We start from the raw sequence: 249679 nt of genomic DNA on the forward strand, positions 1-249679 counted from the left end.
TTTAGCTTTTTTGTTTTAGTTGAAGGAAAATAGTTATGCAGGCGATACTTAAGTACTAATACAAGTGCCCAAGAGGGTACAAGATTCTAGGAAAAACTAAAAAAAAAAAAAAAAACTTCCTAGTATGCCTTTAATGTGTTACAATGTGCCAAGGTCATAAACTGTTTAATTCAATAGTTCCAGGCCAGTTTCGAATTCAACAAACAAACTGTTGTATATGCTGACAAAATCTAAAGCTAGTGTGAGGTGAAAGCTCCTTATTAAAGCATGTATTATCTATAAAAAAATAAAAAATAAAAAAAAAGAGAGAGTCCTTGAATAACAGTTGCAATATTTGTACATTTTCTTTATTCCAAAAAGATAACGATGCAAGTCCATAACAATAACATCTTTCAATAAAATATTTACACACACATTTAAAATGACATCAACATCCCTTCAGAGGCATTATGTATACCATCGGCAGACAGCTGAAGCCACTAGCAGCTAACAGGATATTATTTCTAATCGCATGGCAACACAATTCTCATCAGGAGACGTGAATAACAAATGATTCATGTTTGGCATTTGCCATCATCATATTTAACTGGGCGAGTGTTAAGAGGGATGAGAGCTTGCTTTTTAATGAGCGGAATAAAACATACAGTAACAGCCATGCCTATAATGAACTACTAGTTAGGAATGATTTGGTTCTGTCAAAGAAAAAATATCTACAGGACAGCGAGAGGAAAGGTTTGTACTGAGATTTGAACTATGAGCTGTTCGAATGTAAAGACTACAAAGAGACAAAATCAAACTGGATTGTAAAAGAAACATGAGCCTCTACCAGGCTGGTCCTTTGAACTTCTTTATTATCTATTTTATGAGTCATGTATAGCAGAGGTTTGGAGTTGGGCAGAGTTAAATGCGAACCTAATTAAACCCTGCAAGTAACTGCTACTTTTGTCCACATGTGGTACATAAATACACACTTTTTTTCTATCATATATGAAAACAACCAACAGTACTGTAGCCTCATATGAAACATTTAACAACAGATATTTACCATATAAGTTCTTTCTAAACATATTCCTTCCTTCCATATAGCCAATCAACATTTTTTTCCAATATCTAATATCCAAGTTATGCTAAAGTTATAAAGCGTTTCCAATTCTATTATGCTTTTAATGGGAGTTGTCACTGTTGTACTAATGGACACGGTCTAAAATAATAGCAAATCTATACAAGGCAGCAAAAGTGTAACTACATACACACGGCTCATTTTGATTTTGCAGTTTGTCTCAGCAGAACTCGCACAAGATGACTTGTTATCAAGAGCATACAAGATCATTTCTGGACTGAACAACTCAGACAATAAACATGCAAGTTATACCACAAACCTAAAAAAAAAAAAAAAAAATCTAAATGAACTTTTGGGCAAGCCAATAAATAAGCATAATCAACAAAAAATATATACAGATCATTTGAAGAGTACAAACACCTGGCAGTGTGCTGACATGTGGAACGCCTGTGCAGTTTAGCATATAAAGGCAATATTAGGGAAAAGTGAGGGAAAATACTGCTACATTGCTTGTTAAAATGAATGAAACATGTCATTGTGCTACACAACCAGGTTCTGTGGCATTACTAAACAAAAAAGGTGTTTCTGACATTTTAATGAAACAAACTTGACACTAAGAAAAAATGGATATTGTTATCTATAATATGAATAATTAGTTCAAACCCATTAACTGAAGTTCCTGAAACAGTCCATGCACCAACTGAACAAATGAACCTGTTGCATCAATCATCAATAAAGTACAACTATGCTTTTCATAACCATTCCCATCATTCGACGTAGAGCAGGTTGTTCCTAATTTAGTAATACAGCAGTGATACAAAATACACCAATCAGGAACAATGTTTTAACTGCTCAAATACTGAATGACCTGCATGTAAAAACACACAATCTAGTGTTTACTAGCCACCTTCACGCACGTCACATGACTAGGAGCTCACTGGCATTATTACATGAAATGGTTTACAGTTTTATTGATACCATAGCTACAGACAATTACGCCAGCAGTCTAAGCTCGGCTACGGTGTGCAATACTTTACACGATAAATGGTGAATGAGGAGGGCTAGACTGTAAAGAAATGCAATTCATTTGACCATATTGTGAGTGTTTCCCATTAAAAAAGAAGAAGTAGTAGAAAACAAACAAAAAGAGATGGAGTTGCTTACTAAAGGCAAACTCCTGTGTTGTGTGTACGCTGAAATTAAAATAAAGGCTTTGGGATTGGCGTCGGCCTTGTGGTAAGGCTCAACGCCAGGTGAACAGATTGATGTTGTTGGTTGTGTCACTGTTCAACACTTCTGATGGAAACTCCAGCCCAGTGGCCCGTCACTCAACTCCCCAAGCACCAGGTGTGTCAGAACGGTGCTTGTGGGGCTCTCAGATCTTCTTGGGCCGGCGTCCCAGATGGTAGTAGTAGGACAGTGTGACAGTGAGGAAGAATATGCGACTGAGGAGGAGGAGGATGGCAGCATTTGGTAAAGAGTCCAGTTCCACCAGAGTGACGGAGGTCACTGCAACATAGTGAAGCCAAGATTACGTGATGCAAATATCAAGACAGTTTTGAGGAAACACATGGTAAATGTATTATGTGTATTATAATGTATTATAAATATCATGATGGCTAATTAGATTTAAGGCCCGTTCACACCAAGGACGATAACTATAAAGATAACAATAAAGATATAGTTCTAAAAATCGTTCTCAATATTAAAGAGTCCACACCACAGCTATAACGATAAAGGCACAGAGAAACTGTATCGTTGGGATAATTTTCAGATTGTTTTTTTTCCAGCTGATGAACGATACAAACATTGACTCCCAATTAGAATCAAACCTGTTCTAGCGAGCTCAAGAATTCAAAGCAGCAGAAGGGCGTGCACTTAGAATAAACAGACGGATATTTTCCACTGGTGTGGATGCTAATATCATCTTTATCTTTATAGTTATTGTTTTTGGTGTGAATGGGGCTTTATAGTACCATTCAAAAGTTTCAGGTTGTAATGTTTTAAAAGACGTCTTTTATGCTTACCGAAGCTGCATTTATTTAATCAAAATACAGTAAATATAGTATTGTGAAATATTATTTTGATTTTAAATAACTTTTAAATATTACTTATAATAATATGTTATAATATGTGATTTATTCCTGTGATGGCAAAGCTGAATTTTCTGCAGCCATTACTCCAGTGTTCAGTGTCACATGATCCTTGAGAATTCATTCCGATTGGTCAATTGCAGCAACATATTTGTATATAGACCCCTTAAAGGGATGGTTCACCCCAAAATGAAAATTCTGTCATTAATTACTCACCCTCATGAGTTCATCATTTTGGAGAGTACCCAAGAACGTAATCAACGTATTGGGGGGTGGCGGGGGGGTGGTGCGCGCACGTAATCGGCGTAATCAGCGTTGTTTACACTTAGGGTAAAGTGTGCGTATGGATTGTGAGACTCTCCAAAATGGCGGAAGACAGTAACTTGGGGGAGAAGAGTTGTTTAATAAAGTCATTATTTTTATTTTCTTTGCACACAAAAAGTATTCTTGTAGCTTCGCAAAACTGAAGTTGTGCAACTGATGTCACATGGACTGTTTTACCGATATCCTTACTATGTTTCTGGACCTGGGAACATTTCAGTTGCGTTGCTGTCTATAGGAGTGACAGAAAGCTCTCAGATTTCATCAAAAATATCTTAATTTGTGTTCTGAAGATGAACGAAGGTCTTACAGGTTTGGAACGACATGAGGGTGAGTAATTAATGACAGAATTTTCATTTTGGGGTGAACTAACCCTTTAACCTGTTTCATTGCAACATACAAGTGTTTCTGGTCTTTTATATTACTCTGTGCTCTTTTTTTTTCCTATATCAACTTAATCTAATTAGAAATTAATTTTACTTCTTTTAAATGTCTTAACCAATTGCATATGTGCAATTTACAATGTACATGTATATACTTGAATGGATCTGTTTATAGACCATAGCCACTAGAGGGCAGTGGCATCATGAGAGTACACAGCCCATCTAGAGATGACAAGACCCAGCATGCATTAGACTCTAGTTCTTACTCATACAAACCTAAAAACTGGATGGCAAAGTAGCAGGCCTCACTAAGTAACGTCCACTGGATGATAACCTTCTCAGCAGTGTACAAGCCATTCCACATGATCAGAGAAAGACCTGTCAAATAAATTAGGAAGTATATGTACACTATTATTCAAAAGTTTAGGGTCATTAAGATCTTGTTGACTTCTATTGTATGAAACTGATCAAAAGTGACAGTTAAGACATTTATAATGCTGCAAAAGATTCTTTTGAAGTTTATATTCATCAAAGAATCCAGAAAGAAAAAAAAAAGTTTTACGGTTTCCAAATAAATATTAATCATCATGACTGTTTTCAAAATTGATAATGAGAAGAAATATTTCTTAAGTGATCAGCATATTACAATGCTTTCTGAAGAATCATGTGACACTAAAGACTGAAGTAATGGCTGCTGAAAATTCAGCTTTGCCATCAGGAATAAATTACATATTAAAATATATTAACATATAAAACTTTCTGATCAAATAAATGCAGCCTTGGTAACAATAACAGACTTTTGACCCCAAACGTTTGAACAGTAGTGCAAGTAAACAAGAACAACTTTGTAACAGCTAAACATTACAATGTATCACAACATTTATTGATATGCTTCAAGTATACAAACTATCAGGATTTTTCCCTACGAGTTATTTCAGATTAGTTTAGTCAACTTTCCAAGTTTAAACCAAAATGTAGTGAATTTTAGAAATGATAGATAAAAAGAGAAAATGTTGAATGAGATGACACAAATGTTCACTGTTCCAGTGAACTACACTTAATTAAAGGTAACTTATCACCAAGGGGGTTGAGACATAAAATGTTCACCTGGAGACACCAGAGAACAGCGGCTGACACATACTGACAGATTTAATTACCAGGAGAGTTAAATAAAAATACATCTCATCTATTTAATTTTTGAGGGCAAGATTTGAAAAGGGAGCAGGTATAGAGAGGAATAATTGCACTACTAATTTGTGAAAATTCATCGTCTGCAGCGGGCCAGAAAGAGTCAGATTTAATGTGCAATTAAATGAATGAGCAGCGGAGAGCGTGCCACCCCTCAGGGAATATTTCCTCCTCGCTTCTCTTCACAATCCACTGGCTGACTGGCCATTAACTCACATAACAAACACAAAAACACATCCTAAGAGCCCCTTGAGTCGAAGAGTAAAAAGACACATAGAGGAGTCTGTTTACAGCCCGTCAATAGATGTGCTTACCACATGACAACCTTTAATTAAGAGTGTGAGAGATCATTAGGTTATGTTGCATTATGAAAACACAGAATGAAATGAATATGACTTACTGAGAATGGCCCCTCCATAGAGACGTATAGAGACACTGGTGGCTGTTTGTTCTTGATCAAATACAACTTCATACAGCTGGTTAGGGAAGGCTAGAGCCTATAAATCACACATTTAAAATAAATTACTGATAGACTCATTATGATACTAAAGACAGTAAGAGAGCACTGGTCCTGTATAAAGCTTAAAGGTGCTGTATGTAAGATTTTGACTCTACTAAAGCATAAAAATACCATAATGTGTTTGCAGATATTTAAGAAACATGCTTGTTTATCTGAAAAACAGTGCTACAGTCAGTTATTCTCCTTTGAAAATGTGCGTTCCGGGCCGGAATGTCGGCCTTTGTTTTGGTTTGTGAAACCTGCCCACTGCTAGTTTACCCAATTGTATTTCAGCACCCTGGGTTGCCAGTTGGTGGAAAACACAGCGTATTTCATTTCATTCATCCTCAAGTGCTCTCGTTCCTGTTTGTGTCGTCAATCTGGCAACCTGCATGTGCGTCAAGTCTGAGGAGGAGGGGCCGGGTGAAAAAAAACCCCTCTCCAATATTTTGAATTTGGACTGTAATACCTAGTTCAACCACTCGGTGTCAATCCTACATACAGCACCTTTAAAGTATTGAAACTTACCATAAGGGCCATGACTGTGAAAACCACAGCGGAGAAGAGGATCCACAACTTGAGAAAGGAAAAACATCAGAGTCAGTTAGAAAAGACGGCAAACTTTGGTTGTGAATCTTCTATTCTGAAGCGCCAAGGGCAGTTTAGCAATGAGATATAGTACAGGGGTTCAAAAGCCTGAGATGAATTATCAGGGATTGCATTAAAATCTGGAAATAAACTTAAAGAAACATTTGCATGTAAAATGACCAATTTTAGATCACTAATCAGATAAGTTCATTTGTGACATTTATATGACTCTTTAGAGATGGTCAGATGTTGCGCTACCATTGAAGCTCTTTGGATCATCTCAAATCATGCTGGAGAACATAATCATCAGGTTTTATACAGTGCTGCTGTTTATTATAATAAAAGAGAGACAAACTGCATACTAAGACATTTTGAAATCCATGTTCATTTTGACTCTAATTGTTATGCTGATTGCTGATAATATACACACTCTCTTTCAAAAAGTAGGGGTCGGTAAAAATAAATACTTTTATTCAGCAAGGATCTACTGAATTGTTCAAAAGTTAGACATTTATAATGTTACAAAAATTATATTTCAAATAAATGTTGTTCTTATGAACTTTCTGTTTATCAGTGAATCTTTAAAAAACTAATCACGGTTTCTATAAAAATATTAAACAGCACAACTGTATCTAGTAGTAGTAGTTGCAATAGTATAGTTTTTAAAGCCATGTCAGCAACTGAGGCTATTTTCATGGTTAGATTTTTTTTATTAAAATAAATGATAGGCTATTTTTTATGCCAAGAACTGACTTACAATAAAAACAGTACAGTAAAAAATATATATATATATATATATATATATATATATATATATATATATATATATATATATTATAATATATTCTAGAAATGTGCTATGTTCTTGAATGGTGCAAAATTCAAGTAACTCTGCTAGTGCACATAAATATAATGCTAATAATATCGCAGGGGATTCTTCTTAAATAAACCATTTGCTTTAGTATTTAGAGACAGACAAAATGATATGCGTAACTTAAACAGCCGCTGGATTTGTACAATTATTGAGCCCAGGGTTCAGCTGGTTCATCTGTGGCCTGTCAAAATAGATGTGCTTTAATTAAAGCCTGCTATTTTCTGCATTGGTGACCCAAGGCAGATCGTAATAAATGAGGTTTATAAGAGCAAACTCCCCCAAGCACTGTGGTGTAGAGCGCGGCAGAACAGCACAGGGATGTTGTCTTACCTCAGTCCCACAGGCTCTCGAACTGCAAACTTGATCTCATTCCCCAGCATCTGACTGATCTGAGAGAGAAGAGGAGGAAGTGAGGAAGAGAGAGAGAGAGAGAAAGACACAAGGGAGACAGACATTACACTCAGAATAATAAAAACTGGTAGTAACAATTCTGACAGAAACTTCCTTTCTGAATTCACTTCAGATGAACAAAAACAGCTGTATCATTCTGAAGCATGATGAACTGAGTGCATGGTGAGTTGTCCACAGTTGTGTGGTGCGAATCATGAAGACATCTTTTATTTAAGTGAAGAAACCTGTTGTGAAGACTGACGTCTTGGAGGCCAGCGGTCGATAGGTGGATTAATAACATACTATTTTTAGCATGAAATCCAATTTGATAACAAATTAGCAAATGCAGCCACCCACATTGTGTCTCTGATGATTTTCACAGATTCACACATATTCAGGTTTATGGCTGTCATTCAATGCATCCTCCTACTTCTTCATAGCTGTTAAACAAAGATGGCAACACTACAAGGAAATCAACATGTTGGCAAACTCAATTGTTTAATCAGCTTTTTGGGAGGTGAGACTGTTCTATCATTAGCAGCATATCACAGGTTCCCATATGGCTGCTTAAGGGGCCTAAAAACGCGTGAAAATTGCTAGGTGTGCCGGAGGCGTCTGCCATTGCTAAGCAACCATGACCTGCGCTCTCCATAAAGACCAGAAGTTTCAGCAAAGAATAAAAGGATTTGCAGCACTAAAAATTGCTTGCAGTAGCTCTGCTACTAAATTTATTTAAAACTGGCTATCCCTGTACAGCTATGATCAGCTGTTCCTTCACCTTGGCTGAGCTTTCAATGTTGTTACGGGAAAGGATGAAGCTGATTGGTTGGTTCTTGTCACATGACACGCGGTGCGCTTGCGGCATTTTGAAAAGTTGAAATGTTTTGAAATAACGAACTTGAGCATGCAAAAGCCGCAATATGTGAACGGCCCCTGAAGCAGCTGAAAAAAGAAAAGAGCATTTGTTGCTCCTAAAGGAGCATTTTGGTTTCTAAGGAAATCTTTCACTTCAGAACCAAGTTACTAATTTGCACCAGTAGCTTGATTTTTTTAAACTATTCATTAAAAGAACAAATTCATAAAAATCATTTGTTGCAGGAATCACACTAGAGCATCATTGTAGTTCAATTAATGAACAAATGGCTCTTATGAGTTGTGGATCTTTTTTCGGAAATCAAAAACATAGAATTGCAACAGAATTGCTAGTGCAATATGATTTATACAAAACAAATAACTCTTAATGAATAGTTTAAAAAGATGGGTTACTAGTTTGAAACGTAGTCCTTGTATAACAGGGGTGGTAAACTCCGGTCCTGGAGAGCGGAGTTCAACCCTAATTAAAACTCACCTGCCTATAGCTTCCTAGTAACCCTTCAGACCTTGATTAGCTTGTGCAGGTGTGTTTGATTAGGGTTGAAGCAAAACTCCACAGGGCTGCGGCTCTCCAGGACCAATGTTTGCCACCCCTGTTGTATAATTTAGCACATTAAGTGCAGTGCACATTATTGAAACTCAAGCAAAATTTCAAGACTAAAGAAAGATGTATGAAGCACAATTCAAAAAGAAGTCAAAAGTGGAACTCCTACGTGAAGATTCCTATTGGAATCACTGGATTTTACACAATATTTTGAAGAGTAACAGTAAATGTGGTGGATTTTCTCTAAAGTAAAGGTGTACATTCTCCAAGTAAAAAGGACATTATAACTGAAATAATCCAAATGGATTCGAAAGCAAAATTGAATAGAGAGCTTGTGAATCAGCACTGAATCTGAAAAAAATTAACGCACATTCCAAATGGTTATGGTTCATGCAAAGTACACTATCATTCAAAAGTTTGGGGTCTGTAAAGTCTGTGAGAGGTCATCGGATGCAAAATTCACTTTTACATGCTATTTAAACTAAAATGTGTTATTATTTATCATTCAAAACAACTGTTTTCTATTGTAGTATTTTAAAAATGTAATTCCTTCCTGTGATGGCAAAGCTAAATTATCAGCATCATTACACCAACCTTCAGTTTCTTGATCTAATATGCTGATTCAGGGCTCAAGAAATATTTAGGATTATTACCAATCTCAGAAACAGTTGTTCTGCTTAAACATTTTTTAGAATTTTTTGATAAATAGTAAGTTTAAAATATATATATTTTTTATTAGAACTCTTTTGTAGAATTATAATTGACTTTACTGTCACTTTTGATTAATTGTGCCCTCACTTATTACAAGTATTGATTTCTTTTTTAATGATTAAAAAAAAAAAAAAAAATCTTACTGGCCCTAAACTTTTGGATGAGAGTGTATATGCTCAGCAAACAGTCTGCGTAAAAATGAACATAAATGTCATGTCTTTTGTATTTGGTTTGTGGCCTGAATGTTAAAATAGAGGTTAGTAGACCAGTACCCCAGAATCACGATTGATTGCTCTTCTATAAATCTGTGCTAGAACAAAACCTTTTTAATTTGAGCCACATCTCCAGGTTTGCTGATTGATGACATTTTAAATTCTGTGAGGGATATGAGCGGGAAATTGTGTTTCATTTATTCTCAGTGGTGCTCAGTGAATGCAGATAAAACGCCACACCTCCAGAAGCCCACTTACTGTGCAGACAACCACAGCGTCAGTGCATCTGTATGGGTTTCCTTAAAAAGACTGTGAAATGAGACAGAATGGGAGCGCAACAGGAAGATAAGAAAGAGAAAACCATTGTAAGAGACAGAATGGAGGCAGAGAGGTGGCAAAATAAGCATGCAGTGATAAACAGAGAATGCACACTATGAGGACTATGATTGCACAGGTCCCTGTAGATCCTGCCACAGTGATACAGCAGATGCTACTGCTGGGCTTCATACTAGGATGTGCTAATGACTCGAAAATAAATTAGATTTGGTGACTGCCAGAATGCAGATGCCCAGAGCTGCCCAGACAATCACCACAATAGCACCAAAAGTAAACAAGAGACATAATAGGAATTTTTTTGTTACATCCAATACTGCCGTCACACAGCATGCATTTCAACTCTTCCTCTGCTAATGGAATGTTCAAGTTAATGAAATGACAACACGATCCCACAATATCTTTCAAAGAGCAGACAGACAGGCTCATTTTACGGTTGAGAGTGTGAAGAGTACTGAAAAAGCAGAGGGTAAAATCTGATTTCTGCATGACAAGACGAGAAACGTCAAAAATAAGCAGGCAGCTATAAAACTTTACACAGAGTGGAGTGCAATTGTCAGTTGTTGTTTTTTTTCTTCACAGAATCTCAAAATCAATTTCCATTTTTGAGTAAATGAGAGTAAATTAAAGTTAAATTAATTAGAAATTGTGCCAAAAAACTGATGATTATGAAACTGATGGTCAAATTTTATTCTTCCACTGAAGCTTTTCACACATTTCAAACCATTCTGGAATGCATGACTATCAGGGAAATGGGTTGTTTAAAAGAAAAAAGATTCTGAAATTAGATTAGATCATTATTTTTATCACCACTTTGGTTTTGATCTGGATCAGACCTCATGTATTTGTTGTTCAAAACCATTTAGCAGGACTGGGATACTGCGATCCAAAAAAACAAAGTGATCCTGATCACAATAGAAAGGAAGGATTTTGTAGGAGCAAAATGTAATGCAACTTAAAAATAGGTCATCATGTTTATATTTTGCATTTGATTTGCATTGATATAAAAAAAATCTGCTGTCCCTGTAAAAAATAAATAAATAAATTTAAAAAAAATCCCCCAAACAGCTGTCAATGTCAAACAAAAGAATATATTCTGGCACTGGTAATCCAGATTTTGTAATCTGCAAAAGTGTGTATCTGGATCAGAATGATCCAATCCAGTGTTGCTTTGGGGAAAAAAAACACCACAAAATCCTGGACAGCAAAACAAGGGATTTACAAATCCAGATAACTGTGATAATGTAACAACTGGGCCCAAGTTTGCTGCTGTTGTTAAAGCAAAATGGACAAAACCAAAGATATTCAGAATTTTTTGTTAAATTTATATTATCATACTGATAAGATGTATAATGAAATCTGAAATGAAAAACTGCAATAAATTAGAAAAGAATGCAATATAGAAGGATTTTCACTAGTCGCCTCAGACTTTGGACACCACTGTACATGCCTGTTTGAGCTTGACCTCAAAATCAAGATCAAAATAAATCATCAGGTATATTTCAGGCAGATCAGTGAACTTGACAGAAAGTGAATAATTGGAAGAGGACTAACCCAAACCAGGGAAGCAAAGTAGTTCCCTGCATTACCAAAAAAAACATGCCCATTAGTAACAGCCTGCTGATATGGAAAACTCTATAGTCTGTATCTGCTTTAAAAATACTTTCTTAATCATTTTAAACATGTATCTAAAACCTGATTTTAAACATGAGCTAGACAAACAGGTTACAAATACAGTACATCATCACTGTCGGACAGAAATCTTGTATGTACAAAACTGTTCCTTTTAGGAAATGAGAAAAACACTGTAGTCGATACTGGTAACACAAGTTGGTATTGTGGCTTTACATGTGGTCAGACACTTTAATGTTTTATTACATAATTAATATTTTACCAAATTCAAACTTAAATTTTTTTTGGTTTTGTTCTTTTACAGCTATGTGGACGCAAAGGCTATTTAAGACTGGGCTATGGCAAGATGGCAAATGCTAGATTAAGATACTCTTCTCCGCTCCACAAATACATAAAACATAAGCCAATTCAAACAACCAGTTGCCCTTGAATTTTTAAACAAGCAGAGACTGTCTCTAAACTCATTTTGCTGACAGTTTGAGGATTTAATAGAGTTATGAGGTTCAGTCACAAGCTTTTTAAATACTTTTCATATGTTAAATATTTGTCAAACCAAAAGAGAGACATAAAGAGTGACCATATTTCACAAAGAACAGTGGTAATTGTTTAAAAAATTTGTAAAAAAAAAACAGGAGGCCTATTTAAAATTATTTGCAAACTGCAAAGATTACAAGAAGTTACACAGAGTCACATCACTAAACAGAAACTTCTGCTTCCAGATCAGAGGTGATCAACTGTAGTGATAATAGATTAAACTAAACTAAATCCAATCCAGTTTTAATTTTCAAGCTGTCGTATTTCATTATGATTCACAGCAGCAAAGATTTTAGGCTCTAAAGCGTACTTTACCAACTGGCTAACTGCAAATTGCATTTTATCTGGTGGTTGGTTCTGTGACAGGCATCTTATTTGAACTTATTTGAAGCAGCCGAGACCTTTCCAAACAAGCCCAAATATTTCAATATGCTGCCTGCTTTGGCCTCAGCAAAAAATTCTCAGAGAGTGCCGACATCCTGATTAGAGGCTACTGCAGGTCAGACTCTGAACGCAGAAGATAAAAGCCAGGCATAGCAATGAGAGTGATCTCATGGAAGCTATTACCAAAGCCCAGGTCCACTTTTGTGAAAGACATGTAAACAAAAATTGCTCTTTTGAGGATGAGGTCAAAACTGAGGTCAGTGCATTTATTACCACATCTTTACACTGCTCTGTCTCTTTCTACTGTTGTCAAAACTAATGCTAATGCAAATGCAACTTTCATTCAGATACTTTGCGGGTCATTTACACTAAAAGACCATGCACAAATAAAAAGCGCTTCACTAGGTGTGTATCATGATTGTGCATGTGTTCTGACACGTTCGTCTGTTTGGTCTCTGGCTGTTGTGCCATTACTGAATCATGCATCTGTACAGTCATTCTCGCATGCGTGGTTTTCACAGGAACAGACCCTTCTCCAGGAAGCAGACCTGAATCATGAGCGTGAGACGCATTTAGCAAGAATAATAATGCAGAGTAGTGTGGCACAGGGCAGAGAGAAGGCAGGAAGAGGAAGAAATAAACAATGTTGTTTTGGAAGGAATAATCCGGTCTATGTGACCGCTCGCTCCTTCATCCTTCATCAAGCACCGGCACATGCGTGAAGGAAATGTTTGCAATGCAGGGAAAGGAAAGCAACAGAAATCCTACTGTAAATCTGTCATTGGCAGGATGTGACTCATCTTAACTTATAATCTACAGTAATTACCAACAGCGGTGTAAAATCCACCTTTACAACAAAACGAGATGATATTCAAAAATGCTCTCTAATAAAAGAACAGTAAACGCAAAAAAATTAAAATTGTCATTCCAGACCTTTATGACTTTTTTCCTCCGTTAAAAACATAAAAAAAGATATTTAGAATCTCCCCCCATAGAAAAGCCAGTGGCACACAGTGTTGCTCTGAACACAAATGTTTTTCATTGTATTAAAACATTCTTCAGAATATCTTTTTTGCCATACAGATTTTTAATGACATGAGGGTCACAGCAGAATTTTCATTTGTGGGTCATAACATCCCTTATTTGGGATTCCAAAATAATTCCAAATTTAGTTTTTGGGATAATTAATTTTTACAATATTTACAGTATAATTTTTATTATTAATATTATTTATTTATTGTTAATTATTTAAATTGATCATAAGTGACAAAGACATTTATAATGTTCCAAAAGATGTCTCTATCATATAAATGCAGTTCTTACATGTTTATATACAAATACTTTCCAAAACATAAAAAAAAAATGTGACCTGTAGTGTAGCATAGAAGATTCTGATTTATTTTAGTGAATTGGTTCTTTAGCAATGATTCATAAAAATAAACAGAATTCACAAATTAATGTTTACAGATATATAATTCTATACAAATGCTGGTCATCCCCACTTTATAATTTTCTATTTATATTCTAATTTTAGTTAATTGTAGTTGTTTACTTATCATAATCTATTCATTTTAAACATTGTTATTAAATCAGAGAAACACTGCTTACAATATACTGCTACACCAGCTTCAGAGTAGTTACAGTTATAAGGTTAGCTTGACTAGAGTTTCATTTAAAGTTTAAGTAGCTTGTAGCTTAGCAAGCAAAAAAAGTCCTGTCCCTAACACTTGATGGATCTACAGCTGTGCAAATCAGAAGATCTTTCATTCCAATCTCTGCAAATGGAAGCTTGTTAGATGCCTAAATTATACAATTCCTTTTCAAATTATACTGAATAGCCACAGTGTGTTTACCAGAAATACTGCTTAATGGCCTTGTTATATCCTACAAAGCCCATATATCAGTGAAATAACCACAGAGTTGAATCAGACGTGCTGAAAGGGGAAGCGCAGGACGGGGCCCTTACCACAGCTTCTAAGTAACCTTAACGTCTCCAAACAAACTAAGACCCTGATTTCACTCTATATACAGGAAACTCAACCCATGGCGAAAACAACAGCCGTTTCACCATGTCACGCTCGCTTTCCTGTGGGTGTGCAGCCTGAGGATGACTGAAAAGTAAAATGGAGTGCTTCCTTCTTTTATTTTTAGTTGCAAATGGGTTCATCGTTCTCTCTCGCAAAACAGATCAACAATTTTCTAGCTCACCGGCGAGGACAAACAGCCTCAGATAAGGGCACAAGCATCAGAGAGCGCTTTCTGAACATGATTTGTATACAATATAGATGTTTTTCATATCCTCTAGAGATGCTGGATTACTTTGGGCACTAAGTGCAGATCTAATCTCTGGATAAAGCTATCCATGTACAAGCAAAACAAGAACAAATGAAAGCAGAACAGGTTTTACTTGCTTTATAGCAATAGCAGTAATCAGATAATCAAAGACACAATACATTTGACATTTTGTGACAAGAACATTATTTTCAAGAGCTGCAGTTTTATAATGCAATGTTTCTTGAGGTGCACATACAATGTTAGTAGTTTTTTTTTTTTAATTAATTATTTTATTTAGAAATAAAATATGACATTTTATACCCTTCTAATAGGAACACTGTTTAAATTGATGGGTAGTTTTTAAAACTTCAATGTTTACTGCAATGATTGGGTAACATCTTTGCATATGAAATAAGTATGCAGACCCATTAAAGCTGGCAAGATTAACTAATCGTGGAAAACTTTTGATTAAAGCATCATAACTCTCATTGCATAAAATTTCCCAGCTCTGAGCATTGTAGCCGATCACAGTATCATTTGTGTTGCAATGATCACCCTACTGCAACCCAAATGATTTCATCATAACAAACACAGTGCAGATACAAATGTATCTCATTGAGCAGTGTAGACAGCGTGTGTGTGTGTGTGTGCATTTGCGTGTGCGTGTGTGTATGTGTGTGTAAAATACAAAAAACATTCATTTGACAATTGCAAATAAACTTCCCTGGTGATAAGTAACAAATATTTTTCTCTAAAGGCAAATGGATTATTTAAGCTGATATGCATTTCAAAAATTGCAGGTCAATAAATCTTTTGTTCACAAAAAATTGTTCCTCATAATTGTGTTTTGTTGCTGTAATTCAAAGAATATTTCATGTGTCATGAGTTCTGGCAGGAAAAAACATTCTAAAACAGATCCACAGATGCACTGAGACAGACAAGTTATGACAGATGTTTTCTTTAGCAGACAGTTTGTATCTGTCTGCTTGAAATGTTGCATGTCAGTTACATCAGCAACAGTCAGGTGGTTCTTACAATCTGACATTGCCATGTATTATTATCTTATCGTCTACTAGTAACATTTTATTTATTCAACCAGGCCATTTTTTACATCATTTTGGATTTTTGGGAACATACTCAAGGGAACATACTCAAGAAGTAACAGGTAAAATGAACCCCAAATAAAATCAGGCTACATTAAAAAAGAACAATTTTAAAAAGGCTAAATATCTAAATGAACCTTCATAAAAGTACAACCGATAGGAAGCGCATCAGATGAGCGAAAGATTGCATTGTGTGTTTTTCTACAGCTCTTATCACACACTGACAATGATCATGAATGCAAAACATTAACATGCGTGTCAGCGTGTGTAAGTTGGTATGCAAGTCACATGGAGCTTGGGAGAGGAAATTAATAAGGACACAATAATGCAAGATACTGTACAAAGACTGACCTTTGACCTATGCACTTCTCCATCATCATCCTCTCCACCGACACCCAGGATCTTGCGTGTTTTGAGTCGGCTCACCAGATCGGTCTGACTGTGTTTCTTCATCAGAGGTGGATGAGGTTTAGCAGCCATTCCAATAGTCTACAGAAGAGAAGAGGAGTGTGAGAGCAGGATCAGATCTGATTTGTCACTACATGTTCACACACGTACTGTTTGTGTGGCCACACACACTCCTGTGCACTGGGAATGAAGTTCTCATTCTTCTTTTTATTCTAATGAGACAAGATCTTTACTATGCACAATTCTCAAGGGCACCAGGCTGTCCTGACATACCAGTGAACCCCAATGAGGCAGCAGATTACTCAAGGGAACCAATTATATTTTGTTCTCAAAAAGGCAGCAAAAAGACATCACATGAGACAAAATCAGTCTTGACAAGTTGCACGTTTCCAGTCAAATTAGAACTTGGATGTGGACACAAGCCACTGTGATTTTATATCTAGAAAATGTGGCCTGTAATTTCCTGTTATTTGGACATTATTTCTCAGAATTGTGACACGCGAGGCCTTCAGATAGGTTGGTTGCTTAGACACTAGGGGTGGAACACCTCATTCGTACTGAACCATCACGGTACGGATATCTCTGTTCGGTGCATGAGGCCTAACAACGAACACAGGCAATTCACCCCCAATCCAGAAGGGGGCTCCCGCAGCAATGCAACACTGTTTGACAACCAGCTGCCAGCAGAAGAACAGAAAATGCGCACTTGGAAACAAAGCCCACTAGACAGTGACCATGTGCTGACTCTGAAAGCATATCTCACAGACTGGCAAAGGAGTATACTTTAAAGCAGTGGTTCTCAACCCACGGACCGCGGGCCACATGCGCCCTGTCACAAATTCAAATGTGGCCCACCATGCTGAACAGAATTTAAAAAAATAACTTTCAGTTTTACAATTCATTTTAGATTTTAAAATCATTTAAAAATGTACTAAACAAATATAAGCTATAATGTTTTTATGTAAAATAATTTAGTTTTTCATATTTTATTTTCTGAAACGAGCAGACCTGTACTCACGTAATTAACATTACGTGTTAATTTAAGAAACACTTACAAGCGCGCACTTTGGCAGAATTTAATAGTCATCAGCAGACATTAGTTCGATAAAATCGAGCATCAGAATGGACACATTTGTTATTAAGGGAGAAAAAACATAATGTGAAAAATGCCAGCGAAGGAACACATACAAACAAGACTAGTCGCAGCAGTGAAGGTAGGAGTGCTGGACTTTCGGCATCAACTTTCGGTTTGCCCCGCCACTCACTTGAAGAAATTCAGCCCATTTTTTTTTCTCCCTTAACAGCTTATACTTCTGATTCAGCTATATTAAAATAGTTCAGTTTTGTATGTAATGGCAAAGTGATTATATTTTGTTTCATTTTTTAATTAAGTTAATTTAGAAAAACGTTTGGAGCATTTTTTGGTCATTAAATATAAGGTTGTTTTTTTTTTAAAGCAATGACCAAGCGGCCAGCGGCAGACAGTGAGCTGATCTTAGCCTATGTTTGATCAATTTAGCCTTCTCAAATCATCTCAACTTGCCTAAAATAAAATCTATAGATATAAAACAGTTCAAGCATATAAAAATGTTTTCACGTTAAACCTAGATAAATGTGCGCTATATCCAATAGTTTGTGCGGAGAGTGGAAGCTAAAGCGCGCTTTGCAGGACATAGATCCTTTACATTTATTAGACCCGTGGGATAACTTGCATTTTTTTTCAGTGGATACACCATCATTTTTACTAATAAAGGTGAGAGTAATACATCATTCATAACTGTAAAGGGTCTACTTTTATTTGTGTGCACTCACAATATCAACAAAACGTTGTGCTTCTATAAAATAAACAAACATGATGCGCTTTCTGCCGTCTCGTCTTGAACAGAAGAGCTTCACAAAAATGAACTGAAACTCAGCGAATACATGCCTCACAGACATTATTATTATATTTACAGAAAGCTTTAAATTACTACTTAATGAAATAAAACAAATCTAAATAAAATAAAACAATCTCTGAAGGCGCGTCTGAGGAGATCGCGAGTCAGGATCGGCAACTTCATCCTTGAGACACCGACTCAGAAAACACTAGTTCATTAGTAAATAATTCAAATATCTCCTTACTATTTCCCACATCGATATGGGATATTTGATATTTGGATCAACATAGGCTATATTTGTGAACGCACATTTTCTGCAATGTCACGCATCCAGTCATGTTTCCTTGCATGTTTTACAGACTGCAACTTACAATTGCAACTTCATTGGGCTGTTACTCCTTTCGAGCCGAATTTTACAAAATTGGTATTTATTTGTTTATTTCATTGAATGTAATCAATTAGATATTATAATATTTAGGCTATAATAGGGTATTATAAATCTGGTTGGTTTGTATTGGTGACATAATATGTAAATGATATGCGTGCGGCACATGAGACTTGCACTTGGACCATAGTGTGGCCCAGTGGAAAAAAAAATTGAGAAGCACTGCTTTAAAGGCTTGTGCACTCAACTGTTTGTGAATATAAGCTTTGTGCTCATGTATCCTACCTCTCTCATTCGGCACAAATCCAAATATAACATAATATTTCCATATTTGCGATGTAACGTATCTGAATGCTAAACTATTATTTATTATGTAAATTATAGGCTTTGTACTTCAGTTCCAACAGTGACACAGAGGCGGGCGTGCTGATGTTTGGTTCACTGTATTTTATTTTGATAAAGTACCAACTGTGCTGTCAAGTTAGCAATGCTTGAACTGATGTGTTTTTTGTGTGTGTGTGTGTGTGTGTGTGTGTGTGTGTGTGTGTGTGTGTGTGTGTGTGTGTCGGCGCAATCACATCAACTGTTTCCTTATACCAGCAGAATCAACTTTAAACATTTATTGTCTTATTAATAATGCATCACCATCTGCTTTTATTATTAAAGGTCTGCTTTTATTTGTGTACACTCACAATGAATACAAAAGATTGTGCTTTTGTAAAATAAAGAATACAATTATGATGTAGCTTTCTGCCATTTGACATATTTGCTACGTTACGTGTCGCACATTTTTTTCCCCCTTGTTTATCTGTAAATGAAATGTATATGTAACCTGTATGTATATATGTACTGCAGATTATATATATTTAACAATGTTATAATATTTAGTATTTTCACATATAGGTGGAAAATGTATTCATTTGTACTACTTTCTATTCAAAATAAATGAAAAAAGAAACCGAGCATGGTAGATTTGTTGTTTTTTTCCTGTTGTACCGAAATCGTATCGAACCGTGACCCCCGAACCAAGGTACCGAACCGTGACATCTGTGTACCATTCCACCCCATCATACACAAGTGTAGTCTTACTGGAAAAAGGACATCTGAATGTCAGAAAAGACAGTGCTTGGCCTGCAGGAATATGATATCTCAGGTGAATGAAAAAGGTGCAGGTTACCTGTAAGTGTAAGTGGACTGTCTTGCAGTGTGTGTGCTTAAGTTGCCTGCTTTGGTGTACTGGACAGCAGAAGTACAGATGAAAGGTGCTCCCTCAGCAGAGGGAGAGAGGAGAGTGGAGTCACAATCGATGTGGAAGAGGATGAAATATGCCGGAGGCTCCAGCACTACTGAGCCTGGAGAAGGTCAGGAAGCTGCTAAAACAAAAATAAGGGCAGACTTTAAAAGGACAGCATCATCAATGAGATCTTCAAATGGCAGGATGCAGTAGTCTACAAAAAAGTGAAGATGTAGTAAAAGATGTAATTAGACCAGCAGATATTTAAAACATAAAATTCTAAATTATAGATGATGCATAAATTAATGAATAAATCCAGTGCTGCAACACATTTTAATCATTTTTTGGCCACTCTAAGACTGACAAAGTGAACCTACTGAAATCAACAGATCATGGATAAACAGGCTACTAATTTAAAAGTATAAAATATAATTTAAATGCAGTGTAGAATAAATCCATGAATCAGAAATAATGTTTTAAGTGGTCTGCTGTCTAATGTATACACACAGTATAGAGTATACATATATAATAAAAAGTTTTGGGGTTAGAAGATTTTTTTTATTTAGAAAGTATGCATTAATTTGACCAAAAGTGACATTTCTTACAAAAAAAAAAAAATAATAATAATCTATTTCAAATAAATGATATTCAAGCCATTACATGATCCTATAAATTAAAAATCCAGAAATAAATGGTTGCACAACTGTTTTCAACAATGGCAAATAATGTGAAATGTTTTTTGAGCACCAAATCACCACATTACAAGTGATTTTTTGAAGGATCATGTGACACTGAAGACTGGAGTAATTACTGCTGAAAATGTAGCTTTGCCAACACAGGAATACATTTATTTTTCAGATATAGCCTATTAGAATAGAAAACAGTTATTTTTTTTTAATTGTAATAATATTTCACAATATTATAGTTTTTAACTGAGATTTTGATCAAATATGTGCAGCATTGCATTTATAAATAATAAAAAATAATATATTATAACAATATATTTTTTTTTTGTATTTTGCTTATATTTCATGCAATTTTTTTCTCTGCCAACAAAAATAGTTCCAAAATGAGTCAGAGCATCAACTTTTGTGTTATTATATCAAGCAATAAATGCCTTATGAAATCCATTTACATTTTTCTAGACTCCGTTTTAATGATTAAATAATAAAAAAAAAATTATTTATCAAGCATGTCTAATTAATTGAAATCATGAATGTACACAATTTAACAGCAATTTAATAAGAGTTTAACAAAACTGAAATTTTTAAGGTCCTATGAAATACTTTTTTTTTCTCCTAAATTCAGTTTTATTTTTATCAATATGAAAATGAATAAGTAAATGAGTTCTGGTAAATAACTTCTCTGGTAAATATTCCTTAAAAAAATAATATTTTAATAATTTTATTATAAGTATAGTAGTATCATTACATTATGTAAGATATTTCTCTTACAATTTCAAGTTAAACCAAACTTTTACTTTGATGGGTTGCTGTGGACCTTTATGATGATAGATTTTCTCAAAAGAAATGGTAAAATGCTCATGAAGTGACTTTCAGATCAGTTCTACAGATTATGTTCATGTGTCATATACTGAGGCAGCAAAGGCTGAAAACGCATGCACTTCTGTATGTGTGTAGTAAACGATAATGCGCGTCAACTCCATTCATTCACACAGAGACACACAGAACATGCAGGTTTCATTTTAAATAGTATTTTTTGCAACTTAATAGTCACAGACACTAGTCCACATCATGTTTTGATTTAAGTGTACTGACCTTCTTTTGATTTATTCACCCCAAATTTGTCAAATTCCATGACATTCTGTGTTAAATTCCATTTTTCTAACTGGATTCCGCAATTCTGTCGGTGTTTTCCATCATCATACAATAGGGCCCTAATTATGTGCCTTTAAAAAACCCATATCAGATAATCATAACACACAGGTGGGAAAAAAAAAATTCAAATGAGAGATAATGAAAAATTTGGGTCAAAATCCTGGTAGGAATGGTGGTAGCTTTGTGTTGCCATACTTATAAGTACATAACTGTATAATCTGCTAGGGCTGTAAATCTGAATAAATGAGCACAGATTCTCTTTTATAAGTGTGCTCTGCTGCCGTCAGCAGAGACTCTAGAGAGAAGTTCACAGTTTGATCATGTCCTTCTGATAACTAACGAATGATCACACAGCAAGACCTTCTAAATGCTGGGCTGCTCATAACTGACAGTGTTTCATACTACAGACGAAGTGCAACGGAATCGTGAAACATGCTCATCTGTCAACTTGTGCTGATACATTGTGACTGAAGACTTCGAATCCACAACAATAGTCACACTAAAGCTGCCAACTGTGCTGAACTGGCATTGCCTGTGAATCATTACTTCCTTAACTGAGCGATTCAGCCTGTGTGTGACTTTACCATCGCCAATAAGAGGGCATGCTTCAATCAATGTGCTGCAAATCGCATACACGAGCCAGGCGATGCCATTCAAAAGCGTGGTTTTAATGCGTTTCTCGACACGAGGCTGCTGGAGTGATGCTGATGCAGTTGCCTAGCAACCCCACAGATTGCGCATTTGGTACCCTCCCTCATTATTGAAAGTATATATTCTGTGATGAGGCTCTGTTCATCTTGACGCCTCACCCCATTGTTACCCTTCTGGCGGTCAAATCACGCCTTTGACGCAATTTAAAGATCTCGCGGCCATGTGTGAGATTTGTCGGCTTTGAAGGCTCCATGTGATGAAATTTTAAAATGCGGCTACTGTGTATAGAATTCTGAAGCTAATGACATATGGAGGGAAGAAGCAAAGACTTCATTGTTCATTACAAAAAATCCCAAGCCTATGTTTCCACAAAGGCACTTCAAGAAGACTTTAGCCTTAGGTTGTGAGTTTATAAGGGGTAATAAAATATTAATAGATGTTTTAAACAGCAACACACTGTAGCTGTGGAAAAAATAGACAGTTGCAGGACAACAACATTTCTTCTTTAGCATCTGTCTCTTGGGGATATTAAAAATGTATACAACCCCTAGTCTGAATATGTCAGGAATTTTTCAACTGTACTCACGCCATAGACAGCTTCCATCAATAAACTTGAAGAATTCTTGTTATAAATAAATTAAAAACAATATTAGAACTGCCAGTCAAGCTAAAAGAATTAAAGTAGTAAGCAATCATCATAAGCATTAATAAGCCTTCTGGTGTTGCAAATTATTGCATGTGTAATTCTGAGTCTAATAATCTTCCACAGCCCTTGCATTTTATGTCTAATATAATAAACTAAGTGCCATTTCTGGTACAGTCATAAAAGTATACACCTATGAACATACAAATTAATGCAATTAACAGTTCAATATATTTTTTAATCTTCATGTCATGTCATTATATCAACATTATATCGAACATTTATCAAACTCTTTATATCGTTTTATTGAGGAAAATTATATCGCGATAATTATCGTTATTGAATTATCACACAGCCCTATGACTACAATATTTTTTGTGACATAAACAGTTGAAAAATAAATGCATAGCTAATCATTTTATGATGTCTAAGAGTGGCAAGGCAACCTTTGTAAGAAAAAAACATTTATCAGTCTGAAGAAGCCAAGTGACTAAATCAATCTCAGCGCATACTGTCCTGTGGGAACTGTGGCTTATCGGCTTTGCATTCAATAATAATCCATCTTCAGAAAAGTCATTAGATGATCAGAACTTGGCTGACTTATAAGTACACACCTCAAATAAAGACTATGCAGAGGCTGAATGGTCCTCTTAATTGAAAAGGCCTTAATCAAAGCGCAGCCTAAATGCATTTCATAAGCAATATAATTGAAATCCACACATTTTAACAAACAGCCACAACCTGATGTACTGCTGCTGGTCCATTAGTCCTAAACACTGGGACAAAACATGGTGCTTTTATTTCCTGAAAGCATCTGTCATAGTCGTGCTCCTGATGTGGGTGTTTAGTGTTGCAAATGCATCTCTCTCATTGCTCAGTGAGCTTGTGTTCTCCATTAACATTACGGCTGAAATGATTTCTAGTTAAGATTAAAGCCCATGGTGGAGGTCTGGACATTTTCACCCATTAGCAATCAGGACAGCAGAAAAGACAGCAAAAACTTTTGGCTCGACTACCTCTGTTCCCAACCCATAGAATATGGAAATAAATGTACTTTACCTTCTAATCACACTGATTTTTTCTTGTTTTCCAGTGCAAATGTCTAAAGATTCTTAAATAAAGATACACTTACTTGAGAAGTAAAATGATAAAATAAGAAGTCTTGTTTTATGAAAAATTTATCAAAATGAAGGGATATTTATTTTTTGCATGACTTTAAGACATTTTAGTTCTTAATGTTTTGAAATGGCGGCCCCACAGAACCAACAGAAACCCTGTATATGCATAGAATGTTTTTTATTTTTATTTTTTAATTATAATTTTAAATTTTGACCTGTCTGTTGCTGCACAATTAAACTTTATGGTATTTTGACACACATTCATATTTCACTTAGTAATATACCTGATACTCACATTAATAAAATTTCAATGTTTGATTTTAAAGCCTTTTCTGTTCAGATTTACAAATGTGATCCTGGACCACAAAACCAGTCTTAAGTCGCTGTGGTATATTTCTAGCAATAGCCAAAAAACATTGTATGGGTCAAAATTATCAATTTTTCTTTTATGACAAAAATCATTAGAATATTAAGTACAGATCATGTTCCACAAAGATATTTTGTAAACCTCCTACCGTAAATATATCAAAACTTAAATTCTGATTAGTATGCATTGCTAAGAATTCATTTGGACAACTTTAAAGGCAATTTTCTCAGTATTTTGATTTTTATTGCACCCTCAGATTCCAGATTTTCAGTTGTATCTCGGCCAAATATTGTCCTATCCTAACAAACCATACATCAATGGAAAGCTTATTTATTCAGCTTTCAGATAATGTAAAATAAATCTCAGTGTCGAAAAATTTACACTTAATACTGGTTTCATGGTCCAGGGTCACAAATCTGGAACCACATTACAGCAGGTCAACTCGCCACTGGTCATCCAATGTAAAATCTGAGAAAAACCAAGCTGAAAAATACTGCAATAAATCACCATCAGATTACACCCAATTTTTGTTAGAATCCATTGGGTTGCTCCTACAGTAATTGCTGCCATCACTTCACTCTCTTCAGTACAGCAGGGAATGATGTGAGAAAAGGGCAAATACGCTGCAGGTTAAAGTGAGCAGGCCTCTAATTGACAGCCTGTGACAAGAGGACATAAACAGAGCAAGGAATCTCCTCTTGAGTTGGGACAGGAGTTATAAAACCTCATGCCACACAAATCTCAAGCTGCTTTTCAGTTCAACAGGAAATAGCAGAAAACACATTTGACCTCTCTTGAAACTACACTACTGGAACTTTTATTGTCATGAAACTGGTGCTTCAGATAATCATGCTTCTTAGTATCTGCACTGAAGAGCTCCTTGTATGGTTACTGCAACACGGCATGAATTTCTCTTAGTAGAGCATAAGATTTTGACTTCTGTTAAAGATGGACCGCTGGATGAAATGTAAATAAACATTTTGGGTAAAAATATACAAGTGGATTAATATAAATAAAGAGGTGCTCACTGCTCAGTTTAGTGCGAAAGTTAGTCGTGGACATTTATTAACTAATGGGATGCAATGTTTATATCAGTTTGACACACAAAAGCATGTTTTACTCCACACCAGTAGAATCAAATATCTCTGCACTCATTTTTAAAGGTCAGTTTTGGAGGCGACTCTCTGCCAAGAAGAGACAGAATAAGGGGAGAGAGATGCGCCACTTGTAGAAAAAAACGAATGGGAGAAAACATGACGCTTAACCATATAAAGTCTGACATATGAAATAATAAGCAGAAATACAAATATATATCATTCAAAATTGGACCAAACTGAGCAAAAATTTGAGATTTAGTTCAGTTTCTGATATTTATAATATATAATTTTGATACATGTAACATATGAAATTATATGAATTTAGCTTGTAAATGTACATAAATATTAGTTATAATTCAATTTCTCGAAATAATATTTTTCACTCAGTAGATGATATTTAAATGCTTAGTTTTATGAGCAAAGCTAATAATTATAGTGCTGCCAAACGATTAATCATGAGTAATCGCATCCAAAATAAAACTTTTTGTTTACATAATATATATCTGTGTACTGTGTATATTTATTATTGTGTATATATAAATACAAACACATGCATGTATATATTTAAGAAAAAAATCTTATGTGTATTTATTAAATATATATATAATATGAAAGATAAGAATATGAATATATAAATGTATATACATGTAAATATTTTCAAAACAATATACTGTATGTGTGTGTATCTATACATAATAAATATACACAGTACACAAACATGTATTATGTAAACAAAGACTTTTATTTTGGATGCGCTTAATCGCGATTAATCATTTGACAGCACTAGATGACTGAAAGATCATATTTGTCATATTTATCTGTACAAAGATGTATATCTACAGTGGCCCAGTGGTCCACAACACAACGAAATCTCCACAACACATCAAGTAAACTTAAGTTGCTTCAGTCCAGTAAGTGTTCATCTTGAGACATTATTAACAATGTAGAAGGAATTCTTATGTTTAGCTTATAAAAATCATAAAAGATTTCACAGTAAAAGGACAAATGTACCACAAGTTGGAGGTGGACATTTAAAAAGCCTTTTAGTTACTAAAAACGATAATTTATGTCGATAAATTAGAGGCCTTAAAATTCTGCGTAGGCTATACATCAAATATGATACAATAGAGTTTATAGTATAAATAGTATATATTACAATGCAAGCCTCTGTTACTATATTGCTCTATGTTATATTGAAATTCAAACTTACCATTCATCATCTTGGAAATAAAACCCAAGATGTCCTTTAGTCCGTACCATATGTAGTCAGCGTTATTTCTTAAGTTATGACTCATGTATTTTACTGTATGTACTGATTAAGCAACATCTTTTTCAGACTCTTCAAGATTGTGCAAATTCTATGGTGTTTTACTAGCATTCTGGTTTCCATAGAGTAAAATGTTATACATGTATGAATTAATTATTTATTTAAATCAACATTTAAATCATTACCTGCTTCAAAATAAATGATGTTAACAAAATCGTTGAAACAACTGCAGTTAGCCTACTGTATGAATAAAAACACTATAACAAAATTACATAAAGCGAATAACTGCCCAAGGCAAATTAAGTTATATGCATATACAAAGCAAAAATCAGATTTCAGAATGAGCACTTTGTCATTTCTAATACATATGTGGAAGATCTTAAACAGTTCTGTACCTTTTTGCTGAGTGTATAAAACAGTTATGCAATTGTGCATGTATAATTGTAAGTAAAAGTCTATATGAAATATAACTGAAATCCTCTCTTATAGGAGATATTTAAAAGGGGAGTAATTTCCCCCCATTTTTAGACATGAACTTCAGGACGTACTACAGCAGAAATCATCTAATAACAAGCCATTTGGATGATGGAACAGATTTGCACAAGGTTACCATATACAGCACTGTATACTTAATTAAAGCTATAGCCACACATTAATGTCCAGTTTCAGCAATCAGAGCTTTGCTAATGAAGCATTGATTTTTTTTTTAACACTCTGCCTCTCATACTCTTCCTGAGCATTTCATAGTAAAACGCACAAATGTGAGTGACACACCAAGTACTACGCATTTGCAATTGCATGAATGATGTAATCATCACTAGCACTGATTTCACAATCATAAAGTACAGTCAGCGGCCATAAAAAAGACAACAAAAGTAATGAACTGAAGGGTGTTTCCTTCTACCTGGACCTGCATTTCCCAAAGTTGCTGTGTCAGGACAGTCGTGACAGGTTTTGAAGCTTTGTGCTTCAGGAGTCTATTTACACCATTTCATGGTCTGTCACAAGAGCTTCCTGTGAGTGACAGGCCAAAAAAGTGGAACGTTGTTGATGCATCCAGCTGAGACATTGGCTCCCTCGGCAGAGCTCAGCAGCAAACACAACCTATATTTACACAGAAACACAACTGAGAGATTGAATGGCACTGCCTTGTGTTGGTACACCTGCACAACAAAACATTTTACAGGCAGGAAGTAAGAGATATCAAAGCCAGCTGGGTAATGCAGCTGTATCAATTTCTTATTTTTAAATAAAAATTAGGTGTCCAGCTTCAGGGTGTCCTTTACATTGAGAAAAAAAAAAAGAAAAAAAATATTCGCTCTGTTTTCTGAGATGCCGGTTGGTTTTCATTCTCAAAGGCCCTGTTTACATTCACGTTGGGTAATCAGATTGCAGGTGGTCAGTCGAGACCAACTGACATTTACAGAGGATATTGGCCTGCATCTCAAATACGTCTCTTGTGCCCATCTGTGATTGGATTTCACTGAAGGGAAGATCTCTGATTGTGATTACATCACTCAATACATCAGCAGATAAATAATACAAGAACAATTTTAATAATTAAATTAAATATGAAGACTTAAATAACATTTTGTCCAATAAATGAAATATTAAACACTAATAAATATTATAATTAGTCATAAATGTACAATAAATTGTAAGTTTTTATTAAAAAAGGGCATTACAACATTAAACTGAGTATGAAAAATAAGTAATAATAATGCGATTTGCTAAAGATTATCTACTTTTGATACATTTCAAAGATGAACTTTTAGAGCAATTCTATAGAAGAACGACTCACAAAGAGTAATTCTTTCATGAATTTGAGTATTTCAGTGTTCCATTCACTTGCAATAAACCGCTGAGCAGAACTGAACATGAAAATCATTTGTTTTCAGATTTAGTTTTTTAATCTTCTTCATAATTCCCACCCTTAACAATCATAAAACGCCAGTGAGGTTACCTGAACTTGCATACTTCAAGAAAGGAATGCAGGAAATTGTAACTGTGAATTATTTGTTATTATGTAAATGTAGAAGCTGATTAGAATCTCGGCACCATCTGTGTTAGATTTAGCACATGCCCTCAGCTATCAGTTGTGCACTGATTCATTTCTCACTCCCAGAGGAACTCATTGTACCTCTGCTGCCTGCATGAAGCTATCTTTGTACAATGACAAAAACAAAATTAATGCAGATCATATGCAAAGTTGATCCACATCACACTGAGCCAAAGCACAGGAGGTGGACGTGCTAACAATCCAGCAGAGTCTCTTGCAGTCAGTCAACAGGTCTTGCATAAGATCATCCACTGACAATAGACGTCTCCCTTTGGCTGATAAATAATACAGAAGCTGGAGTATGGTTTAATCAACAGACCAGCAGTATGTCCCTAGAGAAAGCATGACATTAGACCTCATGTTATCAGAAAGTTGTACATCCATCCACAATTTTTACCGAGGTGCCAGAAAATGGCAACCTGTCAGCACTATAAAAAAAAGTCTAGTAAGGAGTGGTGGGGGGGACTCTCCCAATCTCTGTGACATTTGAAATATTATCTGATACCTGATGGATCTCAATCTGACCAAACAATACATGCAATTTCGAGACACAAACAAGCCCATACACCACACAGACAATTAATAAAAATAAATAAAAATATAAAAAAAACAGCAAAAGGATATATTTAACACTGAAATAAGCATACAAATAACACACTGCCCTCTTAATTGGTCTTTTCTTTAATAAACATAGACCACTGTGATTCATAACACTGCAGGCAGGAAACAACCCTCCAGCATTACTCAAGAGAGTCATCGAGACATCTTTCTTACTTTGACCAAAAGACACTATGATAGGCCACAGTGTGACATCTATTTGTAGACTAACCCCAGGAGGCTAATTCACTATGGGTTCCCTTGGGAATTCTTTCTTGGTTTTAGAGTGGTGGTTTTTTCGTTTGTGTGTAAAATAAGGTCTGTGGTTTACTTATTCAGTTATGTATTAGTTGTATCGCAAATGTACAGTTGTACCTCACATGTAAATTTTGAAACTGCTGAATGCATTTACTAAAAGGGGATCATTTACCCGTAAATTAAACTTTTGTCATCATTTACATTTACCCTCATGTGTTCCAAACCTGTATGACCTTTTTTTTCTTTTGTGGAATACAAGATATTTTTAAACTTTTTTTCCACCAAGTCAATGGGGTAGAGTTTTGTTTTTTTTGGACTCGTTTGAGCAAAACAGTTGAAATTTAACTTAAAAAAATGAAATTAAAAATCCCACAAAAGAATGACAATCATTACAGAAATGAAACAACATGAGGGAATGTAAATGACAGATTTTATTATTATTATTATTATTATTATTATTGGGTGAAATATCAGTATCAAGTTGCTATCAATTTGCTCAATTGTCAAACCAATGCAAGAAAAATAAACTGTACTATGTTTAGAAGAGTTAGTGTATGGGTTCCGGCAGAACATTCTATCTCTGACCTGTTACCACACAATCTATAATTTAGTATTTTTAAACTGTAAATAAAAGTGTAAATGTTATATTATAACATATTTTAAAAGTCTATTCAGTAGTTCTTAGGCCCTGTCCAAAATCACACATTAAACCCTCACGGTCTTCCTCGGAGTCCAAACTTTCATGACGTAATGCCGTTTTGACTGTCTGGTAGAAGTCTGCAATGGAGCTCGCCTCAGTGCAAGCTTGGCGGAAGTGCGCATCAAAAGCACATAGTGGCCCCAAAAGGGGTGCTCAGGAGCACCCATCTGAAAACTAAAATGACAAAAGGGACACCCTAAGGTCATGTGAACTTTGTAAAGGTCTTTGCACACGGAGTCTGAAATTCTCATCTGAAATTTTTGGACGTTAAAAAAACCTCACGTCGTGTCAATCATGTTTACACACTGTCTCCAAACCTTTCATCCGTCATAAAAAAAAATTCAGATCAGGTTAGATTTTCTACGTTTTTGCATCCGTAGTAAGCATTTTGATAGGAAAGGATGTTGAATACAAAAAAAAAACTTAGCATGCAAGGACCTTAAGTCCTCAAGACTGCAAGTGCATGTGAATTGTGCCATTTGGGACAGGGCCTTAGTACTTAACTAGCATTCTTCTTGCACATTAATGGTGCATTCAAGTCATGTCAGATAGATCGTATTAATGAGTTGAATGCACATGAACTCCACCACAAAGTCGTTGTTATGAGTGGGAAACCCAACATTTTCTTTAAGCACCGAGTTTCCAAGTTGGGGGCGTGAAAATGTGTCGGATGCAGTGGACGCAGCCAAAGACTAGATATGCAGCATCTTTATTGACGGTAATTAATTATATGATACATTTTTGGAATGTAAAATAAAATATGAGCTACATATAAAAAAAATTATGTTATTGTATAATTACCATAGAACATTTAATGATTTAGTTTACATCACCTTCATAAACTGAATAAAAAGAGAAAAAAGCAAAAACACGATGCACATTCTTTATTCATCATTTTGTGTATATTCTTTATTCATCATTTTTTAGATTTTATGGTGAAAATTTTAATTGAATTTTTGTTATAAGTAAAGTTGATTTATATTATTTGTTGTTGTTTTTGTGGCTTGTCAACTCGTAAGTACGAATGTCCCAGGAGGACATGAATGCAGCATTAGTACCAACACCATGCACAATGGTGTTAGACAACGTACTGCCATCTATTGACGTGGTTCAGTTTTATGTACTGTAGGCTAAATTAAATTTAGAAAGTGCTCTACACAACAATTAAAACCATTACCAATAAAAAAGCATCACTACTTTCTCCATCACCCAACCTTTCAACCTTGTCCTAGTGTATGCCATACAGTTGTTTACTTTTTTTTTTTTTCTGCCATGTAGGCATGGATTCTCCTGCTGCCTCTTCTGGTAAAGCACCATAGTATCTCTATTCCATAGATTGTAACAGTCCCCATTCACTTTTTCAGTTACATGCAATGAACCAAATCTGACAGCTACAAGATTCACAGCATTCCAAACTTTGATTTGAAGCAAAAAAAGTATTTAAAAACTCAAACAAAAAAAAGAGATACAAAACTATGTATTTAATGGCTTTAATGAGAGAAAGAACTACACATAATTCCATGGCGAATGACAATCAAATTTAAAAATAGAACATAAATATACAACTACTGATTTAAAGTTGGGCTGCATGATAAATTGCATGTGATTGTCATGCGCATCTCGTCAGTAAAGCCAGTTCTGTGATTAGTAGTAAATCTCCATCACGTGCTTTCAAATGGAGCGGCATTAACTTCACAGAGCCATAGTTCACTGACAAGCTACACAATATTGCATTCATAATCTAATGCGATTAATCAGTGATTATGAACCCAATATTGCGTAGCCTGTCAACGAACTACGGCTCTGTGTAGTAAATGCCGCTCCATCTGAATGCACGTGATGGAGATTTACTACTAATCACAGAACCGGCTTTACTGACGAGATGTGGATGACAATCACATGCATCATGCAGCCATAATTTTAAGATGTTGATTACGTACATAAAAACAGCATATTTTCATTTATTGCAAAATACAAATGATTCTAGCTTGAGAGCGCAGGGAGACTGACAATGTTCACAGAACACACTTTATTAATTGTGTTAAAAATACAAAAGTATCACATTGTTAAAAAAAATAAATAAAAAAAATAAAACAAACGCTTGTATTTAATCAGCTTTAAATTAAAATTGCTTAATTTTTTTTTCTCCATCTACCAACCACCTTGGACACCAGGCTAAAAGGTTCATTTCAGGCCCTGAGCCGTTAAATAAGCATAAACTGACTTCTTTCAGAACTGATTTTTGCAGTAGAACAAATTGTGCAATTTTCTTGAAGTAATGTTAACCCCAGACCTTATTTTACTCATAAATCCACTATTCTAGAAACTCCTAAGGGAACCCAAGGCTCGAAAATACTCTTCAGAGTTTTAGGACTACAAATGAACAGCTCTATAGGCATTGAGAGATTAAAGGATCATGCTTTTTGACATATATATATGAGACAAGTCTGCTCACTTGGAGTAGGTGTGTGAAGAGCTGCCAGCGGAGCCCATGTCATTTGTGCTCTAAGCACGCAGAGACAGATGGCCTTGAAATCAAAACATTTGCAGAGGAGATGATTCAGTTTTGTTTGGAATGTTTCAAGTGTCATAATAATAATACTCTGTCTTAAGCCATTTCACCCTTCACCAAGCGGAGGATGGCAGGACGAGTGCACACACAGAAACCTCCCTCCCAAGACGTTCAAAAGAAGTTGGCCCCCTGAGTGGCAGCAGCTTGCTGACAGCTCATTAAGCCTCTGTTCGTGCTAATGTGAGGAAAGTGTGAAGGAAAAGCCACTCAAACATCTTGTCCATCCCAGCATATGGCTGATCTTTTGAACAACGTAATTCAGCTGCTTAAGTAAACAACAACTGACACCGGATCTCTTCACAGCACAGAAACAGACACTGCACTAGAAGGATGTTCAAGATGATTGCCTGCACATCCTGACATCACCAACACGGCCCTCGAGCCATAAAAGCACCTCAAGGAACTCTACTTACTCGTTCCATGTCATCGAGGAAATCACACATTCTTCTAAAGTGACTCCCAGTAAACCAACCACAGGAGCAATTGTAGGTCAAGTGACTTGCTCAGGGGCACAACAGCGATAGAGCCGGAACTCTCCAGGTTCTTATCAGCTCCTTGTTACATGTCCATTGACACAACTCACTGTGACTGTATTTGAGCTGAGCAGCAGGGGGTTTGGGGATTGAAGGTGAAGCAAGAGGTGATGTATATTGAAAGGATTGTGTGCCATTCAAAGTAAAGCTAAGCTAATTTATTTATATAGCACATTACCAAACAACAGACGTTGCCCCAAAGTGCTTTCAATAATAATAATAAAAAAGGAATTTAAAAGAACAACAGAAGATCCCTAAAATAAGGGGGAGTAAGACCAGATAGCGCTTCATAAACAAACAGGAGAATTTTGAAGTCTATCCTAAATTTAACAGGCAGCCAATGTCAACATACCAATACATGTGGTCCCTCTTTCTTGCACCCATCGCAAACCTCACAGCTGCTCTTTACACTAGCTGCAGGCAGACTAACACAGTCTGAGGAAGACTAATATATAAAGAATTACAATAATCTAACCTAGATGAAATAAGGAAAAGAACCACAATTTCCAAATTTTCCTGGAAAGAAAATGGTTAATTTTGGCAATTTATCTCAAATTAAAGAAAGCTACCTTTAATGATGGCACTGACCTGTTAATTAAAATTTAGTGAGTAATCTAAAATTACCCCTAGACTCTTAACAAGATCATCAAGCTTTGAGGACACTGAACCTAGCTGACCATCAAAGGTCGGTGACAATGGAGGAACCTGCAATCTAAACCTCAGTTTTACTCTCATTTAATTTAGGAAAGTTGTTAAAGAGCCAGAGGTTAATGTCAGTATAGCATTCATGTACTTTCTCTAAAGAACATGATTCCCCTAGACTCACAGGAAAATAAAACTGAAGATCATCGGCATAACAATGGTAAGAAATATTATATTTCTGAATTATGGAGAATGGTGTAAGAATGTAGAATGTGAAAAGAAGGAGGAGGAAAATAGATCGATGCAGTACTTCTGATAGTTGGTGTCCAAAGGAAGCATATAAGTGTATGACTTTCTTCTTTCAGACAAATACAATCAGAATGACATTAAAAATGTCCTGGCTCTTTCAAGATTTATAATGGGAGTGAATGGATGTTGATATTCAATAGTCCAATAAAATGCATCCATCCATCATAAAAAGTACTCAACGTGGCTTGGGTGGGGGGTTTTCCTCTCTCCTCTGTTCTGAAAATAAAAGTTTAAAAGCCTTAAAGTGTAGACCATACCGAAGACAGCTTTTTACAAACACAGCAGACATCAGCGTTGTTTTGGCACATGAACAAGTTGTTCTTCAGTCTCTGCTGCCTTTTTACAAGGCGAAGTCTTATTATACACTTAAATAACTATTCAAATATACTAAATGATATCCCTTTAACATCAGGCTTTCTCTTAAAAGCCATTACTAAATATCAGGCAAAGTATAATAGGTGCCGATCCAGGGCCCTTTCTGACACAGTGAATGTGTGAATGATACAGTAAAGTGAACCAGGGCATTCACAGCGGCACTGCAGGAGAGAGGAAAGCACACCTCATGTGTCACAGCCTAATGTCTTTCACAGCTTGTGAAATTACAGCAAGATGGCCTAAAATAGAACTAGACTAAGTACAGCTGTTAAGTGTCTAAAACCTTTGATTTCTCTATTGAGCCAATCATTTAGGCTGCTCTTTGGGTACTTCAGACCTAACAAAATTCATAAAATTGCGTGCAAATCTTGCAAGAAGAGCATGAAAAACAAAACATTCTTCTAGAGTGGGCATGTTTTCACAGTCCTTACCTCAACCATCAATAATTGTGTTTTTTCCATCAGCAGGAGTCTCCACCAATGACATTTGGTCTCCTATAGCAGCTGTGAACAGTTTCAGGCTACTTGGACTGAGGTTATAAGCCTGGCATTAGGCATGGGCCGGTATGAGATTCTGACAGTATGATAACCTTAGATAAAAAAAAAAATCATGGTTTCACGGTATCACGGTATTGCGATTAAAGCTCTTAAATATTTTATTTTTAAATGTCTGGGTAAAAAACAACAACTTTTTTTTCCCCATTGAACACAATACATTTTATTTTTAAGAAACATAGAACATTTTGGAACAGTATACATCAGGCTAAATAATTAAAATAAATTATTGAATTCTTCTTAACTGAATTAAATGCAGTCACTTAAGTGAGCTTAAACCAACAGCTAAACAATAATCAGAACATAAATAAATTATTTTTTGTAAAAAAAAAAAAAAAAATCCTTCTAAATGGAAATAAAAATGCAGTCACTTAAGTGAGCCTAAACCTGCAGCTCATTAATCAAAAACATTAATCAAAACATAATTTGTGTGCACATACACATAAGGAAAGAGAGAGCACGAGTGCGTTACACACACACAGTCTTTCTTTCTCACGGTCGTACAACACTCAAACAGTGGAAATGATACCTGAGAGCCAGCAGTTTGTTTGTTTTTAAAATGTTGTAATTTTGAACAGATGTAAACAATGGCAGGAGGCTTAAAAGTATAGACATTATACCAGCCAAAATTAAATTTGACTATTAAATCGCAGAAACGTATTACGTTATCTGCCTCGGTAGCAAGCCAAATAGTATTTATTTCAACAAAAACAAACGGCAGGTGGGTCTCTGTCTTGATCGGGGGGGAAAGAGGGAGAAATGAAGATGACACAGATATATAGTTTAAGTACAACCTCAAAGTATTTATTAAGCGATTGGCAGAGTCCTCTGTCCTGGGCTATTCTCTCCAGCTGTCGCCAGGTATAACCCATCTTTGTGGTGTCATCTTCAAGGTCACGCCACCACGTTTTTCTTGGACTGCCTCACCTCCACTTTCCCTGAGGGTTCCACCTCAGCACCTGTCTGGTGATTTGTGTTGCTGGTTTGCGCAAGGTATGCCCTATCCAGGCCCATCTCCCCTTCCTGATTTCTTCCTCAGCAGGAAGTTGGCTGGTTCTCTCCCAAAGGTTGGCATTACTGATGGTGTCAGGCCAGAGGATCTGGAGGATCCTTCTGAGGCTGCTGTTGATGAAGGTCTGGATTTTCCTGAGGGTGGTCTTGGTTGGTCTCTGCTCCATACAGTTAAACTGTCTTCACGTTGGAATTGAACAGTCAGATCTTGGTGGTCATAGACAGCTCCCTAGAGGCCCAGATGTTCTTGAGCCGTATGAAGGCCACTCTTGCTGGTCTATGATGCTACCCAGGTAGGTGAAGGACTGCATTGCTCTGTACTGGTGGTATTGACCTTTAGAATCTTGGTCTTGTCTTTGTGGACGTTGAGTCCAACTTGTGATGACATGAATGCCACAAAGTTTATCTTCTCTTGTATCTGCTATTGGCTGTTTAAAAGGAGGGTAAGATCATTGGCATATTTCAAGTCATCTAGCGGTTTCCACAAAGTCCATTGGATCCCGTTCCTGTGCGGTGGATGACTTCATTATCCAGTCAATGACAAGTAGGAAGAGGAACGGCGACAACAGGAATCCCTGTCAGACTCCGGTCCACACCTAGAAACTGTTGGTAAGCTGCCCTCCATTGAAAACTCTGCAGGACATGCCATCGTAGGAGTTCTACGATGGAGCTTCCAGAGGGTCTCTCGATCCACGCTGTGGAATGCTTTACCGTAGTTGACGAAGTTGATGTACAACGCCGAGTTCCATTCCAGTGACTGCTCAACTATGATGTGGAGCATTGCAATCTGATCTGTACATGATCTGTTTTGCCGGAAGCCTGCTTGCCTGCCTACTTACTTACATTCATAGTGTTTATGTGCATGTATTTCATTGCCTTGGTTCTTCCATAAACACTTCAGTAAGGAGGTTTTCACAGTGATGCAATATGAACCTCTGAGTAATGTTAATTTCGTTAACGAAAACTATGACGAAAAATGTTTGGTGACAAGCTTTTTTCCCATGACAAGGACAAGAAAATACAATAATAAACATGCAATTTTGTTGACGAAATAAGACGAAACTAAAATGTATTAAAAAAAAATTTAAACTTGACCAAAAATCTCTTTTTATTTTCGTCAAAAAAAGGTGAAAAAATGTTATTGCAGACTGCTCTACACGCCTCTACTATGCGAGCTTTCATGAGTGCGTTTGTCTCACTGCGGAAGCCCCGCCGCCGTTATTTTTAGCAATCTGCCAAATATGATTGTGTTTATAGGTTTAATTGTAATTGTTGATGAGCTGTGTCTTTGTTTTTTGATGTGTTCTTGACTGAACTGTTTGCGATTGTGGTTGCTGAATAAATGCACTTACTCAACCGCTGTTGTTTTAATAGATAAATAGGCTATTGCAATTTGTGGAATTACTAATTTTACGGTTTAAATTATTTTATTTGTTTTAGCAGTTTCCATAATATAGACAGAGAAATTGCCTATTATAAATCAGTACTCCTGATGAGGTAAAATACACAATGTACAAGTCCACATTCTATTGATTTGTGCTTACTGGTAAAAGTGCAATATCTGAAATGTTCTAAAAAGACAACAATCATTATGATTATAATTTTGAGCAAAAATAATTTTTGTCAGTTTAACCATTACACAGCATGACGAAAATGTGACTAAGATTTCGTTGACTAAAACCTGACTCAAATGCTCATACATTTCATTGACTTAAACTTGACTAAACAAAAACAGGTCAAGGTTGACTAAATATGATAACTAAAATGTACATTTGAGTAAGACTAAATTAAAAATGGCTGCCAAAATTAATACTGCTGTACGGTTAATTAATAGCAATCTAATTGCTAAAATGTCAAGTTTTCATTATTTTAATAATCTAAAGAACCTTTTTCTACTATAAAGAACCTTTTGTGCAATGGTAAGGTTCCATAGGTGTTGAAGGTTCTTCATGGGAACATAGATGCCAATAAAGAACCTTTATTTTTAAGCGTGAATGTTAACAGTTGCAAAAAAAAAAATGTAAATGTGCAAGACCTATTCTTTTATTAAAACAACACAAGGTTAAGCTCTTTTCATTTCACATAACACTATATTGTATTCACAACAAAAAGCCTGAATTTCCAGTTTACCATCTAGCAGGGGCTTAGCAGTTGCAATCAAATTGCCACACTGAGAAACATTCTTGACATATGACATTGCCTTGTATCAGAGCACAAAAAAGTGCTCACTGCAGGCGTATCATCAACAGACTTTATATATTTTGACTAGGGCTAGATGATTAATGGAATGTGATTGTCGTGCACATCTTGTCAGTTAAACTGGTTCTGTGATTAGTAGTAAATCTCCATCACCTGCTTTCAGATGGAGCAGCATTTACTACACAGAGCTGTAATTCTCTGACAAGCTGCGCAAAAAAAAAGAAAAAAAAGAATTGCAGACAATATAATCGTATGATAATGAAATCGAAGATATGACAGCTGTTTGCGTAGCTTCTCAGTGAACTACGGCTCTGTGTAGTTAATGCTACTCCATCTGAAAGCACGTGAAAATACCACATTTAATAACATGTTTTTACTCCAAACTCACTTCATAACATCAGCCGAGTGCTTCTTACACAGAATAAGGCACGCAACATTTTTCATAGTATTCTAAGCAGTGATAAAGGTTTTGTCGATTAGCACTGCATTACAGATATACTTTATTATAATGAAAATTATAATAAGAACTTAGATATACCTAGGGCTGGGAACCGAGAACTGGTTCTTATTCAGAACCTCTTCTGTTTTTTGAAAAGAACCGGAACCGTGAGTAATTTCTAAGTTTCGGTTCCAAAAACAGTTCTGGTGCGACACGTGACCAAGCGCTGTGAGCAGCCTTGCGCTGGTGTTCTGATGATTCGGCGTTTCCCGTAAAGGATGTCACAAACCAAATAACAGAAACATCACCCTGCCTCTTTAATTACTGAGCACATTTTTTCTAATGACACACACTCCACAGACACGGGTGCCACGTCGTGTGTTTAACTGCCGAATACATGTTTCCTACAACTGTACTGCACTCACGCCTTTGATAACTGTGCACATCGTTTTGTCTGACTGTACATGTACCGGCAGCACGCAGCAACTGCCGCCACAAAATTACATTATATTTGTTCCATATTGTCATTAATATACATACTGACTTTAACTTGGACCACTAAATAAATAGACTGCTATTGTTATGTAAGTATGAGGGTTAGATTATTTGTACAGGTCATTTCAAGAATGAAATATTTATTTTCATGCATTTTAAATGTTTAAAAACGTGGAAACCACTCACACCATCTACTGACTGCATTATTATTTGTAAAATAGGGGCTTTATGGACTGTGTGTATACATGGTTATAAGTATAACAGTTTATATTTCATTAATTTAGGGAAATGAACAAGTGTCTTAGCCCTCAAGGGACTATTTGGCCAACCTTATTCCTGCTAGAAAAGCAAAATGTTACTGATAGTGTAAAAAACATCAACTCTGAAGCACATGCTGATTGATGGACTTGCATTACTCAACATTACTTACTACCTTCCAGCAACACTACATTCAATGAAGGTAAAATAGTAAAAAAACATAATAATAGTTTATTTAAATGGGATCGGAACCAGAAAAAAAAAAACGGAACCGTTAGGCGGAACAGGAACCGGAAAATGTTTAACGATTCCCAACCCTAGATATACCATATAGTCATAGTCGTGTGTCTATTAGTCACACTGAATCAATGAAAGCATTTAAATCTTCTGTTTATTCAGCAACAGCTATAGGGAATTCCTGGTTTTCTTCTGCTGGGTGTATTTGGAGTTTCCACGTTAGAGCGCCCTCTGACCTTTGGATGGAGATTTATTACTAATCACAGAACTGTGCTTCACTGAATGATATGCATGACAATCTCAGCTTCTATCTAATCGTGATTTCGATTTCATTTCGATTTATCATGCAGCCCTAATTTTGATCTGTCCTCACTGGTAATTTTTTTTTTTTTTACATGAAGTAACTTTTTAGCAGTGATATCACGCCCCTACAACTTTATGAGTCATGATCTTGAGTTGGTGTGGTGGGTGGAGCTGCACAGAAAAGTTCCGAAATACTTGAAGACAAGCAAGTGATCAAAACCCCCTCACCATTCTGCCAGCACCGTCTGCTGTCACCATTCGTTTGCAGAGCCAGTTAAGAAAGATTCATTCCTGAGGTTTAGGTTAGAGCTGAGATAATGCATAAACAAGTGTGTACATCTCCAAACAAATCTGCACAGCTAATACGAAACCAAAATGGACACTATTTACATCCTTAAAAAGATAGTGTACTCAAAAATGAAAATTCTGTCATCATTTATTTACTGTCATGTCTTTCCAAATATGTATGAATTTCTTTCTTCTGCCAAACACGTGAGATATTTTGAAGAATATTTTGACTTCCATTGTATTTTTTGTCCATACACTGGAATTAAATAGATACCGAAACTTTAGTTACCAACATTCTTCAAAATATCTTCTTTCTACAGAGGAAAGACAGTTATACAGGTCTAAAAACAACATTTGGGTGAGTAAATGACAGAATTTCTGGGTGGACTATCTCTTTAATGCAAATTAAATGCATAATCTCCTGGTTCCTGGTCTGTAAATGGATAATGGACATTGATAGCCAATAAACAAAAAGTAATTAAAGGCAGGGTTTTAGTAAACTGGCATTTCCTTTCTGCTATATAAACCCTACTTTTCACAATTTAGACAATCCCCACACTTTCCTCTTCGCATTTCACTCATGAAGTAAACTGGGTTGCAAAAAACAATTCATGTTGACTTTGTGGCTTTATGACATTATGACTCAGCAAAGCTGAATGTTCTCTGTATTTTATGACATTTCATTAATAGTTTTTTTTTTACTGTACAGAACACTAGTACTGTACAGCATGCTGTCAACTAAGCATGTATATATTGTACAGTATACTCCTTTACTAATTGCATACAGTACAAGAGCACAACAGATTTCACTGATTCAAATGGCAATGTGTATCACTGTCATCTCAACCTTTCACATCCCAGCGTTTTTAAAAGCCAGAATAAAACAGGATTCAAATAGAGATGAATTCATGGATTTCCATCAAATTTAGCACAAGCATACTATGATAGTATGCAATTTAAAAAAAAAGCACTAAATACACAAAAAATAAATAATTTTCACTTTTAGAAGGTTTTTGGTCATGACATTTCAATGATCACTCCTGCTTCATGCTTACATTTATGGCCATTTTTCTACAACTGAAAAATCATGAACAGTCACGAACTGTAGTCTAATTCTGTTCTGCAAGATTTTGCAGGCAAAAAAAGGTGCATTTTGCAAATTATTATAATATCTAGCTACCTCTGGAATACTAATTTCTATGATGCTTGACTTCATAATTCTAATATATACGCAGTACGTGAATTGGGACAGTGTCTGTTACTCAATACACTGAACCTATTCTAAAGTTTGAAAACAATATTTCCCTTGACAATGCTATCATTTCAGCCTTGTCCCAAGCACTACACCTTTTTTTCTTTTGTTGTTCAATATAACCAACCAAAGAATAACACTTCAGTCTTTCTCACTCACACTTTATCTCTCTCTCTCACACACACACACACACACAGCGTCACTCGGCAAGAAGGTGAAAACAAGCGTTTTCACAGTTGTCTAAAGAATCACCACCAAGGATGACAAAACAAAAAAAAATTATATATGGAAAAAGAAAAAATGTATGTGTAGAAAATCCATTGAAATGACTATTAGTCCAGATGTTTATGCAAATCTGGTGATGTATATCCTCTTAAATTAAAGCAGCTGTGGCTCAGTGTCCTGTCAGTTTCTGTTAACAAAGAAGTCCAGTTACCTTATAATGTTGTAATTTCCCTTACCTGAAATCACCTGATCTCAATTAACACACTTTGTGTGAAAGTGTGTGTGAGTGTTTGTGTGTGTATAAATGCACCAATGAAAGTTACATTTCAGTGTAGGTAAACCAAAGGCTTATTACTTCCAGATTTCAGGAAGCCATTAAAAAAAACTGCATAACACTGTTTCAACCATAAAAGCATTTAATTTCCAGTGCTTATAATGGTTTACATCTTCCAATTCATATCCCCTAAATGGCACTGTATTTTCAGGGCAAAACAAACACATTGCAAATGTCTTCAGTACATTTCATAATAATCTAATTTGGGAGCTTTTCCAATTGCTGATTATGTTAATCAGTCAGTGAGCGTTCTTCCTCCCATGCTCAGCTTAGTTTCTGTTTGTACCTTTCTAGAGAAAGCAATAAACAGCACATTAAGAAGAATGCCTTCAACTGAATCTGGGTCTATGAATGAGAATTTCTACCGGGGCAGATTAAATCACTGCCTCCTGACACAAATACGCTCTTTTTGTATGAAATAATATTGACGGAAGTGAACTTTGCTGAAGGCTATTACGATGCTCCAATTTGTTAAATAGAAAAATCATAAGAAGCTGTTTTCTCAAGGAGACGCTGAACGTCAGCAGCACACAATCTAATGCTTGAGTGCTTTCCAATGTCCATTCACCCTCAACAATAAGGGCTTTTTGGCTACAGTCAGCTAATAGAAGATATACTGTAAAGGGTTAAGCCAGAAAGCATTATATGTGAGACTCGGCTGTCTTCTGAAACAGCTTTATAATAAGTTAGAAATGGGATTTTCAATGACGGCTCCCATCAGCACATCACCGCTGTCTCCAATGTTCCTTCTCATTCGACTTCATCGCTCTCCTCGCCTGTCAGTCTTGCTTCATCTCTTGACAGGGTACATCTTCACTATAATAAAGGTCTAGTTTGAAGGGGTATTCAGCAGGATTTAAACCTGCATTATGTAACCAGATCATGGATTTCAATCATTCAGTCAGCAGGTGGCCAGGCTGCTGGCATACGTTTGCATTCATTTACATAAATTTGGCTTCAATTCTCTCAAAATTATTTGGATGTGTTTCACTGATAGGAACAAGATACTAAATAGGAGAAGGAATAAAAAAAAAATACCTAAAGGGTCAATTGAGCAGCAAGTCATGCCACCATGAAAATAATTCAATAATAACTACTTAACGTAAGGGCTTGTAGATATTTGTTGCCATTACCATTTAAGACATTAATGAAACATTTTTAAAACACTCCCATCATCCCTAAATGAACTGATTAATTTTTACAGTCTGAATGAACGGGAAATTGCAACCAACTTTTTTTTTTCTATTGTGATATGTATCCAAGTGAAAAGACTTATTAAACAAGAAAAAAAAAAGTAGGATGTGTCTTGATTTTGATAACTGGGATATTCATATGGGAATTGTTATATATATATATTCAGAAGACCTGAGTAAGCACACCATGTTTGGCCTTGAATTAAAATAAATGAATTCAAATATATTTATAAAGAAAAAAGGGCAGGAAACTCCCTCCACCCATTCCAGGCCTCTCTGCAAGCAAACTCAAAATAACAGACTGTAAACAGAGTGAATTAAGGTCAATGTTGAAGTGTGCAGGAGCAGGAAGCTCACTGCATATGAGGGATGAAACAGGAAACTGCAACACACTGAACATCCCCTCTGTACCCTGCAGGTACTACCATTTAAAAGTTTGAGGTCAGTAAGTACAGTAAAAATGTCTGTTGTCTATTTACAGTAATATATTTTAAAATGTAATTATTCCTGTGAATTTTCAGCAGCTGTTACTCCAGTCTTCAGTGTCAGATGATCTTTCAAGAATCCTTCTAAAATGCTGATTCGGTGCTCAGAAACATTTCAAGACAATTGTGTTTCTTGGCATTTTTTAATGAATAGAAAGTTCAAAAGAAGACATTTTTTGGAAATAAAAATGTTTTTAGCACTATAAATGTATTTACTGACACTTTTGTTAAATTTAATATGTCTTTGCTAAAGTTTCCATTTCTTTTATAAAAAATATATATTTCCTGTGTACAAGATCATAGAGTGTAGCCACTGTACGCTTCAAAGATTAAATAAACCCACTGAGAAATGCAACAAGAAATGTATTTGTTTGATTTAAAGCAATTAAAGGTCAGTACTCTTTCGCTGGCTCTTCTTTATTCCAGTAGTTTTAAGTTTTATCCTGACATCTACTGGTGTGGATGTATGAAATTTGTTTACTAACTGCTGCCAATTTACGACTCCTATTGTTACTTTTCATCTAACACACATACTCATGCATATCATCACATTTATGCTTTTTTAAAGCACTAAGAGTCACGTCTGAAAGTAAAAGTATTATTATTGTAATTTAAATTTTTATTAGTAATAGTAGTAGCTCATACAACACAGCAAGAATAAAACATTTTCTTCATCTCATGTGTATAGAATTTCTCCAAAGTGTTGTTCATTTGTAAAACTGAACTGTCAAGGTGAAAATGGAAAATCAGTGTGAGATGTCAATGCGGTAAGCTACACTGCACATCAACAGGTGTGCTAAAATCCCATTTGCTGTATCTATCTTCAAGCTCATAAATAGAGGGATGAATAGAGCGAGAGCACTGGAGTGAACAGATGCGAAAGATAAAATATGGACTAGTAGACCGGCTAATTTTGGAGATTTACTGTACTTATCTCTCTCTTCTATTATGGCACTCTCAAACACTGCCATGAAAGTTCAATGATGAATTAAACCATAGACCACCACTGTGACAAATGTGAAAGAGATTTGTGTTCCCACTGCCAATGAAACATGACACCGGCACACATACAACACAATGTTCTACTATGAACGTACATTCATTGCTGCCACAAAGCCTTAGTTGCGTCAAAACAGTGCTTCTCTTTGAAACTCTGTCAGTTTTGCCTCCGGCCTGAAAGCCACTATTGATGCTTCTTTTATAAGGGTCTGACTGTAAACTGCACCAGTCATGAGCAGAGCATATACCGAAACCTTATACCTTATACATAAATTATGATGAATTTAGCGGAATATTCTGTAGCCATGCTCAAAAGACAAGAAAAGCTTCCCACCGCAGCCACTACTGCTCACAAAACTGATGACTGATTAGTTTCCATGGAATCTGTGCCCACAGATATTCTCTGAAAGCTTTGAAGATTTCCTCAGAAATTAAATGTCCATGATTTACAATATTCTACACATCCTCCAACTATATTGCAACTGCATTTAGCAGAAGCTTTTGTTAACATATTTTTACAATATTTAAAATTTATTCCACAGAATCTGGAAGCAGTTTTCCTTCATTATCAGCACAGATTCTGTGTGGGCTGCTGTCTGGCTCTCCTCAAAGTCAATCCAATCTAATATCAATTGGGATTTGTTTGGATTGTAAAACTGGCCATTACATACTATAATTGTGCCAGACTGATTGCAAGTTTGCTAAAACATCTATTGGTTAACATTATACAATAGTTTGTGTAAGTAAAGTGTAAGTAAGGCAAGTTGTTTCATAAAAGAGTTCTCATTTTTTCATTTGGATTAACATTCACCAATGGATCACTCACAATATGACCAGGAACGAACATCAGGATCATTTAAAAGTTAGGTTCAGAGTTTGAAAGAAACCTCTTATGTTCACAAAGGCTGCATTTATTTGATTAAAAATACAATAAAAACAGAATAATTGCGAAAAATGTTATAAGATTTCAAATAGCTGTTTTCTACTGTATATTTTACATTTAAAATTAATTTGTTAAATTAAAATACATTTTCTCTCGCCATTGCTCCAGTCTTCAGTGTCACATGATCTTTCAATTCAGAAATCATTCTAATATACTGTTTTGCTACTCTATGAACATTTATTATCAACATCATCATTAATGTTGAAAACCTTTGTGAGATTTAATAGAATACAGAAATTTCAAAGAAGCAGCATTCATTTTAAATAGAAATATTATATAAATTGTCTTTGTTGTCACTTTAGATTGATTTAATGCACCTTTAATGAATGAAATACCTCACTTTTTTTAACAGACCAATATAGGGTCAATACAGTGTCAACATTCCTGGTGACTTTAAAGGAAACATTTAAAGAAAATCTTAATTATCACACAAGAGTTACCAGTATTTTACAGACATTTAAAACTGGTACATGTAAAATTACAAACACTATCAAAGATTAATTGAAATAAAAGTGCTAAGGCACTGTGAGGTCTGAAACTAAGTACAACTTGAATTTAACACAACTGCTCAACTGTTCAACACAGAGGTAAAAATATATTTTATCAAGCAGTGGAATGTTATTGTTTGACTGCTGCTCTGTCTACTAATCTTGAAGAGATAAAATAACTATGTTTCCACTCCAAGCATGGATTAAAGAACTGCTGTAACTATTTCAATTAAAGTGGAATTACAACAAAAATATTCCACTGTGAAAAAAAACAGAAGACAAATTTAAAGTAACTCTGAATCTCAGCAAAAACATAAGAGCTAAATGTACTTCCTAAATGTAAAAGAAATTTAAAAGAATCTGCCTAATCTGCATCACCATTTAGAAACATATTAGAAAATGTCCTTAAAAAGCTCCAGCTAAACAGATATTTGGATACTGCTGTGTAACGTGCATTTCACTTGAAAATCACTCCTAGAAATGATATCAGTATGTCCCCGAGCCCCGTAGTGCTTTGCTTATTGGTCTCTGTTTGCCTCACACAAGTGAGAAGGGTCTTCTGGGTAGTATTAGAAGAAAGCACAATCATTCTCACCAGTAATGACAATAAACCATAGCTGAGCCAGTGCCAGCATAATGAGAACAACAACAGTTAAGGCAGCATGACCATCTCTAACAGTGTAAAAGAGCAGCCTTTCTAATTTAAGACGGTCATGTGCTGCAATGTGTTGCATAAACACATTCAGTAACCTTACCTGTTTCCATTTTGTATAGTCTGCACAACAGAATAAAAGAGCCAGTGAAAGTGCACATAGCTTAACTTAGAAATGAAGCTCAGTGTTAAAATTTAACAGTGTGAGACATGTAAGTATTAATAGATTGAACGTTAGAATCCAGTTAATTACACTTTGGGATGATAAATCAAACAAATACTTGATAAAAATTCTTATTTCCTCAAATTAAGGTAATTTAAGACTTTACAGACATAAAAATCATTGAATACACGTTACAAAAAAAGTATAATTCAATTGTTTTTTTATATAAGTATTATTAACTGAAAAGTTTAAAATGAAAAAACTAAAATGAAACATTTTAAATGATTAAATGAATTTAGGCATCACAACATAATGTACAGTAAGAAATATATACATTTAAATAAATTGCTCTATTCTAAAATATTTATTTATTATATTTTAAATTTATTTATAAAATTATTTATTATAAAAAAATAAATGAAGGAATAAATTAATAAATTAATTAATACTTTATGATTTTAAAGTTTATAGTGAGTTTTGGATGACAGCAAAAATAAATGTAAAAATGAAGAAAATAAACATGCACCATTGAATATTCAAAAAGGTCAAGATGAGCACTGAATTAAAAAAAAAAAGAAAAAAAATGGTATATATATGGAATATATTGTGCATCCCTAGCCACATGTGAGAACTAATCTTTCATTTTAAGAAAAGTTCACTGAATCTAAGCTATAACTTTGCAATGCTGGATAGTAAGACTTTTATTTTAACGAGCTGAAATCATTTTCAGCAGCGATTGACAGAACAGATGCTGCTGACTGAGCTTAAGCAGTTTTGAACTCTAATATTCCTCTACACAGATGTCAGCTTGTCTGCGTCATGCCAAACAACAGCAGGATGTGTAGACAAAGCACAAGTCAAAATGATTCAAATCAAACCACTCAACGAATTCAATCCCAAATGGCACCCTCTGTAATCTGATAAAGCCAAGCATGAGCTTCAGGGGCTAAGATGCTTAAGGCAGATACTTATTCACCTTTTTAGAATTATTTAGCCCCAAAATGTGTTACATTTTTTACTTCTTGCTTTAACCATATGGAACCTTGTCTAAAATCAAAGGGATTGTTTTCAGTCTTGCAACAATGCAGTCTCTAAAGAGCCTGGGCTGCCTAGGCATAGTAATCCAATCTGTGAGAAATCCAGGAGAGGACATCTGTTCATTTTGTGGCACAGCGATGCCCTGCTGACATAACAGTGTTGGAGGAAATTAAACTAGAAGCTAAACTAGACCCACAATCTGAGGGCCCAATCAGTAAGAACACAGTATCCTTTTCTCAGAACAATCCATTTCTGTGACAGATACTTGACATAATAATAAACGACCATATATTTTTATATAGATAGTATAAATGGTCACCACTTTTAGTGCTGTAGCCTATATGTCAGCATTCAATTTTCTGTTCTGAAAGTGGTTCAGGAAAAACAACAGTTTAAACAAGTTACAAGCTTTCAAAATAAATGATTGTATTTGTAGTTTTCAAGTTCATGGCCACCAAGATCAAGTATTGAACAGGGGTTGGTCTGCATGTAATCATGTACAGATGATAAAATTCTGGGCAATATTGATCAGCTGATATGGTCAATATTAAAATTTTATAGGCCTACTATACTGTCTAAAAAATAAGAATAATACACAAATAAAATTATGTTTTAGGCATCACAACATTATAATTTGCATATATTAATTTTGAGACCAGTTAAAACTCATATATTACTTGCTAAATGATGAAAAAGTAAAAATCTTCTTGCTTATTAATAAATGTTTACCTTTTAATTATTGCTAGTAATTCTGTGTGTTTTTTCTAATTTCCAGTCCATTTTAAGCCAGCAATATAGTAATTCTTATAGTTTTAGTTGGCCGAGCATTAGGGCTGTTCAATTAATCAAAATGAAGTTTAGATTTTGATTTCGCGTTCAAAAATTATGAAAATTTAACAATTGAGATAAAATGATTTTTGTTACTAGGGATGTGCGGGACTAGTCGACTAGTTTTACTAAACGGTACAGCTCCTACTAGTCGACACTGAAAACAATAGTCAATAACACGACAGAAAAAAAAACATGATTATCATTAAAATTACCATCATTTTATGTTACTATCAAATTCCATTGTTACATTTAAAACATTTAAAATAAGTTAAAATAAAACATTTGAAAAATAAAACATTATTTTTAAAAGTGTTTCGGGACGTAACCTAAATTTTTACCTCATGCCTCGCATGAGTTTTCTTCGTGTCAGTTGTGGTGAGCTCAAAATTGACCACGCGAAAGACGAGCAAGGTGTGGGATTATTTTGAATTAGAAGAAAACTGAAAAGTTTTGTTTGAACTGTGTAATGTCAAATTGGCTTACAGTAACTCTACTGGAGCAATGCATAATCATATTCAATACAGGCACGTAGGCATTAGTTTAGAGACTAGCCAAAGCCAGCTAATGTCAATCACTACAGCCCGCCGCCGCTGCGATCCCGTCCGCGCCGTCTATTCCTCGAAGACCCACTTCGGTGGTGCTGCGTGATGTCCAGACGCTTTCTGAAATTCTGTTGGCTTGCTTTTTGGTTATCTCTACGTTTTTTCAAGTGTAGGAATATGTTTCCATCATCCTGTTTTAATGCGCATTTTGAAGTATCAAATTAGAAACGAGTGATGGAAATGCCAAATTTCTCGCTTGAGCTGGTTTTTTACTTGTGCGAAAAAGGATTAATGCGAATAATGGGAGTTGGAAATGCATTTTGCAAATAAATCCTTGTAAGCGCATATAAAAAAAAATATCTGACTTTGCGCTATGAGGCGGGATAATTTGATTAGCAGCAGACTGCATGATCTCGTTCCACAGCATCTGAAATGTTGTTATGGTCATTCTGAAATGCCTGAGCAAAGTCTGTCATCTAAGTATTTCTGTATAATGTCTTACACGACTGCGTTCCCAAACAGCAGCATGCCTCCGCCTCCGAAAGCAATGACATCATTTATTGTGTTTCGTCTGCTCGCTCTGAGGTGCAAGTATATATGGCTATTATATATATATATATATATATATATATATATATATATATATATATATATATATATATATATATATATATATTATATTATTATATATATATATATTATATATATAAAAATTTTTTTTTTTTTTTGTTTTTTTTTAAACCATCTTTTGGGGGTTTATTGCTTTTAGACTAGTCGGATACAAAACTTATCTTTAAACGACAGTCAAATTAGGCAATGCGCACATCCCTAATTGTTACCCATTCCACCCCTTTGTGCGGTTTCGCTCCTCCATAAAATCCCAAACTTCACATGCAAATCCGTAAAATCATGTAATGTGACAGTCGCAAAATGGGACGTGCTTGATTTGTTAAAGCTGATTAGATTTATTAGTGTTTTTAAAAGGGCAAAAGAAAACAGCTTTCTGACATGGAAAAGAACCCTGACAAGTAAAGTGAACTTTTATCTTGAGATGTGTGCCTAAATGATTAAATACATGCAGAAATGTGGCATTTGGTGATTATTAATGTAAACCCTCACCAGTGAACGTAAACAGTTGAAATTGAAAACTATTACTGGATCCATGCAGCTCTTAAAGCGACAACAGGTAATATTCCTTCCTTCATATGTATATTAATCAAACAACAAATAACAGAGAAAATTACTCAATGCTCTTGACTGCACCTCTATCTGAAAATGGATAGTTTTCTTTTTTCAAATGTTTTTCTCTTTTTAGGCCACTGATGAAGAACAGGCGGTGACTGGGATGAATGCTGGTCAAAGAAGAGAATGTCATTTCCTGTAAACTGATGCAACGGTGGTTTTAAAGGAGGACGCTGCCATGGATGATGTAGAAGATGTCACATGCTGTGCTGATGAGGCTTCTTCATGACTACATCAATTATGCTAAAGAGATCATGAAAATTGACAGTGATGCATGATCTGTATTCATGGACTATGAAACAAACTGTAAGTGTTTATTTGTAAAAACAAAATGTTAAATGCTTGTTCTGTGTTGTTTAGTAGAAATGGAGTTTACACATGCTCACATTCTTTCACACACACATGCGTCTGTTAAATGTTATAATATCAGTATTAATGTTATGGTTTATTTATATACTGTCATGCCAAAATAGTTTGTAAAGAACTTAACTATTAACTTACTGTACAATTATTGTATAATAGTGTTTTTGTATATTTTTTTACAAAAAAAGTCAAATTTGATCTTAAAAGTTATATTCAACAAATGTTTAATGCTTCATTTATAAACTCTGTAGCTGTTAATGCCATACTTTTCTACATTTCTTCTTACATGCATGTTACCTTTTGATGGTTATTCTTTGTGTGTAAAAGTGATTTTAAAATGAACAAAATTTGTAGGTTTAATGCCTAGCACGATTTGGGTTCATTGTAGCATAGCAATGTAGTAATTTTAAACCACAAAAAGCATGCTGGGTTAAACATAATAACCCAACTTGTTGGGTTAAAATAACCCAGCACTGGGTTCGTCCCTTTTTGACCCAGCGCTGGGTTGCCAAATAACCCAAATTGGGTTGTTTTTAACCCAGCAGTTTTTAGAGTGTGTTGGGTCAAACATTTAACCCAACCAGATGGGGTTAAAATAACTCAGCATGTGTTCTGTCCAATATTTAACCAGCACTGGATTGCCCAGCATTTTTTTGAGTAAAGACTTTGAGGAATGTCTTGACTTGTGTTTCTCGAATGCTCCGCATCACAAGTGCAACCAAAATGAGATACTGAACAGGTTTTTGCCGTTTTTCAGAAATGTAGCCAAACTCACGTATTTCCAACGAGCCTGGTTGGATAATACATACAAATCAAAAAAACATGAAAAAAAGTAAATGCTGAAATTGTGAATAGATTCCTGGAGGGTTCAAGTATTTTGCCGACTACAATGATCATATCACATTCTAAAGTCTGTTGAGCACACCAAGATATCATATATGCACAATCTATGACAGTGAAAGTGAAAGTGAAATGACATACAGCCAAGTAGGGTGACCCATACTCAGAATTTGTGCTCTGCATTTAACCCATCCAAAGTGCACACACACAGCAGTAAACACTAGGGCTGGGCGATATATCACATGCAATTGTCATGCGCATTTCATCAGTAAAGCTGGTTCCCTGATTACCGCATCACCTGCTTTCAAATGGAGTGGCATTTAATAGACAGAGCCATAGTTCACTGACAAGCTACGCAATATTGCGTTCATTTTTGAAGGCGATTCATCTGCGATAATGAACGCGATATTGTGTAGCTTGTCAGTGATCTACAGTTCTGTCTATTAAATGCCACTCCATTTGAAAGCAGGTGATGGCGATTTAGCAGTAATCAGGGAACCGGTCGCATGTGATATATCGCCCAGCCCTAGTGAAAACACACACACCGTGAACACACACCCGGAGCAGTGGGCAGCCATTTATGCTGCGGCGCCCGGGGAGCAGTTGGGAGTTGGGTGCCCTTGCTCAAGGGCACCTCAGTCGTGGTATTGCCGGCCCAAGACTCGAACCCACAACCTCATAATAAACAACTCAAGTGTCCATCCCAAACAGATTGTTATCTTTAGAAACTCTAACATCACAGGTAAATATAAAATAAATGGGAAAAATCTACAATACTTAGCACTTCTATTAACTTCATCAATTATAGCCTAAATAATTTTTTCACAGCAGCATCTTTTACCAAACTGTCCATCATCATGGAATCACAGGATACAGCAACTGAAGAATATGGTGCTGTCACAGTTTCACACAACAGTACTTGATAAATCAACCCAGTGATAGAATAAGACAGGACGAGGACAGAAAGCAGGTCACCATCTGCTTATCTTACCCAGAGTGCTGCACTCTTGTTAAATATCAGCAGAGCGGTTTGCCTCATTGCAGTGACATTAAATCATCATCACCACTATTGACATGATTAGAAAAGCAAAATGATCATATTGAGGAGAATCTCTCAGCCTCAACGAATGAAAGCAGATAAAAGCTGCAAGTAGCCTAATGGATAATTACAGTCTTTTTACAGATCACTTCACAGCATTGCCACCCAGAAATGTCATCTATTACGGAGATATTTCTTGAAACTAGGGGTTGCACCGACTAATCGACTACTAATCGACTTCAATCCTCTGCCATGACACTTTAAGTGAGAGCAGCTGAGAAGATCATTGGTGTCTCTCTCCCCTCCCTCCAGGACATTTATGGAACCCGTCTCACTCGCAAAGCCCTCTGCATTGCAGGTGATCCCACTCACCCCGTCACACAGCTTCTTCAGTCTGCTGCCATCAGGGAGGAGACTGCGGAGTCTCCAGGCCAGGACCAGCAGACTGAAGGACAGCTTCATCCATCAGGCTGTCAGGAAGCTGAACTCTCTGCCGAACTTGCCCCCCCGTCCCTCTTCTGCCTCAGGCACCACTGAACTATGAACCACCCCCCCCCCCCCAGGTCCCACATCCCCAGGTCCTTCCACCCCTCCCTCTCTAACATACGATGACATGCACCAGTCACTTTGTGCAGCAGTGGTCTGCTCACTACCTCATTCACTCATTCACCATGGAACTGACATCATTCTACCACCTCATCAGTCAGTTTAATAATATAACTGCTCTTGAGCCCTTTGTCACTTTGTCACTTTTAATCAGACTGAATAAGCTATTTTTTTTTATGCACTAAAAATTTTTTATCTGCACTGTTTGTTCACTGGTTTGCACTCTATCTGCCATGTGCCTTGCGCTGCTTTTATTTAACCTTATTTTTATTTTATTTTTTTTCTATTATGTCTTTTTTTACATTCCCTTATTGTATAGTTTTTATCTTATATTTTATATTTGATCTAGATTTTTAGGCTCTACTGTTCGTGTTATCTGTATGCACCGGGGGTCTGAGAGTAACGCAATTTCGATTCTCTGTATGTATGTACTGTACATGTGGAAGAATTGACAATAAAGCAGACTTGACTTGACTTGACTTAAGATTGACGCCGACTAGTCGCTGGTCCTATAGAGGGCGCAACAGGATAAGAAATCTTTGAAGTACTTGCACATTTACGACATTTTTTGTAACTTTCCGTGCAGTTCCACATCCGAAGATGCACGAGTTCAGGGCGAACAGAAGCAGTTTAATGTGAAGTTCAAACTCCATCAGGTGCTTTTTGACAGAAAACAATGCATAGTATTTTTTTTTTTTTTTTTTGCAGTTTGTCCAAGGCTTTTTATTTCAAGTACATTTTATTTTTATTGAATAAAAATAGAATTAGAATTCATTTAGATACTAATTTTACACTATTTGCTTAAAGTTGTCTTGCGTTTGATGCTAAATAAATCCAATGGTTTAAGAATTATTTAAGTTTGTACATAAAGAAATTATTAATTCAACTCATTCATCACAAGACTTGTACAGGCAAATTACTTCTTCTCACCGGTGATTCCCGATGGTTTTAGAGAACAATTACTCCTCGTCGCCCCCTGTCATTTCAAAGAATAGTGCAACGGCGAATGCGACAAGAATAAAAGCCTTGTCCGTTTGGAAAGGTGCGTGCGCAGGCAGCAGAGGCTCGCAAAGTGGAGCCAGGCGAAAGTATAAATCCCACTTAAAGGTGCTGTATGTAAGATTTTAACTCTACTAAAGCATAAAAACACCATAATATGTTTGCAGATATTTAAGAAACATGCTAAGTTAACATACTTGTTTATCTGAAAAACAATGCTACAGTCAGTTATTCACCTTTGAAAATGTGTGTTCCGGGCCGGAATGTCGGTGTTTGTTTTGGTTTGTGAAACCAGTTTTCCCAATTGTATTTCGGCAACCCGGGTTGCCAGTTAGAGGAAAACACAGCGCATTTCATTTCGTTCATCGTCAAGTGCGCTCGTTCCTGTTTGTGTCATCAATCTGGCAACCTACGTGTGCGTCAAGTCTGAGGAGGAGGGGCCAGGTGAAAAAACCCTCTCTAATATTTTGAATTTTGACTGCAATACCTAGTTTAACCACTCGGTGTCAATCCTACATACAGCACCTTTAATGCACACAACATAGGCCACAGACAGTGCATACATCACGCGCAGATCGCAAGCACACAGAATCATTCAGCGCGGAAATTTATTGTCAACACTGTTCTGTGATTTCTCAGTAAAATAGCTTAGAAACTGAAATGTTCTAGCATACATTTCTTAACTAAATCCCACAGCTTTACTACTAGTAGAGAGACGCTGCCAGGTAGAATTCATTCAAACACGCAATCGCTCTCACTAATGCATTCCTATGAATGTAATCTTTACTGTGCACCTTTATCTGTATCTGATATAGAACAAGCAGATATCTGTGAGAAATATAACGACCCAAAGACAAAAGAACTGATAAAAATGAGCTGTTATAGGAGCAATAGCCATGTGGGCAGCGCTGTGTCATATCCCATAGCTGTGCACAAGGTGTTTGCCACAGCTTTAGACTTATTTGTTCATTAATGACGTCATCAGAGACTAGTCGACTTCGACTCGACTTTCATCACATAAAAGTTGACTATAAAAAAATCAGAAGTCGTTCAACCCCTATTTGAAACTCACTGTAATCACTCTTTGCACACAAGGAGGTGGTGTTTTTGTCCATATTTCCACCCCAAAGACGGGCATAACTACACACATTCTGGTCTCATGAGACATCTGAAATGGCTGAAGGGTCCTGTGTACAAATGTTCCGGATTTCAATTTAGATTACCATGCCCTTTCAAGCCTCCTATTTCAAAGAAAGCATGTGGTCAGTATCTGCACTTTATATAAAATGCATAGCCTCTGCTTCATGTTACCATGGTAACAGAATCGGGAAGAACAGTTTCCACCTCCTTTGAGTAATAAAACTTTAGCGAGGCATGCCTGAGGATCACTATTCACACCAGCTGCTTAAGGAATCACCTCAAACGGGGCGACTACGATGGTTCTTTGAGTAGAGCTGTTTATATGACAAACCACACACAAACAAATGGTGAAAAAAGACCTATAGGCACTATTTCAATGGTGTGAGCGTGACAGAAAACAAGGACATAGAACAGCCAGACATTACCAAAACATTTCCTTGTACCTGTCCTTGTTTCAATAATAAGCAACAATTCTTTGACCTTAAGCAACGCAAGTAACACGTCAGAGAGGGAGCAGATTTCCAAGAATTCCTTTACAATGCCAAGAACATGATTGCAACAAGACTACTGATAGTAAATACTTGAAACCACAACAAAGCTCAAATGCTGGTAGTTTGAGAGGTGGAAATGTTTCATTGTCTTTGTTGCCACATGTGTGTCTTTTCCAAAAGCTTCTTGCATTGAAATAAGTATGAAAAGGCTTTTAATATTATAATTAAAAAGCAAGCGCATGCTTCACTTGAAATCTTGAAAACATTGCAGTGCTGCAGACTTACAAACGCCATATATACTGATTTAACATTTTTTAAAAAATGTGTAGACTATTCACGTCATCATTATGAATCTCTGTACTGTTGCCCAGTAAACATCAACAGATTAAAGTCCGAGCATTACAGCATACACATACTGCTAAAAATCATTTCCTGAACAATTATAAAGACGGACTTATAGAAGGGTAGAAGTCTAAATTAAACATTTCAACAACCGTGTCATTCCACAAAAATGGTGTCTTTTGTGTCAATCAATGTGTGTTGTTACATGTAACTTTCATGTAACTTTTCCTTAAGAGCTTTTCCTTTTCTGCTTTTTTTTCCCAGATCGGTTTTCAACTACTCCTTGCTTTATTAGCAATAATGCACATTTTAATCTGGGAAAAAAAATGTCTTGGAAATATTATTTATATTATATAATTTATATAATGTTATTTAGTATTTAAAAACACTAACAAAAAGTCCCTTATTAAATGAAACTTCATAAAGGATTTTAACTTAAACTGTCAACCCTGTTATCATGATTATTATTAAAAACTGATTATTTTAGGCACATGTGGTCTCCACTATATCCCAGCATAGTTTTCCCCCATTTAGTTTGACATGGTCGCTATTTCCTAAAATCTTCAACATTAACTTTAAAGTCACCTTTTCAGTATGAAAAAGATACATATTTCGCGGAAAGACCGACCAGAAAGAGAGAGAGAAAAAAAAAACAGTGTTAAAAGCTGTGCGCACTTACAAGCTGCAATGTAAGGGTATCTCTCTCACCAACCGACCTCCTCCAGAGCCGCGCGAGACGCACCGGTTGGTAAGAATGACAATTATTTCTTAACGTTATTAAAGTAATAACACAAATCTTGACAATCCAATCTTACGTTTGAACGGATGAGCTTCTTAAACAAACGTTCATAACTGTCAAACACTTGTGCGTGAACAGTAAGTTCTCGCGTGCTCGAGCGCGCGTACCCTCAATACTCAAGCTGTTTATGTGCTCCATATTACTTTATAAAACACATGTTGAGCAGCATCAAGCGTGGTCTGTTCAAGAGTGAATTTAAAAAAACTTCCTAAAGCAGAAAAGCGCACTCTTTACTGTACCATTCCAGCGACACCGCGTCCGACTCACTGTTTATGTCAAATGAAAGTAGCCAGAAGACTACTCCTGTGTATAACTATGTGAGGTTGATAGCGACCGCACAAGGATATTGAATCTCTAAAAAATATATATATTTTTTTTCTCACCAGTGTGGTTGGAAGCTTCTGGTTTTCTGCTGCGCTATTTTCGGTAAGCCGTCCGATTTTTCTCTTGATAAATTTACATTGCAGTGCTCTTTGGGTTTGCAAACAACCAAGACTCCGACGGATCTATAAATTTACCGTAATGTCACACACACACACAATATCAGCGCAGCTCTGTCTACCGTAATAGACACCGCGCGCTCGTGTGCACGTGACAGACAGATTGCTCACAGAAATACGAATGAATGGATATCTACTAGCAGCTACTAGCATATACTAGCATTCTGTTAATATTTCTGAAATATCTATATCTTTACGGTCTGAGCAGTGGTTTTGTTAGGATTTTCATAGCTGAAAGAAGACTTTAAAATGGTGTTAACTTTCAAACAAAGATGATTGGGGGAAACATATTGAAAGATTAAATCCTTTAAAACACATTTCCCCACAAAATCACAATATTTAGAGGGGAAAGTGTCCCTTTTGATGTCTTCTAAATGCATTTCAGTCACCTTCTTAAATGTGTGTGTTGTTGATATTAAGATACTATGGTGCAGAAGTGTCATACGTTTAGGCAACAAGCTTGCTATTAGAGAGGCAATCAAATTGTTTCTTTAAAGATGGCAAAGAGGTGAATGTGGTTAATCACTGATCTGAAGATAACTGATGGTTTCAAGTGGTGAGGAGTAGGTGCCATAAACGAGCTGTTCATCTAAATAACCTTGTGTCTAAAATACCTCAGTCTGATAGCTTACAACAAATATGCACATGAAAATTGCTTCAGCTGTGACTCTGTAGTAAGAAAATCCTCCACGGGAGAGTAAAAGCATGCATTGGCTGTATAGTTTGGACATGAAAGCAGCCCACATACAATTCTGAAGTAATCTCATGAGACACCAACCCACACACTCTTTAAACAGAAATGTCTTGCCAACATAATGTTTAATATTTAAACGTCATACAGTAGCAAAAAGGGTACTCACACTCAGCTTTCAATGTCCTCATTTTCCCAGTGCGGAATGAACTTGAATAATATTATATAAGCATGCATCTATCATTGTGAGTTACTGATAAGCGTTTGTGAGTTTTTTACCCAAGAATTCTTGTAAAAATGTACTATAAGAAAGAGATTATGATATTAAAATATATATATAGTTTACGGTAAAACACATTTCCTCCAACTGAGACATTCCTAGAAACAGTTTGACCCTATTTAACTTTTTAATCTATTTAAGGGAAGGAATGAAATGTCCCGCAGATCAGTATTAAAAAAATGAGATCAAAATGCCAAAATCTGTCCTGTTTGTAATAAGTGGTCGACTACATGTTACTCAGTCTCTCTTGGTTTTGATTTCTGTCATAACTATGGTTTCCAGTCTGTGTTGACTCATTCATTACTCAGGGCAATTAAAATGATTATAAGGATCATACGACTTTAATGAGAACAGTAATTTGCATATTCAGTTCAGTGTGCTTCTTCACACAAGAGCTGGATTACTGAATAGTGCAGTGTTGAGGGCCATTACATTTAAATGCCTATTGTTTTGTATTGGGAAAAAATTGCACAGACAATTATGAAGTAATTTATTAGACACCTAAAGGAAGAACATTTTATCAACCTGAGCTGCGAATTTCATCTCAGGATGAATTTTTGCAGCATTGAGACTAATCAAAGTATTCAGTTTTCAGCCTGCTAATCGAAACAATAGCTTCTTTTTGCAAAGTACAGTTGAATTTATTTTGGATTTCGATTGACACGTTGGATTTTGCATCAAGATAAATCACGACATTCAGTTTCTAGTCTGCTATACTGGAAACCAGACCTTATTTTCATGAAGTACAGTTAAGTTTATGACTTTCCTTAAAATAGGCTTATAAAAGCTGTGTGAATTCAGCATTCATATACTAATTAAATATGATTCATCAGACCTCTAATAACAATCTCAAGGCTTTTCACTTCATGTAATTCAACTTTGTGTATACAGTAGTTAATCAGATTGTCAAGATGTCTGTCAGTGGGGGAAAAAAAGAATCAGACATTTTACAGACAGCATATAATTCTAAGATAATTCCACATGCCATAGTCTTGGGAAAAAAGGCCTTTGTATGAAATTATATCAGTAGTTTTCTTTTGATGAAAACTGCTCCAACTAGCTCTGAAAAAAAAAACTGAAAAAGAGGACAAGTGTTAAATGTGTTGATACTGCGGTTGTTAAAAAGGCACATTACAAATCTAAATGTGAAAATAAACAATATTCATTACTCATCCAAAATCTTTGCATCTCTCTAAGGATAGAGGCATTTATAAATGCCAGACGCAGGCTTTTGAGAATAAGAGGATGTGCATATCAATGCATTCTCACAGCCCTTCATCACATCTTTGCTGTGTAGCTGCTCCGATGTTGTTTTTTTCAAGAGCACTGCATTGCAGCAATGAAATCCTGACTGTTTTATTCTAGCATGCACTGCAACAATGTTATATGAAACATAGTTACAGTTATTCTGTGTGTAAATGGAAGGTACAGAGAGTTTTTCTGCACACTGAAAAGCAGCCGAATTTTAGCTTGTGCATGAATAAGAGATTGTGCACGACAGGAAAACATAATGATTCAACAGGACTAACAAGACTGCAGAAAGCAAACGTTTAATTCTACCACCTACACACATCTGTATGGATTACCCATAGATCTGAGCTCAGAGATGCCAGTTAGATCTATCAGAACATGTTAAGAAGGAGCTGTTAATTTTGCTGCCCTGCTTTTAAGGGTAGCATTGATCTGAGAGCAGTCATTAGAGGGGAGGTTGTTCCTTTACATTGACTAAACCTGAAAGGGGTAGCGAGATCCCTATAAAGGCTCATGGCTTACAAACTTAGTCAACCCAGTCCAAAACTGAACAAACATGACCTAATCATGATCAAATCAATGACACTGGCTGTTATCGTGCACTATGCTGACCTCCTTTTAAACCCCTTTCAGTTCTCCACTCATCTTGAACTGACTGACTTATAGTAATTCTGTATTAAACTGGCCTGAGAGGAGCTTAAGTTAGCTTTGAGTTTGGTAATAACATTACAGACATGATAAACATTACAAGAACAGAACAATTTTCACTCCGGAATTGCTTTATTTATTTATTGTTTTATTTACTTTTTTTTTTTTTACAGTGTACATCCTGAGAGCCAAATGAATTATCAGGCTTTTAAATGCATCTGATGCTGATACCCCAAAATGTCATTACATCATCATCATCATGTCATTAGCCCCAATGGCTTTTCATTGTATGGATAAAAACATTTAAAAAATCTTCTTTTACGAAAGTGAGTAAATAAGTAAACTGATAAATGCAATTTCCTGTTTTGTGTTTTGACATATAGTCTGATTTTAATTCATGTATTGAAAATGTAGACAGCCACTTTCAAGTTGTGCAAAACTTAGCCATTTATAAACTTGCCTATTATACACACAAACTCTGCTCTCCACAAAATTGCTGAGTGAAGCCGCTAATGAATTCTTTCTGTCTTCCAGTCAAAAGAAAAAAACCTGGTTTGTTATCAAAAATTGTGACAGTATTATGACAGCACCAGGGCTTTAAAGAAAGTTTGTACAGCCTTCAGTGTGACAGAAATCATGTTTAAATGCTGAAAGAACTTCAAATAGACTTTGAATAGCATCAGTAGCTTTTAAGGTTCACAAGTGAAAATGAAAAGCACTGAAGCTTATAATTGCCTATACGTAACTCAAGATCAAATGGTACAATAAAAAGCACTGAAAGCATTGTGTGGCAATAAATCAACTTTTGATAAGTCATGAGAGTGCAGCTACTCTCGGCTCCTTGATACAGTATGTTTAGACAACTTTTGGATTATAACTCCATGGACTCTACAGAGTTAAAAACCCTTAAGGAATTGTACCTTTAGAAGCACAACAGCTTGTCTCTGGGCCAGAGCCCATCTAATATACAGTAAGGGGACATATTTCTACTCGAATAGTATTTAAGTTCATGCCTCACTGGGAAAACGAGGACAATGAAAGCTAAGTGTTTTCCCCCTTTTGCTTTATATTGACTTTTAAATATTAAACACTATGTTGCAAGACATTTGGGTTGGTGTCTCATGAGATCACTTCAGAATTCTACGCAGACTGCTTTCATGTCAAAACTATACACCTGATCCTTTTTTTCTCCCTTTGGAAGATTTTCGTACCACGGAGTCAACAGCATAAATATTCAGGGGTAGATAAGGTTGTTCATTAAGGGTTCTGCCTCAGTGACAAGCTCTTATACCCCAAAGGTACACATTTTAAACATTTTATCTGATAGTGTACCAGGTTGCATACAAATACCATGACATATTGCCATTTAAATTTCTTCAAGTGTTGTAGGTTTTGCCTCCTACATCAGTTCATTATTTAGGTCAAGCTTGCCAGACAATTATTATTTACAGTTTGCAAATGCAGACTTAGGTCAAGGATAAAATTAATTGGTATATTGAGATTTCATCTATTTGAATGACTAACTGCAGCTATAATGAGGTTGTATTTGAGCATATGTGGTCTCTTTTCTTTGCTAAACTTACAGTCGTGGCCAAAAGTTTTGAGAATTACATAAATATTGGAAATTGGAAAAGTTGCTGCTTAAGTTTTTATAATAGCAATTTGCATATACTCCAGAATGTTATGAAGAGTGATCAGATGAATTGCATAGTCCTTCTTTGCCATGAAAATTAACTTAATCCCAAAAAAACCTTTCCACTGCATTTCATTGCTGTCATTAAAGGATCTGCTGAGATCATTTCAGTAATCATCTTGTTAACTCAGGTGAGAATGTTGACAAACACAAGGCTGGAGATCATTCTGTCAGGCTGATTGGGTTAGAATGGCAGACTTGACTTGACATGAGGGTGAAGCTTGAAATCATTGTTCTTCCATTGTTAACCATGGTGACCTGCAAAGAAACGCGTGCAGCCATCATTGCATTGCATAAAAATGGCTTCACAGGCAAGGATATTGTGGCTACTAAGATTGCACCTAAATCAACAATTTATAGGTTCATCAAGAACTTCAAGGAAAGAGGTTCAATTCTTGTAAAGAAGGCTTCAGGGTGTCCAAGAAAGTCCAGCAAGCGCCAGGATCGTCTCCTAAAGAGGATTCAGCTGCGGGATCGGAGTGCCACCAGTGCAGAGCTTGCTCAGGAATGGCAGCAGGCAGGTGTGAGCGCATCTGCACACACAGTGAGGCGAAGACTTTTGGAAGATGGCCTGGTGTCAAGAAGGGCAGCAAAGAAGCCACTTCTCTCCAAAAAAACATCAGGGACAGATTGATCTTTTGCAGAAAGTATAGTGAATGGACTGCTGAGGACTGGGGCAAAGTCATATTCTCCGATGAAGCCCCTTTCCGATTGTTTGGGGCATCTGGAAAAAGGCTTGTCCGGAGAAGAAAAGGTGAGCGCTACCATCAGTCCTGTGTCATGCCAACAGTAAAGCATCCTGACACCATTCATGTGTGGGGGTTGCTTCTCATCCAAGGGAGTGGGCTCACTCACAATTCTACCCAAAAACACAGCCATGAATAAAGAATGGTACCAAAACACCCTCCAACAGCAACTTCTTCCAACAATCCAACAACAGTTTGGTGAAGAACAATGCATTTTCCAGCACGATGGAGCACCGTGCCATAAGGCAAAAGTGATAACTAAGTGACTCGGGGACCAGAATGTTGAAATTTTGGGTCCATGGCCTGGAAACTCCCCAGATCTTAATCCCATTGAGAACTTGTGGTCAATCCTCAAGAGGCGGGTGGACAAACAAAAACCCACTAATTCTGACAAACTCCAAGAAGTTATTATGAAAGAATGGGTTGCTATCAGTCAGGATTTGGCCCAGAAGTTGATTGAGAGCATGCCCAGTCGAATTGCAGAGGTCCTGAAAAAGAAGGGCCAACACTGCAAATACTGACTCTTTGCATAAATGTCATGTAATTGTCGATAAAAGCCTTTGAAACGTATGAAGTGCTTGTAATTATATTTCAGTACATCACAGAAACAACTGAAACAAAGATCTAAAAGCAGTTTAGCAGCAAACTTTTTGAAAACGAATATTTATGTAATTCTCAAAACTTTTGGCCACGACTGTACACACAATTTCTTTTATAATAATGCGGGCATAATTCATTACACAATTCTGGATCTTATTTGCTAGCAGCACCATTTCACTAATTGCACTGAAAGTGTGCAGAACAGTATTTAAATTAAGTCACTGTCAGTCTTTTCAGCACAAACAGGTAATTTATTATGTAAAATTATTTATGTAAATTTAACTCACCAATATCAGAACAATTTTTTTCATATTGTAAAGGTCATTTTACCAGAAGATCGTGTTATGACATTTTTATTAAAAAGTATGAGCTCAAAAAAAAAAACAAATGTATAATAATTAAATGTATACATGGATGAATTGTTCACAATAAAAAATGCTGACTTTAAAAACTTTTGTGCATTTTTTAATGATTATTGCAGCAGTAATTAATAAACACATGATGGAGAAGTATGTTAAAACTGGGCAAATGTCCCATCTTTGGGCATATTTGGGCAATTTTGAAACTAAAAACAGTAAAAACTTGTTGAAAACAAAATAATGTTTGTGTGATTTAGCAATGAGGTTTAAAAGGTTTGAAGACATGTGACACTCTCTCCATGCTGTCACTTTAGATACGAAGTCTCACATTAGCCTGAGCGTTAAAATGCCCTGGTCCTCCCGCTCTGTCGAGACCGTCCTTACATCTTAATACCCAGGTCACGAATCTATTCAGTCCAAGAAATGTCAGGTTTTTCCTAGAAGCCTTTAACACCTGACATTTTTATTGCAGGTAAAAAAGATTCCTTTTTGGCCAACGTTGAAAAAATCTTTAAAAGGAAGCTCAAAAAGGCTGAGGGTGTCAGCGCACAGCGGGGGATACTGAATGTCATTGTCATCAAGTTCTCACACATCTGATGGAACTCAAGCATCATATATTCATTGCTGGAATCACTGTCACTTATTACATAGTCATGATGGTGTTTGTTTGACTTTTACAACTTACTTTTGCTCAAAGATCAATTTATCCATGGTCCTGCATGTAGATTGGTGCCTGTGAGTGTGTGTACACGTTTATGCTTGAAACTTCTTCAACGTTTTCCTACAAAGTACAGTAGGATGAAACCAATGACATTTTAAGAGCTTTTTACACTGCACTTAAAGGGATAGTTCACCCAAAAATGTTGTCATCATTTACTCACTCTCATTTCGTTCCAAACCTGTATGAGTATTTCTTATGTTGAACATAAAAGAAGATATTTGGAAGAATGCTGGTAATCGAACAGTTGATGGTCCCCATTGACTTCCATAGTATATCTATCCTTACAATGGAAGTCAATGAGGACCTTCAAAATTCTTCAAAATATTTTCTTTTGTGTTCAAAATAAGAAAGAAAGTTATACAGGTTTGGAGTAAATGACGATATAATTTGTTCTGAACTGTGAGATATAAAGTCACAAATTTCAATGCTATCTCACAAACAATTTATACATATTTTATGAGGTGGCTAATTCGTACAAATTCATATGACCTCGTATGATTTTGTACGATTCGTGTGAGGGGTGGGTTTAGGGATTGTCCTTCATACAAATTCCTACAAATTTGCCAGTTCGTAAAATATGTACAGTTTTTCACAATACGTACGAATTTGTACAAATAAGCCTTCTCATCAGAAATGTACGAATTGCCATGAGATTGGGTTAAAAATTTTGAGAGATAAACCATTGCAAGGGAAAGAAAGTCAGAATTGTGATTAAAAGTTACAAAAAAGTGGCAAAAACAAAAAATCTGAGTTGTGAGCTCAATGTTCTCTGAAAATAAGTCAGACTTGTGAAATATAAACTCAAAACTGAGATGCATATAAACTCAGGATGCAGGAAATAGATTAAGATCCTTTAGAATGACCCAGGATGAATGAAAAAACTAAAGTGAAATATGAAGATTCAGCCCCTAAAAAGGGGTTGTCTGTCTTCATGACTGAACCCTCCTCTGGTTTAATTGTTCTCATAAATTACGACTGGGATAAAAGCTCCAATTAGAGGGCAATTAAATCAGTAGGTAGGGTGATCTGTGATGACAAATTGCATTTAGCCCTTGTGCTTCGGTCTAGCAGGTGGCTTCAGCCAGCAGTGAGGTCAGCTCTAATGAGAAACACTGGATAGGTTGGAGGTTTTAGAAATCATCGACCGTAGCGATGCTGCACACAACAGCAGGGGTGCAGGGCTTGCTAGCCATAGCCCCAGGCTCTCTTTCAATACATAAAGCACTGAGACGTGTGGGAGGAAGAAGGAACAGGAGTGGGAGTATTAACTTTAGACAACAGGGAAAATGAGGACAGCTCTGAAGAGAAGAAGGACAGGAGGAGGGAAAGAGCGAAAGCGAAATTGTAGCTTTCAGGCTGAAATGTTTTGTTCTGCTAAATGAGGCTGAAATTAAAGCAGCCTCTGATGCCAGTTAGAGTGAATGAAAGTATGAATGAGAGAGATCTGCGCAGAGAAAAACAGTCTGGCATGCAACACAACAGCTTAAGATGTATGGAGAGGTGGTGGCCAACATGTAATAGATGGAGAGGTAAACACAGCTGACAGGTAAATGTTTTTAGACACACAGATTCAAGATATTGGAGAGGGTTTTTTTCACCCGGCCCCTCCACAGACTTGACACACAGGTGGGTTGCCAGATTGAGACACAAACGGGAACGGGCACACTTGACAATTAATTAAATGAAATACGCTGTGTTCCCTTTCAAGGGAACTTCGAACTGCGTCCTCTAGGGGTCGCTATGGGGAACACCTCGTTGTGACCCGTGTCTGAAGCATACAAATGAAAAAACACCAACGAGTTGGCCGGCGACAGCCTCTGACGTCACTACCGGTGCGACTATAAAACAGGCACCGGGAAAACACGTCATTCTCTTCTTTGTCTTCACTGACTGTTTTGTTTGAAGCGTGCATCTGAAAGAACCGGTAAGAGCGCTCTTTCTCTGTCTATCATGGCGACTACTAGCAGGCGTTTAGACAATGTATGCATCCGTGTCGGCGTTATTTGACACCTGATGACACACACGATCTTTACGTGATTTGTTTGGGTAAAGAGCACGCACGCGATGTCTTTGAGGAGGCAATCTGCATGCATTGCGAGCATTTTTTCAAGGAAAAAGCTCCGCTCTCGTTCGTCTCTCTTTCCGAAAAAAAAAAAAAAAAAAAGGCAGCCATCTGCTTCCCGCGGTTCAGGACCCGCCGCTGCTGAGGCACGGAGGAGAATGAGCTTGTGAAAATTTCAGGTGGATCTGTCTGAATGGTTTAAAGAGGGACTTTCCCTTTCGCGCTCAAAATGGCGGCGGACGAGAGAGAGCCTCAGGAGGATGACGTTATATCTTTAACACTTTCTGATACTGAGGTTAGTGCTCTGCTGGGTTTTTACCCAGGAAAAGCAGGAGATATTTGAGGATGGTGAAGAAGCTGAGGCTGAGCCTTCTCAATTCTCCTGCCCTGCGTATGTAGAGCTGTTGGAGTTTATGGATCGCGCCTCGATGAGCGTTATCTTTCCGACCATAGCCTTCCAGCTCAGGTGAGCCTTCCATTTCTGCCTGATCTCCATACAGAGATCGAAAGGAAATGAAAGAGGCCGTTTTCTTCTCGCATCCATCGGTTTCAGCATAAGAGTTTTGCCGACATCGAGGCGATGCGCGAAAACGGCTATGAGACGGTGACCCTTGCAGAAAGAGCTTTCATTCTGCGGGGGAGACATCCTCTCTTAATCTCCCTCCTTGCCATCTAAGCCCCTTCTAGCAATGCATCTTGCTTAAATGGCAAGGCATATGCAGCAGCAGGTCAGGCTGTGGCTTTATTACAAAATAAATGCTTCAAGCATATCAGACTGATCTGCTAAGAGACCTGGATAGAGGCGAATGCCTTTTACCTGATCAGGTAGCCGAGCTGCGCCGCACCACAGGCCTCTCTCCGGGCTACCAAGCAGGCCGCCTCTGCCAAGCGCAGGACTATGGCGGCCATGGTGGTGGCGGAGAGACATCTGTGGATGAACCTGGCAGACATCGGGAAGAAAGAAAAGGCTTTCTTCTCAATGCTCAGGTTTCGCCTTCTGAACTTTTCGGTATTTCTGTTGAGACGGTGATCGAGAAGTTCGGGGAGATGAAGGCGCACTCCGCTGCTTTCAGATCCTTCATTCCTCGAAGGTCCAGGTCTGAGCCTGAACAACATAGGGGTCCTGGCCTGTCTCGATCTGAGGATCAAAGACGGGCACAGAAGGCTAGTGTCGCGACTCACGCTACTCCCCCACCTGCGGGCAGGGTTAAGAGGAATTGTGGGTCACAAGGGGGTAAGCAGAACCTAAGGGATGTGATCCAGACGAGGCAGCGTTCTCGTCTGAGTCAGAGTGATACTGAGGTATCTACTCGTTCCCTTTAGGGATTTTTTTACTTCTGCTTTTATCCTCCCCTTCCTAATTCCCCTGTAACCACCAGCTCTCCACCTGATCGAGATTAGGTGGAAACCTCTAATGCATAACAGTCTCCTATGCTGGACCTATGATGTTTTGGCTGGTTCTATGTTCATAGCAACCACCTTACTGATGGTCCGGACTAAAAGGAGGCGCCCCTTGAGTGGGGCTCCAGCGCAGGAGGGTGGGAGTATAAAAATAGCCCTTTCTGTATATACTTATGTGTAAATTGCTGGTGGTTATGTGTCTACTAATAAACTCTGTGAGTTTCCTTTGCAGTGCTCAGTTACAGTGTTTACTAAACACTCGTCAGCACCAGCCATCCGGCTTCATGTTCCGGTATTAGACGGCTGAGATCACAGGTTTCTGCGGGAGCCTCCTTGATCATCAGGCCTGGCACAGCACTGCAGGGAATTTCATGGATGTCCGGCCAGGTCACCCTGAGGGGTCTCCTGGCCGCTTAGGTGCTGTCGCATCCAGCGGGAAGTGAAGGTGGCAGTTACAGAAGTCTTCTTGTATATGCTGCCTCAGGTGATGCTCCCCTCGCTAGAGGTTTATAAAATTCAAGCTTGCCTCTCCCGTGCGGTTCAGCGCCTCTGCGATGCTTAGGAACCTTTAGGTACACACGCTAAGCTCTGTGTACTTTCTGAAAACCACATGGTGGTCAGTGTGCACGTGAACACTTTGCGCACTTTCTAAAAATCCACGTATTGCTAAGTGTGCACGCAAGACTCTGAGCACTTTCTGAAATCCTGTATGGTAAGGGTTATGCGCTCCGCCTCGTTCCCTTTCTTGAGATGATTAGACCTTGGTTCCTTGGGCTCCATTCAGTCAGTGTGTATTTGTTTATACACTTCAAGCATCGCTTCCCTCAACATGAGGGGCTATTCTTGCGATTCTCGTGGTAGTTTAGCAGCACTCCCCTTTTCCAAGAAGGGTCGCCTATGAGCATGCTACTCTGGATTCAGGAGTTCTCCTCTCATATGAGACTGAGTTCACTGTTTTTTCCCAGAGCGCTCCAGCATTATTTCCACAGATCGAGTTGATGACTCTCAAACATACTTTTTTGAGATGCACCATTCCATCTATGAGCTGCTCTATCAGAGTGCCACGAGAGCCCTTCCTTAGAACAGTATTTGAAAATCCATGATATGGTAAGTGTGCACGTGAAGTCTTTGCACACTTTCTGAAATCCACACTTAGGTAAGTTTGCACGCTAGTACTCTGCGTTCTTTATAAAATCCTATATGGTGAGGGCTTCGCGCGGTTGCTTCGTGCCCTTTCTTGAGCTGGTAAAAGCCCCGTTCATCTTGGGCGCCATTCCACCCATGTATCCTCGGATACCTATCTAAACAGGGTGTTGCTACTGGAGATCTGTTGAGACAGCTCCTTCAGCAAGCTTTTGCGGAAGCAAGCTGTAGCCCCTGTGTGACAGGCTAGACTAAGTATAAAATGCTAGGTTCCTAGCTGTATCCCTTTAAAGGAATCTTTCCTGATTCCAAGCCTTTAGCTCTACCACCGGGCCGAGGCCCTAACAATTAAGTTGGGTATGTAGCTTAGGCCTTTGGCCGTAAGAGGTATTGTCACAGACAGCCGTCTAAACGTCCCGGGGGCAACTCCCATTGAAATGGTAGAGTTGGTACTTAGTGTTCGCCATGATTCTGGCCTGCACTCCCCTCAGCATGGCGGCGTGGGTATACTGTTCCCCATAGCGACCCCTAGAGGACGCAGTTCGAAGTTCCCTTGAAAGGGAACGTCTCAGGTTACGAATGTAACCATGGTTCCCTGAGTAGGGAACGAGACACTGCGTCCTCTAGCTCCCTGCCATGCTTCGGACGCAAGCTTCAGACGAAGAAGTGAATGACGTGTTTTCCCGGTGCCTGTTTTATGGTCGCACCGGTAGTGACGTCAGAGGCTGTAGCCGGCCAACTCGTTGGTGTTTTTTCATTTGTATGCTTCAGACACGGGTCACGACGAGGTGTTCCCCATAGCGACCCCTAGAGGACGCAGTGTCTCGTTCCCTACTCAGGGAACCATGGTTACATTCGTAACCTGAGACGTTTTTCGCCAACTGGCAAAGGAGAATAACTGACTGTAGCATTGGTTTTCAGAAAAAAACAAATATGTTATCTGGCATGTATCTTAAATAGCTGCAAACATATTATGGTATTTTTATGCTTTAGTATAGTCAAAATCTTACATAGGCACCTTTAAATAATTGTAATATATTTTCAATTGCAGTTTATTCCTGTGATGCCAATTATGAATTTTCAGCATCATTACTCCAGTGTTCAGTGTCACATAATCCTTCAGAAATCATTCTAATATATTGATTTTGTTATTAATATTTTTTGTGGAAACCAATTTTTTTTTTTTTTTTTTTTTTTTAAGAATTCTTCAGTGCATTTGCAGAATGTTCAAAAGAACAGGGTTTATTTGAAACAGTAATCTTTTATGAAAAAAAATTATAAATGTCTTTACTGTTACTTTTGATCAATTTAATGCATACTAGCTGAACAAAAGTATTAAATTCTTTATAAAAATGACTTCAAGCATTTGAATGGTAGTTTAGATTAGATAGATAGACAGACAGATGGACAGATAGATAGATAGAGTAAAGAGATAGATTAAAATGTGTGATACAATCAAAAGTTAAATATGTCTTCCTGCATTTTGTTTAGTTTATCATATGAGGAAAGAACTGTTTACATTACTCACTTAAAAGCACAGCCATGACAAACTGAAGGAAATCAGATCCATGACTAGAATAAATCAGGGGCAAAGGCAGGTAAAATGAAGCAATGTTGCGTGACACAGGCAGTCAGAGCTGCATTTGTGTGGGCATTTGTGTCAGTCGGTTCTGTATGAGACAGGCGAGCTGTAGGCGAGATATATATACATGTATAGGAGGTACAAAGAGTTCTGTGACACCAATTACAAGATGTTTCATTTCATGGAATGGATTGACATATAAAAGGAAGGTGACAACAGTTACTGTTATAAAATCCCTTTGAACAGCAGCAGTAAGACATGAAAATGAATATGCTGTTGTTGAGGCTGAATCTCAAATGAAAGACCTCATGAAATGTCTTGACAAGTGCTTGAATTTGTTATTTAATCTAATATTTTTTCTTCTGTTGAATCATGTTTTTAGCCAATAGTCTTTTTTACATTACAGTCTAGTGAAACTATGGAGAAAAGTAAATTCATGTTCAAGAAAGCATTAGTAAGTGCCTAAAAAAAAAAAAAAAAAAGCAATATTCTCAGTCTGTTTTATCATCTTAAATGATCATCATCATGTTGATGGCTAACTGCTTAAACACATGGATTAAAAGCCAGGTATGTAGAAAGAAAACGCATTAGGACAAGATTTTTCCAAAACTAAAAATGTTTATTCTGTCACTATTTACTCACCTCATGTCATTTTAAACCTGTATGATTTTCATTCTTCTGCAAAACACAAAGGGAAATAAAGGTCCCTTTAATAAGGTCTTCACTTCAGTATCTTTTTTTCGTACACTGTTTGCAACACAGTTGGAAAATATTCATCCACACATCATTATAGTGACCTATGTTTAATCATGAGGTGTTTAAACAATTACACGCTCAAGGAAAAATCTCTAGAGCGTGCTTAAGATGTTATGGAGTTATAATAAACCATTCTCTCAACAACAATTGCTCTGAGACTCCTAGACTCCTAATGTGACAGCAATAACGTGTTGACGTCATCCAGAGCAAGATTAATGAAAGCAGCCAGAGAAAGCTATAGCCAGCAGCAGGGAAAATGTGCACTGCCACAGGAAGGCCAATATCTAGTCTTTGAAACAGTCATATTCCCTCATGCAGAGTTAAATGTCACTGATGAGCGACACGATTTCTCAATGCGCCCTTGTCTCTGGGGTAGACAATGACCATGTGATCTTGCACTGTCGAGCATTTCCCAACAGCCTCAAAGTCTCCAAAGAAATGACACGAATGAGATCAAACCGGATTCTCATGGTAAGTGACTTTTTGGGAGTCACAGAGGACTTATGGGATGAATGCACAGACAGAGACATTTTTTTTTGCTGCTTAGGCCCCAAGCACCTTATAATGACTATAAATGCAATAATGACTACTACATGGCTACTCATTTCAAAAAGAAATATGTGGACAAGAAATCTTAATCTAATGTCTTAACCCCAAGGCATTGTTCATTTCCAATGGCGGTCATTTTTTGACCATGAACAGTACAAGTGTGACTATTTTTTAAATACCATTTAGCCTTTTTTAATCATGTCCACAATTTTTATTTTGTGTTTAAACAGCAGTTTGATAACATTCCAATGATGTGAAACATTTCAAAATGTATTATTATTATTATTTTGGTCTAAATGACCAAACTTTATCAGACTATTTAATGGATAGTTCACCCAAAAATGAAAATTCTGTCATTATTTACTCACCCTCTTGACGTTTCAAACCTGTAAGACTTTCGGAGCACAAAGTAAGATTTTTTTTAAGAATTCCGAGAGCTCTCTGATCCTCCCATAGACAGCAAGGGCCCTAACACGATCAAGGTCCAGAAACGTAGCAAGGAGATAGTTAAAATAATCCATGTGACAACAGTAGTTCAACATTAATTTTACGAAGCTACGAGAATATGTTTTGTGTGCAAAGAAAACAAAAATAACGACTTTATTCAATAATTCGTCTCCTCTGCTTCACCCTATAGTGCCATTTTGAAGAGTATCACATACATAAACAATGTATGCTGTTCTGTGTTAGCAGCACTTGACGCGGATACTCTGTTTGTGTTGTATACACTTTAAACTGAACGTAAACAACATATCCGTATATATACGTTCCATACGTTGTTTACGTATGTGATACTCTCCGAAGGCATACTGTATATAGTAAGCAATTATATACATATTTTAAATCAGTGTTGTTTGTGTGTGCTTGTGTGAAGCATAACTCTTAACTAATAGTTGTAGACCTGATTTTCTTACAATGCCGGTTTCAGTTACCTTGATTATTACCCGGTCTGATACTGTAAGGTGAATTCCAATTGTAAGTGAACATAACTACAAACACAAATGGTCTTGTGTTTGAATAGACTGCCAATGTCAGTTTACAAAGCCATGTGAAAAGCTCAGAAAACATTCCCATCTTACTGCCATCTCAGTAAAAGTCCTGCAAGCATTAAACATGCTTAGGAGCTTGAGCTGTATGTAAATTTGTTTTGAGTAGCTGGTTACGTCTATTTCGGTACCCAGAATGTCAGTCTTAACTGTGAGATCTGTTCCATCCATCCTAATCGTGGTCTCATTGAGTGACAGCTTAATTAAAGGACTGACATATTCTGTCAAACCCTGAGAGAGGAAACAACATTGTTGTTAGTATGCTTTATGTGTTGACTGTGAGTGAATATTTCCACTTTGCTCCTAAAGGGAGCTGGTTATGTTACTTTTCATTTTAAGATGGAATTCTTCACAAGTTGGTAGAATAGCTTAAAAATGTACAAGTGTCAGTCATATGTGGTTGATGTCAAAATTCCTTTGAATGGTCATACTGAATACTTTATATTGTGTATATATAAAGCTATATTTATGAATATAATGTCACTGAAATTACAATCAAAGTGCCTTCACAAAATTTTTCATTTTGCAATTTTTTTTCTTCAGTATTGCAATTTTAATCTTAGAAGTTAAAGGGGTAACACTGACACAACAGGGTGTGATTTATTTTTTATTTTATTTTAGCCAATGTTTTGGTTTATGACTGTCAATCTTATATTTTGTGTTTAAAAAAAAAAAAAAAAACATTTTCTACAGTAAAGCATTTTGTCCTAAATCAGAGGTAAAAGCGTTTTGCTGGCCATGTCTGCAAGGGTCATTGCTAAATAATCTGCAAAAATTACCAGAAAATGTAAAAAAGTTTTATAATAAATAATTTTAATACACAGAAAATAAAGCTTAAAACAAGATGCCTTTTCTTTGAAGAAAACCATTAAATCAAGTACAGGTCATTTTGAAACCTTGAATCCAGTTGGCATGAAATAGAAATTCTTGAAATGAAAATTCACCCTTTCTTTTTTCTAAAGGCATGTTATTGATCTTATTGTGAATGATTCATCCATGCATGTTTCATTAAAATATGACCTTGTAATTTTTATTTAAAATATCAAAATTCGATATTCCAGTGAAAACAAAAAACTTCACCAATCATTTATTCGACTTAAACTCTGGCCCTTTCCTTCAAAGTTGCATTCAGATTTGACCCCATACAATCAATAACCAAAGAATAAACCAAGTCTCCAACCTACAATTTTCTTTTCCCTTTTAATAATCAGTTTAATTCGGATGTTTTTCAGGCAGTGTTGATGAGAAACTAGTTAGATGTAACGGAATTATGTAATTTCATTACAAAATAAATGTAATCCGTTACAGTTACTAAGAGAAAATGTGTAATTAAATTAGTTACTTATGGAAATGTTAAAGATTACACAGGGGGTTACATATGGATATTTGTGTAATCAGTTGCATTACTTTAATAATTGAAATAGTTACACTACTGTTACTTTCTTTAAATAGGGTAACTTCTAATCTGTACCTGTTACATTTCCAAAGTAACCTTCCCAACGTCAAGTAGGTGGAAAGCCTTTTTATGTACAGTATACACTGTGTTCCGAGTGAAGTCACATTGAGGACAGTGTCAAAAGCCTTGTCCTCTGAGAGAGCTCTTGGAATATGTACATTAGCCAGCTGGTCATATCCTCTGTCCCTGGCCATCTGTGCTAAAGCCTGAAATGAACATCCTCATGGGAACAACAATAATAAGTGAAGAAAATGATGAGGCAATGTACCCAGAGAATTCAAAGTCAAATCACCAGAAAATAAGATCTGCCTTAACGGCACAAAAAATATAATATATAATAGTATAATAGTATATACCAGGATGTGTAGCAGTCAAAGGCGTTGTTGCCAGGGGAACCATCTATAGATATTATATAAGAAGATGTTGTATACACATGAACAACAAAGGGCTTCCTCGGGGCTTAAAGGAACAGTTCACCAAAAATGAATACTTGCTGAAAATTACTCACACTCAGGCTAGCCGAATTTATTAGAACTCTTCATTAGAACAGATTTGGAGAAATTTAGCATTACACACTCTGCAATCAATGGGTGCCATCAGAATGAGAGTCTAAACTGCTGATAAAATCATCACAACAATCCCCAAGTAATCAACACCAATTGATGTATTGTGAAATGAAAAGCTGCATGTTTTTAAGAAACAAATCCATAAATTGTTTTAACATTGATTCAGGCAAAAATACGAGTCTATAAACCATAATAATGCTTTCTTAAGTGAAAAAGTCAGTCCCCTGTTTTCCTCACACATCTAAATCCACCAACATATTATTTTAGTTTTTGCTCAATTTGTGCATATTTCTCTCCAGATTCAGACAAGATGACTTTTGCTCTGGATATTATGGGTACAGGACTTTGTTCTTATAGTATAACCTATAGTTTATTATAATAGTGTTTTAAATGGAAGCAACAGTTTGATATTAAAACCATTTTAATGGATTTTACTTCACAAGATGTTGATGGTTTGGAGTCATGTGGATTATTGTGATGTTTTCATTAGATTTTGAACCCTCATTCTGACGGCACCCATTCACTTCAGAGGATCTGAAAGTATGATGTCAAATTTCTCCAGATCTGTTCCGATGAAGAAGCAAATTCATCTCTTGAATGGCCTGTGGGAGTAAATTCTAAGCAAATTCTCAAGTTGGAGCAAACTATTGCTTTAATTAAAGTGCTCTTAAAGACATTACAAGTGAGTGAGACTCTAATGATGCTTATTGCATATGCTTATCTGAAACTGATATTTCAAAGGAACAAACTTACATACAGATGCTTTAAACTAATGGGAAAAACATATGTTGCCATGACTTATTGATCATATCATTTTTTACAGTGAATCAATAAAGTGATTTCCCAAGAGACAAAGACAAAAGTGCATATAAGGTCATCGAATACAGCTTTGCTTGTTTCTTACTACCACTTCATTACGATGTAAGAGAGGAGGTCTATATATAAAAAATTCTGAATATTGGAATATCAAAAATAACACACATCTAGCATCAAGTATACTCAGCCCTTTGGAAAGAGACATGACAAATGAATTTCTGCAGTAAATTAGATTTATCTCACTGGGACTAGGTGTCCTCTTCATGTCTCAGCTGTTCTGAATTGTATAAATTCACACTGGGATAGAAACAACGTGTGTGAGCAGCTGTAAGGCAGCTCAGATATTTCTGCCAGTTACAGCAGAGTGACGCAGCGGCTCTGCACCTGTTTTTCAGGCAGCTGGGAGCCAAACGACCCCTGACTAAATGTCTGTAACGCTGAGATAGAGCCTGGCTTGGGGCACAGGTTTGTTGCCATGGCAGTGTACCTAGTTTGCCTGTAGAGATGTTCTACCAAAAAAAAAAATGTGGAGGTGGAACGTCAGAGGAAATGTTTCAAAAGTGAAATGCCGACTCTCACAAAACTTATATTTTGCATCAAAAACTGAAAGAAATCATTTCAGTATTGTAAGATTGTAAGATTTTTACATTGTAAAATGTTTAAAAAATAGAATAGAATATTGGATGACATTTCAGATAATCTAATGAAATGGATTTACTTGTCAACTAAAGGTGCAATAAAAAATATACACTATAAACAAATGAATAATTTATAAGCATGGCAGAAGTCGTTTGAATCTGTCAATACAGGCATGTATTGACTTGCCAAAAGGGTCTTATCACTATATTTTTCTTCACTTTTTCTTCATCTTTATTAATCCGGCAATATGTATTGATTTGAAATGAATTGAATTGTGTGAGGGTACAGAGAGATCTTGGAACTGATGACTCATTTTGTCTTGCACCTGATGGACTCCTCCCACCAGAGGCTGAGTGAGAATAAAAGGGCACATCGTTATTTAAAAAAACATACACAAAAAAAGAGAAAAGCTTTTCTGACAATACAATGCAGGAGAGTACAGAAAAAAAAATCAGACCATTTTTAAGAATCATTTGAGTTTAATCCATTAAGCACTGCAGTACAGTTCAAACTATCTGTTTGGTTTCCTCAGTATGAATTAAATGTCAACGTTTCCTCTGTTTAGATATTCAACAATACTGCCACCTAGAGTTTAAATGGAGTATTCATAATCTACACAGGCGGAAATATTCCACTGCCAACAGTTCAACACTGGCTAAAACTATAAAAGATGACATAGATATGGTAGTAAATATTTCAAAAATATCAGAAGATTGATTGAGATACTAGTAAAAAAATATATACATAAACATAAACCTGGATAATGAATGGAAACATGTTCCATGTTGAAAAACTCAGTGTTTATTATTACATTTATTCTAGATTGACATAAAAGTAACTCAGAAAATCTATGAGTTTCATTTGGAATGTGAATGGTTGTTGTCTTCAGATTTTTTGACTAATATTTCTCCTGGCCTTCATTTGATTTCAAAGTGTACATGTAAATATAGTGCAAATTTTATATTTTACTCGATATAAAAATACAAATTATTTATCTCAAGTGACATGAATCCTAGCAGAAACATAAAAAGAAGTTCAAGAAATGGCTGAAAAAAGTAAAAAGACTTAAAGATTGTTTTGATAAAACACCATTTGATATATAAATGGATGTATAAAACATTTTTTGAAATGGAAATAGAGTTTTAAAAGGTTATATATGTAAATCCTATCCATTAAAAATCAGAAAATACTCTCATCATCAATCACTCAGAAAAAAAATAGGCCATTGTTTTCAAGACCTCTTACACTCGAGTTCAGCATTTACGATTTGCAAAGCCCCTTTCACACAGCACGTTGGTCCAGGAAAATTGCTGGAAAATTGCCAGAAAATTGACGGATTGCCTTCTGTGTGAACGCAAACAAGTCCCGGGATTGATTCCGAGATTGATCCCTGGTTTGGGACCTAATAACATTGCCGGGTTCAGTCCCGGAACGAGCTCTGTGTGAACAAAAGCCAGAACCAATGGCGTATAGGGTGTGTCGTAGTGATGACGCATGTTACCGTGCGACTCTTTTACCGGGTGTTTTGAAGGTAAATCAACGTTTGCGCCGAAAAAATATGTGCAAAACTGTAATGAAGCAGAGATCAGTTAGCTCTCACTATCCACGCTGAAGCTGAGATCGTTCACCAGCTTAAGTGAAATGTTTTTTGAAATGTAAAAGTGAATAGCTTAAAGGAATAGTTCAATAGTAAATAAAATAAATTCTGTTTATTTACTCACCCTAAAGTCATCCAAGATATAGGTGACTTTTTTCTCCAGTAGAACATTAAAGATGATTTCCAGCTAAACCCATGATCTTTGGAAGTCATTTGGAAAAAATCAATACAAAAACACTGAATGAATCCCAGTGGCTCCTGATGATATTTTGAGGTCTTATGAAGTGAAACGATTAGTCTCTGTAAGAAACTGAACATTATTTTGTTCAAATGGTACTTTCTTTTGATCCTGTTGTAAACCACACTGGCATAATTTCACATTCGCACATTTATCTGAGGCTATGGATTACAGGAAAAAACTTAAATAATGTTCAGTTTCTTGCACAGACCCGATTGTTTAGATTGGTAAGACCTCACTTTATCGTCAGGAGCCACATGGGTTTATTTAGTGTTTTTTATCTGCAAAATGATGCTACCTCTACTTGACAAGAACTTTTTAAATTGCAAAGGATGATGGGCTCAGCTAAAAAATTTTATTGGAGAAAGAAAGTCACCTATATCTTGAAAAGCCTAAGGGGTGAGTAAATAAAAATAATAATAATAAAAAAATGTGTGAATTATTCCTTTAAAATTATAATAAAATCTTTCATAAAAGCACAAACGTAGTCTAGTCTGTAGTGGTCTTGGTAAATATATCACAGATGCTGAGCTGAGTTTTAGAAACCGCCAGTGCCGGATACAGTGGCTCAGTGAACGTATGCTCAAAACTGTAGAGCAAAGAAAGAGAACCCTCCCTGGCCACGCTATAAAAAGACAAGCGACCCTCACTAAAATTCAGCAGCACCCCGACCTTCCAGAGCTCAGCAGAACACACAGGTGTAGCTACCTTATCATGTAGGGCTTCCACCTTTCCCTTCTCGTAAATTAAACACCAAGAATTAGGGTAGAAACCGATACGGCAGATGTCCTTTTGTCCCTTTCTGCCTATCAGTCCATCACAGACCCCCACCTTCCAGCGGCCCTCATCCTGAGAGACCTCCACTTCCCAGTAGCAGCAGCCTCCGTCTATGCCATGAGAGCCCAGCACCTGAGGGAAAATGTTGAAGCGTGCCTCCTGCTCAGGGTAGTCCTGCTGGGTCTCACTGTACTGCACCGTCCTGTTCTCATCTGACAGCAGCAGCTTGGGATGGACAGTATCAGGATCTAGAGTTGGGCTTATCCCATCTGCAGACAGAAACATCAGCTGTCAAACATTATATTTGTGTCTGCCAATCACGTCTTCCTGTGGCCCCAATTAACATTTTTACTTTACCAGGCAGCATTTTTAATTTTTTAAATAAGATTCTTATGCTCAACTGTTTTGCATTTATTTGGTAAAAAATAAAAGTAACAAAAAGTAATATTGTGAAATATGATTACAGTTTAAAATATATTTGTTTTCTAATTTAACATTTTAATAATGTAATTCATACCTGTGATTTTTAAGGGGTCATTACTCAGTGTCACATGATCTTTCAGAAATCATTCTAATATGTTGATTTTGTGCTCAAGTAACATCATTGTTGAAAATTTGATCTTTTCAGGATTCTTTGACGAAAAGAACAGCATTTATTTGAAATAGAAATATTTTGCAACTTATATGGCTTTTGATAAATTTAATTCATCCTTGTTTAATAAGGGATAGTTCACTCAAAAATAAAAATTCTGTCTTCGTTTACTCACCCTCATGTCGTTCTAAACCTGTATGAGTTTCTTTCTTCTGTTGAATTCTGCTGGTCCCCATTGACAATACTTTATGCAAGTCAAAGAGGATCAGAAACTGTTTTATTACCCATATTCTTCAAAATCTCTTCTTTTGTCTTCAGAAAAGAAACAGGTTTGGAACAACTTGTGGGTGAGTAAATGATGACAAAATTTTAATTTTGAATTTTCCTTTTAATATAATCCACTTAATTTTGAATTAAAATAGTTGTTGTAACTTGCATTACCGAGATTGTAACAAGTAATAATATTACCCAAATTTTATTAGTAATGCATTATATTACTGCGTTACAGCAAAAAGTAACATACTACTGTTATATCGTGACTTTTGTAATGTGTTACTCCTAACACTGATCATCACTATAGGTTGTTTTTATATGTTATTCCAGTATTATAATATATATGATTTATACTGTGAAGTGTGTAAAAGCCTCACACAGCAGTCTGAAAGGGTCTCGATGAGGCAGTGATATGAGCACAGTCTCCAGTCTCCTCTCGGTCCAATTATTAAGACAGTCCAGCCGGTTATGGTTTATCTCTTCGGGAGTCTCAAGATTTTGTACAGGATCAGACAATTCAGTCAGTCTGGAGGAGGATATCAGTTTTACTTCATAAACATAATTATTTAATAATCAACAATTATTTGAACCATTTTACTTACCGTCCTGCCATCTTGCTGTATTCCTGAAATAACCGGTAAAAATGAATAATATTTTCTAATGAATATTTCGATCAGTTTAAGATCAATGCTGCTTGTCATACCATGATGAAGGCCTGGTCTTGGTACTGTGATGCCCCTTCAGCATTGGCCATTCCCTGCAGTGTGTTTAATATACTCTGGCTAGATATCAAAGCACCCTGTAATGTGTCCAGCTGCTTCTCAATGCTTCCCAGCACTCTGTCCTCTTCCTGGGTCACACAGAGTAAAGCCTGCTCCTCCTCATGCTCTAGAGTCACCCGCATGGCCTGATACTGCTGCAATACGGCCGCCCGCACGTCCTCTAGCCCTGCCTGCAAGAATCACAAAACACCAGGGAAGCAAAAGCTCCTGTTCACAGAGTTAGCATTTTATTTGATGTTATTGTATGTTCATTTATGACTTTTATTTATAAAGCTTTTAGTAATTTTAGTACTTAAACTTTTGTTTTTTTCATTTCTAGTTTTCTTTTAAGCACTTTAAGTTAGTTTTTTATTTTGTTTCAGCTGTATTTCAATGAACAAAAATGACTTTCAATAATTTTAGTTAATAACAACATTGGACAAAGAGCATAAACCCATGAACAACTTAAAGGGGTAGTTCTTTAAATTGTTCAAAAGCTCTTGGATTTCATCAAAAAATATCTTAATTTGTCTTCCGAAGATGAATGAAGGTCTTACAGGTTTGGAACGATATGAGGGTGAGTAATTAATGACAGAATTTTTTTATTTTTAGGTGAAAATAAATAAAAAAATAACTAACTGTAATAATAAAAAACCTCGCTAAACTGCAACAATTAAATCAACAAACATTGTCACACTTACCTGGACCCCACGTTTTTTCTCAATGAGCTCAGAGAGTTTTTCCTGAATGGATTTTTCAGTTTTTTGTATTTTTTGCATCTCATTCTTTAGCGAACCCTGAGAAATTAATGCAGATAAACCAATGAGCAACACATTTTTTCGAAATAAAGAAATTAATACTTCTATTCAGCAAGTACACATTACTCAAAAGTAAGAGTAAAGGCATTTATAATGCTACAAAAGATTTCTATTTCAAATAAATGTTGTTCTTCATGTGAATTGCATTTTAAAATATTTTAAAATAGAAAGAATTTATGATCAAAATGACTTTAAAAACATTAAAAAAATGTTGCCAACATTTAAACATTAGTATGCTACTTAAAACTACAGGTTTAACTAAATCTTAAGCAACATATTAAATCACCAATTAAAAACTATTTAGAAAGGGGAAATGGTGTATAAACATAATGCCCAATAGTCTCCCACCCTGAGCTCCTGCTCTGCCTCGCGGATGCTGATGCACTCGTGCCCCTTGTGCGACCCGACCAGGGAACACACAGTGCAAACACACACTGCACATGATCGACAGTAGATCCGGTTCATCTCCTGGTGCTCCTGGCATCTCCACAGAGACACATCCTCCACAGCGTTCACCAGCGGGTGGTTCTGGAAAACCGGCTTTTCCAGGTGTGCCCGCAGGTGCTCTGCGCACATGGAGGCCCCACAAACCAGGCAGGTCTTTACCGCCACCTTCTGTTCTGAACTGGGACAGTAATGGCAAGGCACAGAACTGCTCCTGGAAAGTCTGTCTGATGAAGATGCTGCTGAGATACTGAGGGGCTCTCCACTGTTAAAATCTGTTTCCTGCCTCCCAGGTGTATGAGAGGAGGCACTAACTGCTGGTGAGGGGGTTTTCTCTCCCTGAGGTGTGTTGCTCGTCCTGGGTGAGCCGGTGTCGCTGCAGGAAGCCACAGGATGCTGGTCTTGCTGAGGGGAACTTGTTTTCCTCTCAGGTGATGATTCTACGTGAGGAGACGTGATCTCATTTGTGTCTGGAGGTGTGCGTTGTGAGGATGTGTCATTCGTAGAGGTGGTCCCCCAAACCATTGAAGGAGACCGGCTTCCAGAAGAGCGTTCGTCTGCTGCGGCCTTTCTTTTCCTTGGTACTGATGTGTCTTCATCAGAGTCAATGATTCTGACTACATCGTAGTCACTGACGGTGTTATGAGATGGGGCTGAGCCCAGTCTGTGTCCACCACCGTGGAATGCTGAACTGTACTTCCTCTTCCTGTGCCATTTCTTTGAGTGCCGGCCGTACAGCTTCTTTCCAAATGGCCAATCTACTTGAAAACATAGTATTACATTGATATATAAATGCGTGTCTTGGTTATTTATTTTATGGTGTCTTTGTTGCAGTGTAATAGACCTTAGTCAGGTTATATTTCCTATTTAATTTAAAATTAATTAAAACCAGGCTGTGAGGAAAAGGCATGCACTGTATAAAAGGTCTATAATCTTCACAACTTACAACTTTTAAAACTGTTTCATGTAATTACTGAGTAATATAAATGATCAACACCTACTACTTACATACTATAGGGTTAGAGAGTGGTTTAGGGCTAGTTACATGTAATAATGCACATTGTGCTGTTATTACTAAAATAATTACATGTAACAGGGACACTAAAATAAAGTCTACAAGGTTTTTTCATCAGCTTTGAGCTCATCAGTTTTTTAGGGGTCGACAGATTTCAACTTTTTTATTTTTGATATATGAATAACAGATATGAAAATTAAATGTACAATTTGTAAAAACATTTTGACATTAATTTTGCTTAATAAATTTTTTCAAAAATGCAATCTCTCAGTCATGGCATCATTTCCATCACAACATACTATTTTACCCCAAATATATATTTCAGAACTTGTTTATCAAAGTAACTTTCTGTGAAGAGCTTGAGTTGAATTATCTACTGTATTGTATGTCACTAAATATTATAGCGCAGCATTTCAAGTAATTTTGCAATTGTACAATTTTGCAAATATTTTATTTTGATATATAAATATATATACATATTAACTCAATAATGTGCTTTAAAATACATTCAATTTAAAAAAATCTAGCTATGAAATTAGGATGCAGATATTGTATTGGTATTATGGTGCAAATAGTCATGCCTGAAAGAATAAAAAAGACACAAATACCATAATTCTCTCAACACATAAGTATGTTGGATATTGTTAGCAGACAAATCAAATAAACTATGTGACTGAGAAACGTTGTTTTTTTCCCTTTCTTTCTTTTACTATATAAGACCCATACACGCATCATCCCTTTGACTATTTAAAGCTTAATGCTTGGAACCTGACAGGAGAGGGACAACTTATCAACTACAACCGGACAACAACACAGGAGTAGCTGTGGCCTACTACGTCACAAGCATAGACTGTGGTCACGAGTAACTTACACGTGCAATATAATAATAACATACGCATGTTCAAGGTCAACAAAGTCAACATTTATTTTGTGAACGTACGTGTGTTTGGTGTGGCTGCAGATGTTGACGCTCCGTCAGTATAGTCCGGCATACTCTGGTACTCGTATCTACACTCGGGGCAGTAATATGGTCCGGTCTGAGATCCGCTCCACAGCTCTCTGATACAAGCCCGACAGAAGCTGTGAGCGCAGGCCAGCGTCACCTGCTCACGACACTCCTCGTAGCACAGAGGACATTTCAGAGGTTTGCCATTAGATGCGCCCATCTTTAACGCGTTATTTACACTTACAGCAGACGCCTCACGATCGAACAAACGAAACTGACCTTACACACTTTAAAACTGAGTGGGCGGAGCCTCGCCTTTTGAAACATGCAAACACAATATTTACTCTGCTGCTCTTAAAGCGACAGTGCAGAATATTTAATGTGGAAAACTGCGTCATTCTATCTATCTATCTATCTATCTATCTATCTATCTATCTATCTATCTATCTATCTATCTATCTACTTACTCTTAAAGCGACAATGCACAATATTATATCTTAGTTACACAATATTTACTCTGCTGCTCTTAAAGCGACAGTGTAGAATATTTTCCGTGGAAAACTGCTTCATTCTATCTATCTATCTATCTATCTATCTATCTATCTATCTATCTATCTATCTATCTATCTATCTATCTACTTACTTTTAAAGCGACAATGCACAATATTATATCTTAGTTACACAATATTTACTCTGCTCTTAAAGTGACATTGCACAATATTTTCTGTGCATGACGGCATCATTTTATCTATCTACTCTTAAAGCGACAGTGCACAATATTATATCTTAATAACATTCTGTTTCTACAGAATAAAAGTACAATAATTTGTGTCCTAAACTTTATACAAACATGCCTCAAACAAGGTAAGATTCAATACATTGCTAACACAACATTCATAACACAATAATTTGGCAGAATTTTTTAATTAGAAAGGTTTATTAGAAATAAACAGAATGTCCACAAAATAAAAATACCACAGGCTCATTGGGTAAAATTTTGATTTGTTTCATGTGGGTTATCATTGGATTATCATGACATCATCATTATGGGCTGGTATGATATGCATTCTCAGAAGACACAAATTGACTTGTTGCCTAATGGATTCATAGGTTAACATTTATCTCTTTATAAACATAACAATGATTTACTTCACAAACAAGCATGCACACACGCTTAAAGAGTGTGTTGAAGCAATTTTACTACTAAAAGTTGAACAACAGACCATAAGAGCAAATTTAATAAAAATGATTAAATAAAAGTAAAACAATAAAACATTAAGGCAAAGTTATTCATATTACTGTCAATCACATTCTTCCTCCTCCCTGATATTGGTTACTGGTTTATTTATATAGCCCTTGGTGTTGTATTCTGATGTCCTCACATAGGAAGTCCTCTCTACAAACACAGGGATCAATGTTCAGTGTGTGGACACTTGAACTTGAAAAGAGAGGAAAGGCAGAGGTGAAATGGCCTCCTGCCCATCACTACCAAAATCAAACATTGTTGATCAGGCTGGTCATCATCCAGCAACTCAATATGCAGGAGCATTGCGGATTGCACAGCAGAGGACCATGGTGAAGATCATCTCAAAAACCTAGACACACAGCAGAGAGAAATCACACACACAGCTGTCTTTAGTTATTCCTAGCACAAGTCTGTAATTGTGCATGTGTGAGTTTATTCTCACCATAATGACAGCAATCACTAGGGCGGCCAATCCAATGATGTGGAGTTTCTCAGTGAACAGTTCCCTTATCTTTGTGTGGCAACTCTGAAGCGCACAACATCAATACATTAGTCTATCCACAATCAAATAGACTGTCAGCTATCAAAATATCCCTGTTTATAAGATTGTTTGATTTGGTTATAATTTAGTTTAATACCAATTAAACTCAAACGATATTTAGACCTAATTTTACATTTATGTAAATGAATTGCATTTTTACATTTATATTAATTTGGATTACACAGTTTTAAAATAAACAAACTATAAATTTGTAATGCATACATAAATGAAACGGGTAAGATTTTTGCACTTAGAAAAATATCATGGCATGGCTTATTATTAAAGGGTTAGTTCACACAAAATTGAAGATTCTGACATTAATTAATTAATAACGTAAGTCATATGAGGCACGTTTTATTATGGATTCGCACACTTTATTTAACGTCTATTGGCCTGTTGAACAGAGACACCCACCATCTGCAATGATAGAGCTTGGAATAGCCAGGACAATTTTTAATACAACTCTGAATGGATTCGTCTGAAAGAAGAAAGGCAAATACAACTAGGACATCTCGAGGGTAAGTAAAACAGGTTAATTTTCATTTTTGGGTGAACTAACCCTTTAAGAATATTTTCATAAGAATCAACTGAAAAGTGAAGAGTTCTAGAGGAGTTAAAACCATAACAGTCCATCAAAATATGCTTTAAAAGAAACTTTACTCTTTCATAGAAATATATTGATGTGTTTACATTCTTGCCTTAAGATCAGGCTGAATTGAAATGAGTTCTCTATCATGGTCTTAAACATACAGAAGATACCTGGGAGATGACCGGGTCAAGCTGGAGTGTCTTTTCGGTACACAGAGAGGTCTGGACAGTTTTGAAAAGTGGATTTTCATCCCCTTTACCACAGCAATTCAGCTAGATATTGAGAGAGAGCAAAATATATATATATATATATATATATATATATATATATATATATATATATATATATATATATAAGTGATAGTGATTATTAACTGTCCAAAATGAAGGATTTTGATAAAGGAATAGATTTTGGCAACTCACTGAGTTATGAAAGACCTCCAAAACTTTGGAAGCTGCTGGTCTGGATGATGTGTCCACAGGATCCACAGCTTTAATGTATGCCGCATCATAGAAGTTAATGAGCTCCGTGGAGATCTGGACAGACAGAAAGTGAGAGCGTGACAGCCTTAAAATGAAATCTTAAACTACAGATTTTCTGAGTGTCATGTACAAAATTTTTAGCCTTACCGTGTCCCTGTTAATAAAGCCCCATAGTCCTGCTGCCACCTCACAGGCGAAGAGGATCACTAAACATGTGAAGAACTGAGGAAGAAAAAGAGATAAACTGTTTGATGAACAAAAGAAACACTTGAATTGGAAGAACGTGTGTGTAGTGTGTAGAACAAAAGATGAAACAACTCTTCAAATCACTTTTTCATGTTAAACACAGAGCTTATAGTTTAAAAAACCAAATAAAACATGCCTAACACCCATAGAAGATTCCACATGGATATTAGCTTTAGCGAATTAGCTTTCTGGGTTGGCCTACAAACTGACATCATGACTACCCTTGTGAAAAAAAAGTGTGCTTAATTGTGTTGAATTTGCAGTTTTGGTGTACTTTAAAACTTTTAAGTAAGTTTTTAAAAACTGTACTTGCAGATAAGATAATATTAATGAAATAAAAAGCCACTTAGGTGTGCTTACACTTTCAAAGTTAATACACTTTATATGTGTCAGTTCAGAAATGTACAACTTCATCATTACATGTGTAATTACAAAACAATTTATAATTACAAATACAATTAAATATTTGACATACAAGTTTCAATAGGAATTGTTTTAATACCATATGAAGTAGTGTTTACCATAAATGCTTGTCAGTACATTCGACAGTACACGTTAACCAAATTTTAAAGACAATAGAAGTGCTTAAAAAAACATCATATAATGATGCATTTAAATCCTACTTAAAAAACAAAACAAAAAATATCACTCTAAAGTTCAGCTAATTGCACTGCAAACAAAAATACATTTTCAATTGCAACAGACATGCAGCTTAGTGCCCAAAAACATAACATTATTTCACAGCAAAGTAAATTATTTCTGTAATAAATACTTAAAAGTATGCAAAACTGTTCTTTTTCACAAAGGTATTGTCTCATCTTCTAATAGAATCTGGTTGAATTATTAAACAATTAATGCATAAATCAATGTTTATTCATCTTTCTGGATAAATTTTAACTTACATATTATACTAATAGTGTGAGATGAGTAAAAACCTACCGTTCCTAAGAGACACTGAGATTCTTGAATAGCTCCGTAACAACCAAGGAACCCCACAAACATCATTACAGCCCCAATCGCTATGAGAACATACACACCTGAAAAAGCAACAGAGACAATGGATGAATGAGCTTAACATCATAATCACAGATTCATATTAATTGCACATGTTCATACAGTTTCCATAGCACTCACTCCTCATTTTTACAAACAGGTGTTGAGATTGGTAGAAATGACATCATGACATAATGAGTTAATGCAGTATGTTGCCACTAGATGGCAAGTGTGCAGCAGTGTTAAACATTAGCTACAACACATTTGAACCCTCTCAGTATATATTTGAGTGTATCTGAAACTACAGTCATCAGTCAGTCGTAAGGATAGATTAAAAAATTAAATTATGGATAAATAAAATAATGCACTGATTAAATTAGAAGTAACTGCTATTCTTCATCTTACATTGTATTGCAGCTCAGATCTGAGCTGGTTAACTCTATTCCTCTCTTTGCTCATTTTGTTATTGGCACTGAAATTCAGACAAACAATACAAATGGGGAAAAAAGCTCATGTGGATTTTCCTGTTTGATTTACCATAGCAGTAGCTTTAAATGCTGCAAAAGTCAGATAGAGAGATAGAGAGAGAGAGAGAGAGAGAGAGAGAGAGAGAATCTTTAGGTAAAAGAGCACTTCACCATATAAATAGGCATAGGAAACTCTAGTCCAAACAGGAACCCTCTACGTAACAAAGCACATTTGCTCTCTGTTCTCCATCAGACTTCCACAATAGCATCTGAAAACAAACCCATCTCTAACACCATCTGCTTTTCAGCTTCCCTGTAAATTAACTGCAAATGTATTATTATACTAAAGGGTTTTTGTTGTTGTTGTTTGTTAGTTTGTTCTAAACCCATAAAGTATAAACCTTGGTTTGTGCTGCAAACATAGTGACTGATAAAACATGCAGAATAAATACAATACACTTACATTAAGAGAATTGGCTGTTTTGAACTTCATTTACCTACAATAGCCTAGTAACAACTCTGAACAACCACTCTGAACACCCTAACAACCATATCACAATACACTAAAAGAACGATTTCTCAAAAGAATATTCTAGCAGCTGCACAGCAACACACAACACCCATACAGACCACTGTTTAATTGTAAAAAAAAAAAAAAAACACATTTCTGATTTTTAAAAAGTACTTATATAGAAATTATAAACTTAAAAAAATATGCTGAAGTGCATAATGAATTTAATGTTTTCATACACTCAACTGGATGTTAACTGCAATTAAATGAATATCTATTATAGTTTAAATGTATATTAGGTAGGACTTAAAGGGATAGTTCGCCCAAAAAAGAAAATGCTGGTTGGCTGTTGGTTGACGGAAGCCATTGACTTCCACAGTATTTTTTCCATAATAAGGAAGCCATTGGTTACCGTCAACTGTTTGGTTATCAACAATTTTCAAAATACCTAATTTTTTGGTAAACTGTCCCTTTAAGAAGATTATTATATGTAATTTCATAATTATGTAGCCTACTGACAAGCATTTATGGTGAACTAAATTACATGTCAGTGTCATTTCTATTAAAACTTGTTTGTCATGTATTTATATATTTTTGTAATTATTAATCTGTAATGAAGTTGCAATTAAGTCTATTGAAAATATATTAAATTTAAATGTAAGCGTGCATTCAATGCAATTAAGCACACTTCTTTTTTGCATGGGTTGATTTGAATGAAGGTGTGCTTAACTTACTGATGCAACTATGGGGTTACATTAAGCAGGGATTAAAGTTCTCTGTTGTTACGATGGATTTCTTCTAATTGCAGTGAGTCTATGATGGATTTCCTCCAACTGGAAAAAATGAGGGGAAAAGAAACGTAGTGCATTGTTGTTCTGCCGGCACACCAAAAAATCATCCCCGCCACAGCTGCAGCTGCTCACTGACAACATAACGCCGCTCCCATCATTCACAGTCGGGCTATTAGCAGAGAACACACAGAGCAGGACTTGAATTTCTGCGCGGGATTGTGGCTATTAATAACAATTCTACTCATTCCCGCAGCTTCCGCGCTTGATAATGCGATGACAGATGACAGAACGTATCATTTGCACAATCAGCCGTTCAAAAGAATCAATTGAATGAATGATTCAGTGATAAAATCAGTGACTTGCCGCCACCTGCTGGCGGTTTCAGTTTTATTTTTAGGTATAATTTCAGTTACTTAAAATCATTTAATATTTCTGTATTCAAAATTGTAGATTTAAAACATTAATCTCCACATGAATTAAGGAATTTAATTGCACTCATGCCACTTCTGAGCCCCATTAAACATCTGAACATGTACCTACAAGCCACTTTTGTGTTCTTCTATGCACCCTCTGTAATACAAATTAATTTTTTATTCATTTTTTTTTTTTATACATAAGATTGGTAACTTACTTGTCTTATTCTATTTCTTATTCTACTGTTTTAAATAGAAATTTTAAAGAGCTCATAAACATTTTTTTTTAATTTGACAGATGAAAATTATGCCATTGCAAAGGTTAAAATACCCCTGTAAGTCACTTTAAGGAGTCAAATGTCACCTCATATTAGGAAGGCTAAATTTTGAACTGAAAACGTTTCTTGTTATAGTTTTTGTTTGTGCTATTGATTGTCATTAATATATTTGTTCTTATTTTATCATTTACTATTTACTTTAGTAAAGAAAATGCCCCTGAAATCACTTTGAGTCAAATGTCAGCTCGTGTTAGGAAGGCTAATTTTTGATCAGAATTTTTTTATTATTGATTAGAAGGTGCAAAATATTTTTTAAATCTCCAACCTCTCCAACAACCTCTGCATAAGATAAAAAGAAAGTTACGTATGTATAGGGCCTATATATTATGTGTATCCTCTTTCAGTCTCCTTGTGCAAAATACACAGCTATCCCTGCTGCACAAGCACCATTCTGCGTTTAAAACTTATATTTAGGAATCTGTAAGTATTCTCCAGCCAGATTCCTCTCTATGCTATAATGATTTGCTGCAGCGGCCGGGCTTGAACATATTTTTAGGGTTGTCTAACCAGCACTTCTAATTTGTGGTGTAACGGGCACATGAGCAGGGCTTTTTCAATTACACGGATGTTCAGTAGCAGTGGGAGGGGAACGCTTCATCTCTCTCTTCTTTCCCCGGGTGGGCCAGACCAACAACCCTAACTTCTTTAATCAGAAAAGGTTGTTGCTGCTATAAAAAGAAACAGGTGGAGCTCTGGTTCCTCCATGTACTTATACTGAGTGGAGAGAGACAACCCAATGCTTTCTACAAAAATGAATGGGTGCTAACTCTACACTAGTGCCCACAACATGCTGACCTTCTGCCACTGAATTCCCTGCATACATCTGCTGTGGTTAAGTGTGTAAACTTGAGTGTGTGTGTGTGTGTGTGTGTGTGGTGTGTGTGTGTGTGTGTGTGAGTGTGTGTGTGTGTGTGTGTGTGTGTGTGTGTGTGTGTGTGTGTGCGCACACATGGGTGTAGTATGCACACACCCTGTGGTAACTTTTAGTCTTTCCCTAGTTCTTTTAAAACACCCTGTGGGAGTGTCTGGAGAATCACTGATTTCATGTGAAAGCAGCAGAATTCAGTGTTACTAAAGAAAATACAAGAACGACAACATTACTCCATCTGACTACATGACAAACAGGATAAAAGCTCTTATGCAACGATATTGTGCTGCTGCCATCATAGTTGTTTAAATATACTTGTACACACACACACACACACACACACACACACACACATGTTGGGTTTCCATGTTTTATGGAGACGTAATGGTTTTTATACTGTACAAATTTCTATCCCCTTACCTTAAACCTACCCCTCAGACAAAACTCAGAAAAAATTATTAAGAATTTCAAAAAACCTCATTCTGTATTATTTATAAGCTGTTTTCCTCATGGAGACCAAAAAATGTTCCCACAATGTATGAAATAGGCACACACACACACACACACACACACACACACACACACACACACACACACACACACACACACACACACACACACACACACACACAGTTTTCCAGTACTTGGCTATCTAAATTGGGACTCTCCATAGGTGTAATGGTTTTCATACTGTACAAACTGTATATTCTATCGCCCTACACCAACCCTACACCTTAACCTACCCCTCACAGAAAACATTATGCATTTTTACGATAAAAAAAAAAACAAACAAAAAAAAAACACTTTGTTTACTTTATTTTTATTCCGGTTTTACAAATAAGGGCATCCCCAAAGGGAGTTTTTTGGTGATTTTGTCAGGTTTAGCTCACTTTTGGGTACAAATTTGTCCCCAAAATATGGTTAAGTAGGCACACACACACACACACACACAGTGATTTAGTGGCCCTCTCAGAGCCCAACTTAGACCCAGTTTCCGATTTCTATCTTTTGAGGAGACATGCTCCTCTATTTTAAGAGTAATTGTTTCTCAAAGTTCAAAGTGCAAAGGCTTCTTGAGCATGCATATTAACAAACTATTATAACATTTATATTTTCGGCCAATCATTTAGTTTGTTGTAATTTGTTCATTGTTTCAATTATTAGAAAGAAAGAAAGAAAGAAAGAAAGAAAGAAAGAAAGAAAGAAAGAGAGAAAAAGAAAATTCAAAACAAAAATCACCATCACCACCACCACTACTACTACTAATTATTATTATTAACAATAATAATGATAAATATAACTAAATGTATGAATTCATTAAATGTAAGTATTAAATAATATTAATAATTCATTGTTATTATTATTATTTGCATAAATGTAACTATTTATATATTACATTCTGCATAAAGGTCTTATGTCACTGCATTACCTGTTCAAGTTCTGTTATGTTTACTTAATTTATGAATTATGTATGCTGCTTCATATTCTGTATGTCTCTTTTCTCATTTTTTTTTTTTTGTAAGCAGAAGTAGAAATACATACTAATTTATAATAATAATTAATGAAATAATAATTCAAATATTTTACATATTTTACAACTTCTTAAATCTGAAATATTACAATGCACAGTCAAAATAAATGTTCAGCATCTAAATTATACTGTAAGAGGATTTAATTAACAAAATCGGGCATAAGTGAGCATTTAGGTCGGAAATTAATGGGCTTGATCATTTTCAGAGGGTTATGATAGTAGGCTTTGGGTAGCTAGTTTAAATAACAAGGTTGGATAATTGGAACTAAAGTAGTTAACATTTTAAATCTGAACCTACTGTATTTGAGGGATGAAGAAGCTGTTGGTACCATTCTTAAAACTGATGATTATTTTTATAACTGAACTTTAGCCTTCAGCCCCCTTTGGTCTGTGAGTGACAATCACTTACTGATATGAAAAGTTCCTGGTGCTTGATTCCCTTCAAACTGCAGCATTAGGAGGTTGCTGGTTTGACTGTCATGGCGAAGCCATAAACCTACAGCCAAAATCACACCACCAGCCAGCTAAAAATAAGAGAAGATAAAAAAAAAAACAGAATGTTTATTAGCACTTTTCAGGATAGATTCACCATTTAAATACTTTTACTGACTATAAGAGCTGGAATTTAAAATCCCTCAACAGATGTCATCACCCAGACATGTTTGTTTCAATTCTTTTCCTGAGGTCATTCCAGAGGTCATTTCTTCCTGCATTTGGGGAAGAAACTTCTGACAGGTTTAGTGTTATTCACGCACAAAAAAGGGTGGGGGGTCCACTTCAGCTCTGAGAGTCAGGCCTCTGTGATACCTTTTGTTTGTTTATTTATTTTTTGTAATTTACAGAGCAGGAAGTGGCCGCTTAAGTCACAGAATTGTGGAAGCCAGCCCGATATATTTTTGTGTTGGCAGCGTGTAAAGTACAATGACGGGAAACAATACGTATCTCAAGAGGGGTTCGGAATGGCGCTGTGTGAAAACACAAATGTAAATTGTAGGCTTATATTAAAATGAGTCTGAAAAATGACATGACTTTTATTTTTAGATCTCTGAATTGGTGTAAACATTATTTATTTTCAGTAATGAATGTTATTCCATAATATTTGTCTTGCTGTTAAATGCTAATTAGACATTCCTCAAAATGCACAATTTATTTTACTCTGTGATGCCATTGTTTGAACTTGTTTCCCTGTTGAAAAAAACAGCATATGCTGGTTAGGTATGTTTTGATGCTGGGATGCTTATTTATGCATGGTCCTTTGCCCAGGTTAAATGCTGGGCCTTTGCAAAGGACCATGCTGGGCCTTTGCAAAGGGTTTATGCTGACCAGCCTTTGCCAGCAAAAGGACCAGCATAAACCAGCAAAACCAGCTCAGGTTTACGCTGGTACTTTGCCAGCAAATGACCAGCATAAACCAGCAAAGGACCAGCTCAGACCAGCAAAGGACCAGCTCAGACCAGCAAAGGACCAGCTCAAACCAGCAAAGGACCAGCTCAAACCAGCAAAGGACCGGCATAAACCAGCAAAGGACCGGCATAAACCAGCAAAGGACCAGCTCAAACCAGCAAAGGATCAGCTCAAACCAGCATCCCAGCGTCAAAACATACTTAACCAGCATATGCTGTTTTTTTTAGCAGGGATCATGTGATGTTTTAGTCAAAATAAGCTCTGCAGAGTGTAAACATTTTATAAAGTGATTGCAGCAGAATGACTGCAAAAACCTATAAAAATGTCTTTAATATGAATAAACATCACATTTGACTAAATTTACTCCAACTTTTAAACAGCTTGTCCACATGTGATTTTTCTCTCTCTCTCTCTCTTCTTTTATGGTGTATTTATGTTATGGTGTCCCTACAGCACATGGACATAATTATAAAGTGTAAAAATACAGCAAAGCCACAGCTAACCCTCACAGGAGGCTCTCTGGAGCCTGAGACACATTTTTCTTCATGTCTAGGATAACATTCACAAGAAAAACACTGACTATACCATTTAGCCGACTGTGAGACGCAAAAGAAACGTATTGTATACTTTACAAAATATTTTGCACAGAAACTTCCAATTATCTCTGACATGACATGCTTTTATTCCAGTTCATGTATAGACTGTGTTCTAAATATACTTAAATTCTAGCTCAACAACATAAACAGTGTAAAAAAAAAAAGAAAAAAAAAAAATATTTTTGGCAAATGCATATCTAATCACTTCAAATGAACAATTGTTAATAGAGTCAATAGACTCAAGAAGAACTTTCAGAATATATTGTTTTCTGCTCTGAAGCCTTCTTCGAATAAAATCAGTACATTGGGATTCATTTAACTAAAGCAATAAAGCATTGCTTCAGAAATTTTCAATGGTAGCACAAGAAACAATAATTAAATGAAAATAATATTGATAAACAAACAAACTCACCCAGAAAATGAAATTTAAGAAGAAGAGCATATATTTGATGCACTGAGAGCAGCCGGTGACAGCCATGGCTTGATGTCGTCGAAGGTGCTGAAACGATGCTGGTCTCAGTTTCACAGATGGATATGAGTCGATCTGCAGTCCGGAACTCACTCTGAGAGACAACCCAAGACCTCATGTGTTTATATAAACGCACTGAGCCAGAAAAAGAGAGGGAGAGAGATGTCTGTGTCCCGCTCCAAGCTTTGCCCTGCATTTACTACATCATTAAACTTTGTTGTAATTGATTAAACGGCAATGCACAGCGAATCTAAATTCACATCAATCAGCTGTTTTGTCTGAAGTTTGTGTTATATTATCATTTATGTTGTATTTTCTATATTTTTATAGTTTGTAAGTTTTTATATGTTTCTAAGAATGTGTTGATGTGCTGACTCAAAATACGTTTGCAGCCACTGATCTATATAGTTCTCTATTATAGATCAGTGTAAAAAAAACAGATTTCAACTGTTTTTCTTAACAAGTGATCGTTACAAATACTGCTGTAGAACATACAAAAGTGGTTTCTGCCTTTATATGGGCTATGTAAAATTGCATATATGTATGTAATATTTTGTTAGCAAAATAAGAAGATTAATTAAAAATAGATGCTAAAAGTAGAGGAAACTCGATTTCGTGTCGTTGTAACTACAACTCCCATGATACACCGCGCGGGTCAAGCTAGCTGCTAGCTGCTAAGAAAACGTTGTAGCAGGGAGGCGCAAGCAATGTTAATTTGACTACTGTAGTTTAGAATCTTCTCAAAATCATGAGTTCTTCAGACGAAACATGTAAAGGCACGAAACGACCCGCATCTCCAGATGAAGTATGTGGTTTCCATCATCATGCATTTTTTTTATTTACTACAACTGATCTGACATTTCGGTGAACCAGCAGCATTAGCATATTGTTAGCAATATGCTGTAACTATTTTTAAATGTTATTAGTGTGTTGAAGAATTGATATATGCATGTTATTAGTGTAATAACTGCCTGTTTGCTACGGTATTGCGTTTTCTGCCATAATAATTTTGCATAATAACTACTGTAGCGTTACCAGGTTTTTCAGTTCCAGTTTATGTCTGTTAACGTTAAGCTTTTTTCTGCATTTGTATCTAAACGTCATTTTAATTTTAAGTGGTGTGCTAATATATATATATATATTATATATATATATATATATATATATATATATATATATATATATATATGTATGTGTATATATGTGGTGTGTGTGTATATGTATATATATATATATATATATATATATATATATATATATATATAGATAGATATAGATAGATAAGAAAAAATGTAAGTGTATATGCTTTTCTGTAAGACCCTAATGGTTCAACTGAATCTGTTTTGACCTGTTAAGCAGACAGGAACCGCAAATTGGGTATGGGGATGTTTATGGGAATAAGAAGGTTTGGGGAAGTTTGAAAGGAAGCAGGGGTCAGGAAAGGTACATTGCTTTCTGTCAAGTAATTTCTTTGTTTCAGACAATTATGTAATTTGAACATACCCACTATCGCCCATTCTTGCTTCAATTGTTTTCTTGAACTGGCAGAAGGAGCACACTGGACGCCTTGTTATTGGGGATCACAAGTCAACTTCCCATTTCCGCAGCGGTGAGTCTCTAGGGCGGAAGTGAAGGGTTGGTGGATTTGAATGCTTGACAGTTTAAAAAGTGATTGCAACCTCCTATTGTGTTGGATGAGACACTTCCAAACTCCCGGTTGTGTGGAGACTTCGACCATCAGATGACATCCTGTACGCAACATATCCTTTTCCCTTCAGCGATCACTGGTCAAAGAGTACATGCTCTGACCTTTAAAGCAACCACTGGTAATGTCCTGGCGTTTATTGTGCACATAGGACCAGGTTACAATGCATTCTACACTTATAAAATATAAAACAACTACCGTAATCTAGTTTGATACTGATATACAACCATCAGGGAGACATTTTATTGTTGTGGGATAATTTGAATGTCTATTAATATTATATCAACATCGTTGGGAATATGGGAAAATGCTGATGGCCTTTAACTGTCTGTAATGAAGAGGGTATATTGTGTGTCTGTAGGGGCAGAGGATCGGAAGATTAACACAGAGCTCGAGCACCAGTATCAGCAGGGTCTGGATGGGAAGTTATCAGGAAGGAACAGGAGACACTGTGGACTGGGCTTTAGTGAGGTCAGAGCTCTTTCTTATAAGATATGGGTTGACATAATGTTGATAAATTGAGACTAACATACTGTGAATTACTCCTGGCAAGCTTTGGCTGAGATAAACTGTGTGAGCACACGTGATCAAGTCTGTTGTTGATTTGTTGTGAACTGCTGTGCTTCCTCTTCACAGCCCGACCCACCTGCTGAGAGTGCGAGCGCCGCTGTGCCCGAGAAGTCAGACAGTTCAGAAAAGGCCCCTGAACAACCATCAGAACCACACAAGGACGAGAAAACACATTCATCCCACACAGAGCTCAAGGAACAGGAACTGCACACAGACTCAAAGGAGGACAAGAAAAAGACTTTTAAAATGGCATTTGTAAAATCCACATAAATGGCATTGTTTTTTTTGTTGTTGTTATAATTTCTCGATCTCCTAAAATGTTCCAGTGAGGTATTGATAGACAGCGCACATTTTTATTTCCATTAAAATTGAAAAATTGTGGGTTTCAATTTTTAATGTAATTATGTCTGTTGTCAAGTTATTCAGACTTGCCTGGTCTTGTTGAGAATGGTTTATTCAATGCGAATTAAAGTTCATATGAAATTCCTGTCTCAGTCTACTCAGCCCTTATGATTTCATATATACGCGAGGATGAGTAGATGACAATTTTTATAGAATTATCAAGAAAGTGAGGTACAGAAATTTGCAGACAAAATGTCAGCTGTGTGTATTTAAAGGTGTGGGAACATATTAATAAAGAGTAAAACAATTCAGTTATTGTGGTCATAAAAAGCTTTAAAACTTTCCATATATGTATTTTTCTCTTTTATTTCCCCGAAAAGATTTCATAAATAAAAATAAAAATGAAAAGCAGTCAGTGTTATGCTGTCTACAAACAGATATGAAAAGACAATATGCTAATTTAATAATGGTATATCTGGAACCTTTATTATGTTTTAATAAGAAGGAAACAACTTTGTGCAAACAAACTTTATTTAGAGCTTGAGCTTAATTGTCTGTAATGTATGAAAATTGTGAATTTTTAATGATCAATCTAATATATGAAGATGACAGTTTTCAGTTTTGCTAAATAAAATGAAATATTTTTATACATAATAAACCACACTGCAAAAGAATAAGTACCTTTAAGTCATGATTACATGGTGATGAAAATGTCATGCAAAAAAAAAAAAAAAAAAAAAGTAAACTCAGATTTTTAAAACAAAGTGCTCACCAGTAAAATTAATAAAAAACAATCTCACGTATAAAAAGTTTGAACAACAAAGAACCTGAATGATTGAATGTGAATTATAAATATGTATTAGGTACAAAAAACACAAAACAATTAATCTGTGGGTTCCCAAGAAAGCTTCTCGACACGATTTAGCACTCAGACATGGCTTTGGCTGCAAAACAAAACATTAAAATTAAAATATCAGGATGACAAAATACTATATTATAATGTTCTCAGAGATGCTTGATAATGTCTCACCGGTGACTTGCTTCCTCTTGATGGAGGCCTCTGTGGCGAGAGCTCGATGAATGCTCATGATCCTCTCCTGCTGTTGCTGCTCTTCATCCAGCTCACTGAAATCTGTGTGCTCGACATCCATAGAGTTCCCACTGAAATGCCACAAAAGAAGACAACATCTTAGTACATCATCCATTTATATCGGCATAAGTCTTATTTTCCCACCATACCTCGACTTAGACAGTAGGCTTTTTATCTTTGCTACGGTGCGAGAACGAGTCTCCTTCTCTTCGGGACTCAGGTCTTCATCTAACTCCACATCCATGAGTCGCTCTGGGATGGACACCTTCTGTGGCGTACACAGCTGACAACAGAGGAATCCCACAATACACTGAGTTTCTCTCAAATAATAGACATCTGCAACTTAAAGGGATAATCCACCCCAAGATGAAAATTTTGTCATTAATCACTTACCCCCATGTCGTTCCAAACCCATAAAAGATCTGTTTGTCTTCGGAACACAATTTAAGATATTTTGGATGAAAACCGGGAGGCCTGTGACTGTCCCATAGACTGCCAAGTAAATAACAGTGTCAAGGTCCATAAAAGGTATGAAAGTCATCGTCAGAATACTCCATCTGCCATCAGACGTGCAATCTGGGTTATATGAGGTGACGGGAACACTTTTTAAGCAAAGAAAACAAAAATAATGACTTTATTCAATAATTCCTTTGTCAGCAGTCTCCTCTGTGTCTCTCATTATCACCGTATGCTGCGTATGCTCTTCTGTAACATCCACACCACAAGGATGCGCTGTTTTATTTCAAATCAAAGCTAAATACAAGTAGAAACATCACATCCTTGTGGCACGGATGATACACAGAGGAGACTGTTGACAAAGGAATTGTTGAATAAAGTCATTATTTTTGTTTTCTTCGCTTTGTGTTCCAAGTGTTCCTGTCACTTCATATAACCCAGATTGCAGGTCTGATGGCAGATGGAGTATTTTGACAATGACTTTCATACCTTTTATGGTCCTTGACACAGTTATTTACTTGGCAGTCTATGGGACAGTCACAGGCGTCCCGGTTTTCATCCAAAATATTTTAAATTGTGTTCCGAAGACGAATGGAGCTTTTAAGGGTTTGGAACAACATGGGGGTAAGTGATTAATGACAAAATTTTCATTTTGGGGTGGAGTATCCCTTTAATAGTTAGAACTAACCATACCTTACCCTAAAAGGACAGCTGTATCATTTGTGATTTTATTATTTAAATTTAAGTTATCAACATAATCAAATCTTTATTGTAAAATCTGTTGTACATAATCTAATACATACTTTCTGTCATCCGATTGATAGCTTATATTTTTTAGCAACTGATTCAGGTCGTGGTACATATTTTTGTGGTGAACTAAGTAAATGTAAGAAGTTTTATATTAATAGAATTTCAGGTTGAACACTTAACTGGACTGAAACAACTTGGCTTTATTTAATTATCCATTCATTACATGACTGATATTTACATTTATACCTATTTAGTCTGCTGTTATTGATTTACATTATAAGCCATCAGAATTTCATTTTACATTTTGGTCATAAATACCAGCAACTGCACCAAATTAAATTTTTTTGCTTAGTTTGGGCCTCTTGAGTAATTTTTTCACCTCCTCGATTTTGAGCTCCATATTCTCCTATGTAACACGATATGGGCCATGGAAGTCATAACAAATGTGATATTTTTTTGAGTATTATTTCATACTTCAGGGTTACAACCTAACTGGTTAGGATTGAATCAGGTGATTTTGGTTTGTCAGCAAATGTCACTAAAATTTGACTTTACCTCCCGGGTAAGATCAAAATCAAAGTTCACAGGCTCCACCTCCGGCTCCAGCTCCTGTGCATTCATTGGCCGGGCCTCAACAGTCAGCCATTCATCTGATCCCGGCCGCTGTGATTCATCATACAAGGTCTGCAAATCAATGACTTTTTCCCATTCCTACTAGGGCGAAGACAACAATATACAGCATTTATGCAACACACACTCCAATTCCTCTGCAAATGAGCCTTGATCCTGGATTGAAAACCTCATGGGTCAGACACAAAATATCTTTGTCATATATCACAAAGATGACTAATCTTTAGTTAAGTAACTAAGTCAACTGTTTTATGCTTTTGTAGTTTCTCCTGCACTTAAAGAAATAGTCCAAAAAAAGAACATTTTCTCCAAATTTACTCACCCTCAGGGCATCCAAGATGTAGTTAATTTGAAGAAATTTAGCATAACATCACTTGCTCACCAATGGATCCTCTGCAGTGAATGGGTGCCGTCAGAATGAGAGTCCATCCAGCTGATAAAAACTTCACTAGCAATCCACATGACTATAATCAATTATCTTCTACAATAAACAAATGATGCATTTGTTTATTACAAACATGCAGCTTTTCGCTTCACAAGACATTAACTGATGAAGTCGTGTAAATTGTGTGGCTTACTTGTGGATTATGGTAAAGTTTTTATTAGTTGTTTGGACTCTAATTCTGACGGCACCCATTCAGGTTCAATTTATGAGTAAGTGATGCAACAGACATAACAGAAACATACTCATCTACATCTTGGATGGCCTGAGGGTGAGTACGTTTTGAGCAAATTTTCCTTTTTGGGTGAACTACTTCTTTAAATTTAAGCCTGGTTTTGTTGACAAATTGGTGAAGAGACAGAAAAAAGGAGAAAAAATACAGGAATTAGGCAATTGTGTCACTATTTCAAATCACACCCCATCACCAAATTACAACATGCTATAGATTTTTGTAGTTGAACACATCTAACCATGCAAAACGGCTTACAATCAGCTTGAACAATTAAAGAACCATGCAAACCCATCCATTCATTCCCCCACTCATAGGCATGTATTACTCAGTTGTCAGAGATACATCTACAGTACAAGTACAGTCACACTGCAATGAAAAAAAGGTATTTAGAGAATTCGGTTTATTTGTGCCTTTAGTGCAAACCTCAACATTAGAAAGGTGACTCGAGTTCAGAGGTTGGAGTATTGATGTACACAACAATATTATATTTGTCTTACAGCTAGTCTGCTATCACAGTTTCATTGCTAATTAATTCTGGTTCTTTTTGTCACTGTATACAGTTCATATAACAACATACCACATCACTGCCTACTGACAAACTGGTTAACAGTGATGGTGTGGTGAAAGACCCTGTGAAATGCCTTGATGAGTGGAATTTTTTTTATACTACTCTTCCAAAAATTTCAGGTCGGGAATTTTTTATTTTATTTATTTTTAAAGAAATTTATACTTTTATTCACATTCAGTTGATCAAAAGTGACAGTAAAGACATTTATAATCTTACAAAAGATTAATGGCTACTGTATTATCCCATCACAGGAACTAATTACATTTTAAATGGCATTATAATAGAAAACAGTTATTTTAAATTGTACAAATATTTCATAAAATTACTGTTTTTAATGTATTTTGATCAAATAAATGGATTATTTAATGTGAATTAATTTTCCTCTTGCTATTGCTAGTCAGATGGTACAGTATTAGGTTTGAGGAACATTCTCACACTAAAAATAATTTTTTGGATAAAAATCCAGTCATTAATAATTTTGGTCTGTTCTTCCATAATAACGGTTATGAGGAAAGTTCGTAGTAATTGATAATGATGTCAAGTTTGTCAGTTTGAAACTAGGGTTAGTAAAACGTTCCACCCCTCTGATTGGCAGCTGTTAGTGAAATAACAATAAAACATCACCATGATTTTTAGAGAAACTGAGTGAACTTTTTCAATTTTCACTGAGTGAGCCAAACTGGAATTGGTTTTAGTTGCCTAGATCGAATAGATATTTTTCCTAAGATAACTGTGAGTAATGCAATTTTTAACTGCTGTAATATGAAAACCATTGTTGCTCATCCTCTTTTTTCAGGCATACAGCTGATAGCAGTTATAACTTTCTGATAAAGAATCTACATCTGAGTGGTGTTAATTGTTCCATGAATCAAAACAATGGGGCGATGTGCAGCGCGACTCAGAAACTTAGTATTGCATGGGTTTCCAATTGATTTAAGTGCTTGATTGGAAATGTATTTTCCAAATGCAATCCTCAACATTGATGTAACCAGTCATTAAGTGAGAAGTCAGTGAGCAACAGAAATACCTTTGAGTGCAGCATAATTAAAAAAAAAGACAAAGGCGATTTTAAGCAAAGAAAACCCAAATATCAGGCAGCTCCTGCTGATTACTCTGATTGCAGTTAATTGAAAGGTGGTTAAGCGCTCCTTTTGAACCCACCGACTCAGCAATAATGCTTGCTAATCAAGACACGATGGTCCTGCTCAAATGGTTATTTCCTACCATTATCAATTAGCTAACAAAGAGATTGACTAAATGAGTGCAAGCTCTCGTGGCCACATTAAATGGGCAATAGAGTGCAACAGCCGGGTTCCAAAGTAACAATCCCATTCATTTTCTCCATAAAGGAATTAATTTTTAACAATAACTTATAAAGACAGACCTACTGTGAGCTAAGAGGTTGTTGATCAATGGAATATGCTTTTGCTGAAGCCATTTACTTTAAGTTATTTCAACATATTTTTAAATAATGCTCTTTAACAGCAGAATTCCTGCATGTGAAAAACTAATATATACATATATATTTATATATGTGACCCTGGACCACAAAACCAGTTATAAGGGTAAATTTTGTGAAACTGAGATTTATACATAATTTGAAAGCTGAATATTATTGATATATGTTTGTTAGGATAGGACAACGGAGATACAACTATTTGAAAATCTGTAATCTGAGGGTGCAAAAAAATCAAAATATTGAGAAAATCGCATTTAAAGTTGTCCAAATGAAGTTCTTAGCAATGCATGTTACAAATCAAAAATTAAGTTTTGATATATTTACGGCAGGAAATTTACAAAATATCTTCAAGGAACATGATCTTTGCTTAATATCCTAATGATTTTTGACATAAAAGAAAAATCGATAATTTTAAACCAAACAATGTATTTTTGGCTATTGCTGCAAATATACCTGTGCGACTTATGACTGGTTTTGTGGTCCAGGGTCACACACACACATACACATACACATACAGATACATATACATATACATATACATATATATATATATATATATGTATATATATATATATATATATATATGTGTGTGTGTGTGTGTGTGTGTGTGTGTGTGTGTGTGTGTGTGTGTATGTATGTATGTATAACAATCACTACTGTAAAAAATAAATGGTAAAACTACTTCCGGAACCAAAGTTGGTGCACTCCATAGTTTCATTTGAAATCATTCTCAGAGTGTTTGAGCTGAAGCAGGATTTTCTGACACTGATGTTCAGGTTAGAATGAAGAGGCACTTCACTGATTTATTCTTCTATAGGAGATGATGATTAAGAATGATTGCACACAGAAACACCTTCATACCCAGTTAATTACCAACAATAATTAATTTGTTGTTAATACGAGGCAGCAGGGTCAATAATTCCCACCATATTATGTTCATATAAAATATAGCTTTACAAATTATTTTTAGAAAATATATATATATAGATTATAATAAATAATTTAGTGAATTAACATTTGAGAAAACAGGCATAAAAAATGTTTCAAATCCATTGTGAGAGATCAGAAAGGCAGTCAGAGATAGTGTTATCCATTTCTCTTCACATTCGAATATATTCACAAGTCTGTGCAGGAGAAGCCAGGAAGCCAGTTCAGAACTGTAACTCTCCATGTGTCTGTCCACATTCTGGCCAATCCTTAAATACACCCACAGCACGGCCCCGTCCCACCCATGGCCTGTTAATGTAAAGCTGTGCTTTGTTAGCATGTTAGCTTTGTGACCTTATGGTGGAGGGCCATAGCGAGGGTCCCTGTGTTTATTTGGAAGGGAGTAACGTACTGATCCTGGGTCAGAGCTGACGGGTCGAGTGGAGGTGCGGGAGCCCACGGGCTGTCGCTCACCCTGACTCAAGTTACGTTTGCGCTCGCGCACTAGAGCTCTCTGGTGCCTTTTCATTCTCTCCAGCTGCTCCTCCACACTCATCCTCCCTCTCTGCGGCGGGTGATCAGGCTGAGACTCCACCGAGCACAGCCGCTCCAAGGCACTCTTTGGTCTCTCCTACATGAGACAGGAAAAAGATTCAACATTTTACATGTAGCTATTGATGGCTGTGATGGGTAGAAGAATTTCAGCTTTTTGAAAAATATGTGCAAAAAAATGTCCACATTGCACAAGGATAACTGTTACACCGTTTACAGGACCACAAATAATAAATAAATACATACATGGTATAGCATCTATATATATTCAATTGATTATGACATCATTTTGAATATGACAATATAATATAACATTAAAAAATTACAAATGTATAACATTTTAAAATAAAATACATAAAATATAATATAATATATATAAGATGAATTAATTAATATAATATGGAATAATACATGCTTAATAAAATAGTAAAATCATTAAAATTACATGTGTTTATTTAATGAATATGTAAATTTTTACAGAAAATTACATAATTTATAGATGCATTTTATATGAATAAATAAAATTTTGTATTAAATAGTATAAATTATAAATATATTATAAATGAATAAATAGTTAAATTAAGTATCATTTTCTATAGTAATCAGGTGCTCACTGTTGTCGAATCTCCTCTCCTTAGTGAACAGGAAGTCACACCATACTGGTTTATTCTGGATGAAGAGCCTGACAGACCTAAGTGATCACAACATTTTTTTTTGTTGTTTTTAGGTATACTGGTATTACAACCTGTTAAATTGCATTTTACCACTAAAAGCATCATGTGTCTTAAAGATGACCTGAATGATCAACAGCTGTAATAACATTTCACCTCTTCTTTGAAGAGTCAGGTAGCCTGCGTCCACTTGATCTGTTCCTGCTCCAGGAAGCTCTGGTTCACTCAGGTAGGACCGCAGTTCCACCTAAAGCCCAAACATTTCATTTCATCCTAACTGCAGATTAATCAATCACAATGCAAAGACTACAATGTCATAAGGTCATTAAAATAAATTACATAATTTTTTTTTTTACAATTAACTTATTCAATAACTGCATTTTATTTCATATATGTAAAGTTCAGTAAAACAAATGACTTTTATTTTATAGACAAAAGTGTTTTATTTTAGTATTATTTATACATGATTACAGTATTAATTCATATTTTGAATAATTTCTATAGTTTCAGTTTTCATTTTAATTTTGGTTTATGTTTTAATAACTCTGTTGTGATTTTGTAATTATTATCTTTTGTTTTTTACATAATAGAAATAAGTATGTATAATATAAAATACATTTATAATTTATTTATGTACAGTAAATAAATGTAACTTTATTATATATATATATATATATATATATATATATATATATATATATATATATATATATATATATATAATTATATATATATATATATATATATTTAATAAATATATTTATTGTATTTCAGCATTATTTAAATGACTGAAAACAACTTTCAATAGTTTTAGTTTCAGTTAACAATGGCAGCACTGATGTTAACAGTGAAGTTCATTGTTAACTTTACAATAACAAAGACCTTCATGAATGAGTTTAAATTACCCTGTAATCTCCATTCACATAGCTGCTTTCTCTGTCTCGTTTCCTCTCATCGGATTGACGTTTGAGGCCACGGACAGAAGTGTGTCTGATGACCGATGTTTCTTTAGGTAGGGGCGGGACAACAGGGGGTGTGTCCTCATCATAGAGGAGGGGCAAAGGTGGTCTGGGGGGAGCATCATCCTCTTCCTAAAAAACAATATCGTGCAATTAAGTAAACCATTAAGTATTGTTAATTAGTTGTCTTTAGCAAGGGTCTTTTGTCTAAAGTACCTTACAGTTCAATAATTTTAGGAACAGCACCATTCAAGCAATACATACACATTTTGGCACAGAGTGAGTATGCAGAAGATCTTCGATGTACATTTGCAGTGATAACGGACTGGAGGTAAGACTGCGCTGGGGTGACCGCACCTCGACCGCGGATGGGGTCATGCACCAAGAAGGCACTGTCGACTCGATCACTGAAGGCACAAGTTTTCTCTCTGGACACAAACATTCAGAAGCACAAAAGCAAGAGTTACATACCAATGTTATATATAAAAAAAAAAAACCTGTAGTATGTTCATTAACCCTATCTAACTAGTCCATTCTTACCTGGATTCTTTACTGAGTCTATGGTGATTTTGAAGGTTTCTTTGGATGAGCTCAGTCCGGTTATCACGTCCTCTATCCTCCAGAGCTCCCTCCTCAACTGATTTTTCTCCTGAGAAAAAAAAACACACCTATTCAAAAGTCTTCATATGGTATTTTTATTCTAGCCAGGATTATTATTACTAAAACCATATTAAAAAATTGTTATTACTTGAAATAAAATAATGGCCTGTTCACAGCAAGGACGATACCTATAACGATAAAGATATATTTAAAAAAATCGATTTAAGTTTAAAACCACAATTATAACGCTAGTTGCACTTTTTTTTTTTTTTAAATTGAGAGCCCATTAGAATCCACTGACTTTACATGGCTTGAGCATTTAAAGCAGCATGTGACATAACTGCTGTGCATGCTTATGATAAACAATGTTAGCATATGTTGGCGTGGATCCTGATATAGTTATCATTCTTGGTGTAAACAGGCCAGAAACATTAAATGAAATAAAATATAAAAAAAACATATTTTATTTTATTTTAGCTAGTTGCCAAGTCCAGAATTGGGTAGGTTACTTACAAATTGTAGTCTGTTATTGATTCTAAATTACAGTACATGTCAAAAATTTTAATAATGTAATACATTACACATTTTAGCTAATATAATCAGACTACTATTTGATTACTTTTAGATTACTTTTGATCTAACTGCAAAATAAATAGGATAATCTTGTTACATGATGTAAAGATACAAAGAATAAGAAAATATATTCGATTTGATGTAATTAACAACATGAAGTGCATTAAACATTACGTTATGTCAAGGTTTCCCAAACTGGGCTTCGTAAATGAACTGCAGGGGCTTTGTGAGTTTAATAAAAAGCTAATAATTAATTAGATAAAAAAAAAATGTCAAATTAAAATTAATTTAACCGATATGGTTTGGTACTATACTCTCATTCCGGCATTATAATCATAGAACTTTGCTGCCGTACATGGGTGCAGCAGGCGCAATGATATTACGCCGCATCTGAAAAGAGTCCCCAGCTAGTTTGTGTAGTTGCAGAGTTGCAACCGGCAAATTTCAGGTGCTGCTAAATATCATTGCGGCTGCTGCACCCATGTACGGCAGCAAAGTTCCTTGATTATTACGCCAGATTGAGGGTATAGTTCCTAGCCGTATGGGCCTAGAAAATCGCAACTTTTCATTTTCCATTGGTTTTAGTACTACAATGTAACTACAGAAGTGTCACATTTTAAATAGGGAAAATATCAAAACTCTTTGGTCATTTTTAAGCGAGATGCTAACGGTCTAATCTGATTCAATGATCTATGCTAAGCTAAGCTAAAAATGCTACCGCCAGACCCAGAGATCAGCTGAATGATTTCAAAAACGGTAAAACTCTACTGTTTAACTCAAGGGGAGTTGGAAAATGAGCCTATTTTCAAAAATAGTGGAGTGTTCCTTTAAGAAAACATATTATAGTTTTTCTGTCATGAAAACTCTCGGAGGGATTGGCATGGCAATGTTAATGTATTTGGTCTTAGTATAACAGATCTGCTACGCTGCTGCTGCTGAGAGCAAGTACTGAGACTTGCTACTGCCAATACATCCACAAGAAATACTGCTGCTGCACAATAACCCACATAGCATACATGATCATCCCAAAGCAGATCTATACAGGTGGAGCTGGGGAAGGTGGAGGGTTTCTGAAGTGTGCTGCAACTGCTTACATAAGCATTAGCCAAATATTTGAATATTGAGCAGCGAGCTCATTGGCTACTGATACAGGAGAGAACCAATCAGCTGTGACATGTGATAATGATGTCATTATGTCATACTGAGTTAGCTCTATCGGACTGCGCCATCTAGAGTTTCATGCCAGAACTTTGTATTTCAATGATACTAAAATAACTGATTCTAGGTAAAGGTGACTGCATATTTTTATGTAAAAATGAATAAGGCAGCTAATCAAATAGGTGAGAGAAATTCATGATAGCAAAAAAGACAGGACTATAAAAAAGAAATAAGAAATGGAGAGAAAAAAGACCTGAGGTGATGTGCAGAGATTCATCTGAGTCTGCAGGACGTCCCTCAGCTGTTCCACTGACTGCTCCAGCCTGCTGTAGTCCTCCCACGCTCTCTCCATCTCCTGAACAACACAAATATATGAACAAAAGCTTTTTCTACAACAACAAACCAGTTTACTTATTAGACATTACATTAAATATTATATTACCCGTCACCCCAATGACAAGCGATTTGGAGAATGGATGTATATTATATTATATGGATGAATGGAGATGAGAAGCACTGTAGGTCTACATCACATAATATACTCACCGTTGAAACTCTAGAAATGTCAGCTCTTATATGCACCAGGTCCTCTTGAAGAAGTCGCTGCTGGTAGGCGATCTTCTCGGCATGAGCCGGCTGATCCTTGTACTGCTCCATCTGCTGGTGGGACACATCCAGAACAGACTCAAGCTTGTCCTAGAAAGAAAGAACAAAGATAACAACACTGACATACCCATAACAACAAGATCAAAATAAAAAATCAAATTTGCCTCACCTTATCATCCTTAAGTCCACTGAGTCTGAACTCAAGCTCTTGCAGTATTTTGTCTTGCTCACACAATCGACTCAGTGTCACCTGCAGTAGCAAACAGAGCATTATGGACCAGGAAATTGAGCTAAATAATATAAAATAATATTGTTTTGTGCATAGCAATATGTAATTAAAGAGTAAGACACTGATTTGTCCTCTATACTCACGTCTACATCACTCTCTGCCACCTTCACTGGCTTTGCCGGCCGTCCTTTCAGAGTCTCTGTCCCACTCACCTATTAAACAGTTCACAGAAAAAGCCTCCTTGTCTTAGTGCTCCAGAGACAGAAACACAACTATTCAACACAAGCGAAGCAAAACCAACACTATACAATGGCCACTGTACTAAAAGTCACAGTGAGAAGCTTTGAGACATTATTCTTCATTTCTAATGCACACATGTAGGAGCTGAAGCTTTCTGGAAGCAAAATGGCAGGATGCTGTCTCACGATCTTCATGCCAACAGAATAAAGCTGTGGGACATAAATGAAATGTCTAATGTAAAGCCTCCACCAAAAACGCTGCATGGTAAACTCATAAAAGAAACCCAAGCTCTGGACAACGATGAACTGGACAGTGTGGGGGACGAACTAACTAAAAATAGCAAAGCTACAACTTTGCTTAGCTGGTTTCAAAACAGTGTACTTTTATTTTCACATTATTTCACACACAGCCTTGCAACCATGCGAGAAGAGTCCAACTTAAATGTTTCTTTCTATCAAATAGTAATGGGTAGGCCAATTTAAATCATCTTGGTGATTCATTTACTGTAAATGAAACTGATCAAAAACAGATTTCAATAATTTAAATCAGCATTTTATGTCTTCTTTTTGTAGTGATATACAGTTATTAGTATAATTTTTTAACAATAAAAATCAAAGAAATGTTTTAGCATTGTTTTTGATTTAGTTACGCAGGTTTTCAAAAGTTGGGAGACAGTGCGATTAATTTTTTTTATTTTTTTATGTTTTTGAAATTTTTTATGCTCACCAATGCTGCATTTATTTGATTAAAATGTAGCCTAGTAAAACAGTAATACTGTGAAATATTACAATTTATAATTTAATTACAAAATGTAAATTTGCTATTTAAAACAGAATTTTTTATTTAAACACTGCAAACAGTTCTGCTTCTTAATATCTTAATACAATTTAATGCACTTTTTAAATCTTACTGACTCCAAAATTTTTAATGATAGTGTATAGAAATTACAGTGCTGTTTAATTTTATCGTTTTAAATTAAGATGGATGCCGTTAGCCTAATTTATATTACTTATCACACTATTATATGACTTAATGATTTTGTGCAAAATGACGCTTGCTCTTTTTAACTATATCATATTATCTGATAATTATATAACTGAAAACTGCCCCCATCAATGTAGTTAGCTACTTTTTGCTAGCAGCTTGTAGTGAAGCTAGTAAGTTTTCTGAATAATTGTTTCAAGAGGAATTAAGAATTTAAGAAGTATTTTCCCCAACACTGATTCTGGGGGCCGTAAGGGAAGTTTCAGAGGAATATTCTACTGCTACAACATACAGATCATCTAGAAAGCTACACATAATTACTAGATATCATCTTAATGAGATAAATAGTTTGATAAAGAAAGAAACAGAATGCACTGGAGAGTCAGCTGGCTAAATGTGGACCATTCCCTGCACATGAACTGAGCTTGCCCGTCCCATCCAGACCTGCCTTCTCATTGACCCAATCACACATACCAAAGCACAACATATCACTCACAAAAGGCAGGGAGGATAGGCGTGCAGGTGCCAGGCTTGTGCCAACACAAAGCTATGTGCACCGTGTAAAGCAATGGGAATGCAGACACTCTGGATGCCGACAGTGCTTACGTTCCAGAGTGGTCTCAAACCCCCCGCAGTGCAGGTTTGTAACACACTGTGAGCCATGAAGATCAATGGCTCTAAACTTTTCATCTGTGGCAAACGGAGATAGACAGTTACAGTCAAAAGAGGACCAGCCTTATATATGCTGGATCATTACTATTACCACTACCATTCTATAATTCTTGGTTATGCCACAAAGTTAGCATACTAAATATAATCTTTTTCTGAAATGATTCCTCGCCCCAAGTAAGCTTTCTGTGCTGTGTTAATATGTTAATACAGAAGGTTTAAGAAAAAGGTAAGACAGGAATAAGAGACAGAAATGTAGAGGTCCCACCTTCAGATCTAAATATTCCAGGTCCTTCTTCAAGTCCATGTATGTGTCATCAGCCTGTAAGTAGCAGAAAACATTTCAATTGACAGTCTTCTACTATTTAATTAACACTAATGAGTTGTTTTATCTATCCATCACAGACTTTCGTGTAACCCTGCACTAGCACTGAAGCAATAGCTGGCTATACACCTTGTGTGCCAGCTTTAGGACAAACTACACATATCACACTACTGACTCCTTTGTTGAACATTATTCGCATTTACATGCAAGTGACAGCTATACACACTATACCGCTCAAAAGATTGGGGTTGGCAAGATTTTTTAAATGTTTTTAAAAGAAGTCTATTATGCCCAATGGCTGCACTTATTGGATCAAAATATAGCAAAAACAGTAATGATGTAAAATATTTATTTTTATTAAAATATGTTTTCAATTTTAATATATTTGAAAATGTCATTTATTCCTGTGATGGCAAAGCTGAATTTTCAGCAGTCAGTACTCCAATCTTCAGTGTCACATAATCCTTCAGAAATCATTTTAATATGCTGTACCTACCCCAACCAGTCTTAAACAGTCAGAATATAAACACTTATTATATTGTACCTTAGTGATTCAGGACAAGTCAAAAACATGGTTTGGAAAATGGATTCATGGTGTACTCTCTTATTATATACATTTTGAACACAAAAAAAGTTACGGACTGCAGCTATTAATTATTATTAATAAAAGCTCAAAACAAAAGTGTTTATTTCTTGGGTAACACTTTAAATGTCTTTACTCTTACTTTTTATCAGAATAATTAATTTCTTCATTAGTTGCCCCCACCCCACACTTTTGAACAGTAGTGTACATTTACTGGAGAAGCAATGTTTTGTAAGATAGTAAGAAATTACACTGTATATTTCATAGAACAAACTTTAACCAAGTTTTCTTCCTTTTCTCCCTTTGGCTGCAAATAGTGTTTGTTTGAAGCATAAACCTAAAAATAAGTTTTAACCCTTAACCTAAGCATAAAACAATAATAAGTCTTAATTAATATATTATGTGATTCCACTTCTCAAGTAAATTTATGTTTGTTTTATGGATGTTTATATATATATTTTTTTAAAGGAAACAAAAGTATAGATTAAGATTTTTATTTTTATTTTTTTTGAGCGTGTTACATTGACATCAGGTTGGAAACAAAAGAATATTTGGTAATATTTTACAACAAGGTTTCATTTGTTAACATAAGTTAACCACATCAGATAACATGAACTAACAATTAAAGGGATAGTTCACCCAAAAATGAAAATTCTGTCATTATTGCTCACCCTCATGTCGTTCCAAATCCGTAAGACCTTTGTTTATCTCCAGAACACAAATGTAAATATTTTGATGAAATCTGAGAGCTTTCTGACCCTGCATAGACAGCATTGCAACTACCACGTCCAAGGCCCAGAAAAGTAGTAAGGACATCATTAAAATAGGCCATGTGACATCAGTGATTCAACCTTAATTTTATGTAGCTACAATAATTCTTTTTGTGTGCAAAGAAAACAAAAACAACGACTTTATTTATTTGTTTTAACATTACTTAATAACGACATCTCTCAGTTCATCGTCTGTATATTCTGTTTCAAATAAGTTCGAAGCAGAATATACAGATAATGAACTAAGAGAGATGGACATTCTAGGTCAGAACGCCAGCTCCTGCATCAGCAGCACCACAAGCATGTGTCTCATGAACTCGTGTGCCGAGGGCTGACAAGGAAGAGAAGAAACTGTTGAATAAAGTTGTTATTTTTGTTGTCTTTACGCACAAAAAGTATTCTTGTAGCTTCATAATATTACTGGCCCATCTTCAGCAGTTGATTATTTTAACAGTGTCCTTATTGCTGTACCTTTCTGGGCCTTGAACATTTCAGTTGCATTGCTGTCTATGCCGGGTCAAAAAGCTCTCGGATTTCATCAAAAATATCTTAATTTGTCTTCCGGAGATGAACGAAGGTCTTATGGGTTTGGAACGACATGAGGGTGAGTTTAAACGTTCTATAGCATTTATCAATCTTTATTAATGTTAATCTCAACATTTACTAACGATCAAATGTTGTATCTGTTAACATTAGTTAATGCACTGTGAACTAACATTTTTATGAACTAACACTTCCAAAGGTAAAAATGTATTGCTCATTGTTAGTTCATGAGACCTTATTGTAAGGTGTTACCAAATAATTGCTTAACTTTACCTTAGTCCTTGATGCCAAAGCATTCAGTACAAACCAAATTAATTACACTTAGAGCAACATACTTTTGCACACATACCAATAACAAAGCATGATTATTATGACATTACTGTTGAAATAATTTACGCGTATCCTGCAACCAGATCAAACCAGAACTTTAGATAAGGTTTCATGGGGACCACAGACTCCAGCGTACACCTACTTCATGCAAGCAAACATTTTTGATCTTTGCATTTTCAAACTTTGGAGCAACAGCAAAGCATACTCATGTATGCATAACACCGCAGACAGGTTGCGTTTACAATTCATGCCGATGGTGGGACAGCCAGATACAGCCCCTAAGCATGACATGCCATGCTACGCTACAAAGAAGCATCATGTAACAAAGCCAAGGGAGCTACAGAGATCCAGGCGGGTAAATAACAGCAGCAGAGGCACGCCGAGCCCTGACCTTCACCCGAGACAACTGCCGGAGGTGGGCCAGCGCATTGTTGCGCACACCTGCCATCATGGCCTGGTGTCTCCGTAACTGGATGAGGAGAAGGGTGAGCTCCTCCGGCTGGACCACAGGTTGTGAGGGTACGATCAGGACAGAGAGAGTTGTGTGGTCAGATTATTTACACGAATGCCCATTAGAGCCATGAAAAGAAGAGGACTGGCTCCACCAGCAGAGGTTTTTTTGGTGTCATTCATTTTATGCCACTTTGATTGCTGATATCTTACAGACTCGTTAATAGCAGCACAAAAGAGATGAACTTAACTGTAAAATTTTACGTAAAAGTATTTGTAATTGCTTAATATTTTTCCAAAGTTGTGTGGAAAAAAATGTCTTACTGTTTTTCCATGCAGGCTGGGCGCACTGACTGTGTGTGTGATGTAGCCGGATGGAGGCATTGAGCGTCTTTCTATTGTGGCCGACTGCAGAATGATAAAAAAAATGAAAAGAGATCAACACATTTAAATATATTTCATCACAAAAAAATGTGCTCGTCAACATATAACACTATAATAATACTATCTACACTACAAAAGTTTGGGGTTGTCTGCATTTATTTATTCAGTAGAATACAGTAAAAACAGTAATATATTATTTGAATGTTAAATATTTTTAATATATTTTAAAAATGTAATTTTGTCCTATGATGGCAAAGCTGAATTTCAAGCAGCCATTATCTTTCAGAAATCATTCCCTTAAATGCTGATTTGGTGCTAAAAAACATTTATATTATTATTATTGTTGAAAAATTACTTCTGTGGAAACCATGATACAGTTTACCATGATTCTTGGATGAATAGAAATTTCAAAATAACAGCATTTTTTAATAGACATCTTTTGTAACATCATGAATGTCATGTTTGATCAACTTAATCCATCCATTTAATCAAGCAATATCAAGACATCTCTAAATGCATTCTTCATCAGACTCCACCACTTCTCATTTAAAGGAAAGTTTTAAACCTTACTGCCAGACAATTTTGTTCCTTGAAAATGTTTACAAGCTTAGTGTCATTAGTCATAGTGACTTCTTTTTTTTTTTTTTTTTTTTTTTTACAAAAATTAAATATTAATTTTATTCAACAGGATGCATTACATTAATATTAAATCTTTTATCCATGCAAAATTAATCAGCACAAATACTTTAAACATTGATAAAAAATAAGAAATGTTTCTTGAGCACCAAATCAGCATTTTAGAATGATTTCTGATGGATCATGTGACACTGAAGACAAAGAGTAAATTCAGCTTTGCATCACAGAAATAAATTATATTTTAGTATGTATTAAAATAAAATATATATATTTAAATGGTAATATTTTTATCAATAATACTGTGTACTTTGTGTATCCTTAAAATATTCCATAATCCCACTTTTTTTTCTTGTAAATACTACTACTGTGGACTGTGATGTTATGGATAAACAGGGTGGTTGTTCTTGTCATCTACTGACCTTATAGGAGCGTCGATGGTGAGGAGAGTTTGATGGAGGCACCTCCACGGTGGGCCTGTCCTCCAGAGGTTTGACTGTAACCCGTTCTGCAGGAGTGTGGGGTCTACGCAGAGACAGCAGTCTGGGCCCAGGAGGCCCAGGTGGAGGGATGTCTGCCAGGGTCGGAGGCACGGAAATGGAGCGAGCAACGCCTGAGTTGACTCTGGTGGAGGATACGGCGGTGGAGTAGTCTGGAGCAGGAGTGTACACGGGGGCAGTGGGGCTGCCGTGGCGATACTGCTGTCTCTGTTGCCATTCGTAGAGCTGCCACACAGTTTTGTCATGCGTCGCAGGTCGCTGGCTGTGGCCGTGGGTCATCTGGAAGTGATTAAGCCGGTCGTGGGAATATTTGTATTCACTGGACAACTGACGGTGAGCAGTTGGTGGGCTTTGCCGCACGGTCTTTGGTAAAGACTGGTATTTGTCTATTGTGCCGTACTTTGGATGAATGGAAGGGGTCTGTCGTGGAATTGTGCCATCCGTAGATACAAACCTGTGATAACCAAATTATATTTATTTAACATTTTTTATGCATTATTTGGACAAAACAAAAGGATATTCAGGATCACTAAACTTGATTCCAAAATGAAAATTAAATTAATAAAAATTTTAACATAAATTAAATTTATGCAATGTTTATTATATATATATATATATATATATATATATATATATATATATATATATATATATATATATATATATATATATATATAATTTTTTGAATGAATATTTAATTTATAATTAATTACTTACTTACTTATCTTACTGACCCATAACTTTTAAATTGCAATGTATTTATTTTTAATAAATAACCCTAGTCTTACTGGGAATTGGTTTATTTTATTCTAAAGAACATAAAATGTCTTGTTTCATCAAATATTTTTTCCAACTTTCCCAATTTTCACAACTTAAACACATCCCGATGCCTAAAATATTTCAAGTATTTCACATTACAAAAGTAAAATGAATTTTGAATGGCATTTCATGTCTACTTGACAAACTGAAAATTGGGGTGCCATTTTCTGTCATGATGATGATGATTAAGATTTCAAACACTTGGGGGCGATATATCCCATGACTCTTCTAACTACTCTCAATATAAGCATATCCATAATACTCTAACTACTTCAGCTATGTCATTACATGGCACAAACAATAAGAAAAGTATAATAATTTGAATTTTGCTTGTGTAAAAATACGCGACAGATGTATATACTTACCCCTGGCGTTCTTCCTTCTGTACTTTGACCCAGTTCTCCACCTTCTCCAGTGCACTCCTCCTCTGTACCCGAATAGGAGTTTGAGAAGACGGTGTAGGCCCCCTTTGATACCCAGGCATGCCGTTCTGCTCTATGGGCGTACCGTTCCTCAGCACTGGCGGGGTCGAAACGGCCCTGGAAGGCGCTCGAGAGGGAACTTGGGATGCTGGTGTCGACCCTGGAGCTAAAACCTCCACCTCCACTGTCCTGCTCGCTGGAGATTTACCCCTCGCCGGCTCCATCTCTCTTGGAGCAACCTCAATCTCCACTTCTCCAACAAATCTTTCCTGCTTCTCCTCCAGCAGCCCGTCACTTTGGATGACCTCGGGCTCTGGAATCACGTAGCTGTTGATGTGGTTGTTCTGAGGAACAGCCTGCTGCTTGAGTTTCTCAGAAACGTTCACTTGGTCTGGATGATCCGACTCGTCTCTGTGCGGTGAAAACATAAATGTGCAAAGGTCAGTGAGGTTTTATGAGTCTATTATATGATGCTGTTATCATGCTGCCAGATCACATGTCAGGTCTGTTAGATTAACACCATTCCAAAGCATGGAGTCTGGATCACACAGTAACCCAGCCTTTACACGTGAGGGAATCTGCTCATAAAACTAAATATATCCATCACTGTAACAGAAAAAGACACCGCTTGATGAACCCCACAGCAGTGTTAATTTCGTTAACAAAAACTATGACAAAAAATGTTCGTTGACAAGGTTTTTTCCCCATGACTAAAATGAGACGATGACGAGATGACAATAAGGTCAATAAACGATAACTGTGACTACATCAACATGCAATATCGTTGGCAATAAAAGACAAGACTAAAATGTATTTTAAAAACTACACAAAAATTAATTTTTCATCTAAAAAAAAAAGAAAAAATATTATTGCGGACTGCTATGCTCGTGTGCAGTTGCCAGATACAAAGATACATTTTCTGCCCGGTGTTTTGCTTAATTTTTGCAATCTGGCAACCATGCACATGTGCTCACTCTTCATTGCGGAATTGCTGATGATGATCTGAAAACACACACACACACACACACACACACACACACACACACACACAAAAAGGCACTTACTCAACTACTGTTGTTTTAATAGAGAAACATTATTGCAATTAGGCACTACTGGAATTACTATTAGGAATATATATATATTTTTTCTTTTTACCTGTTTTCATAATGTAGACAGGGAGCGTGTACAGTATATCTAAGCCTTTGATATTAATTTATATATTAATTAGCTTATAATATCTACGTCTTTGCATTACATTTTTATTTTAAATAGCCTATAATAAATCAGTACACTAGATGAGGTAAAATAAACCATGTGTACGAGTTCACATTCTGTTGATTTGTGCATATGATTTAGCCTACTATTTTTTTCCTGCATGCCATGTGCGGGGCTCCGTATTATACAGCATGATGAAGATGTGACCAAGTTTTCATTTAATAAAATTAGACTAAACAAAAACATGACAAGGTCGACTAAATATGAAAATAGCTAAAAAGTAAAACCCTGGCAAGAGCTTACAAGAATCTAGCACTGTAGAAGTGAGGTTTGCACAAGCACCACTCACATTTAACACTTAAATATCAGTTATAAGCAAAGTCTTACCGCAACAATGAGCACTAAACAGTCTGTTAAACTTTGCAAATACTCATTGCTTGGTGTCTACTAACAACAACAACTGTGGAATAAAAAAATATTCAGTATCAGAATGTAAAATTAATTCTGGGTTCAAATTGTCCGTATATAGCAGTCTAAACGTGACATGATTAGATCAGGCCCTCAGTGAATCTACATTTGGAGAAGACATGGCCGCCGGGAGCTTGGCTATCTCTACTGGAGCTCACTCTACAGTCAGACTAATAATATCCAAGCTGCACAGACTAAAAAGAAATAGCCTCTAGTGGCTCTTTGTATTCAGACACACTCAAAGTCTACAACAGACAAATCTCCATCTGCATTTTAACATGACCAGCTGTTACTTTAGGCCTGATAATATCTACGGTTTTAGAGATGTAATTGTTTGTGTACTGATTGAGAAGAGATGCATTTATTCTAATATTTAGATAAGATTCAGTATCTTGTGAGAAAAAAAGTATACTTTTCCTATAGTGAAAAATAAATATAATAAAATGTATCTGAAATATATTTATTTCATGCTAAGTATACTACAAATGCATTTACATATTTATGTACTTAATAAAAATACCCTGCAATTGTATTTTTACTATACTAAACTGACATACTTAAAGTTTGCTGAAATGGAACAACTAACTGAGTACTTAATGCACTTAAATTGTGCGGAAGTAGTGCTGAATTCCAACTAATGATATACTGAAGTATATCTGATTGTGCTTAAGTGAAACTATTGCAAGTATACCTCAGGTACAATTGAAATATCTTGCATTTAAAGACCGATTTTTCTAAGATATAAAAATATTCTTATATATTGTGATTTTATAACACATTTCTGGCTTATTATCAAGAGATGTGCATTGTGCACAAGTAGTACCCCAAATAAAGTTTAATTATAATTTTTATAATAGCAGGTCCCGATCAATATGTCAGTATATATGTTAAAAGATTTGAACTATACTTGTTATGAAATAAATGTATTTTAAATATAGGCTATTACTTTTTTACTAGGGTTAGTATAAAGAAAAAGTACTTAAATTACTTAATGGAAATAATAAAAGAATGTACTTAAGACACTTTATTGCATGTTAATTGCAATTAAATTAAAATATATTACAGTTTAAATTTATATTAAATGCAACAAGCTGAACTTTAGAGTGCATTTTAGCCCACTAAAGTAGTACTTAATTACATCTTTATATGTAATTGGACAATTACTTCTATTGTCTTTGAAATATTGTGAAAGTGTACTGGTGAATATACCAACAAGCATTATATTTCACAGACTAAAATATAATGTAATTCCCATTAACATGTATGTCACAGATTTAAATATATTTGTATTTACACTTTTGTAACAATGAAGTTGCAATTTAAAATGTAGTAAATTAATAAAATATTACAATTTAAATGTAACATTACAGTTAAAATTTGAATAAAGTACTTTATCTGCTTGAATATGTTAGTTGACATCAAAATAAGTATACTTTCATAACACATGACAGAATTATTAAAACAATTATTTAAATGCACATAAAAGAAAAACTTTTAATTTGACATTTGGCAAAGTTTGACAATACTTGTGAAAAAATTTGACAATACTTTTAAAAGTATAGTTAAGAGGCCTTTTATTTAATATTACATTATCTAGCAGTACAGTATTTTTAAATATATTTCTAAGATTTAAAGTACTGTACAAGTACCCATTTACTTGTACAATTTCAAACTGTTCGACTATGATTTACCCAAATAAAGGGTACTAAGAGGTTTGTGCAATTGAACAAATTGCATGTGCACTTCGTGGGCATATTGCAGATAATTTACTCAAGAGTATTCACACAAATAGTCACATGTGCAAAAAAGTTGGAGCAAAACAAAGTCTACAGAGATTATCAGAAAATATGAAATCCACATTCTTACAGTCGGACTTGAAACAGCAAGGCGTAAGCATGACTAATTCCACAAGACATCTCTGGCAAAGGAGAAAGGGAAAACACAAACATAAAGGCATCTATGAGAATGAAAAGACACTCTATGTGTCTCTACATGAAGTTATGAAAAGAAATGACTCAGAATGGCGTTTTTATCCTGGACTATCACAGTCTAATTTTCTGCCTCGCTGACTGCCAGCTCAAGCTGACACTAGTCTCATTAGTGTTGGGCTGCTATGACAACTCAAAGATCCTGCCGTGATCCCAATTTGGTGCATTGGTCAACGACATCACCAGCAGTGACAGCTAACTATTCAATCTTGTATGGCTGAAATTGGGCGACATGCATTACGCATGTCAAAGGAGAGCATTGATGGTCTAAACCATATACGTACATGTTTATACAGCCTGCGTTCACACTGTATTTAAAAACAGTGTGACTCCAGATTTTTCCTATTTATGTTTATAGTATCTGAACTAGGGATGAATATTTTGTCATTTTGTGTGTGATTTTGACGGAAGATGTGTGATTGTTGGTTTGGGCTCTGTGACTGTCTCAAAGAAGTGAGGCCGGCCCAGACAACAGAGAGACAGGAAGCTGAGTCACTGCTCAGTACCCGTCTGGTCTTCTGCACTGGCAGAGCTAGACACACTGCATCATCGCTGTCAATCAACAAGACTGATGCCTGACAAACACTTACAGACTCACAACATCCCTTGACACAGACTTGTGAATAATGCATTTGACAGTACACTTTAAACACAAACACACTACTGAACAGACACTTCAGAAAACAGCTGCAAGCTAACATTAAATCATACAAATTCATATTTTTATAGTAAAATAGAGAAAAATTAAGAAAAAACTTTTGGATTTCACTTTTTTTGACCAGAAGCAACATTTTCTTACATTAAAAAAAAAAATTTTTTTATATATATATATATATATATATATATATATATATATATATATATATATATATTAGTGCTGTCAATTGCACCTCACCTAGCATTAAAGTTTTTAGATATACTTTTATATTGCAATAATTTCACATTCAATCTTCAAATTAATGTACAAACAACATAAATACAGTATATTTTTTAATATTTGTTTAATGGCATCTTTTTTTTTTTTTAAATGACGGAAGGCCAGTATCAATGATATCAATACTGATCCGCGTATCCTTCTGCGTATGACAGATACCGGAAGTAAGAGAAATGTGTTTATTACATTTGAAATAGGGATATTTTTCATAAAAAAAACACATGCATTCACTACAAAAGTCAAGCGTACACGTTTTATTATGAATGCGCACACTTTTTTTGACGACTTGTGGACTGTTCAACTGCAAGGAGCTTTCTGGTAACTTCACAACTTCAACTGTCTCATGTTCTCAGTCATTCTGCGACTGCGTTACACTGAAAAAAATAATCGCCTGCGTTAACGCACTAAAACTTACACCTCAAATCTATATATATATATATATATATATATATCTGGGTGCGATTTGTGAAAAAAACAGAGGGGGGATGCTTTTGAAAATTTTTATGAAATGTTTTTAATACGACGGAAATTGTATTTAGTGTGATCTCAGTTTAATAAAAACATTGTAAGCCTACGTTAGACCTATTCATTGTAATGATTTAATGTCCACGGTTATTCAAACAACAAATTACATAGAGAAAGCGAGCAAAGAACACAACGGAGCTTTTTGAAACTCTGAATCAGTTAAACCATTGCATCGCAAAATGATTCACTGTTTCGAAGGGATAAAAGTTATTCAGCAGAGGCAGGGATGATAGACCAGAGAGGGGGAAATCCCCCCCATCCCCCCCGGCAAATCGCCCCCTGTATATATATATATATATATACACATCTCACTATATAGTTTCATATCACTGCTATGCTGATGACACTCAACTCTACTTCTCATTCCAACCAGACGATCTGATAATAGCTGCTCACATCTCAGCTTGTCTAACAGACATTTCTTGCTGGATGAAGGACCATCACCTTCAACTCAACCTTGCCAAGACAGAACTGCTTTTAGTTCCATCAAATCCATTGTTTCATCTCAATTTCACCATTCAGTTGAACCATTGTTTCATCAACACTAACCCCTTCAAAAACAGCCAGAAACCTTGGAGTTAGGATTGATGATCAGCTGACATTTTCAAACCACATTGCTAAAACTGTCTAGTCCTGCAGATTTGCTTTATTCAACATCAAGAAGATCAGGCTCTTTCTTTCAGAACATGCTGCACAACTCCTTGTTCAAGCTCTTGTTCTGTCCAGGCTGGACTATTGCAATGCTCATTTGCACTGGCTACCAATAGCTGCTCGCGTAAAATTCAAGGCATTAATGTTTGCCAACAAAACCACCACTGGCTCTGCACCCCTTGTTATAGCTCTATTATCATTGCTCTTTTGTTGATTTTGATTGCTTCCATTGTCCTCATTTGTAAGTCGCTTTGGATAAAAGCACCTGCTAAATGACTACATGTAAATGTAAATATATATATATATATATATATATATATATATATATATATATATATTATATATATATATATATATATATATATATATATATATATATATAGATATATATATTAAAAGCTCTACATTTAAGATTTTTTACATTTAATACATATTTTTTTTATTAATTTTATTTGTATAATAGAGATTTAATCTAATTTAAACTAATAATTAATAAAACATGAACCATGTTTGTCGGTCATACAGAAATGAAACAAGTAATATTATTACTATTTGCAACTATAATTTTATTTATATAATAATATTTTGGTTTAGAATCAGCATAAATCTGTTCATTGTGAAAACAACTACATTTATTCATTTAAAAAGTATGAACATGGATAAAATATAGCTAGATGTGGAACATGCATCTTCATTTAGTTAAAATGTATGATACTGTAACAAACTGGATTCATTGATTATAAATATATAAACCTGATTAATGTGTAATGTACGTTTATTAGTACTATTGCCGAAATTGTACCAATTTCAGTTATGTATGCCTGACAAATGTGCATCACTTCTAGTCAATGTTTAGTTTATGTCAAAACTGTGCAATCCACATGGATGAAAATTGTGTACGCAATTCACATTTATAAATCTTCAATTTAGCTCTAAATGTTATGAGATTTATGGTATAAATATATGTTGATACAAAACAAATGTCAAAGATATATTCTGTGAAACAATCTTAAGTAAATTCTTGTTTTAATGATCTTTAGATATTTTTCTGGCCTTAAATACTAATTAAGAAAATGTTTTTGTAAAGTTTTGTGACTCACTGACCTCTTCACTGTATGGGTTTGCATCAGTGCAGCCTGGTTCATGGCCCTGACCCAGCCAGTCATGTCCTCCTGTGTGTCCGCACTGAAATAGTACGTCCTCATCCCAGTGTGCTCCGCCTGCGAGCCAATCACAGAGCTTTGTTTGTAAATGTAGGAGCGCATCCCTGTGTGTGTAGCCTGCAAGAGAGAAAGCATTAAAATCAGTCCAGCCCTGGGAAAAGGAGAAACACTGCATCAGCAGATAAGTACTGGCCAGAGGAGCATCTGAGATTTCAGCATGATAACTAGAGGCGTGGAGGAATACAACACAGCAGACATACTGATGAGATACAGGACGTCAGAATGAATAAAGGAGCAAATGCCGACCAAGCCAAGTCCACACTCTGATAAGAAACACATATACACACTGATTAAACATAACTTTTCAGTTATGTAATCAAAGATACAGAAACAACGATATCTATCAGGACAGACAAAAAGGCTAAAGGTCAGATCTGTTACAATAAGCACCACACCACCCAATAAAAGTAAAGCAAAGACAGTACACATTTAAAAATACTAAATTAAATAAGGTAAAAGTCATATGGTATTAGCAGAGACAAGTTTATTTATATAAAGATTACTATGGTTATGTTTATGTTATCACAATGTCTGTGTTGTATTACATGTTACTATAGTAAATTACTGTAATAATATAATATAATATAATATAATATAATATAATATAATATAATATAATATAATATAATATAATATAATATAATATAATATAATATAATATAATATAATTAGGGCTGTCAGTTTAACGCATTGACTTAATTAGTTATGAAAACATAATGCGATTAAAATATTTTAATGCAGTTAACTCACTGGCCCCACCCCCAGACCTGTACGTCACCTTACATTGCATATAATTGACTGTTGACAAATATGATGCAGGACAACAACTCCATAAATGCAGTTATGCTCTAAAAATCAAGATATTGGGGCAGAAATGCACCTGTATGAGTTTTTGTCTCATATTTACAACATATGATATTACACGAGCAAGGAGAGCAATATCACATGAGTGCTGTTTGCCCTGAATATAACGAGTGCAAATGTGATTTTATACAACAGTTCAGTAAATAAGAAGTTAATATTGTGTTATACTTTAAACACAATATTGTCTGTTTTTGCTCAGTTTTGCCAACAAAAGTATCACCTATAAAGCCACAACAGGATTGCTGGGTGTCTCCGAGCAACACAGCGGTGTTTAGTTTCTGAATGAATCTGAACGAATTTGAATTTGAATGAATCGGGTGAATCAATGATTCAAAGGCCCATTCATACCGTTTACTGAATTCCTGAATGAATCAGCCGTTTGAACGATTCGAATGCAGGAATGACTCATAAAGACATTCACCGCCACCTACTGGGAGTTTTGGTTTCTTATTTAGAGTATTATTTCATTTAAAAAAGGGATAGTACAGCCAAATAAAATAAATTATCTCATCATTTACTCAAACCTGAATGACATACTTTCGTATTTTTAAGACTGTTGGTAACAAAGCTGTTTTGGTTACCAGTGACTTCCATTGCATGAATGAAAAAAATGTTTCTCAAATTATCTTCCCCCATATTTATAAGTAGTGGTCGAAGGGATCGTAGTTGACCAAGCCCCATGGTGCGGCACGCATGTGATTTGCAGATTAATTGCAAAGTTTAACCATAAATAGAGTTCAAGTTTATAACTTGTTCATTGTTTCCTGTTGTGGTTCATTTTTAGTTCATCCTCCTCACCTGTCTGCCCCTCGTTGTCTGCCCTATTTAAGTTCTAGCCTGTGCCATTCTCCCTTGTCCAGTATTAAATATTTGTCTTGTGCTACATGTGTTCCTGTCAGCCCTGTGTATCCTGTGTTGGAAGGATTAAAGACTGTGTTTACTGTGCCTCAGTGTAGTATGATCGTGACAGCAAGTGATTTTAAACCATTTCAGTGAAAGAAAAGGTGAAAGGGAACTCGATTTGTTACTTGTGCACTGTTTTCTATGCTCACAGCCGCACACATGAAGGTGCATTTCAGATGGCACGTGAACACTGAACTGAATCCTATTTCATGTTTGAACAGACACATACACACAAAATACCCATCTCGACAATCATTCTAGCAAATGCAGTCTGTTGTGTCTTAAGTGAATGAAAACAGCTGAGAAAGAAATAGGATGTGTGTTATTATATTGGATCCGTGCATCGGGTCTTAAAGGGACAGCAGTCTATAAATACTTACTGTACTGCTGTCATGAATGCTAATCAAACAATTAAACAGCTTTGACAAAGATCTATATTTAATTTATACAGTGAACACAATGTTATTTTACCCTGATTATTATATTTCTGTACCTGAATACCAACCTTATTTCACTTGTAACGTTGTGTTGTATTTATCTATGCTTGTAATTTGTGTATTTGTTCTTATTTTTACTGGCTGTTCACTTGTCTCTTTAATCGTGTTTGAATTCTTAGTTAGGTTAGTAGTTTTTTCTGTGGTATTGAAGAAGTACTTAGCTTTAAGTAGTAAATGGAAAGCAACGTTACACTGAAATATTTTTCTTACTGATCTGAAAAACGATCCGATCTGTGGCTTTATTTATTTTTTAATTTTTTTTACTTATATCTGAAACTGAAATAAAACACAGGCAAACTGCCGTACAATAAAACAGCACAGACACTGCTTTAATTAACATGAAGTCAATTTCCTCATTAAACACAGATTCAGAGAGAGTAACTTGTACTGCATTCATTTACGTAATACTAAACAAAGAGACAATTATGGTTCATTAAAGACATCCAATCTCATTTCTTTTCTCTCTAAGTGAGAATACACAAAATACACAGCTGCGTGAATACAAGCATGTTTACATGACTAGCTCATTAAAGGCAAGCAGTGAGGTGCTAAGCTGCTGCCTGTGTTTTAATGGTCCACTGAGGGAAAGCTCTGCGATGAGGCTGTAAAACACAGACAGATGGCTGATTGGTTTGAATCATGCAGGGGGCCTGGACCACTGCAGATGACTAGATGATAAATACCCCTATCTAATTTCTTCAGACAAATGAGACTCATCTTAAATACACATATTCTCTTCATAGTGTCTTTATTTATTCATCTTCATGCCGTTTCAAACCAGTGACTGTTGTTCTTCCACAGAACACACAAAGCAATATTCTAAGCATTTGCATGCTGCTCTTTTCCTTACAATAGAAGTATACAGTGACCAGGGGATGTAAAGTACCATAAAGAACATAAATGTACAATAAAACTAGTCCATGCAACTAGTCCATTCCAAGCCTTCTAAAGCCAACAGCTTTATGTGACAGACAGACAGAAATGTAAGTTTAAAAATCCTGTCATGTAAAGTACCATAAAGAACATTTCATGACATGAAAATTTTACATTTACTTTACTTAATAGGATGTGTTCATGAACTTCAATGGCATCTAGTATAATTCGCATGGTAGACAAGGGCATATTTTTTAGCAGTGCCAACAATACATGCATGTGTCAAAATATCGATTTTTCTTTTATGCCAAAAATCTTAGGAAGAGCAAAGAATTCAGTGCACATGAAGTCAATTTTGTAAATGTACTTTTATATATCAAAACTTAGCTTTTGATTAGTAATATGTCACTGTGTGATATTTACTGTATTCTCAATATTTTGATGTTTTTGCACCTTAATTCCAGAATAGTTGCATCTTCCATTAGATCGTCCTATCCAAACAAACCATATGTAAATGTTATAAATTTTTTTTGTTCCAGGGATCAGAAATTGGAATTGGTCATCATTATTTTTTTTTGCATTTTTTTTTTTGTTCGATGGAAAGGAAAATGTCACATCTGCACTTCAATGGATATTTGTCAGAAAGATATTATTATTATTATTGCATATTGTCAAAATTATCGATTATTATTTTATGTTCAGCAAAAACTTTAAATTGATCAAAAATGTCAGTATAGATTTTTTAATTGTTGAAAAATCTGAGCTAAACTTGTACGGAAGTTTAATTCTGATAAAACTTTAAAAACTTAATTTTTGACTAGTAATATGCAAAATCTTTACTTGCATATTTTCTGACAACTGACACTCAAATATTTTGAACAACACACCGACATTTTGCAAAACCTTCAGATTCCGGCCTTTGAATCAGTTTTCATTTTCATAAAAATCTTTTTGCAAAACACAACACACAAATCTCTATGTAACACACAAATCTAAAAAAGCTTAATTTATGGCCAGGGTTTGCAAATGTTTGCTTTAAGATGTGTTTGTGATTTTATTATTCATTGCTTTTTTGAAGAAATGTACGAGATTTTGAAATTTGTCACATCTGCATTTGTGTGCAATTCTTGCATTTGTGTGTAAAGTTCTGAAAAAAAGAGAGACAGAAGTTTTGAAAATCTAAGCAGTTGAAAAAAACTGTAAGTCGTAATTTATTAGTATGATCCAACAGGCAAAACTACCATATGTGCACACAAAAACACAGATGTGCACACACACTTGTACACACAGGAGACAAAACAAAGGGCTAACAATAACATGCTGCTTCCTTTCTTTTTAGCACCCTGCAGCATGTAGGACTATTTGAAGATGCTTTTAGATTAACCAGGCCTTTCATTAATAGCGTTCTCTATTATGTCATCCACAATCCATTATAAGAATGCAGCGCGCTGGTACAGAGAGCTTTTATCTAACAGCTCTGTTGGCTTACAACATCAACAGGAGAGCTGCAAATATCACTGAAATGATTCCACTGTGCAATATACATATTATACAATAGCCAAAATGTATGTCTGATAGGGGTGTGTGCGTGAATCGATTAGATTCAGGATTCACTGATTTTCGATACGATGATCTTGGCAAATTCAGAACTGTTCAATTAAATTTGGTTCGCTATATATGAGATTCAGTTTATTTTCTGTATTAGCATTCTTAGGATTATGTAAATGCTTCTCCTAATGAGTCTTAGCTATAAAAATAAAATAGACAAAAGCCGCTTTTCCACTGTCAAGCCAAAGGTTCTAATAACAGTTGGGAACGTTTACAGTCATATTTCCATTTGAGCTTGGTTTGGCAGATATGATTACAAACCATTCTCAACCCAGATTAGAATGCGTGTAGTGACGTCACCCCTCAGAATTGTTTACTTGTGTGCTGTCTGGCTACAAATGGTGCCTACTGGCTATTTATTTCTGTAGCTGGCCAACACTGTTGAAAAAAAACCCAGTATATGCTAGTTAGGTATGTTTTGAAGCATGGAAGCTGGTTTAAGATGGTCTTCAGTTGGTCATAAGCTGGTCCCCAACAGGAGCTAGTTGCTTAGGACCAGCACATGACCAGCTTAAACCAGCTAATAACCAGTTTATAACCAGGTCAAACCATCTGCCATGCTCCAAAACATACCTAAGCAGCATATGCTGTTTTTATCAACAGGGAAGTGCACTGTTTAACTAACTTTAGTGTGCCAATATTCCACAATCCGTTTATTTCTATAACTTTTCCTGGTTTGGAAATGACTGTGGAAACCCTATTCAAATATTACAATATTACCAGAGTTTCCTTAAGGTCTAATATGCAAATAGATAAGACTCCTCAAATGTCCACTGGTTATTTTTTTCTGAATAGAATAAATTCACACATCACATCTCAAAAAGAAGAAATAATGCCAACGAGAAAGGTCACAAACATTCCCAATGAGTTTGCACATGCCAGAGATTAAGGTAGAGAAACTGTAGAGTTAAAAGTGTACCTATTTACTGGGTGATGCTGAATGTGTCTCAGAGCCTTTCTGGACTGTCAGTCACTCATCACAGGCAGGAAGCCCGCCAATGGGAACAAAAGGAGGACATAGTTGAGCAAATAAAGGACAATGACTGGTCACCTGAACCAACACCTACAAGCTTTTCCTGTTTAGGATATGTACTGGGAAATCATCAGTATAATTTAAGGACTGTCAGCACCGTCAAGATAAGAGGGTGACAGAAACAAACAGCAGGAGCAGAAGAGCACAAAACAACACAAAGCACAAATGCCCACAGTTAGAAGCCATAACAGAAAAACAAAAGCCAAAGTTTGCTGAGCTCAGTAGCCTGGGTCTTTCCCACCTTCATAGCGATATCTAGAAGCTCATCGCAGAATCAGTGCAACACTCTCTGACGCTCGGCCGTGTCTTTCTATCAGCATGTGGGGTGAGTTTGCTGGCTGAGCAGAATTCACCGCGGTAAGCCTTCTTTTTCATAAAGGATTAGTACAGATTACAGACACTCAGCCGCCCATCTGAGTCACTCAATATCAAAAATCTACATCCTGATACCAAGCTAAACATTCTCTCTTGAGTGACGCTTATGGCAAATGATCCGTAACCCTCTAAAGAGTCTGTGATACATCTACTAGTTTAGTAAGGCACTCCAGGAGAACGTTGTGACACCATAGGCTGTGTAAAACTATCCGTTATAGAAGGAAAGTGAAAGAGGAGTGCTGCAAACTGAGATCAACATGCACTTTAAACCATTAAGTGTTAAGATCTTCTTGAAAACTGGAATGTCGTCTCCTTTCGCTCCCACGTTGAAACATCTCTCTCCAGCTTTGAGAACGGGCAGGAAGGAGTTGAGCAGAGAGAGGTAGACTGGTTATGTAACCTTGCTGCCCTAAGGACGAGTACAGACCCATACATTCACTATGTGTCATGAACCCCATGAGGACAATAATGAACCACACAAGCTGCAGGGGACGAAACCGCATGAACTAGTCTTCGCCTACAAAAACACTCGCACAAAAATATAAGCACCAAAAAATAAAAAGAGTTGTATATGTATAAAACAGCTTGTGTAATTGGTTATATACAATACAATGTGATGGCCTTCATGGGGATAATGTATTCCAAATGGTATGAAATTATGTTGATTTTCATTAAATGGTTAATTTCTGTCTGCATTCTATACACAGGGCTAAAGCCATGCAAGATAATAAAGCATGCATATTCATAACTGCAGTGACTCAAAGTGACTTCAAAATCAGCAACTGCACATGACAGAACAGAAAGACACTTGGGGTGACTGGGGAAGAGGAAGCAGCTAGTGCATGGGAAATTAGATGAATAAGCATTTACAGTATTTACAGTCAGCGGGTCATTAGCACTGTATAAATTGTGACAGGGAGTTTAAGACCTGTATTACCCTTAAGGGGTTTATTTCTTGTTAACTGTTTAGCTACTTTGGTTAATCGGTTGCTTGGGACAATTATAGGGTCACCCATGAAAATGAAAATCCTGTCATCATTTACTCACACTTATGTTGTTCCCAACTTGTACTGATTTTTTTTTTTTTTTTTTAATAGAACACAAAAGAAAAAAATGGTTTTGGATAGAATAGTCACAATCTAGATGGAAGATTTCAAATTGTAAAAAAACGTCATAAAAAGTGCTTTATTCCAAATCCTCATGGGACAATCAATTTTACTCCTTTTATTTTAATTAGTTGCCAAAGCAACATTTTCTAAGTTGTTTTCATCTAACATTTATATTTTATTTTACTTCACCTTTATTTTAATTAAAGATAACAGTTTTATGAAATGTAGTTTTAGTTCAAACAAGTTTTTATTTTATTTATTTTTTTTACATCCAAAGCTATCTCAAGACTACAGAGAATACTGGCTACACTGTGTATAGAGTCATATTCACAACTTTCATGATTCTTTTTTGCTAATGTATCTTTTAAGAAGCTCTAGTCCTCATTCACTACTGTTGTATTTAAACAAATGACCACTCCAGTAGATTGCTTAAAAATTCTCCTTTTGTGCTCCACAGCAAATGATTAAATAATGAAAGAATGTTCATTTTGGGGTGAACTGTCCCTTTAAGTTATACCTTTAAAGTAAACCCTGTTGCATAGCATACAGTTAAGGGTTTCAAATTTAAGGTGGTGAATATTCTTCTTTTAAAAGTGCTGCTACAGTATCTGTGTCAAAGTGAGATCTTACCTTGAAGGCATATTTGCGGCTAATGTGATCTTCAGGTCCTACAGGAGCGATAGTGTAGCTGGGCAGAGGAATGCTACCCAGCACTGACTCTTCACGACTGTCTGTGGGGTAAAAACAAGCCAACTGAGCAACCAGTCTGGTTTTGACTTTGTGTCTTTCTCTCTCTCTCTCTCTCTTCCTTCCTGGCATGCGATACTCTCTGACCTGTGTTTCTCACACCACTATGATATCATCACATTTCACACATTTAAGTATAGCCTCGCTCTGCCTCCTTGTTCCGCCCTGCCGGTTTCTTTCCAGTGGAGCGCTGGTGACACCGGTGTGTGTGGGAGTGAGAGTGTGTTTATGTGTGGGTGTGTGTCTGAAACAGAGATTGAGTGGTGGGTTGACAAGTGATAAGGGTGGCTGGATTAAGAATTAATGAGTCAAAAATAGTTCTAGGTTGTTTGAAGGAGAGATTCCAAACCGAGACAGGTCACTCTTTCATTTGTGTGAGCAGAGAGCTGGGGTTCTGAGGCAGAGGTAGTTTAAGGTAGTTGACGGCAGCCATTAACATTTTTCTTACTTTTTCAATAATATGTAAGTCACTGGCTACCATCAACTGTTTGGTTACCAACATTCTTCAGAATATCTTATTTTGTGCCCATAAGAAGAAAGAAGAACAACTTATGTTGTGTAAATGATAACAGAATTTTCATTTTTGGGTGAGCTATCCCTTTAACAAATTTATACTTAAGTCTACTTGGCTTATATTGACAAGTACAGAAAAAATCTAAGTATATTTAAAGTATATTTGGTCTGTTCTTGTGCTTAATCTTTTGACTGAGCTAGACTTATGATAAGTATAATATATTATTCTAAGTATACGAGGTATAGTTATTCCATCCTTTCGACAACAGCATATGTTCTAGATGCTGATCTGATAAACTTACATTTGCAGGTTTAGAGTAACAAATCAACCTTGGGGTGAAATAGCTTAAACTAAAAAGTACATGGATGGAAGTGAACTCAGTCTTTTTTGTACACAGTGCTATTAACCCCCACAGAAAACAGTTCATAATGTACTTTCTTAAAATAAAAAGTGAACTAAAAGTACAGTACTCAGCATAAATGAGTACACTCTGAAACTTTCTTACAGATAAAAGACATATCAGGGTACTTTCGAAATATAATGTTCCAGAGAGTCTGTCTGATCAATTACTAAAGAAGCATGTCAAAATTATTCAGAAAAATACGATTTTTGCATCACAGTGATTTCTTATCAATATGTTAAGCACACCCTCCTAACAGTTACAAAATAAAACCAAATAAAAATGTTCTGGTGCAAGTTAAAGGCACCTTTTAAGTAAGAGGAGTAATTTCTTGACACTTCATGATGACAATAATGGAAAAACTTTGGAGAGAGCTGTCAGGAAACTTATTCCTTTGCACAAAGGGGACAGTGATACAAGAGGAATACCAAATCATGGTTTTAAAAGAAATTCAAAAACAACGCAACGTGACAAGGTCCCTGAAATAATCAGGCCTTTACTTTAAGCTTTCTTTACATGATGAGTGTTTTTTGCTAGAAGAAGAACAGGAGAAATACCAAGCAAATGTCTAATAAAACTGTAACAAAGAGTACACAGTATGACAACACAGTAAGATGCAACATGCAGAAGTTAAAAATGCATTGCTGTTCATCCGTACCGGAACTACCTACTGTAGCCAAAGCAAAATAAACTCACTTGGCCTTTTCAAAGGCCTGTGGGAAACAATACTCATGAGACCAAGTCAATACAATAACAATTATATTATAATGTTAATAAAAAACAAACAAGGCTTAAGGTTTAAGTCTGAAATAGCAAGTTAGTGGGATCAAAGAAACTGCATAAATATGAGATAGAGCAACCCAAAAACATTTGATTAATTCCCCTTAGTAAACTACTTTTAGAGTTTGGTAAATGTGTCATGTTAAACTCTGAGGACAGTACATAGCTAAAAGACTTAAAGTAGTATAAGTAAAAGTAGGACATAGTGACCAACATGCTATTACAAACCAAATATTGCAAATAATCATTAGATAGCTGGGAGAAAAGTTAACAGGCACTAAAAGTGTCCTTGTGTATATTTGACTGTTAGATGTTTGGTAGAACAACCCACCTTTGTAGTAGAAGAGGCAATAATCAGCTAGAACAAACCATTTTCTCTTCCACAGCCGCATCCCTGAGCTGTCCTGAAAGAACAAAGCAACACAAACACTGATGGGAAACACACACCCTCAGGCAGCTGAACACATCTGATGGGGAAAGACAGCACTTCAAAGAGACTTCAAACAGGCAATTCGCAGCACTTCCCCTTGACAGCACCGTTTCACTTCCAGTTAAAGAGTTTTTTCAAAGTCTATTATCAAAAACTATCCATGTAAATACACTCCTGATGTTTTCACGCCATGAAAGACCTATGTGTGTGTGTGTGTGTGTGTTTGTGACTGGATAACTGACTGGCTGGGTCTCAAAAAGAAAAGCCAAATGAGCTGCCTACCTACAGCTTTTATGATGCGTGTGAATGCTCAAAATATGCATTTCAACTGTTCAAAAGTGCCTGCGATTCCCAAAAATGCTATGTTGCAAGGCTCTTAATGTTTAGGGAGACACATTTCCCTCAATATTCAGATCTGTGGTCAAACAAAATGGCTTCAAACTTCATAAACTTGAAGTTTTGGTCTTTTTGGTCTTGCCAAATTGAATGATTTGGTCTAGAATTCTCAACTAATGTCCATAAATGTCCCTGTAGAACCTCCACGTTTTTACAGTGTTGCGCATTATAATCAATCACAAACAAGTCTGTTGAGATTATGAATGCAATGGCCAATCAGAGGCATTCAGATGAGTTTTTTTTGTCCACTGCATAGTGCGTGTGCAGCTCTGGCACAAATTCTCTCATCATAAACAACAAAGTGCAGATGTAGTATGATGTAAGAGATTCATTCATCAAACCGTGTATAGACAGCTTTACTGATTATAAGGGGGAGTTTTCTGAGAGTGCTTAAACTAGCGCTAGACTTAAGTCAGTCATATGTACTTTAACAATGTAAATGTTCTTTGCTCGCATTCTTGGTATTATTTACAGGTACAGGTACAGGTAATAAAAAAATTAATTAATCACCTCATCCGTGAACATACGCCTTCATAACGTCATCAAGTTTCGCCTTTGTTATTGTTTTGAAAATGCGACCTCTAGTGGCGAAAACTTACATATTGTGCCTTTAAAGTATCTTTTCATTTTTAAAATAATTGTAAATATCAGTATTCAATGTTTTATGTTTAAAATAACAAAATATTATTTATGCATTTGTAACTGCAGGTTTAATGCATTCATGTCCCTCTGAGCTGAATTAAATTGTGTAAACAGGCCTACATCTAAATGCCTCTTCAGATGCAGCTTTTGTTTCCTCCGCATTGCAAAGATGAATTTGGTTAACAGCCCAAATTAATTTCTATCAGTGCTGTGAACTGACCGGTATACAGAGTATGAAGGATATCAAAAACAAGTTGTACACATACACACACAAACACACACCAGTACATAGAGAGACAATTAAGAGGGTTTATTCTCCAAATAACAAAAATGTGTTTAGAAATTGTGTATGGACTCTTGTTCTTGTTCCAAGTTACCTTCCTGTCCACTGATTTTTGCCTCTTACAAAAGCCACAAAGCCTACCAAGAAGTGTCTTTAGTTAGGCTGAAACTTGAAAGTTAAGTTGTATGACATAAATGCAATGTTTAGGTATTATTATTTTTATTACTATTATTTAGATTTATGCATTAGTTTTAGTTTGTACCTTTTTACCTTTTTTAAAGTAAAGTGCAATAGATTTTTATTTTTATTTTTTTGTTTCTTGATTTTTGGTTTTAATTTTTACTTTAGGTTGTAATGTTTACCTTCTTAAAGTAATGTGAAATAGATTTTTGTTTTATTGATATATTTGTATTTGCATTTTGAATGTAATCTGGCAATTAATGCATTAAATGGGTTTAGGTTTCACGGTTATTAATGTATGCAGTTTCAGCAATAAAAACGTTAATTTTTCTAAAAAGGAAACAAATTAGTTGTTTTTTTTAAGAGACCTATCTTATTTTCTTTTGTATATCTAGTATTGCTCTTTAATAAAGAAAAATTACTTCTTATCCGATTACTTGATTAATCGATGTAATAATCGGTAGAATACTCGATTACTAAAATAAATGATAGCTGCAGCCCTAATGTAAAAGTATAAATTGAAAGCAAATGTTTGGTTCATCAATAAACAAGCATTGGTCAAATTCTCTTACCTGTTTGTAGAGCCATCCACGTACCACCGCAGGAACACTGGGATTCCGCTTTATGGCATGATCCCGTTTGCCAAAGCTATGAACCCTTCCACTGGACTTGGATCCCTATATCACACAGCAACACACACACACACATAAACTGAAGATGACCAGGGGATTGAAAGCTCATTCATCAACTATTAGTCTGGACCATCTGCCAGGGGTGCACAGCTGATCTTACACATCATCTGCTGGCATTCTGTGGGCAAAGCAATGTAAGCCTACATGCTGCCCACCACTCACACATGCCAGAGCACTCATAGAACTAATACATCACCACTGCACACCATCGCTGCCAATGACAAGAGCTATAAGCACTCATTCATCTAGAATAGTCCAAACGCAGGCAGGAGATGAGATGACACGGGCAGCATTCCAGCTGCTGCATTCCTCTGTGTCTCTTTAATCAAGCTATGGCAGTCAGTCGTCACAACATTTCAGTTACTTTTGCACATGCATTCTGAGAGGTAACATAATGATATGATTATAGTATTATCAAAGTCCCCGTTATGAAATGATAAGCTAGCTATCATATCATACAGCTGCTGTTTTTGTACAGCAAAGATCAAATTTTTTAGATCAATGTCAATAATCCATGTTAAATATTAGAGAGGGATACAAGATTCACAAATGGTTTCAAATATCTTCTCATTTTAGTTTTTACGGAATTAAAATTCTGTAATTATTCAGTCCCTCTCAGGCTTTTTCTAGACAACTATAGTTCACAGTGATCAAGTCTGTAATGCTCCAAAAACAAAAACAAAAACATATCCTAAATATTATCGTAAAGATGATCCATGTTTTGCATGAGGAACAAGCTAAAATCAAAGTCATTATTCACTTTAATATTCATTTCTATTTATGCTTGTGTATATGTTGCATTCGCAGACAGAATTTTACAAAAATACACTTTTTTTCAGCGCTTGAGAGATGTCACTATGGTCTGTATGAAGAGTCGTGTAAATATTCTTCAAAAACATCTACTTTCAACTAAAAAATACCCATTGTGAAAAAACCCTTGTGTGTTTACTTGCACTGAATGTGCACTTGTAGTGTAGTTTAAATTTTGAAAGTATATTTTCAAAAAACTGTATTTGCAGATATATTTAAAATACATTTATTTCATACTAAGCATAGTCTAATTAATATATCTATAATATAACTAATAATATTAATATTAATAGATTAGTAATAGTTAATATATAATATATTAATAATAGTTAGTATATCTATTACATATCTACTGACAGATATCTAATATTAACTTTTCTTAATATAAAGTCTAAAATGTGTTTTATGTCACTTTTGATGAGGATTGTATGATCTTTAAATAATATCAGATATAATATGCAAAATATTTAAAGTATACTTACAATAGTTCCACTTTAGCACAATAAAATATACTAAGTATATCTTTAAGTGTACATCAGCACTACTTCTGCACAATTAAAGTGGATTAAGTACAAAATTAGTTGTTCCAATTTAGCAGTATAATAGTTTGGTTTTATAATAGTATAATTGAAGTAAATTTTATTGGTTTTTTATATAGTGAATATGTATTTGTATTTTTTATTAGTTGTTCCAATTTAGCAGTATAATAGTTTAGTTTTATTTATTTTTCACTAGGCTAATATTATTAAGTATATTTATTTTTCACTAGGCTAATATTAACACACTTAAGTACATTTTTAAAAAATTTAGGCTAATATTAACACACTTAAGTACATTTTTAAAAAATTATGTCAAATTAAGTTTTATTTTAAAGTACATTTTAAATTTTTTTAGTTTTGATTTAGTTTTTGTATTTTTTATGTTAATATTAACACACTGTACTTATGATAAATTTAAATACAAGACATACAAGTGTCAATAAAAATAGCATTAAAGTACATTTAAGTTATATTTAAGTTTTGTCAAGTTAATATATTTTAAAGCACTAAAATGCAAAAAAATGTCAGTACATAAATGCTTGTCAGTACATTTGGCAGTATTGATAAGGATTTATTGAATTCCTATTTAAGTGGGTCAAAAAAGTTCAGCATTTAATAGAAATATGAACTATAATACATTTTCATTTAATTGTAAATAAGTGTCTGAAAATATTATATTAAGTTTGCACTTCAATTATTTCCATAATAACCTTTTTTTTTAAATATGGTACAGTGTACTTTTACACAAGTTTGGAATTTTCCTAAAAATTATGAAATTGTACTTATTCGTTGGATTATTCTTTTAAATATCTGGGGAAAAGCATGTTATTCAGCTCATGTGCATCCCAAACAATGCATCCTTACACAGATACACACGAAATAACTCACAATCCGAATAAAAATCCCTTTCACTGGTCTTCTGTGTCTGCTCAGAGATGGCAGTCGAGGGCTCTGATCCCTCTGTGTTTGTCACCAGCACTTGGGAATTGACGCCTCAGCACAGAAGAATAAACACCCTCATTACCAGGACAGATGCAAAACCAAGCATAGAGAATGTTCTGCATCAGGAGTCTTGTCAAGCTAACTTGCTCGTCTCATTCTATGTAGTGTCTTCTACTTCTATCTCTATAAAATACCAGTTGTATTTTCTTACCATTGTCCAACAGGATCAGGTTGTTACTGACCTTTGAGCCTGAAGTGGTGTCCAGAGTTGAAGAAGTGACGGCAGTCGAGGCCTCACTAATGGTGCTGGAGGGCCGTGTGGTCGACTGTGGCTGCTGCTTCAGCATGTGTTGGCCAGTGCTGCAGAGGAGAACACGGTGATGGCTCTGTTATGCTGCTGAATGGCTTTACATTTAACACATTTCATTAAGGCTGCACAATTTAAATCAGAATAAAACTGAAATCCTGGTATTGCTTAGTGCAAATACTGTAATTGAATTACATATTTTTGCTGCATGTTTCAGAATGAAGAGCAGCACTGGGTCCTTTTACACGCGAGCAGCTTATGATTCATTGTTATAGTGTCTCAGAGCAGTAATTGTTGCTCCACATGGACAAATATCTCCATCTGCTCTGAGTTTGGAACGCTCCAACCATCTTCACAAACTGGCAAGAAAAAGTGCTTATAAAGAGTTTGCTGTCAACAATAAGATTTTTTCATTAAAATAAAACCTTGGTTTTAGTTTTACTATGTGTATAGTATCATTTTATTTATTTAAAAAAATCATTTCATAACTCAGCATTCATTAAAAAACAAATGCCCATTTATTTTCATTATTTATGCAATTTTGAACCTAAATACTTTCTACAGCAACTTTTTTAATCTGCTTTTTTGTCTATTCAGTCATGTTCTCATTTAACACCATAATGATATTAAATGATCTTTTAGGGGTAATTTCTTAGCTGAAATTGAGATGAACTAATATCCACATCTTGTAATTAATTAGATGAAACATTTGAATCATTTGAAAGACCTAACTGACATATAATCAAAAAAAATTTTTTTGAAGTTGCGCAGCAGTACAAACAGCACACAGCAAACCTGAAAAAAAAAAACACACATACATCTTAAATAGCAAAAAAACAAACAAAAAAAAAAAAATCCCAACATTTATGTTACACAAGTAATTATGAAACATGGATACTACTAATGAGGCACAAACCCACTTATCAGCACAATCAAGGCCATATAAACACAGTTTTGCCATGTCTACCTTTGTATAATAACCTATACTACCCATAATTACTCATACCATACTATTTCTGCATCATGAAAGCAATGGCTAGAAGTTCAAGTTGTTTTCCAGAATTTCACATCAGTGTAAAAGTGAAATCCTCTTCCTATGTGATCAGAAGTCTTAGTCATAGTGCTAGTATAGTTGAGTGCTAGCATATGACAATATGTTTCATTACTCTCAGTAATTTGGCAAGAAAGTTACACTTCCTATACAGACTGTAACCATATTTTCCACCAAACCATCACAAATACAGTTATTGTTACTACATTAAAACTGGAGTTACTCAGCTGCCAGTCATTAGAAAAATTAAGCAAATAAGACAATAAATAAACTTGACACTTCATTTAATAATGAAAAATTTTGATAAAACTTTCAGTAATTATCAATTGTTTTGTGTGCTCTTCTGAAATCAGTTATGAATTAAATGTTAATTCTGTCATTTTTATCTAACCCTCTTGCTGTTCCATCTGTATGACTTTATTACGTAGAACATAAAATAAGATATTGTGAGAAATACCTTCATGGTCAACAGTAACCAAAATGTTTGCTTAGCAACATACTTCAAAATATTCTTCAAAATAATGGCATGCTGGTGAAGTATGATGACAGAATTTTCAATTATGTGTCAACTATCCCCTTAAATCTGCTATACGAAGTGCTATTAGTGTGTAGCTGCCAATGCAGAACACTCCAAATTAGTCACTTAAGGTTCCATGACTGTTAGAAATCAGTTGACTATGTAGGCAGTAGGAGTTATAATTTATGTAAAGCTAATGGCTATAGACGGTATATGAAAACGAGCTCCTACCAAAAGTGACAATCAGTCACATAGCATTCTAAAGCTCTGTTCATTACTAATTCACAGTAGAGATACATACAGTAGTACCTGTTTTTAATATCACAGGTTCACTTCAAAAGCCTTTTAGTAAATTACAGTTGCCGTGATGTGTCAAGTATAATTCCCAATGATTAGACCGGGAATGAACTTTCCCTTAAGTGCTCACTGAACTGGATGACAAATGAACTCCCTCAGGCAGTCAACAGAACTTATGCAAACTGACAAACACCTTTTAAAACATATTTGTGATCAATATCCCTTTAATATTCTCCTTTTTGTCCAATTAGTTAATCAGAACATTGGTTGAAACCAACCTCAAAAAGAAAGGACACATATGGCATTGCTTGGCAGAGTCCATCTTCAATACCTTCCAAAGTTTTGAGTAAAACTTCTGCATCTTAATAGTAAGGAATACACTACCATTAAAAGCTTGAGATAGGTAAAAAAAAAATTACAAATTAAAAGAAGACCGGCTTACCAACGCTGCATTTATTAAATCAAAATCCAGTAACAACTGTAGTATTGTGAAATAGTATTATAATTTAAAATGACTGTTTTCTATTTGAATATATATTAAAATGTAATTAATTCCTGTGTTGGTAACTGATTTTCATCTACTGATTCCAGCTGGCATGATTACAAAGGAAACTGTCTACAAGGACCACAACATTTAGTAATAACAATCTACTGCCAGCACAACAATAAAGGTTGTGCTTTTATTACACCCTGACCTTATGTCAAATCATAAGAACAGTCCTCTTCAAACTATTCTTATACTATACTCTGTAAACCTCACGACCATAAAATGCCGTTATATTCTAGTTATAACCAACCATAACTCAAACCATTAACATAAACATGTATAGCATGTCTGTAATAATTATTACCATTAATATTAGTTTTTTTATAGTGTCTGGGGAGATGGTTGAGGAAACCTCACAGCACGACTCTCACACTTAGATTCTTAGAACAGATGGCCAGATAGACAAAGAGCCAACATACAAAAGAAACAGAAAAAAACAGACTGTCCTTCTAGATATGCACATTTGACAAATCTGTGGGCTTTGGGCATGCAAACCTCTCTATCTCTTTTATTCAGTGGCTCTTAGTAAAGGTGTGGAAAGAATCAGCATGGTATAGCAGCATGGCGCAGCAGTTACATGAAAAGATCAATATTTCTAAAAGCATTGCTTTTGAAGTTTAGAAATCTTTTAGATATGAAAATATTGATGGTTAAAGCTAGCCTAAAATGAGCCTGATCCTTTAGAGAACATATATTCGATGTGAAATGTCCACTGAATGGCGCTAAAAGAGTGTTTGGATTGTTCCCCGGAACAGATGAATGTACATACGGTACGATTTATGTGACATTGGTTTGTACTTGGCACCGCAGTTCTGAATTGAAATATCCGTCGAGCTGCACTATAACTCTAATGCTCCGTGATGTTTTAAAATAACGTACAATCTAGACTACTCCTAAACCTACCGGATAGTACGAACAAAAGTGAATGTGACGTAAAAACGCGATTAAGCCTGCCATCTTTAAGCTCTTTCATCTTGAGTCATGTTTTTCACGAGATTTGTACCCAAGGATTCCGCATCCTAAGTCCAAATCCGGGCCGGCTGAGCTACCGAGCAAGGTTGTCATGTCCGGAAAGCGAAATATTTGGAGCTGTAATCATAACTGTGTACTAAAACGATTAAAAGCTACCGAGCAAGGTTGTCATGTCCGGAAAGCGAAATTGTTGGGTCCTGGTGTTATATGTTTGAGTTTTTGTAGTGTTAATTTCTGTTGGGTAGAACCTGCAGTGATATGTTCGAGCTACCAGTTTTTGTCATGGGATCAGGTTGCCTAAAATGTTACTGATACAATCTGACTGTGACAGTCTCTGGCAGTTATGCTATTTTTAATTAAAACTAAAACTATTAATTGTTTTCTGTAATTGAAATAAAGATGATGTAAAATAAATATAAATATTAAAAAAAAAATTTAAATGTTCAATTGCCTAAAATAATTAAGAATTATTTTACAATTGCCTCAGCAGCTAACTGAAATAAGTAAGTTTAAGCACTAAAATAATCAAAACTGAAATAAAAATACATTAAAGCTAACTGGAAAAAATAAAATAAAATAAAATAAAATGACAAAAGCACATAATAAAATTACTAAAACGTACACTACTAAAATAAAAATGGAAAACATAAAAATTAAAGGGGTCATATAATGCGATTTAAATTTTTCTTTTCTCTTTGGAGTGTTACAAGCTCTTAGTGCATAAAAGAAGATTTGTAAAGTTACAGAGACTAAAGTCTCAAATACAAATAGATATTTTTTATAAAAGTTAAGACTGGTCCACGTCCTCCTAAAATGCCTCGTTTACATGCCCCCACGTCTAGGTCACTGTGTGGAAAGATTTGCATAACACCGCCCAAATGTTCACGCAATGAAAGAAGGCATAACTTTTATTCCTCGCTGTATTGTTGGTTGCCGCCACCACCATGTTGTGGAGATGCTGTGTGTTTAGTTGTGAAGGCAAAACTACTTTGTTTGGCCTTCCAAAAGTGGACGATATCTGCTTCATCATGCCTAGAGCTGATCCGTGCTAGTCACTGAGGAAATACATCAACTTTGCGCTGTGGATCGCCGGATACGATGCTTTGTTTGGCCTTCCAAAAGTGGACGATACTCCTTTGTCGAATCTGCCAGCCATACCGTTCTCAAGATCGCTGGCCGTTCCTCACTCAAGCCCGCTGGCCGCTGCTCACTCAAAGCCCATTCGTGTGTGATGCTGTGTGATGCATTTTATGGAGGACTGTTTCCTGAACCTGCGTACAATGTGATAGCCTACAATGGGTCTGTGCTCAAAGGCTGTTCTATAAAGTGAGGCAGTTCCAACTTTGCAAGGACAGTCTGGCACTTCTGACTCATAGCCTGTAAGTAAATTTTTAATATTTAAAGAATTTACTACTGATGATTCAAACGCGGGTTTTAAGCAGTGTAGAGTAGCCATTGTTGTTTGTTGTTTTCCGATCACAAATGCAGACATGGTTTTATGTTTACGTGGCACAATAAGCAATGCAACGCGTAAAAACACAGTATAAGTCATTATAATCACTAATGGGTCTTATTGGTTTTGTCTCATTGTGCCAGGAGATGGCATCACAGTATGTTAAGGGGTGTAACATTTCCGTCACACGCTTGAGGTATTCAGCCAATCACAACACACTGGATAGCTGGCCAATCACCATACACCTCACTTTTCAGACCGATGAGCTTTGTAAAAATAGACACGTTTCAGAAAGGCGGGGCATAGAGGAGCAACAATAATGTACATTATGTGGAAAAAAATGTGTTTTTTTTAACCTTAAACCACATAAACACATTGCATTACACCAAATACACAACATAATGTTCTTTTTAGCAACGTTACATGACCCCTTTAATGCTAATTCAAAATATTAACTAATACAATAATAGTACATAACACCAAAATAAAACTGTGATATTCTGATGCTTAGATATGTCAAGGGGCCTCTGGGGCCCCATACATGGCCTGTGTACCATCCCAAGCCAAATGAGCCCCTCTCCATGTTTCTATGATATATTAGTTATGGCTGGGGTCACTAGTCTGTCAATATGACAGTCTGTCAATATAAAATGTCACTGCATGTTTTCTACCAGAACACTGTATTATTGCTTAGCAGAGTAATAGCATTCTATATGTTTGTTGTAAAAATACTGCAAAATAAGTTCTGTCTCCAAAGTCTGTTCACCAAAAAGTTAAACCAAAGTTTTAAAACTGATTCAGAATTATACTTAAAAGTTTCGAAAGAGAACAAGTTCTTCCAAAACAATCTGTCCTCATACTCTGCATATTGTATAGTAGTTTGGTTATTATATGTTCCCTACAGCACATATTAGATCTTTCCAACATGTGCCTGGTCTACTTACATACATTAAGAGCCAATGACACATTACCTGTGGTTCTCAGAAAGCCTCATGCACCCACACAGCTGTTAATGAGATGCATCCATTAGGAGATGGCAGCCACCCTCTCGCCGACAGACGCTAAGAGCAGCCCAGTCTTTGTAATATACACACTAATATGAGCTGCTTTTAGAGAGATCCAGGTTAGATAAGAGCGGTGGGCAGCTGTTGAAACAATGTTCTAATGGCAGATCCTTCTCTGACTAGAGCTGTTGGATTGTGTAACGTTATTATGAGGTTCCCTAACATAACCTGAAAGATATTGCTGCATCTCTTAACAGCATTTAATGACAGGCCAAAATTTAGGTTTGTCTTTGATAAGGAATATGACTGAATGAATCTCTTGATGAAGAGCATAACAAGTTCCCTGTGTGCATGTTTGAGAAAACAGACAGCTGTAATATAAGTTACAACTTGACAGCACCAAGAGGGGATCTGAGTGAGTGAGACTATTGACAAATGCCAGTAGAGACATGTGCTTAAGTCAGCTGTGTCCTTCCAGCTTTGCATCTGCCAACATATAGATCATGAACATGATATATCATAACTGTATGATGGTACTGATTTTTTAAAATGCTTGAAAAGTATTTTAAGCTCACCAAGCCTGCATTTGTTTGATTAAAGTATAGTAAAAACAATAATATTGTAAAATGCATTTACTATTTAAGTTGTTAAACTGTTTTCTATTTTAATATACAGTAGTCAACATTTGAAGTGGATCTAAGTTCATCAAAGTTGTCCTAAGACAAGAACACATTTTGGTTTTAGGTTTTAGGACAACTTTGATGAAAGGTTTTCATCCACTTTGAATGTTGACTAATAGATTTTCAGCAGCCATTACATTTTTCACTTGATCATTCAGAAATCATTCTAAGCTGATTTGATGTCTAAGAAATATTTAGCAATGTTGATAACAGTTATGCTGATTAATGAAAAACGTGATATGTTTTATCCAAAATTCTTTGATGAATATAAAGTTAAAAAGAACATTTGAAATGTAATTTTTTGTAGCAATGTTAAAATTCTTACTGTCATGTTTGATCAATTTAATGCATCCTTGACCCTGACCCCAAATATTTGAATGGTAGTGTAGAATATCAAAATAGGAAATATTCATAGTTAATTACCAGTGTTGGGGAAAGTAACTTTGTCATGGTTCAGGGTGTACCATCGGCTTCTCCCTGTTGTCTGTGCTGTCCTGTCTTCTTTCTGCAGCTCGTGACCTGGGCAATTAGCGCTGAACTTGTGCACAGGAGCACAGATCACGAGCTGATCACCCTCGCCTGTTGCTTGTTCCTTTTACCCTTATAATCTCTCGGATTGCTCTATCACCAATATTTGGATGCCCTCTGATGGTCGTTCCGTTCTCCAAGCCTTGTTACACTTTAATGGGGCTATTCATCAGTTGTCTGCTTTGATCGATTCTGGAGATGAGGGTGAATTTATGGTATCCAAGCTGGCCACACGCTTGGGTATTTCACCTGTGGCTCTGGCCGAACCCATGTCGGCACTCTTCTCACCAGAATAACTCATTCTACTAAACCTATTACTCTCACTCTCTCAGGCAATCATGCTCATTGACTCATGTTTCCTCCTCATTCACTCTCCCACCACTCCAGTAGTTTTGGGACACACCTGGCTGGTCAAGCATAACCCTTAATTCTGTCTTGGCCTAGAGCCCTTGTAATTTTCCCCTGTAATGTCTTGTTCTGTGTTGCAGGAGGATCCGGTAAGCCTGGCGAAGGACTTGAGAGTGGTTTTTAGTAAGTCCCGAGCTTCATCTCTTCCTCTGCACCGCCCATAGATCTGTTGCCTAGCACTTCTCCGCCTAAGGGGCATATTTACTCTCTTACTGGACCTGAGAGGGAGGCCATGGAGATGTATATTCACAATTCTCAGGTAGCTGGTATCATCCGGCCCTCTTCCTCTCCGACTGGAGCAGGGTTCTTCTTCGTGGATGGATCGCTGCACCCCTGCAAAGACTATCAGGGTTTGAATGACATCACTGTGAAGAATCGTTATCATTTGCTGTTGATGTCATCGGCCTTCAAGCTCTTGCAGAGAGCTACCATCTTTACGAAGCAGGACCTCTGCAATGGTAATCATGTAATTCAGATTAGGGAGGGGGGCGAATGGAAGACCACCTTTAACACACCTGCTGAGCACTTTGAGTATTCAGTCATGCCTTTCGGACTTTCTAACTCATTCTAATTTACTAATTCTAACTTAAAGAGTCACTGTGTTTTGGCTCCCATCCTCGCTAATCCTGTCCCGTCTTGTCAGTTTGTTGTGGAGGTGGATGCATCCAGTTTGAGCTGTGGGTAAGGGCTCCAATCGACCCTCAGCATGGCTACTCCAGCCGCTTGCCTTTCCCTTCGCACCCCTGGTCACACATAGCTATGGACTTTGTCACAGGCCTACCCCCATCTAATGGCAACGCGGTATTTCTTACGGTGGTGTACAGCTTCTCGAAGGCGGCCCATTTTATCCCCCTCCCCAAATTGCCCTCAGCGAGGGAGACAGCGGCTGTTGTCTTGGATCACGTTTTCCGTATTTATGGCCTCTCGATGGATGTGATCTCAGACAGGGGTCCCTCTTTAAGTCTTAAGTTTTGGACAGAGTTCTGTCGAAAGCTGGGGGCACCTGCGAGTCTCTCTTCCAGGTACCACCCACAGACTAACGGTCAGGCTGAGCATGCTAACCAGGATCTGGAGAGGGTCTTGCACTATGTGGCATCTGCTGAACCGTAATCTTGGAGTTCCAGGTTAACTATGGTCAAGTACGTGAATAACTCCCTCCTGGTCTCGTCTACGGGTTGTCTCCCTTCCAGGGCTGTTTAGGCTACCAGCAACCATCATTCCCCTCTCAAGAACCCGACGCCGTTGTTCCTTCCACGCATGCGTTTATTCATAGATGCCTCCATACATGGAGGATTGCCAGAGAAGCCCTCACTTGGACTGGCGACAGGAACAAGGTGTCTGCAGACCATCACCTCACAAAGCCCCCACTTTTCATGTGTGGTCAGAAGGTCTGGTTGTCCTCCCAGGACATTCCTCTCAGAATTCCCTCACGTAAACTGGGACCCAAGTTTATTGGACCATTTTCCATTACCAAGATGCTCAGTCCGGTCTCCATCCGACTCAAACTTACCCCCCAGTTCAAGAATATCCACCTGGTTTTTCATGTCTCCAAAATCAAGCCCTTCATTCGCTCCCTCCTTCAGCCCCAGACCTCTGCCCTTCCGCCTCCTAGACTCACTGAGGGGTCACCGGCTTATACTGTACATCGACTCCTTGATGTGAGATGTAGGGGTAGAGGCCACCAGTATTTGGTGGACTGGGAGGGCTATGGTCCGAAGGAGAGGTGCTGGGTTCTGGCTCGTGACATTCTGGATTGTGCTCTCATTGACCAATTCCATCTGCATCATGGTGAGTCCTCCGGGGATGCCTGGAGGCATCCCTTAGGGAGGGGGTACTGTCACGGTTCAGGGTGCACCATCGGCTTCCCCCTGTTGTCTGTGCTGTCCTGTCTTATTTCTGCAGCTTGTTACCTGGGCAATAGTGCTGATCTTGTTGCACAGGTGCACAGATCATGACCTGATCACCCTCACCCGTTGCTTGTTCCCGTTACCCTTATAATCTCTGCTGTTTCTGCCTCTTGTTGTCAGTAGATCTTCCTGTGCCTTGTCTTTTGTGTTCTGATTTATGCTGTGTTCTGTTTTTTGTGGCTTACCTCTCTTCGATTGTGTCCAGGATGCTTAGATGAGGAGTGACAGTTTTCTTTTGTCTTTGCTGTCTCTCTAAGATCTAGTCTTGTTCCTTGTCCTGCATGTACACAGTTTCTGGGGATCTCTTTAGGTAGAGCTGTCAGCTGAGCTTGTCTGGACAGCTCTGGAGCTCCCTTACACATCCTTTATGTTTGTTTTTTGGCATCTTTACTTCGGCGGTGTACTCTACCTAAGTGTAATAAATGTTGTTCTCTCATCCTCTGCATTTGAGTCCTCTGTTCAATCGGCTGTGACACACTTTTAAAGGTAATGCATTACAATATTATGTTACTCTCTAAAAAAGTAACTAATTGCATTACTTAGTTACTTTTTATGGAAAGTAATGTGTTAAGTTAATTTTGCATTACTTTTTCTCATCTGTGCTAGTAGTGTTGCTTTCGTCAATGAAAATTATGACTAAATATCATCGTCAACGCACCTTTATTACGTCACGAAAACGAGACGCAACATAAATGCTGGTCATCTGACGATGACTAGGATTAAATGTATAATGCAATATTGTTCGGTGAGAAGAAGTCATTTGCCAGTACAAGTCTTGTGATGAATGAGTTGATGAATTAATAATTTCTTTATGTACAAACTTAAAACAATCTTAAACTATTGGCTGTATTTCGCATCAAACACAAGACAGCTTTAAGCAAGTAGTGTAGAATTAATATCTAAATTAATTCTAATTTTATTTTAACCCTCTGGAGTCGATTAACGCGTATACGCGTTTTGGGGTATTTTCTCCTGATAACCCCGAAAAGAACTTAAATTACACTTTCAGTTTTGATCGTACAGATAAGTGCAATACATCAATCGAATCTGTAATGGGTCTACTTTTTTTTTTGTATACAGACATAATAACAACAAAACTTTGTGCACTTATAAAATAAAGATAACAAACAAGGAGTGCTGTCTGCAGCCTTTGTCTGCGCTGATCTTCAGATACAAATGCGTCATTAAAATGAACTGTAACTCAGTGAGTACTCAACACAGAGACATGAGAGATATATCTATAGAAAGCCTGACATGTCTACTTTTAAACTAAACAAGGGCTGCTGAAAACAAATATTCTGTGATAAAGTAATCCATATGAAAACAACGCGATGTCCGTTTTTCACGTCTACCTTCATTATCTTCTAATGCGACCACGCCCCCGCGCCGAGCGCGCTTTTGAGATTCAAATGTTTCACTGAAGCGCGCGGCTTTTGAATACGCCCACACAACAGAAGACAACGCAGCGAGACTGTTCTTCAAGTTTTTATTATTTTACTGTTTGCTTCGCGATGAGAGGAATAAGACATAATTCACCCCAAAAAGATGTGATGTGGTTGAGGATTTGAGATTTGGATTTCCTCAGAAAAAAGAATGAAGCACTTTATTCAGCAGAGTTCATAAACACGAGTAAGTCTCTTTTTATTTATTTATATACTTGTACTAGTTTTTCACATAACGTGTAAACATTTTACTAGTTAGACTTTTTCCAAAGACTTTTTCCAAACTATAATTCCTGACTAAATGTATAATCAAGTGAAATATTATGAAGTTTCAATAACAATATTACACTACTATACCATTCAAAAGCTTGATGTAAATAATATAAATGTAACAATAAATGTAACTGTAACAAATGTAACAATCATTGCTGTTCTTTCAATTTATCCCCCCTAAAAAACTTAAAAAAAATATTCTCAGCTCTTTTCAACATTAATAATAATAATAATAATAATAATAATGATGATGATAATAATAACAATAAATGTTTTTTTTGTAGAAAATAAGATTGTTAAAAGGATTTCTGAAGGATTGTGTGACTGGAGTAATGATGCAAAAATTCAGTTTGAAAGTCAGCTTTGATTTTTCCTAATAAACTGTTTAACTGCACTCACAAGTGAATATTAAATTATGTTGTGGGATAATTAAATATATTCTAAATAAACTACAAACATAAAATTATATAGATTTATTTTGTCCTCACATTCTTTCTTGTAACTCATCCCTCTCAGTGACACAGCTGACTGAATGGCTCATTATGCAGCTCATTATGCAGGCCTTTGTCTTCTCAGGTGTGAATTCATGATAGTTGACGCCTACTCGCATATGACTTTTACCAACAAAAAGTGTCTTAGAAAATTTAAATCAATATATTGTTTTCTGTAAGTGAGTAAACAAGATGATTTTCAAATCATTTAGAAAAAAAAAATTCTAGGCTACAAGCTCCAGTTCTCAAAATTCCTGGGAACCATTTTTCTGTATGTGTTTTATTGCCTTTTTCAAGTGATTTAACATTTTTAGTTTTTCACTAACCACGCATAACATTTTTTTTCTCAAAAACACAATCATGTACATACATGCTGCTCACATATTATTATAGCCTAGTTTGTGCTGATTACAGTGATATTAGACTTTAGCCATTTAGATATTTATAAGAAACTGAAAAAAGCACAAATGTCAGGGCATGACAAAACTTCTCCAGGCCCCAAAAATACCCTTAGACTCCAGAGGGTTAAACAAAAAAAATAAAACGTACTTCAAATAAGCACCTGATGGAGTTTGAACTTCACATTAAACTGCTTCTGTTTCACACAAACGCTGGCACAGATGTGCATGTTCGGATCCAGAGCTGTGCAGAAAGTTACATACACATACATACAAATGAGTTTGTGCGCACTCAAAGCGAACCTCCGGCAACACTGTGATGACGTCATATTTTCCGCGCTTACCCAAGCGAACCTGCGGATGCGTCAAGTATAAATTAGCCTTGACACAGAGAAAGGGGCCAATGGCCGGCCAGCCGGGGTTCGTCTTTGGGAGAAAAATGAGCTGATTTTTTAAAATTTATTTTATTTTATTTATTGTTTTTATTTATTTTATTTAAATTTTTGTGTGTGTACTTCTAACATGTTTAGTTGGAAAAATAAATGTTGTAAATTCAAATCAGAGTGTCTTCCGTGTCTGGAATGGATGTATTCTTGAGTCTATGAGGAGACAATAATATAATAAGATAACCTTGTTTGAAATGGGTTTGGCTAAAATAAAATTTTGGTTTTGTCTATACTACTAGGAACTTGTACTATATTGACTGGGTTAAATAGAATGGCATTACTAAAAAGAGACTAAAATACAATTTTCAATGACTAAAACTAGACTAAATGTCATCAGTTTTCGTCGACTAAAACTAGACGAAAATAGTCATGGATAATTCTGACTAAAATAAGACTAAAACGCTCAGACTTTTAGTTGACTGAAACTTGACTAGACTAAAAAGAGTATGAATGTAACTAAAACTTATAAAAACTAAAATGACAGCTTCACACAAAGACTAGACTAAAACGAAAATTAAAACAGGCCACCAAAAACAACACTATGTAATGGGCTTGCATTTTTGTTTTTAACATAAAAAGTTATATTTTTGGCAAATGCCCTTTCAGACCAAAATTAATAAGCCTCCATCTGTACAGTAGAGGATGCAGCTCGAACAAACCATTCAGCTGTGCTGCCAGTCAATAAATAGTAAAAAAAAGTAACTGGAATTACATATTTGAAAAAGTAACTCTTGTAAATTAATAAGCATTACTAGTTACTTGGAAAAAAAGTAATCAGATTACGTAACATGCATTACTTGTCATGCATTACACCCAACACTGTTAATTACGTTAATTAACCCTCATTAGGCCAAATTTGACAAATGTACCCTGTGATTTATTGGTCCCACTTTATATTAAGTGGCCTTAATCACTATGTATTAATTACAGATGTAATTACATGCAGGTATTTTTAAAATATAAGTCCAATGTAAAAACATGAATGTACACAATAAGTACACTGTACCAAATGATTAATTTAAATGTAAGTACATAGTAGTTAAGTCTGCTTAATATAAAGTGGGACCGATTTATTATTTATAACCATTAAAGGGTTATATTTAATCCTTAAACACAGTTTTGAGAGAAAATGCTGCTGGAATTATTTTGGTCCTATATGCAATTCACTAATGCTTAATAAAAGGTCTTATTGACATGGAGCATGAGACATGTAGCCTGAGCTTTTTAGTGTATGACGTCTCATTATTTAATCTATGGTATTAGAAACCAAACTCAAGAACTAGGCTGCTACAGTAGTTTGAGACAACATAAATATAAGCAAACAAGAAATGACCTAGACATGTCAAAAGACAATACTTACTGGTCCTGAAGTCTGAAATCAGAATTCTCAGCAGAGATCTGGCCTGTCACTGGATGTATGAATGTAGTCGTCCTCTGGTTATGGCTACAGATTAGAAAAAAACAAAGCGCATTAGCATGGTGATTATTATGCTTCCCTGCAGCAAAAACGCATCAACACCTTAGATTTTCTCAGACATGTCCATCACAAAACAAATCACACACACCAGTGATAATCACTGGTGTTTGACTCTTTAATCATGTTGTTTACTCAGTAACCTGTGATTAATGCAAACATATATACAGTATATAACCTAATGTCATCCATCATAATACAAACAGTAAGAAAGAAAGATATAACTAGAAAAGATTTATACTCTAAGTGTAACATAGTCTGAGGTTTGGCAACATGTCAGCATGACATGTATTTCCAACGTGTCTATTTTAGGAAACTGCATCAACATCAAGAGTGGTCTGTTACATTTGAGGGGGAGATGACTGCACAGCAGAAATACGCTGTGCACCATATCAACCGAGGCATTGTTTCTACTATGTATTAAAGTGCTTCATGAAATGCACAACAAGAGACTCAATAACTGTGCTTGCATATGTAATCAAAGTTATGCTACAATCTATGTCTGAGCAGATAAAAAGCACCTTTCAAATCTTTAGATTGTTGAAGGAAGATGTTGTTTGGAAAAAGAACACAAAAGTAGTCTGATAGGAAATCTGATGGTTATATAATTATAGTTAGATTTACACGTATATGGTATTCAGAGAACCTTACATTGTCTCCACACCAGACTCAAGTTGGTTTTGTTTACAATGGGTGGCTTGTTCAGTCACAGACAGAAAAATGATGCGCTACTTCCGACAACACCACAAATGGATTCAGAGCATTAAGTGTAGATAGCCTCAATCTGCTGCCACGTGGCACAGCACAACATGACAACGGTCGTGACCATATTTAAATATAGAAACGATATAGTTTTGATTTATTGCAAAATATGCATATATATTATTGAAGTATTTTGAGAGCGTAGGAAGCTGATTCGATTACATCAATTGCAGCGCTTTATGGTAGTGGGCGGAAGTGAAAGCATTCTTTTGACACGCAATTTGATTGTTTTGAATCACTGATTAGTGGAGATTTATCTGCAGAATTATGGGTGATGTAGTTTTTAACCATCATTTAAAAAAACATATGAAATAATGCATCTGGTGGCTTCAACAAAAGCATATACCATTTATTAATAATTTTGTTACATATAGCTCTTTAAAAGTTTCAAAATAATTTCCCCTATGAAGAACATTAATGGAATTTTTACTTCCGGTACCCAAATGTTTCTTGGTATATATATATATATATATATATAGTCTTTGAGCTAACTCAAAGCAATATACAGTAAGAGTGTGAAGGAGCACTATAATGTAATAAAGAGCCAAGAAAAATTCAGCCTCGGAGACTGTAGTAGTATTTAACCATAGCACAGGAAGCTCACTGGTCTCTGAGAGATAAAGCATGTGGTATCAGACATGACTCCACCACCATCAACTCCCACGCTGCATCCTGAACGTTTGGCAGACAAGCCATGCAGAAGAGCCACAGAAGAGCTCTAAAATTATTTATAATAAATAAAATCAAATTTAAACCAAGTAGAAGATATGAAATGTAGTTTCTTGGCATTATAAAAATTGGTGTTGATCCCCCCCACACCTCAAAATACAAGCTATATTTTAAATGAATACAAACTGACCTCAAAGCCATGAATGTAAAACACTCCCTATCTGAACAGGAATGCTTTGAAGTCATGAGGCATCATTTCAACAGCAGAACACACTGGTGTGCATCTAGAGTGTAAACATATAAACTCAACATGCTTTTACACTTCCACTGAGGCAGAGAGAGGTAGAGGTGAGGTCAGAGCGCATTGTTTCCTTTCCAGTCGCTCCTATATATTTAAAGACCATAATTCACTGCATGGAGATGCCACACAGGTTGCAGCGACTATATGAGCTTTACAGTTGTTTGTTATGGAGCTCTTTACAATTCTGGCTGAAAGCCTGTGATAAGTGAAGGATTTGTGTGCACAAACATGGTGTGCATCCTTGACAGGATCCCCCAGGATCTCTATAATCGGCACACCTGTTTAGACTCGTGATCATGTAAAAAATACTCGCTATGTCTTGCTGCACAGCCACATCAGAAGTCTCACCTTCTCTTAAAGATTTATGTAGGGCTACACCATTATACAAAACAAACTAAAACTAATCAATTATCAAGTCGAAAAGGCTGCGATTTAATTAAATGTATGTGCTGTGAGTTTCATTGTGAAGTGCAGCTCTTGTTCTTGTACAAATTAAAATGATTATTTTTTCAATTATACAATGAAATATTTAATTTAAATATGATAGTAATCATTTCCCCCCAAATTAGATTTTTTCCTCAGATTGTACACACCTACATTTAGGTTTGGTCTCAATCTACATATTTATATTTATATATAGTATATATATATATATATATATATATATATATATAATATATATATATATATATATAATATATATATATATATATATATATATATATATATATATATATATATATATATATATATATATATATATAAAATTATATTTATATATATTATATATAATATATATATATTTATAAAAATATATATATTATATATTATAAATATTTTTTTTAATTGAGATTTATACATAAATAAGCTTTCCATAGATGTATGGTTTGTTAGGATAAGATAATATTTAGGTGAGATACAATTATTTGAATATCTGGAATCTGAGGGTGCAAAAAAATCAAAATATTGAGAAAATCGTATTTAAAGCTGTCCAAATGAAGTTCTTAGCAATGCATATTACTAATCAAAAATTATATTTATGGTAGGAATTTTACAAAATATCTTCATGGAACATGGTCTTTACTTAACATCCAAATGATTTTGGCATAAAAGAAACAGAGATAATTTTGACCCATACAATGTATTGTTGCCTATTGCTACAATATACCCATGCTACTTATGGGTTTGTGGTCCAGGTTCACATATACGCTGTGCATTTTCTTCCATGCTGGTATTTAAATAAATGTTTTCTAGGCTGGTTCATTATTATGGTATAATCTATTTCAGACAAACATGCCTCATTAATGGAAGCAGAAAAAAACTAAATAAACTAGTTTGTTGTTGTAGCATGCGAGTCCTTGAGAATAATCTTCAATGTGAACCAGACTTTTCAGTCAGTATTTCTCAGTCAGTCTGTTGATTTCCTTTAGTAACTTGTCTTGTCACCTGTTTTTTAAGACATTGCCACACTTGATGTTACTTTTCAATTTGAGATAAGACTCTGAATCATGATGACTGGAAGTTGGATCAAGTGGTAATGACAGTCTTCCGCTGACAAGACCCTCAAGCAAACTTGGCACAACACAAACTAAATTGCAAGTGAAAGACAAGAAGGACTATAAATACAAATGCATTCATTTATCTGAGGATGCAAGGCTATATCCAGCTAAGTTGTGCACGTCAGATGACTGCGTAAATGTGAAACAAATTGTTAAAAGGCACCAATCTGTCAATTGAACAGACAACTCGCCCCAAAGTGAAGGATTTGTCTCTATATTGTTTGGCACAAGCCAGCTGGTATGTTTTACAGCTGCAAAATGAATTGCCTTGAACCATTATTTGTTCATTGGGCGTGTAAAGGTGGTATCTATATAAAAATGTTCAGATGAGCTGTTTAAACAGCGGAAGCAGGTTGAAAAGCATTTTAAATGGCTCTCTCATTGGGACAACGTCAATCCCATTCACATCACACAGAATGAGGGAGAGAGATGAAATTTACAGAAAGCTCAGATACAAATTTCATCTTCTGACATTTAATGCAGGTCCCCTGATTACAATGAATCACCACATAATCAGTTAGAAATCCCACACACTGACCCAGGGTCAGCAGGCAATTTATGCTATACAGTGCAGCCAAAAATGTTTCATATGACAGCCATTTAATATAATGTTACAGGCTGTGCAATAATTTATTGAGTAGTTTTATTATTGCATATGACTAACATTATTCATTTCTGTTAAACTTAAACTCACATTTCTCCGAAGCTCATTAACAGTAAATCAGTTGAAATTTAAATTTAACTAAAGCAAGCCTGAACTTCACACCCTGCAAACCACCTTAAGAAAACGTGTTAGTGCAGCTTGTTTACAAGTAAGCTAAAACCATACTTAAGAGACTTCACTGAGAGCATTTTCACAATGGTGAGCATGACCTGGTCTCCACTTACAATCAATAAGCATCCCTCTGAAGCCATATACAGTGTTGCAGAACAGCAGCAGGCTTTTGTTTACCTGTCTCTTCACGGCTTAGGCTTCAGTGATCTGTCTCTGTTGCCAGGGCTTTAGAGTGTCTAGCTGTCTCGTATGGTTGGGAGGGTGAAATGCCAGCGATGTAGTGGTGTCTTGTGTCAGTGTCAAGGCACTGAGAGACGACCCCTGAAAAGAGCTGATAGATCTTGCAAAGACTGGGAAGTAATGACCCTTCTGCATGTGTTATTAGACATACACTAATACCATTCAAAAGTTTGTGGTCTGTAAGGTTTTTAAACGTTTTTGAAAAACTCTCTTATGCTCACCAAGGTTGCATTTGATTAAAAATATACAGTAAAAACTGTCATACTGTGAAATATTATTGCAATTTAAAATAACACTTTTCTGTTTTAATATCCGTCAAAATGTAATTTATTTCTATGATGGCAAAGCTGAATTTTCAGCGGCCAGTCTGCAGTGTCACATGATCCTTTTTATTACTATTATCAACGTAAACAGTTGTGCTGCTTAATATTTTTGCAGAAACCATGATACATTTTTTTTCAGAATTCTTTGATGAATAAATGTTTTAAAGAACAGCATTCATTTAAAACAGATATTTTTTGGAAAATTGTAAATGTCTTTTCTGTCACTTTTGGTCAATTTATTGCATCCTTGTTAAAAAAGTATTAATTTCTTTAAAAAAAAAACATTTCTTTAAAAAAAAAGAACACTTTAGAATAGGGACCCATTCTCACTATTTACTAGTTGCTTATTAGCATGCATGTGACTAGCATATTGACTATTTATTAGTAGTTACAAAGCACATATGACTTTATACAACAATTTCTTTTCTTCCCTGTCAGTCTTTGCAGCGCGTTCACGAATGACTAAATAAAGTTGCGAAGACTAAAGAATTAAACACAAATATTCTTTATAAAAGTTAAGACTCATCCACGCCCTCCTAAAACGCCTCTTTTAAACACACCCCCATGTCTACGTCACAATGTGGGACGATTTGCATAACGCCGCCCAAATGTTCACGCAAAGAAAGAACACGTAACTTTATTGTTGCTGCCACTGCCGCCGCCATGTTGTGAAAAGTCTGTGTGTTTAATTGCAAAAGCGAAAATACTTTGTTTGGTCTTCCAAAAGAGGACACGACTAGAAATCAGTGGTTAAGTTGTATTTACAACAGTGTTCCAGAACAGCTCAACCCAAATATTCAGATGTGTGCAGAGTATTTTAAGGAGGACTGTTTCCTGATCCTGGGAGAAGACTACAATGCCGGCTGTTCTGACTCACAGTCTGTAAGTACGTATACATATTTAAAGGATTTGCCACTGATGATTCAAACACGAGATTTGAGCAGTGTAGAGTAGCGCTTGTTGTTTGTCGTTTCTCCAATCACAAATGCAGACATGGCTTTATGTTTACGTGGCGCGATGCAACGCAACGTGTAAAAACACAGTATAAGTCATTATAATCAATAATTATGTCTCCAATGGATGCAACAAATGTCTCGTTTATAATGGGTTTTAATGTTTTTTTCTTGTAGCGCCAGTGTTCTGACCAGGACACAGCATCATAGTATAGTAAGGGCCATAACATTTCCGTCACATGACTGAGGTATTCGGCCAATCACAACGCACTTGATAGCTAGCCAATCAGAGCACACCCCGCTTTTCAGAATGATGAGCTTTGAAAAAACAACGCATTTCAGAAATGTGGGGCATAGAGGAGAAACAATAATGTAAAGTATGTGGAAAATAATGTGTTTTTTGAACCTTAAACCACATAAACACATTTCATTACACAATGTCAAATTTGTCAAATGTATTAAAAGCATTTCTTGTTATTGTCTTTATTTCTGGGAATCTTGTTGAATTGTTGCTACTAGAAAAACAGCCTTATATTTCAGTCCATTTATTCCTGACAGTCTTGTTCATCTGACAACTTAAATGCCTCTAACAACATAATGACAAGCATTGCCACATAAAAAACAATGAATAATACAATACATGCATTTACATGTTGAATGCTCAATTGCAATGTTTGGCAATGGTTTGCAGTGTTGTGATGGCTTGCGCTCAGTGTTTTCCAAAAATGGGTTTCCTAAAGCACCCGACCACCACTGTATTCAAACATGCAAAAACGTTGGTCAATTCAGCAGCAATTCATTGAAATATACATAAATATACATATGGCAAAAATTATGCATGGTTTTATGTATGAGGTCACTGGCTGTACTGCAACCACTGAATTAAAATTTGCAGTTAGCACCAAAATGAATTCTGTGTGTGACTAATCCTGTTCGTGGTCTTCCGTCTGCATGCCACCAGAGGTACCTTCCTATTAACTTAACTCTCACACCACACACCCTGGACTACATTTCCCATGCTCCACTCCACCATCCTTCCTGGGCCTAGTATTGCTTGAGTTTATCACAGCGTAGTTGATAGCAACTTTATAGAGCCAATTCATTAGTCTAGTGCCAGTCTTAGCCTTGTCTTGCCTTTGCCTGTTTACCCGTGTCTTAGATCTTTGCCCACCTGTTGGATTACCCTCTTGCCCTGCCATGTTTAGATATTGTTTGCACCTCACTTGGACTACTGTCTGTCTTGGATTATCCATTTGCTTTACCCTCTGGATATTGTTAGCCTCCGATTGACCACGCCTGTTTTGGAAAACTCTCTGTCCTGTCTGGATTATCCCTGTTTACTACTGTCTGACCCCTTGCCTGTTTTTGACCATGTTTATATATAAAGTTTTGCATATGGATCCGCTCACCTCTCATCTCGTTCCACCCATAACACTCTGCACCGTATTAGGACCTGCTGAATTCATTTTTGCAGATATAACCTCAGCATTTAACTACAAAACCAGTAGAATTTCTAACAACCTGACAAAAAGTTTAAAAAACAAAGTCAACAAAATAGTTGTATACAGATGGACAGTAAATACTAACAAAAGCAGCTAAAAGTACCTGCAAATTGACTAGGGAGGTGTCAGATTTGTTTCATTGGTACATAAAAGATATTAATACTGTACATAAGATGATTTGTAATAGAATGCTGGGATGCAGCCAAACTTTGCCTCTTGAGACTTGCCTGCAGTGTAATAAGAATAGAGCGTGGACCCTAATGAAAATGTAACTAAAAATATCTAGCTGCAGGAGTAGAATTAAAGTATGCCAAATTATGCCACCTCTCGTAATAGGAGCTGAGAGCTCCATCACTCCTATATAGCATTGGCTTTCACAGTATTTACCAGCAAAATGATTTGTACACATTTGTTTTTTATGGGAAAATGTCTGTTAAGAAATGTATAGTCAAGCTAACAACTGTACCGTACCTTGTCTTTTTGTCTAAACTGTTCATCATAACCATAAACCATTCAGTGCCAGCTGTTGCATACCAACTGTTTTAGTCATGTTGTTCCAAACCTGTAAGACCTCCGTTCATCTTCAGAATACAAATTAAGATATTTTTGCTGAAATCCGAGAGCTTTCTGACCCTCTACAGTATAGACAGCAATGCAACTGACATGTTCAAGGCCCAGAAAGGTAAGATACTGATGAAATAGTTAATGTGACATCAGTGGTTTAACCATAATTTTATATACTTTAATACTTCCCTGTGGGTCTTTGACGAGCGTTCAGGAGAGTACCACAACACATGCATGTGGTGCTGCAGATGCAGGAGCAGGTGTTCTGATTCAAAGAGAGAAATGTTGAATAAAGTCATTTTTTTGTTTTCTTTGTGCACAAATTTGAGTGGTATTATTGGGAAGTGGAAGTGTTTAGGAACAGCAACAACACAGAAGATCTAGTAAAGTTAAAGATCACCGAGTGCCAAGGCATACGGTGTGCAATAGTCACCAACACTACTGATTCCATAGCTTCCACTGGCATTAAAATCAGCACAAAAACTGTGTGGCCGGAGCTTCATGGAATTGGTTTCCCTTGCCGAGCAGCTACAATGCCATGCATCAGATGGAGTGGTATAAAGCACACCACCACTGGACTCTGGGCCAGTGGAAAGATGTTCTGTTAAGTGATGAATCTTGGCGGATGGAACAATTTAAAAAGGTGATTATTTTTGCCCACCATGAAAAAGTCATGATCTAATTAGAACAGCTACTTGTTTACTACAAAATTAACTAGGGCTGTCACTAATGTTTATTTTGGTAATCCAGTAATCGGCTGATTAATCTGACAATTTATCGAATAATCTGTTTGTTTGTTTTTTTGTTTTTTTTTAGTAATAATAGACCTAAGCGAACAATGGACTTTAAAATGAGTTGAATGGGTTGTGTGGTTTGGGGTTGGGTTTTATGAGTTGTTTGGACTGAAATGTGTGTTGGCAGTGTGTGTACACAACCACCCTAATGGTAAAGATCCACCCAGTGCTTTTTTTAATTTTTTTATCTCGTTAAATCATTTCCCCTTTCTCAAATAGAGCTGATCTCAGATGCCTGTCTGTGTGACGTCACACAGACCCAGACCCCTCCCACGATTGTTGATTGACACTAGTGTTTTACCTCAGACCACTCTGAATGAACTGTCATCAGTCCGCCATTGTTTCGATGCCGGAGCGCTTGTAGACAAGAATGGATCCTAAGCGATTGAGGTGTTCTGTAGTTGGATGTAATCATGAACATATCAGTCGTCATTTACTCCTGACATCTGAGCCACTGAAGACGCAGTGGATTACGTTTGTTTTTGAAGGGAATGCACCCCCGATCTACCTAAATGTGTCCATCTCCCGCGAATCATTCGTGATCCAGCTTCACCTACAGAAGAAGTGAGTACAATGGTTCTTTTATGAATCTTTGCAAATCACCTTTCCTAATAACGTGCGAGTTAGCTCCATGGCTAAAGTAAAGTAAACTAAAGTCTCTCAGAGCACGGTTCATAACCCCACAGAAGAGAGGGGCGGGGTGAGCAGAGCTCATTAGCATTTAAAGGAACATGGACTAAAATGGCTTGCTGAAAACAGAGTTGATTTTGACAAGGTAAAAAGGGTGTTGTTTTACACTAACATTGAGAAATTTTAACCAAAGTATGTTATAGACTTTTCATTAAGACCCCTAAAGAATCATATCAGCTTGTGGAAAATGGGCATCCGATGACCCCTTTAAAATACATACAGCAATAAAGCAATAAAAATAGGTTCAAATAAAACATCAAAAACAAGTAACCATATGGTTTTATTCAACAATAGAGTTAAAATACATAATGATCAACAATCTAATCATAATCATGACTTATGTACATTAAGTATTATTATATCAAATGCCTGCAGAGGGCGCACTTTACAGTGCGATCTAATCCTTGTTTAATATTGACTAAACAACATGAAAAATGTAACTTTTATTGAAACTGTTAATGGGCTATATAGAAAAAGAACAAAGAGCACTCCCATGATCAATGAATCTTTCTCAGCTCACAGAGTTCTGTGCTTTCGTAAAAACTTTCATTATAATTAAAGTTGCTGTCTACACTGCAAAATAAATCTCTTATTTACATAGTTTCAACACTTTGATTATAATGAAAGGGTTTGTGATTATGTAGAACTTAGAATCCACTCAAAATGACTAAAAACGCAGGAGTTTCACTAACTTACACACTGCTGATCGTGGTCGTTGCATTCTTGTGTTCAACAGACATGTCTGTGATTGACTACGATGTTTAACACTGCAAAGCACATTATCACATTATTCACAGTACTCTAAATTTAATATCATAAGCATAATTAACATGCTAATATTCAATGTATCACCAAGCTCTAATTGCGTCCAGGCCTAGATTTATACAGTCCCACTTAAATGTGGCTGAAATCATGATGGCAGTCATTAGCGTGTGTTGGCAGCTAACACTTTCTCAAGTCACAAAATGTTTATCAGACAGTCAATTGCCCTAAAGATGACATGGAAAAGCCACTTCAACCATCAGGCCAGTGACCTCTCTGAGAGGTATGAGATGGAAAAGGTCTCCACCTGTCTTTGAAGACAGATAAAGAGCAATCTGTTCAGTATCTGAAAAAGACAAGTCTTTGACAACACATCATGAATATGATGACAATCTGAGTGGCTATATGGCATAAATTTATTTCTTGACTGGTCAACCCAAGACACTTATCTCAGTTAATGTCTACTTTACATCCTGCCATTTGATAAAAAAGCATCAGCAAGCCACTGTCCCGAAATTAGCTCATTCATGGATAAATATAGATGGCAATTTGATGTAGTTCACATGCAGCTTGGAGATTTTTTGCTGCGTGCAATGAGACTTTGAAGGCTGCTTATCTCCGAAATCGATTGTGACAGTTAGAGAGGCAGAACACTGGAGAGAGAAAAATGCAAGAATGATAAAAAAGAAGATCAATCAGGCAGGATAAACGCTGCTTGAATAAGAAGTCACTTTCACATGCTGTTACTTATTATGACCTTCTGCTTTAATACTTTGGTCTCATTTATCAACTAGGTATAAGATCAGCTACTTATAAGCCAAAATGAAAGCCAACAGACTGGATGTCTATTAGTGTCACACTACTAAACTTTTTATCAAATACAATAACATGAAAAATATTGATATCCAGTAGTAAAAAAAATAATATTTTATTATATGTTGTATATTTATATTAATTAATTTACTTCACAGTAACAATTTCTGCACTTTCAAGAGTTAAACCCTTTTTTTGGCAGGAAGGGAGACAAAAAAACACAGCTGGTACTAGTTTATCAATTCTCCACAAAAGTGGAAACCGTTTCACTATACATACAAAAATCAATTTATGACAATACTAATGGATATGTATCACCTTAAACTTAAAGCCAACTTAGTTTGAATCAGGAAAGCGAAATCAAAAGCTATTGAAACAAGCAGATCTTTAAAAGTCCTCCCACTTATATCCTCAAAGGTAGAAACAGGATTCTTTCAGTTACTTTCCCTTTGTAGGATTCCAGCACATGATATTGAATAGAGAGTAAAATAAGGCTCCTGTGGATGAAGCAAGGTTCAAATGGTCTTTTCAATTAACTTTCTAACCCCCCTGTTAAGCACACTGCTGTCTCTTCCTGTCTGTGATATCAGAAGTAATTCACAAGCCTCCTTCACAGTGAGCAAAGTGAGCCTTGAAAGTTATTATAAGAGAAAGTATAAAGATAATCCTGAGAGCAGAATGTCTTGAGAACGATCATAGACATATAGACTGTATAAATAAATGAATCACTTCAGAATCAGCCAAACAATGCAGCCAAATTCTCAGTTTTTATCATTAATATACAGTATGCCCTTATGTCACTTTACAGACATGTGGGTGGAATGTTGTGTTAACATGTTAACTAACAAAAAATGACAAGAAAATGATACAATTTATATTGTTGCAATGGAGTGCAAAGATAATTGACTTTGGGTATAAAAAGTGAAAACAGAAGCCCTTATCATATTTCTAGTGTGGGAATATCCCTTTCTCTGTCTTTCACTCTAATCGCCTATTAAATTTCGGTGAACCTGACCAGTCATGGGAATGTTAAACTATGACCGAAGAGCGGTTGAGTGTAAACAGAACTGCTCTGATGACCCGGTATTCAAATGACATGTAAAGCAGCTTTACTCTATCTCCAATGTCACCCAACTGGACAAACTGGAATGGCATGCTGGTTAACAGAATAAAAAGGATGTTAGTTCTCTTCTGGAACAACGTTTCACCTGTTGTCAATATTTGTTAATCTAAACAAACTCTTATATTTAGTATAATATGTGAATAACAATATGGAAAAAAATGTATCAGATGGAAAAACTCTAAACAAAGATACTATACCTGTCTATAGTTTCTGGGCCAATTCATTTCTAAGCCAAACTCTATTACAAAATCTCATTCTCAGTAATCCATCATCATTTATAAAAACTAAAATATCTGTCTTGATAGTATATTGGCATTATCAATCATAATAATGTATGTGACATCTTCAGAATGAGAAAATAAACTAGATTTTTATATTTTCTGAAGAAAATGAGAAAATGTGCCACTTGCAGAGACTGAAAATGTGCCACTTGCAGAGACATAAACTACTGGATTCTTTTTGCTCATAAGACATTAAGCAAAATTTTGTTTGCCAAAAAATGTCCATTATTCATTGTCAGTAGTGTAGAAATGTATGAAACACAGGTTAGTCACAGCTTTCTGTTGGTCAATGCAGATAATTCACATGATCACTTGAACCTTATGCAAAATCTATGTTGGGAAATCTTTCGCCCTCGAGTGAAATTCACGATTGCACAGACACCCATCGATTTTGACCATAAAAATTCACAAAACAAAGTAAATGTGACCGGAAAAACAAAAAAAAAACAAGCAGACAGAGTTACAGATTTGTCAAGGACAAAAGATGATTCTTCCAGTGTGTAGCCTGAGAGCAAGCATATGCAAAACAGTGTTTGAAACCTATTAGCATTTATCTCAGAAAAAAAAAAACATTTGGCACTTGTGGCTGCAGATTTGTTAAACCCTGATAAGGAGCCCAGAAGGCGTGAACGGAGTAAAAAAAAAAAAAATCATACCACATCTTATTGAGTTGCTTTAAATCTGTTCATATTCCTCTGTGCTTTACTGATGCTGTTGAGCTGATACTTGATGTCTGAAGTAAAAGCAGAGGCGGAGGTCCACTGAGGCCAGAGGAAACATGGATCTCAGTTTAAAATAGTCTCCAGCTGCCCGAGGCCCAGCGGTGTGGCCGTTCCTCTCTGTGAGAGATGTTGTTTTGTCATTGTGGAGGATGTAAGAAGAATCAAGAGTGCTGCTGTCGTGGCCTACAGAAGGTAAAATGAGGCAGGAAACAGGTAATATGGCTCTTTGATCCATGCCTTTTCCCTCTGACCATTTGTTCTGCTAAAATCTATTGTTCCCTCTTGATTCAATCTGCTGCCTGTATGAGTCACTGCACTCATGCCCACACACACACACAAAAACACAAGCGCAGAAAGAGAGACATACACACACACAGAGAGAGGAAGGGTAGATTATGTTCAACCAATGGTGTGTGGTATTGTAATATCCCTGGTCATTGAGTGTTTGTGTTTACATGATGAGTCATGCAGACCTGACTCTAGGTTTGACTTGCCTAAATTTAGCTTCCCAAAATAGCTTAAAATTCAGGCTGCTTTGAGAATGAAGGTCACAGGTTATTTTTAAGTATTTGTTGGGGAAATAATGAGGCCAGTAAATCAAGTAAGGTTGGGTGATTTAAATATTTATATACTAATATATAAATTTAAATCTGTAAAAAAAAAAAAAAAAAACATATTTTTCAGGTTTTTGATGCTACAGTATATTATAAATAGACCACATGATCTGAGGAAGCATCATAAGTAAAATACAGTAAAAACCTAGCTGAATATAAACATTTTAATAAAATAACACAAAAATGATATTTAATAAGTTTTACATTTATATGGAAGATATAGAAGATATTTACACTACTGTTAAAAGGTTTAGGGTCAGTGAGATCTTTTGAAAGATGCCTACATTTGATCAGAAATATAGTTAAAATGTAAAACATTGTGAAACATTAGCCATTCAGTGTCTTTAATGTCACATGATCCTTCGGAAATCATTCTAATATGTGCTCAAAAAATATTTCTTATTATTATCAAGGTTGAAAACAGGTGTGATGCTTAATATTGCTTAATAATGCTTATACAATATATGGTGATACATTTATTTTTCAGGATTATTTGCCGAATAGAAAGTTCAAGCATTTATCTTAACAAAATTATAAATGTATTTACTGTCACTTTTGATCAGTTTCATAAACCCTCGCTGAACAAAAGTATTTATTTATTTCCCAAAAAATAAAAAAATGTACTGAATCTAAATTTTTGAATGGTGCTATATATGTTATATATCTAAAATGTATATTTTACATTGAATACAATAGGCCTACAGTTTGAGTAATAACAAATGATCAAATCTAAATTATGAAGTCAAAATTGAAAAAAGCTTGAAATATTAAACATTTATATCACCAGTAATGCCCAGCCTCCTTTTGACTAAGACGTAAATGAGCATTAAAACAAGCTGCACTGATTTTAGTTATGTAATTGTTTCTGTAATATGATGTAAATAATTTAATTATACAAAGAGAATGAATTGCTATGATTATTTTATTTTTATTAAACTACAGGCTTTGAAATATCATATTATTCTCATTAATACAAGCAAGCAATGTTTTGGTCCATGTGGGACAGATTTTTCCAATCCAGTACCCACCTGCTCCCTCAAGTTTTTTCTTCCCTTCTCCAACAGAATTTTATTTCTGTTCCACCCTCTGCCGACTTGCACATCGAATGGTTTTAATAATGTTAGGCCTCTTTCCAGCTATTTGTGAATCTGTTTAAAATCAGATTTTTAAAAAAAAAATTGTTTAAAAGAAACTGATTTGCAGAAATATATCAGACTTGCCAATTCTACAGAGAACCGAGAAATGTGCTTCACAGATGAATTCTTAAAAAAATAAAATAAATAAAAATAACAGACAACAACTTAGTTATACTGCTTGCACATAATTACATTTTCCTCATACCGCAACAAATGTAATTTAGACCTCTAGTGCCATTTCCACAGCAAACCTCAATAACAAGTTCAAGAAAATACCATGGTGGTTCACAGAAACTGTATTTTTTTGCAAGTCTCTAACAACATAAAGCGACATTATTCTCAAATATTTACACACTGGAATTTTCACCACCCACCATGACATCTGAAATTATTCAAGACATTTACAACAAGCTCTCCCCCTCCATTTCTCTTGGTCTTCATAAAAGCCCTGTGCCCTTCTCACAACAAGAATCACTGGTTTGCTATATGAGTAAACAAAGTCTGTTTATATTTTCTCTTGAGCATTATATTTGTATTTAGGCAATTTAAGTAGGAGTCTCATCCATGTTCTTGTATATGACAAAAAGACAAATATATTATATAAGCCCCTGAACCCAAACACCTGGTGCTGATCCACACAAACACACTTCTCACACCAATGTTATTTTTAGACCTCTCTCAACCTACAAAGACAGATGATGCTCATTTCATTATTCTGCACAGCTCTATTCACATCCGTGTCAATCTTTGCAGGCCTTCAGATTCATTGAAAGTGGAACTGTACTGCTGCTGTTCTTGGCTTTTACAATGCCAGATTTACATTCTGTGATTCACACAAAGCTAAGAGAGATTATAATGGATCTCTCAATTAAATATAGAAACATACCTCAGCTGCAATGAGAGAGCTTCATAAATGGCTAGCATGAATTAATATTAAAGGTCTTGCGCACATACAGTACACACATTGACAGACGGGGCATGCTGCAGCCTGGCTCCCTTGTGAAAAGCGACATTTAAATGTCAGTTGAGCTGTTTAGACTAAGGCGTGAGAAATTTAGAAAATGAGGAGACATTGATTTCAGTAAAAATATTTAAACAGCTCTAAAGCAAGATCAGTTAACAAAATGGCATATCCTACCATTCAAAGAAGACTCTTGTGCTCACCAAGGCTGCATTTCCCATCCCAAGGTGGTGAATTAAGAGTAGAGGTCGACCAATATATCGTTCGGCCGATATATCGGGCCGATATTTGTCATTTTTTAATATATCGGCATCAGCCGATATCCGTGTTTAGTAGCGCCGATTTAAATTCAGGCACGTCGGCGGGCAGGCCCCGTGTTATTGGTGCGGTGGAAAGTGCTGCTGCCGCATGTGAAGGACCCCAAGCCAAAACTTTTGGAAGATTCAACAACAGTCCTGGGAGATAAAGGTAGTCAGAGAATTTTGAGGTGGCAGCTCTCACAAAACACCGAAGCGTTACTCCTCCCCGCTCACAGACAATTTGACATTTGTTCGGAAATGGTTTGATGCAGACAATAGCAGGTTTCCATACTCATTTGCATTTAGGGAGTCAATATTTGATCATTTCCATGATCGATCGTTCAATTAATAAACTTAATGCTGCAAAATGCGTCTAAAAAGCTTTCTCACCCGAATTAAAGGGGTTTTAGTCTGAATAAAATGCTAGTAGCAGGACTGTTTTAAAATGAATAGATGTTGTGATGATCATTTGATAAAATGAAAGACCCGCGCAATACGATTGCTTGTACTTAAGTTGACTGTTTTCCGTCAAGGAGACCGCTGAAGCGCCTCTTTAAATGGCTTTGCGGTGCGTTGTTGTATTTTAAAACGCAATTGCAATGTTTTCAAATGACACTATAGTATTAAAAATTAAATTCCCAAACGTAACTGTGGCGCTTGTGGCTGTGCTGCGCAGTCAGTGAACCGCTTTTTTTTAAACATTTTATGCGAGTATTAATTTGATGTTCTGCAAAATGTTCGGAATTTTTGCGTTCTGGTCAGGCCTATTTGTTTTTTTTAAAAATCCTGCATTTACAGTGCATTAGATCGTGGACAGTGCATGCGTGCGTGCAGACGAGGACGAGGTGCGCGCGCGGGTTTGGCTAGATGTGTGTATTTGGAGGGTTATTGCTGTGATCCAAATGTTTCCATATTCGCAATGTATCTGAATGTTAAACTACAATGTTTTTATTTTTTTATGTAAACTAGACGGAAAAGATTATCCTCTTCATATGAGCAAAAAACGTCCTTGATTAACAGCAGAGTGAACCGGTATTTTGACCAGTGTAAAACCTTTTATATTTTTGGTTTGTACTTTATTTTAATCAATGTTCTGTCATTTATACAAATTGTTGCTGTTTTTTTTTTTATTTTTATAGTTTAATGAATTTATAAAATTGTATTTATTTTATTTAAATGGTATATTTAAGTTACATTTTATGTTCCAACAAACTTGAAAAAACTAAATGATTGACGTTATATTACATGTTTAATTTTTATATGTACTTGGTCAGTTTATATTTGTTTTGTTTAACTTTGGATCATTTTTTTTTTATTTTTAATTGCAGTGCACAAAAAATTAAGATTCGAGAGATGGTTCAAGTCAGTGCTCAATAAATGATGATAAGTTTAGAAATGTTTTGCATCCACTTATTATTAGTGTGACATTTTAGCATGCAAATGAAGGGGAAAAATTCAAGATATCGGCCCTAAAAATCGGCAGCAAATATCGGCCATCGGCTGACCCTGACCTCTAAACATCGGCATCGGCATCGGCTATAGAAAAACCCATATCGGTCGATCTCTAATTAAGAGACCTCTTATGTAAGTGACTGTGGATTTTCTAATTTAGCTTTGTAATCTGAGATGTTAGATTAGCAGTTTGTTCATTTTAAATATTGGTCTATATTTTGTTTTAATTGTTCAACTACACACATCAACAGTGTGTAGTTCTGGTGTATAGTACTAACTACATGTTTTTAATGAAAAACATTTTTTTATTAACGTTAAGCTAAAATAATAATAATAACATCATTATTATTATTAATAATTATATTCAATAAAAATCAATTGCCAATTGGTTAAGAAAAATGCATTTAAAATAGGGCTGTGAAATCGATTAATCATGATTAATCGCTGTCAAATCGATTAATCGTGATTAATCGCATCCAACATAAAAGTTTATGTTTACATAATATATGTGTGTGTGTATTTTTAGGTATATATTGCGATTATTGGATCTAACCGCAGTTGTCTGAAAAGTTGTGATTATTGTGCTTTTTATACGGGGGAGTCATACACCAAAATAAACAGAAGAGCACCAGTTTGGTTTTTTATGCACTGTATATCATCAGAAGCCATTCCACATCTTAATGTGAGGGACAGAATTATATTTATATTGTTAAATTTAAGTTTACGGAAATTGATCTTCTTTCGGCTGCAGCTGTCAGTTATTCTCCGCTCAGCATTTAAACAGCAGGTCACGTTCAGTTATGACAGTCAGCACGGTAAAACTCTCTCTCCAAGATGATATATTCCCAATATAATACTTGATGTGTAGATAAAGGTCTGGGAATTCGCATAAAATGACATCTTGCTGGAGTTCATTGCGCTCTCATTTCTCTTCTTTGTACCATGTGGAGTGTAGGGCTGCGAATTGAGAGTCGATTCCAATGGTTGGAATCGTTTCAACAAGGGGAATCGACTCCTCATTTAGAGCCTTTTTCAGTTCAAAAAAAGCTTATCTATGGAAGTCTCTCGAACGGAAGGCTGCATCCTTAAATTCACGAAAATAAACTGAAAGAAAACAAGTCGGTACGGAATTCATCTGAATTTTAGAATGCAGCATTCCGTTTGAGAAGCACCATTCACCTTCCTCATGCTCGCTAAAAGCCGTAATTATGAGAGTTGTGAGATAAAAGATTATTTTCATTTTTATATTTTTATTACCAATCGCCTCCCCCATGCTCGTTAAAAGTTATTAGAAGTCTGATTAGTTTCCTGATTCGGATAGATAGTTTTAATGAACCAGTTAAAAAAAATGATTCAGAAGTTATTTTATTTTTGTTATGGATCGCCTCCCCCATGTTGAGCGCTTCACGACAGAATTGATTAAGACGTCATCGAGGGGCTTGATCTTATTACCACCAAAAATACTATTTTTTAAAACATTTCTATTGGCCGATGATAATTATAAAAGAAAACATCACGAGCATAGATCAGTGGCCGAGAACACATCTGATTGACAGATAAACCACGAGCTCTATCAGTTATTAATGTTCTGGTTATTATGTTTCACTGTACAGTTTATTAATATTGTGCAAAGCATACAATCAAAGTAAACTTAATCATTCAGCACATTTATTTTAGACTCTTCATGTCTTGATTCAAATGAAGAAGTTAGTATTTAGTGGATTAGTTCCACAAACACAGTATTGATATTCTGTAGTGGTGTAGAAAAAAAATAAAAATAGCGCTGGTGTTGGATCAGTATTGTCCGATTCTTAAAATTTGGAATACTCCATGTAATCTTACACTGCAAAGTAATAACTCAAAAAAGATTAAAAGATAACATCATAATTATTTACTGAACCCTTGAATTAATCACAATTATGTAATGAAAGCCATAAAAAAAAACATACAATAAATCGTGATAACCGTGACTATTTTTGGACAATTAACCGTCAGCCAAATTTCATAATCGTGATAGTCCTAATAAATATTTAAATATCATAATTTTGGTAGTATTTATTAATAGTGGTATTTATATTTATTTATTTAATATATATTTTTTTTTTTTATATATATTTTCTTTATAATTTGACAGCACTAATATATATATATACAGTTTTTATTATGTTGGATGCAATTAATCACAATTAATTAATTGATTTGACAGCCCTAATTAAAAATAAACTAATTCAAAAAATATACTTAGAAATAAAGTATCCCAATAAGGTATTTTATGTAATTTTGCTTTTTGAGTAAATTTATATATTTTTTATACTTTGATATTACTGGACAGAACAGTATGGTGCAGTGCATCCATCTTTCGGTCAGTTCCCAATAGGCACATTTCAACCATCAAAACACTCATTTAGTCCTACCTTACATAGTGGTTCAGTCCCAAGCAGCACTGGAAACAGTTGCTTAGCATTTTTTACCCCTTAGTGGATTCAAGACAGGCAATATCCCTTGCTGTAGCATCTACTGTCCTCACACAGAAATAAAAATGTTCCATTTCACTGGCTGGATGTCCACTCATCACAGAGAAAGAGACAGGAATGAGTCTGAGGCTCTCACAAATCACTTATCCGCACATCTGGATCATCCCTCTGATCTTTGATCCTCTCAATCTTTTGACAGCACTAGATAAATCACGGAGCCACGTCAGAACGTAAATTACAAGGCAGGATCCAGCTCAAATGAGCGTGGGACTTTTTTTAGCCCTCTTTTGGGGTCTCAGCGTGGCTGCTCTGGGACCCATGCTGAAATGTGATTGGTTTGTGCCGAGCCTAGAGAAGCAGATGCGCTCCAAGTGCAAATTCTGCTTTTTTGAAAATGGCACAGATAATCGCACAAAAGACAGTGCTGTTAGTTTTGTCTCCGATTCAAGATCTTTTCATGAAGAGCTGCACTGATAATCAGCTCTGATATTACACTGCACATAGAAGAGGCCTCTGAGTACTGCATGATTAAAATCAAAGAGCAATCTAGTACACTTAACAGACTGACCGATTGATTAGAAGTGAACGTGTTGGTGTAGTGTAAGATGAGGAACTAATGAAACTGTCAATCAATTAAGATGTACAGGTAAGTTATATGTCATCATATAAATGAGGTCAGGCTGGCGGTCGGTAAGATTAATCAGGACTTGAATCCAGACATTCTGCTCTTTCACTCTCACCTGCTGTGTGAGCCAATCCAGTCGCTGCAATACAGAATAATCACAACTGCTGTATGCATCCATACATGCAAGGATACACGTGCACATACACATTAAAAATATTACAAGAGCATCACACACTCCCTCACATATAGAAAAAGAAATATGTAAAGATGATGTACAATTATTGCAAAATCTTATATTGTGGCTCATTGAAGTGATTTCTTTTGTGATAATGAGCAGCTGTAATTGTCCTGTTTATTATATAGATACTTACCAAAACAATAAATAAATGTTTGTGAAATATTAGTAACACTTTACAATGTTACCATTAGTTAATGCATTACTAACTGCATTTATTAATCTTTTTTAACTTTAATAACAATACAATGATCACACTTTATTTAAGTCCAATTCTTGCTATTTTGCCTCAATAAAGTACTATTTACTACTTATTAAGGAAGTTGTTAAGGTATTGGGTAGGACAAGTGCTAATAAATAGCCAATATGCTCATAATATGCAAGCTTTACTACTTATTAAGGTAGTTTTTGAGTTGTTGGGTATGATAAAGTGTTCATTATTAGTTCCTTTTAGCTTAAGTCCATAAAATAATATTAACAATTACAACTTTTGGTTTTATAATGTATTATTAAAGGTTAAAATTAACATTAGCCAAGATTAATAAATGCTTTAGAACTATTTTTCATTGTTAGTTTATGTTAAATAATGTGTTTAACTAATGTTAAGTGTTACTAAATATTGGGGATAATACTGAGTTACAATTATTTTATTATGTGGGGGGGGGGGTTAAAGACATGAAATGGAAAAAATTGCTTGCATGGGAAAATGGCCACCTTCCATTGTTGAAGTCAGACTCAATTCAAAAATGGAATTTTAAATTGCACATTGAAGGAAAAACCATACAATACAATACAATAAAAACTTTATTCCAAGGTCATCCAATTCCATTCATTTTCCAAACTGCTTGTCCAAGGATGCTGGAGCCTAAAAGCCTAGAAATACCACTTAACAGAGTAGATCATTATGATATTGATTTTATGAGATTATAAACATAATGCAAACCAAACACCATAATGGATAGTGTACAATATGTAGCACTAGCATATTTTTATTCTATTGTTAACTGAGACACGTTACCGTCTCAGTTTACTATATCTCTGTGATTTCAAGCTAGCTAAAATTCACCGACTTTTGAACAGCAAGAATGCATTACAATGTTTTATATTCAAGCATATTGAGTACAACCATTCAACATCACTTTTACCAAGCAGAGAAAATCAAATAGACAGTCAAATTTAACATATTATTGTATAACAACAAATGACGCAATCCTTAATGAAACAAAAACTTAAACTCAAACCTCAAACTTGTAGTCCTACAAGAGATTGGATGAACTGTTACTCAACATCAACATAAGAAACACTTTCAGCAAAGTATTATCAGATGAATCAAAAGCAGGCCACTCTCATATGTTGGTTAAACAAATGCTAGAGAAGTAGGCCTGCTTAATTGGAGTCATAACAACAAATGAGGTTTCCAGTAAATAGATAGGGAAAGTGAAAGGCAAATACATGGGCAGTTATAAGAGAAGCAACTCACAATAATGGGTTTGGTATAATTACCTCAATGCAGGAATAAATATTAAACAGACTATAATAAAGCAACCCCTGCTGTGCCTCTGAAAACACACACAAACAACAAACTCCATAATAACAGTAGTATTTCCACTGAATCATTTTGAAATCCATCCGAGCCAAGGGCCTGCAACGAGTAAATAATGAAAGAACAATCTCTATCCTTTCTCAGCTATTAGGAAACACCAAGTTATGAGGAAAGTAAACACACTTGCAGAAGTATTTGGCTTCAAGATAGGAATGCTGTTGCTGGTATTCAAGAAATACAAAACCTTCAGTCAGGAGGACGATGAAATATGGAGGCATGCTGTCTGTCTGTGACACTATGCAACTTCACACAGAGCAACAGCAGGTGAAGTATTTATGACATGTTTTCATGCATCACATCTTCACTTCCACAGAACTCGCTCGACTTGCCAGTTCAACAGAACCTGTTGGAATTCCTCAATGTCTTGACATAAATAAAGCAGTTAATTTATTCTCATCTCGATGTAATCCCTGCCACGGACGCACATGGTTTAGATTTAATCTAGTATTATCCAACGAAAACCTGCCAAACGGTTTCAACATCAACTGTCAAGCAGATCCATCCTGAAATGACCTCTCAGAAGCATTCTGTGGACATACCCCATTACAGGATGGAAAATCTGTAAACATTGTTTCCAAAATCCTAGCTTCGCATACTTTATCATTAACCACTATTGTGATCTAAAATAAAACAGGAAGGCCAACCCACCTGTAGGGCACATGGTAAAAGGGGTGAGCAGGATGAGGTTGGTAATGGTTGGAATATCCTGACTGGCTCCACATGTTTAATCCAAACAGCTCCAAGTGTCAAACTTCCAACTGAATGACTGACACTTACTGAAAGTCCAGTTCTGCTTTCATTTTAATAGATTCAGAGAGGAAAACACTGCAGGAAAGGGAACGAACCAGTCTGAGTAAAAGGAAAGAGTCCCCAGAAGAGCCCTGATGGAATAGTTCCAGAATCTCAATCTCATCCGTTTCTCAAGAGAGAGCTACAGAGATGTTTCAGAGCTCCATGGCCGTCAAAATGCAGAACAGGTAAAACCAGCGCATTTCGCCGTTGAAGTGGGCAAAGGCGTAAGCATCGTGATTTTGCAGTCTGTGTCTCCTATTTCCGACGCTCCTGTTTCCTCACCGGCTCACACAGTCACCAGCCTGCGTGCACACACACACACATGCACACACAAATACACACCAGTCTTCTGCTCTGACGTAGCGCTGCACACACTCACAGGGAGGAGGGAGAGAGGAAGGGAGGGGTGAAGAGAGTGAACCTACTCTTTTTGAATCTCTGTCTGTCTCTGTCATAGGCAGGATGTGCAGTGTTGTTGGGAGGAGAGATAGATTGAGCTTAGAAATGGAAATATATCTTATGAATGAGACAAAATATTGAGAGAATGATCTGGAAATTTCATTAATCAGTGAATAAATAAAATGCACAGGTGTTCTTAAAGTCTACTCTAGAGATAAATCCCAGCATTCCAGTCTGAAACTGAAATTGCTGCCTTCACAGACAGTATGAGGGTCTGTTCACTTTGCGTTTTACTTCACTGCTTTTCCATTTATTTTTTCAACGTAAACATACATTGTAATTTTTTATCAAAATATCCTAAATCGATCTTCTGGCAACGTGACAGACATTATGCAGGACTTCTCCAATCATTTAGTCAGCTTAAACCCCAAACTTTCACACAACTGATTGAGAACTTGCATTCAGATCTGCCTCCATCCAATCATCAACTGATAGAACCAAGTTCCCTACATTTTTTTTTTTTTTTTGGATAATCTATTTTACTCAGATTTATTTCAAAATACATTTTAAAAATCCTTCACTACCTCCTTTACATCAAGACTTAAAAGGTCTTAATTATAGGAAAAGAAAAGTATCAGTTAATGAAGTGTGAGGGGCATTGTAATCACTGTTTCAGTCTTTATGAGCTCCAAAGCTGGCAGTAGAAAATTATCTCATTTAAGCCTTCACTGGAGTTGAATGTGAATTTAAGTGAATTATGTGAAAGCTAAAACTTTGGCTCCACCATGCAGTGATTAAAATAGTCTGTCTTCACCCAAGATATGCTTTGTTTTTAGCTGGAGTCAGCACAAAGAAAGCATTAAAATAACTCTCCATGTATTCATTACTGCTTAGTCAATTTTTTTAGTTGTCTTAAAGTAATCAATTTTTTAATTTTTATACATGTTTAAAAAGAACTGGATTTGAGATATATGGATATAATGAAAAGGTTTCACTTTACTAAACAACTAGATGTTCTTCTTCCAATAAAGTCACAGAATTTGAAACAACATAGGTGTTGGCAGAATTTTCGTTATAAGGTAACCCTTTATGGGAACAAGGGTTATTGTTGAAAATTTTTAAATAGAAATGAAGCAAAACAAATGTGTATTTGAAATAACCTCATTTAAAGAGAAGAGATCACCCTCTTCTCCATGCATGTGTAATTACATGGAAATCCCAGCTTGGGGCATTGAAGGGCTGACAGAGCTTTATTTAAATCAGTGAGTTAGAGTAATGAGCTACATTAAATAAGACACAGAGGTTAAGCTGGCTCCTCGATCACTACTGACCAGAGCTGAATATCAGCAAACTACACTGTGGTACAGCAAGTATGCAGTGCCTCATGATTCAATATATTATGAGGCATTATATAATATCCCAAAATAATCGTAACTGAAACTGCACCATTGTCACAGATTCTCTGTAAAGCTGTGCTCATGTTAATCACAGACGTGAGATTTTCACGGTCATGAGATTTGAATGTGTGGTCTGGTCAAAGTTATCTGCTAAAGGGAAGTGTGTGATTAGTGACGTACATACAGCTTATCGGCAGCACACAGCAGTCTGCAGCACATACAGTCATCAAAGTCAAGGGGACATCTTCCCTGATGTGTAAGGATTTGCCCTATAAATCTTACCACCATCCTATTTCTCTGTGTGACACAGAAACCCAAGCTCACAGAGTTATGACCTTGTGTAGACTATTCTGGTACACTGAACGAGTTCAGACTTGCAGGAGATTACTAATGGCAAGGCAAGTTTATTTATATACCACATTTCATACACAATGGTAATTCAAAGTGCTTTACATAAAAGAAAGTAAAATAAAAATTAAAAAAATAATCACAACAATAAAAACAAGGACTTTAAAAACTTTTAAAATGATTTGAAACAGTTAAATGGTTAGTTCACCCCAAAATGAAGATTCTGTCATTAATTAAACCCGTAAGACCTTCATTCATCTTCGTAACTACCCCGAGTTACGTCTTCTGCCTTTTTAGAGAGTATTACAATGCATACGCATGCTTTCCCCTAAGCGGAAACAATGCAGATTACGTTCATGCGTGAGCTTTCCCCACAAACGTATACAACGCTGATTACGTCCAATACGTTCTTGGGTACTCTCCAAAATGGCACAAGATGTAACTTGGGGGAGAAGAATGGTTGAGTAAATTATGTTATTTTTGTTTTCTTTGCACAAAAAAAGTATTCTTGTAGCATCTCAAAACTGAAGTTGAGCCACTGTTGTCACATGGACTGTTTTACCGATGTATTTACTACATTTCTGGACCTGGGAACATTTCAGTTGCATTGCTGTCTATGGAGGGTCAGATAGCTCTCCGATTTCATCTCAAATATCTTAATTTGTGTTCCAAAGATGAACGAAGGATTTACGGGTTTGGAACGACATGAGGGTGAGTAATTAATAACATCATTTTCATTTTGGGGTGAACTAACCCTTAAAGAATAGAAAATGATTATACATAAAATATAGTGCAATCAGTTCAGAAGTAGCACAGTGCTCATTCAGTAAATGCACAGCTAAAAATAATTCTCAAAACAGAGACTAATATACAAAACTACTGATAGAGAAAAAAACATTTGTGTATTTGGACCTTTGACAGCTACTGTTACATTGTGACAATTTCTCCTGACTCACAATAAAAACAATACCACAGGAAGCTGCAAACATACACTAACGTTAAAATGTTTTGAGTCAGTAATACACGTTTTATATATTTTAAAACAGAATTTTCAGTAGCCATTAGTCTTCAGTGTCACATGATCCTTCAGAAATCTTTATAATATGCTGATTTGATTTTCAAGAAACATTTGTTGTTATTATTATGAATGTTGAGAAATTATAGTAAACAGCTGTTCTAATCTATGCTCTACTGTAGCATCTATGAACCAGAATTTTATTCCAGATCTCAGCAGACTCACATAACTTACTATAAATACATCCTACTACTACAACATAGTCTGCAGGTTTTAACCACAATATTCCAAAACCAGTAATCATGAACGGTACAACACTGAGAGCTATTATTGGACAGGAATATCACTACCAATAGCAATTTGGAATCAGCGTACAGCTGAGATGAAATGCAATTAAATTAAACGGGTCTTGGTTAATGTATTACAACAAGTAACAGACATTGAATTTCCTTTTTCAGAATTAAATGAGAGGCAACTTCAAGTCTTCATTATTTGAAAACTTCTCAAGCTATGGCATTCTTACGTTATGCCACAGTGTTGCATATTTGTGTATGTATCAGAATGACCTAAGACTAGCTTGTTGGAATGAATATTTTTTTCTGCAGTGCATTCAGAATCCATTATCAGTCAGTGTGTGTGTGCACGGAACTGAGTTTTTCACAATGGCCATGGAAATGGGCAATGAACCAGTCAATCATCTCCTTTCATTAAAGCTATATTAACTTCCATTACCTCCTTTAACAAACACTCACTGACCTAGTTAAATAAAAGACTTGACATTTCTATGTAATGGAGGGTCCAGTCAAAACATCAAAGGTCCCATTTTAGGCTAAATATGGATGCACTAAATAAAAGTTTTCACAGACCGGACAAATCCTCATTTCACAGGGCATGGACTTTACTGAAAAGCTGAAATTGGGATAATCTCTCCCTTTGAAAGATGTCTGTGGGGAAGATTTTCTTTCAGTGTGTGATTTCTGGCCAAATTTCTTCAGGTCACACTTTGGAAAGAAAACAGACATCTGATTCCTATTTGATTCCCAAGCAAAAGAGAGTAAACAACCTTTCAAATCAATTTATTAGAAGCAGGGCTCAACAATAAGGACTGCTCGATAGCCCAGGGCTAGCATGAAATACGTTCTTGACGGAATGGTAGCTGATGTAAACAGATGAGAAAAAAAAATGAGGGGCCCGTTTCAATAAAGAGATTCAACCAACTCTGAGTTCAAACTTGAACTCTGCGTTGACTTAACCTGAGATGGGAAACTCAAGTTTTCGGTTTCAGAACATCTGAAATGAGTTGGTTCATTCCACTTAGGTTGAGTCTGAGTTTAGCTACGACTACGAAAAGCCATGATCAATGGAGCTCCGAAATTATTATTCACCAAGGCAACAGCTCACTTTTCTACATTAAAAAATGTATCTTAAGCCTGATTCGGACGGTATTTGTTTCTTATGGGGATGTCTGTAAAAATACATTTACATATCACCTCGGTGATAAAACTCGTGGATTCGGATGGCGATATATTCACAGAGGAGGAGTGAGTACTGTGATGCTAAGAACCTGAGAACGCGCTGCTCACGTGACCAGTCACATAATTGTAAGTGTATTCTTATTATTGTATAAAACGCATTTAATAATACTTATGTAAAATTTATTCTTATTATTCCAAGCATATTTTGTTGTTGAAGTAATTATGAAGTATTATTCTTTTAAATACTTTCCAGAAGTATTAAATAAATAAATATGTATGCAAATTACACCAAAGTACAACAGTTAACCTACCTTACGGTGTTCGGGAGTGGTCCAAAAGGGTTTAAGCACTGAATTTTGAATCGATTTCTTCTTGTAAACTCAGAGATGTGGATTCGGAAGGCAATTAAACTACCACACGACTTCGGTGTTTCTTAAAAACAGTAGGTAATTCGGACGCAGATTTTTACAGGGGTGGTGAGAGAAAAACACAGACATCCTGGATACGGACGGCAATTAAATCACCGACTATCCCCTGTAAATGGTGAAAATCACTTACGTCCCACTGAGAAACAATTACCTTCCGAATAGGACTTTAGTCTTGTTTGGGGGGGGGGGGGGGGGGCTAATATAGATTTCAATGGAACTAACCACCATAGTTGGCTAATAATGCTTTTGGGAAACGCACCCCTGGTTAGGTTCACAGAGTAAGTTACAGTACCTCTCTTTCAGAAACGGGCTTGACTTACCCTGCCACCTTGGGTTTGACAAACCTCCTATTTTGAAAAGGAAAACCCAGAGTTACCCTCATTTTAGGGTTACCCTACTTAGAGTTTTCACTTAACCTTCTTTCTGAAATGGGCTCCAGATGTTTATCATTATACTGAATTTGTGCATTAAGTCTTAAAGTGACCACAACCTAATATACAGTACCTGCTGCTCTCTCTGTCCTTTATGTTAATCAAACAATAAATGAAAGAGAAAAATCACTATATGCTTTTAACTGAATAACTTTTGTAGCTTTAGGATTCATATTTAATTTATACAGGAAAGACCACCGAATCATTGAATTTCTGTACCTGAACGCCACTTTTAGGTCTACTGTACCTTGAAAATGCTTTCGATTTTATCTTTATTCTGTTGAATTTATTAGTGATATTGCTTAGAATTTGTTTATTTGTTCTTATTTTATTACTGACTGTTCACTTATCTTTTATAACTTTACATTAGTTAGGCTAGTAGATTTTGCTGTGTTACCGAGAAGGTGCTGAGGTAATGGGAATTGTGAAACTTTACTTGTATCTAAAATTTTGGTGTTTATTTTTAGAATACAAGGTTAGATTTTGCCAGGGCAAGAAAAAAAATGTAACCACTGGCCCAACTTGGTGAGTTGAAAAAATTCCCAGCATTGAGCCCTGGGAAGTGACTTTAATTTATGGCCATGATCTATGCGAACAAGCTAAGTGATGTTTTCACAGCTACAATTACATAAACATTGAAAGCCCTTTAATTTACCTTTTCATGGTTTCAAAGAGCTTTGTCAGTGGTGGAAACTGACTGAATTAAACTGAACAGTTTTGCACACTATAACAATTCATAACATCTCTTACAAATGCCATAAATGGACCTTGACAGAGGTCTGTAAACAAAACCTATAAGAGTCTACAAATATGTAACATTAACATTTACTAGACAGACCCGAATGTTAATTTCGAAGGAAGATCATTTGGTTGTCAAGTGACCCTGACTTTGACATTGCAACTAATAGAAAATATGGATACCGCAAACCTCTGACAGCACCTGCTTTTTTCCTGCTGCTGCTGCTGATGTTTTTAAAGTTTCAATACTTTGCCCTATCATTTGGATCAGTACAACAGTGCTACCCACCAAGGCAGGATTTAATGATTCAGAAACAATGAAATAGCCTGGGTGCTATCAAAGAGACTTCAAACAGAAATCATTATGAATAATTCAAAATGCAGAAAGAACAGACCCCATTTTAGGTTGGATATTCTTCCTGTAGTTTGGTCTTCATACAAAACCTCCCTGTACATGCACAGATAATACATCCCATTTCTATGCTTTACACAACCCTGCTTTCTCAAAGTAAATATAAACACAATCCAATAAAAACAGTTACTAAACATGACAGATTTCCACTGGAATTCTGCAGTGTTACATCAATGCAAACACCAAGATCCACAAGCCTCATTCTTTCCTTATTAACGACTTAAATTAGTATCTCGAATGAAAACAAGGGCTTGAGGATAATCAGTAAACAAAAAAAAAAAAAAAAAACAGAGCATTAATGCTGCGTTGCATTTTATCTTAAAAAAAAAAAGTCAGATAAGGTTATTTGAGATTTGCAAACAGGACAACAAAATTAGGAAGAGCTTTGGCCTCATATTACTTGACGTTCTAGAAACTATGTACAGATTTCTAACAGAAGATTCTACTGTTGACAGAGGCTGCATATCTTCCACAACATTCTCAGTCAAGAGTCTCTTCACTTCTCAGGGTTCAAGCAGCTTGGCAGACCAAGAGAAACATAATTTCTGTTGCTTTGTCTTGCTTGTGCTCTCGTCCGCTGCATTCTTTCTGCAGCTCTCTCTTAGTGTTAGTGTTAGCATGACACCGATCCAGGGGTTTCTTCAAGTTACTCAAGCTACTTCTTGATGTAGAGAGTTCTCTCTGTGTCACACATAGATTGTACTTATTACGCTCCTTTTAAAAATATTGGCCGTATGTCCATCTCGAAAAAAAATGGAATCTGTCTCTGCAGTCATCTTGATCATAGACATACTATTTTATCCGCAATTTTTTTTATCTGGTGCTGGAATGTCTTGCAGTGTTTTAAATTCTAAAAAAAAAAAAAATAACGTAACACCACACAATTTCAGGTTGAAATGCCTTGTTGTAACATGCATTATTGAGATTGTAGCAGGTAAATTATTACCAAAAAGTTAATAGCAATGCATTATATTATTATTTTACAGCAACAAGTAATGTATTATTGTAACTGTGTTACTTTTGTAATGTGGTACACCAAACAGTTCCTTTCACATATGGATTGGTTTGCACTTTGCAGTGATGTGTCTGTGCAGGTGAACACTCAAATTCAAACTTGTTCAAAATGCTGTTTTGTTGAGTTATTAATGTAAGCACAGGCAGTTTGTCTTAAGTGTATACAAACAGGCAGGATTTTTAAATGTTTACTTGAATTCTTTCTCGTTAGATACTGAACTTCTTAAAAGCTAAGTTTTTGTGTACTTAATTTGTATCTGTGTATTACTGTTCTTTATTATTTTTATATTTTTTATATTATTTATATATTTATTCTATTGGTTGCATTTTCTTTACTGGAATTATTATACTATACATTGCATTTTTTATTTTTTTATTCTTTACATTTTTTCTGATTTTTTAGTTATTCAAATTTTTTACATTATTTTTAGAACTGTAAGAACCATTTTACAATCTAACTTTTGCATGCTGATTTTTCTCAAATAACATTGCATTCAACAATGGTATTCAGTTGTAACATCCAAACAAAACAAGACATCTATCAATATACACTTATCTGTGTGCATCTGTGACCAGTCATCTCTCTTAATAACATTTATTGGACGTTGTCCAATCCTGTTTGCCTCCTGTAAACAGAATCAGCAGGCTCCAGCAAATGGTTCACTTCACTAGCTAAGACACTTTTCAATTTTTTGTACACACAGAATTCAATACTATAGCTTTACATGATACACAGTGCCAAGCTGCACCTCATCTCCTAAACAGATCAGAACATTGTTGCAAACAAGTACCTATCTATTCCCAAGATGACCCTGTCCGTCTTCGGCCATGCAAACTTCTGTCTGACCAGCACCGTCTCGTGACCTGAGTCCCCTTCACAACCACAGCAGTTCCCCATTCCCGACCCCGTCTCTGTCCGTGCTATCTCCTGTCTCTGCCTGTCTAAGTCTGCCAGGACAGGACATGCGATCTGAAGCTGCACTAAGATGTCAATGCTAATGTTTGCAGTGAGGGCACTTGGGGTTCAGGAAGCCAACGCCTCCTATCTTCACAAAGCATGCATTTAGCAATAGCCTCATCTGCCTCTCAAATTCTCCTTTGTCCTGCCACCTCCGGCTAGTGCTCTGTCCTGCAGAACCCACCGCACAGCCCACAGCCACTGATATCCATCACAAGCAGATATGACAGAGAACACTGCTCCATATGAATGCATGCATGCTGTGAGGGCAAACATCAAACTCCAGTGCCTAACAAGTTATATATATCACATTTACTCTGACCTTGAAAAGAGATCAAAAGGAATTGTTTGATTTAGATTTTTTCTCTCACTGTCTGTCATAATGCACTGCCAAAAGAGAGCATTTTGTGAAGGTTTTCAATTCAGAAATCACCATCTGTGGTCTGGAAGATTGAGACTCAGGTAAAAGAGAGCAGCATCCTGTGGTGCAGTTTGTGAGCCGGATAATCCAGAGAAGGTGACCTGCTAGATGGAGGTGGAGTGCCCTCTACCAGCATCAGATATGGGACAAGGTTGAAAAGATGAAAAAAATATTTTTGTGGGTCACTTAATTGACCTGCCTTGCACAGCTATGATAGCAGCAAATAAATTACAATGGAATCAGACATTGCAATCAGGGGCAATCTTACAATTCTTACTATTAACTAGTTGCTTATAGCATGCATATTACTAGCATATTGGCTGTTTATTAGTACTTACAAAGCACATAATCTGCATGATCACATTCTGCATCCCTAATTCTACCCATTACCTAAACTTAACAACTACCTTACAAACTATTAATAAGCAGCAAAGGGTTTATTGAGGCAAAAGTCATAGTTAATGGTTTGTTAATAGCAAGAATTGGACCTTAAAATAAATCATGACCCTAATCAATTGTAACTAATATCTACTTGTCAAATATGTAATGAATATAAATAATTATGTTATAATCATAAATGAATGCATGAACATCATCAATATGTAATCAAGTATGTTTGAGAATGGTGTGCTGCTTAATATTTAAGCGAAAACCATGATACATATTTAAGGATTCTTTAAAAAAAAAGAAGTTCAAAAGAACAGATTTTATTTTGAAAGTTAAATCTTGGTCCCACTTTACATCAGGTGGCCTTAAATACTATGCATTTACACTTATTGTGTACATACATGTTTTTACATTGTACTTATATTTTAAAAATTCCTGCATGTAATTACATCTGTAATTAATTTCTGCATTTAGAATTACACCGTTGATCCATCCCATAAACCTTAACCCACCCTTAAACCTACCCATATCACCAAACCTGTCCCAAACATTACCCGTATCCCACCTCAATAGCAGCAAAAAGTGTTTTGCAATACAATATGAACACAATAAGTACATTGTACTTAGTGTCTGAGTTTGTTATATGTGAAATATGTTGTTGCCTAGTGTGAAAGTTGTGTTGAGGGCGCGGGCACCCTCTTGGGTCGCCGTTACGTTACCGTTACATTAGGCAAGTGCGCAGTTGATGAAGAAAATGAAGCAGGGCACCAGTGAAACACAGACCACTGAGACCAGGGATACTCAGCCTGAAGCAGGGGCATAGTTTATGGGGGGGATGGGGGGAGGTAACCCCCCAATATTCAAATCCATCAGTTACAACCCCCCCCAAAATTAACAATAATTATTTTTATTTTTAATTATTTTTATTAAATAATTTATTTTATTTTTTTAAAATAAAACAGGAAACAGAATAGACAGTTGTTCAAGAGCCGATGTGTTTCCCTTTAAAAAAAATTAAAATGCATTAAGGTGGAATGTAAAAATCTTAAAATAAATGTATATGTGTTGTATATTTAATATTTGTATATGTTGAATTTGTAATCAGTTAAAGCATGTAGATAGATAGATAGATAGATAGATAGATAGATAGATAGATAGATAGATAGATAGATAGGAAGAAATACATTATCCAATAACAATACACAAAAAAATAGAAATAAAAAATTGAAAAAAAAAATAACAGACAGCATACAACGTTCAAAATCTACGCCCTTGAGTAAGACCCTTGAATACCGTTTATTCAACCACAATTTAAAAGTTCAGTGACTTTGGGGTGGGGGGGGGGGTGTTGGGGCAAAACTCAATCTCGCCTAGGGCAACCAAAGGGCTAGAACCGGCCCTGATTGTACATATTTTTGATGACGCAGTAGTTATGGCCACCTATTATAAGTTGGAACCGAAATCTTTAGTAAAAATGACTTTACTGTCACTTTTGATAAATGTAATGTGTTCTTGCCTACTGAGAAAACTTATATTTACCAAAGAACATGTATTTACTTGCATTCATCCTCAGTATTTCTGTCTCTATGGCCTCAGTGATCTAACACAACAAAAGCTGCAATTTATCAACTATTTGCTTAGTGAAAAACTTGGTGGAAATAAACTGAATATATAAATAAATTAAAATATAATAATGTCTAATTGTCTCAAAACCACTGAGTACAGTATGTTGAATAATGAACATGTTCTTCATACTTATTACCATCATTTCACTGCTTGCAATCTAAAAATTCACTTCATTAAGGTCACAAAACTTTTTCAGCAACTTTTTTTTTTTTTAAACACTATGTCCACATAGAATTAAACTCTAACTCAGAATAATAAAAACCAGCCGTAACTCTCACACTCCCTAGGTGTTGGAGATGTAAGTCAAGTGTAACAGTAGAGACAGGATCCGAGAATCAAGTTACAAAGACAATGTGCTCAGTGGATTTCTCCCACTCTCACAGCCTGGAGGCACATTAATATGTAATAGCTCAGGAAAGCTCACTCATCTTTATCATAAAGAGATTCATTAATATGAACCACACTAAAAGCTGCTTGGCTCACGCCCCCTTTAGGCCAGAAAAACATCCTTGTTTCATATCCTAAAGGCTGTGCATGATTAATCATTTAGTTGCTATGGAGCTTGAATTCAAACACAATAAATTTTAAATTAAATAAACCATGTATTTGTGGAAAGTACTACACTCAGTGGGATACTCAGAATACAAAACAACTCCATAACGAATTGGTTAATCTTCAGAGTTATTTTTTATCTCACACGCCCTATGGAGATGTAAGTCCAGTGTAACAGTTAGAGACAGGATCCGGAATCAAGTTACAAAGGGACAATGTTGTCTCAGGATTTCTCCCACTTTGGAGGCACATTAATATGTAATAGCTCAGGAAAGCTCACTCATCTTTATCATAAGAGAGATTCATTAATATGAACCACACTAAAACTTGGCTCACGCCCCCTTTAGGCCAGAAAAACATCCTTGTTTCATATCCTAAAGGCTGTGCATGATTAATCATTTAGTTGCTATGGAGCTTGAATTCAAACACAATAAATTTAAATAAACCGTGTATTTGTGGAAAGCATGTACTACACTCATGGGATACTCTTATACATTTATACAACTGAAAAGGTCTTTAATATCCATAACATTACCATTATCGAGACCAAAAACCCAAAACGTGACTCATTGAGAATACATTGTGTTCTTCTACAGTCAGATTCCCATACACACCCCCTGCTGACTGTTAGGGTAACTACAGTCCAAATGAGAACCTGTTGGCCCTGGGATGGGCATCACTATCAGCGAGTGTTTACCAAAAGACTACAATAAGTGCTTCTGTGGAAATTTGCAAGGTTCATAGCATTGAAGATTTTTAAGAGCTTTGTTTGAGAAACCTAGTAGCAAATAGTTCCTTTAGCACATCTGCACTTGTTTGCAAAACTGCGCTCCATTTCCCGCCCCTAAAATGAACTATGGTTGGTCATGAAATGTGTAGATTTTGGACAAAATTACAGTAACCTTATCAGTAACTGATCTGTCCAAACTAAAAGTGAAAATGTTGTCTGATGCAAGACAGTTGGCTTTAATCAATTATTGCTTTATTGCATCTCACCCGACTGATAAAACAATGAGGGCCAATCCTAATCATTTTTGCATGGAGAAAAGAAAACAGATAATGATCATCAGAAAAAAAACGAAGAAAAAAAAACTTGTTTTACATACTACCTAATAAAACAGATCAGCGTAAACCAACACCAAGTTGAAAAAAATCAATATAATATGAAGTAAGCAGTTTCACTGCAAAGGTTCATGTAGTAGAAAGAAGGTGTTTTTTTTAACTGAATACAATCTCATAATGCACTGTATCAGACTGCATTATGATGGCAGATGCAGGGAGAGAAAGTACACTAAAGTTTAGGGTCAGTAATATTCATTTATTTATTTATTTGAAAATGCTTAATTGATTGATATTATAAAAGTGTATTTTCAGGTCATATCACATGAATGTGCTTTACAAAGACAAGCTGATTTGATGATTCTTGCCATGGTTTAAGTGGTTTTTAAATGGTAGTATTATTACACAGTATTACTGTTTTTACTAGATGTTTCGATTAAATAAATGCAGCTTTGGTGAGCATAAGAAAATTCTTTCAAAAACATTAACCCCATATTCTTATATATCACATTGTAACTAGACCTTTACACACATTTTGGACTCCTATTCCCCCAAAGAAATCTACAACACTGGATTTATGGCAGCAGTGACAAGGTACAATAACCGTCAGATGTGCTTCATCAAGTGCTGCCAGCATTTTCACAGCCCATCTCTCCGCCACACACTCCTACTATAAGCTAATTGGTATTACGTCGGAACCTCCATCATATCCACCTCCAACAATCACTGGTCATCATTCTTCAGCCTCTACTTCCCTAGAGGAGGGAATGGAAAGGCCAGGACAGCAATAATCAGCACTCAAACCCTGAGTAAAGACAACATTCCCTCTAAAATATTACAGCTCACTTTCAGCAACTTGTAGTTAAGTTAATTATTTACTTGATCCACAGGATCACAAGTTTATTTCCTCTGTATTGCACAGGGTTTTTTTGCTGCATGATCGGGCACTCCTATTTCTGGATGCCTGAATGTCATTGGTGGCCTGCATAACTAGTCATAACTTTTGAAAATATGATCACAACGTCTCAATTCTCTGCCATGAACCTGTTTGTTCGATTAATTTCCTGTTGGGGCCATGAGAGGTTCAAAAATGTATAAAAGGATGAAGAAATACTGCCACAACAGATTCTAGTCCTTGCTTGAAAGCTGGGCTCAGGCTGCTGCACTAGCAGATATTATTCTGTGTGAGTTACTGCCCTGAAACTCATAATAATTTAATCATACCAAATGCTTTCAAATGTCTCACCATTTGCCTTTAATACATTTCCAACCTTCTTAGAATAGATTCATACAACTTCTGAATGTTGTCTATAAGAAACCCTTCCAGTTCCTTCAGAGACATTCAAGGAGAGAACTGGCTTTTCGCTCTTCTCTTTAAAACTGCTCACAGTGGTTTGATAATATTCATAATTCAAGTCAGGTATTGGCCAGGGCAGATGAAGTTTATCTTGGTGCTCCAACTGTGGAGGTTTTATGATCACGACACCATATTTTTCAATTGCAGCTCCTTCATGGATATTGGCTTTGTGAAGTTTTATGCAAGCTTCAAGGTGAATACTGAGCTTTTCTGTAGAAATTCTGTATTGTTTGGACACAATCCTTCTTAGTTATCAGTGGTCCCTATCATTGACCTTCGATTTTTGCCCGCTATTCTGCTTTGATCATAAAGTCTGGCCATGCTTTATGTGCGAAGTAAAAAAAGCTCCTGCAAAACGGATTCCAAATTCTCCAAATCCCTGTATCTCTTAGTTTCATTAAGCTTTTTGTTCCCCTAATCACACTTCATTTCACACTATACAGATTCAGTCAGGTCAGCTTACAGCAGGAAGTCACAACTACATCCTGTTTGTCTTCAATCAAACCTCAAACAGACTGGCGCGTGAATGTCATGTGATGCATTTTGAATTTGTCAGCAAATACATAGGCATATAGCCAGATATGAGATTAAACACACACACCTCATACAGATTAAACTTGGAGATGATACCAACGCAAACATCTTGGAGTAGAACAAGGCAAACCAAAAAAAAGTGACTATATTCCAGATGCACTGCTTTGGAAAAGTCAGTCTAGCAGAGGTTCTCAATCAGAGGACTGGACTAGAGGGCCTCAGCAAACTTCCAAGAAGGCTGCAGGATGACTTAAATGATTAAAATGTATATATTATTATTAATAAAAATGTATATTACTTCTAATTAAACTTATTAAACTTTAGCATTAAATATAAATTAATGCAATTAAAATGCAATAACTAATACATAATTATAGCAGAAATACTGAAGAAACTATCTTACCCTCTATGAGAGGCATTTGAAAACTGTGTTGAACAATGTGGAGGGGAATCATGTCCTTTCAAGAGGAATCCACACAGGTGTATGTTTGTTGCAGTTAAATAGATCTGTTGATATACACTAGATCAGTGGTTCTTAAGGTCCAGTCACTATAGAATTTTTTTTATTATTATTATTTCACAAACAGTCACTTTCAAACCAAGCAGCTTTCCAAACTGAATCCGATGCGAAATCTTTGTGAGGAAATCTTCATCCTCATGCAGAATTCTTGCTAGTGTGCACCATTGCTGCAAATGCCTTCAGACTTGCAGTATCAGAAGGTCAAAACTATGTAACTTACATATTCATAATGTATGTACAGTATAACAAAAATCTTAAACTTAAGATATTATGTATATGGCTCACAGGGAACGAGTATTTTGAACTAAATGTGTGTGCATAAAGCATCCAGCTTTATCTATAAACAGCATTTCGGGGAATTATGGTACAGTAGCTCGGTTTTGAGACTCTGCCAACATGAGACATCAACTGTAAATTGAAAGGGGCGTGTACACCTGTTCTGTTCTCTAGACTTTGTACTTGAATGCCAGTCTTCAAAGACAATAACTGTGCATGTACTGTAGCTTACCTTTAATGCCCCTCGTGCACAATTCTCAATATTCATTTTTTTTGCTGATCAGGAGAAAGATGACTAGCACAGCCATATTAAGCCCGCTTATGACCTGTCATCCACCTGACGCACTACAGCACCACAGTAACGTGTAATAACTATAAACACATCCACTTACTCAATAAAGAAACTCGCTCCTTCCTTCGTAAACCCTTCCTCCCAACATGTGGGTAGATCTAGGAGGCAAGAAAAATAGCACGTTTGCGAAACTTTTAGCGTTCAATTATTCTTTAATGCCTACGCAATACGAAATAACACTTAAATACTGACACGGTAATGCCTAAATGCACTTACCGGATCGGATCATGTGTCCAGAGTTGACAGGTTCACCAGTGCAGGGATGAAGCCAAGAAGTGCTTCTCGTCTCATCGCTGGCAGGGAAACAAACCACCTGTTAGCGATGCAATTGGCTGGGAAACACTCGAACGGTATGAGAAAGAAATTCTTTCTAATGCAATAGTAAACATATATCCTCACTCTATGAAAAAGACCCTGCCGTCCCTGCACACCCCATAAGAGTAGTTCTCAGGTAAGGTGTCCCGCCGGAGCGGCGCCGCCATTATTCCCGTGTAAAGTCCTGTCTACCTCATATTCCCTCCTCGCTGTCCTCTCTTTGTAGCGATCAGCGCTCCGGCAAAAGGCGATTAAAGGGGAGGGCTAACTTTGCGCAAGGTTGGCCGACAAAAAAAGATAAATTCCTTACAATACAAACTCGTCCTGCAACGGAAGGAAAATCATTGCTCACGCTCTTGAGATCTTATAATAATAATGTATTTTTTTAGGCAAAACAGATTTAGGCAATTTTGTCTGGATGTATATTGCATTGTAGTGCTTGGTGTTCCATTAAATTAAATATTCCCTATGCATGTTTTTCAAAGAACTCATTTGATTGATTGATTGATTGATTGATTGATTGATTGATTTATTTGATTGTCTGTTATTTGTGTGGTTCTTTGTTGCAGATGCAGAATAGCCTGTGGGTTGCCAGGTCTGCGTCTTTAATATAAACGCTTACTGCTTTTCATTGGTTAGGGAAGTTTTAGTTACACTAATTAAGATTTGTTAAAGGTTCTGTATGTTTTGTAGCATTTAAAAATTATTTGGTATTCTTTTTAATCAGTAAAGCAATGAAAGAATAGTGCCTTAAAACTATACATTAGGCTACTTAAATTACAATATATCCTGATTATACCCCTTACAATTAAGTTTTAATTATTTGTGATGTATTCATTTATTTTGAATCTTATTTTTGTGGACATACTACTTCAGTTGTAAATTCCCTTATTGTTTCTATAAAAAATAGTAGACAGATTTCCTGTTTCCACTTATTATCTGCAGCAGTTCCACAGAATTGGCAACCTGCCTGTTGTATTGCTCATAGTTACTTATTACATATTTACAGTAAAATATATTGTGCAGTTGTTAGCTTAAGTTATTTCTTCTTGATCCACTTAAAATGACTAGTTTAGCAGGTTGATTCAGTCACATTAAACGTGTTATGTTGAGTAGTAAATTTTACTACATATAACACCCACATAAATAAAAGCACTTTACATTACTGATATAAAAAGATGCAAAACTAAGTTATGCTCTTTTTTAATTATAAAAATTAGAAGATACATTTCTTAATTGATTTATTCATTGTCATACTGTAGATAAAATACAGTTGTGTGTGTCCTGGATTAAACTGCAAAATAAAAACTAAATAAATAGCTTTAAATAAAACAAAAGTACCATTTGATTACAGATCAAGGCACCACTGCTCCTTCAAACATTTTCTTTGTGATCTTCACAGTAGACATGGATCATTTGCAAGTGACATGAAAAATACAAATAAGATAATTTATTAGGGCTGCCAGTCCATAAAAGGTGCACTCAGTATTCTGCTGTGGTCGTATTGTGACACCTAGAGGCATGTCAGTATAAGGCAAGGCAAGTTTATTTATATAGCACATTTCATGCACAGTGGTAATGCAAAGTGCTTTACATAAAAGGAAGTAAAGTAATCATTAAAAAATCACAATAAAAAAAGGATTAAAAGCAGAAGTTAGTTACTGATACATTTCTGTTCGCTGGGAGTACCACCATCAGTATGTTGGTGAGGGAAATGAGATGGCGAAGAAAACGAAGATGAGGAAGGAGTGTTTTGAGAAGATGAGTCTGGGCCAGCAAGCAGAGGACCAAGCTACTTTCAGGGATTTTGAAGTCCTTCCCCCTGCAAATCAGGTCCAAACTACTGAAAGTGGCCAGTCCTCCATGCCTTTTCCCATCATTGTTGTCCCTGAAGTTCCTGAAAGCTGGCTCTTGTGAAAGCTGTTCCTGTCAAAGCTGCCCCAGACATTCCTGTCTCAGACTCTCCATCGCTCAGTCTGATGAGAGTGGCCTCTTCTTAGCATCTTGCAAAGGATCCCAGTCCCTGGTAGCATCAGGCACTTTAGCTTGAGGCACTAATATCTGCATCTGGCAGTTTTACTTAAATATTAAATACATTAAAAAACAACTGTGCCATGTTTCTGACTGCTCATATTCCAATGGTTCATAAAGTTTATATTTCTTAAGAGGGTGAAGTATATTGCATTTTCACTGTAATTTAAACTCCATTTTAATATTATTTCATTAAAATAATTTCATTAATTTAATTACATTTTTTCCTCCCACAGCCCAAAATGTCTTGGGTTAGGTGAAGTGAAGATTCTAAATTGTCCCTCCCACAACTTGTGTGTAAAACAGACTTGTTTATGGATTAACTGGTTCTCCCCATGAATACAGCCATAGATGCTGGAATGGTGTTAAGAAAGTAAATAAATATATATATTTTTTTTGCAAGTTTTGCAAATTATTTTCAAAATACACAATTAATTTATGTATTTGGGTGTATAAAAGTTTAAGTTCAACATAGCCTAATTTTATAGTTTACTTTAACATTAAAATTTTAATCAAATCTGAGGCAAATTTACATGTACATAACAGAATAACTAGGCTGCCATCCATTTGACCTCATGCTTCAAGCTTCTACATCTTAAATAGCTATAATTTATTTGTATTAAACTGTGCAACTTGAATCATTGTCTCTTGTACTTTAGCATATTTCTAAAAAAATCAATTGTATGCACCAAAACAGCATATTTTGATTCATAGCACAAGCCAAACACTTTGATCATTTTCATATCAGCTTGTTTATTTGTTTTGAAATAAAATTCAAATAGAATAAAGAGTTCAACTTTAAATCCGCCTTATAAAATGAAATCTACACACCTATGACATGACTATATAATATTTATATAGCATATACAGTTTTTTATAGGTTATTGAAATAATTTAAGGTAAAAGTGCTCTTATCTCAAAAACCTCTGTTCTCATCAGACTCTCTCAGTGAGTATCCAGAGCCACTTTTGCAACGCAAAAAAAAAAAAACCTTACTTGAGATTTATGTTTTAGCTGCTATCTATCTACAAATAATTACGTTTCACTTACATGTATCTGCTTATTTAAAAAAAAAAAACTTAAAAGATCGTTGCAATCTGGTTGTATTTTTGGTAGTTTCGTATTTTATTTCAGATTATGAAAAAATATAGCATAAAAAAGTGTTACAGCCATAGACTGTATGGTTACAGCCAAGCAGAGCTCTGTACCATTGGGCCTGTGCTGAATATAATGAAGATGGATACAAAACATGCTCAGTGGTGCCGCCTTGTGATGGTTGCCATGCAGCACATACAGATAACCACCGCAGAGAGATCTGTCAGTGTTTGATATCAAAGGGTTCTGCTGTGGTTAGGCCTACTTCATTCGTGACACATGAGTTCATGTAACAGCATGTGTGAACATACAGAGAGCTGCTGTTTTAAAAATTAGCCTAATTTCAAGAAATGTATTTAGCTACAATATCATTCTCTGGTATAAGAAAAGTTTTTAGCAATCTGGTTTGATTTTGATTGCAGTCTGATTTTATTGATGTGCAGCAAAATAAAGATTCAAACCCTATTAAAACCCTTTTCTGGGACACTTGAAAATTTGCTCAGGAGCATTCATATCACTTGTAGATGTTACTACTCTTCGAGGTGGAGTTAACCTGTGGCAAATTCAACTGAATGAGCATGATTTAAAAAGGCACACACCCAGTGTTGCCAACTTCTTTCAATGGAAAGTAGCTAAACCCCGCCTGAAAAGTCGCTAAATGTCGCTAGATGACGTCATACGTTAATTAGCATATTCATGACGTAAGTGCGTTGTATTTTCTTGCCTCCCTGTGCTTACATACTGCATTTTAATGCATCCAAATTCGCAATAAAACTGTTTTTATTATTATATTTTAATGTTTGTGTTTACAAACAACGGAATTAATATTATAATGACTGAAACGCGGTCCATTAAGACTACATAACCAGCTCTCAAAGATATTAATCTGCACTAAAATCCTATTCACGACATTGTCTAATGAAATCAAATACTCATATGATTAAGACAATGGTTGTGCTGTGATTTCGGCTATACTCGCATGTAAAAGAGTTAGAAGCAACAGAATATATTTTTTTAACTGAAAGTGCTGATCCTCTCTGCGCTCGCTGAACAGAGCAGATGCAGAGAGAAATGTGTGTGTGCGCTGGAAAGAGAGACCTCGCGCTCGTGCGGCAGTACCAGACTGTCTCAGAGACTAAATAAGGTTTGTCCAAGAAAGTCGCTAGATTTGTCGCTAGTCGCTTTTTCCGAAAAATGTCGCTAAGGGGGTCTGAAAAGTCGCTAAATCTAGCGACAAAGTCGCTAAGTTGGCAACACTGCACACACCTTTCAATAAAAGGTCTAACAGCTGAAAATTCATATCAGAGCAAACCCCAAGAACTGCCTGTAGAGCTCAGAAACAGGACTGTGTCAAGCCACAGATCTAGGGAAGATTTCTGAAAAAAAAAAAAATCTGCTGCATTGAAGGCTCACAGAAATATGTAGCCTCAATTATCCATAATTGAACAAGTTTAGAACAACTAGTACTCTTCCTAGAGCTGGCCTCCTGAGCAATTGATGGACAAGGGCCTTGGTTTTTTGCAACCAAAGGACTTGCAGATTTTGAGAAACAAGATTGTCTGGTCTGATGGACCTTAATTCAAGCATCATTTTTGAAGGAAACCAGGCACTGCTCATTACCTCTACAGTACTATCCCAGAAGTAAAGTGTTCTGGTAGCAGCCTTATGCTGTGGGGCTGTTTTTCAGCGGCAGGGACTCAAGCTCAACAGATCAAAATATTGAGATAGTCTTAATGAAAACCCAGTCCAGAGCATTCAGAACCTCATCACAGAAGGTTCACGTTCCAACAGGACTATGACCCTCAGCACACAGCAAGAGTGGCTTATGGGCAACTCTGTGAATGTCCTTGAGTGGTCCAGCCAGAGCCTGGGATTGAACCCATCAAATATTTCTGGAGAAACCTGAAAATGTCCATCAGCCCCCATCAAAGCCGACAGAGCTTGAGAGGTGAAGAGGTGAGGAGAAGAATGGCAGATAATTTCCAAACGTACATGCGCAAAGCTTGTTGCATCATATCCCAAAAGACTTGAGGCTGTAAAGGTGCTTGAACTAAATACTGAATTTACAAAATGACACTGTGAAGCTGCTGCATCTAATTTGAATATTCAAATATGTTTACATATCAGACAGGGAACCATCACCATTTTTAATCATTCATGTTTTTAACCACTTAATGTACACTGACCATGCACATTACTGAAGTTCGGAAATATTTAAAAATTACTGCAATAACCAATCCAGCACGAATTTCTCTCTGCAACGTGAGATGTGTCTGACTATCTTTTATCTTACACACTGTGGCTGCTGACTGCTCTATTGCATCAGGCAGTCAGTGCTTTGTAATTATGACTCCAGAGATCCCCCTTCTCAAGCTTTGGACTCTCCAGGATGAGTAATAAGAGGCTGGGGCCATGCTGGCTGCCCTCCCACAACACACCAGCCCCTGCTGCAATCATATGCAATCCTCTTACTGCCAAATACTGCTGTGCTTGGTTGCCTAGAGACCAAGGTCACCTGGGTGAAGGCACCTTAGGAGAGGAAGACACCATAGCAGCGCCACATGCAACTACCATCATGCATCCAGCTACCAGCCCTTCCTCAAACTGCTCTCAGATCTGTTGCTTTCAAACCGGCGTTTCAACAAGCAAAATGTAAAGTGCAACCAGTCAGCTATTGCTAATAGAGTGTTAAACACTTTCATAATAGCACGTGTCCACCTTTGTGTTATCAATAAATGTGTCTGAAATGCAATCTAATTAACTCAAGGACAGAGCATCATTAAATTAGACCCACAGTCTGTTGTCTCAGCATGAAAGATTGCGTAAACGATTGCTTGTCTTTGCACCATACAAGCTTGTGTTGCAGCTGATGTGTCGAGGGGAGATGCTAATTGATTTCTCCTCACGGGAGAGAGTTTCATCACGCTTTGTTTTTAACCCTCTCTTACAGGGGCTGCACATGACGGTCTCGCAGGAGTTCTGCACCTCTGCAGTCAGAGTCTGAGACACAATGAACTAGTATGATGAACCAAATAAATGAGCCAGGACACAGTGCGCAAGGAAACAACTGTACATTCAACAAATGCAGGATGTGATAATAGAACATTTGAATAGTAATAGTGTATAAAACAGAAAAAAAAAAGCATTACATTTTTTTTCATGAACAAACTGCAATGATCAGTGAAGTCAAATGTAGCAAACATCTTATAACAGCATCTGTTTTTGTAGGACATATGGTTTAGGATGTAATTTACATATTCACTACTGCTTAAAAGTTTGAGGTCTGTAAGGTTTTTAAATGTATTTAAAAAGTTTCTTATGCGCAATAAGGCTGCATTTATTTGGTCAAAATTCAGTTAAAAAGTAGTATTGTGAAATATTATATACTCAAGAAACATTTCTTAACGTTATTGTTGAAAATTGTGCTTCTTAATAATTTTGAAGAAACTGTGATGCGTTCAAATGTGTCCATGCTGAATAGAAGTATTAATTAAAAGTATAATATTATGAAAAATCTTACTGACTGCAAACTTTTTAACAGTAGTGTATTTGAACAAATATATATATCTATATATAGAAAAATGTAAACATTGAGGTGCATTGTAACTTGGTCTTGTTACATCTTCTTTTTTTTTTTTTTTTGCATTTTTGTCAACATAATGAACAATAATAAAAGCAGCCTATTTTTTTACACCATTTAAAACCATTGGAATAAACAAGGTATAATTTACCCAAAAATGAAAATTGTTATCTTTTACTGTTGCTCACATCATTCCAAACCTGTGTGACTTTCTTTCTTTTGTGAAATACAAGAGGCGATATTATTATTATAACTACTTTTTGTTTTGAAGAATTATTACTGAACTTTTTTGTCCATACAATGAAAGTCAGTGGGTTCCAAAACAACACTGGACCCTCTGACTTTCACTGTATTGGAAAAAACACCATGCCATTTTTCAAAAAGTCTTATTTTGTGCTTCACATGAAAAAAAATAAAGTTTTGGAATTGGCAATGGCATGAGAGTAAATGTTGGCAGAATATTCATTTTTAGGTGAACTATCTCTTTAAATAACATAACACTAGTCTAGTACTCCAACATATCAACAATTTGTGTTAAAAAATAAATGTGTGTGATTAGTCACACTCAAGAGTCTGTAAAGCATAGCATAGCAAAAAACATAAAATAAAATAAAAATTCAGTATCAACAGCAGTAGTAACTTTCAACTTTTACAATCAATTTTTCGTAGCAGTCAAGGTACAGTGTGTGTTGGGACACAGCAGTGAGGTATAAATGTCAATTAGAGTCAATATAGCAGTCTAGAGGCTGGCCTGGGAACTATAAGATCAATAATTACAATCAGAAACCAATTTTTGCAAATCAAGGGCTGGTTACTTCTTCTGTACTCTGTCCTTATAGGCCCACAGCTTTTCCCTGTGTGACAAACTAAAACAATAGCCAATGGCCTTCTCAGTTTCACTGATTCTCTTTCGGAAACGGTCTCTGTCCCGTGCAAACTCCTCCCACGGTCCCTTACGAGATGCTTGAAAAGCAAAGGACCAAGCTTGCATCTTGTGGACTTGTACTACAGGAGAAAATTTCACCTGGAAAACATTAGCAACATGCTGTTAGCAAGCAATGACTGACAGTTGACATAAGTGCCATAAAGGTGCGGTCAGATAAGCTTATTTCTGGCAAAATTTTGCAGGCAAAATGGTCAATAACGGTGTGATGTATGAAGCACAGCTCACACAAAAATCACTTTCAAACCAACCAGCTTTCTGTTGGTCAGCTTGGCAAGTTTAAATGAGCAATTGAACCTGTTGTTGTGGAGAAATCGAAATCCCCAATCGCGAAAATTCGCTAAACAACAGTGACCACACCTTAAAGAGACTGTTCTCCCAAAAATGACAATTTTTGTCATTTACTCACCCTCATGTCATTCCAAACCTGTATGAGTTTCTTTCTTATGTTGAACATAAAAAGATGTTTTGTAGAATGCTGGTAATCAAAGTTGATGGTCCCCATTGACTTTTCCCTACTATGGAAGTCAATTGGGACTAACAACTGTTTGGTTCTTCAAAACATCTTTTTTTTTTTTTTTTTAACATAAGAAAGAACGACATGAGGGTATTTAAATGATGACAAAATTTTCATTTTTTGGTAAACTATTCCTTTAAGACTGATAATTACCTTCTTAAAATTGGGACATTTCCTTTGGTTGCCCTGAAGAGCAGTCAGACCAACATGTCTTCTCCATGGCACCACTGATAATGTCTCAACTGGTACTTTGTGGCAGCAATGGCGAGCAACTTTACTTGATGGTAACTCTGGCTTTACGCGTCTTGAAGATTTTAAGAGTCTATCCGTTTTATTTAGTGTGTTGTCACTGGGCGAATCATGTTTTGAGGGTACTGATGTAGCTGGTGAGCTTTGAAGAGGTGCTCTGAAATTCAATGGGTGATATGGGTCATCATTCTGAGAGAGGGATCTCCATAAGGCCTCCTCTTCTTCATCTTCAGAACCTGGTTTAGAAGAATCGGAGCCTGTAGATGCAGTGGAGTGTGATACAGTGGGACTTTCAGCCTTCAAAACCATCTGCGTTTTGCTTTTTTCAGGAACCGCACTGGACAAACATGCCTTGAAGTGTAGAGGGTGATATGGATCCGTCGAGCTGGTCAGGAGGTCCCAGAGTTTGTCATTCTCCTCTCGTTCTCCTTCAAAACAAGAGCTGTCTGTGCTTCCCCAGCTGAACTCACTGTCTGAGAATTGACCGACTGACTGCACTTGACATGGAGCTTGAACATCTTCTGTAGATGAACTACACGAATCAGGATCACCGATGGGCTTCTGATGCTTTACAAACTCCTTTGCAGAAAACCCAGACACATGTGCAGTAAACGTGCAGGCGTTCTCTCCGCATTTCCTCTCTGATCCTCCTAGTATGGTCCAGTCGTATCCATGCTTCCACATGGAGTGATCTCCAATATAGAGGTCTTCAGTGTCATTGAGACACTCTGTTGCATGGGACACAAGGTCGTCCACCAAGGAGCAACAGAGTTCATCGCCGACCAGACTGGACAGGACAGCCCTGGAGTGAGAGCTCACGTCGAATGGGTCCCTGCCGAATTTTGAAAGTGGACTGGAACCCCCGACCACCATGTTTTTGTTGTTTTCAAACAAGGATGAGAGCAGGAAACTGTCAGAAGGGTCTCCTGACCCACTTGTCATGTGCTGAATGTGTTGCCCTGTCTCGTCTGTAATTCTCACATGGACTTCAAACCTGAACATCTGAAAAACTGGGGACCAAATAAAGAGTTACTAAAAGCACCTTAGGTCATAAATAAAAGCCTTTCTCATAATTAATATTATAAATGTATATTAGGATGGATAGATAGTACAAATTATAGTATAAATATAATATAAATAAATTAGCCAGGTAAAATTAAATAAATACTCATAATTATTATAAATATTCATAATTATATTATAATAAACAAAAACCCTCCAACCCTAAGTTATTTGGTTTAAAATAGAGTATTGCATCACTATTGATGTTGTTTTCTTTCTACCTCTGTGTCCCCATCCTCTAAAGAAAATACGTTTCGTTTCGTTTTGGATGAATGTAAATTTATAAATATGCAAATCTTGTATGGAAAGTGTACAAATGCAAATGAATTGACCAACAGCACTTTTTTTTTGCACTTCTTCATTTTACATTTTTTTAGTTTGCACTTGTTATCTACAAGAATAATATATCTATACAGTGATCTACAACATAATTATAACGTTAGATAAGTGCATCTGTACTGTAAATAAGATTATGTAAATCGGCAATGGCATAGGCTACGGGTAGCAAAACATTTCAATGCAAATATATGAATGAGTAAAACCAGAGTTACCCGAAATCAAAGTGCAGCAGATGACCTGGACCAGCAGTCGCAGGTGCTCCCACAGCACCGTCAGGATCTGTTTAGTCCAGGGCAGAAGCATCATGCCGCTGTCCCCAAACCGCCGCAGCGCGGTCCGCTCCGATGCGCTCCTCTCCATCCTCAAACAATACCCGGTCACGTATTCTGATATTCGTCCCTTGGTTTGTTTTCTCTGTCGTAATTTATCGGCTGATTTTTGAAGTTTGCTAACCACATCTTCGCAGATATGTGAGCGTTAACTCCGAGCGAAAGCTGCTGGGGTCCACATGATCACCAAGTCCCGTTTCCAGCTCCTCCGAATGAACGTGTGACTGCTACAAACGACTCCAACTTAAGAAATCACTCCACTATAAACAAACAGCTCCAGCGCTGCAACAGTGCGACCTTTGATTTGATCGCTGATGTGTCACTCACACTGGCACCGCCCTCTTTCGCAACAAACCACGCCCACACGATGGCGTAGTCCAGTGACGCATGGTTTGTTGTCCCATGTGAAATCATAGCACGAAGCAACAGGTTTACCTATTGCTACTATTACATCACGCAGGTACAGCAAGCTTACTATATAATGGTGGAAATATATTTCAGACCCGTAATTATTCATTTATTTATTTTAATGATAAAATAAAGATTGAATGAATGGGGGAGAAAGGTAAGGCATTTTGAATTGTGCATAAAACATAACATTTTTATTTATTTTTCCAGATAAAGCCTCACTAAACTCGCTAATTATGCTGAGGCACATTTCAAACCTTGTTACTCTGTTTCTTGCGTCACGCTACTAGAAAAAAACACTGTAGAAAATTACGATAAATAACGTCAAGCATATCTCAGAGGGTCATATATCAATTTAATCTGCAACAGATTTATTAGTAAGTAACTGGCCTCATGAAGAAATTGCAACCTAATACACTTAAATAAAAACTGCTGCCCAGATTACAAATATGCCTAATTTAATATTAGGCATAAAATTTTACATTTAAACTTAAGTTAGTGGTTTCATTTATTTTCCTGTGCATTATTGTGGTACAAATATTTGTGAAAGACAGCTAACTGTAGCCTACTTGACAATTATTTTACAGGTGGCAAGTCGAATACATGGAGTAAAATGTATTATTTGAATGGAAGCAGTTGATATTCATTATCATCTCTATCCGTTTGCATTGGTCTTCCTTCCACAAAATACAAAACGCACATCTACAGCAGCCTGGCCTGACTGCTTTTCTCTTTCTCTCCAGATGCTTTCTCACAGCAACAGCCGGTTTTAATGAGGTGGTACAGAAACACTGGCAGATCTGAGGTCAGGCCTTTAGAATTTTACTGCCAATGACAAAGCGCACCTGGGTCACACCACAAGAGTCCCTAAGGATCACACCAACACCTCAGCAGAAATCATTAGTGTGTGAGGGTCAAAGCTTTAAAGGTGTAGTCCACCATATCATTATCAACTTTTTGACTTTATTTTCTTCTGTGGAACACAAAAGAAGGTTTTTGGGAACTAAACAGATTTGGTTTCTTTTTACTTCTATCATTTAGCCATAGAGGTCTGGAACAACACGACACGTGTAATTCAACATGAGTACAATTCACCATAGTTGCTCAACAAGCCTAAATGAAGACAATTTTCATTTTTTGGGTGAACTATACCTTTAAGATGTATTCTTGCACATCTTCAGTGGCAGCTTTAGCCACAAATCACCAGTGTTGTTATTGTTATCGAGAACTATAATCATTTTCATCTTTAATTGAAATTAAGCAGAAATAAAATAAGTGTTATAAGAAAAACTTAGTTAACTAAGAATAATTTTAAGCTGAAGTACACAAATTACTAAAACAATTAAAAAAGGTTGAATATAATTAATAATAAAAGCAAAATACAAATACAAACGATGTAAAATTACTTAAAAAAAGAGAATTAAAAATTCTAAGCTAGTTTAAAATATCAATATTTACTATAACAGTATATAGATGATACAAAAATAACACTGGAAACCACAGGGCATGAAATTAACTTGTCTTCATCAATGACAACAAGACTGTTAAACCTAATTATAATATATAATAATAAAATAACATAAGTAACTCACTGTATAACAAAATGAAAACCGTTTCAACCAAATCTGAAAATATTAAAGTGCACAAGGAAAAAAAACGGCTGTATGTTTCTTGCCTGCCCCCTACTGGTTCAAGTATATTTTTAACCTCAGAACAAAAATTATACAGAGAGGTGTTCAAAAACATTTAATTTTCCTCAAGAGAGAGTCAGAATTACAGCAAATATTGATTCGGTCAGGTTAAGATAACCAATAAATAACTGGCCATGTTAATATCCATTCAAAATGTATTTTTAAAAGTCATAAAACAGCGAATCAGATCACTATTTGCAGTGAGTGATGACAATCTTGTACATTTTTTTTTTTTTTAAATGCCTCCTGGTAAACTCACAGATTACGATTCAGCTGAGCTCTGGCTGTAGCTTTTAGCCACAGGTGCTGTTCCCTTTTTAAAGAGGGTTCTTTACACAAATTCATTGGTGGATTAAAAAAACAGCTCGACCAACTCTAATCACACCATGGGAAGTACATACTACATTAGCTTACGAAACAGGGCCTTTTTAAAACCACAAATGTACTGAGAAGAGCGTAAATGAAAGCAGAGCGTGTGAAGGCACCCTGTTATTGTTCCCTAAAGGGACGTGGTCATGAGTTTCAGTCACTTCATTTGGCACATTATCAACAAAGTGAACTCTGCTGTGCTTGTTTTGATAGCTCAAAACCATACAGACTTTTAATGTTTCTTATTTTCTATATGTAGAAAAGGAAAGTGTAAAAATGAGCAGTTTTCAAAATACAAGTGTCAATCTCTCTATATATTTTCTTTTATATATATATATAATAATATAAACTCTTCTTTAAGTAAGCCGTTTGGTCCTCTTAAGTTCCAAATGTACAGAACAACAAAGACTCAACTTTTATTAGTGTCATAGAGAGAGAGAGAGGGGGATGCTGGGGGAATGTGAAGTGGTCCTGTAAGTGCACTTGATGCAGTCACATCACCTTTTGTGGAAGAATCGTTGGATCTAAAAATAGGGCACCGTTGTGAGCTTGTACCACTTGACAGTCTCTCTGCTCAGGTCAAAGTCTTTAAGGCTGAGGGTGATGCCACCCAAATAGCAGTTCTCTCGCAGAGACTCCGCACTGAGCACGCTCAGTTGAAGTTCCCTTTGTTTCAGGGTTTCCTTACTGTAGCCGCTGTACACCAGCTACGAGCAAAGAGAGAAGGAAGTTGTCTATTAGCTTTAGAATAAAGCACGCATGGTTAAATAGGTAGGTTTTAGTTACCATTTCATTAAATGTCGGGTTCCTAGTTTTCCTGGCGATCTTTGTTTTGCGTTTGGAGGTTTTGTGGGGGTCTGGGAGAAGGTATGTTTTCACATAAGGGTTTGGGTCTGCACCGTCATTTGATATCTGTGTTTGGGAGGAAAAAAAAAGGATGAGATTTTGGAATAAACAGAAAATGGGATCAGTTTGAAGATGGGTGCTTTTGATATTTCTTACCAGGTCTTTAATGTGCATGACCATGATGAAGAGCGTGCTGTTTCGGTAGGACACCGACAGCTTCACCTCACCCTCCACGCGGCCGGTGGTGGGACTCACTGGAGGCATATCTGCCAAACAGACATCAAACATATGAAAACAATCATGATAGCGTGGTGCGTCCAACTCTAATCTTTAAAATACATTAAAAAGAGATTAAATTCTAAATATGACACACATACCTGGAGTTTTAGAGAGTCCTTCGACCCCCTCGGTCTTGTCATCTCTCGCAATAGGGTGGAAGAAAGTGTAGATGATGTCACACTAATAAAAAATAAAATCAGTCACATTTATTACACTACTGTTCTAAAGTTTAGGTTCAGTGAGATTTTTTTTCTGAAAGAAATTATTACTCTTATTAAGCGAGGATGCATCAAATTGATCAAAAGTGACAGTAAAGACAATTTTTATTTCAAAATCTTTCAAACTTTCTATTCATCAAAGAATCCTGAAAGAAATCAATTCAAATTTTACTTTAATTTTGATATTTCTTTCAGTTTTGATAATAATGTTTCTTGAGCACCAAATCAACATATGAAAATGATTTCTGAAGGATCATGTGACACTGAAGACTGGAGTAATGTCTGCTGGAAATTCATTAAATAAAAAAAAAATCACATTTTAAAATTTTTAAATAGAATATTATGCAGACTTGTAGAACACAAGAGTCTCTTCAAAAACATTTAAGAAATTCTGACCATGTATCTAAAAACCAGTGAATATTAATTTGAGTGGCATAATTGTTGATTCATCACTCCCAGAGATTAACCAAAAACACTACAATTATATTTGATAATATATAAAATTTCAATTCACCCACCTGAGTGACTTCTGTTGAACTCCTCATCAGATTGTGCACATAGCTGCTCAATTCCACCTTCCTTTTGGATGCCACATCCTTGATATGTGTACGACCCAGAACCATTTTACTGGGAAATCTAGAAACAGGAAAAACACTCTTAGGGACAAAGAAGTTTAGAATTTGACAAACCATGGTACAAGAGGTGAACTCATATACCCCGGCAACTTCCACAGAGGGAAAAGGATGGTCAGCTTGTTGTGCAGTTCCTGGAACTCATCAAAGGTGCGGAAGACAAACTGCGGCTCATTCTGACCTTCCCTAAGGATCCGTATAACGTACGTCTGAAAGAGAAACAGGTAAAATTAGGAAAATATTCTTTCTTGAAAAGAAGATACTAAGCATATTTACAAAATTCTTTCAGAATGATGAAAATTAAACTATTTTTATTATTACAACATGCAAAGAGGCAATAAAGGCAACAATGTATTTATATAACTGCTTTATAAAATTAGTCTCACATAGTGCTTGTCTGGATTGTATCTCTTCTGAAATGAAAATACAGAGGCATCTCGAATCCTGCCGTCCTGCTTCATAGTGTACGTCCGGGGAGCGAAGGAGAGGATTGGCTCGTCATTGGAAGGAAGCCCAGAGAATCGCAGCTGGGCCAGATTATGGATAAAGAAATTAAACTTTGTGGCCACACTGCCCAGACTGGATTCAATCAACCTGTAAGAAAAAAGGTGGAGGAAAATGTTATTTAGAGAGCAAAATAAATAAATAAACAAACAAACAAACAATACATTTACCTTGTGAAGAAAATGGTAGCTTCTGCATCTGTCGTCTGAGGTTGAAGAGCATCATACACATATTTAAGATCTTGGACTCCAGTCAGCTCTGGTAAACCCGACTGTGTCATCTGTGTTGAACACACAAATACAAAATTGATCAATATGTAAACAGCAACAAAAGTCCTAAATAAAGAAAATTATGCAAACAGCTTCCTGTCATTAGGGTTGTGCAATTGTCATGAACCTAATATTGGCAAAAACCTTTACAAGGAGCCCTTCTTGTTGACACAAGATTCTATTGATGACACACAAATGACTGTTTTGTTTGCAATATGGTGCCGTATAATACCAGAGACAGCAGGTTGAGGAAGAGGTTGGAGTGTTTGCGTATCAAGTTGTAGGCTTGTGAGCAAAGGTCAACGAAAAGCTGGAAGCGACTAGTGGGTCTCTCGCCTCCATTAATGACGTAGGCCATATCAGAGGTTAAGACAAATGGTGCTCGGTCCCTGCAGAGAGAAAAAAAAACAAGTAAAAAAAAAAACACAGAACAAAACCACAAACTGGGCAGTATTACATTGCGTAACCCATCATTCACCTTTTAAAACTCCCAATCATTTGTGCGTGACCCAGGAACTTCCCAAAGTCTATGTGGAACATGTGGCCGGTGGAACGCAGCATGATGTTATCGTTGTGACGGTCACAAATGCCTAGGATGTAAGTGGCCACGCAGCATCCGGCGCAGGTGTAGATGAAATTCTCTGAGGCCTGGCAAGAGACGGGTTCGATTAGTTTGAAATAAGATCAAAACCCAATGAACCAAATGAACTTGGTCTTGACTAAAGCTGCCTTTTATAATCATCCAGATACCTTTTCATATTCATCCTCAGCAGGGTTATACTTGCGGAGCCACTCGGCAAGAGGTTTGTCCTTAAAGGAGCCCGTCACTCCGTTCTCCACCTGAATCTTCCTCAGCGTTTCAGAAGACGGAACCAACTCTACCATGCCTGTGTAACCAAACACAAATCTTATAACAGAAGCAGATGCTACTGTACATTCACAGAGCCACAAAGTCATATTTAATAGATTCATATCAAGTTTTTACAGCACAAAAAATTCATAATCTAGTTTTTCCATGTCAATTTTCAACATTCTCTCTTATCCGTAGAATTAAATAGGCCATTTTTTGTTGTACCTACAATGAATAGGCTATTCATTCACCACTGTTCAAAGGTTTGGGGTCAGTAGGTTTTATTATTATTATTATTTAAAAAAAAAATTATAAAACAACAAGGACACATCTTAAATGACAGTTAAAACGTTTACAATTTTACAAAAGATTTCAAACAAATGCTGCTCCTTTGAACTTATTAAAGAATCCACAAAAAATATTGTTGCAAAAATATTGTTTAAAAAACTGATAATAACAAAATAATAAGAAATTTTTCTTGAGCAACAAATCAGTATATTTGAATGATTTCTGAAGGATCATGTGAAACTTAAGAATGGAGTCATGATAACAGGAATAAATTACATTGTAAAATATATTAAAACAGAAAAAAATATTTTCAACATATTACCGTTTTACTGTATTTCTTATCAAATAAATGCAACTTTGGTGAAAATAAGAGACCCCTATCAAAATAATTGAATATCTTACAGACCCCAAACTTTTGAATGGTAATGTAAATTATAATAGTATTTAAAAAAAAATACATATTTAACTATTTTATTCTAGTTGGAAAATAGTTAAATATGTTTTAAATGTAGAGCAGAATGTACTGTACCTTTATCTTTTCCAGTAGAGATGCATTTGAAGTTGACAATGCGCAGGTCCAGTCCCTCCTGCAGCCAGATCCTATCCATAATCCGAATCATCTGCAGCGCCAACATGTCCTGCCTCAGATCCTCTCCAACCTGAATTACAGTTAAGACAGACAAGCTATTCAGAAACACCTCAAAAACACGAGTATCTAGAACTCTGTACTTAAATATGTAGGTACAAGATCTTTGTTCTACTACTGATTCGACCACTAGAGGGCATGTTCATGATGGAGATGAGACTTTAAATTTGGTTCTTTGTCTGTGGCACATTTTTAAGTGAAGTCTAGTTTCCATCAATCATACATGTTTATAGTTTGAATTCAATGGAAGATCCTACTACTGCAATTAATATAAAAAGAAACCAACTGCTCTGTCACTACTGTCAAACTAAGCTAATGTAAAACAATAACAAACCTCAGCAGGAATACGTTCTATCTATGGAGGCCCCTTCACTATACTGTACACACACCTTAAACATGACGTTAATCTCGTCTCCCAGCGGGTCTGCGTTAACCAGTGCAATCTTCAGAGGTACAGCGTTGGAATTGAAGAAAGAGCAGGCCTAGTTTCAACAAAAGCAGAACCATGTTAACAAAAGCAGCCTCAGGGTTTTAGTTAGATTCTTGGCAACAAAGAGGGTCTTTGAAATGGGGGCAGTTCTGACTGGAGGAGAAGAGATGGAGTTCAGTGACACAACTTTGCTGAGCGTGCAAAACTCTACATCTGAAACAGGAAGAGGGGGGGAGTGAGTAAGGATGATAAGGAAGTGAATCACATGTGAACGCTTCCCAGCAAAACGGAACAAAACCTTGCACGACATGAGAACTGAAGAGATCCGTTCCTTGTCAATGTGGTCTTTAAAGCCTCTATAGAATTGCTGATATAATGCATTAATCAGATTGAGAATGTAGGTTCGATAGGGTCAATTTTGTTGACTTTAAGCACTCACCTTGATATTGAGTTCTTTTCCCACCAGACTGGGAGTAATAGGGAGTCGACAGCTGTTCTTCTGGAAGAAAGACTGTACCCTCTCTAGACCCTCCAGCAGCACCACCTACAAAGAACAAACATTCAACTGGATTTGACTCATACGAACTACAACCACAGTCTCATAACTCCTGGTAATATTTTAGTATAGGGAACAATTCTCACCATTAACTAGTTGCTTATTAGCATGCCTATTATTAACATATTGGCTGTTTATTAGTACTTATAAAGCACATATATATTATAAGCACAATCATATTCTACATCCCTAATCCTACCCAATAACCAAAACCTTACTAACTATTAATAAGAAGCAAATTAGGAGTTTACTGAGGCAAAATTTAATAGTTTGCTAATAGTGAGAATTGAACATTAAAATAAAGTGTAAACAAAACTCGTAAGCTTTCAATCCACAAGTTGGGAAGTTTGAGTTTGAATAGTTTGCAAGAGCGCTGTAAAAGCAGACTAGTGAGTATCAGTGTTCTTATTGTTAACTAAAACTAAACCATAAAAAAACGTCCATTGCTCGAAATAAAATACCAGCATTAACTGAAATAAAATATACAAAATATAAACAAAATTAAATTGAAAAAAAAAAAAAAAAAAGTAAATTATAAAAAAAAACTAAGATACTAAAATAATTGACCCGTTCAATGTCCCTGACAACCTCTGCAGTCCCATTTAGCCACTTGTTAGCAACAGTCTTTTTCGAAACACATAAAAGCCTGAAGTGCATCATGACTGGTGAATTACTGATGCATTTTATGTCTTAGAATAAAATTACTTGTGTTAACCACAGACCTTATTTCAGATCTTTAAACAATGACTCATTCAAAAACCCAGTGACTTCAGAACGATGGAATCGGAAGTACAAAAACGTTAATATGTTTCTGGGTTCCTGCAGCACTCTTTTTAGCCAAGTCAGACAAAGCCATAACACGATAAAACATGTTTACCAGTAATACAGAGCATTATAAAGAGCTTTTCATCTGTATGTAAACCACTTGTTCACATGGGAGATAAAAGATGAGGCACTATGTGACCAAAAGTATGTGGACACCCCCTTTTGTCAGCATGTTTGGCTAGGCCCTTTAATTCCACTGAAGACAGATCTTAATGCTACAGAATACAATGACACTCTTGAGAACTGTGCATATCCCACTTTGTGGCAATGCTTTGGGGAGGACCCTTTTCTATTCCAGCATAACAATATCCTTGAGCAAAGTAAGTTCCATATAAAAATGATTTAGTCATTGATTAGCCCTTGACAGGCCTGTACAAAAAAACAAAAACAAATCTGACCCCACTGAACACATGTGGAATGAATTTGAACAGAATGTGAGCCAGACAATATCTGACCTTACTGATGCTCTTGTGCATGATTGTAAGTGCACAAATAAATACTCAACGGGCACTTATGGGTGTGGTGTATGGGTTTTCATATATTTTTGCCATATTGTGTTTAAGGCAATATACCAATATAGACTGGATGAGCTGGAGGGATCAAGGGTTCATCCAAATACAATCATTCATTGATCCAATAATCTGTCACAGGTCATTGTACTTATGAGAAAAATACATGCAAGTGTTTTGCTAGGACTACAAGTCAAACAGGCCTTTGTTCAAACCCAAAGATTCCTGTTATACTTATGTAGCCCTTCCTTTATTTGATGTTTATTCAGATCATGTTTTGAACAGTATTATTAAATTAGATTTTGGAACTAGTTGTTGAACAATTTAGAAAATCCTGCACTTGTTTCCCAGAAGCCTTTGGTTTGAACTCATAGATCCTTACTGGATATAAGAAAACAAACCTACAACTAAAAAAAGGAGCACAAGATTCTGCTGCTGGCATAGATGTACACTATTCATTACAAAATTTGGGGCCAGTAAGATACTGAAAAAATACTTTTATTCAGCAAGTATAGATTAAAATGATCAAAAGTGACAAAATGTTTAAATTCTCAAAAAAAAAGAGGGAAAAGAAACCCTAAATTTCCTATTCATCAAAGAATTGTGAGAATATGCAGCAGTTTCCTCAAAAATATTAAGGATCTATTAAACTATTTCAGCATCACACACTTCTAAATGAAATGATATAAATATAAAGGGATGTTATGCAACTGTTTGGATGCATTTTACACATCATAAAAACATCATAAAACGTATTCTTTAATGCCAGCCATGGCTTACCTGTCGAGTGGAGCTGCTTGCCTGCCGCACTTTTTCAGCCAGAGCACCCAGCAGCTGCACAAGCCTGGTCTGCTTCTCAAGCTCAGTCCTCAGTCCAGTCCCACACAGACACAGCAGCACACCGAGGATGCGGTCATAACGCTGACCAAACGCTGGGTCCTGCACGGCATCCCTCAGCAGCCTAAATTCAAACCCAGCAGACTGTATCTAAATCTTAAATTCTTAAACAGGTTAATAAATAATGACAGAAATTTCATTTTGCGGTGAATTATCCCTTTAAAAAAATACTTTCTCCACCAAAATAACTGATAGATTGTACTTCCTTAAAACTAATTATTACTTAAATTATTTGTACAAATTATTAAATGAATAGTGATTCAATATTTTAATGAACTGACTGCCTTTAAAATGTATGATATGATCCAGTAATAAACAACTTTACCAGTAAAGATAATGTGCAATGTTGACATTTCCCAGAGCTCGAGACAGCAGAAATATCACCAAGGCATTGTTGAGGTGACACTCGAACTTCACTGCCTGCAATTTACCACACATGCTTGTCAGTACGTCAGAGAGGACACTTGAAGCATATTTTAAAGACAACAGAATTCTGTAAAATACATATAAAAATGTACTTAAGTGAATCAGAAAAGTTACTAAAAATAAATGCATTTAATATCAATTTAAACTGATACATTTTCGTTTAAATGTAAATTGCATGCAATCAAACATCCAAAAACATTCTTTTAAAGTATGCAATTTGTACATTTTTCATTTTCCCAGTGCATAACCAAGAAAAAAGCAACAGAAAGCGCTATCACAAGCTGTTTAAAGAAGAGAAGATACATGCATATATGTGTGTGGGTGTGTGTGTGTGTGTGTGTGTGTGTGTGGGCGCACCTGCACCAGCTGAGGGAGATAGTCAGCCAGCTCATCATCACTGCTGCTCTCGATCCAGCTCACAGCCACTTTCCTCACCTCTGTGTCAGCAAACCTGAATGTAACACACACAACCAAGCACAACATTCACCACATGCTCAGCTCCCTCTACATAACAGAACAGTAATAAACAAGTCATGAGACCAATAAAGTGTTCAAAAATGACCTAAATTCTAAAAGCAATACATGAAAAATCATACGACCGAAGTGACACATTAAAAAGGTCATATGGTAAAATCTGAGAAGGAAAGGAGATAGTGGGCCATAAAACAGAGAGGGAGCGGAACAGATACATACTTTGAATCAAGGAGCTCCAGGGCTGAAACAGGCGACAGAGGGGGCCAGTGGTGCAGAAGTGAGTGGATCTCACCCATACTGCCCCAATCCCAACTGGGTGCACTAGCCAAGATTTTGGGCAGGCTGTGTTGATAGTCCCGACAATAGTACCGCTGGTCCCAGAGCAGCTGCTTGTCTGCTCGTGACAGCCTGGTGGAAAAGAATGCTGGGTAATGTCAAAGTAGACAAAGTATCATAATTTCCTGTACCTAACTAGAAGTCTGACTGAGTCAAAATTGCATTGTTGAGGGGAAAAAAAACCTTTCACATTTTTAAAAAGTCACATTTTACATTCAGAAATAATGTAAAATACAGGTCAATAAAACAAAACGTTTACAAACACTAAAACAATTTAAATGTTACTTCCCCTCATTCCACAAAAAAACCTTAAAATTTAACAGCATTCAGAACAGAACAGGAAAAGAGTGCAGAAAAATCTAAGCATAAAACAAATTATAATGCCATTCATTCTAGACATTCATTATAAACGCAAAGCCTCAACTAATTTGTTTAAATGAAAGACGGCATGCGGGAAATGCGCTGCACAAATAAACTTGACTCAAGTACCTCTCTCAATGTGTCTGATTTGTGCATGTTTTGCATGCTCGACATACAAGTTGCTTTCAAATAATAGTTGCAGCATGTTTCAGATGAGAAAAAAATGCAATTTGTATACTAGAAATTATGGTACTTCCTGTGGGCTTCAAACTAACCCTAGAGGCAGACACTCTAACCCGTTAATCCATGAGCCATAAAGTAAGATTTAGTTCTGATCCAGCGATAAGAGGCACAGGAAACAAGTCACACCTCTTAAATGTGTCTGCGAATGGGCAGTCAAGCTGGGAGCCCGGCAGCTGTTAGCACTTGGTGGGCATTCAGAGACATGCTCACAAAATGAGCATGGAAAGTTGCCCACCATCTGAGGCTGAGTGTTGTGTGGCTGTTTTAAAGCTGACTGAGCTTTCTGTTTCACATCTGCATTTTCAGCAGAGCAAGAAAACAAGGCCTGACAAGTGTCTTCTTCTCAGCTGCAATTTCTCCTTATCAATAGAGATTTATTCTGAAGTTTGTTTTTATTGCAGAGAATCGCTTTTGTATCTTTACAAGAAAACCTCTAAAATGTAGTTAACATAAAAAAACTAGAATTTAAAAAAAAAAAAAAAGAATAGATTTTGTGTATTTGTTTGGTAATGTATTTGTTGTGGTTAACAGGACTGACTACTGTATTCTGCTGCTGTGTGAACATAATCTTAGTATTCAGCGTGTTGTGAATTGGCTTCATGATGTCCATGACTTTTTAATAGAGGTTTTTATACTCTTAGGAGCTCAAAATCACTTCATTCTCAATTCAATTAAAACCCTTAAATAAGATAAGCAAGCTGAAGGGGATCCATATAATTGGAGTAACTAGGCAGAACTGATTTAATTATATAATGCGCTCAAAGGCTCTTTTATCCTCCATATCTGAAATCATGTTCAGTTCTTATGCTACTCAGGCTTATTATGAAGTGTCTGATGCTCAAACAAGACAGGAAGCATGTGGCACTGTAACTGTATCAAACATTCTGATTAGGGATTTAACAAAAGCCAGAATCAAAGCATACAAACTAATCCTACCTAAAACCATACCACTACTCTTTAGCAAGCACTGGTGTTTCCTTCATGAAATGCAAATCTACATTATGCCATGAGGTCTTGTGATGCAAACTTACCCAAAAGTAGATGCTTGTGCACACAGCTTTTCTATCTCACTTCGATCTCCTGGATCAAGTGGATCTAGAGACTGAGGGTCTGGGCAGCCGTTCTCTTGAGGACCAGCATAAAGCACATCCACCGCTGGACTGGGAAAATCAACCTGTTCATGGTCAGACAATGATATTTAAAGAGGTCAAATTCCCTTGATCTTTTGACATGTAAGAGGCAGTGGTGAGCGGTGACTTTTTTTAACCGGGGAATGCTGAGTGATAAAATTAAGAACCCCCCGCCCTTCCCTTAGCTTTTAGGATGCACTCAAAGAGGGCTCACAGATGAAAAATAAGAAATGCATGGCAGGTGTCAATTTAAAAGTATGCACATTTTGTACATTATTTGTAAATGAAATTCATCTCCAATCCTTCTTCTATCATTTCAGGTTTATCCATTGTTATTAGAATGCTAGAAAAATATAGCTGGTTTTCTACGTAAAAAATGCCAAATAACATTTACACAAAGTTACGTTATGATACGTAATATTTAGAGGGAGATCTGTATGTCTCTGCATCTGCTAAAGGTGTTTTTTTTTTTTTTTTTTTTTTATTATTATTATGAAAACTCCCTCCCAGGTGACACTACTCCAAAAACAGACCATGCAAAAATAATAATATATTTAAAATATTTGCCAAGTAACGTTGCAACATGGCAAACAACAACAAAATCAGAGAAGGACCTTAACTGTAAGCGACACAAGCATAAGCAAAACAAATAACATGTAAATGTTCAAAATGTTCAGAGGATTCGTGGTTATCTTTTCCTGAAGTTTTTTATTATTAAAATTTTATATAGCCCACATTTTTATAAATATTATTATTTTTTTAATTTACCAATTGGGCATGTTGACAAAAACGTAGGCTATATCTTCAACATGCATACGCAGTCTATAACCAAAAATGTAAGAAGATATGTTTTCAGTGGACTTTTAAAATTTGCTTTGCTTGAGAAAACATAAAAATAGAGTTTGCACTATTAGCAACACAGTAAAATATGTTTGCTAAACATTGTGTGCTAAACATTCTAGAAATATGGTCAAACATGCTAGCAACACTTACTAAGTGTTAGTGCTATTAATGCCATGAAACAGGAAGTTGATGTAACTCATGCATACAATGCCCAATCTGCCCCAAACTTCACACGTTTTATAAGAGTCCTGGCCTTAACACATCTAAAGTTCAGTATTCAGATATATTCATAGCGCCATCTGTTTGCAACAGGATATGTCATGCTTTACACTAACTCAAACATACCATGTTCGATCTGCACCAAACTTTACGTTTGATAAGAGTCCTGGCCTGAAGACATCTACATGCCAATATTTAGTTATAGTTATAGCGCCACCAGCTGGCAGCAGGAACTTTGGCACATATAAATGACTTTCACATATTCCTCCTATATTTTCCACTTTAAATGCATATTGCCCACTGTTCGCTGATTTCCTAAAGCCTTTGGGTGGTGGTGAGCCCGTGGGCGAGGGCCCTTTAGTCGCTGCTTGCAGCTTTAATTTGATTTGAAAACTCTCACAAAGAGACAGGCAGCGTGACCTTGATACCAGAAATACACTATCCATTATCAATCACTGTTTACATTGAATTTATTCAAATCAGAAGTATCATTCTTACGTTTTGACACCTCGCTGGGTTTTTTTTTTGTCAGTTAAGTTTTAATCGGGATGTTTGTCCAGCCGGGCAAGTAAACTCGCTAGAAGGCTAGTGGTCAGCTGTAGCTCGACCTATATTTATTATTATTATTGAGAACATTATATACTCAAATAAGGTCATAATTCTGCTAACATTACTGCAATTCTGTCTGATGACACAGTAACTTCGGGAGGGGGAGGGGGGGAATCTTCAGTCAGTCCAGTGGTTGTAAACAGTCATAAGGTCGGTCAGACTGAAGATATTTTAGCGGTAATGTGACCAAAAATCAATCAATGTCAATGAAGAGCAACTGACTCTAGATGGAAAAAAGCACAAATAAAAGAACCTGCAGTATGATCCGTTCTGAAGGATTCTTCCCCTTGCCTGCAGCTCCTGGCTGAAGGACTTGAGGAGATGTCCACAAACTTAGCAGCTTGCTACCTCTTGACAGCACCCTGAAATACAAAATGCAAGAAGTAATATATATTATGTATTATGTATATTACTTATTAACTCAAATGTATTAATTTAGCACAGGCATCCCAATATACAGTGGTCATGTTGTACTGTCATATAGAAATTGCCATAATTGTAAAAAAATGTCAAACTTGTTATTATAAATAGTTTCGCTCACTTTGAGAGTGAAACAATCAAAACGGCAGTAAATCTGTAATTTTATCATAACCATTGTTACCTAATGTGTTTTCTTTGTTCTTCAAGATTTTACATAGAGACAATGAAGTGATTACATACTTTTCAGTCATCAACAATTAAGCTGTTTATGGATCTATTTTGGCATTATGAGCACTGAATAACCAATTCATTATCTAATTAATAAATAAAATTATTACTTTTTACTTTTTCAAAAAAAAAAAAATACAAAAGAAAATTGTATCCGCACCTAAACAAATATGAAGCAGTCCTGAAAATTCTACAACTTTTCAATACACTCTCCAAGTTAAATCTATTTTATTTGAGGTATTATTTTATGACTTGCCTTCTGAAATCAAACAGAGGCATGGACACTTTTCCCAAAAGCTCTGGACCCTTCCGTTGCTTGTTGGAATCTGGCGAGTTGTTAGCATTCTGGTTAAGAACCCCGTAGAGAGAAAGACTCAGCATGGCCTCTAGTGGTAAAAGCGCCACTGAAATAGGGAAATTTATCCTAAAGAAACAGAGGCAGTCGTCACCAACAGCAGAAACTGGCAGCAATCCCGCTGATTTCCTTCTAATTCTAGAAATTGCAGGAAGTAGCGTGCCAGTGTGTTTTAAGGGGCATTAACACTTACAATTCATCCCATTTGATGTGGTAGAAAAAACTCTTGTATGTTCCCACTTTTTTGGACTGGACAGGCTTGAAGAGATTCCTGTTGTTGTGGGTCAGGGCACACATCAGGTAGTATTTTTCAAAACTAAAAACAGGAAGGACAAATTACTCTATGGCACGGAAAGGGAAGAAAACATTGGCCTGTACTTATCTATTGCCAAAAGCATAATTTGACTGAATATGATATAAGTTAATCGAGACTACCACACAGTTTGAAAACTAACTTAAAACATTTTTTTACATTTAGTTTTATGCACAATTTACACAAAAATTGTTTGTATATATTCATTCAAATATTTGTTTGAGAGGTTTCAAATAATATTTGTGTAAAAGTATGTGCTTTTGTTTTCACACACTGCTATTCAAAAGTTTGGGGTTCGTAAAATTTCTCATGTTTTGGAAGAAATCTTTTATGCCTAGGACTGCATTTATTTGATCAAAAATGCAGTAAGAAGCAGTAATATTGTGCAATATTATAACAATAAAAAAATAATCTATTTTAATATGCTTTCATTTCCTGTGGTGGCAAAGATGAATTTTCAGCATTCTTCAGTGTCACAAGATTCTTCAGAAATCATTCAGGCTTATTTTGTGCTTTAGAAATATTTTTTATCATCATCAATATTGAAAACATATGCTGCTTAATATTTTGGGGAAACTGTGATACATGATACATTTCAGGATTATTTGATGAATAGGAAGTTCAAAAGAGCAGCATTTATTTGAAATCAAAATCTTTTATAACATTATAAATGTCTTCACCATCACTTTGTCAATTTAATGCATCCTTGCTAATAAAAGTAAACTGACCCCAAACTTCTGAACAGAATATACACACTCGTTATTAAGTTTCATAAATACTGTGTCAGTTGACTTGAATCCTTGTCTAATGATTAATGAGTATGAAAACAATGCTATTGGAGTTGTGCATTTTGATTCATTTTTGTGAAATAAATAAATAACTAAATAAATCACAATTTTAGGCCATTTAAGAACAAATATATACGCTTCAAAATATAAACTGAATATAGGGATGAACGCTAAATATCGGCACAATATTTAATGCGCATCTCGTCAGTAAAGCCGCTTCTGTAATCAGCTGTAAATCTCTACACGTGCGTGCTTTCACATGGAGCAGCATTTACTACACAGAGCTGTAGTTCACTGACAAGCTGCGCAAAACATGCGCAAAATATGATTGTGGTTTTGCGCAGCTTGACAGTGAACAACGGCTCTGTGTAGTAAATGCTGCTCCATGTGAAAGCACACACATGTAGAGATTTACAGCTGATTACAGAAGCGGCTTTACTGATAAGATGTGCATTAATATCGTGCCAATATTTATCGTGCATCCCTAACTGAATGTCAAAAGAATTAAACATTTAGCTGTAATGCACAGCCCTTGTAATCAGAGATCATCAGCAACATCCTGACCCTCCAAATATTCATTATCAGAGGACACAGCACTCATTTCTTGCAACAGGTTTCATAGGTGGCCTTAAAAGTTTCAAAAGCATGTTGAATACAGTAATTTTTGTGTGTAGTGAATCGAAATAATGTAATTCTAAGCTCTCCAAGTTGGGTTAAATGTAAAATGGTCCAGATTTAATTTATTGAGGCTGATTGCTCCAAGAGAACACAGACCCTAAATTACTCAAATTATCTAGGATGAAATAACAGTGTAATGAATATGGACTAAGGCAGTGCTTTGAAAGTAGTGGAGAAGTTTACCTTGGCTGTGAGTTTGTCTGTGAGTCATTATCAGTCTGAACTGAATTAAACAGTGTTTAGTGCTTGTTTAGACTGCGGGGCCCGATAGGCCAAAACAGGAAGGGTAAATGGATTTTTTTAGTCCGTTTCTTTATTATGAAAGTATTAAGCTAAAGCTTAGAAACACTCATGTCACAAGCACTAAAAGGGACACGGTGCTCACCTGCTGACCCAGGTAGCAGGAATGCCATGAACGGCAAACAGAGTGAACTGCAGGTGCTCAGTGGTGCCCGAGGCTTCTTTGCTGTCCCTCCTGTCCTCCATGAACTCTTCCATCGTGCAGCCAGGAGTAGTTGGACAGAAAGACCTCAGGTAGAGCTTGGCGAGCTCATACACAGCATCTGTGAGTCCGGTTAAACTCTCCTCCACTGGGCTAGCATAACCTGGGGATCACAAGCAGCAGAGTACAGCATAGGTGAACAAGAAACAGCCACTGAGATGACTTTAGGAGCTGAGCTTACCATTAGCTGAACGTGTAGAAGCTGAACTCGTGGCACCAGCCTGCAAAACAAAGCAGTGCTCTTTGTATGTACACTGAAAAAAAAATTATTCACTGAATTTACAATTTTTTTTTAAGGTAAGTGGTTGCAATCAATTTATGTTAGCTACATTTAAATAAATTTAGTCGACTAACTTTCAACAAAATTAGTTTATTTAAATAAAGCTAACATAAACAGATTGCAACCACTTGAATCAAATTAAACAAGTTTAGATGTAATATTTAGTGGATCTCAAAATGAACATCCATTTTTATACCATATATTATAACGCTGTGATGCCTAAACTCACTTTTACCATTTCAAGTAACTGATTTTAATTTAGTTTAGATCAGAACTGTAATATCAAACATTTATCATCATTTATCTGTTATTTGTCATAACATTAAAATTCTTACTGGCTTATAAGTATCAGCTACAACTTTATTACAGTGCATAAATACTTACCTCTGGAGAACGTGTTCTAGGAAGGTTGACAGAGCGTTTGAGCTTCTTGATGGCATCACTGATGGCTGGTGTCTCAACTTCATCCAGAGCGCAGCACAGATTTTTAACAGACTGAACCACATTGTCCACTGTTTTATACTGGGTGCTCTAATGAGAGAGAGATTTAAAGTGAGAACCACTGACATCATTTCAAACACTTCTTTATTTCTTTTTATATAGTATAGTACAGCTGTGTTTGAGAAATAACAAGTTACCTCATTCTGAAGGCAGAGATTGACCTGCTTATGATATCCTTCAAGGTATTCAGCAAGACCCTCTCTAGAGAAGAAAAAACATGCAAAGGAATGAGAAAAATCAACAAGCACAATCAGGGATTCAAGGGCCACCCATGGCTTTCTTAGCCTTTAGTAGGGGCAGGAGATAAGATGGAGAACATTCCTACCTTGTGACTGACTCTTTAAACGGCCTCTCCACTAGGCCAAGGTATTTCTCCAAGACAATAGGGGAAATGTCATCTTCTGCCTGTTAGCATACAAAACATACATTTATGCATTAAACATATCCTCTGAAGATAGTAATGCAGTGAACAACTAGTTCTATTTGTTTATTCCAGCCTTTGTAAGAGTCTTACCGTTCGGGCCAGATCTCTTCTCATTGTGCTAAGAAAAAGGAGCTGTAGTTTGATCTCCGTTTCCCACTTCCTGCAGTTCTGCACATACTCATGACTGCCCAGACTGTGTTTACTGGAAGATAATGTTAAAGATGCTTCAGACATGGGCCAGAGCCAAAAGCAACAATAAATGAATCAATCAATGAATAACTAAATAATGTTTACATATAACTTTATATAATAATTACTATAATAATAACTAACATTTTAAAGTTTGGGGTTATTAAGATTTGTTTTAAATAAATTGTTACTTTTTATTTAGCAAGAATGCATTAAATTATTCAAAAGTGGCAGTAAAGACATTTATAATTATACAAAAAATTGTATTTCAAACAAATATTGCTCTTTTTCAACTTTCTATTAATCGAAGAATAAATAAAAATAAAAATCATAATAATAATATATAATATATATATATATATATATATATACATACATATATATATATATATAATATATATATATATATATATATATATAATAAATATATACATACATACATACATACACATATATAATAGTTTTTACAAAAAAAAATTAAGCAGTATAACTCATTTCAACACTGATAATAATAAGAAATGTTACTTGAGTATTAGGATGGGTTATTGGTTGTTGAATGTACAGCTTTACCAACACATGATTATATATATTTTATTATGTAAATCAGTTTTTTCAAGTTGTAATAATATTTCACAATTTTACTGTTTTTATTGTACAGTACATGTGATGAATAAATGAAGCCTTGGTGAGAGATATAAGAGACATCTTTCAAAAACATTAAACATTTCTTAGCAACCCCAAACCTACTTTATGAAAAGCAAAAATAAATTACAAAAATTTTATTTTTTTGAGAATGCACTCTAAGAACATTCCAGGGAAAGAGATGTGTCCTGGATGACTGTGCTTTGGAAGGCCAGAGCAGGAACGTTTTTAATAATTACTTGTATCAACTTGCCAAGGTCAACTGAGGACCAGACAGCCAACACTGAAGCAGACAGTGAGTAACTTTATCTTAACATAAGGGGAAACTAGTCTCAGCCTCAGACGTCACGCCCACGGACCGTTGGCTAAACGTCTGATGCATATGGGATACAAAAGTGGAAACACTTCAGGAGTGTCGAAGTCGTCATTGGATTGGTTGAATTCTACAGGATTTCCGCGAGATGTGGTTGTCGCGCTCTTTAACGTTCCGCCTAGAAACAAAGATACTGTGACGCCAAACCCCCTCACGAAAGAAGGCGGCCTCCGTGTTTACAACTGTGACAACGAGCGCTTATCAGGATCAACTAAACGCTGGAGTTTCAAATGTATGTGAAATAGTTTGCGGCATAGAATCTTTAAAATATGTTTTAAACCAGAGTTTTACACACTGGTCTGTTATTGTGGCGACATTTCCGCACCCCGAAACGTGACGCTGAATGAAACGAACTGTGATTGGTTGTTTGACATGTCAGTCAAACGGACTCATGGGCAGGCTTTGGCCAATGAATGCTGCCATGAATTCCAGACCTTCAGTCTGAAGGTCTGGCTACGCGAGACTAAGAGGAAACTAACTAAAGGCTTTCAAAACTCTGCATTGAACACATAAATAACATGGTAACTAAGGGAGGCTGCCTTGCATTACAGAGCTTGAGATTATTTGTTTTTGCCCATTCCCACTGTTCCTTATTAGGGCAGGCAAACCCTCCCCTAGAACTGTTGGTTCTGCTCTTCCAATGGTGTGGGTAAAAAGGAAACATTTCCCTAGCACAATTAAAGCAAAATAAGCCAGTTTTCAAGGAATGTTGGCAGGGGACTTGTTTATGCAATACGACAGAATGCCTGCAAAAGGGAAAGGGAGATGGTTAACGAAGGACTCACTTCTGTAGAACCTCCTCTTGTCCACAGACCTTGAGAACGTAGCTGCTGAGGTCCACCTGGTTCAGGTCATCATGGACCCAACACAAAGCCTGCATTATGAGCAGGTCCACTGGAGAACTCACTGGGCAAAGAAACACAGAAAACATAAAGGAAAAAGTCATCCATGGACTGAGAAAAGAATGAAGCTAATGAAAAACTAAACAAGATAATAAAAGAAATGCATTTTTGTCCATACAATGCAAGACAGTGGTGTCCAATATTGCTTTGGATTCCAATGACTCTTATTGTATGAAAAAAGAGAAGTCAAGGTTTGGAATGACATGGGGGTGAGTAAATGCTGAAAGAATTTTCATTTTTGGGTAAATTGTCCATTTAAATGAATTGAGGACCATCCTGAAGGTGTTGTCTGCTTGATGTTGCACAAAAATATAAAATGATGCAGCCAGTACGACACACCATTTTGCCAAGCTTGGACTGATGCTGGCTTTAAAACGGACTATTACCAAACATTTCATGTGGTAGTGTTGACTTTGAGGAAAGCAAGGGATGAGAGTGTCATTTGGAAGAGGACCTACAATATGAACTACTGTGAACCTCTTTTGGTTCATTTAGATGGAAAACTGTAACAAGAAATAGGTTTCACTAGATCTAAGCAAAAATATGATACCCAACATATTGTTCATGGTCCCCCAAGGTTGCAGCAATAACAGGTCCCACACCCCTCCTTGGAAGGATCCTCTCTATAAGTTCCAAGCCTAGGGCTGGATTACAGTCAGTCAGCTGTGCCTGGCCTGGACTCTTCATATCTGCCGTGTTTTTCAAGCCTAAAGGTCTGATGGTCATGCCTAATTTGTGGTGAATTTGGGGTTGCTTTGAAGGGTTGTGGGATGCCAGTAAAATTCCTCTTCTGCCATTCTCTTTTCATGGTACTACAGCAACACACATGGTGCTGGAATGTCAGGAGTTTGTGGTTGGCCTAAAATGGCAGGAATTCTAGTCATGGCCAAAAGTTTTGGCAGTGACAAAAATTCTGTGTTTTGCAAAGTTTGCTGCTTAAGCTGTTGTGGTGTTCATTCACATTGTTTCTAGATTATTGTGTAGAGTGATCAGATGCATTTTAAATAATTGCTAACATTTTCATTGGACAAAAAATGAACTTGAAATGAAATTTCACTGTTTTTTTTGTTTTGTTTTTTTGATCCTGACACAAAATGACCAGCTAACATTAACTAATCATATCAGCTGCACATGTGAAAGTGTGAATGAGTACTAGTCAGGTGAAATCAATATCATACTATTTAGATTGTAAAAGCAGGCTTATTGCTATAAGAGAAGGGAAGTAGCGCTCCCAATCATTGTGTTCTTGTTAGCAATGGTTACTTCCAAAGAAACACGTGCAGCCATCATCGCTTTGCATCAAAATGGCCTCACATGCAAGGAAATTGCTAAAAAGAATATTGCACCTAAAAGAACCATTTACCAGATTATCAAGAACTTCAAGGAGAGAGGTTCGACTGCACTCCCAGAGTGTCCAGCAAGTGCCAGGACCGTCTCCTCCTGAGGAGTCTGCTACGGAGTCGTGTCACCAGCAGTGCAGAGCTTGCTCAGGGATGGCAGCAGGTTGGTGTGAGAGCATCTGCACGCACAGTGAGGCCAAGAGTTTTGGACAATGGCCTGGTGTCAAGAAGGGCAGCAAAGAAACCACTTCTCTCCAAGAAAAACTTCAAGGACAGACTGAAATTCTGCAGGAAGTACAAGGATTGGACAGCAGAAGACTGGTGCAAAGTTATTTTCTCTGATGAAGCTCCCTTCAGACTGTTTGGGACATCTGGAAAATCGATTGTTTGGAGAAGAAAAGGTTAACGCTACCATGAGTTCTGTGACGTGCCAACAGTGAAGCTTCCCGAGACCATCCATGTGTGGGGTTGCTATTCAACCAAGGGAGTGGGCTCTCTCATAATTCTGCCCCAAAACACTGCCATGAATAAATAATGGGATCAAAATGCCCTGCAAGAACGACTTCTTCCAACGATCCATGAGCAATTTGGTGATGATCCGTGCATTTTCCAGCATGATGGAGCACCGTGTCACAAAGCAACAGAGATAAAGATCATTACAGTAAAATTTTGGATCCGTGGCCAGACAACTCCCTGGATCTCAATCCCATTGAGAACCTGTGGTCAGTCCTCAAAAGGTGAGTGGACAAGCAGAAGTCCACAAATTGTGATCAACTCCGAGAACTAATAAGGCAAGAATGGATCGCCATCAGTCAGGATTTGGCCCAGAAGCTAATATCCATCATGCCAGAGCGAACTGCAGAGGTTATGAAGAACTAGGGTCAACACTCTAAATATTAACTCATTATATTTTTTTTCCAATAAAAGCCTTTAAAACTTATGATATGCTTATCATTGTTTTTCAGTATACCATAGACACATGTGGAAAAATAATCATCAAATACTGAAGCAGCAAACTTTGCAAAACACAAAATTTATGTCACTGCCAAAACTTTTGGCCATGACTTTAGACCCATGGAAAAAAGCTAAGACGCAGAAAGACTGGAGAATAACATGAGACTATATATGCACAACCCTGAAGCAACTGTTGCATTTGTAAATAAGACTAAACTTTGTCAAATAGATGTTCATCCTGGAAAAGCCTTCATATTCCACACATTCAAACCCTAGTCGCCTCCTCAGCTTAATTTGCCTTGTCTTTCATGCCAAGTATGTCTGGAATTGCTAACTTTACTAACCTTACACACAGCTAAGCATTTTCCTCCACTTAAACAAACTAAGGAAAACCTCAAAAATCTCTTTTTCCTCTTTGAAGATTAAGACAGTCAAAGAGATGGTGCGTCCATAGCTGTAAGGTGATTCCCTGCATGGATTAGGAAAGTTAAGTAACAGTAAAAGCATTACTTTGTTGACCACTGTTCATGGAATGTAGGAATGTTGTCACAAACCTGAAATTTTAGTAGGATCTAAAATCTCTTCATCTAAACACAACAAACAGGGTAAGTTTAAGAGAAAAAAACAAGCAAGAACTGTGTGAACGTGAGAAAAAGCTAGAACAACCATCTAGCCAGTTATAGCAGAGCCACCCCTCAAATATATTACTGTAGCTGTCTGTGAAGCAACTTCGGGGCCTGATAGACACTGTGCCCCCTTTTTCCTTCCTAAGACCACAGTCTATGCTGGATTTATCCAGGACAAAAAGAGCTATGGGGCTTAAGCAGTAACAACACAGAAAAATTCTTCAACACAAAAGGCCAGTCTTGATTTCCTGCCAGGAGTGAGGTGGCCAGAGACTCGGCACAAAAAACGAGGCCCAGCAGTCTTCAGAACACAGCCGCTTCACAGGGAACTGAGCCAAGGCCACTACAGCTCAATGAAAAGGCCTTTTTCGTGCTGGATCACAGACAGGTTACCCAGTAAAAAAAACCTTGGCAAGTGACATGCAAGCTGAAAAATAAAAAACACAGGAATCCTGGTCGAAGAATCTGTTCAGCAGATGCACCATAACAGTTATGTAAAAAGAGAATGTGTCGCAGTGGCCAAGAAATGCTCTCTGGTGTTGTGTCATGATTTCTTCATTTGTCACCTTCCTTTATAGCAGACATTCAGAGAAGCTTACTATTGACAAATAGTGAGTACATGATTCATCAGATGTGACATTGTTCGATATTTATAAGGGATACTTCACCCAAAAATAAAAATGTTAATAATTTACTCACCCTTTACGACGTTTCAAACCTGTATGACTGACTATCTTCTGCAAAATTTACATTTTTAGGTGAATTGTTCCTGTAACTGCCTTAACTGTTAGCATAACAATTTTCATGTAAAACATTTGCACTGTCAAAAGCTTTTTATAATTACTAAATTCAGTGTGACAAAAAACTGCTTACCATCACAAGTGAAAGTTACAGGCTGTTGAGAATCAGAGATCTCAATGGATACTTTCACACTGCCCCCATTGTCCCCTCCTGCATCTCTCTGGGTGATCACAGGGCTGAGAACATAGCCAGGATTGGTAGCCAGGTCATCATGAGGGAACTTTGACCTCAGTCTGCAAAAATACAAGGACAACACTTTGTTTATAATGAAGACCTAACAAAGGTAACTGTGGTGTACCGCAAGGTTCAGTCTTAAGTCCTTTGTTAATATTCATATAAATGGTTACTCTCTGTGTTTGATATAAGTAGGAAACAAGGTATTGGCTCCCACTGTTACATGGGATACACACAGCTGTAGACTTCCTGCATTTCACTTGTCAGCAACCCTTGTCTGAGGTACACATATGAGGTTTTACGGCATTTGCCAAATTAGTCCTTCGCCTATAGAATCCAACATTACCGTGCTGATTCAGGTATCCTGGGACCCTCTGATATCAGATTAACAACACAGCTGTAGTAGTGCTTTTTTTCCTGAGGTATCCCTTTCAACAGTCAAAAAAAATATATATATATAAAAATAAAACCTCATAACTCACTTTGAAATGTCTTCACAGAATGCTACAACTTCTAGATTTTGGACTTCCTTTTCCTCTAAGATGGAGTACTTTGAGAGTACATTTGTACTTCCTTTATTGACCTGTAAAAAGACAGACACGGAGCCATGGTTATACTGATGAGCAGACATTTGACCTGTTATCCTATACATTCAGTTTCATTAATGGTGTCCTACACATAGGAAATCACATCTTAAATATATGTTGTAAACAATATATTATGTACAGTCTGTATTAGAAACAGGGGTACCAAATAGACATGATTGATAACATTAACATCCCAGTTCAAATGTGGAATGAGACCGTCTTTCTTTTTCATGAGAGGATACTGAAAATGTGAAGAATGTCTGGAATGCCAAAAAAAAAAAAAAAAAAGAGAGACTTCCTTCAGGAAGGAAACCGCTCAAAAAAAAGAACATCAACATGGAATTACAACTAGGAATTAAAGGTACTTTCAGTTCAATGATGGCTTACATGCTAAGAAATTAAATAAAAAGATACATTTTCTGTTTTAATTACATTTACCATGCAGACTACATGCATGTAATCTCACTAGTAATAGGAGTAGATCAGGCATATTCTTGAAAAATTTTCTCTTAACATGGTCTCTGATGAGAACATCTGCCTCCTACACATTTGCCATAAATGAAATCAAAGCAATAAACAATCAAGTGTATCGATTCAGACAAAAAGATGTTTTATCGTGGGTAATACAAATACAGTATGCATCTGATATGATGATGGTTCCTTTAGCTGTTTACTAGGCCAGAGCTGTAGGCCTAACCTTAGAGAAAAATGAGACGCCATGTGACACACATTCACAAATTATTCATCCGCTTTTGCTTAGAGCTACGGTTTTACAGTTCTGGTTGCCCTACATGCAATCTCTCCCAGTCCCAACAGACCTTTTCCTCAGGTTAAAAGTTTATAAGGGATCTGTCAAGAAACAATTCAACACAACACTCAGGAATGAGAGGATGGAGTAAGCTCAGTATTCGATTGAATACAAGTAAAATTCCACAATCATCTACGTTTGTGTGTAATAGAATTCACAGCAAATGCAACTTCCTCTCTACTATTGTTGCTAAGAATACTGATATGCATTAACTGGAACTCTGTTCCCTACTGACCTGGTAATACTTCCACTAAATAAATATGACTGAACTTCCGTCGGATGATTTATCGTTCCACTGACAGCATAGTGCTTGATGGTAAACTGTGACTAAGAGCTCTGTTTATGAATCTAATTACTCACATTGACATTAAACAAACTTCATTTCTGCATGTAGGATAAGCTGAGAGTCAGACGGTCAGTTAATGGTTCACATGGAGGGGATGTTCACAGCACATTTATAAACACACACGCACAACAGAAACCAGATGGTCGATGTATCAACCAGAAACACCTTGTTGTCTGCATACGAGAGCTACTGTATGGGCTAAGTGACTGTTGTGATACATTATTACAAATTATACCAGTCTTTCTACAACATCGCAGTAACATACTAACTCAATTCAGTGTCCAATTGATGTCTGACCATTATGTGGCTGCTTCTGAACGCTCACAGGCATATTTGGCACACATTATGTGTGTCAGACATGTCAAAAATATTGGCTCTGTGCATTAGGCCTTACAGTGCACTCTAACAGACCAGTATTAGGTATTAATTATACAACTGTTCAAAAGACTAGGGCGAGTAAGATTTTTCTTTTCGAAAGAATTTAAGCAGCACAGCCATTTTTTAACATTGATAATAAGAAATGTTTCTTAAAGACCAAATCAGCATATGAGAATGATTTCTGAAGGATCATGTGATGCTTAAGACTGGAGTAATGGCTGCAGAAAATTTTGCCATCACGGGAATAAATTAAATTTTTTAATATATTAAAATTGATTGTTTTAAGTTCTAAAAATATTTTACAATATTAATGTTTTTATTGTATTAGTATCAAATAAATGCAGCCCTGCTAAGCGTATGAGACTATTTTAAAAACATTTAAAAAAAAATTACTGACCCCAACCTATTAAACTTTAGTTTATATACTATAGCCTACTTGCATATTATATTAATAATCTACATATTTTATTATTTTTGCATTCTATTTAATTTATTTATTTTTACAAAGTTTTTTTTTTTTTTAAATTGTGTAAATATTAACATAAAACTCAACCTTTGACACCAATACTTTATTTGTTTACATCAGGAGATAATGCATAATCTGGCCATGCCTTATGAACGCTGTGTAATAAAAATATGCTATATAAAAAAAGCATTTCCTCTACTAATCCTAAATACTTTCAACCATACTCAAAAGAGAAACCACTTTTGATGTAACCCAAACCACAAGATTACACTTCCACCAAGACCGACAACAAACAGGTCTTTTGGGATGTGTGTGCTGATAAGGGCTGAAATATCCAGGGCTTGTGATAAGAGTATCTGATGCTGGTGTTGTGTGTGGTGAAGCAGAGTAACTGTACACCAAAACCAAAGCTCAAAGTAGTTTCGTTGCACTTTCGCACACTCCGAAAGAGAGCTGCCATGGCAACCCGGAGCAGCACGGCCCCGCTGCAGGCATGTCAGTGAAGAACCCATGGGGCAAAAACAGCTAGCTGGGGCTTGTCTCTGCTAATGAGACCAGCAGCAGTCCTCGCTATAGACACACACACACAAAGACAGAATACTAGCTAGGACAGTGTTAACTTGAGTATGAACTAGACCTGATGTGTGACTCAGAAATATAGTAATAGTCCTAACATTTGAAATGAGGAAGTGCAAAGACTGAACCCTCTGACCCCTCTATTTTATCCTTAGATGAAAGCTATCCCTGTTGTAGAAGTTACGGTCACAAATTCTTCAAGTACTGTGGGAAATGTGTGACAACAGCCAATTGTCCTATTCAGAAACAAACATAATGAAACAGGAAATGGGATTTCTGGGAAAAAAAAAAACCACATTTACACACCCTCCTCATAAGGAATCAAAGATTTGCATTCCTCGCAGGAAGCCGTTCTTTATTTTGGCAATCAGTTACAACTTTTCTGAGGAAAGACCAACGATAAAGCAAGAGGTTTAGATAAAACGGTGGTAAAATGAAAGCGACTAAGCACCAGAACTTGGCTAGAATATGATAAGGAACCAACCATGAGGAACAAAACCAAAAATGAAAGATGCAAATCGCCCCAGCAGAAAATTTTGCTAAGACATTTACCACATTGGCATGGTATAATAATAAGAAAACCATACGCACACATTTTTAACTTCTACTTCCTGTCATATCACAGAGAACTGCAGCTTTACTGTACAATTAAAAGCAGCCTTGCTGAGAAGAGACTTCTTTTAAAACATTAGAAAATATTACAGATCCTAATCTGAACACTATGTGTGAATGCTATAATAAATGTATTAACAGAGCTGTTGTAATGATTATCATTATTATTTTCTTACGATTTATTTTATTTTACAGAACAACAGTAAAATTACAATACTAACATTTATGAATGTTGATAGAGTTCTTGCTTTTTCTTAACTTTTATTTTGGCGGAAACGTGCAGGAAGACCTCAATGCTTCTTATAAACAGGTTTCATTACGAATACGTTGTACGTATCGCATGGTCACATCCCTTGTAAAAATTGTGACTGAGCAACTGATGAGTAACACTGTTTCACTTTGGACTCTTAACCCTGGTTAACAAGCAAATAGCCCAGCGAGTTCATGCAGCGCTGTCGGAATACATGCAATAAGTGCACGTATTAGAGAGTATAATTTTTTGAGGTTTGTTTTGTAGTTTGAACCCTGGCTAACAAGATTATAGTAATAATATATTTTTTTGTGTGTATTTCGGTTAATATCTGTCAGTGCTTGTAATGATTTCTGCATCTTTCTCAGACAGCTTTAAATGCTTCCACACTGCAGACATGTTCGTTACATTATAAAGAGCGCACGATTCTCACTCTTCACTGGTTGCTATCTGATCGCGTCACATCATTGTTCGGTACAATTTATTCTGTCTTTTCGCTTCAGATGCCGAACACTCGTTGCATCCCTAATAGTAAAACTAGCATCAATTCATATACAAAAAGAAAATTATGCTCTTCACAGCAACTCGTTCGGTTCAGTTTAACTTGAAGAAACTGTGACAGAAATATATTACTTAATGTAATAATAGTCCTACTAACAAAATTATTATTAAAACATTACTTTTAAAAGAATATTTACCAGAATAATTATTTAGCAGAAAAATTTAAAAACACAATGGTATTTCTGGAAAAAATAAATAAACAAACTAATAATAATTTATTATTATTATTATTTTAACAAAATCAATTAATTAGAGATGCTTTTGATAAATAATATTTGGTTAAAATATTATGGTAAAATGTTTTGGTAAAAATAAAATTGAACTTGAGATAAACATGAAACATTTCATAGAGCCTTTAAAATGTTATTTTTGTCAAACTTTTAATAAATTGCTATTTAAATGTAAGTTTAATGATCTCAATTAATTAGACATTAGAAGAATAAATTAATTTAACTTTAATAAACTAAATTTAATTTAACATTTAATTAGGATTCTGGGGGTTAAGTAATGGAAAAAAAGCTGAATCCAGAAAAATAAAAACAGAAAAAAATGGAATTTGGGAAAGAATAAATGGAATATATATAGTTGATTTTGAAAATATGTATTGTTGACTACATTGAGAAACAGCATATACATTTAGTTCATCACTATGTGGACATTAGATGCAATGGGTTTGAATTTGATGATACCTGGCTGGGATAATTTCTACTTCCTCCTACAAACCCCATTGCAGGTTTTTCTAACTCTGCACAAGAGGATGTGGTGATCACTTCTAAACAAACAGTGCTGCCAACATGTTCTGGGTCAGCAGAAAGGATGTTCCTCTTACCTGTTTGCCTGGGCTATGATCCGTTGAGGTTGCAGGTATGTTTAGGGACTGGCTTCTTGTTACAGCCGCCCCTGTTGATGCTCTTCGAGGTTGGGTGGCTAAAGCCACCTTGCTCTTCACCTGTGCCGAGGGACTGCCATTATCCACAACTTCAGGTTCATCCAGAAGAACCGCATCCCATGGGTCTTTAGCAGTCCCAGACTCCTCTACGAAAGGTCCACTTGATACAATGGGTGCCTCCTCTACCTCCACCTCCTTTCGCTTGTTGAGTGGGTCCAGGTCCAGCCACTCAAAACGGCTAATGCTGGGAGGTTCTGAGGGTTGAGGCATGGGCTCCAGGGACTTGATACTTCCCAATTCGGTTTCCATGCTGGAGGACCTGCCGTTTTTCAAGTATTCCGAAGTGCTGGCAATCTTGTCAAACAGCTTGGCCATCTCCGGGGTGATGGCAGGCTGTGGGTAGACCAGAGCAGCAGGTGGTTGGATTGGTGTAAAGGAGAGGAAGGAGGTTGGTTGGGCCGGCAGACTAATAAAGGTAGACAAAGCTGGACTAAAACCATTCTGGAAAGAGCACGGAGGCTTCGGGAAGGGAGCAGAGGGGAAGATGGGAGTCTGTGCGTGTGTTGGGGTGGGCGTCCAGTGGAAAGAAGAAGGGCTGAACGCATGTCCTCCAGGATAAGATGCACTGAGATTGCAACCTAGCAAAGAGGAAGGTCTTGTCATTTGGCTGACACAAAAACTGTCATCCAGAAGCAGCTTTTCCAGCTCCTCCTTGGTCAGCTTCTCTAAATCGATATCTTCAAATTTGTCTTTTTGTTCTTTCTTCTGTGTTTCTGATTCCGAGAACACAATGAGGTCTTTCTCTTGCCGGCTAGTGGATGTTTGCACTGATGGATTGGGAAGGGGATTAACAGAAGGCGCTGTGGCTGGTAGTGTGTGCCTTTTCTCACGCTTGATTTTATTCAAGGCCTCTACCTCCATTCGTAAAGCCTCCTCCATTCCCACAACCCCTTTGGGCCGGACCACCCCTGGAGAGGCTGGCCTGTCAAACTTAAACCCATTGCCACTGGATATGTGGGCCATGGTGTCAGCTTTGCCTTGCTATGTACATGGGGAGACCACTGGGTTCGACAGGAACTTTACAACAGGTGCCTACAGGAGGAAATTGAGAGAATATTACATTTTAGTATCAGGAACTCAATGATTTCAAAAGATGAACTGCATGTTCACCACCAATGCACTTGTATTGCTATTTGTAAATGTGGTCAATATAAGTCACTCCGGGGGATTTTTAACCATCAAATTTCCTGTTCACAATGGTGTGATTACAAATATGAGCTTCTTTCACTCACAGTAATGGATCCAGTCCATTATGCACCAACACTAGCGTGACATTTTGACATGAATCAAATGAAGGAAATCCTTTTTGCTCTTATGTTCAGTATGAAAGCCCTTGCAAAACATGAAAAGACGGGTGAATGCAACCCTAAACCTTGCAATAGAAAACTGACTCAGCAGCAAATCAAGCCTGACAAAAGACGCACAAGGCTGTCATATATGACAGGATCATGGAAAATCTTTCATGTTACGATCCAACAATCACACGTTTTGGATTTCTGACAAAAGCATCATGAATATCTCGGATATGGGAAGTCTTTAGATTACGAAATGCTCAAAACGTCAGCAGGAAAATACAGTTCATGTGAGTGGCCAGTTAGGGCGTGTCAAAATCTAGATTTAATGGGTGAATGGCAGGCGGTTACAAGCACATACCAGACATTTTCCTGTGCCTTGCAGGCCTGAGACATGCCAGCTTGCAATTGAAACGGAACCAATTAGTTGCAAACTCAGAATAGGGTTTCAAGCTCCTCATTCACAGTTTCACTGATTAGGTGCTAAACCCACAAAAAAAAGAGCAGGACTAATTTATATTACTTAATGAGGACAAAAGGAGTAATGAAAAAACACAGAGATGTGTCTTTAACGAGTGAAGACAGACAGGAATGTGTCATTTAGGGGTGTTCTACACAATGCAATGCAGAGTTTAGTTGATTACAGCTGACAAGCAACTTAATGCATTAGTAAAAAGATTTAGGCCTAACTGACGTTCAGGCGCAACAACAAAAATTTAATAATTTAAAAAATTCTTCTGCCAAACAATGTAGTTCTTCAGCAACATTTAGCAGAATGGATGTTCTGCTAAATGCTGATGATATAGTTGCTGTTGTAATGAGGTCAGCGGTGTGTGTTTACGGAGTATTTTACAATGGCTTTGAGCACGTCTCATAATCAAGGATTGGAGTTCATAAAGAATTTAGCTGATGTACATTTGCAGGTTTAAATTCATAGACTATTTTACAACCTCAAATGCTGCTTATACAATCAGAACTTATAGCTTGACCTATCCATTTAATAATATTAATTTCGTAATCAGATTCATTTGAATAATGCAGACGCTATATAAATTAACAGCTGTTTTTGCAATGTTGCAAATCTTCTTAAAAAAATAGCTATACAAATATTTTTTGTTGAATTTCCAGCAATTATAATTAAAGCCTTATCTATATAATTACCATAACATAAAATTACTCATACAGTGATACAAATTTTTGGTGATACCGCCAACCTCTACCACTAATAATCCAAGAACAACACACCACACACCAAGATATGTTGGGAAATGTTCATCCAATTTGATTTAGTTTTACAAAGGCATCAATGCTGCCAAGTCTGGCTATCAATATTCATCAAGGCCATTGTGTACAGTGAGGATTCTAGCATGCAATCCAGAGGTGTCGGTCTCTTCTGACCACTGTTCACAGAAGAGACTTTGCACTTGTTATATATATATATATATACAGAGTTGGGTAGTAACGGATTACATGTAATCTGGATTACGTAATCAGATTCCAAAACTCAAGTACTTGTAATTAGAGTAAACTACTTTTTAAAATACTCGTAATCAACTACAGTTACTTTTTTATGGATTACATGATTACATATATTTTACACAATGGTAATAAGTTGTTTACAAATCATTGATTCTCCTAAATTTCCTTATTTTTAACGTTTATATTTTTTTCATAATAAACCTGCCATTTATATACGTTCATGATTCTTCAAGTTTTTCTGGCGGAGAGGGGGAGGGGTGTCTTTCGCGCCTTTAATCACTGGATGTACTGACATCATTTCATAAAAAAAAAAAAAAAAAAAAAAAAATATAGGAAAAATGTCAGTGTTCAGTGTAAGCTCTGCCTACCAAGGATGAATTTGCTGTTCACTGAAATCTTTGACCTAGCAAAGTTATTGCTGGGAATTTCATGTTCTTTAATATTTTTTTTATAATGTTGATTTTTCTTAATTGTTACTACCTTATGCACTTCAGGTGTTTTGAGATGAAATATTGGACTTAGAAATTGTCTTTAATATAAATAAATATATATATATATTTATATATATATATATGAATGATGTTTTTCATTGATATAGTCATATACACTTTTAGAGTTTTTTTTTTTATTAAATATTTGACCTAGCAATTATATTGTTGTGAATTTCATGTTTTTCAATGTTGGTTTTTGTAATGTAGCTGTTTTCTAAATTTACTTAATTATAAGTAAATATGCTTTAAAATCATAAGATGTGATTTTGTTTTATTCAGTGTTACTAGCAAACACTAACAGCAAGGTACATTAGTGTTAGTATTTTGTAAGTATTAACTGTCCATACATTGCACTTTAAAAAGAAGCTATTGTGGCTCTTGTTGGTGAATTAAATATATTTTTTGGACTATATTTTTTCTTTGTATCTGTCAAATAGTACGAGATTAGGCTAATTCAGTTTATGTGATATCAAATAAGGGTTAGCACAAATGTAATCTAAATGTAATCCAAAAGTAATCAGATTACGTTACCAGAAATGTGTAATCTAAGAGATTATATTACTGACTACAAATTTTGTCATGTAATCTGTAATCAGTAACTGATTACAATTAATAAGTAATCTACCCAGCTCTGTATATATATATATATATATATATATATATATATATATATATAATATAATATATATATATGCACATATCAAATTTTACATTTAAGTATAAAAGCAGGTGGCATATTCTGTGCTCTCGAAGTGATCAAATCTTTGCAGCTCAAACCTCCTGGGAACGGTTCTCACCCCGCAGGGTGCACGCCTGACTGTTTTGACAAACATCACTTATTTATGCATTCGAAACCCCCCGAATGGAAAGCCTTTCAAACGTGGTGTCAAATCATAACAGAAGTCAGCAAAAATGTTTTGGTATTTTACAATAAAATGATTTATCAAGCTTAAGTGCAAGCTGTTCAAAGTACAGAAAGTCACGCTCAAGACAGAAATGAATAACTAGATAAAGCATATGGCTTTTAAATGACAGCGTGTCAGTTTATGAACATTGGTTCACTTTTACACTGCAGAAACAGACTGAACATAAAGCATGAGTCTGAAATACACAGAGTTTAGTTTGAGATGCTTTTCCAAGCACTTGCAAACATGTCAAGGGAAGACAAATAGTTCCCAAGATGGTGAGAATGTCCAGAAGGGTAAATGGATGACAGACAAAACAATACAGCATTTGTAATGTGTGAAAGCTGTCCTTACACATATTCCATTTACAGTAATCACAATATAGTGTGTTTGCGTGACAGAAAACAACTGCAGGACAGACAAAAAAATAAGTTAAATATGCATATCCAGCTAGCATACCCAAGGCACATGATTCATGCATATAAATACAATGACGCAACACTGCAGGAACAACACGATTGCATGCCACCATTTCAGTTGAACTTTTAAAGAAGCCATATGTGCCGAATCCACAAAATTACACAAGCCTGTTTCAGTTATCCTTGGCAAAAGGCAAAAAACAAGACAAAACCTGCTTCTCCAGTCAGTTACCACAACAACATTAACTCCTAGTGGCATACAAAAGAGCTTTTATTCCTATTAGAAACATTCAGAGACTATAATTAGTACACATACTATCAACTGTGCCATTTCAGCTTGGTGTAAATGAGAAAAAATTTAGAATTGCTATCCAAGTAAATAATGCATTGGGATGCATTATATTTCCATGCATAAAAACTTCAGCAATAAGATTTTAACTTTAAAAGCAGATGAGAGAATGACATAATTAATTTAAAATCCTATTGGAAAAAAGAAGTGTTATATATTTATCACAGACCTTCATTAACCTGTTCTGAACTCAGCAGGAATTTACTGAATTTATTATATGAAATATTGTTCAAAATAGAATTGCAACCCCGACTTACCTGTTTGAAAGACATTTCAAAAATCGAACCCAAGTTTATAAAGGATGCAAAGTGTGCAACCAAATAGATAATCAAACAAGCCACAATACCATAACACCAGTCTAGACTGCCAATAAATAAAAATGTATATTTCTAATCAAATATTGCTGTCAGCACGGTAAATATTCTGCCGCGACACTGCAAAACATCTCATAAACCTACGAGTTAACAAAACAACACAAGATCTCTCGTAGAAAGTCGTTTCCGAAACTTTTACGCAATGTTTGTGCAAATGTTTCGGCATTTCGGCGCACTTCACGCGCCAACAAAAGTGAAAACACAAGCAGAAGAAAAACAAACAACGCAAATAACTGTACTCGGACAAGCTACTATACTTCCGGTAACGTTAGACAGACGAATAGAGCGGACGGGTAAACTGAAATTAACTCTAAGAGTTTGTGTGAATAAAAGACGATTCCCACCTTCAGACTCTCCGATCTTTGACGCTGGACATTTTCCTCCAGCTGGAAAATCTGCTCATGTAGTCGTAGACACAAACGTCAGTTCCTGCTAGAGATCAGCGTGTAAAGATTACAGAGAAACAACGACATCTGGAGGTCAGAAACACAGCAGGTCTACTCTTCTTTTGGTTGTCGGATACTAATCACACAAAACTAAAAAAACGCGTCAATGCCACAGAGCTGGGTAGATTACTTACAAATTGTGGTCCGTTAACTGATTCCAAATTACATTACAAAAATTGTAGTCAGTAACGTAACGTAATGTAACGTAACGTAATTCATTACATTACACATTTTAGGTAGCCTAATGTAATCAGACTACTTTTTGATTACTTTTAGATTAGAATACTTTTGTCCTTACATATTTATCACATTGATTTAAATAGGATAATCTTGTACCATATGATATAAAAATATTAAGAGTAAGAATATATACTCCATTCATTGTAATAAACAACATGAAGTGTAGTCTATTAAACATTATATTACATCAAGGTTTCCCAAACAGAGGTTCGTAAAGGAACTAAAGGGGGTTTGTGAGTTTAATGAAAAGCTAACAATTAATTAAATCATAAATTATGTAAAATTTAAATAAATTATTTTAAAATAACAATCAAATAAAAAAACTTAATACAAAAGAAAAAAAAATATATTTTTTTACATGCATGACATATGACCACTAACCAATGTCAGAGAACATGCAAATGTGATAATTATTCAAATATTTATTTTCAAATCTCAGGGGTAGCCTACTTAAAGGGATCCTTGATTATAATTCCACTTTTCTGAGGAATGGGCTTCACAGAACCAGGAAGTCCGACAATTTTAGTAGAATGGAAACAGTGGTATAGCCTATATATATATATATATATATATATATATATATATATATATATATATATATATATATATATATATATATATATATATATATATATATATATATATATATATATTAGGGCTGTCAAATGATCACGATTAATCACATCCAAAATAAAAGTTTTGTTTACATATTATATGTATGTGTACAGGGTATATTTATCAGCCCATATAAATACACACACATAAATTATATATTTAGAAAATATTTACATGTATATACATTTATATATTTATATTCTTATATTATTTATAAATAGTTTATATTATGTATAAATATAAATGTTTTATATATAAATATTTTTATTAATTTTTGTGTTTTTTTTTTTTGTTTTTATATATACATAGTAAGTTTACATATTTTGTTTAAATATATTTTTATTTTGGATCATGCATGTGTGTGTATTTATATATACATAATAAATATACACAGTACGCTCACATATATTATGATATATATATATATATATATTTAAGGAAGCATGAACACTTCACAGTGCCCCCCATAAACACAATCAAACTTTCGAAAATAGCTGGTTGACCACCCCTTTAAAGTAAATATACATTAGGTGAAAGAGGTTCAGATGACAAAAAGTTTGGGAATGTCTGCATTAGCTAACATGTAAATAATGAGTTTGAAAGACAAACGCCTCATAATAATACATGGTTAAATAACCTACTGATTGCTAACTCAAATAAAAACGAATGTGTTCATCAGTAGTTGATGCAATGTTGAAACACTTCTTAAACCTGAAATAATGTTTGTAAATCTAATGGTCAAATGCTGTGTAGCCACCTGACTAATGACTGTGTGAATGCCAAAACTGGACTTTCTGAGTGTTTATAAGCGGCAGGCTATTTTAAAAAGGAAAATTTAAAAGATGAAAAAGATTAATTAGATAGAATCAATAAATTATGAATAATTCATTGCTATTGTGTGAATAATATGTAATCATATAATCTATAAAAAATAATTGTAGTCTGATTACGAGTATTTTAAAATGTAATTTACTCTAATTACAAGTATACTTAATTTTTGGAATCTTATTATGTAATCCAGATTACATGTAATCAGTTACTACCCAGCTCTGATATAGGTGTTTATATTACTGACAACCTGCAATGTCTGCCCTGCTTCTGTATCACAACAGTCAGTGTTGCCATTTTATGAATTTGCACCTTCACTGACAATGGATCTAATATTTTATAGGCCTATGCTATGCGATTTATTTGCATATCAACTTCAACCCTTTCCATTACTCGCTTCACCTAAATGTTTTCCTCGACAATTTCTCAAGAGTTTGACACAACGAATAGTTCATTTTTTTTAAAAGTATTTTATTAGTTTTGCATTAATAAACGCAAAACAAAACAACAAAACAACAAAGTACATAATAATAGCAAAAATAATAATAACTGGGAAACAATTTTAATGGGAAAGTTTCACATGGTCTGACTCCAAATCAAATTTAAAAATTATTTCAAACTTGTTTTACACAATCGTTAAGGTAAAAATGCTATGTAAAGCCTATAACATTGTGAGAGTTTGTTGTATAAAGTTGCACCCTATTTGCTCTTGTATATACTGTATCTGTATTACATTGTTTTCCATTTCTGTTGTTCTCATAAAACAAAAAAAACTAAAAATCTGCTTCCTTATTTTTCTCCACTCCCACATGAATCAGAATCGCTCAAATTGTACCTCTTCATTCTTGCTTGATCTAATATAAAAATATTAATTTTGTATATGGTATGAGACTCTGCATGTCCTCCAGGCCTGCAGGTGGCAGTAAGAAATTAGTTGTGCACACAGGAAACCGGTGAGCGAGAGTACAGATGACTGCAGCGCACCATGGCAACAAGTTCAGCTGGAAACTTGGGCTATCGGCCTTTTAAATGTAAGTGTTTTGCTTCTTAAACACGTGTGGTGAATTCTTCTTATGGTTGCCTTAAACAAAAAGACTAAAGAGTGTTAGTTTTGTCATGAATTTCGGCGTTTTGTAGTTGGTTTTTAAAGTAAAAATAGTTCGCGGTTAGTGACAGGCAAACTAAAATGCGTCCCACAATATCAGATAATCATGTCACCACAAAATGTGATACTGTGTGTTAGTCATAGTTTTATTTAAATTCATTTTCTGGGTACAGACTGCAATAATTTGAACCCATTTTCTGTTCTTTGGAAATTTGTAGCCCATTCCATCACAAGAGGGCACTCAAGATCAACGATGGGGGTCTAATTTGTTTGTGTTTGTGTGTTCGTCAGGTTTAGAGATTAGATACACAACTCTCCTGTTGATGGCTTGTTGTGCATCAGGAGCAATTGGAAAACAAATCGTCCAAGAGGATCATTTAGGCAAACATAACCATGAACATAATGCAAATATGTTCCTCGGCTCCGAGGTATCAACACTATGGTTCCTAATAATCCAGTTTCTAATCCAGTTTCATTCTACCAGCTAACTATCACTGTTTTTCAGGACAAAGATGAAATACAGAAACTCAGCCCATCTGAGCAGCGAAAGCGACTGGTGGAGATAGTCAAGAAGATTGACACCAACTCTGATAAATACCTGACTCCAGGTCAGTTTGGGTTTGATTGACTCCAGTGTCTTGTCTCTGATTTCAAGATTTGAAACTGTAATATATTCCTGTTTTTCATTCTCATAATTGTCATTAGCCATTACTCCAGTCTTCAGTGTCACATGATCCTTCAGAAATCATTATATTTTTTTGGTTTTATTTTCTGGATACGTTTTCTGCTGCTTCTCTAGAGGAAATCACATTATGGATACAGAGGGTGTACAGGACATATGCGTTGGATGATGCTGAGGAGCGCTTCCCTGAGTTTGACTCCAACAATGATGGTCTGGTATCTTGGGACGAATACAATATGGTCTTGCATGGTCATACTGTGGAAGTTGACGTAGATGCTGTTCTTAAAGACCCAGAGGAGGAGTCTCTCAGATTTGTATGTTGCATAATTTATTAAGATTTCATATTGTGAAACAGCAAAGAAAGGTCTTGCGTGATTTAACTTTTTTTTTTTGTTCACTCACAGCTCCATGCAAAGGAAAAAAGACGTTTTGACTTTGCTGATATGGATGGCTCAGATGCCTTGAACTTAACTGAGTTCCTTGCGTTTACTCATCCATCTGAAGTGGACCACATGGCTGTAAGTATAAAGTGAAGATGCAATAAATTAGAGATTAAACATTCATGTTAACTGTGTGCTTTGTGGTTGCATTTACCCCAGGATTTTGCCATTGAAGATGTGCTTTCTGAATATGACTTGGATAAAGACGGATTCATCAGCTTGAGTGAATTCATTGGAGATCTCAGAGCAAATGGTATGACTATGTTAGGATAAATAACAGTATATACTGTCATTACACTAGTGATTATAAAAAAGTCCAATAACCCATAAATGGGGGAAAATAAATTTCTGCACTGTATTGTCTGAATTTTTTTTTTTTTTTAACAGATATATTGTGCATTCTTACATCAATCAAATACTTTACCATTAGGTTCTTTTGCTATACAGATTTATGTGAGGTGTTACATCTAGTTATTTTCCAGGAGTGTAGTAAATTATTATCAGAAACGTGTAAGTTTGCAAGTTTGCTTGTCTGTGTTAGAGCAGGAAGAGCCCTCGCAGTGGGAGGTTGAGGAAACGGTGCGCTTTGAAGATCTCTATGACCAGGATAAGGATGGAAAACTTAACAGGGATGAACAGCTCCGCTGGGTCGCTCCCAACAGCTATGGCTCGGCACGGGAAGAAGTCAGTCAATGTGCCATTTGTCCGCTAATGTATTGTTTACATCCTTAACAAGATGTTCTAAACTTTTTTTTTTTTTTCCTTGAATGTTGAAAAGCCATTCATCTGATCAAGGAAATGGACCAAGATGGTGATGGAAGACTCTCGGAAGTGGAGATTTTAAAAAACCAAGACACTTTCATGAACAGTGAAGTGACTGATTACGGCAGACAGCTTCATGTGCCACATGATGAACTGTAATAGTTAGAACCTTTTATAAATAGTTCTTATGGGGCCACAAAGAAAGACTACTTGAGTTTTTACAAGTAAATTTTTATTAGATAACATGTAACTGATACACTACTGTTACACAGCCCTGCATCTTGATTTGCAAAAATGATATGATGAGCTCATAATGATGCTGAGTTCAAAAATATCAATAAAAATTTTCCATCATTTTCACAAAATAACATTAGTTTTAATGCACATATCAACAAGAGGTTTGCATGTAATGACAAAAGAGTATTCAAAATGAATAACTAACAAGCTGCAAAAAAATATGAAAAATATGTTTATTCAAGTTTATGAATAAGCTTTTCTTTTTTTCATAAAATCTGCAATTTTATGTCACTTCTTTGGATGTAGTAAAACACCCAAAGATGTACAGTAGCAGAAAACGTCAGGGTCATGTTTGCATTTCTTCTTTAACAGGCCGCAATTTTAACCTTGACATCAGGATTAAGCATAAAATAATGTTTCCAGAATCATTCATACAAGTGAAAATCAGCTGAGAATTGAACAAATAGTTAAAACCTGGCTCAGTGGAGGATAGGAATCATGTATTCATGTCAGTTTATCTTGTGATTAAAGGGATACTCCACCCCAAAATGAAAATTTTGTCATTAATCACTTACCCCCATGTCGTTCCAAACCCATAAAAGCTTCGTTTGTCTTTAGAACACAATTTAAGATATTTTGGATGAAAACCGGGAGGCCTGTGACTGTCCCATAACAGTGTCAAGGTCCATAAAAGGTATGAAAGTCGTCTTCAGAATACTCCATCTGCCATCAGACGTGCAATCTGGGTTTTATGAAGCGACGGGAACACTTTTTGTAAGCGAAGAAAACAAGGAATTGTTGAATAAAGTCATTTTTTTTTTTTTTTCTTCGCTTACAAAAAGTGTTCCCAAAAGTGTCACAGGCCTCCCGGTTTTCATCCAAAATATCTTAAATTGTGTTCTAAAGACAAACGAGGCTTTTACGGGTTTGGAACGACATGTGGCTAAGTGATTAATGATAAAATTTTCATTTTGGGGTGGAGTATCCCTTTAAAGGATAATACAAGATTTCTTCACCTTACAAATGGTTGTCAAATGCAGAAATGCTATGAAAAGCACATTTTATGAGAAAGTGGGACATGCTAGAACAAAACAAGCACTATTTTTGAAATCAGCATCCCAAAATTAGTAAGAAACACATAGGAGTGGATTTCAGCCGTAGCTTTCGCACACAGTTGCTCTGCTGTCGCCAAAAGATATTCAAATCAATAGGTCTGTGTCTTGATTTAACTGCTACCACCTCGCTATTTCTGCAGGTATGAAGAAACAACACAACTCAACTCTACTTAGATTTCAATGGTTTGTTTGCTCAAAATCTCTTCGACAGCTAAAGACTGACTCTTAATATTTTTCAAAAGCCCACTGTTTTAGATTTTCCATCCTATCTAGTATTCAAATGGCTGCTGAATGCATGCATATTATCTGTCAGCCACGCTCTCTGTGGTCAATGACATATAAGAGAGCTTCCTCATCTCAGTCAAACCTGAGCATTACGGGTGTACTGTGAACAGTGGTTTCCTGCGTATGGTATTGTCAGTTCTTTCTTTCATTTTTCTTAATTCCGATTTTTGTTTCCTTCTGTGTGCTTGCAACATCATAAAAACAGCCTTTGAAATGACACCGTTACAATTCAAAGATTCTTTTTGGGTAAGTACATGAGTTGAGCTATTTTGACAGACTAGATTGAACGTTGTTGTCTGTTAGGGCTGACATGCCTGAGGTTAACAAAACTGCATATGGTGTGTGACAGCATAGATTATTAATGTGTCTTTAACTTCCAATAACTCACCAGCATCACAATACCTTTGGAGCACTTATCAGATCTCAGTATTTTTTGTGCACTGCCATTCTCGTTCCTTTGTATTAGGAGTTACGGTTTCTGTAAATAAGAATGATTTTTTTAAGATTTTGATGTACGATTTTTAGGAATGGAATTTTTTGCCATGGCCTTTTTTAACAAAAAAAATATCTTCGCTACATTTGAAGGTTGAGTGTTTATATTTAGACTACCTCATATTGTGTCATGGAGATGATCTGTGGGCTTCCTGTTGAGCGGTTAACTGTGTGCCCGCTCTACCCTTTTTTAGCTTTGATCTTGTATTGTCAGAGCATCTATCTACAAAGCAACTTCTGGGTTGATTTGCCTGTCAAACCATGCTAGTGCTGTTCAGTGCTGAGGGTGCATGTAAAATATATTCTATAGTTATGTAAAATTATTACTATTGTTTCTATTGCAAATGTAAGATTGTTAAGATCGAAGGAGCATTCCATGTTAATATTATTAATAGCATTCCATGTCTGTAAACACAGTAAATGATTAAATGGTTAAACCACCTCAGACAGTCTGGTACCACATATTATTTCTGCATAGATAGCAACTTCTTCAAATAAGGCTTAATTTTGATGAATACAGTGCTGCAGGTAGAAAGAAACTTCCCATGGATTGAGGATTGAAACTGAAATGCAAAGCAGAAATAGGAATCTCTTTTTCAACCTAATCATTTTATAATAAACAGTCCTGTTACTGGTGAAATATAATATAATCCTGATGGTTCCAGGGCCCAGAATTCACCAGTAACACCGGATATGAGACTCTTATCCAGAGGTTATGCGATGGGCGACGAGCTTGCAAAGATATGGAGGAGCTCTTAAGAATGAGGTAACAACTGAAAGTTGCACCTTAATGTTTATTTCTACAAGACGCACTGATTAGCATTGGTTAAAAGTATCGAGCTGTATTGGATTAGATAACAATGCCGTTTTCTACTCATAGAGCGATGGCAGAGGAACGGTACGGCAAGGAATTGATTACTATTGCACGCAAGACAGGAGGGCAAAGTGAAATTGGGTAAGAAAATATTGTATGTATTTAAGTATAAATTGGCTTTTGCATACAAATAAAGGTTTATGAGCACGAGTCTATCAATTTTATCTTTGTTTTCTATTGCTTTGGTATTGTAGCACTTTGAAGGCATCATTTGACCAGCTAAAAGCCCGTAAGTAACACTTGAAATATATATTTGACACATGGAAAAAGAGATATATTTTAAAGAAAGTAAGGAATAAACAGTGTCTGCTACATCTGCTAACTAAACCCAAACCTTCAAGAACACTGATGAATATGCTGTTTTCTCACCCAGAAATGGAGAACATCGGAAATTTGCACATTCAGCTCTCTGGGATGTTACGAGAAGAGGCCAAACGAATGGAGCTGTTCAGAGAACGACAAAAGGAGCAGCGAAAAAAGGTTAAATGCCGCGTGATGCTTTAATTCATCTACATTTGCAGAACCGCCAATCACTTGCTTACAGTTTATTCTATGTTTAAGCCAAAGTCATTTTAAGCCTTTTAAGCCAAAGTCCTTTGAAGAGTATTCTATAGTCTTTGGTTTAATTTGGGCGAACAAAAACTGACTCATACCAAGATGCTTCTTAACACCTTGTCTACACGCGTCCGGTGTTGACACAGTTATACCCTCTCAGAAAAAAAGCTGGGGTGTCTCAAAAGCTAAAATGGCACATCTTTGTTTTTTTTTTTTTTAACCTCTGAATCAGGGTTGCCCAATCGCTACACAAAACTAGCCCAATCGGGTCCCCAGTTAAAAATTGCATCCCGGGGGTAAAATACACGTTTTTTGGTGGGGTCCCCATGCTAAAATTCGCATTCCAGGGGATAAATATCATGTTATTGGAGTCGCTTCAAACCCATGGACATGAAAAACACCCCCTTGCAACAGTGTTAAAGTAAAAAAGGGAAAACCACGGACTTGGCAACACTGCCCTAAAGAGTACATATTAGTACTTTAAACATATATATATATATATATTTGTACCTTTTAGCTTTTGTACCGCCCCATTGACACCAGTGTACCATTGCTTTATTTACCATTACCAATCAAATGTTTACTTTTTACAGTTTGAAGGGGTAATGGAAAAGATTCAGAAGACCAAAGTGTCATTATATAAGAAAACCATGGAGGTAAGTCTAATTTACTTTAGCATATTAGTCACTTCAGTTTTGTAGGCTACTCAGTTCATCATGTATTTGCCTAATAGAGACTGAAAGCAGAATATCAGGAAGAGGAAGGGTGAAAAGAGAGTGATTTAAATCATCAGTGCATAGGCTAGCCTCTGTGCAGCTAGTGTGCAGGGCAGAGAGGGGGATGGGACTTTAAAATGTTGTAACTGTCATCTCAGGAAGTCTCACTTCTCTCTAGAAGTATATTTCCTTCTCACCCGCACTCTTTTGTTGGCCACCTTCTGACACAGCTTTTGTTTTCTCAATGTTAGTTTTTTTTTTCTCTTCCTCATATATTCACAATTTCCTGACAACAGACGACTGCTGTTTTGTCAATAAAACACGTTTCTGTTTTTCTTGGTACACTGAAACAAATTCAGAAACAAAGGTACACATCATCGTATAGCGTTCTGTTTTTGATGAACATAAGAGTGAAAGGGAATCTGATCCATTCAGATCAGGAACTGTAAAGGTATTTGTGTGACTTGTGTTTAGATGAGTCTTATGATTTCTGATTTTTTGGAGGTTAGTTTAGTCCTAAGATGGTAAGGTTCATTTTATGACACCATTGTTTATAAGCACACTAGGTCAATGGGACTGTCCCTGTAGTGAAATATATTTTAGGTTATTTTAGAAAGTATATTGTAAATGTAATAAAAAGTAAAGTGAATTTAATTTTTTATATGTGACCCTGGACCACAAAACCAGTCATAAGTCGCACTGTTATATTCGTAGCAATAGTCAACAATACATTGTATGGGTTGAAATGATCCATTTTTCTT

At 36.0% G+C, this 249679-nt stretch overlaps 7 protein-coding genes and 1 pseudogene across 18 annotated transcripts in view; 2 read left to right on the forward strand and 6 right to left on the reverse strand.

The window, feature by feature from the left end:
* Positions 1–319: 319 nt before the first annotated feature.
* On the reverse strand, positions 320–58230 carry LOC109070614 (annotated as a pseudogene).
* Positions 58231–77680: 19450 nt separating this feature from the next.
* Positions 77681–85034, reverse strand: LOC109070613 (E3 ubiquitin/ISG15 ligase TRIM25-like). 2 transcript variants are annotated; one of them, XM_042743936.1, is made up of 7 exons: positions 84677–85034; positions 82626–83482; positions 82161–82256; positions 81402–81650; positions 81301–81323; positions 81076–81224; positions 77681–80102 (listed from the first exon to the last, which is right to left on the reverse strand). In XM_042743936.1, exons 1-7 carry the CDS (start codon positions 84900–84902, stop codon positions 79546–79548), a joined length of 2157 nt encoding a protein of 718 aa, XP_042599870.1. In that variant the 5' UTR covers positions 84903–85034; the 3' UTR covers positions 77681–79545. The 2 variants fall into 2 exon arrangements, with proteins under 2 accessions (XP_042599870.1, XP_042599871.1); XM_042743937.1 differs by having other exon boundaries at positions 82626–83479; positions 84677–85029.
* Positions 85035–85507: 473 nt separating this feature from the next.
* On the reverse strand, positions 85508–98362 carry LOC109070610 (CD81 antigen-like). Of its 2 annotated transcripts, none has more exons than XM_042743938.1 (9): positions 97671–98362; positions 96111–96261; positions 94108–94222; positions 88726–88823; positions 87688–87762; positions 87481–87594; positions 87229–87330; positions 86371–86454; positions 85508–86277 (listed from the first exon to the last, which is right to left on the reverse strand). In XM_042743938.1, the coding sequence occupies exons 1-9, from the start codon at positions 97682–97684 to the stop codon at positions 86215–86217; spliced, it is 816 nt and encodes a 271-aa protein (XP_042599872.1). In that variant the 5' UTR covers positions 97685–98362; the 3' UTR covers positions 85508–86214. The 2 variants fall into 2 exon arrangements, with proteins under 2 accessions (XP_042599872.1, XP_042599873.1); XM_042743939.1 differs by having other exon boundaries at positions 96111–96302.
* Positions 98363–99297: 935 nt separating this feature from the next.
* LOC109056733 (pleckstrin homology domain-containing family A member 7-like) lies at positions 99298–193432 on the reverse strand. Of its 9 annotated transcripts, none has more exons than XM_042743928.1 (29): positions 193277–193432; positions 193094–193170; positions 192918–192975; positions 154041–154124; positions 140202–140319; positions 137549–137653; positions 135377–135449; positions 133235–133335; positions 125224–125339; positions 118282–118749; positions 117020–117551; positions 115905–115988; positions 115522–115629; positions 112848–112901; positions 112517–112600; positions 110830–110898; positions 110627–110707; positions 110398–110547; positions 110105–110206; positions 108061–108169; positions 107785–107948; positions 107467–107652; positions 106718–106808; positions 106505–106581; positions 105751–105969; positions 101636–101791; positions 100024–100157; positions 99815–99945; positions 99298–99728 (listed from the first exon to the last, which is right to left on the reverse strand). In XM_042743928.1, the coding sequence occupies exons 1-29, from the start codon at positions 193357–193359 to the stop codon at positions 99706–99708; spliced, it is 3837 nt and encodes a 1278-aa protein (XP_042599862.1). In that variant the 5' UTR covers positions 193360–193432; the 3' UTR covers positions 99298–99705. The 9 variants fall into 9 exon arrangements, with proteins under 9 accessions (XP_042599862.1, XP_042599861.1, XP_042599864.1 ...); XM_042743927.1 differs by having other exon boundaries at positions 125224–125399; XM_042743930.1 differs by lacking the exon at positions 115522–115629 and having other exon boundaries at positions 125224–125399.
* A 4240-nt stretch (positions 193433–197672) lies between these two features.
* Positions 197673–203813, reverse strand: LOC122140410 (protein phosphatase 1 regulatory subunit 15B-like). The gene is made up of 3 exons (XM_042743942.1): positions 203221–203813; positions 201512–202617; positions 197673–200922 (listed from the first exon to the last, which is right to left on the reverse strand). Exons 1-3 carry the CDS (start codon positions 203366–203368, stop codon positions 200710–200712), a joined length of 1467 nt encoding a protein of 488 aa, XP_042599876.1. The 5' UTR covers positions 203369–203813; the 3' UTR covers positions 197673–200709.
* A 1663-nt stretch (positions 203814–205476) lies between these two features.
* On the reverse strand, positions 205477–240022 carry pik3c2a (phosphatidylinositol-4-phosphate 3-kinase, catalytic subunit type 2 alpha). Of its 2 annotated transcripts, none has more exons than XM_042743940.1 (33): positions 239871–240022; positions 234098–235249; positions 229167–229267; positions 228583–228743; positions 224673–224793; positions 222774–222885; positions 222585–222664; positions 222397–222460; positions 222143–222289; positions 221660–221699; positions 221362–221581; positions 219391–219513; positions 219099–219266; positions 218448–218556; positions 216425–216567; positions 214674–214862; positions 214338–214431; positions 213880–213974; positions 213438–213618; positions 211207–211311; positions 210727–210819; positions 210221–210350; positions 209304–209440; positions 209032–209201; positions 208786–208942; positions 208455–208564; positions 208167–208374; positions 207865–207989; positions 207667–207784; positions 207029–207110; positions 206808–206917; positions 206592–206717; positions 205477–206512 (listed from the first exon to the last, which is right to left on the reverse strand). In XM_042743940.1, exons 2-33 carry the CDS (start codon positions 235178–235180, stop codon positions 206330–206332), a joined length of 5085 nt encoding a protein of 1694 aa, XP_042599874.1. In that variant the 5' UTR covers positions 235181–235249; positions 239871–240022; the 3' UTR covers positions 205477–206329. The 2 variants fall into 2 exon arrangements, with proteins under 2 accessions (XP_042599874.1, XP_042599875.1); XM_042743941.1 differs by lacking the exon at positions 239871–240022 and adding an exon at positions 239410–239705.
* A 2555-nt stretch (positions 240023–242577) lies between these two features.
* On the forward strand, positions 242578–245475 carry rcn2 (reticulocalbin 2). Its single transcript, XM_042743943.1, has 8 exons — positions 242578–242686; positions 243052–243188; positions 243266–243368; positions 243560–243756; positions 243847–243960; positions 244042–244135; positions 244424–244566; positions 244660–245475. Exons 1-8 carry the CDS (start codon positions 242641–242643, stop codon positions 244801–244803), a joined length of 978 nt encoding a protein of 325 aa, XP_042599877.1. The 5' UTR covers positions 242578–242640; the 3' UTR covers positions 244804–245475.
* Positions 245476–245819: 344 nt separating this feature from the next.
* The window catches only part of pstpip1a (proline-serine-threonine phosphatase interacting protein 1a), a 14921-nt gene continuing 11061 nt past the window's right edge, over positions 245820–249679 (forward strand). The window contains exons 1-6 of the mRNA XM_042743944.1: positions 245820–246527; positions 247439–247539; positions 247654–247728; positions 247842–247876; positions 248021–248127; positions 248796–248858. Of these exons, the coding sequence (XP_042599878.1) occupies positions 246405–246527; positions 247439–247539; positions 247654–247728; positions 247842–247876; positions 248021–248127; positions 248796–248858 (504 nt within the window). The 5' untranslated portion in view covers positions 245820–246404. The remainder of the gene's footprint in view (positions 246528–247438; positions 247540–247653; positions 247729–247841; positions 247877–248020; positions 248128–248795; positions 248859–249679) is intronic.

This window comes from Cyprinus carpio, chromosome B18 (genome assembly GCF_018340385.1).
Source record: "Cyprinus carpio isolate SPL01 chromosome B18, ASM1834038v1, whole genome shotgun sequence".
Taxonomy (NCBI): domain Eukaryota; kingdom Metazoa; phylum Chordata; class Actinopteri; order Cypriniformes; family Cyprinidae; genus Cyprinus; species Cyprinus carpio.

Bases quoted from the DNA above. Each gene is read 5' to 3' on its own strand.
- LOC109056733 (XM_042743927.1), bottom strand. From the start codon at position 193,359: ATGGCGGCGCCGCTCCGGCGGGACACCTTACCTGAGAACTACTCTTAT. The intron at 154,125-192,917 runs GTAAGTGGATGT...TCTAATCTGTAG, and splicing joins GGAGCGAGTTTCTTTATTGA to CCATAACCAGAGGACGACTA. The intron at 106,809-107,466 runs GTAATTTAAACT...TTTGGGCTTTAG, and splicing joins ATGTGAATGGAGATTACAGG to GTGGAACTGCGGTCCTACCT.
- LOC122140410 (XM_042743942.1), bottom strand. From the start codon at position 203,368: ATGGAGAGGAGCGCATCGGAGCGGACCGCGCTGCGGCGGTTTGGGGAC. The intron at 202,618-203,220 runs GTAACTCTGGTT...TTTGGTCCCCAG, and splicing joins CTGCTGCACTTTGATTTCGG to TTTTTCAGATGTTCAGGTTT. The intron at 200,923-201,511 runs GTAATTATCAGT...AATGTTTTCCAG, and splicing joins AATGTCCCAATTTTAAGAAG to GTGAAATTTTCTCCTGTAGT.
- rcn2 (XM_042743943.1), top strand. From the start codon at position 242,641: ATGGCAACAAGTTCAGCTGGAAACTTGGGCTATCGGCCTTTTAAAT. The intron at 243,369-243,559 runs GTCAGTTTGGGT...CTGCTTCTCTAG, and splicing joins TGATAAATACCTGACTCCAG to AGGAAATCACATTATGGATA. The intron at 244,136-244,423 runs GTATGACTATGT...TGTCTGTGTTAG, and splicing joins TGGAGATCTCAGAGCAAATG to AGCAGGAAGAGCCCTCGCAG.
- pik3c2a (XM_042743940.1), bottom strand. From the start codon at position 235,180: ATGGCCCACATATCCAGTGGCAATGGGTTTAAGTTTGACAGGCCAGCC. The intron at 216,568-218,447 runs GTTCTTTTATTT...GACCATGAACAG, and splicing joins CAGAACGGATCATACTGCAG to GTTGATTTTCCCAGTCCAGC. The intron at 213,975-214,337 runs GTGCGCCCACAC...GGTAAATTGCAG, and splicing joins ATCTCCCTCAGCTGGTGCAG to GCAGTGAAGTTCGAGTGTCA.
- LOC109070613 (XM_042743936.1), bottom strand. From the start codon at position 84,902: ATGGGCGCATCTAATGGCAAACCTCTGAAATGTCCTCTGTGCTACGAG. The intron at 81,324-81,401 runs GTATGACAAGCA...CGGTTATTTCAG, and splicing joins AAGACCAGGCCTTCATCATG to GAATACAGCAAGATGGCAGG. The intron at 80,103-81,075 runs GTGAGGCTTTTA...TTCTGTCTGCAG, and splicing joins AGACCCTTTCAGACTGCTGT to ATGGGATAAGCCCAACTCTA.
- LOC109070610 (XM_042743938.1), bottom strand. The intron at 87,595-87,687 runs GTAAGGCTAAAA...CTGTCTGTCCAG, and splicing joins GCTTTATTAACAGGGACACG to ATCTCCACGGAGCTCATTAA. The intron at 86,278-86,370 runs GTGAGAATAAAC...CTGTGTGTCTAG, and splicing joins TAGTGATTGCTGTCATTATG to GTTTTTGAGATGATCTTCAC.